A 276850-nucleotide genomic window follows, 5' to 3' on the forward strand; every position below is an offset into this window, starting at 1 on the left:
TTAAAAATTAATATTTAAAAAATAAAAATATTTTAATAAAATAAAATAAAATATTGGAGTAAAGTTCCTATACATAAAGTTCACCATTTCAGTGTTTTACGTACACGTGTGTTCATAGCAGCACTATTCACAACAGCCAAAGAACAGAAATGACCCAAATTCCCATCAACAGATGAATGGATAACCAAAATGTGGTAGATCCCTACAATGGAATAGGATTCAGTCATGAAAAGGAATGAAGTTCTGATATATGTTACAATGTGGGTGAACTTTGAAAACATTACGTAGAGTGAAAGAAGCCAGAGCCAGAATGTCACATATTACATGATTTTGTTGACCTAAAATATCCCAAAAAAGCAGGTCCATAGAGGATAAAAAACAAAACAAAACAAAACAAACTAGAGGTAGCCAGGGGCTGGGAGGAGGACAGAATGGGTAGTAATCAGCACAGGATATCCCTTTGGGGTAATGAAAATGTTTTGGACAGGGGCACCTGGATGACTCAGTGGTTCACTATCTGCCTTTGGCTTGGGTTGTGATCCCAGGGTCCTGGGATCGAGTCCCACATCCGGCTCCCTGCAAGGAGCCTGCTTCCCCCTCTGTCTATGTCTCTGCCTCTCTCTGTGTGTCTCTCATGAATAAATAAATAAAATCTTAAAAAAAAAAAAAAAGAAAATGTCTCGGACAGAGGCGGTGGTAGCACATTGTGAATATACTATATGCCACTGACTTGTTCACTTTAACACAGTTAATTTTCTGTTATGTCATTTTCACCTCAATTTAAATAAACAACAAGAGGGGCTCTGGGGATGGGCTGAGGCGGGTTGGAATCCCATCTCTGCCTCTTCCCTTCTGTGTGACCATAGGTGAGTCACTTAACCTCTCTGTACCTTGGGTTTTCTCCTCTGTAAAATAGGGAAGATTCGATGAGTGCACCTTAAAACATTCTGTGGCAGTCAGTGAGTGCTTTTTAAATGTTATGTCTACCTGACACATTCCCTTTGGGTTCGAACTTTATTCCTTTGTCCTTTTCTTTGTGACAAACCCCTGACCTCGGTTGCCCCCTGTGGTATCTTGGGCCAAGGCAATGCTTCAGAAAGTGGGAATCATTACTGATTGTACTGCTTTGAAAGGGCTGATGAATAATATGCGCTCCCACACATATCTCCTCTTCTCCCAGCGACTCTCCAGGGATGCACCCTTCTGCCCTTTCCTCCAGATCCCCAGTGCCTAACTCGCCGGCTGGGAAAGATCATGCCAGAAAGTAACGGCTGCCTGTCTGATTTTGACTGATTTATGCCTCACACAGAATCAGAGTTTTGAGCCCAAAACAGCTGCATTCAAATTCCAGTACCCACGTGACCTTGAGCAAGGCTTGGCACTTCTCTGAGTTCATTGGGAAGATGGGGTTAATAAGCATATTTCCTTCATGGGGCTGTTTGGGGACTTTGGTGAAATTCGCAGTTGTTGGTGCATGCAGCACCATGCATAGCACAGAGTAAGGGCAGTGGGTCGCATGTAACCTGCACAAAGATACCTCCACATCCCAACCCTCGGGAACTTTTTTTTTTTTTAAGATTTTATTTATTTATTCATGAGAGATACAGAGAGAGGCAGAGACACAGGCAGAGGGAGAAGCAGGCTCCCGTGCAGGGAGCCCGACGTGGGACTGAATCCCCGGGTCTCCAGGATCACGCCCTGGGCTGAAGGCGGCGCTAAACCGCTGAGCCACCCGGGCTGCCCCTCTCGGGAACTTTGAACATGATATTATTTGGGGAAAGGGTCTTTGCATATGTAATTAAGGAGCTAGAGATGAAATCAACTTGGATTATCTGGTTGGACCCTAAATCCAATGACAGGAGCTGAAGACATTCCCCATTTCCTCCCCAGCTTCCACTCAGCCCCTGCTGCTCACCACCCTCCCTTTTTGTCTCTATGGATTTGTCTCTTCTATGTACCTTTTTTTTTAAGATTTTTATTTATTTATTCATGAGAGACAGAGAGAGAGAGAGAGAGAGGCAGAGACACAGGTAGAGGGAGAAGCAGGCTCCATGCAGGGAGCCTGATGTGGGACTCGATCCTGGGACTCCAGGATCAGGCCCTGGGCCAAAGGCAGACGCTAAACCGCTGAGCCACCAGGGAGTCCCTTCTATGTACCTTGTGTAAGCAGTTGGTATTTGTCCTTTTGTGTCTGGCTTTTTGCACTTAGCACAATGTTTTCAAGTTCATGTTGTAGCATGCGTCAGAATTTCTCAGAATTTCTTTTTTTTTTTTTTTCTCAGAATTTCGATTCAAGGTAGCATGCTTTACACATTCTGCTGCACCTTGCTTCCCCCCTCCCCCGCCCTGTCACTTAACAATAAATGCTAGAGATCTCCCCTTATTAAAATCTTCTTCAGGGGACACCTGGGTGGCTCAGTTGGGCATCTGCCTTTGACTCAGGGCATGATCCCAGGGTCCTGGGATCGAATCCCACATCAGGCTCCCTGCAGGGAGTCTGCTTCTCCCTCTGCCTGTGTCTCTGCCTCTCGGTGTGTGTCTCATGAATAAATAAATGAAATCTTTTTTTTTTTTTTATGAAATCTTTAAAAAACAAATAAAATTAAATCCTGGGCACCTGGGAGGCTCAGTTGGTTAAGCATCCGACTCTTGATTTCAACTTAAGTCATGGTCTCAGGGTCATGAGATGGGGCCTGGCATCAGGCTCTATGGTGGGTGTGGAGCCTGCTTAAGATTCTCTCTCTTCTTCTTCCTCTGCTCCTCTCCCCCAAAAAAGATAAATGAAACTCTCTTCATACACCCTGTTATTTTTCTACAGTTGCATGGTATTCTGCTGTTCACTCCCAGAGACAGACATTTTTTCATACATTTGTTTTTAAGCTAAGATTGCAGTGAAAAGCCTTGTAGAAACGCCATTTCACATACATCACATGTATCAGTAGAAAAATTCCCCAGTGCTCGCTTCAGCAGCACATATACTAAGAAAAATTCGCCAAAGTGAGATTTCTGGATTGAAGAATATGTGCATTTGTGACTTTATTTTTAATTTATTTTTTATTTTTATTTTTTTCATTTGTGACTTTTTTAAAAAAGGTTTGTTTAAGAGAGAGAGAGCAGGGGGAGGGGCAGAGGGAGAGAGAGAACCTTAAGCAGACTCCCTTCTGAGCTTGGAGCCCAAGATGTGACTCAGCCTCAAGACGCTGAGATCATGACTTGAGCCAAAATCAAGAGTCCAACACTTAACCAACTGAGCCATCCAGGTGCCCTTGCGCATCCGTGCTTTTTATAGATATCTCCAAATTTTCCCTTTGGAGGCTGGATAAATTCACATTCCCTGCAGCAACTAATGAGTTCTGTTTCTCTATAGCCTCACCAATGGAGTATATCAACCTTTGGATTTTTGCCAATATAACAAGTGAAAAATGGAATCTCAGAGAAGAGAAGATTTGTATTTCCCTTCCATAAGTGCAGTGCAGCATATTCCATGCATTTCAGAGCTATTATAGTTTTCTCTTTGCTCTCTGGCCACTTTCATTGCTCATTATTTTTTGGGTTGTTGATGTTTTTCTTCTTGATTTCTAGGAGTTCTTTATATATGGAGATTTACTATTGTAAAATGAGTTGTAAATATTTTTTCCCAATTTGCCATTTCTCCAAACTTTTAAATTAACACTAACATTTATTAAGGATTTGATGAGTGTCTGGTTTTGTGCTAGGTGCTTTTTTTTTTTTATTAAAGATTTTATTTATTTATTCATAGAGACACACACAGAGAGAGAGAGAGAGAGAGAGGCAGAGACACAGGCAGAGGGAGAAGCAGGCTCCATGCAGAGAGCCTGACATGGGACTCGATCCAGGGTCTCCAGGATCACGCCCTGAGCTGCAGGCGGTGCTAAACCGCTGTGCCACCGGGGCTGCCCTGTGCTAGGTGCTTTAAACACACTATCTCATTAAACCTTATTGACATCATTTTTCATCTCTAAATACTATAGGATGCCTTTAGAAAAATAAGGACATTTACACAATGACAAATATCATCTTACACCAAACACATATTCAAATTTTCCTGAGTCTCTGAAATGTCTTTTCAAAGTTGATTTAGAGCAGCCCAGGCCAACAGAACTTTCTACAATGGTGGAAGTGTTCTATATCTTTGCTTTCCAACATGGTAGCCACTGGCTATATGTGGCTATTGAGTACTTGAAATGTGTTCAGGAGAAAAGAAGAACTAACTAGTTCATTGTATTTTATTTTAGTTGCTTTTACTTTTAATAGCCACATTGAAAATTACAGGTCAATATCCCTGATGAACATGGGTGCAAAAATCCTCAGCAAAATATTAGTGAACTGGATTCAACAATACATTTAAAGAGGGGCACCTGGGTGGCTCAGTTGTTGAGCATCTGCCTTTGGCTCAGGTCGTGATCCTGGGGTCCTGGAATTGAGTCCTACATCGGGCTCCCCATGGGAAGCCTTTATCTCCCTCTGCCTATGTCTCTGCTTCTCTCTGTGTGTCTTTCATGAATAAATAAATAAAATCCCCCAGGGATGCCTGAGTGGCTCAGCGGTTGAGTGCCTGCCTTTGGCTTAGGGCGTGATCCCGGATTTCCAGGTTAGAGTCCCACATCAGGCTCCTTGCATGGAGCCTGCTTCTCCCTCTGCCTGTGTCTCTGCCTCTCTCTATTTCTCATGAACAAATTAAAATCTTAAAAAAAAACCAACAACCCTAGCCTGCTAATCATTCATAACGCTTCATATATAATAAGCAGAAACGCACCAGCTTCTATGATGATTTGCCAGTGTAACAGGAAGATACCTTGTTTGCATCTCAATGAACCAAGTGTCAGACTCTCACTACCTGGCACATTAGTAGATAGTTTTAAACTTCTTTTTTTCTACCTTTTAGCAAAATTCCATGGAGATCTCTTTCTTTTGCTGCTTGGATCAGGAGCAAGGTTGCTATATTTTAAAATGCTATGATGTGTCTGGATTTCACCCCATTAGCACTCCGTTTCTTAAGAGCTACTTTGTTTTCACTGTTGGCTTAGTATTTATAACATGCAGCCTTCTGATTTCATCTTTCTAGAAAGATGGACACCTACATTGCCTCCAGCTTCCCACTTCAATGAGCATCCTTACCTGATGTGAAACTTTCAATGAATATAAAAACGTGGAACAGAATTTACCAAGTCACAGTTCTCTCAGTTTAGCAGAGACCCAATAACTGGCTTAAGTAAGACAGAATGTCTGTCTCTTGCTGGGAACCTCATGTCCTTCTGTCAGTTGCTGTACCATCCTCTAGGATAGCATCTCCAAGGACATTTGGCTCTCTCTATAAAGCAATTTTTTTATTTTATTTTATTTATGATAGTCACACACACAGAGAGAGAGGCAGAGACATAGGCAGAGGGAGAAGCAGGCTCCATGCACGGGGAGCCCGACGTGGGATTCAATCCCGGGTCTCCAGGATTGCTCCCTGGGCCAAAGGCAGGCGCCAAACCGCTGCGCCACCCAGGGATCCCTGGCTCTCTCTAGAGACATCTTTGGTTGTCATACCTGGGGAGGGACGGTGCTACTGGCATCTATATGCTCAATATGTTCTAATGCACAGGGCAGCCCCCTGCCACAAAGAACAATTTGGTCTTAGAAAAGTCCCCACTCTTTTTTTTCCAGGACTGACTTGAAGAGACAGGGACAGTCGTCCTGTAACACACGCCACCCCTGAATTTGTCTGTTGCTTCCTGATGTTGTCTTTTTCTTTTTCTTTTTTTTTTTTTTTAAGATTTTACTTATTTTAGGGGGGGCAGGGAAGGGCAGATGGAGAGGGAGGAAGAATCTCAAGCAGATTCCCTCCTGAGCACAGAGTCAGACATGTGACTTGATCCCAGGACCCTGAGACCACAACTTGAGCCAAAACCAAGAGTCAGACACTCAATCGACTATGCCATCCAGGTGCCCCTGCTGTTGTCGTTTAATTTCTCTCTCTTCTCTTTCCACTTTCTGCCAACTGGATGTTAGGTGGAGAGACTTAATGAGTCAGGTTTAACATTTTGGCAAGATGTGTCATAGGGGAAGCTGTGAACTAATGAGGCCACAGGTCCCTTTACTGTGACACTGAGCTTCACTGCAGCTAAGGCTGATGATAGTCTGGCCTCCACGATGAGGTCCACTCCCCAATACCCAGTGAGCCATCCAACACCCTGTGAATATTTTCTTCCCCATCATCCTTTCACTTGATGCTTTATAATGCCTATTGATGATCACTGCCCAAACCAATTATATCCTTGGCTTTTGCAAAATGGCGATTTTTCTCATTCTGCCATTCCTCCTAAATTTTTTTTTAAGATTTTATTTGTTTATTCATAGACACAGAGAGAGGCAGAGACACAGACAGAGGGAGAAGCAGGCTCCATGCGGGGAGGCTGATGTGGGACTCCATCCCAGGTCTCCAGGATCATACCCCAGGCTGTAAGCGGCACCAAACCGCTGCACCACCGGGGCTGCCCTCCTCCTAAATTTTTTTTTAATTTAATTTAATTTTATTTATTTATGATAGGCACACAGTGAGAGAGAGAGAGGCAGAGACACAGGCAGAGGGAGAAGCAGGCTCCATGCACCGGGAGCCCGACGTGGGACTCGATCCCGGGTCTCCAGGATCGCGCCCTGGGCCAAAGGCAGGCGCCAAACCGCTGCGCCACCCAGGGATCCCCTCTCCTCCTAAATTTTTAAGCTGGCATTCTTCTTGGACTGTTTAGTGACCACTACAGCTAATACTGGGGAGGCAAGACGATCCTTAATTCCTTACTTTTAATTACCAATGTTTCAGAAAGGAATTGGTCAAGAGCTGCTTCCAATGGTATAATGTATGTATATGTTTTTAACTTTCAAATTGGAGCATAACATATATAAAGTGCACAGATTTTTTTTTAAGATTTTATTTTCATTTATTTACTTGAGAGCGTGAGCAGGGGAAGGAGCAGAGAGTGAGGGGCAGGCAGATTCCACGCTGAGTGGAGTCTGACACAGAACCCGATCTCATGACCCTGAGATCGTGACCTGAGCTGAAATCAAGAGTCGGATGCTCAACTGATTGAGCCACCCAGGTGCTCCCACAGATTTTTTTAAATGATATTTATTTATTTATTTATTTATTTATTTATTTATTTATTTATAGAGAGCAAGCAAGGGGAGGGGCAGAGGGAGAGAGAGAGAGAGAGAGAGAATCCCAAGTAGACATTGAACGCAGTCTGACACAGAACTGGATCCCACAACCCTGAGATCATGACTTGAGCCAAAATCAAGAGTTGGATGCTTAACAGATGGAACCACCTAGGTGCCCCAAGTGCATAGATTTTGAATGGAGAGCTAAGGGAATCTTTATTTCTATATACCCATGCAACTACTATAAAAAAAAAAAATAGAACGGGGCACCTGGGTGGCTCAGTGGTTGAGCGTCTGCCTTTGGCTCAGGTTGTGATCCCAGGGTCCTGGGTTTGGGTCCTGCATCAGGCTTCCTGCGGGGAGTCTGCTTCTCCCTCTGCCTATGTCTCTGCCTCTGTGTGGCTTTCATGAATATTTAAAAAAAATTTTTTTTAAAGAACAATTCTAGGGACGCCTGGGTGGCTTAGTGGTTGAGTGTCTACCTTTGGCTCGGAGCGTGATCCCAGGGCCCCGGGATTGGGTCCTGCGTCAGGCTTCCTGCATGAACCCTGCTTCTCCCTCTGCCTGTGTCTCTGCCTCTCTCTCTGTGTCTCTCATGAATAAATAAATAAACTCTAAAAAAAAAAAAAAAAAAAAAAAAAGAACAATTCTAGCCCACACCTTCCCTGCCACAAAGTCTTATAATGAATATTTGTGATTGAAGAAGTGATTTCCAGGCTTGGCTGTGCCCATCTTGGGGCTGAGAGATGTCAGGAAGGCGGGGAAATGGGTGAGAGGTGCAAATAAGGCTTCTAGTCCCCTGCCCATTGCCCACAGGGTTAGTCCTGAGACCTCCGCCTGTCTCTCAGAAGCAGCTGCAGGGTCTGAGTGACTTGCTCTGCCAGCTGGGATTTATCCTGGGCAACTTAGACCTGGAAGTCTCATTAATTCTTGGGGGGACTTGTCAGGGCTGGGGCTCAGCCGGCATTTCCAAAGATCAGGACTGATGCTACTTCTCTTCTTCCATCGAGGGTCATATCCAGGGGCATCAAGGCACAATGGGAAGTCCCAAAAAAGGAGACAGGCTTTCTGGGCTCTGCTGACTCCAGTTGTGTGATCCCGAGGGAGTTACTTCCACCTGAGATTGTTTGCTTACCTGTCTAGTTGGGGGAATATTCCACTTTGCTGGTTTGTTGGGAGGATTTCTGAGGAATCATCTGGCTACCTGTACTTCTCTGGCTCACCTCCTGCCACTTCCCTCTTTGCTCATTCTGCCCCAGCCAGATGTTTGTTCCTTCCCCGCCTGGCCTTTGCCTCTGCAGTTCCCTCCACCTGGGTTTTATGGGGCCTGCTTCTTCTCACCACTCAGGCTCTGTTTGCATGAACCCTCCTCAGGTGACAGAGGCTACAGCACCTTCTCTCTCCTCCCCCACACCCTCTTATATTGCTCTCACAGCCCTTAAAAGCTTATCTCATGCATTACCTTCACTAATAATTGCATCTCCCCTAGTAGAATGCAAAATCTGAGGATTTGTCTGCTTTATTTTTACATCCTGGGCCTTGCACACAAGAAGTGTGAAATTGGTTGAACTAGGAAACAGCAGCTCAGAGCTAGAGCCATTTTGTCTCACTGTCACACAGCAGAAGTGGAATTAGAACCATGGGCTCTGAGCCTTTGCGTTTATTGTCCTGTCTCTAGTGGAGACTGGGGCGCAATATTTAAGGAACGGGGTGCCAAAACATTCACTTATTATGATAACTAATATATTTTGAAAAGTCAAAATTAATGCAAAAACTTCCATGATCAAAATATTTTCAAAAAAGTAAAAGTTCCGATCCTGTGCTTGCCTGACTCACCTCACCTTAATCCCAAATCCTGGCGGGTCCTATCTTTATTTAACATTTTGGCATTTTGCTTATCACGGATTTATCTTTTTCCCATTAATTTTGACACTTAAAAAATATTGGAAAAAATATTAGAATGTCATTTATCCTGATGATCGAGTTTTTGCGCCCGAGGTGCGCTCACCCTAATCCTGACCCGCTTCTGTCTCTTGTCCCCTGGGGAAACTGAGGCAAGCAGGACGGTGAGGGGGGAATGCTCTGTGGCGGGGCTGGGGGGAGTGGGAGGGGGACGGTGTGGAGCCCAGCGGAGCAGCCCGAGCTCCCCCGGGAGGGGCTGGGCGCCGACCTTTGCTTATCGCCCGCGGTAGAAGCCTCTAATTAAGTCCGCCGGCGGGAGACCTTTCCCAGGGCCGTCCGCGCCGCCTGCGGGAGCGAGATAGCCGCGGCCGTCCCGGCAGCAGTGACCTTTCCCTGCCCAACAGGGCGGGGAGGCGGGAGCTGGCGCGGAGGCCGCGTCTACGCAGAGGTGGCGGGGATGGGGGTTGGTGGCGGGGGAAGTTTGCTCCGGGTAGGGGAGCCAGGAATCGAACTCCACCTGGCTGGAGCCAGGAATCGAACTCCACCTGGCTCCCCTAGACCATCCCACCATCGGAGGGCAGTGGGGGTAGGGGGAAAAGAGCGCCCAGTGACGTCATCGAACCCCCTAGCCCGGCCCCCGCCGCCGACGTCACAGACGAGCAGTGCACGTCACCGCATTCCTCCCGTGACGTAAGCGCGCGAGGGCAGGAACCGACCCACTGGGGAAGGGAGAAGTCTGAAGGAAGAGAGCTTTCCTTCCTCGCCTTTTATAGTTGGTAAGGCGTTTGAAGTACGCAGAGCGGACTACGGTTCCCAGCTGGCCTTGCTCCTCGCATGCGCACGGCCCCCAGCCAGAGAGCGCGGCAAACCTTTGGAATAGATTGACGTCCCTGTAGCTGAACCAAAAGGCAGGTTTTACAGCCGCAAACCAATCCCGACCTCACAGACCCCACCCCTTTATTCTTAGGCGGCCGCTTCCTTGCGGGAGTGACGGGTTCTTCTGCCTCTGAGGGCTCAGTTTCCTTTGATGGACATGCATAGCGATGAATCAGAGCGCCGAGAAGTCGAGGAGGTGTTGAAAAGCGTGACTTCGGACCAATAGCTTCGCAGCAGGACCTAGCGCCGTCCAATCACTGCTCCCGGCGCCGCCAATCACCCGGGACTCCGCCCCCGCCCGTGACGTGTGTAGGGTGGGTAGCAACAGTTGCCCCGGTGAGGGAAACGGAGGCGCCATAGCCACGGTAGTCGTGGCGACCAAGCAACCCGGCAACGCGAGTCAACAACAACAACCGCCCGGCCGACCCCCACCCCCACCCCCCCCTGCCTGGCCCGGGGACCCCGGCACGTTCCGTCCCCCTCCCAACATCGCCTCCGAGACCTCTGGAAAGCCCTTCTGCGGACACAAGTAGGAAGAAGCCGAGGTAACCGGGGCGGCCCCGGGGTGGCTGGCCGGGCCAGGGAGGGCGACGGGGCCCGGGCGGCGGGTGTCGCTGTAATCATAGTCCGGGGGGAAGGGGCGGGCGATCAAAATGGCGGCGGCGACTGTCGGGGCCGTGGGGGAGGGGGCCGGGGCCCGGCTGGGGCGACACCACCCGCCCCTGGGGTCCGGGGCCCAGCCCCCGCGAGGGGCGGGCGCTAGCAGGCCGGCGGCGAGTGGAGGTCGGCCGGACGGGGCGGGGGGCTTTTATATGTTGGGAGGTGCGGAGAGGCGGGCCTGGGGAGGCTGGGCCAATGGGAGCGAGGGAGGGGCGAGGCGGGGCCGAGGTGAGTGGGCGGGGCCAGGTCGTAAGGTGTGGGCGGGGCCGGCGGGTGCGAGGGAGAACCGGGTGCGGCGGCTGCCGCCGGGGCCTTACCGCATCCCAGAGATGGGAGGCCACCTGTGCCGCGTCGCTTTAGAAACCGCCCTGCCCCCCCGCCCCCGCCCAGGTCATTCCTAGTACACAGTATCTGCCACATCTGAGGCCTCAGTTTTCCATCCTGTAAAGTGGGGAGAATTCTTGCCATCGTCCCTTTTCTGCATTTCAGGGACTCCTTTGACTCCTTTCAGGACTTTCTCTAGGGTTCATCTTTGAACTTTTACCCCATGTCCTGTTTTTGAATGTGGTTTGATGGAACTGTTAGCTAATCTTGATTTCAGCACTGCTGTCTGCTCCTAAATCTGTCTTCTTCTCCCTGAGAGAAGGCAAAGAGAAGCAAAGTTTCATGGCGAAGCTGTGGACTGGGAGTATGGCTTTAGCCGGGAGGATTTGGTTTGCAGAAATCGGAGCCGACGGCAGGGAGGAGTGATCTTGGGTGACTGAGACAGAAGAACAGAAACGTGATTGCTTCTCTGGCGGCTGCTCTTAGACCTAGTGTTATCCCTGGGCAGAGACTTGTTTTTGGAGTGGGGATGATTTCTAACCATTCTGCCCATAAAGGTCTCCCTTTCTGGGCATGGGAAGCAAATGGCGCCCGAGGAAGTTTCTTAGATTTCTTAAGCTGCTTCTCTTGGCCAGACACATGTTTTTGTGTCAATCAAGTTGGTGTCAACTGGGTCACATGTCACTGAGGAGGTACCAGGCTCCAGAGCCACGTGGGCAGGAGCGCTACATGAAGATCAGAGGGAAAGGGAAGTGTTCCATGTTTGTTACAGGAGAATGTGAGCGACTGCTTTGCTGGGCAACAGGATCTGCCAGCTTGCTGGAGAACTTATTTTTTTCAAACAGCCAGCTGGGCCAAGTCCACTTTGCTTATTCTCTGTCTTGCTTTGGAGCTTGGCATCAGCAGAGCAGAGTGGTGGTGTGCAAACTGCAGCCGTTTTCCTTTAAAATCAATAAACTTCAAGAAGGATCATTTCAGGCTCTGCTAAAGCTTTCCCTCAAGAATTTGCGGGGTGGGGCGGGCCTCACTTCTCCAGGGACTCTTTTCTAGACTGAGTCCTCTTTGAGAGGTGGCAGGACCCCTTTGAAATTTAGGAAGGGTGGGGATTAGTTTTCTGTACAAACCTGGAAATACCAAGCCTGCCTGAAAGGTCACCACCACCTGTTGGAAAGGCAGACTTTGAGCAGAAGGTGATGTTACCAATCAACTAGCTTTTTTTTTTTTTTTTTCAGATTTATTTATTTTTTTACCAGAGATACAGAGGCAGAGACACAGGCAGAGGGAGAAGAAGGCTTCCTGCAGGGAGCCCCATGTGGGACTTGATCCTGGGACTCCAGGGTCATGACCTGAGCCCAAAGCAGATGCTCAACCCCTGGGCCGCCCAGGTGTCCCTCAACTAGCTTTGTTAACTGCTTGTCCCCACCCTCACCCGCCTCTTGCCCCATAACTTTTATATTTGAAGGGTCCAAGCCCAGAAGGATCTTTTGACAAGGGTAGAGGGCACTGGTTTGGTTTGCTTTTGTTTTTTGTTTTTTTGGGGTTTTTTTTGGTTTGCTTTTGGAAACAATCACCTGCTTTCTAGCTGTGTGCCCTTGGATAAGTTATTTTACTTTTATGGACCTCAATTTCCTTTTATCTAAGCTAGGGACAGTGATCACTGGTAATAATTTTAAGCTCATATTACTGTGTTATGGATTCCATAAAGGAATGCATGTTGAGTATCAGATACATAGTAATTGCTCAAACTCTGTTAGCTACCACTGCCATTCTCATGATTGGCCCTTCCTGCTCAGCTCTCTGAATTACACCACTTGCATTTATTTTTATCATTTTGAATTGGGTGAGAGCCTAGTGGCTTTAAAGGTTGACTCACTTGCTGGGCTGTGTGGGCTGATGACAGAGATGAGAGAGAGATCCCAGGAAGCTGGATACCAGGACTCCAGTTTCTAGTGAGAAAGTGTCATTTGCCTTGCTCCTGAAGAGCCTTTCTGCCGCTTTAGGAGAGTAGCCAAAAAGCTAAATTCTCCTGGGCCTGCGCCCAGACTCAGCCCCAAGGCTTCCAGGAGGCAGCTGGGTGAGCCAGGGATGTGGGTGTCGTGGGAATGGTGTCTCTAGAGCTGAAGTCTTTGCCCTTCCCTCCCCATACACAGCTCAACGTCTCAGGGGTGGTCCAGGGAGGCTCCCCCAGGGTTGCAGCCTGCAGATAGCAGCTGCACAATGCATAATGCTCTTCTTGGGCTGGGAAGCCCATTCTGTAATGACCAGGGGGCATTACCTACTACTGCTGCTGCATAAGCCTGTTGCTGGCAGAGGCAGGAGGCAGGAGGCTGGAATGTGTTCACAAGGGTTTGTCAATTGGTAGATTCAAACCGGCCTTTGACAGACACTAGCAGTATGCTCCTGGCGTGTAGATACTTTTTTGACAATAAAACTTGAGTCCCCCACCATGTGCCTGTCAGTGTTATAAAGAGCTGGAGATGCAGTGATGGGTAGGGCAGGCCAGGTCTCCGACCTGGGGGAGCTTGCATTTCTGGCCATGGAGAGAAAGAAAACTGTGAATAAGAGAGCAGACAAACAAAGAAATACAGGGCCAGGAAGAAAATAAAACAGGAGTCTGTGCTTCAGGGGATCCCTGGGTGGCTCAGCGGTTTGGCGCCTGCCTTTGGCCCAGGGCGCGATCCTGGAGTCCTGGGATCGAGTCCCACGTCGGGCTCTCGGCATGGAGCCTGTTTCTCCCTCTGCTTGTGTCTCTGCCTCTCTCTCTCTCTCTCTCTCTATGTCTATCATAAATAAATAAATCTTAAAAAAAAAAAAAAGGAGTCTGTGTTTCAGAGTGCTTGGGGGTGGGAGAGGGGAGCACACCTGAGACCCAAGGTGGTGACATAGAAGTTGAGACCTGAATGATAAGAAGCAGCCAGCACTGTAGAATGGGGTAGAGGTGAGGTGAGTGTGTCAGTCAGGTGGAAGACTCTGGTGCAAAGGTCCTGAGGCAGGAGGCCTGGAGCATTCTAGGAGCAAGAGCCAGTTTGACTAGAACATTCAAAGTGAGATAGGAAGGACCTCAAGGCCCCATGATGCTTGGGAAGGGCTCTGGATTTTATTTTGTCTCTGTCATAAGAGCCGTCGAGCCTTCTGAAAAGAGGAGTGACAAGATAGGATTTGTGTTTTCAAAGAATCCTAAAGACTATAGAGGCAAACGTGGAGCTAGGAGCTAATAAAGAGGGTGTTGCAGGGGTCCAAGCAAGAGATGAAGACAGCTCAGTGTAGGAGGGTGTTGATGAAGGTGAAGAGAAGTATCCAGCCTTAGGATCTATTTTGAAGAAATCATTGAGCAATCTTAGACTCACTTGAATGTAGAGGATGAAGGAAACCCACATCTTTAGATCTAATTTCCCTGTTCTTCTATAAATTCCTTATTGAAGCCATTCTACAGGTGAGGAAAGGGAGTTTTCTTTCTATTTCTTTAGGAGGGCTTGTTCCAAGATGTAAACCATTTGATTATAGAATCTCCATCCAAGACAGAGGTCAGCAGACAGGGGTTGCCATCTGGTTTTGTGTGGCCTGTGAACTAAGCATGATTTTTGCACTTTTAAATGATTGGGGAAAAGAATTACAAGAATATTTTGTGGTCTGAGTAAAATTTCAGGACATGTGATACCATATGAAATTCAAATCTAGGTGTCTATAAATAAAGTTTTATTAGCACAAACCACACTCATTTGTTTACATGTTATCTATGGCTGCTTTCACACCACAGTGGTGAGCTGAGTAGTTGCAACCGAGGCTGTCTGCCCACAAAGGCAAAAATATTGGCTGTGGCCCTTTGTAAAAGTTTGCCAGCCTCTGATCTAAAGCGATTGATTCAAACATTCTTCCAAAACAGCTATTGGCTTTGAAGATAGGTGCAGCCATTGGCACTTTTCTTGGCAGTTTCATTGCCAAGGAACAGATTTGCTGAGCGATTCCCTTGTCTTGTGTGCCCTGCTCTGTAAAGGAAAGGATCTCATGCTGTTTAAATATTTGTGACTTATTTCTCTCTAGAGAGCACCCTGCAGAACTCTGCTTGACTTAGGCATCCACAAATGGAAAGAAAAGGGCTCCCTGGCCGAGTAATTGTGGGACACTCGCTGTCCGGTATTGCCCTTCCTGGGGACTGATTGACAGGGACAGTGCTGGGAAGGCCTCCAATAGAGAAGTGGGTTTAACTGTTTTACTAATCTCCCCTTCTCCTTTTCATGCTTGGCCTTTCAGCCTTTACTGTCGCCTCCTTCCCCTGCCCCTGAGTGGAAGGGATGGGGCCGGCAGGCTTCCTCCTCAGGGAGGAGAAAGCACCTGCAAGGGTGGCGCTTTTAACGTCCATTCCTTGTGGTAGGCACCACAGCAAGCTCTGCTAGGCCCCAGCAAGGCCCAGGCCAGGGTTTCTCAGAGAATTCCCCAAGGGCCATTGAACTCAGAATCATCCCAAGGTGGGGTTAGCTCAAACAGCAGACACTGGGGCACCTCCCCCTCCCCCCCTTTTTTAAAGATTTTGTTTATTTATTCACGAGACACACAATGAGAGAGAGGCAGAGACACAGGCAGAGGGAGAAGCAGGCTCCATGTGGAGAGCCCGACGTGGGACTCCATCCCGGGACTCCAGGATCACACCCTGAGTCAAAGGCAGGCGCTCAAGCACGAGCCACCCAGGCATCCCTGGGGCACCTCCTTCTAAGAGCCTGAGGAATGTGTGTGTCTCCTTCCCCTTTCCTCTGTCTCCACCTGGCAGGGTTATTTGTCCAGTGACAATGATAATAGTGACTTCCGTGTCTCAGCGCTTACTGGCTTGTCTCATTGGAGCCTTATGACAGCCCTATGAATTGGTGTCCTCACCATCCCCAGGCACAGATGGGGACACTTGAGTCCCAGGGGAAGGTCAGTAACGTGGTTGTGAATGAAGAGACAGGTCAAGGTTCATGTCGGGGTGGGCTGACACCAGGCAGATGGACACAGATCAGTTGCTGTGACTCAAGCTCCTGCACTGGGCCAGAGTTTGGACGCAATGGTATGAGGAGCCCCCAGATGGCAGCCCCTCTGAGGCTGGCAGGAAGGAGTTTGGGAGCACAGGGGCTGGGGGACAGATGCCTTTTTCTAATGTGTGGCAGATGTTTAATCTCTGTGGGTGGGGCTCAGGTCTCTCCCTCTGAAAAAGGGGGAAGATGTTATCTTCCCTATTTGTGAGAAATAAACGAGCCCTGTGCCTGGCTTCCTGAGCAGGGCCGGGGGCTAAGAGCCTACATCCAGAGGTCAGAGAGACCTGGGTTCAAATTGTCTTCTTACCAGTTGTGGGGCACCCTTCACAGGGTTTTACTCATCTGTGAAATGGCCATGATGGCTCCTCTGCCATGGGGCTGAGGTGCAGAGGTGATCACAACAGAGGCTCCTGGGGCTTCTGGTTAACCAGCAGCAGTTGTTTCTCCCCCCTCCTTCCCCTTGCAAATCCTACTTAGTCACCAGTGGCTGGAGGGCCGCCTGTTGGCGTGAGATGGCCCACAGGTGCTCCAGGGTTAGCGCAGAATAGCCTCTGGTTCAGTGGCCAGTGGGCCCCGGAGTGTCAGGCTGTCAAAGTCAAATACTTCCCTGGGTCAGGCAGGGGTCACGAAGGTAGGGGGGCTGGAGCTTCTCCTCTTAACCACTCAAGTGTTTGCTCTGCTGTCCTCAGATACTCAGCAGCTGGGGAAGGCCCCCATTAGTGTGGGCAGCGGGGAAACCATTTGTTCATCTTCTGATGAGGCTGGACTTGCTGAGAGAGGGTAGCCCTGAGCCAGAAGGGACAGGACTGAGCAAGACAGACGGGGTGCCTAGCCCACTACCTGGGAGAGGGAACATGACTGCTTAGCATCCTGAAAAGCTGCCTCCGCCTGGTTGGGCCAGCCCCATTCTGAGGTCAGCAGTGCCTGCTGAGCCTGCCCTGTGGCCAGGGCCTGCTCTCACCCCAGTCCCCCTGGACTCAGAAGGGTACTCTTCCTGTGATGAGCTCACATGTGGTGTCGTCAACCATTAAGGTTCATTCAAGGGCCTGAAAGCCCCTGTAACCACAATATGCTCTCCGAATAAGGGCTTTTTGGACTCAAACACCTTTCCCTTGTCTGGCACCCCACTGGGAATGATACTCAGCCAAGAATCCGAGCCCAAATAGCAGGCATATAGGGAACTGGGACAGGCTGGCTGGGAGATGGCTTTCCCCCCCGACTTTGCCTTCCAGCAGTTAGCCAACTATTCAAGTGCTCAGAATGCCCAGGGTTCAGCCTCTGCCTGCTGTGTGCCTGGGGCAAGTTTCTCAACCTCTCCGAGCCTCAGCTCCTTATCTGCCAGAGCAAACCCAAACCCAGACATGATTATTGTAAAGTTTAAGATGAAATAATGTAGAGAGCATGGTGCTCCGTCTGCAGGAGCCCTCAGAAATGGGCCATTTGTCTCTGGGCGAGGGCCCAAGACCCCACCCTCGCCCACCCCCCTTTGTCACAGGGGTCCTCAAGGCACCAGGGACTGGGAAGGAAGAAGGCAGGAGTCCTGGACAGGGATGAGTGGAAGAGGCGTAGACCAGCCTCAGTCCATAACCAGTCCCCGTGCGGTGATGGGTTGGTTGTATCTGGCCACCAGCCTCAGGATTTAATTAAGTTAGTGATGAACCTAAACGTGTCTCTAGGGAGCCAGGAACTGTCCCTGGTTTCCTCTGCCTGTAGATTAATTCTTGTTTTTCCTTCTTTTGTTTTTTTTTGTTTTTTGTTTTTTTTTTTTCTGTTTCTCCCCTCCTTTGCTTCTTCCCAAGAAAGAAAAAAAAAAAGCCTTATTTATTATCATTTTCCCCACTGTTGGCATGGCAACACCAGCGTACGTTACTGAGCTACAGGCAGCCCCGCAACCATCCCAGCCACCACAGGCCCAGCCCCAGCCACCGCCGCCGCCACCAGCGGCACCCCAGCCCCCCCAGCCGCCTGCCACCGCTGCTACCCCCCAGCCCCAATATGTCACTGAGTTGCAGAGCCCCCAGCCCCAGGCACAGCCACCAGGCAGCCAGAAACAATATGTGACGGAGCTTCCGGCCACCCCCACGCCCTCACAGCCGGCCGGCGCACCCACCCCGTCCCCGGCGTCCCAGCAGTACATCGTGGTCACCGTGTCTGGTAAGTGGACATGCGCTCGGAGCCAGGGTGCTCTGTAATGACTTGGAGAGGAGTTTGGGGAATGGGCATCCTGGATGTGGGGAGCACAGTGATGCCCTCCCCAGCATGACAGCTTTCAGACTTGCTGGGGCTCCTGGGCAGGACTTGGGGGTTGTTTCTGGGGCAGGAGTAGTCAGGCCAAGCAGTGAGGCTTTTGTCCACCTAAACTCCTTTCCATCAGGGCAGCTCTTAGGGCTGTTTCTTTCTTTATCCCCAAGTAAACTGCCACTTGAGGAAAGGACTAGGTGGTGGGCTTAAAGTTTGCAAACATCTGTTGGAGATGGAGGGTGAGCACCAGGCTACTGCCCTCTGGGCCTAGCCTGGTTTCTCAGCAGCCCCTCGGCCATCCTGCCTGTTGCCTCTTCCGTAAAGGGCTGGTAATGGTTTCATGAGCTCAGGGGATACATGCCAGGCTTTCACGGAGGCACCGTAGGGAGGTCAGCTGGGAGGCCTCCTGGAGGTGCCACGATTTGGTTTTGGCAGGTCCCGGGGGCCGAGGAAGGCCATTGATTAGGCAATTTCATGATCATGTGGCCAAGGACCCCTGTTTCTCGCTGTGGTCTCTCTCCCCTTATGGCCGTGGAGAAAATGACCAGGAAGCTCAGGTCGTGATTCCTGCCCAGACTATCTTTCCCCCCCGCCCCACTTCCCTCCATGATGGAGATGGGCCAAACAGCAGGAACTGGGAGCAGAGGGTCAGGACAGGCAGTCATTCCCTTGAGAACGTGGAGCTCAGGCCAGGACTGGGCATCATTAGTGGTTTCCAGTGTGCTCAGTGGAGGGGGGAGAATGTGGTGACCCCCCCACCCCAGTTTTTCCAGAGTGGTAAAGGAAGGGACGGGAATCAAAAAGCCATCTTAGGAGGCTGTGGAAGGGGCAGGTCAAAACTAGGCTTAGGAAGATAGGACAATAAAGAGTGGTATGTGGCAACTGACATGGCCCCAGGGGACCAGAACAGGTGTAGCTGGGGCCCTGTGCAGCATCCTTTAGGCTCCTGGCGGTGTGGAGGTCCCCAGAGAGGGCTGGGGGTGGGGGCCTGCAGAGGCTCAGGGTAGTGACTCTTTACCCCAGGGACTGGTCTGGAGGGGTGGCATGTGAGAGCCATGCTGAGAGTACCAGCCATGGACGTGGCCAGGGTTCCCAGGCCCCACATTCCAGCGGGTTCCCAGCACTGCCCAGCTATTCTGCTAGGTTTTCTCACCAGCATGCCCCCCACCCTGCAAGAAGCCCACCCCACCTCCATCATCTTGTCTCACTCCGACATCCTGACCCTTGACCCCACTGCCTTCCTCACTGCGGACAGGCACCACCACATACCAAGAAGGACCCCATTTCCCCTGAGCCAGCCCCACATCCCCCAGTCGTCAGCAGCCACCTGCTCTGTGAGTCCCAGGGCCTCATCGCATCCCTCTCTTGCAGACCTTTCCCACCAGCATGCAGAGATGAAATAGCTCCATTTTATTTTATTTTTATTATTATTTTTAATAGCTCCATTTTAATCAGAAATCCCAGTTCCTGTATCCAGTTGCTGCCCATGTCTTCACTTCCTTTTAAATCAGAATTTCTTGAGTGATCCACCCTCCCTTCTCTCATGCTCTCTCTTCTGCTGCTCTCTGCCCTCCCCTGCCCAGCACTCCAGTTGGAGTCCCCTGTCTTGTCCTCCTGCTGGGTCACTTCGGGTATTTGTTTTCTTGGGTCCCTGGGAGGCGCCTGACAACCTGGTCCCCTTCCTCCCAGAACTGCCCCCTGCCCTGGTCTCCATCCCATTTTTGCCTCCTTCTCCTCCCCTTCAGAGGAGGAGAGGTGCTGACCTTCGTCCAGCACCTCAGCTCTCACTGCCACCTTGGTGCTAACAGTGTGCCCATGTTGTGGTCCATGCCCTGGGCTGTGGCCCCGAAGCCCAGCCACCTGTGATCATCCACTCAGGACTGAGTGGGCTCCTGAAGCCAGCATGGCCAAACCAGAACCCTGGATTTTTCCCCTCATCTAATCTATCCTCTTTTGAGACTTCTTCATTCTAATAAATACCACCCCAGGTCCTGGCTCAGCATGGACTCCTACCCTACCTATCCTTGAGCCAGACGTCTCGTCTCTACCTCCTAAATGCTACTAGAACCACCCCAGCCCCCCCCACCTCTCCCACCACCACGGCCCCCATCCTGGCCCAGCCTCTGCCCTCACCTGTCACAGTCCACCTGCACAGAGACCAGGAGGGAGCCCATCACAACCCACCCCAGATGATTCTGAGGCAGGGGGCCCTGATGACACTCTCTGGGACACCCTGACCTTGGCTTTCTCATCTGACGAGAGGTGGCCCCCTGTGGCCCCTCCCACAAGGGAAGGGCTTTAAAAGCTCCACACTTCCTGTATCCCCTGCTGACAATTTTCTAGCCTCTCAGCTCTGGTCTGGGAGGCCTGCCAACTCCCCTCCCAGCCCCCACTCTCAGTCTTCCCTCTCCCCTCCCACACCTGCTCCAGCCCTACTGGCCTTCCCACGGCTCCAAAACCCACAAGGCTCAGTCTGGCTTCTAGGGCTTTGCACTTGCAGTGCCCTCTGCCTGGAGCACTCCCATCCCAAACCTCCTGGTGACTTGTCCCTTGTGTTCTAGTGTCAGTGCAGATCTACCTCCCTGACACCCATACCTCCCCACCTCCACTGCTTACTCCCTGTGTCCTCACTTTGCTTGATTTTTCTTCTTAACGTTCATTATCACCTGAAGTGATGATGATGATGATGATGTCCAACCCTTCATCTCTGAGGGCAGGGCTCTGTCCACTGAGTCTTGGTGGCATGAGACCCAGGTGAAGGCTGGGCTGACCCGTCACAGCCCTCATGGTCTGTTAGCCCTGGGCAACTGAGAGCAGGTGGGAAGCCTCGCCTGTCACTGCTGGAGGACTTTGGTCAGCTTCCAGGACATCTGATTGGCCATGGACTTCTTGGGTGCTGGCTTTGGCTGATCTGTGGTGGGGAGGTCCAGGGTCCTCTGGAAAGGGCACATGGCTCCAGGCCCCAGAGCACCCCAACTCCCGGCACATTCCTCTCTCCGCCCAGCCTCCCCAGTTCTTCCTGGTCCATGGACTCCAGGGAGTCCCCAGGGCTTAGAGGTTGAGGCCTTTGTTCCCGCCTCCCCCTAATTCCCCCATCACCATGGGGTTACTCTGTGCTTATGTGCTGCAGTGAGTGGGCTGCTGGTATGACTTTCAGGATTCCTTCTTTGGTCTGATGGTACCTTCATGGTCTTTCACAGGGGTCCTGGGGACTTTCTTTTCCCTACTGCTCCTTGTTCTGGTGGCAGTGAGCTTGTCCCCTGGAGGGTTACTGGGTGGGCTTCCTCGAATTTTTCTGAGGAAGAGGAGGTTGGCTGTACCTTTTTACTCCACTTGCTGTTCTGTTGACCCCTCTCCCAGGCCCTGTAGTGAGTTCCCAGCATTCCTCCATGACTCTCTCATGGGTTAGCATCCCTTTTCATCTAAAGGTGGCCTTAGAGCCGCTTGAGCTCATCTCAGGCATGGCGGGGGTAAGGGAGGTAACTGACACCAGTAAAAGGCAAGATGCCTGGGACTCCTCTGGAGCCAGAGCAATCTGAGCCGATCAGGGACCCAGGGAGACTCAGGAAGGAAACAGGGAGGGGCCCTGGGCCCAAACCTGGAGCCCAGGCTGAAAGCCAGCTGGGAACAACCCCACAGGCAGCTCATCCAGCCCGGTCCTTATAGGCTCTGTCCTAAGTGTCTATGGAGGTGATGGGAAAGAAGCTCAGTTTCCAGGCTCAGCAACAGCCTTGTAGACCCATAAGCCCCTGTCCTCACAGGCTACCAGACTCTTGCCCAAACTCGAGGTAGAAAGAGGAGGGCACTGTGGGCCCTGGCAGCCACCCCCAGGAAGGTGAAACCAAGCCTGCCCACAGCAGATAGGGCTGGGCTGAAGGAGCGGCAGCGGCCAGCCTTTCTTCCCTGCGTCTCCCACACTTGGAGTCCCAGGGAGTCCAGGAAGACTTGTGTCTGAGAGGAAGATGGGAGGCTGTTTGTCAGCATCCTCAGCACAGATGGGGAAACCAAGATCAAGGGACCCAGGACCCACCAGCCACCTCAGGAGCCCCCGACTGAAGTCCTCTCCTAGAGCAAAGGATCTGGAGGGAGGGAGCCAGACGGCCCTGCCCGGTGTCCACAAGGAGTAGGGCCCCAGCTCATCCTAATGGAGCCTCTCGGGCTTCCTCAGTCTTCCCCTTCATAGCTTGTGGTATTGGAGACATGAGTAGGTCTCGATGGGGAAGTGCAGGGCCCAGGGAGGAAGAGACGCTCATCAGATCGAGGGACAGGAAATCAGCTGCCACTTCCTGACTACAGACTTGAGACTGCAGGGCCTTCCCTGGTCTCAGGCACATGCCCAGAATGGAGGAGGCAGACAGACAGATGGAAAGGCTCTCAGACTTAACACCCCGCTCTCCCAGACACACTCAGTGAGGGCCACATGCAGGCAAACAGGGACCCACACACGGGAAGCCCCTCATCCGGACAGTAGACTCTGGAATCTCACCTGTTTATCCTCGTGATACAGCCCCGGCATGCCTGGTGGATGTGGGGGTCCCTGCCATCGCAGACTGTTTCCTGGGGCTTCCCCCACCCAGGCAGGGGCCTGATCTCAGCAGGTCCCCAGGCCTCCCAGCTGCTTAGGGTCCCACCGACTGAAAGATCAGCCGTGGTGTTTTCATCTGAACCTCCTGGCCAGCCCCCCACTCACTCACTGCCCACCCTGAACTAGGCAAGACCTGTCACAGGCCTCCTCGGTTGGGTGCCATTCCTTGGGATGGGCCTGGCTGCCCACGTCCCTCTGACACCCAGGTGTGCCGGGCCCCCCACGTGACTAAGGGCTTTCTCAGGTTTCTCCTGGGGGCCCATCTCAGTGGGGGCTGCATCCTTCACTGCTCAGGGAAGCCCAAGTGGATGCCCAGGAAGATTCTAGCCAAACGTTGGAAATGATGTCTCCTGGAATTGGCTGCAGACGCAGCTGGCCAGGCAGGCCTGAGGTTGCTCCAGTGCCCGTCCCACATGTGGCCAATGGGAGGCTCCCCACAACACCACCTTCCACATCTGACCACTGCTTCCCCTACACCCAACACATAACACATTCATGAGCTCTGCCCAGGACTTAGTCCCTGGGGTTCTTGCATCGACCTGGAACTGCCCTTCTGCCCTGGCCAGGCCCCCTCCCTGTGTCCCCACATGGCTGAGGCCCAGCTCCCCACTCTGGAGGCTTGCCCCCTTTGCCTCTCCCCTTCTCAGCTCCCTTGTTAATCACTCAGTGAGATGTGCTTGAAACTTGACATGTGCCTGCCGGGTAGAATCTCTGGGTACCAGCCTCCCTCCTGACTTCATAGCAAGGCCCCAGCCCAGAGAAGGCTCTGCTTGGGCCACGCCTACTGGGAGGACAGTGTTTATTCCAAGAGGGCAGCAGAGGAGCTCTACAGCTGCATCCCTGGGGGTGGGGTGGGGGATTAGCTCCCCAAGGTTGTGGGTATAAAGCCACCCACTCACCCTGCTGTTCCCAAAGAGGTGGACCAGGAGTAAGGAGTATAGAACAGTTTCTCCTAGATAGACGGGGGTAGGGGCAGGGTGGGGGCAGGTGGGCACCATGTTCTACAATTGCCTCTTCTCGGCTGCCTGTCAGCGTGAGTAGCTGCCTGCCCACTTCAAGCCCCCTCTTGCCCCCGACCTACTGAGGACAGGGAGGCTGGGACAGTGGAGAAGGAGAGGGCCACAGGCTGGCAGGGCCTTGTAGGGTCACCCTTTTGACTATCTTCCATTCCTGGGAAGCCAGGAGTCATCTTGGTCCCAGGAGGAAGGTGGCCATAGCATTTTGGTCCTTCTAGGGCTGCTGAGACCCCAGGGTAGGGGGCCAGTCACTGGAAGTCCACAAATCTTATCTGTTGGGAGAAGGGATCTAGCCCTTCGGGCCTCTGGTGCATCTTGGCTCCTCATTCACCCCTTCTGGTCTGGTTTTGGGATGAGGAGAGGTGGGGTGGGGCTGCTTCTGCACGTCTAGGATCATAGGTCCTTATGGCTCACCTCAATGGGCAGTGTCAGGGCTGGCCAGGAGGCAGGCAGGATTCTTGGAGAGGCCCAGCGATGGTAGGGATCAGCTTCAGGCAATATCGTCCCATCCTGATGGGTTCAGGCTTGGGCTCAGGGTGGAGGCAGGGACAGCAGGCAGAGCTGACCCAGTGACCCCTCCTCACAGAAGGCGCTATGCGGGCCAGTGAGACTGTATCGGAGGCCAGCCCAGGCTCCACAGCCAGCCAGACCGGAGTGCCCACTCAGGTGGTCCAGCAGGTGCAGGGCACCCAGCAGGTAGGACACACATACCCCTCCCCTGGGGAGGGTGGGCTGGGAGGATACACGAGAGGGGCAGTGGAGACTGTGGCCATGGCACTGTGGCCTCCACTCCTGCCCTGCTGTCAGAGCCATCTGCTCACATGTTCTTATCAAGATGCTTGCTTCAGCTACCCCTCCACCCACCTGGGCCAGGCCTCACTGGGGAAGCTGGCATGGCTCAGGTTTTTACTCCTTGCCCCTACAGCGTCTGCTGGTCCAGACAAGTGTGCAGGCCAAGCCGGGCCATGTGTCACCCCTCCAGCTCACCAACATCCCAGTACCCCAGCAGGTAAGCCTGCCATGCCCGTCCTGGCCCTCACAGCCTCCCCCAGGGTACACAGTCAACTCCCTGTGGCCTGCTCAGATTTGTCCTCACCAGCATCAAGGACATAGGCTCCAACCAGGCCCCTCTCCCCCCACCTGCTGCCTCCAGCAAGTGAGACCATGGCAGTCAGGGCCCATTGGAAAAGGATGACCCATACAAGTTTCTTAGTAGACAGAACTGAGGAGTAGCAATAAGGAAGGTAGCTTTCGGGTCCAGCCCCAGTGTCTCAAAGCAGAGAACCCAATGCCAGTTAGGAGCTGAGAGCCTGTAGCCAGCACAGGGACTGTGAGCGTGTGATGGTCTGTCCCCTGGGCAGCCTGTGGGCAGGGTGGTGGGGCTCAGCATAGGACCCTGTGGCTCTGCCACTTACTGATTCCAGTACCTTAGGCAAGCACTTTTGCCGTCCTGAGTCTCTCTGTCACCCCTGTGAAGTGGAATTAGTAGCAGGGCTGTGCCGGGACTGTTGGGGCAGTTCTGTGAGCTAACAGGGGCACAGCACTAGGACATCTCCTGGTCTGGTAGCGGGTGCTCATGGCAACCGACAGGCTCCACAGACAGGCTGCTGTGAGTGAACTGTGGTCCTTTCCCTCCTGGTTCTAGGCTCTCCCCACACAGCGTCTGGTGGTGCAGAGCACAGCCCCAGGCAGCAAGGGTGGCCAGGTTTCCCTGACAGTGCATGGCACCCAGCAGGTGCACTCACCCCCTGAGGTAGGTGGTGGCCCCATCAGCTGACCTCCCTGTCTCTCTCTTCCCATTACCCCCAGACTATACTTGGAGGGGTCCCTACTCCTCAAGCCCATTTTCTCCTGCCCGGGTTGAGTGGCTTGGCTGCCTGATTCATGGCCCCACTGGCAGTGAGCTGGGTCCAGCTCTGGGAGGAAGAAGCAGCCTCCACCTGGGTGGAGCTGGGCCTCCACTTCAGGGCTGCATATCCCAGGAAGGAAAGGAGGCCACTGGCCCTGCTCTGAGGATCCCCCCAAACATCAGTGAGGGTGTTGGAGGCAGGCAGGCCATGGGTGGCTGGGAGCATGGCTGGTAGCATCAGGAGCTTGGGGTCAGACCCCCCTCCGCAGCTTAGCCATTTCTTCTGGGGAACTCTGGCGAGGCCCCTAGAGCCTCCCAAGCCCAGTGTTTTCTATGTGTAAAGCAGCAAATGATATGAAGTGCCACAGCATGGCCCAGAGGACCTGCAGCCAGTCTGGCCGGGGTCGTGCCTGGTGCCACCACTCAGCTGTGTGGCCTTGGGACGTCCCTTCCCATCTGGTGGTTTAGCACATCATCTGTTAAGTGGGGATTCCCTCACCTCCCCCTCCTCACCTCAGGGGTATTAGTCTCTCTGATTATGGAGGCCACAGGCAGCCTCTGAGCTGAGGCCATCTGCACTGGGGAGGCTGCCCCTGCCCCCCCCCCCCCCCCCCCAGTGCCTCTGGGCTGGACTCCCAGCTTTGCCTCGGAGTGACTGGGGCAGGGACTCTTGCAATTCCAATTCAGGGAATTTGACCAGTTAGTGGCATAGGAGGTTGAGATCTCTGTGGCCTGCCACCCTCCCCAAATAGCCCTTGGGAGAGCCCTCCTGAAAAGGGTTTTGTCAGGGCCTGGGCAACCAGACCATATTCTCGTGTCTCCTTCCCTTGCAGCGGTCACCGGTGCAAGCCAACAGCTCCTCCAGCAAGACGGCTGGGGCCCCCACGGGCACAGTGCCGCAGCAGCTGCAAGTCCATGGTGTTCAGCAGAGTGTCCCCGTCACCCAAGAGGTGCCAGGCCAAGGCGGGCAGTGGCTGGGGCAAGGGGTCCTGGCCAGGCAGCCTCTGCAGCCTCCTTGACTGTCTGGGAGCTGTGGCAGGGAAGGTCTGCAGGAGCCCAGCAGATGGGGGTACAGCCTCAGCAGCCCCTCAACCCCTGGCCTTTGGCAAGCGCTTCCACCTCACTCCAGACTCAGCATCCTCCTCTAAATAATGCCTCTGCCCTAGGAGCCCAGAGGAGCAGGGTGGTCAGGGCTGCTGGGGGATGAAATGTGGTCTTCATGAGTGGCTTTCTATGTGTAAAGCAGCAAATGATATGAAGTGCACCTGGCACTGTACGGGTGCTGGAAACTCAGAAATGTCCTGGCCTCTTTGGGCCCAGTTGCCTGGAGGAAGTCCCAAGGCCGAGTCCTGGCTTACCCTTAAGGAGCTTGGGGGAGGCCCAACCTCCAAATCCATGGCCAGCCTCTGGGAGGAGGCTATTGATCTGAGCTGCCAGTCGCCAGTCATGGCAGCTGAAGCAGCTTAAATGGCAAGGGGTGGCTGCCACCTGGTTGCTATCACTCAAGTTGCGGGGTTCCAAACCCCTCAGAAAACCATATAAAAACCATAGATTCTTCTCCCAAAAGAAAGCAGAAACCTCACCCTGAAGGATTCCCAGATGTTCCTGCCGGGTACCACAGACCCCTCTGACCCTCCAGGCCTGGGTTTGAGGTGTAATCCACCACGCAGCACCCCCATCCTCCACCCCCTGCCCCCAGCTTGTGTCCTTCCCTGTGTGCCCTGAGGGTGATCAGGATCCCTGCAGCACCAAGGATGTGGGGGTGTGGGGGAACCCATGTAGAGTAGGGGGGAGGACAGCAAGGACTCCCTCACTCAGGCCCAAGTTCAGCTTCAGTTCTGCCATTTCCGGTGGACCTCACTTTGCTGAGCCCAAAGTCAACGTGGTGTTGAATCTAACAGGCACTTGGTGAAGGGCAGCAGGGAAAATCTGCAGAATGGTAGCCTCTTTGGGGCCCCACGGTTACCAGAGTCTGACTTTCCCTTTCCCTCCCCAGAGGTCGGTGGTCCAAGCCACTCCACAGGCCCCCAAAGCCGGCCCTGTGCAGCAGCTCACAGTGCAGGGGCTCCAGCCGGTTCACGTGGCTCAAGAGGTGCGTGTCTCCTCCACCTGCCTCCGGGCAAACCCCGGGACTGGGGCCCCGGGCTGGGCTGGGCTGGGGAGGGGTGCGGGCCCCTCAGGGCGCAGGGAGGGAGGGGAGCGGGGGTCCTCAAGGGCCCCAGCCGGGCTCCAGGCTCCACTTGGGGCTGTGAGCTGCAGACTCGGTCTTGGCGCATCCCCTCCCCCACCCCCCACCCCCCGCCTCTGGCAGTTCAGGGGCCCAGGTTTGCTAAGAGAGAGATCTGGATCTTCCCCTCCCTGAGCCACCTGGGGGGGAGATCTGTTGGGTTGCTGCCTGAGCTCAGCGACCCGGTGGGCGGCGGAGGCCTGGAGCCCCGCCCGCGGCCGCCCCGGGTGACCCCCCAGTGTCTCTGTTTGTCCTCCAGAGCTCAGGCAGTCAGTTTCCCGCTAGGAAGGCAGAGCAGCAGGAGCCCCGGCCCACGCCGCCGCCGGAGCCGCCGCCCCGGCCACCCACGCCCGGGCCCCGGCCGAGCGCGCTGGCCCCGGAGCCGCCGGCGCCGCTCCCGCCCGCGCGCAGCGGCGAGGTCCCGCAGCTAGGCAGCCCCGAGCCGCCGCCGCCCCATTACGAGCCCGGCGCGGGCCCGGGCGCCGAGCAGTGGGTGGAGCTGGTGGGCGTGCTGCCCCCGCACCTGCTCCTGCCGCAGCAGAAAGTGGTCTTCGAGCCACTGCCCGGGCTCCCGGCCCGAGCCAGCCCCGACCAGAGGGTCAGGATCCAGAGAGTCCCCCAGGTGCTAGTGTTCGGCACGGCCGCCACGGCCCTCAAAGTAGGTGGCGGACGTACGGGCGGGGGGCATCGGGCGGGCGGGGGCGGGATCCGCCGGCCCCGGCCCGTGCCCGGCCCCGCAGGCCCTGGAGACCCCCACCCACTACCACCTCCTCCTCCGCCGCCCGGCCAGTCTGGGGACCCGCCCCTGACCCCACCCCCACCCCACCCCCAAGGCGGGTTCCAGGCCCCCGGCTCGGCTCCCACAGACGGGTGGGGGTGGGGGTGGGGAACTCGGGCCCCGCCCCCGAGGCTCTGTCAGTAATTCCAGGTTCCGTCCCACGAACGGGGGCCCCACCTCTGATCTCTCACTCCGCCCCTGACGTCCTGGACCGAGTTTCCAGGCCCCGCCCCTGCAGACGGGGATCCTTCCCTCCATGCAGGCTCCACCCCCGAGGCCCTGTTTGTCCGTAGTTTCAGGCTCTGGCTTTGACTAGCTGTAGTGACAGCCCTGTGCCAGGGCTTGGCTCTATCCCTGGGGTCCAGCTTCCACGCCCACAGTAGGACTCTGGGGTCCTCTCAGCCCACTCCACGTCAGGCCCTGCTCTTGCTGTCCCCAGTCTAAGCACAGAGCCCTGGCTCTGACACACCTCAGCCTGATTCCCAGCCCTGGCGGAGCCCGCGGCCCTGGGCCTCTGACCCCAGGCTCTGTCCAGGATGTATTCAGAAAGTCCAGACATGCAGCCTGGGGGACCCAGGTGTCCTTGCAAGCTTGGACAGCCACCAGCCCTTTAGAGATGGAGGCAGAGGAGCTGGCCCACCCCTGACCTCCTGTGTGCCCTTCCTCCCACCCCAGGTGCAGCAGCTGCAGCAGGTGCCTGTCCCACACGTGTACTCCAGCCAAGTGCAGTATGTGGAGGGCGGTGACGCCAGCTACACGGCCAGTGCCATGTGAGTGGGCAGAGGGCTGGGGGAGGGCAGAGGAGGGGGTGACCTATGTCTCTGCCCAGGACCCTGCTAGGACTTGAGGCCTGCGTCCCAACCCCAAGCAGACCAGCCTGCCTTCAAGGCCTTGGGTTGACAGATGGTGGGTGCTTTTTAAGGATAACCAGCAGCCGCCAGGCAGGGGCAAAGCAGAGGGAACCCCTCGCAGCTTGGCAAAGGCACCCCAGTGTAATTTAGGGCTTTGGAGTCAGATGGGCCTCGTCTTTAGAAAAGGAAAAAGACAATTTTACTTGTAACAGACTAAATTATTTAAGTAATAGAGAATGTTAAACAGTGAAGAGGAAATCTTCCCTGCTGGGGATCCCTGGGTGGCTCAGCAGTTTAGTGCCTGCCTTCGGCCCAGGGTGTGATCCTGGGGTCGCGGGATCAAGTCCCACATCGGGCTCCCTGCATGGAGCCTGCTTCTTCCTCTGCTTCTCTGTGTGTCTCTCATGAATGAATGAATAAAATCTTAAAAAAAAAAAAAAAAAAAAAGAAAAATCTTCACTCCTGATGCCTAACCTTGCTTCAAAGGGGGGGCTGTGACCTGTTTCTTTGTTTCCTCCTAGAGATGTTCTGAGAATAGAAACTACCCCCTTTTTTGTTCAGAAACAGGCAGAGTGTTCTCTTCCTTATTTTTACCCCAGCGGTATGTCTTGAAGCTCTGCCTTGTTTCCCTGAGTGGGCTATGGTCGCTCTGTTTAATGGCTGTGTGGCGCTTCACTGTGCAAATGTCGCACAACCCACATAGTCAGTGCACACCTGGCTGACACCTGGGTGATGCCCACTCCCACACTGCAGCATTAATATGTACCACAGCAGACATATAGCATGCCCTTGTCCTGCCCTAGCTCTGGCTCTGGCTCCCTCTCGTCCCGGATACCCCACATACCGCCTTCTCCCATCACCCATAGTAATAATTGCAGGATTATAGTGATTATTGTTTTAATTATTGGAAGTTTCCATTGGTTTTCTTTGCATTTGTTTTGTTTTGTTTTGTTTTTCTCTCCCCTGTCCCACGTGGGCATGATGCTGTGGATTAGCTCATGGAGCAACTCAGTCTCCGAGTTATGATGCTGTAGTAGATCCCAAGGGTGTGACCCGGGCACCTGAGTCATGGTCCGTGGCATCCAGCTACCTCATAGTTCCCTTGATTTATTTCCAGTGCTGCCAGTCAGCCATGCAGACCAGAGTGGGTAGGGAGCATAGGGGACACTCTGGAAAAGAGTATGGCCCCCTAGGGCCTCTAGGGATGTGAGAAGCGGAGCCGAGGCACAAGCCCAGACCTTGTGGTGCCACGCTGGCTCCTTCTCCCTCCCTTGGTAGCATCTGTCCTTTGCTTCGTTTGAATTCTACTCTCCGTGATTATAGTATGTGTGATCGCACGTAGCCCATCATTGCCGTCAGATTCTTCTGCTGTGTGAAGTTGTTAGCGGCATTGTGTCTTCTGTTTCTCTCTTGCAGTGGGTTTTTACTGGGTTCCCAACCCTTTGCCAGCCTGGATCCCCACCCTGGCCAAAGCCCCTGCACCTCTGTCCCTGGCCCCATCTAGGCCGTGACTAGAGACACACACATTCATTCATTCAGTCAGTCAGCATGTGGGGCTCTGGGCTGGGCTGGGCTGGGCTGGGCTGGCTGCAGTCCCTGCCTGGGGGTGGGGTGGAGGGCACTTGATGGGGCTGCTTGGGTCCCATGCTGTCAGGGTTGCTCTGTGCCAGCTCAGTCCATCTGGACCAGGGTGCTCTGGTCAAGAGCTGCATCTTGGTGTCCAGCAGGCAGGGTGCTCAGCTCTGGTGACCGTACCTTCCCCCACCCCCCACCCTCATACCTCTCCTTGCTGCCCCCAGAGCCCCAGAGGCCTTCAAGTCTCCTTCCCCTGCTTTCCTTGGGAGACTCCAGCAGTGCCTTCTAAGGCAAGAAACCCAAATTGTGCCCAGCGCTGTCTTGTGAGAGGCCTGCTCCCCTCCGCGGGCCTCCACCCCCACGGATGCAGATGGAGATATGAAATGGGGCCTGGTCACCCCACTCTTCTGGAAACCCCATCCTTTCCTTTCCCCACCTCTTCCATTCACCTGACAGAATGTTCTGGAGCTGCTTCTCTGGGCAGGACCTTCCTCTTTCTCTCTCATCCCTCTGTAGAATTCTGACACCTTTCACTTAGCTTTCCTCTAAAGATGGACCCCAGTTTTCACTCTCTTGCTTCACCCTGCAGCCGTGAGCCTGCATCGTCTGACTCCGGTCCGGGGATGGCTTAGGGAGAAGGCTCCAGGGCAGGCTATGTCGCTGCCTCAAAGGGACGTACTCTGCACTCCAAAAGTCATCGCTGAATGACTCCCCAGGGTGGCTCTTCCCCTTTCTCCAGCACCTTCCTGCATTTTTTACCACCTGGGCAAGGCCCACCTTCTGCCTTGATTTACCTTCATGCTTGCTTCTCCTCTGGCTTCCCCACCACATTAACTCCCCCAGGCAGGGCCTTTTCTGCTTACCCACTGCTGGGTCTAAGGTGCCTAGAACAGTGTCCAGCATACAGTAGGTACTCAATAATTGTTTTTTGTTTGTTTGTTTTGTTTCGTTTTGGATTGACTGAGTGTGTGGCCTATTCCAAGTTGGCTTCTTCCCACCTGAGATGTGGACTCCCATGCCAGGGGCCACTTTGATAATGAAATGAGAAACTGTGTCCCACCAAGCACTCAGGGCAGTGCCTGGTCCCGTGTAGGTAACTAGGTGTTGGCTGCGCTGGGGCTGCTGCTCCTCACTCCCTTCCCGGGAGGGGCCCGCCCCCCAGGAGCCCCATCCGTCAGGCTCTGGCACTCTGACTCCTTCCTCTGCTTCTCTCTCAGCCGCTCCAGTACCTACCCCTACCCGGAGACGCCGCTGTACACCCAGACAGCGGGCACCAGCTACTACGAAGCTGCGGGCACAGCCGCCCAGGTCAGCACACCCGCCACCTCCCAGGCGGTGGCCAGCAGCGGCTCTGTGCCCATGTATGTGTCCGGCAGCCAGGTCGTCACCAGCTCCACCAGCAGCGGAGGTGGGGCCAGCAACAGCAGCAGTGGCAGCAGTGGCGGCGGTGGGGGAGGCGGCGGCGGGGGTGGTGGCAGTGGTGGCGGCAGCGGAGGCGGCAGCAGCGGAGCAGGCACCTATGTGATCCAGGGCGGCTACATGCTGGGCAGTGCCAGCCAGTCCTACTCCCACACCACCCGTGCCTCGCCAGCCACCGTAAGTGCCAGCGTGGGCCCCAGAAGAGGCAGGCGGTGGGAGGAGGGGGACTGGATGGAGGTGATGGGGCTGGGTGGTTGGTGGCCACCATCAGCCACCATAACCATTGTACCAGAGTCTTCAGATGAAGATATTCTGAGATCAAATCCTCACTGGTAGCCTCAGACAGGTCCCAAGCCTCTCTGGGCCTCACCTAATACGCATGAAGCTGCTAGAGCAGTGCCTCACAGAGTGTTGTCTCCTGTGATTATAACTGATGATGGCGGGTATAGAGCAAGGGGAGGGAGAGGCAGGCACCAGCGTGGGGGGAGTGGCCCTGAGCAAGGTTCTTTGTCCATCTGAAGGCATCAAGACAAACTCTGCGCAGAGGTAGGCTGTATGTAGTCACTTGGGCAGAGCCCCCCACTAGCTCTGTGACTGTGGATGGGTCAGGGCCTCATAGTCCTGGGAGGAGTCCTCGTAGTCCTTGTCCTCTTGGAACTTGGGGTCTGGAGTGATATTAAGACCGCCCTTTGCATAGCAACCCATCATGGACCACATAACCAAAACAGAAGCTTCTCGGAAAGCAAGCAGACCCTCCCTTATACTCCCGTGCAGCATGGCTTCTAGTCTTTTTTTTTTTTTTTTTTTAATTTTTATTTATTTATGATAGTCCCAGAGAGAGAGAGAGGCAGAGACACAGGCCGAGGGAGAAGCAGGCTCCATGCACCGGGAGCCCGACGTGGGATTCAATCCCGGGTCTCCAGGATCGCGCCCTGGGCCAAAGGCAGGCGCCAAACCGCTGCGCCACCCAGGGATCCCTTTTTTTTTTTTTTAATGTGGTTGTGACCTACCTGATTTTATGACCCCATAACGGGTCCTTACCTGAAGTTTGCAAACATTCTGTGCTAGAACAATGCTGTCCTATAAAGCATTTTCCATTGATGGAAATATTCCTCCGTGCTGTTCAATAGAGAGGCGTCTGGCCACATGTCGCTAGTGAGTACCTAAAATGTGGCTGGGGTCACCAAGGAACTGAATTGAGTTTGTTTTTCTTTAAACTATTTTAATGTAATTGTAGTTTCAAAGGAAGCTGCAAAAATAGTACAGGGAGATCCCTATGCCCACCCCCCGCCCTTACCCTACTGGTTACATTTTTCATAGCTGCAGTATAGTATCCAACCAGGAAACTGGGTTTGGTCCAGTGTGGGTGTCTACTTACATCTCATCAGAGTGTACATTTGGGAAACCACCACTACAGTCAAGATGCAGAACTGTTCCATGTCACAAGGATCGCCCTCCTGCTCCCCCATTATAGTAACTCCCACCCTCCTCCCTCCTGGCATCCCTAACCACCACCTCCTGCCCCCCCCACCCCCGCAACCACGAATCTGTTCCCCATTTCTAGAATGCTGTCATTTAGAGAATGTTCTATGAATCATACTCCACATGACCTTTTGACATTGGATTTTTCCACTCAGTATTAATTAATTTAAATAGCCCCATGTGGTTGGCAGCAACTACAGTGCAGTTTTAGAGAATTCATGGGATGTAGTTCCCATCGGTGATTATGATATGATGGGCCCTACAGTGTGGTTCTCAGGATCACAATTGGAAATAGGTACAGAGAGCATTGACCAACGAGTACTCGAGAAACGAAGGTGATTCTTAGTGTTCTTCTGTCCCTGGTCCGGCCCCAGGTTCAGTGGCTCCTAGACAACTATGAGACGGCGGAGGGTGTGAGCCTGCCGCGGAGCACCCTCTACTGCCACTACCTGCTGCACTGCCAGGAGCAGAAGCTGGAGCCCGTTAACGCCGCTTCCTTTGGCAAGCTCATCCGCTCTGTCTTCATGGGCCTGCGCACCCGACGTCTTGGCACCAGGTGGGCCACCGCCACCCTCGACAGCTGCAAGGCCCACCCTCACCCCCACCCCAAGTTCTCCAGGGCCGCAGCTATCCCTTTCATGCCCTTACTCATTCTGCTCTAGCTCCACTGGCCCTTTCCTCTGACATCCCCACGCTCCCACCACAGGACCTTTGCATGAGCTGTGACTCCACCTTCATGTGCTTTTCTCCATCTCTTTACTCAAATGCCCTCATGGCCTCCTTAACTGAAACTGAAGCCTTCCCACCTCCCTCTTCCCTGACACTCCCCACCCCCCCTTCCCTGCTTGCTCTCCCTCCTTACTATGGAGCACTATCCCACATGCCTTTTGTGGTTATTCTTTTCTTTCTGATCTGGCCTCCAGGGCTGAAATGCACTTACCTTGAGGGTGTGGTAGCTGCCCACAGTTGGTGCTTAATCAGGGCCTTCAAGTCTGAATTTATGTAGGAAGGAACAAGGGGCCCTCCCCTGAGCCCACCCTTCCATTCTAATCCTTCGCAACCCTCACACCTCCCTGGGGTGAGCCCTGCTCATCGCTCGAGTCCAGGTCCCGGCTTAGGTGTCACCTCATTCACTTACGCATAACCCATGGGCGAAGTACCACATCTCTCTGTGCCGCAGTTTCCTCATCTGTCCCTGGAGGATGCCAGAAGCACCCTTCATAGGATAGAGCTAAGGGACACGTGGATTTATATATGCTAAGTGCTCAGAACAGTGCCTGGCAGATTGTCATAACAGTAGTCAACAAGTACTGTTGAGCTCCTGCTCCATGCCGGGATCGGAGGCTGAGGAGTGCCCCAGACGGCTGGCCCTGTCTTCTTGGAACTCAGTTGGTACAAGGGGACCTCTCTTGGCACCCACAGCCCCTGTACTTTCCCCAGCATAGCACCCCTGGCTCTGTGGAACATGGGTCTTGCCCCCAAGCTGTGTGGCCCCCGAGCAGGGGAGGCAGGTGTGGTATGAAGGTCCTGGTGGACGACTGGACGCCCCCCAGCCGAGCTCTCAGCCTCTGCCTCCCTCCCAGGGGTAACTCCAAGTACCACTACTATGGCCTGCGCATCAAGGCCAGCTCGCCCCTGCTGCGACTGATGGAGGACCAGCAGCACATGGCCATGCGGGGCCAGCCCTTCTCGCAGAAGCAGAGGTAGGAGGGGGGGCCGGCTCTTGCCTGTGCCGGTGGGTGGGGGAGGGCGTGCTGGCCTGTCTCAGCGCCCCACCCTCTCCTTCCCCAGACTCAAGCCTATCCAGAAGATGGAGGGCATGACCAACGGTGTGGCCGTGGGGCCGCAGCAGGCTACCGGGCTGTCCGACATCAGCGCCCAGGTCCAGCAGTACCAGCAGTTCCTGGGTGAGAGCACCCTGGCCCATGGGGCGGGGACCGGGCCGGGGTTCATCTGCCTTCCCTGAGCCTCCCCATGACCCACTGCCCACAGGAGACCCCCGCTTATGAGGAAAGTTGAGGACACCTTGATAAGACCCCAGGGAGGGGCTTGAGGGGGGCAGGCAGGTGGAGGGTAAAAGCCCTCATGGTGTCCTCTCCTGCCTCCAGATGCCTCACGGAGTCTCCCTGACTTCTCAGAGCTTGACCTCCAGGGCAAAGTGCTCCCTGAGGGTGTCGGGCCTGGGGACATCAAGGCCTTCCAGGTCCTGTACCGGGAACACTGTGAGGTAGGGGCAGCTGGGCCAGCAGGCAGGGGCGAGGGGAGGGCATGCTGCCCGCTCTGCCCCCTACCAACCCCGCCGCACATCCCTGAGCACCCAGCCTCCCCAACAGGCCATTGTCGATGTCATGGTGAACCTGCAGTTCACACTGGTGGAGACGCTGTGGAAAACCTTCTGGAGGTACAACCTCAGCCAGCCCAACGAGGCGCCTCCGCTGGCCGTGTGAGTCCCTCGGTGGGAGTGGGGAGGAGAGCAGGAGGGGGGCACCGCAGAGTCAGCACCCAGGGCCAGGGCAGCCAGACCTTGGCCGCGGGTGCATCTGCCTGCAACCTGCAGTTGGTGGGGTCCCCACAGCCTCCTGACTCCCGCTCCCAAGCATGCTTGCGTATCTGCGTGGGGGACATGCAGCCCCCCTAAGCCATTTCCTCCCTGCAGTGGGCAGGGGCCTGTGTGTAAGACCTCCCCCATCTGACCTGGGGGGTGGGGCGGGTGCCCACAGGCATGATGAGGCTGAGAAGCGGCTGCCCAAGGCCAGCCTGGTGCTCCTCTCCAAGTTTGAGCCAGTGCTGCAGTGGACCAAGCACTGTGACAACGTGCTGTACCAGGGCCTGGTGGAGATCCTCATCCCTGACGTACTGCGGCCCATCCCCAGTGAGTACACAGCAGCCACCCCACCATTGACCACCACCCTACCACCCCGCCACCGTCCTGCTCAGCCCCTCCTTGCTGCCCCCCTCGCAGGTGCCTTGACCCAAGCGATCCGGAACTTTGCCAAGAGCCTGGAGAGCTGGCTCACCCATGCCATGGTGAACATCCCTGAGGAGATGCTGCGTGTGAAGGTGAGGGGAGATGGGGGGCTGGGCACCGGCTTACAGGGAGGGCCCGATTGGCCAGCCTGGGTGCACAGCCCAGCTCCTGCCTGTGGAACTGGGGGCTGAAGGCCATGGTCCCCCATACAGGCCATAGCATTTGTCCTGCCTGTTCCTCAGAGTGAGCTTTGGGTATTGTTTTGACAAACCAGCTTCCTCAGGTACCCACTTCTGAAACACAACCCCTTTGTGGTCTTTTGTACACAACACAGTATCTTGAAAAAATAAAAACCAAATGCAACTTGAAGTAGTTCTCTTCAGACAGCTTCAATAGGAAAAAAAGAAAACAGCATCTATGAGGGAACAGAATAACGGCACTCTTCATCAATGCTGCACATTCACTAACTACTCTGATGTGAGGAGTTAGATGTGATGTGCTTGCTCTTGAGCAAAATAATAAAAGGAAGATAAGGGGGGGTGTCGTCCTTAAAATGAGACAGTTACACAGAACTGGGCATCTGAGGCCTCACCCCTGGGTGCAGTGGAGAGGTGGAAGGAGTAGAAGCTCGATCCAATGAATAAATAAATGCATTCATTCATTTATTCAGCATCTATTTATTGAGCACCTACTGTGTGGCAGCGTGGTTCTCAATGCTGTGAGCACAGCAACGACTGAGAGGGACCACACCCCCCGCCCAACCTGATGTTCAAGGGAATAACAGTGCAAGCACTGCCCTTTCTAGGCGGTGCCCTCTGAGGGTTTCTGTTGTGTCCTAATCCTTAATAATAATGCAGGTCAGACACATTACGCGAATTTTTTGTGGTCCCATACTTTGGGTGTCCACCCGAAGTTTGAAAATCCCGACCCCTTGATCTGTCAACCAAAGCAATGAGGTACAACCTTCTCTTTTAGGAGAAAGAAAGGCTCCTAGAAGTTGCAGCTGCAGCGGGTGGAGCAGGGCTGAGGGGGTGGGGGGTGGGGGGTGGGTTCCGCACCAGCGCCAGCCGCAAGCACACGCGCACACCCCCACCCCCGCCCCGCAGGTGGCAGCTGCCGGCGCCTTCGCGCAGACGCTGCGACGCTACACGTCGCTCAACCACTTGGCGCAGGCGGCTCGGGCCGTGCTGCAGAACACCGCGCAGATCAACCAGATGCTGAGCGACCTCAACCGCGTGGACTTCGCCAACGTGCAGGTGAGCGCCGGACAGGGCAGGTGGACAGGGCAGGTGAGCGCGGGACGGCGCAGGTGAGGGCGGGGCGGCCCGGGGCGGCGGCTGAGCACTTGCCCGCTGTACTCCAGGAGCAGGCCTCGTGGGTGTGCCGCTGCGAGGACCGCGTGGTGCAGCGGCTGGAGCAGGACTTCAAGGTGACCCTGCAGCAGCAGAACTCGCTGGAGCAGTGGGCGGCCTGGCTGGACGGCGTCGTGAGCCAGGTGCTCAAGCCCTACCAGGGCAGCGCCGGCTTCCCCAAGGCCGCCAAGCTCTTCCTCCTCAAGTGGTCCTTCTACAGGTGCGCTCTGGCTCTGCGGGCGGCCCGCGCGGGAGAGGGCGGGGCCTCGGGCGGCTCCTCCTCTCTGGGGCGGGCCAACGCGGGATCACGGAGGCCACGCCTCCTCGCGGAAAGTGGGGCCCGAGAAGACCCCCCTCCTCGGCTTCCTTGGGGCGCAGGATTGCTTTCACCAAGGCGGAGGCCCTTTCGGCCGTGGGCAGGGCGAAGCCCCTAAGCTCTCACGATGGCCGCGCTTGGGAAGCCAGTGCGGGCCGGGGTAGCTGGGTTTGCTGGCGCGCCGGGGCCTCGAGGCCCGGAGGGCGGGCGGGGGGCGCCCCGGGCCTCATGGCCTCCTCTCCGCCACCGCCCACAGCTCCATGGTGATCCGGGACCTGACCCTGCGCAGCGCTGCCAGCTTTGGTTCTTTCCACCTCATCCGGCTGCTCTACGACGAGTACATGTACTACCTGATCGAGCACCGCGTGGCCCAGGCCAAGGGCGAGACCCCCATCGCGGTCATGGGCGAGGTGCGCGCGGCGGGGCTCGGAGGGCGCGGGCGGGGCGCCCCTCGGCGGGATCCTCACTCCCTGTCTTGCCTCCTTGCAGTTCGCCAACCTGACCACCTCGCTGAACCCCCTAGACCCGGACAAAGGTAGGCGGGGCGTGTCTCGAGGCCTCCGGGCGGCTGACTGTGTATGTCTGGGGGGGGGGGGGTGGAGGCGGCGCCCCCCGCTGAGCCGGGCCCCCGCTCTGTGTGCCTCAGACGAGGAGGAGGAAGAGGAGGAGGAGAGCGAGGATGAGCTGCCGCAGGACATCTCGCTGGCGGCCGGCGGCGAGTCGCCCGCGCTGGGCCCTGACGCCCTGGAGCCGCCGGCCAAGTTGGCACGGACAGACGCGCGTGGCCTCTTCGTGCAGGCGCTGCCCTCCAGCTAAGCCCCGCGGCCTCCCCCGCCCCGCCCGCCCCACCCCCGCCGCCCGTCCACTCCAGGGTCCCTCACAGCTTCTGTGGCTTTGCCGTCACCGTTCCAGCCTCGGCCAGGGCCGGGAGGGGGCCTCCAAGACAGGGAAGGCTAGGGGGTCCCCGCCCCCAGTGGGGCCGGCACAATCACAGGGCCGGGCGGAGCCGCAGCTGCAAACTGACACAAAGACGTGCCTTAAGGAACCCGCCGCCGTGCCCAGGTGCCCCGTGGGACAGCCAGCTAGGCTCCTTGGCCCCCCCAAGGCCTCAGCATCTCCCTCCTCCAGCCCCACCCTCCCTCCCGCCATCCCGGGGGGCAGGCAGGCAGGCCCCCCTCCCCTGTGGAACCGTTAACTTATTCAGCTCGCTGGCTTTGCACAGTCTGTCCCGGGCCCAACCCTGAGCCCCAGGTGGGCACAGGTGGGCGTCACCTGGGGACCCCCACTGTCAGCAGCAGCCCCGGGACCCCTCCCCCAGCAACCCCACCGCTCCCTACTCCTTGGTATAAGTGCAATTAAAGCCGTGGGTGTCGCATCTTCTCCAGAGCTGGGCCCTCCCTTGCCCCGCAGCCCTCGAGGGGGGCACTGCCCAGCCTGGTTGGGGGGAGGGCAGCAGGGGGCACTGCCTCCAGCTTCCAAAGAGCAGCAGGCTGGGCTGGACCTGGGAGCCCCTAGGGGCCTGCTGCCGGCAGTGGGGCCCATAAGTGCCCGCCTGTCCTGGCCCAGGCTGGGGGCTCAGCTCCCTCAGATCCAAGACCCCAGTGCCCCAGGTCACCCGCCTCTGGTTTGTAATGGAACCTCTGTGCTCCTTCTCTCCCGGGAGACTGTGCTCCTCCTCCGTGCAGTGCGACCCGCCCCCCACATGACTATTGTGCGATTTGTGAGCCGCCTGAGCGGAGTTGGTAACTTGTTGGTTTTTTTCCAACCATCATGGCCTTATCTGTTCCGGTTTTCTCAGTGTCTTCAACCTGTGAGATAGATGTTTATGGCAAACAGCAAAAAAAAAAAAAGAAAAAAGAAAAAAAAAATCTGACCTATTGTATAAAAATCACTATTTTGTGTGCTCCGCGTGCTACAGCTTTTGGGGTGGCCCCCCCTACTTCCCCTCCCCACTCCCTCGGGGCCCCCCCCTCCTGGCCGTGAAAGTGTCCACGCGTGTGGTAGTCTAGTGTGCCGAGCTGTTTTCTACCTTTTTGTAGTCTTTCTTAAAACACAATAAATTCCGCTGTGATACGTGGCTGCTGCTGACTCGAGGGGCCTTGGGGCTGGGGGCTCCAGCTGGGCCCCGAGCGGCAGGAAAGGGAATTGAGGAGGTTCAGAAATAAAACATTTATTACATGAAGAGGAAGGACGGGCAGGGGGAGGGGATGGCCACGAGGCTGGCCACCTCAGTGTCGGGTGAGTGGGGAGGCTGGGGCGGGCAGGGCAGGACAAGGAGGTCCAACTGGCCTCCCTGAGGGGGAGGGGGGTAATGTCCACAGCTGTAGCCAAGGAAAGGGGGAAGAGGCGCAGAGAACGAGGGCCTGTGCCCAGCGCAGGGTGAAGATGGGCGCTTGAGGCTGGTGGGGCAGGGGGCTCCCTCCCTCTGCCCCTTCCCAACTTAAATAGGCATAAATAAGAAGCGTCCAGACTCTCGGGCCACCAGGGGCTGCCCCGCCCAGCCCCCTTCCCCGCAGCCTAACACGAGTGCCGCTCATCAGTCGGGCATCGGTGGGCCGGCCAGCCGGGGAGAGGCTGCCAGGGAGGCGGCCAGCTCCCAGGCCGCGGAGGTAGTTGGAGTCAGTGTCCAGAGCGGCCGGGCCCTCACAGCACAATCCATGTGTATCGCTCACTGTCCGCCAGAACCTTCAGTGAGCACCCTGCAGGGAAGGGTCAGGGGTGAGCCTCGGAGTCTGCAGGCCCAGGCTGGTGGGGGCAGGGGTGCCTCTTTCCCTGACTGGACTTGGGCCCCAGGTTCCAGAAGGCAGTGACCCTGAGTTACCCTGTGGGCCTCCCACCTGCAGCCACCCAGTAGACATCTACAGAGCAAATGAATGGACTGGCTGGGGGTACCCAGGTGCCACACCTGCCAGGTCCCCTCTGAGCCAGCCCTTCCTTCACCCCAGTTACCTGGTATCCACTAGCATGGCCAGTGGACTCCATTCAGGAATATATGAATCGCACCTGCTCTAGGCCTGGCATAGCACCAGATAAGGGCCTTAGTTCTGACCGTCAACAGGTCATGGAGCCTACCTTTATGCAGCGCCTCGTTGGTCATCCTATTGACATAGCGGCCACTGCTCTCAGGCACCAGCCACTTCATGACCATGTCGACGCAGCTCTTGCGGTATGAGCTCCAGACACTGCCGCTGAGGGCAAGGGGGTGAGGGCTCTCATCACCCAGGCCACCCTCCCCAGTCCCTGGCCCTCGGCCCCTGCCCCAGCCCCACCTCACCTGGTCTGGCCCTTGACCTCGGTGAGGTCGCCTACACTGACTGTCTCGAAGATGCCTGTGTTGAGGTCCCATGCCACCTTGAGGCTGGTATGATAGGTCTTTGGTCTGCAGCAGGGTGGGGGGCAAAGGAGAAAGGGATGGGACCAATGGGTCCTGCAGCTGGGACCCAGGCGACTTGGGGATTTCTGTCTTTGGAGCAGGAATGGAGTGCCCGATCCAGGTTCTGGGGGCAGGGGAGGTCGTCTCACATCCCCACTTGCCCACCCCCACTTAAGTATGTGAGTGTGGCTGCCTGCTGGCAAGTGAGGGGCATCCCTGCTCACTCACCGGAGCTGGCCCTCCTCAGTTGGGGACGGGAATGCCAGGAGCAGCAGGCCAATGTTGATGAGGACTTGATTGGTTTCCGGGCAGACCTGGAGTGGGTGGGTGGGGATGGCAGTAACAGCTATTGAGTGACACCCAGAAGAGAGGGGCCCTGGGCCCACCCCGTCCCCTCCCAGGGCCCACCTCTAGGATGACAATGTCATAGTCACTGAAGGAACAAAACTGGTGGGCCCAGGTGGCGTCATGGCGGATGACCTCATTGATGACGTACTCAAAGTCCAGTGTGAGCTGCTCCACCGTCAGGTACTGACCCTGGGGGTGGGGGTGGGGGGCTGCATCACCTGCCACGCCGGCAGGCTCCCCAGGGGCTGCCCCCGGACTGGCACCAACCTGGACGGCAGCCCGCTCCCGCATGGGCCGCAGGTTACGGCCACGGAGATCGGTCACCACAAAGGGCAAGGAGATCTTGTCATCCTCGAACTCTGAGGGAACAGGAGGTGGGGGTAGGGGTGGGGTGGGGCTGATGGCCCCTCTGGCTGGCCTCCCACACCTCGGGCCCTGCCCGCTCACCGTCCTCCGGTTCTGTCCCTTCGCTGGACCCCAGCACGTAATACAGCTTGGTGTAGTTGACATAACCAGGCTCTGGAGCTGGTGCCTCTGCCGCGGGGGGGCTATCTCGGGGTACCACCTCCCCGCCTGGGGCCAGGGGCTCGGAGGGCAGGCGGCAGCGGCTGCCTGAGGGCCCCGGGCACGGGGGTGGCCGGGCTTCCTCCAAGGTCCCTCCCTTGGCCTCTCTGGCCCTGCGGAAGATGTCAGCCACAAACTCCTTGGCTTTGGCGATGGCAGGCGATGGCTCGGGGGCCCCGGGGGGCCGGGCGGGAGCTGCTTCAGGGCAGGGGCTGGGGAGGGCGGGGGGCACCTCGGGGCTCTGGGGCCCAGGGGGGCTGGGAGGGGCCGGCGGGGAGGTGGTGTGGTCATACAGGATTTGGCAGAAGCTGCTCTCGCCTGGAACGAAAAGAGGGGAGGCAGGTGGGGGGTGGTCAACAGGCGAGTTCAAGTTTGGGACACTGCCAACCTCCCTACCACCCCAGGGGTGATTCTTAGAGATCCACCTTGAAGAGACCCTTCTAGAGGACTTAACTTATGTTCAAAGATCAGTCTGAAACATTCAGAAGGGGAAAAGGCCTATACACACACATGCGCATCAATACCACATTCAGGCTTCAATTTGGAGCATCTACCAAATGCCACACGCTGAGGACACAAGTGAACAAGATACAAAAATCCTTGCCCTTGGGAAGCTGACAGTCTATAGCGACAAAAGGTAAAAATCACTGAAGTCTGAGTTTACTACACAGCCATCCATCGCCCCATCGGGAATCAAGCTGGCTTGGGCACAGAGCAGCCAAATCCCAGGCCTCCGTCTGTGTCTGCCTGACTAGGGACCAGTTCCCCCTCTGGGGAATGTGGGCTCAGCATGGACGACCCCGACAAGTTCACTGAGCAGCACCGCCGGGAGCTGGGGCTCTCCCTTCACCACCTCCGTGGGGCCCCCCACCATCAATGCTGGGAGGGTAGGAGCTGTGTCCGGAGACTAGGGACAAAGGCTCAGAGAGAAACTTGGCCAAGGCCACACTGCAAGACAATACGCCTACGGTGAGGTGAGTGTTAGGTACAGGTGACAGTGCCCCCATCAGCCCCGACTGCACGCAGCTGAGTCCTGTCCCACACGACCCTTCCTACAGGGACCCACAGCCACAGGTACATGGGGTATGGGCCTTGGCTAGGCCTGGCTTGTTGGGGGCTTGCAGCTTGATGAGGGGCAGGGCCTTGTGTACAGTGGCCCAGGTGGCCAGGGCCAGGGGTCCCTGGATGGGCCTAGGCACAAGGCATTCTGGCCCTTGCTGATTTGTGATCTTAGTTATATACACATTTAATTCTCTTTTCATGTCCACTCCCCTTCTTCTCCCAGAGGCAACCATTTTATTGTAGTTGGTGGATATCTTTGTATTTGACTGGGCTCTTGCAAAACTGGAATATATTTTTAATTTATACATAAGTGGTATCATTATCTGGCCATAGATCTCCTTTCGTTTCTTTTGCATTCGAGCATGTCTTGAAGGCATGCTCCATGGACATGCATGCTGGGGTGCCCACTGGGACTGCTGATCCAAGAGAATACCCGCCTTGTCCTACCTCCCCGATCCCCAAGAATAGACAGTAGGCAGCCCCCAGAGCCTCGGACACAACCAGGCGCAGGACAGAGGGGCTGTAGTCACACTGTTGCCATGTGGCCCTGAGAGTACAAGGGAGACCCAGGGCCCCACATCACCACCAGCCGGTAGCATTATCAGCTTCTTAATGCTGAGCACTCCGTCAAGGGACATCACCCTGTGATCTTCACTGGCATATTTCCTATTTCCAAAGACGCACGACAGCCACATGTCCACTGACCACTCACTCCTTGAAATTTTAAATTTTTGAAAAGAACACTGTACTGTCCAGCATGGTAGCTGTGGCCACATGTGGCTATTGAAACTCAACCAAAAAGAACTGAAATTAAAAACTCAGTTCCTTGGTCACACAAGCTGCTTTCAAGTGGCTAATGGGGGCAGCTATAGCAGACACAGCAAATATAGACCATCCCAGCCCTGCAGAAAGTTCTAGTGGACAGTGCTGGGGTGGAACACAGCTAGCTCTGGATTCAACAGTCCTGCTTTCCAGCTGTGTGATTTTGGACAAGGGATGTCACCTCTCCATACCTCGTCCTCCTCATCTGTTACATGGGGTAGTAACAGGACCACCCCCGGAGGGAGGCTAGGCGGAGACAGGGGACCAGGAGGAGCTCTGAGGCTCCCAGCACGTACTGGGCCTATCATCAGACCCGGGGGGGCCTACCTGCTGAGTGGACCGAGACAGCACAGGCCACCAGAGAGTAGCTGGTGTTGAGCAGCACCACCTGGTCCTTCTTGAGCTGAAAGGCAGGCTGGAAGGTGGGGAAGGGGTAGACCACCTGGTACTTGGTGTGCAGCATGAAGCCGTGCCGCAGGCACTGCGCACTCGGGTCACCTGCGGTTAACACATGCCACACAGGTTCACTTGTGGCCTCGGGGCAGGGAGGCAGCCTGCACCCCAGCCTGCACCCCAAGGTCCCCAGGCGCTCACCTGGATGGGCCCGGCTGGCTTCGCGGCAGGCAGCGCAGCGGCCTGGTGGCGGCACCGCCACAGTGCTGATGTAGATGTCCCGGTGGTTCTCGTCACTCATCATCATCATGTTCATGAGCATCCCATTTGCTGAGCGGGTGCTAGGGGCCAGCACACCTTCAGCAGCCTGGCCCATGCACCGCCCCTCCCGTGTCCCCAGGCCTTCCGTGTCCCCAAGTCTTACTTGAAGCCGAAGACAATGACCTTGGAGGCATCGCTGGGCCACTCACACACGGTCAGGTACAGGTCGCTGTAGATCTCCTCGTCCTGGAAGAGCCGCACCTGCCGGACCTGAGCAGCAAGTTCAGGGTATGGGGTCTGAGCGGGTTGGGTGGAGGGTGGCAGGGGGCCCAAAGCCACATGACGCTGGGCTGGAATGGGAGCTGGGGCTGAGCTGGCAGGAGCAACCTTTTGGGGGGCTAGGGGTGTTTCTGGCTCCAGCCAGGGAGTCCCAAGCAGCCCCTACACCACCCCACTCTGCATTCCCAAGAACAGGCTGGGCAGGCTCCCCTTACAAGCAGGGGAATCAGGGAGGCCAGCCCAGCACGGGGGGGGGGGGGGGGGGGGGGGGCTGATGGGAGCCCTGCCCCAAGAAATCAGACTCTGCCAGACACAGCAGTTCCAAGTGCTGTTCACCCTGAAACCTGTTCACCTCTTTGAGCACACGTAGAAACTGAAGTAACAGCACTCACCTCCTGGAGTGGGGGGAGGGGTAGGTCAAGGTGTCAAAGTCAGGGTGAAGTGAAGGAGCTAGCAAACCTAACGGGTCCCACCTGGCCTGAGCCTGCCGTTTCCTTCTTACAGGCTATATATACTGAGTTGAGTCACAAGAAAGTGCTGCTGTTTACCCGCTTTCAACTATGAAAACGGCAATTTCACATCAGGTTTGACCTAACACATGGAGTAGTTTCCCCACTCTATGGACAAGGAAGCAGAGGCTCGGGGAGTGATGGGACCTGTGGGTCACCTGCTGGAAGGGACAGCCCAGCCCTGGGCCCAGCCCTACCAGCTTGAGTTTGCTGTGCACGTTGAACTCCCACCAATACAGATGGTAGATGTAGAAGGAGAAGTCGTCATCCCCACTGCTGCTGGTGTATGAAAGAACGTACCGGCCGCACTTGGAAAAGCCCAGGAAGATGTGTCTGTGAGGGGTGGGGGGGAATGGCCAGGTCAGGACCAGCCTATTGCGCCCCCACCGCCCACCAGCCCCTGCCCCAGCCCCGCAGCCTCACCCTGCGTAGAGAAAGTCCTCGTCCACAATGTTCTTGAGGGAGACGCAGACCCTGGGCGGCAGCTTCCGGAAGAGGCGAGGGGAGAGCTGCCCACTGATCTGGGGAAGGGGCAGCCCTGGCTCTTGAGGCACTGTCACCTCCCCAGTCCCCTCACCTAAAGCAGAGTAGCACCCCCAGGGTCTGGCCCAGACACACAGCCCACTTCCTGACAACCATGACGGTCAAGAGTGGTCCAAACTCTGGAAGGTGGAAATAGCTGGGGAAGATGGATCACCTGGGCCTCACTTGAGCCTCCCCTCCACCAGGGACCCATGCCACCCTCCCAACCTCACATCTCTTCAGCCTCAGAGCCCCTCTTCCCCCAAGCACCCAGGTTCTAAGGGCCAGCACTGGCATTATCTCCCTGGGGAAGGTTCCCCAGTCACCCATGGGTCACAGTGGGCCACTGGCTGCCTTCCTGAAGGCTGCTTCAGGATGCACTGAGTTGCAGGTGTCCTCGACCACTAAGGAGGCTTGACCAACTGCACTCACCTGTCCCTCACCTATGACCCTACACACAGGGTGCTCAGGACCTTTGGGACAGCCCTGGCCTCGGCTGGGGACCCTCTGAGGCAGAAGGGTGGGGCTGACCAGTGACCTTCCAATTCCTGCCCACTTCCCCCTTCTCAATTAACCTGGCCACCTTCTAACCGAATCCCTCATCCCAAAAACTTAAAGGAAAGATTTGTAGTGGGTGTGGGGGAGGAGTTGGGGGGGGGCAGGCAGGCACAAGCTGGGTAGTGGGGGATCAGTGCACCCTGAGTTGTACAGGCCAGTCTGAGTGAGATCCTTGGCCTTAAACCAAGAGTTGTACAGAGCGCAGTGCGATGAGAAAGAGATCTATTTGGGGAGCTCCCTAGCAGATGGGGGAGACAGCCCACTCCTCAAGGAGATCCTAGTCTGATGGAACAGCCCTACCGGAGAGGCCCAGGCTGACAAGGGAGACACAATCCCGGTCCGGGGAGCCTCCAAGCTAAGGGTGGAGCCACAGCCCAACCCAGGGAACAACCAGGCTGAAGGCGGAGACTGTCCCTGCCCCAGGACCTCTCAGAAGGAGACGCGGCGCTGCCCTCACAGAGTTCCCAGCCTAATGGAGAAGGCGCTCTCCCCATCCACGGGGATACAGTTCTGGCCAGGCTGCCGCTGACCTGACAGCAGAGCTCCCAAACCGACGGGGGGCAGATATGCTGGTGCACTGTGAGCTTACAGTCCGATGGAGACCTCAGAGCCCTGCTCGGGGCGCTCCCAGTCCGAGGGGGAAGACCGGGCTTTCTCCAAGGAGGTCCCTCCCATTCAATGGGGGAGGCAGACCCAGGTACAGGAACTCCCGGCTGCGGAGCGGTCAGAGCCGGGACAGAGGAACACTAGGCAGAGGAAGCCCAAAGCCGGGAGCAGACGCTCCGCCAAGGGGGCGGGAAGGCTCCGGAACGGAGGGGCCACGGGAGCAGGGGTTTGAAAAAGGAGTCTGACCCTGGACCGCCCCCCTCCTCCTTAAGCCCGCAGCCCTTCCATCCAAGCCCCCTCCTCCGGACCCCGCCCCCAGCCCCCTCCATCCCAAACCGCGTCCCAGCCCCCTCCCCCCGACCCTCTCCCCCCGGGCCCCGCCCAGCCCCCTTCCCCCGAGCCCCCTCCCCCGGGGCTCCGCCCCCAACCCCTCGCCCCGCGAACGCCCTCCCTCCCTCCGCCTCCCTCGTCCCTTCTCCCCACCCTGCGGCGCGCCCCTCCCAGGCTCCAGGCCTCACCTTGACCCGCTCCAGCTGCTTGAGGACGTGCTCCCGCCGCCGCCCCGCTGCCCGCTTCCCCCCAGCGCCCCCGGGGCCGCCGCCGCCGCTCCCGGCCCCGCTGTTCCGCTCCGATTTCGAGCTGGGCGCCATTTTCACCCCCTCCCTCCACTTCCGGAGCAACCGGCCTTTTGGTCCCACCCCCGCCGCCTCCTCATTGGCCCTCTCTCGGCCTTGCGGCCGGTCGGTTGGGTGGCGGCCCGCACTCGGGGCCTCTTCCCGCTAGGCCTGTCCGTCACAGCCAGCGCGGCCCCTGATTGGTGGGGACGGTACAACCCCCGTGGTTCGCCGCCGTGTTCCCGCCTTTCCGCAAGGACGCACCCGTCAGAGGCCCCGTTTGCGCCCCGGGCGGAGATGACTGTGACCCGATAGGCGAGGGCCCCCATCCCTCTCGGCGGCGTCACGCCCCCCTGCGGCTGGTGGGTTTCCATGGAGACGGCAGGCGGTCCAGGCCCGTGGGCGGGGCGACCGGAGCCCGTGGTCCACACGGGCCGGAGTCCCCACAGCCTCCTCTCCGAAAGCGCGGAGGCCTAGCGAGTATCCTGGGGCCGTCCGGCCAGGCCTACGAAAGGGATTTGCAAAAAAGCATGAGATTCGATGAAAACCTCTTTCAGATCGCCTGCGGGCGGCCTGGTGGGATGATGATGATGATAATGATCGCATGGATCGCTTGTATAGCGCTTTACACCATGGTAGCCACGGTTCTGAGCTTACAGTAATTCTACATCGTAGGTCGGTGTTGTGCCCATTTTACAGATGACAGTAATAATAATGATTATTATATTAATCGTCATTAACAATGACGATTGTTGAATGTCTGCTATGAGTATCGTCTTCATGTGCATTTGATCATTTAATCTTACCAACAGTTGTAAATAGGTTCTTTTATTATGTCATTTTACACAGGATGAAACTTAGGGGCTTACAGTGTAGTGTGCTGAGTACCTGACATGCGTACACCTCAACTGTGACTATAATCAGGGAGGAAGTGAATGGATCTTGCTCTTCACGTTCTTCCAGCCTCATGCATTCATTTAGTCAATATTTATTGAGCACCTACTGTGTTCTAGACGCTGGTGAACAAGACAGATGATAAAGAAGGAAATAGATTTCGGATACCTAATTCCAGCAAGGATTAGAAATCAAAAGAAAGGAAGAAGGCTGCTCAAGGCAATCAAAGAGGAGCTCTGTGCAGGTGAGGAAGAGGAATATTCTAGGAAAGGCCAAGCCTTCAGAGGGATGAGGGTGGCTTGACCGAGAGACCACAAAAAGGCCAGTTGGGCCAAAGTAGAAATGAGCAAGGAAAAGAGACAAAGCACCAGAAAGCAGGCAGGGAGTGTTGGTAAGCAAGAGAGTTGGATTTTACTTTTAAGCATAAAGAGAAGTCTCTGGAGATTTTTAGTAAATGATGGAATCTGATATGAGAGTTAAAAGATCATTGTGATCCATAGGGCGCCTCACTGGCTCAGCGGGTAGAGCATGCAACTCTTGATCTCAGGGCCTGGAAGTCAAGCCCTGTGTTGGGTGAAGAGATTACTTAAAACAAAAACAAAAACAAAAACAAAACTAACAATAAAAGATCATTGTGATCCAAAGAATTAAATAAATACCAATCAGTCCATACTGGTATAAATAAATGATTGAATAAAAAATGAGGGAAAAGAGAACACCCATCCATATAGAAGATGTGCAATTAATAAGTAAAAAAGAGGGGATCCCTGGGTGCGGCTCAGCGGTTTGGCGCCTGTCTTTGGCCCAGGGCGCGATCCTGGAGTCCCGGTATCGAGTCCCACGTCGGGCTCCTGGCATGGAGCCTGCTTCTCCCTCCTCCTGTGTCTCTGCCTCTCTCTCTCTCTGTCTATCATAAATAAATAAATAAATAAATAAATAAATAAATAAATAAATAAATCTTAAAAAAAAGGTAAAAAAGGAATGAGGGAAATAGAAAATCATTATCAGGCAAACAACATGGTTATAATTGCAGCAGGCAAGATCTATTAATGAGTGCTAAAATTACTGGATGAAACTTTAAGGAGAAATGGGACATTTGCTTACCATAAAAGCATCTCTCCTGAAATATTTATTAATTACTGGATTTTTAAGAATATATGTCCACAGGGGTGCCTGGGTGGCTTACTAGGTTAGGTGTCCAACTCCTGATTTTGCTCAGGTCATGATCTCAGGGTTGTGGGATCAAGTGCTCTCTCTCTCTCTCACTCTCTCTTTCAAAAAAAAAAAAAAATGTCCACACAATGTATGCTATTACTCCTTTCAAGAGGTGGAGCTTAACTCACCTTATTGGGTGTGGGCAGGATTTAGTGACTTGTTTCTAAGGAATAAAAGTATGGAAAAGGCAAAAAGTAACTTGACAGCGGAGAAACCTGGCAGATACTACCTCAACCAACATTACATTATCATCACAGCAATGAGTCATCTGCATGGACCTCTGATATGACGTGAAGAGTACACGACACTCTCTGGTACTGTCCCCCAAACCCATAACTTCAGTCTACTCAGGAGAAAACATCAGATGTTTGTCCCAAATTGGGGGACATTCTACAAAAAACCTGACTGGGACACTTCAAAAATGTCAAGGTCAGGGCAGCCCGGGTGACTCAGCGGTTTAGTGCAGCTTTCAGTCCAGGTTGAGATCCTGGAGACCCAGATTGAGTCCCACATAGGGCTCCCTGCATGAAGCCTGCTTCTCCCTCTTCCTGTGTCTCTGCCTCTCTCTCTGTGTGTCTCATGAATAAATAAAAATCTTTTTAAAAAAATGTCAAGGTCATAAAGGGCACCTGGGTGGCTCAATCAGTTTAAGTGTCCAACTGTTGGTTTCAGCTCAGGTCAGGTCATAATCTCAGGGTCCTGAGATTGAGCCCCATATTGGGCTCTATGCTCAGCGTGGAGTCTGCTTGAGATTCTCTCTTTCCCTCTGCCCCTCCCCTTCACTTGCTCTCTCTCTCTCATAAATAAATAAATAAATAAATAAATAAATAAATAAATAAATAAATAAATCTTGAAAAAAATGTCAAGGTCACGAGAAACAGAGCATGACCAAGACATTGGGATGGATTAGAGAAGTCTTAGGAGGCATGATAAATGAAATGTGATGTCCTGGATGGGATCCTGGAACTGAAAAGGACATCAGAGAGAAAACTGGTGTAATTCATATTAAATGTGTAGTTTAGTGAATACCAATGTTAGTTAATCTCTTAGTTGTGACAATTATAGCACCGTTATGCAAGATGTTAACATTCAGGCCAGTGGGGTGAAGGATAGACAAGAAGTTGGCAAATTTGCAGGGTGCCAACCTTGCAAATTATCTTAGTCCATTGAGCTGCCATACTAAAAATGCTATAGACTGGGTGATTTTTTTTTTTTAAGATTTTATTTATTTGAGAGAGACAGAGAACGAGCAGGGAGGAGGGGCAGAAGGAGACAGAAACAAACTCCCCGCTGAGTAGGGAGTCCGATGTGGGGCTCAATCCCAGGACTCTGAGATCATGACCCAAGCTAAAGGCAGACGCTTAACCAACTGAGCCACCGAGGTGGCCAGACTGGGTAAATTTATGACAAACATTTATTTCTCATGGTTCTGGAGGCTGGGAGGTCCAAGACCAAGGCACTGACATAGCCAGTATCTGGTGAGGGACCACTTCCTAGATTAAATATAGGCTTTTCCTCGACCTATGATCACATGGCTGAGAGAGACAGGGAGAGAGAGAGAGAGAGCACGCAGAATCATGTGAACACCAGCTCCCCTAATAAGGCCCTAATCCCACTCATGAAGGCTCCATCTCATGACCTAGTCACCTCCCAAAGGTCCCACCTTCTAATACCATCACATTGAGGGTTAGGTTTCAACCTATGCATTTAGAGGAGACAGAGACATTTAGTCCGTAGCACAAATCTTCTGTAAATTGAAAATTATTTCAGAGACACCTGGGTGGCTCAGCGGTTGAGCTTCTGTCTTTGGCTCAGGGCGTGATCCCAGGGCTCTGGGATCGAGTCCCACATCAGGCTCCCTGTGAGGAGCCTGCTTCTCCCTCTGCCTATGTCTCTGCCTCTCTCTCTGTCTCTCATGAATAAATAAAATATTTTTTTAAAAAAAGGACAGAAAAGAAAATTATTTCAAATTTTCAAAATTTTTGAAGAGTTTTGGTAAGGGGCGCCTGGGTGGCTCAGTGGGTTAAATGTCTGCTTTTGGCTCAGGTCATGATCTCAGGGGCCTGGAATGGAGCCACATGTCCGGCGCTCTGCTGAGCTGAGTTCGCTTCTCCCTCTCCCTCTGTCCCTTCCCTGCTTGTGCTTTTTGTCTCATTCTCACTCTCTCAAATAAATAAATAAAATATTTTAAAAAGATAAAAGAGTTTTGATGAAAGGTCATTTGGCTTCTGTGTGGGCAAGAATGGCCTCAGGGAGTCCAGAGGGAAAAGTTATAGTGGCTTGGATTCAGGTAATAGCATGGAGATGGAGAAAAGTGGCCATATTTGGAACCAATGGGTCATGTTCACAGACCAGGTATTGGAGTGGAGACCAGAAGGGGACCAGAGATTGTTGTAGCACCTGAGTGGATAGTGAGTTCCAGCTTCTCTACATCCTTGCCAACACTGGTTATCTTCTGTTTTTTTTTTTTTTTTTTTAAGATTTTTAAAATTTTTATTTATTCATGAGACATACAGAGAGAGGCAGAGACATAGGCAGAGGGAGAAGTAGGCTCCCTGCGGACAGCTTGATGTGGGACTTGACCCCAGGACCCCGGGTCTCATGACCTGAGCCAAAGGCAGACACTCAACCACTGGGCGACCCAGGTGCCCCTATCTTCTGTTTTTTTTTTGTTGTTGTTGTTACAACCCGACCCAATGGATGTGATCATTTATGTTTTTTGTTTTTTTTTAAGATTTTATTTATTTATTCATGAGAGACACAGAGAGAGTGAGAGAGGCAGAGACACAGGCAGAGGGAGAAGCAGGCCCCATGCCGGGAGCCCGGGACCTGATCCTGGGACCCCAGGATCACGCCCCTGGCCAAAGGCAGGCGCTAAACTGCTGAGCCACCCAGGGATCCCCGATCATTTACTTTTAAATAGGTATTACCTTCACACAGTTTGAAATTCAACACAGAGAAGACATAAAATGGGTAATAAGCATGAGAAAAGATGTTTGACATTCTTAGTCCTCAAAGAAATACAAATAAAGTCACCATGACAGACCCACCAAAATGGCTAAAATTGAAGGCTGACCACACCAAGGGTCGACAAGGACATGAAAGAACTGAGACCCTCATAGACCACCTGTGGTAGTGGAAAATGGCACAACCACTTTGGAACAGTTTGACAGTTTCTTGAAAGGTTAAAAGTAGAGGTGTCTGGGTGACTCAGGTGGTGAAACATCTGCCTTCCGCTCAGGTCATGACCCCTGGATCCTCAGATGGAGCTCCTTGTTGGGCTCTCTGCTCAGCAGGGAGCCTGCTTCTCTTTCACTCCCTGTTTCCCCTCTCTCATATGTGTGCTCTCTCTCTCTATATATATTTTTTTAAATATTTGATTTATTCATGAGAGACACAGAGAAAGAAAGGCAGAGACATAGGAGGAAGGAGAATCAAGCTCCCCTGAGGAAGTCCGATGTGGGACTCGATCCCTGAACTCCAGGATCACACCCTGAGCCGAAAGCAGAGCTTAACTACTGAGCCATCCAGGCATCCCTCTCTCTCATTCTCTCTCTCTCTCAAATAAATAAACAAATAAATCTTTTTTTAAAAGTTAAATGTACACTTACTGTACCATTCAGCCATTTCACTCTTACGTATCTACCCAAGAGAATTTCTCTAAGACATGTTTACTCAAAGACTTGCTCAGGACTGTTCACAGAAGTTTCATGTAATAGCCTGAAGTAGGAAAGAAATAGAAGTCCATCAACATATGATAAACAAATGGTGGCCCATCCAAATAATATAAAAGAACAAATTATATTACACCTAAAACTCATGTTCTATGTCAATTATATCTCAAATTTTCAAAATGTTAAAATAAACTTTAAAAGAAGAATGAGCAATCAATGCATGTAGCACAGATGAATCTAAAACTAACTGTCCCAAATGGAAGAAGCCAGATACCACAGACTACATACTCTGTGATTCAATTTTTTTAAAAAACATTTATTTACTCATGAGATACACACAGAGAGAGACAGAGACACAGGCAGAGAGAGAAGCAGGCTCCATGCAGGGAGCCCAATGTGGGGCTCGATCCCGGGACTCCTGGGATCACTCCCTGGGCCGAAGGCAGATGCTCAACCGCTGAGCTAGCTACCCAGGCATCCCCATGATTCAATTAATATTAATTTCTAGGAAATGCAACCTGACCTGTAGTGACAGTAGATCTGTGGTTGCCTGGGGTTGGGCGTAAAGGGTGGGAGGAGGGAGGGCTGACCAAGGCTCAGAAGAATACTTTTGGAGGTGATGGAAATGTTCATCAACTGGTTATGGTTTCATAGGGGCATGCATGCTGAGGTTTGGAATGATGGGGTTTTTTGACTTTTGTTTTGTTTTAAGACTATTTTATTTGAGAGAGAGAAAGCAAGAGAGCATGAGCAAGTGGGAGGGGCAGAGGGAGAGGGAGAAGCAGGTTCCCTGCTGAGCAGGGAGCCCAACCCAGGGCCCGATCCCAGGACCCTGGGATCACAACCCTAGCTGAAAGCAGACGCTTAACTGACTGAGCCACCCAGGTGGCTGGAATGATGAGTTTTGACTCAAGTAGACTTTAAGACGTTTTCATTCTGGGGGTGCCTGGGTGGCTCAGTCGGTTGAGTGTCTGATTCTTGATTTCGGCTCAGGTTATGATCTTAGGGTTGTGAGATGGAGCACCATGTCTGGCACTGTGCTCAGCAAGAAGTCTGCTTGAGATTCTCTCTCTCCTTTCCCTCTGCCCTTTGCCCCACCTACATGCTCTCTCTCGCTCACTCTCGCTCTCTCTCTCTCTCTCTCAAATAAATAAATAAAAATAAAAATAAAATATTTAAAAATTTTCATTCTGTTGTATGTCATGTATACCTCAGTCCAGTTTTTCTTTCTCTTAATTCAACAAGGATATAACGTAGCAAACCGCCCCCCCTCAGCCCCAGGTACTCAATTCTTTCCCCAGAAATAGCTGATACCTTTCTTAATTTATGAAAATGATCAAAATTGTCATCCTTGCTCTGTACCTTTTTTATCCTTCAAGATTAGCCCTACTCACACTAATCCATATAATGATTTGAATGGTGATCCGCAAAAGGATATCCTGATGTTCAAACCTGCTGAACATGTGAATATGACCTTATTTGGAAAAAATTTTTGTAATTAAGTTAAAGATGTTGAGATTATCCTGGATTAAGTGGCTGGGCCCTAAATCCCATGATCAGACTCCTTATAAGAGAGAGGAGGAGGGACACACACACACATACACACACACGAAAAAGCCACATGGAAATTGAGGCAGAGATTACAGTGACGCAGCAACAGACCCAAGAACATCAAAGATTACTAGCAACCACCAGAAGCTGGAAGAGACACAAGGAAGGAAACTCCAGAAGGAATGACTATGCCAACACCTTGACTTTGGACTTCTAGTCTCTCCAAGTCCAAATAAATAATTTGAACTTCTGAAATGAATAAATGTCTGTTCTTTTAAGCTACTTTGTAGTCATTGGTACAACAGCTCTGGGAAACTAATACATTATGTATAGATCAAGTCCCTTATGTGTCCTAGATCTTGGTCTCTATTATTACTATTTTTTAAAAGATTTTATTTATTCATTCATGAGAGTCACAGAGAGAGGCAAAGACATAGGCAGAGGGGGAAGCAGGCTCCCTGGGGGGACCCTGATGCAGATTCAATCTTAGGAACCCAAATCACCCCCTGAGCCAAAGGCAGACACTCAACCCCTGAGCCACTCAGGTGTCCCTTGGTCTCTATTATTTTAAATAAGACATTTCTTGTTTGTTTATTCCTCTCTTGTGGGATTTTTTTCATTTGGTCACACCACAGATGTTCACTGATAACCTGGTATGTACTAGACGCTGTTCTAGGTGCCGGGGGCAGAGGTGACTATGGCCAAGTGCCCACCTCCACGGATGTGCCCACCATGGATAGTGGGCAAATATATAAATCAGGATGTTTGAAATACCAGGAAGAAAAATAGGCAGGGAAGAAGAGAGAGACAAAAATGTTGCTTCTAGGGGATCCCTGGGTGGCGCAGCGGTTTGGCGCCTGCCTTTGGCCCAGGGCGCGATCCTGGAGACCCAGGATCGAATCCCACGTCGGGCTCCCGGTGCATGGAGCCTGCTTCTCCCTCTGCCTGTGTCTCTGCCTCTCTCTCTCTCTCTCTGTGACTATCATAAATAAATAAAAAAAAAAAAAAATGTTGCTTCTAGGGCAGCCCTGGTGGCGCAGTGGTTTAGGCCGCCTGCAGCCCAGGGCATGATTCTAGAGACCCCGGATCGAGTCCCATGTCAGGCTCTCTGCATGGAGCCATGGAGCCTGCTTCTCCCTCTGCCTGTGTCTCTGCCCCCCCTCCCCCCGTCTCTATGAATAAATAAATAAATAAATCTTTTAAAAAAATGTTGCTTCTGATCGGGGGTTTTGGTGAGGGGCTCTCTGAGGAAGTGATGTGAGTTAAAATTGCAAGCTGTGTGGGATCCAGGGCAGGAGAGAATTTTCACTGTAATAAAAGAGCCCCACAGGGAACGTCCTTGCACATATCTGTTACTGGCTTTGTAAGAGCTTTTCCAGAATAGGGGCACCGGTGGCTCAGTCGGTTAAGTGTCTGCCTTGAGCTCAGGTCATGGTCTCGGGTTCAAGTCATGATCTTGGGGCCCTGGGATCCAGCCCAGCATCATCAGGGCTCCCTGCTTAGTGGGAAGCGTGCTTCTCCCTTTCCCTTTGCCCCTCCCCCACTTATACATTCTCTCAAATAAAATATTTTTAAAAAGTGTTTTTTCAGGGGGATGCCCGGGTGGCTCAACAGTTTAGCGCCAGCCTTCGGCCTAGGGCATGATCCCAGAGCCCCGGGATCAAGTCCCACATCTGGCTCTCTGCAAGGAGCCTGCTTCTCCTTCTGCCTGTGTCTCTGCCTCTCTCTGTGTGTCTCTCATGAATAAATAAATAAATAATCTTTTTTAAAAAGTTTTTTTTTTTTTTTTTCCCAGAATAGACTTCTGGTCCTTGAGTGCTGCAGAGACAGTAATACTCCAAATATTCCAAATTGCTCCTCCCCACCCCCCAACCCCTACCCTCACTTTCTCTGTCCCTTGCTATCAGGCAGGACTATGTGACTAATCCTGGCCAATGAAGTGGGAGCAGAAGGGTTAGATGGTACTTTTGGGTGGAAACCCTGAGAAAGTTGACTTGGGAGTGCTGTCCCTGTTTCCATGGTGCCCAGGAACCAAAGTTTGGGGGCTGCTGTTCAAAACGGGGCAGCTTCTGTTGGGCTGGATCCCTGAGGGGCCAAGTGGCTCAGAGACCTCGCTGATTGGTTGGGATCATATTGTGTGATGACCAACTCTGGTGTTAGTCACTGACTTTTGAGGCTGTTTGCTACACAGAATGATCTTTTCTGCCCGACTAATACACATGTGAAACAGAACCAATATCTGTATGTGATATATTTTATATAGATATCCTTTATCCTTTATATATATGTCTATGTATGTATATCCTTTTCTACGTGCACATATGAAACAGAACCAATAAAATAGATATTTCTATATCTATCTCCTATCATGTTTATCTTTCATATATATATCCTCATATATACAGATGCACATATCATTTTATATTTTTTCTTTTTTTTAAGGTTTTATTTATTTATTCATGAGAGACACATAGAGAGAGAGGTGCAGAGACACAGGCAGAGGGAGGAGCAGGCTCCATGCAGGGAGCCCGATGCGGGACTTGAACCTGGGACTCCAGGATCATGCCCTGGGCTGAAGGCAGGCGCTAAACCGCTGAGCCACCAGGGATCCCCATATTTTTTTCTTTTGATCTCTATCTATAGATCTATCTCTATTGACTGACCTATCTATATCTCTATATCTCATCTATTGTCTATCTATAGAAAGAGAGATTTATGATGAGGACTTGCCTATGTGATTATGGAGGCTGAGAAGTCTTGTAATGTGCCATTGGCAAGCTGGAGACCCAGGAGCCTCATGGTAAAATTCCAGTCTGGGTGGGCATCAAGGCCTGAGAACCTGGGTTGCTGATTGTGTGAATCCCAAAGCCCAGTCCAAGGGCAGGAGAAGGCCAGGGTCCTACTCAAAAGTCAGACCAGAAGAAAAAAGGGCCAGTTCTTCCACTTGAAAAAGGACTTCGGCTGCCTCCATTTGGACCTCGAATTTTCCAAGTTGACTTCTTTCCAGCTTGTCTCTTGGGTCAGGTGGGAAACCCTGAGGGCAAAGCCTCGAATTTTCCAAGTTGACTTCTTTCCAGCTTGTCTCTTGGGTCAGGTGGGAAACCCTGAGAGCAAAGCCTCCCATGATGGGAACTGAATCTACCCCCTCAAGTATAAGAACCATCCTGAGCCAGCAAGACCCCATCCACGATTGACTCCAAAATAATGATCGAGGGGGACCTGGGTGGCTCAGTGGTTGAGCATCTGCCTTTGACTTAGGGAGTGATCCCGGGGTCCCAGGATCGAGTCCCACATCAGGCTCCCTGCGGAGAGCCTGCTTTTCCCTCTGCTTGTGTCTCTGCCTCTGTGTGTGTGTGTTTCTCATGAATAAATAAATAAAATCTTAAAAAAAAAACACAATGATTGATGTGACCTTCACTGACCACCTGCAGGTACTGAACCACCTTTGCCCCACGTTTTCCTTCTATAAGCCTGGAAGTATTTTCTGCATTTGGGAGACTGTCTTTAAGACAGTCCGCTGTCGGGGATCCCTGGGTGGCGCAGCGGTTTGGCGCCTGCCTTTGGCCCAGGGCACGATCCTGGAGACCCGGGATCGAATCCCACGTCGGGCTCCCGGTGCATGGAGCCTGCTTCTCCCTCTGCCTGTGTCTCTGCTTCTCTCTCTTTCTCTCTCTGTGAATATCATAAATAAATAAAAATTAAAAAAAAAAAGAATCTGTAAAAAAAAAAAGACAGTCCGCTGTCTTTCCCAGCGTTGGCCTCACTGAAATAAATTCCTTTCCCTGCTTTTGGATTTTGTCAGCGGCAAGTGGCTAAACCTGGTCTTTTTGGGACCCCAGGAACCAGATGCTCTCGCACCCCTGAACCCTGGCCACACCTCTGCTTTTTGTTCTGTCAGGCTCTCCATGGTTTGAATGATGCCCATCCACACTGGGGAGGGCAATCTATGTTACAGAGTTCACCGATTCAAATTCTAATCTCCTCTGGAAACAGCCTCACAGAAGCACCCAGAGATCATGTTTAATCTGGGCACCCCATGGCCCAAGATCATTTTATGATATAACCTTGCACTTGACCTATACATTTAACCATCCCAAGCACATGGCAGGCACATTTTCAGTTGTACCAGATACTTTCAGATTCCTCTTCTCTTTCTGACCCTCCTTCTCCATGACCACTGCTGGCTCCCTTCTGCCCACCCCTCAGGCATAAGCCATCCTCAACAGTTTCTCTTGGTCTCCCTTCTCATTTTATACTTTCTCCTTGGGTAATGCCATCCGAGCCATGGCTTCAGCTCTCACTCTGTGGAGAGCCTCCGTATTCTTTAGGATTAGAGTACATTGTTTTTCCAAAGGAGAAAAAAAGAGAAATGGTGGCTTATACATGAGAGACATCTGGGGTGCCTGGGTGGCCCAGTTGGTTAGATGTCCAACTCTTGGTTTTGGCTCAGGTCACCATCTTGGGATAGTGATCTGGGGGCTATGAGGTGGAGCCACACATCAGGCTCTGCGCTCAGCACAGAATCTGCTTAAGAGGGATGCCTGGGTGGCTCAGTGGTTGAACGCCTGCCCTGGCCTAGGTCATGATCCTGGAGTCCCTGGATTGAGTCCCACATCGGGCTTCCTGCATGGAGCCTGCTTCTCTCTCTGCCTCTCTATGACTCTCATAAATAAATAAATAAATAATCTTAAAAAAAAATAAAAGAATCTGCTTAAGATTCTCTCTCCCTCTACCCCTCCACCTCTCTCTCTCTCAAATAATAAATAAATAAATCTTAAAAAAAATCTTTAAGCCTCATGGGGTCCCAAAGGCCTAACCATGAGAGTTTCTCTGCTTTTGTCAGATATGCCTCCCTACTCCAGCTGGAGGGAGAGGCTCCCCATCTAGCTAGCTCCTCTATCAGATCAGCTGCACCCCATCTGGTCCTTGGCCTAATTGAGTTCACCTCTCTGCCAGCCTGAGAAACTATCCAAACATGTCAATCATATCCTCCCATGGGAACCAGAGGTCACCTGTCCCTTTGTCACTACAAAACCTGCCTGCCACAGCTCCTGCTTCTTAATATTTTTTCTTCATGAAAAAAAAATTTATACCGGCTTCTTGGTGATGATATCCAAGATTCACACTAATTTAAGCAGATTATTTTATGAATAAGCAATTTTCATGAGTAAATTTTGGAGGCCACAATTGAAATAAATATGCTTATTTTATTTAAAGATTATGCTTATTATTTTTAAAGATTTTATTTATTTATTCATGAGACACACACACAGAGGCAGAGACACAGGCAGAGGAAGAAGCAAGTTCTATGCAGGGAGCCTGATGTGGGACTCAATCCTGGGACTCCAGGATCACACCCTGGGCCGAAGGCAGGCACTAAACTGCTGAGCCACCCAGGGATCCCCAAAAATGCTAATTTTAATTGTGAATTTAGTGACTAGGCTAGTGCTTTGACTCTGTTTCTTGACTGCTCCCACGTGTGACACCCCTATGTGGTTCTGCATGGCCTCCAGTGTCCTGCCTCTCCTCTGAGCTGTGACTATACATGACTAATAATAAGCCAATGGCAATTTTTTTCTATTCAGGGTTGGGTGTCAGATGCTTGGCCATCTTGTAGCACTTAGAGCAGGAGATCCCTCCTTCATCAACATGGTAAACAGGAGGTAATCAAAACCCTAGTCAGTGCAGGGATGGCTTTCCATCAGATGTGAAATGTAGGTTGCCTCAATCATGGTCACTATTCTCAAGGTAATGTCATGGCCCAAGATGGCTGATGGAGTTCCAGCCATCACATCGACCTTCCAATGATAGGGAGGAGAAATTCACTCCCTTTCCCTCAAAGTTGTACCCACCACTTCTCCTTACACAGTCACATGGCTATACCTAGCTGCAAGAGATGCTGGGAAATGTGGGTCTTTATCTTAGGCAGCCATATGCCCAGCTAACTATCATAATTTTATGGATTTGGCCCAGATCCTGAAGGGTTAATTAGCCAGATGAAGCCTGATTGAGAAGTTTGGCCTCAGTCTGTGTCTTGAGGTTGAATGCCACTAGAGGATGGGGAGGGGCAGGCCCAAGTTATGCCTTGGGATCACTAGTTGGTATTGATTTAGGCTCTTTTCTTTTCTAGTTGCGGAACTACATGTCCCATTATTCTCTTGCTTTCTTTTCTTTCTTTTTTTTTTTTTTTAAGATTTATTTATTTATTTATGATAGACATAGAGAGAGAGAAGCAGAGACACAGGAGGAGGAAGAAGCAGGCTCCATGACAGGATCCTGACGCAGGACTCAATCCCGGGACTCCAGGATCGCGCCCTGGGCCAAAGGCAGGCGCTAAACCGCTGAGCCACCCAGGGATCCCCTTCTCTTGCTTTCTTACACATCAACCCCACCTCCTCCCTGTACCCCCCAACAACCAAAATGAGACCAGATTACTGCACTAGCTAGCTGCCCAGTGTTACTGCAACTTTCCCTTGTCCCCATGACCCTATAGTTCTCCCTACCCTGAAGTCAGAGTCTGAGAGACACCAACACTTCCTCCCCGTGCAAACCTTCCTACACATACAGACACAATCCTACATGCATTCCACAAAGGTGTAATAAATGGTGATTATGCTAGGCTCTACATGGGCCAACTATATTCTTCTACTGTGGTCCCTGCAGAACTCTTTGCTGGGTGGGGGAGGCTGTACTAGGCAGGGCGGGGCAAGACTGGGCTGGGCTGGGCTGGGCTAGGTAGAGAGAAGGGAGTTTGTTTCAGGGAGATAAGGCCAGGGGGTCATTTATAAGAGCAGTGGTTAGGTTCCTAGCCAATCAGCACATTCCATCCTTCTGGCCATGGAGACTGGTTGAGATAGGCATGTGACAAAAGCTAGGCCAGGGAGATTTAAGCTTGAGGCTTTCAGCTTGACTAAAGCTAGGGATGTGCATATGTTGCTGCAGGGGTTATCTTGGCCCTATACAGAGAAGTCTGCTATAGAGCCAAGAGACAGAGGGAGAATCTATCCTAGGACATCATTAAGCCCCTGGATCCAGCTATACCAGAAAGATACATCCGCTAAACATTTCTGTTCATGAGTCAATAAATGGTCTCATTTGCACTAGCCAGTTTGGTTTGGGTTCTCCATCGTTTGCAACTGAAAGAGGCCTGCCAAAAACAGCTTGGTACTCACTGGGGCTAGGATCAATGCAGTAATTCAGTAGCTCTGTGGGGCTAGTCCCATTACTCTGCTAGAGAGACTGGGGAGCTTCTACTCAGTGTCCAAACTAGCAGCCACTGGTCCCACATGGAGAACTTGGGCTGCAGACTATTGTTCTCTGGTTGAAGCTGAGACCTGCCTCCTGCCCTAGCCCTGAGGGACCCTGAGTGCCTCTTGTCATGAGCCCACACAGTCCTGGGCAATGTGGGTAAACAACCACCTTCAAGTTTCTTCCTTTGTGGGCAGGGGCATTAATAATACAGACACACTCTCTTTCCATCATTCTCCCACATCTTGGTTCTTTCCTTTGACCTCCCCCGCTGATGAACTTCACTGCCCCCTGCCCTCCCATAGCAGGTGCTGTCTGGAGCCTGCCCTGCCCCACTCAGGACTCACCATCAGGCACCTATATCTGTTTGGGACAGTGCCTGTTCTACCCAAAGTGCCAGTGAGTTCAGACCCTTCAGGGGCAGCTCTCAACCAGTGTCTAATGGAGGGAGAGAGAGGATCAACATCTCAGCTCCCTCACTCCTCAGGTAGGACATGTGTCCTATGCAATCTCCTGGCATTCCCTAGCAGCACTGAGCCCCACCAGTCTCTGGTGGAAACTTGTTTGATAACAAGAGTGACAAACTGTCCCAATTTGCCCAAGACTAAAGGTTCCCTGGGACACAGGATTTTGAGTGCTAATACTGGCAACCTCCAGGCAAGTTGATTATCCCAGCAATAACTCATCATTGACTGCTTCCTTCCTTCCCTCTGTCATTTCCTTGCTCCCTTTCTTTCTTTTTCTTTTCTTTTTTTTTTTTTAAAGAATTTATTTACTCATGAGAGACACATAGAGAGAGGGAGAGACATAGGCAGAGGGAGAAGCAGGCTCCCTGCAGGGAACCCAGTGCAGAGCTTGGTCCCAGGACCCCGGGATCACGCCCTGAGCCGCTCAGCCACTGAGCCACCCAGGCATCCCCAACTTCTTTCTTCAAGACAAATGTGCTCAATCCTTGTCTCAAGCTCTGCGTCTGGGAACCCACTCCCCACCCCCACCCTCCTTCATTCTCTTCTTGCGGCCCATCAGCTCAGCCACTTGTGAGCTGAGCACTCATGAGGAGCAGATGCGGTGCTTAGAACTTTCTGTTCTCTACCTGGTTTTGCCTCGTGACAGCCCTTTGAGGAAGGAAGGATATGTTGGCATCTGTCTTATATGTGGGAAAACTGAGGTCTGGGCAGGAAAACAATCTGCCTGAATACACCTTGCTGGCAAGTAGGACCTGGGGCAAAGGTCGGCCTCTTCTCTCTTCACTGCTGCTCTGGTGTAGAGGGCGTGAATGGAATGTGTAGGGCGCTGTCCTGCCCATCTCATCTGTGATATCTCATTGAATCCTTATACTGCTCCTGGGAGGTGCGACAACCACTTCCCCACTTTGCAGAGTGGGGAACTAAGGCCCAGGGAGGTGGGAGAGTGCAGGTTCAAGCCCAGGCAGGCTGGCGCTGAGTGCATCTCCCTAACCACCGGGCTGGTGCCTCAATACGTGTAATTTCCTTTCAGGCGGCGGCTGTGGCCATTCAGGGAGGCGGAGGAGGGGCCCAAATGGCAGACCTGGCTGAGAGCCCCCCAGGCTGGCATCTGGGCTGGCAGGCTGAGCCCAGGCCTGCCCTGACCCCTGGCTCCCGGGCCCGTTCCTCGGGGACCCTCCTGTGGCCTGAAGCATCCTCCACTCCTCTGCCCCCACCCCTATTTCTGTGGTTGGCCCAAATACCAGACAGGGCGAATCTTAGCTTTCCCCCAAGCATTCCATCCTCCTGTGGCCCGGCCCAGGCTGGCCGAGGTTACGCAAGCAGAGCTGGGGTGGTTGGTGGGGGTGGGACCGAGGGGACGGGCTGGCCTGTCCTCACCACCCCATCCGGCGGACCCGCCCACCATCCCCAGGGCGGGGAAGGGGGTGGGCCTGCTAGTTCTCCACCACCCCCGGCCCCTGGGAGAACAAGCTGGGTGGAGGGTGGCCTGTGCCAAGAGATGGGGGGCGGTGGCAGCCACGGAAAAGGCTCCAGGAGGTGACTGCCTGGTTTCCATTAGGGAGCCCTGGTCGGCATTTCAGGCAAGACGGCAGAGCTGGGGCTGGCTATGGTAAGGTAGGGTGGGGGTGGGAGGGCAGGGCAGGGCAGGGGAGGGGAGGGAGGGGAGCCTGTCTGCTCCCTCTACCACCCCCACGCCATGTGGGGATGCTCCCATCACCATGGTGACCTGGTGCCGGCCTGGGGACACCCTGACCCATCAGCCCCTCTATTTGCAGCGGCTGAGCCTGCTGCTGCTGCTCCTGCTGCTGCCCGGCCCCCCACCCACACCCGGCATGGAGGACGCCGCCTTCCCCCACCTGGGGGAGAGCTCGCAGCCCCCGCCCCGGGCCTGCCCGCCGCGCTGCTCCTGCCCCCGGGCAGACACGGTGGACTGCAATGGCCTGGACCTGCAGGTGTTCCCAGACAACATTACCAGGGCAGCTCAGCACCTCTCCCTGCAGGTGGGGTGGTGGCAGGGTGAGCATGCAAAGTGCTGGGGTTGAGGCTGATGGGGTCCGTGTGTAGGAATGAGGTGTCGGGCATGCAGGTCTTGGCAAGGGTGGAAGCTGGCCTTGAGGAGAGCGTTGGGGTCTATGTGTTAGGGGCAAGAGGAGGTGGGGGTACAGGTGTTGGAATTAGGAGAGTTTGGAGGTGTTAGAAGTCAATGTCTTGGCAGTTACAGGGATTTTTGGGGTCAGAGTGATGGAGCATTTGGGTCAGTTTGGGGGTGATGGGATATCAGATGTCAATGTCTTTTTGGTTATGGGGTTGTTTGGGGTCAGGTTGATGGGTCTCAGGGGTCAATTACAGGGATGGATGGGGTGCTGGGGGGGCAACATCTCAGTGGTTACAGGGGTTTAGATGCAGGGTAATGGGGCTTTGGGGATCAAGTGTAGGGGTGAGGGGTATCAAAGCTCACTTAAGGTAATGGGGAATCAGGGCTCTGGCCACTCCTTGAGGGCTCAGGGGTGTGAATTTCTCCCCCAGAACAACCAGCTCCAGGAGCTCCCCTACAACGAGCTGTCGCGCCTCCGCAGCCTGCGGACCCTCAACCTCCACAACAATCTCATCTCCTCCGAGGGTGAGGGGTGAGGGGACCTCTGGAGGCGGGAGGCCTCCCCTTCCCTCCCCTGCCGGGTCTGTGGGTAGCTCTGCGGTAGTTCCCAGAACTGCCCTTTGCTGAGCAGGACGGAAACTCAGGGCATGGAGGGGGCTGTGGCTTTTGAGGACAGGCAGGGAGGTGGGTGGGAGGGTGCCTGGAGGAGTCTCTGCCCATCCCCAGACAGGAGCCCTGGGGCAACTGGGAGCACAGACTCCCTCACTGCCCCCATCTGGGCCAGGCCTGGGGTCCCCTCACCACCCGTCCGCTCCCAGGGCTGCCTGATGAGGCCTTCGAGTCCCTCACACAGCTGCAGCACATTTACGTGGCCCACAACAAGGTGAGCATCACAACGTGCCCCCTGGCTTGGCTGGGGTCACATAGCAGAGTGCAGAGGGGACAGCAGGTGGGGGGGGAGAGGGTGAGGCACCAGGACCAGTGTGGCTGTGCTCCTGCAGCTCTCCGTGGCTCCCCAGTTTCTGCCCCGCTCCCTCCGAGTCGCAGACCTGGCTGCCAACCAAGTGACAGAGATCTTCCCGCTTACCTTTGGGGAGAAGCCCGCACTCAGGTAGCCCCCTGGCCCAGCCCAGTCCTCTCAGACCTCAGATACGCCTGGGGCCGCTCCCTAACCTTGGAAGTCTGAGGGGTTGATGAACCTGCCCTGGGGGGCGGGGGGGCCAAGGTGGCAGAGCCCTACCCTGGGGGTGTCTGAGGCAGGAAACCCTGGATGCTCTGTCTGGAGAAGTCGAGACAGAGGCAGCGTGTGCACACACGCATGTGGGCACACTCAAGGCAGATCTGGGGCACCGGGTAGGAATGAGGGGTCGGTGGGAAGGCCAGGGGCAGGCTGGTGGCCGGAGCCTGGCTCCCCTCAGGTCCGTGTACCTCCACAACAACCAGCTGAGCAACGCCGGCCTGCCACCGGACGCCTTCCACGGCTCTGAAGCTGTGGCCACCCTCAGCCTCTCCAGCAACCGGCTCAGCTACTTGCCTCCCAGTCTGCCGCCCTCACTGGAGCGGCTCCACCTGCAGGTACCTCCTCTCCTTCACCTTGCCATCCCCATGTTCCTGCTCCCTGGGTCCCCTTCACCTCTCTCCTGGGGAAGCCCTCCGCTTCCTCCTTCCAGTAGTCAGAAGTAGCTTTGGGTCTTGTCTGTTGGTGTGGGTCATTCACAAGTGCTGTCTGAACAGCCTTGCTAAAGCAAGCTCCTTGGCACTCCCTTACTCAAGAGCCTTCCATAGCTCCCTGCTGCCCTCTCTCCCTGACCCCCAAGTTTCCTTCTGTCTTCCCTTCCCAGAACAACCTCATCTCCAAGGTGCCCCGGGGAGCCCTGAGCCGCCAGACCCACCTCCGTGAACTCTACCTCCAGCACAACCAGCTGACAGACAGCGGCCTGGATGCCACCACTTTCAGGTGGGGCCTGGGACATGGTAGGACAGGGGTGCAGCCTCGTGCTGGCAGGAGGGGTTAAGGTCCAGAGCCTGGGCACCCCAACCCTCTGCCACCCTCTGGTGTAGGACTCCCAAACCGAGGCCTCCTTTGGTGAGCACCTGCCATGCGCCAGGCTCAGCCAAGCACCCAGCAGCCATCCTTGCTCCCGACTACTCTGTGCCTCAGTTTTAAATCCAAACGTCATCAACCCCACATGCCACTCTTGGACCGCAAACGCTGTCCTGCACCTCCCCATCCAGCCCTCAGGCCGGATCTGCCCTGACCTGTCAACTCTTCCGGGCCCAGGCTGGGGTCTCCAGCTGTCAGGACCACTCCCCAAGCCCCACCCCCAGCCCCGCAGGCCCCACCCTGGGCGCGCAGCCGACGGGGTCCTCTCTCCCGCCAGCAAGCTGCGCCACCTCGAGTACCTGGACCTGTCCCACAACCAGCTGGCCTCCGTGCCCGCCGGGCTGCCCCGCACCCTGGCCGTGCTGCACCTGGGCCGCAACCGCATCCGGTGGGTGGAGGCGGCCCGGCTGCGTGGGGCGCGGGGCCTGCGCTACCTGCTGCTGCAGCACAACCAGCTGGGGGCGGAGGGGCTGCCGGCCGGGGCGCTGCGGCCGCTGCGGGGCCTTCACACGCTGCACCTCTACGGCAACGGGCTGCACCGCGTGCCCCCCGCGCTGCCCCGCCGCCTGCGGGCCCTGGTGCTGCCGCACAACCACGTGACCACGCTGGGGGCCCGTGACCTGGCCGGCCTACGGGGCCTGGCCGAGCTCAACCTGGCCTACAACCGGCTGGTCAGCGCCCGCGTGCACCGCCGGGCCTTCCGCCCGCTGCGTGCCCTGCGCAGCCTCGACCTGGCTGGCAACCAGCTGACCCGGCTGCCTGGCGGCCTGCCCGGCAGCCTGCGCACCCTGCGGCTACAGCGCAACCAGCTGCGGGCGCTCGAGCCGGAGCTGCTGGCCGGCCTGGACCAGCTGCGGGAGCTCAGCCTGGCGCACAACCGGCTCCGGATCGGAGACATCGGGCCTGGCACCTGGCATGAACTGCAGGCCCTCCAGGTCAGGGACGGGCTGGGTGGTCGCACTGTCCCTAGACAGTCCCCCCAAACCTCGTGCCTCTCTCGGCATCTGCGTCCGAGGCCCGGAGATGCCCCAAAGGGAGCCCAGCTGATGGGCCTGGGGTTGGAGGAGAGAGCCTCCGGGCCTTTGGCTATGCTGTCCCTGACCCCTGGTCCTCAGCAACCACCGTCCACCTTCCCAGCAAACACAGTGCCTCTAGTTCCTCCAGAACACTCTGGATTCCACAGAGTTTAGAGCATCGGTGGGTGCCAGGTGCCGTTCTCGGCACTGCAGATGCCACCGGGGACAGAACGACACAGACATACTAGTTAGGGAGAAAGCAGTCAATGACCATCATAAATAAACTGTTGGAAGGGCACGAGGTGAGGGAAGCACCACCTTTGTGAATGATCGACTCAACCTGTCCCGCCTCCCAGCACCTAGGTCACGGCCTGCCCCAGAGGCACCTTGGCATACTTCTATCAGGGGGAGGAATTTGGCGGCTGTGGAGGGGCAGAAGGCCCAGGCTGGCATGGTATGCCCAGGAAGAGAGGTTTGGGCCCTGCTGAGTGGATTGCTCGAGGCCTGGGGCCACCATGGCACCATCTCTGCCCTTCTGCCCAGGTGCTCGACCTCAGCCACAACGAGCTATCCTTTGTGCCCCCTGACCTGCCTGAGGCGCTGGAGGAGCTGCACCTGCAGGGCAACCGCATCGGCCACGTGGGCTCTGAAGCCTTCCTCAGCACGCCCCGCCTACGTGCCCTCTTCCTCAGGTGTGCCAGGGCAGTGGGATAGAGTGGGTCCAGGTGTGGGGCGGGGTGCCCCTGGAGGGCTGCAGTGGACCCAAGCAGGTCTGGGTGGGTCAGGATGGTCATGACCCCCTCCCTTTGCACCCACTCTTGTGCCTGCCTCTTGGTCCAGGGCAAATAGGCTTCACATGACCAGCATTGCACCTGAGGCCTTCCTGGGCCTCCTGCACCTGCGTGTGGTGGATACAGCGGGGAACCCTGAACAGGTCCTGGTCCGGCTGCCACCCACCACTCCACGTCAGCCACGGGCAGGGGGCCCCTGAGCCCCAGAGGAACCTAGCAGTGCAGCCCAGACTTCTGGGGTTCTGCTGGGCCGTGGACTGAAGAGACAGTGCCCACCTGGGGCCTCGACTGGGCTCTCTCAGGCCTTGAGGGCTGGGCCGCCTGACCCGTGGCGGCCAGGAACCTGGGGCAAGAGCACCGCCTCCACACACAGGGCGTCCTGGGAGAGGCTGAAGTGCACAGCTTGCACACCAGGCACACAGACAACGCCAACCCTGCCGCATACATGCCCTGCTCCCCCTACAGGTGGAGACAGCAACAATAAAGCCTAACTCTTTCAAGTGCTCACCACCCACCAGGTGCCCTTCACCTTGCAGGAGGGGCTCTCACCATCCCCGCATCCAACTGAGGAAGGGGAGGAGGCTGTGGGAGGCTGAGGGTCAGGCCACTTGGCCCCATAGCCAGCGAGCAGCAGGGCTGGCTCTTAGGGTCACCAGGAACCACCATGTAAAGCCTGACCACATTCAAAAACCCAGACATGCCCAAGGCCACCAGCTACAAAAACACTGGGCACAGCAGACGCCCTGAAGCAGGCCATGGGCCCTCACACACATCCCTGCACAAGCAGGAGAAGCAGACACATCTTTCACAGGCACGCTTCCCCCCACAGCCTGCCCCTCTTGCAGACACCTTGCCAACAACCCCCAGGGGGACTGTGGGGGAGACCCAGCTAGTCACAGAGGGAAGGAGCAAGAAGCAAACACAGGACAGAGTGAGCCAGGCGTGGCCCTGGCTGTTTATTCCCTGTGTCAGCCCTGGGGAGCCAGCTGGGCTCTGGCTGACCTCAGCGGCTTCTTTGGGGTGTGGGTGGGCTTCTGGGTTAAGGCTGGGGAGGGACAGGAAATAAAGTGCTTGCAGGGGCCCTTGGGGCTTGGTCCTAGCTGCCCCCCCACCTCCAGGGCAGACCAGGGGCCCGACACCCCAGGCTGTGCAAACGGGACTGTCCAGGGCCCACCCAGCCAGGCCTGGGCAAGGGGCACAAGCTGGCTGGTGTTTCTATCCCCAGTGCCCCCTGCCAGGGAGGCTGTGGCCTGGTTGAGGGGGGACCCAGTGGGGGTTGTGTCCATCTGGAGCCGACTGTCCGCTGATTGTCTGCTTGTCTGGTCCTCGGCTGTGGCTTTGTCAGCATCTCCCAGTGCCAGGGCCTTGGGGCTACTCCCCGCTCTCCAGGGGCGCCCGCCTGGTTGGCCCCTCACCTGCGGAGCCGCTGCAGCTGAAGGGGAGGCCACGGGGGTCAGGGTGATGCTCATGGCCACAGCCACACTCCCCCCATACCCTAGCCACTCACCTCACTCTCCACCAGGTTCCGCCTGTAGAGTGCCTCCTTTGCGGCCTCCTAGGGGCCAAGAGGGGATCAGCGGGCTGCCGCCCACAGCAGCCCCACCCCTCCCAGCGCCCACCGGGCCCTCACTCCGCTCACCCTGCTGCCATCATTGCCCAGGCGCCGGGCGGCCTCTGTGTAGAACTGCAGCTGACGCTCCAGCTGGGCCGCGTACTCTGTGGGGAGGATGGGGTCAGGATGGGGACTGCTGCCCTGCCCTTCCGTCCCCAACCTGTCCCGAGACCCTACCCCTCCGGATGCCCGGGCCCCCCTGCTCCAGCTGCGCCCGCTGCCACTGGCTGCGTTGCAGGATGTCCTGGTACTGTTGGGCCACTTCCGGGGGCACTGGCCGCCGTGCCTGCCTCAGGGCCAGGATCTGCGGGGATGCAAAGCGGGGCACTGTGAGGGCCCCACCTAGGGCCTACGGAACCCCCAATCCTGCCCCGCCGAGTCCACCAAAGCAGGCAACCCACCTTCCGCTCCAGACGCTCTTGATCAAAGGCCAGCACACTGAGGCTATGCAAAGGCCGTGTTGATCTATGGAGTTGGAGAAGGATGAGAAGCAGTAAGGAGCCTCCCAGCCCTGACCGCTGGGCACTGGGGAATGGCAGGAGACAAGCCAGGCCCACCATGGTGCTGCTGGGCCCACGACCTGGTGGGGATGATGGCTGTACACTAAGGCAACTGCCGTGCCAGGTGGTCAGGGAAGGCTTCCTAGAGGCCACGGCCAAGTTGGAAGTCAGCGTTGGGCAGGAGAGTGGGGGGCCAAGTGGATAAGGGAGCTCAGGGCAAGACCACAGAAAAGCCCAGAAGCCAGTAAAAACTAGGTGTAGGTAACCATGAAGAAACAGGAGGAAGTGGGAAGAGAGAAGACTACTGGACATATTGATAATATCATAAACGATCTTAAAAATCAGGCCGAGGAGTTCAAACTGGATGTTTCAGGAGCAAGGAGGCAGGCCACGTTTTGGAGCCAGGGAGAGACACGCTAAAATCTGTGCCCGATGAGAGACTGAGACAGGAAGAAGGGGCTTCTCTCCAGTATGGCTGGCCCCAGCCACCTACCTGTTCCCTGGCTCCCTCGCAGGGGCAGGTGTGGGAGGGGCCTTCCCTTTGGGCCCAGCAACCTGCTTCGGGGGGACAGAACCGATGTTGTGATTCCCGCCCCCCCCCCCGCCCCCCCTGAACTTAGCCTCCCTCTCTGGAGTTGCGGATGGGCAGGAGTCTCACTGTGGGCGCTGCTGCTGGCACAGGGTCGATGACCAGCCACCTCTCGGTTGTGGTTTCCAACTGCTGTGCCGTCAGTGGCTCCCGAATTCGAACCATCACCTCCAGTCGCCCCCCTGTGGGCCTGCGACCATCCAGGACCTGGGTGGGAACGAGGGGAGGATCCTGAGAAGCAGGCAGTGGCTGGAAGCCCAGGGTTGGGATCAGGGGAGAACCAGGGCAACTTCCAAAATAGAAGCCCCTGGGTATGGCTGAGATATCAAGTGGTCAAAATGGGAGCGGGGTGCTGGGAATACTCAGAGTTGGGTAGTAGGGAGGTATGGGACCCCTGGGGGATGGGCTGGGTCAGCAGAGGAGACCCCAGGAGGTCCAGGGCCTGTAGAAATCATCTGAGTGTTGTTAACAAGTGACACAGCCACAGCAGAGTCTCCAGACAAATGTCTACATCGCACCTCAAGGATCTCCCGGACCTCGCATGCTGTCTCCAGGGCGTCCAGCTTCAGCTGGGCTGTGCCCAGTACCCGATCCGTCTTGAACAGCCCCCTGTGTGTGCGAGGGGGACAGGATGGTTGGCCCAGGGCAGCTTCCCCTCTCCCAGAACCCACCCACACCACCTGCACCCCCAGCTCACCCCTTGTGAACCACTTCAAATTTGATGCCTTTGGTCTGGATGGCCCTTCGGAAGCCACGGTGGCTGCGATTGATGCAGAGTTTGAATTGCTCCTTGAACTCTACTCGGGGAATGAGGACAGGGCGGGTGAAGAGGAAAGAGGGAGGGGTCAGGCCTTGGTCTCATGTTCTCTCTGCTTGGGGCTGGGATGCCTCCCACCTCGGCTCAGCCCTCAGCTCAGCTCACCGGGGGAGTCTGTGTTCTTAATCACGCTGGTCTTGTCTTTCTGAGCTTCTTCCTGCAGCCAAATAGGAGGCAGGGAAACTCAGGGGCTGGGGCCTCCCTTTGGACCCCTGCCCACCCATTCCCAGCCCGGAGGGGCTTCGGCCCGCCCCTCCCCGCTGATCCACGTACCACATTGGGATAGGGAAAGTCAAACCGAACAAAGACATCCAGGTCGCTGGGAGACAGCCCTGTGCGCAAACAAGGGTCAGAGCTGGGCAGAGAGGCAATCCCGCGGCCCTGACCCCAGCCTGCCGCCCCTCACCTGGGGGCGTGGGCAAGTTGATGCCCTTCACGATGAACAGGAGCATGTCGTTGCTGCTGAGGTCAGGAAAGATCCTTCGGGGAGGGCAGGTGGGGAGACAGAGGCACATCAGCCACAAAGCCTGCCTGCCTGCTTTTCCCTCGGCGGGTCCAGAACAAACCCCGTGCCGGCCTTTGCAGTTTATCAGGCCCTGGGCTCCACTTTTAGAATCAGAACTAGAGTTCTTTGTCCAATTCTGCCAATGGCTTATATTTGAGACTTTTCAGTCTGCACTATCTATCCGGGACCCACTTTGGGTCAGCCAGTGGCCTCTGCTGGGGGAGCTTTCCTTCATTTGAAATTTCTGGAGTCCCTAATATTAGTCATCCCCTGCCTCAGCTGCTAGAGGGCCTTCCTTATTCTCTTCATCTGGCATTTCTTGAGCAACTACCATGTACCAGCCAGTGACTGCCCTAGCTGCTGGGGGACTTTCCATTCATTTACCGCTATTTCTGGAGCCCCTACTATGTATCTGCTGGTACCCTCGCTACTGGGGATGTGGAAGTAAGTGAGACAGACCCAAACCCTGCGCTCATGGAGCCCAAGGTAGCTGAGTGAAGAGAGGACCAGTGAATATACAAATAGAGAAACAAAGCAATCCCACAGAGAATTAAATAGGGGAGGGTGGAGTATGCTCAGGAGGGGCCACTACAGACAGGGTGGTCAAGGAGGGCCTCTCAGGGGAGGTGACATCATAGGTGATTTGGATGCCAGGAAGGCACTGCTACGTGGAGACCTGGGGAAGAGGGTCTGGGCAGAGGAAACAGCTGGTGCAAAGGCCCTGAGTAGGATACATGGTTGGTCCATCTGAGGGACCAAAAAGAGACCTGTGTGGCAGAAGGCGGGCACAGTGGATGGAGACGAGGTGATGGGGAGCTGTGGTGAGGGGTGTGGGTTATCCCAGGTTACTGCAGTGGCTACACCTAATCCCATCTATAAATGGGAAAAATGACCCCAACTGCCCAGGGAGACTAGACAGGAGCAGGACCAGCAATGATCGTGAGGGCTCACCCAGGCCCTGGGACAAGGCACATCTCAGCACTCGCTAGATCTTCCCCAGTTCCCAACGTGTCACTGTCAATATCCCATCACCATCCTTCCCTTGCACCACATGTCTGCCCCAGGACCCTTGCATATACCATGCTTTCACCACCCAACCAACCTTTCCCCCAGAGGCAAGTCCTCCACTGGCTTCTGGGGAGGGCAAACCCCTCTCCAAAGGGGCATGTGGGCCAAGGGGCATCAGGGCCTTACTTGATGACACTGAAGGTTCTCTGCTCAAAGCGGGCAGTGGGCGTGGGGAGACCCCGGGCGAATGCCTGCTTCAGAATCTCCATGCTTCGCTTACAGTCCTCTGCCAGCTTCTCAAATCTGCCACCAAGAGAGCCCTGCTCAGGTCCCTAGGCCCAGGGGTGGCTTAGGGGTGCAAACATCTGGCAGAGGTGGGGAGAGGGGCACTTACTTGCTGGTTTCAGCAATGTTGCCCAGGTGAGTGAACTGGTTAGAGTGGTTCAGGCACATCTGAAGAGCAGAAGACAGTGAGGGGAGGGTTGGGGGGCCGTGACCCTGAGGGAAGCCCACTGATCCAGGCCAGGGGCCTGCCTCACCTCGTGCTGCTGCCTAATGAGTTTGGTGAGTTCACCATAGCGCCGGGCAGACTCCTGAGACAAACCTGGGCCGGGCCGCTGGACCAGAGAGAAGTCATCCTTGTTGACAGGGGCGGGGGGCACCTGGGAAAGACGAGGCTCATGGGCAGGGGCCCGTTGGCCAGCAACAAACAGGCCCACCCGTGGAAATGTCAACCCTCCTTGGAGAGGCCTTCCTGGACTACTGTTTTGCCCCTGTCCTGGTCTCCCTTCTTCCCCAAGATGAAAAGTAGTGCTCAGAGAAAAGGGGAGGATCCATCTGAAAGTGGCAGCATCTTTTAACTCTTTTGCCCAAATGTGATCCTTGCCCTCCCTTCCCTAGCAATGGAGTTATGGCTAGGCACACAGACAAGAGACGTCATGTCCCAGCATCCCTTGCAGCTAGGTACAGCCATGTGATTCAGCTCTGGCCAGTGGAAGGCAAGCACAAGTGACACAGTGGCACACTGTGTTGCTTCCTTTAAAAGAAACTGTTTGCCTTGCCCTTTCTTTCCCTCACCGCTTCCCATGGACTGAATGCAGACAGGGCGCCAACCCACTCCAACCATGTGGACAAAGGTGACCTCTGCAGGTGTGGCAGAGAGACATCGAGGAAGGAACCTGGAATCCTGGGTGGCTTTGTCTTTCGGAGACTGGCCGGGGCATTACATGCAAGAAATATAAATGTTGTCTTTTAGCCACTGTTTTAGGGAGACCTATTTGTTAGAGTAGCTTAACCTGGACGCTAACATACTGCCAGTCACATGGCCAAGTGGCCAGAGCCCAGTGGGTGGGTGCCTGGGAAAGTGAGCAGGCCTAGAGAGTTCACCTTGGCGATGTCCACAGGCAGCCCGTTGCGTGAGGCCTCCAGCATGGGCTCCAGCCCCTTGGCCTGGCGCAGGTGCATTTTGGCACCTTCTACGTCATTCTTCTGCTTGGCTCGCAGGGCAGCCTGCAGGAGCTGCTTCTTGCGGCCCTCCAGGAAGGCCAGTTGCTGCTGGGCTGTGAGTAAACAGGGGTGTTGATGGGTGCTGCTCAGCCCGTAGCCAGGCAATGAGCAGCCAGGGAAGGGAGGGCATACCTACCTCTGGTGGATGTGGCCTTGGGGGCTGTTTTGGCTGCTGAAGTGGAGCCTGATTGTGGTGCCCTTGAGGGTGGGGCCTTGGGCTGGGCCATGGGGGCCGGAGAGCTGGTGGGCTGCCGAGGGATGGAGAAGAAGTCAGAGCTCTCCTAGTGCCTGCAGGGGTTCCACTCCCCAAAGTGTCAAGGTCTGATGCTGACAACAGGGACTGTCTTAGTTTCTGTTTCCTCAGCACTGAACACAACGTAAGGCCCCATTCTTGTAGACTCTGCAACAGCCCTGGGAGACAGAGACTGTCACCATGCCCACTTCCCAGATGAGGAGACAGGATCAGAGAGCAAACTGACTTGCCCGTGGCCACATGGCCAGGAAGAGGCAGGGCTGGGAGTAAGGCCAGTTCTCACCAGGCTGTCAGGGCTTGGCTTTGCTGCCACTCCCCTGCCTCACCCCAAGACCCCAGCCCTTCACACCTTCTTAGATTCCTCATCCTCTTCATCCTCCGGGCCTTCATCCTGGTTGGCCAGCTTCATGGCAGTTTCCAGGACCCCCACCAGGTTCTGCTGGGTGGGCTCAGTGGCCTCCAGGCCCTGGATGGGGGGAAAGCCTGGGCGGCCAGTCAGGGCCCAGTCAGGAGGGAGAGACCCATGCCATAATGATGGAGACGTGAGTTCCTCCCCCTCCTAAGGAGCCTCTGGGCTTTGGATATACTTTGAATCCAGGAAGGCGCTGCCTGCTGGTTCTGTGTAGACATCAGATCATTCTAACTCCCTCTTGCCTCTTGGTATGTCTCACCTGACCCTGGGGCCTTGACCAGACTCCAAAGTCGAGCACTAGATGAGGTAAGGTACTGGACACAAGACCTGGTCACAGGCCTGGGGGGATTCCTAGGGGACCAGGGTGCTGAGAGATAACTGCTTTCATGGGGGGACACACAGGCAGCTCTGAGAGCCCAAAGGAGAACCCCAACCCATGGGGAGATTGAGGGGAGGCTGAGTAGGTATGTGCAAAGCTGAGAGCTGATGACTAGAAGACAGTGAGTTGAACAAAGAAGGGATCAGATGACGGTGGGCTGATGAATAGTTCTCCAAATAAACTGCCCTGATTTTTAGCATCTGCCAATTTCCATGGTACAAACAGTCCTATTGTGACCCAACTTTAAGCTGCCAATTGTCTGACAAGTCTGCAGAATTCCTGAATGCACAGCAAACAGCTTCCTGGGCCTGTGCAATCAGAAGGAATAGCAGCTGCAAAGGCTCAGAGGCCAGAGGGCTAGGGGTAGGGGGCAGTGCCTACCTGGGGGCACTGGCAGCTCGCTCACATCTACTGCTCGGCCAGCCTTGTGGGCTCGGATGGCATCTTGGTATTGCTGCAACAGACACAGTATTAGGGCTACCTGGGCCAGGTCACCAAGTGCAGTCCACATGCCCATTAGGTCCCCCACATACCTTGACGATGCGCTCATGCATGCGAGCCTTCCGCTGATCCCCTTTGGTCTTGGCCTGGGCTGCAGCCACATGGTATCGCTCCATCCGCTGCTCCAATGCCTCCAGGAGAGTCCGCGGAGGTGGGGGAACCTCTGGGGCAGACAGGGGGTGACGGGGAGCACAGGGGCGGGTTAAGAGTCTCAGGAAGGAAAGAATGTCTTGCCCTTGCCTGCCTACTACACAGGGTTCCAGGAGCTTACCTGGCGTGGAGGGCACCGTGGTGGGAGTCGGAGGCTGTGGCGGTGGTGATGGTGGGTCTGGGGTCAGCTGGTCTGAGGGCAGAGATCCAGTCCAATGAGGGGCTGGCCTGAGCACCCCTCACCCTAGGTTGATGTGGCCTGAGGGGGTTCCCAGGTGACCAATGAGAGAGGCAGCATCAAATCCTGAAGGGTGAGCTGGGTAGGGTTCTCACCAGGGGGAGGTGGCAGGCGGGACAGGTCCACGGGCTCCCCCCGGCTCAGGGCCTCCAAGACAGCATCGAAGCTCTGTGAGAAGGAAGATCGGGGAAGAGGCTGCAGCTGGGGCCAGGACCCTGTGGGGAGCCTCTGCACCCTGCCATTTGACAGAGGTCCCCTAGCTCTATCCATTCCTCTGCACCATCTTCTTGAAGCCTCTTCCAAGATTTATGCCCATTTCACAGAGAGGGTAAACTGGGGCTTTCAGAGGTACAGCAAACAACTCTAGAGTGACTAGGGGCCAGGATTGAATCTGGGTCTGACTGCAGAGCTCCTGCTCTTTGCTGCCACACAAAGTCGGAAGCATCCTGCCTTTACCCTCTGATCCCATTTGCCCATCTGGACGCACCTTGGCCACACGGAAGTGTCTGGCAGCAGTGGCAGTGTCTCCCTGCTGCTTGGCATGAAGGGCAGCCAACTTGTATTCCCGCTGGCGGCTCTGCAACTGGGCCAGGGCGCCAGGGCTACAGGGACCTGGAAGGGGGAAGAGTGTATGAACCATTTCTTTCTTTCTTTTTTTAAGATTGTATTTACTTATTTTAGAGGGAAAAAGAGAGGGGAGGGGGTCAGAGGGGGAAAGGAAAGGGACAAGCAGACTCCATGTTGAGTGCAGAGCACCATGTGGGGCTTGATCTCACAACCCTGAGATCATGACCTGAGCTGAAACCAAGAGTCAGACACTTAACCAACTGAGCCACATGGGCGCCCCTGAACCAGTTCTATTTAATCCTCACAACAGATGTGAGAACAAGGCTCAGAGGGGATGCCACCTTCCTGAGGTGACCACCTGAGGATGGTGTGGCGGGCATTCCAGCCCAAGACTGGCAGTCTCTGGAGCTGCTGCTGTTTGGACCCCAAGAAGATTTTGGGAAATTCATATACCCTTATGCATTTCTAAGTTGGCATCTAAAACTTTTTGTCTAGGGGTGCCTAGATGGCTCAGCGGTTGAGTGTCGGCCTTCGGCTTGGGTCATGATCTTGGGGTCCTGAGATGGAGCCCCCCACATTGGGCTCTCCCTATTCAGTGGGGAGTCTGCTACTCCTTCTGCTTCCACTCCCCCTCCTTGTGCACACTCTCTCTCTCTCTGTCAAATAAATAATAAATAAAACCTTTTTAAAAAATAAAAAATAGGGCAGCCCGGGCGGCTCAGCAGTTTAGTGCTGCCTTCAGCCCAGGGTGTGATCCTGGAGACCCTAGATCGAGTCCCACCTTGGGCTCCCTGCATGGAGCCTGCTTCTCCCTCTGCCTGTGTCTCTGCCTCCCTCTCTCTCTCTCTCTCTCTCTGTGTCTCTCATGAATAAATAAATAAAATCTTTAAATAAATAAATAAATAAAATAAAATTTTTTGTCGTAAGTTTCAAAAGTTGGCCACACTTGTCATTCCCAGGGCCTTGCAAATATTCACAATCACAAATTAAAACTATCACATCATCCTTTTAAAATCTAATGTACTTTTATAAATAAATAAATAAATAAATAAATAAATAAATAAATAAATAAATAAATAAATAATAAAATATAAAATCTAATGTACTTTAACTACCATGGTGATTTGAAACTTACCAATATTCACTTTTTTTTAAGTAAGCTCAACACCCAATGTGGGACTTGAACTCAGGACCCTAGATCAAGAGTCACATGTTGTATACCAACTAAGCCAGTCAGGTTCCCTCACCTTTAGTTATTTTTTTTTAATTGTGGCAAAATACATATGAAATTCACCATCTTAACCTTTTCTAAGTACACAGTTCAGAGTTCAGAGAGGCATGCAGTTGACCCATGAACAACATGGGGGTTAAGGGTGCCAACGCCCCTCCTACCACATAGTTGAAAATCCACTTTAAATGGATTTTTAAAATTAAAATTTTAAATTTTAAAATTAAAATTAAAATTTTTAAAATAATTAAAAATCTTTAAATTTTAAGGATTTTATTTATTTATTTATGAGAGATAACAGAGAGAGAGGCAGAGACACAGAGAGGGACAAGCAGGCTCCATGCAGGGAGCCGGATGTGGGACTCAATCCCGGGACTCCAGGACCACACCCTGAGCTGAAGGCAGCCACTCAATCACTGAGCGACCCAGGCATCCCTCCACTTTTTTTTTTTTTTTTTTTAAGATTTTATTTATATGAAAGAAAGAGCAAGAGGGGCACCTGGGTGGCTCAGTTGGTTAAGCATCTGCCTTCAGCTCAGGTTGTGATCCCAGGGTCCTGGGATCAAGCCTGCTTCTCCCTCTCCCTCTGCTGCTCTCCCTGCTTGTGCAACCCCATCTCTGTCAAATAAATAAATAAAATCTTAAAAAAGAGAGGAAGAAAGGGAGAGCACAAATAGCGTGCTACAGAGGGACAGAGGGACAGAGGGAGGGGGCGAAGCAGACTCGCCACTGAGCAGGGAGCTTGACGCTGTTCAATCTAGGATCCCGGGACTATGACCTGAATCAAAGGCAGACACTTAAGCGACTGAGCCACCAATGTGCCCCTCAAAAATCTGACTCTCCCAAAACTTCACTATTAAAGCTGTTGAACAGAAGCATTACCAATAATAAAGACAGTTGATCGACACATTTTACATGTTATGTGCATTACATACCGTGGTGTTCCTATAATAAAGCAAGCTACAGAAAATGATACTAGGAAAACCACAAGAGAAATACAGTGCTCTGGGATTCCCGGGTGGCTCAGCGGTTTGGCTCCTGCCTTCAGCCCAGGGCATGATCCTGGAGTCCTGGGATCGAGTCCCACGTCGGGCTCCCTGCATGGAGCCTGCTTCTCCCTCTGCCTGTGTCTGCCTCTCTGTTTCTCATGAATAAATAAATAAAATCTTTAAAAAAAAAAAAAAAAAGAAATGCAGTGCTCTGCTGTGTTTATCAAAGGAATAGTGACCCGCTCAGTTCAAAGTTGCGTTGTTCAAGGGTCAACCGTATTATGTGGGTGCTTGGAAGCCTTTTCTTGACCACCGTATTGTACATTTGTGTAATCAAAATCCATCCCTGTGGTGTGCTGGCCAAGTGAGGAAACAGTTAAGCTTCTTTTCAGTGTGTTAGTTACAGTATCAAATAACACAGTTCAATCAGTTTTCCAGAAAAGCATCTATATTGAAAGCAATCTGTGCAATTTTTCTCATTAAAACAAACAAACAAACAAACAAGTATAATAGATATACCACCCAGTCCACAAACCCTAGAATGGCCTGCAAAGATTGAACTTTCTCAAACTGACAATTGCACCTACAGCTTTAAGTTTAGGTGTAGGAGTCCATAGGTTGAAGCAAAACACCTTGACATTTGACCGGTTTTATGATGTATCATTGCAAGTCTCTCAGAGCTGAGAAAATGTTCTTCCGGGTTGAATCACTGGTATTAGTAGCATATAATTGAGCAAAGCCTAAATATATCAAGCTTTTGGATGAAAAATTTTTATATGCCAAGAGTAAAATTTTACGAGCGTGCGCCTCTTGCTGAGGCAGTCAGGGATGGGTCCACCCTCTACCAATTAACTCCTGTTATTCATTCATTCTTTTCCCAACTTCCCTGTTTTCTTTTTTATAGCATAAAGAAACCTGCTTCACGCCAACGAACAGATGGGAAGAGGCGGAGTCTTGTCATCACCGCGTCTGGGGATTCCTGGAACCCCTGCCAACCTATGTGCCAAAACCCTATCGTGAGAAATGTTTTGGTGATTTCGGTGGAGAATTTCAGGTGATGATTTCCAACAATCCGCCCTGAACGTTGCCAAAACAATAGCTTAGAAACCAGTCTGGCTGCAGAAAGATTTAGACCTGATGTTTACTTTCTCAAACGGGCCAGCCTGGTTTTGAGTGTCTCTTTGGTTCGCTTGGGGAGTGTTTGCCCCTGGGGCAGAGCCTGTGTTGATATTCTAGAAGGGACAGGGGCGGGCAGTCCTTTCCCATAGTGGGAGGAAGGCTTACCGGAGAAGGAAAACCTCTTGGGAGGTTGGAAAACCTCCAGCAGGTGAGTGTTAGGAGAGCAGACAGACAAGCTGAGGGCTTGGAAATTATCCACTGAGAACCCTCTGTCTGAGAATGGTAGCCCCCAAAAGGAGTGAAGCTCTGACACACACTCCAACATTATGTTAAGTGAAAGAAGCAGGACCCAAAAGGACAAATAGCACGTGGTTCTACTTACTCTAAATATCTAGGAGAGGCAAATTAATAGACAGAGGGTGGATGATGGGAGCCAGGGGGTGGGGGAGGGTATGGGGAATTAGTGTTCCATGGGGACAGAGTTTTTCTTTGGGGTGATGAAAAATCTTTGGAAGACAGAGGTGGTGGTTGCACAACACCATGAATGTGCTACACGCCGCTCAACTGCGCACTGAAAAATGGTTAAAACAGCCAATGTTATGTTACATATATTAGACTACCACACGTACGAAAGAGGCATTGATGAATTCCAGAGGCATGAGGACCCAGGAAGGGAAGACTTGTTAAGAATATCTAACAATCAGGGCACCTGCACGGCTCAGTCGGTTAAGTGTACAACTCCTGATTTCAGCTTGGGTCATGGTCTCTGGGTCATGGGATCGAGCCCCGTGTTGGGCTCTGTGCTCAGAGCAGAGTCTGCTTGAGATTTTCTCTCTCCCTCTCCCTCTCCCTCTGCCCCTCCCCCTGCTCGCAAGGGCTCAATAAATAAATACATAAGTAAATAAGTGAAAGAATATCTAATAATCGATGCAGGGTCTGCACCCCCACAAAATGGCCAACCACTGAATACCATCCCCGCAAATCTCATGTCAGTCTAGCCCTGCCCTTGGCCTACCTGGGGGAAGCTGGGGCTTAGCCAAGCCTATGGATGTGGCTGGAGCAGTAGAAGGAGGGCCTTCGACCGTGACCCTGGGCTCTGGGACTGGCGGGTTTGCAGAGGCCGGCTGGGTAGGTGCCAGAGTGTGGCTGGGCGTGGCTGCTGGGCCTTTCCCCACTGCCACAGGTGGTGGGATGTCCCCTTCATCGATGGTGTTACCCTTCCGGACAGAGGCCAGCAGGTTTTCAAGTGTCTGAGAGAAGGTATGAAAGTGGGTTTTAGAGGAACTTGGAGCTGAGTGCAATGGGCAGTGGTAGGGTCCCAGCACCCTCCCGTCACCTGCCCACTTACCTTAAGGCCCCGGTCATAGCGCCGCATCTTGGCACCATCTCCAGCTTGCCTAGCACTTTCGATCGCTGTCTGGTAGAGGGCCAGCCTCTCCTGCAAGGTGGCCTCCATGCCTGGGCTGGGGGCTGTGGCTTTAGGCTGCAGGAGGGACCAGGGCATGGTCTGGGTGGTGACCCCACCTGAGCTCTCCCCATGAGCTCCCTTGTCAAGAGCCTCCCACACACCAAGCATGTTGCCTCTGGGTCAGCTGTCCCCATACCCCACCAGGCAGAAGTCATCATCCCCATTCCCGGTGCAGGGAACTGGGTCTCAGAAGTGCCGCGTCACTTCCGCAAGGTAACATGGTTGAGAGGCAAGGGAGGGCCTCGAACTCTGGACCACGGGGAGCGGGTTGCTGGGCTATACCTGAGCCACAGGAAGGTGGGACTCCACATTCTTCTGCTCCTCCCCAAGGACCTCGTTTAGTTCCGCCTGCAGGGACACACGGCCACAGGCCACACATGAAGGCCCGCTGGATGGGGTAGCGACAGCATGGGAAGCCCCCTGCTTTGCCCTGGGTACTCACCAGCAGGTCATCATCAGCCTCTACGTCCTCCTCATCTGTACCCTCATCCTCATCCTCATCTGGATCTCGCATACACAGGCTGGCCATCTTCTCAATGGCCTCCATGGGCAGGGGACCTGGTGGCAGGGAGAGGCCCCAGCTGAACTGGGATCCTTCCAGGGTCTCCAGCTTCCCATCCTCGTGACCCGTGGCCCCAAAGAATAGGGCAGCATGCCTGCCCCTCTCCCGGCCCTTCCATGGCACCCCACAGCCCTCAGGCCCACCAGGTATGATCCCGCTCCCTGCCGATCCTGCCCGCCTCATCTCTTCCCTATCAAGCCTGACTTCACACCCTGGCTCTGCAGCTTTGTCACTCTGGAGCCCTGGGGAAGTCACTTGACTTCTCTGGGACTCAGTCTTCCCATCTATTAGATGAGGACAACAATTTCTCCCTCACAGGTGGATTGTGAGAACTAAAGGTAAATGAAGCTCCCAAACAGCACATGGTCAGCATTTTGTTATTTGACTTATTCTCATGATTTGCATTAGTTATGTTCTACAAAACTGCCATAAACACTGACTTAGCAAATACTGGACCATTGCCAAAGAAAATACAAGGTTAGGGTCCCTTGAGCCTCTGGGCACAAAATTTTCACCAACCAGTCATTACATAACCTTGCTCGATGTGAGTTTCTATCTAATGACACATTTTATTTATTTATTTTTTTTTTTTTAAATTTTATTTATTTATGATAGTCACATAGAGAGAGAGAGGCAGAGACACAGGCAGAGGGAGAAGCAGGCTCCATGCACCAGGAGCCCGACGTGGGATTCGATCCCGGGTCTCCAGGATCGCGCCCTGGGCCAAAGGCAGGCGCCAAACCGCTGCGCCACCCAGGGATCCCTTAAAATATAGATTGTTGTTACCACTGAACTCAGCACTGTAAGTCATGTCTGAATGAAGCTCATCTGTTAGGTCTTTTCTCCATAAGACACATCACTGCTTTCTTGCTCTTAGAGACATGAGATAGCGTTAAGCACTTCACTTGGGGGCCTTTGCGAACAGCCAAATCACCAATAAAAGGCACCAAAAAGAGAACAAATGCAGCCTTACACACAGACTGTGTGGAAAGGACACTTGTTTGCAGTATGCCCCAGGACAAGAAGGCAGAGTGTCATCTTGCTCTACCTCAGCTGGGAATGTGTTTGATGAGTGATCGAACTTTCTGCAGCTCTCTGAATGCCCATCAATAATTGCAAAAGCTCCCCAAGGACTGATTTTGGTGTTACAAATAAAGTGTAGCCCATAGATGAATTCACAAATATGGAATTTATCAATAATGAGGATCAGCTGAATTAACTGAAAAATATAAAGGTTCCATTTGCCCTCAGAACTCCAGCCCCACTGCCCACTACAGAGTTGCTGTCCCCTGCCACCTCCCCTAGGGGGATTTAGAATATGTTGTGGCCCCTCCCAGAAGCCCTTCCCTGCTTTTCACCTGGCCTTCCTTACTGTCGGTGCCTCTCGAGGGCATCTGGCCCCAGCTCACAGGTCTCTACCATCCTTCTGTGCTTCCCTCGTCCCAGCCCTCATCACAGGACAGCAAGTTGGAGGAAATGCTAGACTGTGTGTGAAGTGCTTTACAAATACTAGAAGAGTAACTCCTGTGATTAAGTGTGGTCATTAATCCCATTTTACAGATGGGGAAACCAAGGCCCACACAGATGCTGGGACTCATCTGGTCACAGAACTAGTTAAGTGGCAGAGCTGGGATTTGAACCCTCCCATAGGTCCAGTGTTGATCACTTAACCCCTTACCCAGGCTGTGGGTTTCAGGAGGGCAAAGACCTGTCTCTTTTCCTCCTTCTCTCCACAGTCCAGCGCTGAGCCCTGCCCACAGCAGAAGCTCAGAAAGTGTTCAGGGGTGGGTTGAGAGTCTCACCTTTGCCTTTGAGCTTCTCCAGGACTTGGGGTTGACCCCCAACCAAGGCCAAGAACTCAGCCTCCAGTTCCTCATTGTTAATTCCATCCTCAGGGATCATCAGGCCGTCTGGGGAGAGGTCAACCAGCAGGCCCAGCTGAGGGAATAGCAAGGGTCCAGTCAGACCTCGGAATACACCCCACCTAGCCAGAGGCAGCCAGGAGTTCCCGTAGGAGGAAGGAAACCCAGACCTCCTAAGGAAAGTCACTTTCCCTGGGGAGTGCCAGGAGGCTGGAACGGGCTCAGAATGCAACAGGTGTCCTATGATAGGCCAGGCACAGATCAATATGGGGCAAAGTGCGGGCAGAGACCCTGTTCCCCACTCTAAGCCCACACCCAAATGGGCTGCTGACCAAGTTCAGTGGGAAAAGCAGGCCCCACACCCTGCCCAAAACAAAGACACCTGTACACCTGGGCTTTTCCTTCCAGCATACTCAGCAGAGGGGGCCATGCAGGAAGGCTGCAAGAGCAAACAGAAGCCCAGACACAGAAGTTGAAAGCAGGGTTTTCATTGTGTAACAGACCTGTCTTCCTATCCCATCCCAGTTCATTGACCAATCATGATATGATAATATTATGTTGAACTATACAAAACTGCCTTCTCTGCACATCAAAATGGGCAATTATGTACAGTTCATTTTATTTTTTAATATTTTTAAAGATTTTATTTATTCATTCATTCATGAGAGACACAAAGACAGAGACAGAGGGAGAAGCAGGTTCCTTGCAGGGAGCCCGATGCAGGACTCAATCCCCAGACCAGATTCGTGCCCTGAGCCGAAGGCAGATGCTCAACCACTGAGCCATCCAAGCGTCCCTGTACAGCTCCTTTTAATAGCAATGATGAAGTTACACTTATTGAGTGCTATGTTCTAGCACTTTCCATAAATCATCCCAATGAATTTTCATAACTGTCCTGTGACAGAAGGACTCTTAGGGCCTCCATTTTACAGATGAGGAACCTAAGGTGTGAGAGGTGTGAAGCTGAGTGTCCAATGTGCAGAGGCCAGCAGAGAACTCCAGGTCACCCAGACTCTAACACCCTGGCTTCTTCCATCAGAGCCGAGAAAAATCAAACTCTCCAGGTGCCTGGGGCAGGGGAGATTGAGGAGGGAAAGGAGGTCCAGACAGTCGCATGGGCTCATGGCAGCAGCTCTGGATTTGCACTTTGCTCTGGCCAAGCTGTTAATCCCTATGACCTTGGGAAACTGTCTTCACCTCTTTGGGCCTCAGTGTCCTCATCTGTACAGTGGGGATAAAAAGAGTCAGACTTAGCCTGGCTGATGCAAGGTTCCACGGGTGTTCAGGCCAGGAGTGCAGTATCCTTATCCTAGGTCCGAGGCCTTCCCCTCCCAAACTGGAGAGGCTGCGGCAACAGGTGGCCCTGAGCCCAGGGCGCAGCGCCAAGAGCTGAGGAGCTGGGGTCAGCAGGCCGCACTTTGGGGGCAGAACCTCCTCTGGAGGGCGGGCAAAGGGGTTCACCTGGGGGTGGTGATCAAGTTCCCCTGAGGGGTGGGGCCCTCCTCTAAACCTGTGATAGGGGTGAGTAGGGTTCTCTAGGCGAGGCCGTGGGGTACAGACTCACCTGGCGGGCGGCGGCAGCACCTCGGCCTGGGGGTCCCGGGGGTCCCTTCCTCTTGTGCATCTTCCAGGCTGGATGCCCGGGCCACTGGCCACCTCGCCTGGCCTTGCCCTGCCTCTTCCCCCGGGGCCTCTCCCCGCGCACGCGCACTTCCTGAGCCCAGTGCCCCTCGTTGGCGCCCCGCGACCGCTGACCCCGCGACCCCCGGGGCGGCCGCCCCACTTCCGCCTTGGCCCTCGGGCGCCGCGGTACCGGAGCGCAGCCACTGGAATTGCTGGGCCCGCCGCACTGAAACTACAACTCCCGGCAGGCAGTGCGCGGGCACGCGTGCGCACTAAGGGGCGGTGGGCGGTGCCGCGGACTCCGCGAGAAAGAGGCGGAGCGTGCGTGGATGTGAGGGGCGGTGCTAACATTACGCATGCGCACGGCGGTGCCGCGGGTTGCGCGGGAAAGAGGAGGAGCGCGCGTTCAGGTGTGAGGGGTGGTGACGGCCTCCGGGCTCACGGTGTTCCGCGGCCACCTGTGGGTTCTGGCTTCCCCTGGAGGCCCTAGTCTGGACATTCCACACTTTTAGGTGGCCGAGGTGGAGTTAGTGTGGGTCTGGACACCGGAGGTCGGGTCCACAGAGCTCGGGCCTCGGGCCTTCCCGCCCTTCAGCTCCAGATCCCCGGCCACCTGGGCTCCGTGAGGGCCAACTTTGCCTTTTATTTTCTCAAAAAATCCTAACGCAAATAATTTAAACTAATTGTTCCCCAACAGATTCAGGCACACCTACTCAGTTCCTGATAAGGACAGAGGGACCTTGACAACTTCGGTGGCCCAGGTCGGTTTGGGCTTGTCTGGCCCCCAGTGCCCCCAGGAGCCGGTCTGTGGTGAATCCTGCTTCCAGGGCCCCAGGCAACCCGCCCACCCGGGGTTCCCTGAGCCTTTGAAGGGCCACAGGTGGTTCCTTCCAGAATCCTCAGGTATCTCTGGAAAGGTCTCAGACCACAGCTGGGGAGGGGGCTTCACATAGCCTGTCCCAATTTAGGGACTGGAGCTGGGGTGGCCAGGGTTTCCTGGATGGGCAGATGGGCAGTTCCTTCTGCTCTCAGCAGCGTGGAGAAGCTTTGAATTCTTACCCGGCCATGGCCCAAGGTGGCTGGGACTCCCCTAAATGTGTTTCCTCAGGGTCCAGCTTGTGCTCCCCCCACCCCCGCTCTGGGGGTGGGCAGCCAGATGGGCAGAGGTGGGGTAAGGGTGGCTTCTGTCCTAAGCCAGGGTCACTGGTCTGTACCCAGGGACAGGAACTACTTGTAATGATTTTGCTCATTGTTTTCAGATTTTTCCAGAAACAGATAAAATGAGTAAGAGGAAAAAGCTTCGGACTTCAGGTATTTAGAGCAAGTTGACCCTGTTTTACTGCTGCATTTGGTTATAGGAGGAATGTAGTCTTATTTGTTGCAGAAATGCTGACATGACCACATCAAGCTGTTTGGGGGAAAAAGGGTGATTTAATACATGCTGGTAGGAAAATTATAAATTGTGCAAAGTGCATACAGTAAGAAGTGAAAGCTTTCTGGAGCTTCCTCCAGCCTCTAGTGGGATCCCATAGCCTAAGGCCAGGGGTGCACTCTCGGAGACGACCTTTGGATAGAGCTACAAGGTCTTTGACATGCTACAAGGCCATAGGGTGTGTGGTAAGTGTTCCCTCTGGAACCAACACCCTGGCTTCGTCTCAGCTCTCTGGCTTGCCACGTGATGGCAGATGACTCTGTATCTCAGTTTCCCCCTTCTGTAAGTAGAAGATAATAAAGCCACCTACCCTTTCCATTCAAATAATGATTCTCTACCTGGTTTGAGGAGGATTTTTTGCACCTCAGAGGAAGTTGGGAATGTTTAGAGATGTTTTCGTTTCCACAAATAATGTATGGGGGTGGGGAGCTATTGGCATTTAGTGGCTTGAGGCCAAGGATGTGCTAATTCTTATAATGCACAGGACAGCGCCCACAATACAGAATGACCTGGCCCCAAATGTCAACAATACTGAGGTGGAGAACTCTGCCCTAGAGCTCAAATGTGGGTTAGTATTTGTAAAGCATGGAGGATAGACCACTGGTAGTACACAAGTGGCTGCTGCTGTTATGATTCTCCTCCCAGGCTTTAAAAAAAGCAAGCAAATTTTTCATTCTGAAATAATTTGGGGCTTAAAGAAAACTTGGAAAAAGAGTTCAGAGTTTTTGTTTGTTTGTATGTTTAAAGATTTTATTTATTTATTTATTTATTTATTTATTTATTTATTTATTTATTTATTCATGAGAGACACAGAGAGAGGCAAAGACATAGGCAGAGGGAGGAGAAGCAGGCTCCCTATGGGGAGCCTGATGCGGGACTTGGTCTCAGGACCCCAGGCTCACGGCCTGAGCCGAAGACAGACGTTCAACCACTGAGCCACCCAAATTCAGTTTTTCTACCCTACCTCCAGCTTCCCCTAAGGTTAATATCCAGCACAACCACGGGACAATGATCAATCACAGGACAGCATAAAAAGCCAGGAAATGAACCTCAGTACACTACTTTTTCCAAACCCTTTTGGTATATGCACAAATACAGTGTTGTGTTGTGTTTTTGGGGTTTTTTTTGTTTGTTTGTTTTTTACTAGAAAATAGAAGCATCACACACACTAATCTTTAATCCCCATTTTTCACTTTATGGAATATCGTGACCATCTTTACTTATTAATATACATGTACAATTTCCTCAGGGACAAAGTAAAATACCCAGCATTACATAGCATAGCTCTATATCCCTCTCATTGTCGAAGATCATTTAAACTTCTTCAAAGTTCGGAAATGACTACTTACTGGTTAATGAGGTTATAGAGTAGCACTCATTTTTTCCCACAATGTGGGACAGAAAAATTAGCAATGGATTGAAAATGTTTTGTGTAGAGATGAGCAACAGACTGCTCGGAAACAGGAATTTCACTGACCTTGGAAGGGGAAGCTGGGGACAGCCAAGCCCACCCAACGTCAGGTCATTTGGGGCTTCTCTTGGCAGTGGGATCCCTAGCTCAGTGGACTGCAGGCTGGCCCAGGACAGCTGTTTCTGGTGTCCTGGAAGGGGTGGGGACAGAGAAAGACGATTCTGGCAGGTGGTGAAAGAAGCCCTTCCTTCCCAACATCTTTGGCCTTTGGTGTTGAACATAAGGTTCTGCCTTTAGTTTTTCTTAAATTAGTCCTGTGGGGACAGATCACAGGAAGGAAATAAGAGGCTCTTCACTTCTGTTGATATTTTGTTTTTTATTTGGTGCACATGTCCGTTGGGTGAGCAGGGTGAGCTAATGTTTGGGCATCTTAAGAAACCAAATAAACAAAGCTGCTCGATTTTGCCTCTTGGCAGACCACAAGGTGGGAATGTGCTTGTATAAGAAACATTCCTTGGAGCCTTGCTCTGAGTGCAGCACTGAGGTGGACACCTAAGCAAGGTAGGGTGACAGGACAAGGATGAGATCAAAGGGTGCAACAGATTCAGTTCCTGCCCTCAAGACCCTCAGGGTCTAGTCAGGGGAGAAAGAAAAATGCTTCTCACTGAGAACACTGATCAAATTCGCAGCAGTAGGGTAAACTTCTAAACAAACACACCGTAACTTACAGAATCCAGACATTACAAGAAAGTCAAAAAGTCATGGTGATCTACTGGGGCACAGTCAAGTGAATGCTAATGAGGACCCTGGTGATCAGTGTTGGGGAGAGAGAGCTCATTAGGTGGGTTTACTTTAAGGTGTGTAAGGAGCTGAAGTTGGAAAGTGTGTACTTGACTGACCTTCAGAAAGATCAGGCCAGGGTCTGTTTGCCTTTTTGTTCTCACTGTGTGGTCAGAGGCACAGTACATAGTAGGTGCTCAACAAATGCTCAGATACACTTAAGTGTGCAGACTCTGGAGTTGGACTGACTGGATCCCATGCCAGATTGCTTGGCTTCCATATGCCTCAGCTTTTTTATCTATAAGATGGGTGTAACAGTGGGACCCTACCTTGAAGTTTTGTCATAAATGCCCAACTTCTCAGGACAGCGTCTGTCATGGAACTTACTAGATTCAACCCTTATCATTTGTTTTTTGAATGATTAGGTTGGGGCCAGGTTTGAGGAGGTCTTACAAGTTGGCCACCATTGGCAGTTTCTGTGTAAGGGGGTTGCTTTCATTCTGCAAATAGGTGTTAGGCTCTTAATTTTTTTTTTTTTTCACTGATAGGGAAGGTATTGCAGAGATACAAGGGACCAAGGGACAACTGGGACATCACTTTCCTAGCACTCTATAATTCTAGGGCCTAGTTTTCCCAGAACAGATAATCTGCAGGAATCACAGAAAACTAGAGTGGCACATAATTTAGTACTATCTGTGTTTCTGGTGGTGATCTCTGTTTTATACTTGTGTTTATTTAATCATTTACCAAGTATTTATTGAGCATCAGCAGTGCACTAGATGATCTTCTAGGCACTTGAGACTCAGCAGACAGTGATACAGGCCCCTCGTTGTATTGAGGGAGATAGAAAAAAAAACAATACATCAGGTAATGGCAAAAAAAACTGTGTAGTGGGGGCGCCTGGGTGGTTCAGTTGGTTAAACGTCCAACTTGATTTCCACTCAGGTCATGATCTCAATGTTGTGAGATTGAGCCCCTTGTCGGGCTCTGTGCTGGGTGTGGAGCCTGCTTAAGATTCTTTCTCCCTGGGGCACCTGGGTGGTTTAGTGGGTGAGTGTCTGTCTTTGACTCAGGCTGTGATCCCGGGGTCCTGGGATCAAGTCCCACATTGGGTTCCCCATAGGGAGCCTGCTTCTGCCTCTGCCTGTGTTTCTGCTTCTCTCTCTCTGTGTATCTCATGAATAAATAAATAAAATCTTTAAAAAAGAAAAAACAAAAAAAGATTCTTTCTCCTTTCCCTCCTCTCTCACTCTCCATCTTAAAAAAAAAAAAAAAAGGCTGTGAAATGAATAAAACAGAGCATGGATCTAAAAGGGTGTGCTCTATAAAGAAGTCAGGGATGACCATTTGAGGTAACATTTGAGCTGAGACTCAAGGAAGCCAGTACACACCTCTCACCACCTTCCCAGGGAGATAGTTGGCTGAGCCAGGTCGTCTTGTATAGTTTGATGCTAGGCCAACTCAGGTAAAAAGCCTTTGAATGGCATGATCACCTAAGATCTTGGACAAGGTGCCATCCCATCTCTCTCTCCAGGCTAGAGTCAGAACAGGGGTTTCTACCCTTGGAATAAGCTTGCTCATTTCAAGCAGTGGCCCTGTCAGGTTTGGTTGTCAGCCATGGCAGTGCGTGCCCCCTGTATTTCCCATCCCTTTTTCTTTCTCTCTAAACCAGGAGGAGGAGTCCGTCCTCCAAAGGCCCCAAAGAACCCAAGGCTAGGAGACTCTGGCGGGCCCCCGCAGAGTTCTGAGCAGAGCTCTTTGTGTCTCCCTGAAGAGTCAGAAGGCAGATCAGGACCCATTCCCTCTGCAGAGCAGAGAACAGAGGAACCAGTACAGGCACTCTCCAGGTAGGTGGCTTGGAACATTCCAGCAAGCCTCCCCACCAACAGTGGACATAGCACAGCAGCCCAGTAAACAGGATAAGGGGTGGTGGCCAACATGACCCATCTAACTCCATACCTCCCCTTTGGGGGTTCAGGGGCCCTCAGATTGCTTCTCAAAGTCTTCTTCCCCAGACTCTCCTCTTTAGCAAGAAAAAGTTTATATTTTAACCATAAGCAAGGAAAACCTTGGATTTTTCAAGGTCACTTAATAATAGAATGCATCTTGTCCTGTCTACTGGTCAAATCCATGTTTATCCTGTATTCCCTCTTAACCAAGAAAAGATTGATGGAGTTGTGGGTCTGCAAAATAATAACCCATTGGGAGATAGCAATTATTATGTGCCAGATAGTGTACTAATAATAAACACTTTACACCTATCCGTTTGTTTAACCCTCATGGCACTGTGAGATTTTTATCTCCATGTCACAGGTGAGGACTCTGAGACTTCAAGAGATCAAATGACTTACTTGCCCAAGGCCATTGAGCTGGCACAGGGCAGGCTGGGGATCTGGCTGTGTCTGGCTCCTGTGTTCCTAACCACCATGGTTTCCTAGCTCCCGTCTTCGATTTTTTTTTTTTTTCAGAAATATGTAATTAAGCACAGTGAGCTAAAAAGGAAGATCTGGAGAATAGTTTGTTCATGGGGTTAAACCACATGTAACTAGAGCAAAGTAGAAAGGGTTAGCAGGAGTTAGGAGAAGGAGGGCTCCTGCTACTAGAGTCTTCAGAGAAAGCCTCATGGATTGGTCAGCCAAATTTTCTGAATAAACAATTGGAGCACACGGTCTGACCAAAAGAACTTTTGGGGGATGAAAGGTATGTGATCTCAGATTATTTTAGTCTTAGAACTAAAGGCAGCACTGCTGTATGTGTGATAGGAAGAGGGGTCACATATCACACTTAAACCATTCTCCTGGGCGCACAGTATCACTGTGCTCCTCACTCCTGGAGAGGCCAACAGGGCTTAGGGGGTCCCAGGAACTTCCCCTTTTGCTGTTTGAGTCCATAAGAGTAGTCAGAACCCACATAAGTGGGTTCCCACCCTCTTTTTTGTTTTTGTTTTTAAAATCTTTTTTTAAGGAACTCCTGGGTGGCTAAGCGGTTGAGCGTCTGCCTTCGGCTCAGGGCGTGATCTGGGTCCTGGGATAGAGTCTCACATCAGGCTCCCTGTGAGGAGTCTGCTTCTCCCTCTGCGCCTCTCTCTGTCTCTCTCATAAATAAATAAATAAAATCTTTTTTTAAAATACCATGTTCATAAAAAAAATACCATGTTCATAGAAGTATAACAGAAAAAAACAACAACATAAAGCAAACTTAACACATCTACGTTAAGAAATGAAATCTTAGGGATCCCTGGGTGGCGCAGCGGTTTGGCGCCTGCCTTTGGCCCAGGGTGCGATCCTGGAGACCTGGGATTGAATCCCACATCGGGCTCCCGGTGCATGCAGCCTGCTTCTCCCTCTGCCTATGTCTCTGCCTCTCTCTCTCTCTTTCTGTGTGACTATAATAAATAAATAAAAATAAAACAAGAAATGAAATCTTAGCCAATACTTTAGAGGCCACCCAAACAACCCATTCCAGTTAAAAATTTTCAAACAAACAAATAAATAAATAAAAATAAATAAAATTTTTCAAACACTCTTGCTATCACTATCTAGATGTATTCTGTCTCTATAAGCTCCCCAATACAACTTAAACCTGTTACTGTATCTTCAGGCTTTTTCCTCTTTCACTTCCAAAGTTGAAATCTTGAAGTTTTAGTTCCAGATTTTAATCTTTTTTTTTAGCAACATACACATCTGCATTTATTTAGATATAACCATAAGTCTCACATGCTTTATAAAAAGACCTAATTTTTTTAGAGTAGTTTTAGGTTTACAATAAATTTTTTTAAAGATTTTATTTATTTGAAAAAAAAAAAGATTTTATTTATTTGAAAGAGACACATATATAGAGCATGAGACGGAGAAGGCAAGCACGAGCAGGGGAAAGGGCAGAGGGAGGAGAAGCAATCTCCCCATTGGGCAGGGAGCCTGATACAGGGCTCAATCCCAGACACTTTGGTTTACAGTAATATTGGAGAGAAGGTATGGAGATTTCTCATACACTACTCCCCATTATTGCCATCCCACCAGAGCAGTACATTTGTTACCAAGGATGAACTTGCAGTGACACATGCTAATCACCCAAAATCCACAGTTCACTTTAGAGTTCATTCTGTGCTATATGTTCTCTCTTTTTTTTTTAAAGAGATCTTATTTATTTATTCATGATAGACATAGAGAGAGAGAGAGGCAGAGACACAGGCAGAGGGAGAAGCAGGCTCCATACTGGGAGCCGGACGTGGGACTTGATCCCGGGACTCCAGGATCACGCCCTGGGCCAAAGGCAGGCGCTAAACTGCTGAGCCACCCAGGGATCCCTGTGCTGTATGTTCTGCGGGCTTGGGCAAATGCAGAATGACACGTATCCACCATTATAATCTCATACAGAGTATTTTTGCTGCCTAAAGTTCCTGTATCCTGTCCATCCCTCCCTTCCCCACCCTGGCACCATCTTTTTATTGTCTTCATAGTTTTGCCTTTTCCAGAATGTTACAGAGTAGTAATCATACAGTGCTTTCAGACTGGCTTCTTTCACTTAGAAATACGCATTTAAGTTTCCTCTTGGTCTTCTCATGGCTTGGTAATTCATTTCTTTAGTACTGAATAATATTCCATTGTCTGGGTGCACACAGTTTACGTATCAATTTACCCACTAAAGGCTGCCTCCATTGCTTCTGCATTTTGGCAATTACGAACACACTTGCTTTTTTAGATACTGTGTTTTTTGTGTCTATAACTTCCTTTTCTCTGGAATTTGCAGAGTTGGGGGTTAGAGTGTCATTGCAAATGAGAATTCCTATTCTTATCTCAGGAGCCAATTCCTGAGATTATAAGGGTAAACTGCTGCCAGAGCAGACAGCTTGGATTTTAGGTGTGGGTCTTCACACCCTTCTTGGCAGCCAAGTGTCACCCTAGGCACACTGTTCCCCTTCTCCATCCCACCCTCTCTAAGCAGGTGCTCCAGGGCCTCCCTTACAGGAGACTGAGTACTACTTTGCCTTTGGATTCATCCTGTTTGTCTCACCACATGCACTGACAGCCTCCCAGGACTTCAGAACCTCCTGTTTTGTCTTTCTCCACCCAGCTCCCATGATGAGGAAGCAGGAGCTCCCTCCAGGCTCTTTGGGCAACCAGAAAAGGGGCCGGTTCCCTTTGCTCTTTCTCAGGTGAGCCTGTTTTATGGCCTCATGTATGAACCAATGACACTGCCTCCCTTAAGCTGGAGTTCTTGTCTCTATCACCAGCATGCTGACAGACTGGTAGGACTGTGGGCTGGGGACAGAGGGCAAGGGCTGCATTGAGGCTGCCAGAAAGGAACTGGTTTGGCATTTGCTTTCTGAAACCTCATTCCTCCCCTTATCTTTATTGTTGTTTTGTTCTTATTGTATCTGGTTCACAGAACTCAGCCAGGAGGTATGTCCCCCAGTTTGCAAAACTCAGGAAGACAGCAACAAGACAAGCAGAGCTGAAGGAAGAGGACCTTGGGAGTGGAGCCCCTAAAATCAGCCAGGTGAGCCCAGTAGACACAAGCGTCTTGGACCAGCCTTGGCAGCTGAGTTCAGCCTTGGTTTTCTTTGGCACTGGCTAGACCTGCACTCATCTAGATGCCCCTTTTCTTTTTTTTTTTTTTTTTTTTTTTTATAATTTTTTTTTAGTTTTTATTTATTTGTGATAGTCACAGAGAGAGAGAGAGGCAGAGACATAGGCAGAGGGAGAAGCAGGCTCCATGCACCGGGAGCCTGATGTGGGATTCGATCCCGGGTCTCCAGGATCGCGCCCTGGGCCAAAGGCAGGCGCCAATAGATGCCCCTTTTCAGTACACCATGCTACAGATGTCTGTGGAGCTCATGCTCATACAGGCCTGTATGAGGTGTTCAGGATAGCTGTGCTTGCAGCAAAATGGTCAAGGCTGCGGCCTTCTTCCCCAGGTTGTGTGAGAGTAGTAAAAACACAGAAAACAGCCCACATTCTATCCCTGAACCTCTTTACTTCTTGGAAGCTTTTGTGTGGTTTGGGGCAAGGGGTGGGTCTTACAATGTATTCTCATCCTTTCCACTCTGAGCTCTGGGGGTGATGACATCTCTGGCAACAGAAGCCCCTACCAAAGTGAGTGGTGGATATTCCCAGAAGCCATGTTTATAATCATCCCAAATTGGGAACACCCAGATATCCTTCAATGGGTGATTGGCTGGACACACCATGGAACACAACCTAGCAATAAAAGAGGATACAAACTAGTGATACACGCAACAATCTGGATGGATTTCCAGGGCATTATGTGGAGTGGAAAAAGCCAGTCCCAGAATGTTATACGCTGTAGGGCTCTATTTGCATAACATTATTGAAATGAGAAAATTATAGAAATGGTGGGTAGGTTAGTGGTTGCAGGGAGTTGGAGCAGGTGGGTAGGGTGGGAGGGAGGCAAGTGTGGCTACACTTGGCAGCACAAGGGATCCTGTGTTGGAGATTTTCTATATCTTATCTGTGTGGTGGATGCACAACGTCTACTGCAAGAGGACTGTATAGAACATCATACACACATGTAAACAGGTATAAGTCAAGCTAGAAAGCCAGATAAGTTCAGTGGACTTTATCAGTGTCAATATCTGGATTGTGATATTATACTCGAGTTAGGCAAGATGTTACCAATGGAGAAAACTGAGTAAAGGGCATGAGGAGTCTTCCCCATCGTTTCTCATATCTATATATAAATCTATGATGATCTCACTAAAAGGAGTCGGGACACCTGGCCAGCTCAGTTGGTGGAGCATGCAACTGACTCTTGATCTTAGGTTTGTGAGTTCGAGCCCCATGTTGGGCATAGAGCTTACTTATAATAAAATTAACTAATAAGAGGGGTCGTAGCTTCACTTTTGACGGAAAATGTGCGGGAAATGCTATGTGTAACTCAGTGAGTGGTTGCCAGTGGCTTCACTGAAGCCAGATTGACAGGCTCTGACCTTCAGTGATCTGATATTTGCAGGGCAGACCCTCCTAGAATGGTTGGGCCTCTTTGGTATAGGGAGGTACTGGCAGAGGTATGTCCCTCAGCAGTGATCCCTGTATGAAAGAGGCATGGGAAAGGGGACAGCTGCTGTCTCTAGAGTGCCCTTGGGTACAGACCTCAGTCCCTACCTATCAAATGTAATTATTTGTAGTCCAGTTTGAAGGGAGAGTTGATGGCATGGATGTGAGGTGAAGGGAGGTGATGGGTTGACTCCAGGATTTGGGGCCTGAATAGCCTGAAGAATGGAGTTGCTGTAGTTGAGACAGGGAGCCTCTGAGGGCATACTCAGGAGCTGGTGTTGGTTGTGTAACATTGGAGGTGACCAGGAGATTTCCAGGTGGAAATGTCAGCTACTAGCATCGTGAGTTGGGGGAGATCCAGGGGGTGCAGTGGCTCTGCAGGTTTAGGCCTCAGGGTCTGGATTGGACTGCCATCTACCTAAAGGACAGTATCATTCTACATAAATCCCAGCCAGAAACCTCCTCTTTCCCACCCTATTATGGTCATCTCTATCTCCGTTAGTGACATTTCACTTCTTCCTCTTGCTCTTCTTTTTACCTTGAAATAAGTATAGATTCATAGAAATTTGCAAAAACGGCATGGACCCAAGTGTCCTTCAATAGATGAACAGATAAACAATGTGGCATATCCATACGATGGACTATTATTTCAGTCTTAAAAAACAAAGACATTGGGCAGCCCTGGTGGCGCGGCGGTTTAGCACCGCCTGCAGCCCAGTGTGCGATCCTGGAGACCTGGGGTTGAGTCCCACGTCCGGCTCCCTACATGGAGCCTGCTTCTCCCTCCACCTGTGTCTCTGCCTTTCTCTCTCTGTGTGTCTCTCATGAATAAATAAATAAATAAAACCTTAAAAAAAAAAGACATTCTGACACATGCTACAATATAAATGAACCTGGAGGATATTATGCTCAATGAAATTAGTCAGCCGGAGAAGGGTAGATGCTATAAAATTCCACTTATAGGAGGTCCCTAGAGGAGTCAGATCCATAGAGGCAAGGGGTCCTGGGTGTCTCAGTTGGTTAAGCATCTGACTCTTAATTATTTTGGTCATGATCTCAGGGCTGTGATATCAAACCCTGAGTTGGGTTCTATGCTGGAGCCTGCTTAAGATTCTCTCCCTCAAAAAAAAAAAAAAAAAAAAAAAAAAGATTCTCTCCCTCTGGGACACCTGGGTGACTCAGTGGTTGAGTATCTGTCTGCCTTTGGCTCAGGTAGTGATCCCAGGGTCCTAGGATGAGTTCCACATCAGGCTCCCTGCAAGAAGCCTGCTTCTCCCTCTACCTATGTCTCTGCACCTCTCTCTGTGTCTATCATGAATAAATAAATAAAATCTTAAAAAAGAAAGATTTCAACTGCCTCTCCCCACCTCCACCCTCAATATATGCTCTCTCGTGCGCTCTCTCTCTCTAAAAAAAATTTTTATTTATTTATTTTTTTGTAGAGGCAGAAAGTTGGTGGATGCCAGGGGCTGGGAGAGAGGGATAGGGAGTTGTTTAACAGGGACAGAATTTCAGTTTGGGAAGGTAAAAAGAGTTCTGGAGATGGATGGTGGCAATGTTTGCACAACAGTGTAAATGTACTTTATACCACTGAACTGTACACTTCAAGATGGTTAAGATGCTGAGTTTTACGTAATGTGTATTTTACCACAACTAAAAACAAAACAGTACAGAGAGGTCCGTGTGTGCTTTCCTCTAGTTTCCACCAGTGGTCACGTGTTCTAAAACTAGCATCGATTGCCAACACCAGGCAACTGACATGGGCACAATCCACAGGCCCCCTTGATTTTTGTATCCTTGTTCTAAGAGTCCCTGTGTGCCTGTTGGTGGTGGAAAGGAGCTGATGGAAGGAGAAATTCCTGTGCTTCTGGTTACCCCTCCAGCCCCTGGCTCTGACTATGCCCAGCACTGGTACTGAACCCTACTTGGGTACATCCTGTGCAGCATCTGAGATTTTGTACAGGGACAATTACAACTAGAAAAATCTTGGGGCACCTGAGTGGCTCTGTTGGTTAGGTGTTCGATTCTTGATCTCAATTTAGGTCTTGATCTCAGGGTCGTGAGTTCTAGCCCCATATTGGGCTCCACACTGGGCATGGTGCTTACTTTATTTTTTTTTATTTTTTTTTTATTTATGATAGTCACAGAGAGAGAGAGAGAGAGAGGCAGAGACATAGGCAGAGGGAGAAGCAGGCTCCATGCACCAGGAGCCCAATGTGGGATTCGATCCTGGGTCTCCAGGATCGTGCCCTGGGCCAAAGGCAGGCGCTAAACCGCTGCGCCACCCAGGGATCCCTGGTGCTTACTTTAAAAAAAAAAAAAAAAAAATCTCTAGAATGATTCCTTATTGAAAACTCAAAGCTGAGTCTTTTTCTCTCCACAGGAAACACCACTAGAGCCGAGTGCCCAGCAGGCCAGAAGGAATTCCTTCCTATGGGAGGAATCCCTAGGGCTTATTCCCTGGGAGGCCAGGGAGCTGGATGCCCAGACTCAGGTAGACAGCACCCACCCTGAGCACAGAGACCAAAACTCCATGACACCTGTGCCTGGCAGTGGGGATCCTCAGCCCTCAACCTCCACTGATGCCTCTCCAGAATGGGACACAGTGCCCTTGGCCTCCGTAAGGGCCCAGGACCACCTATTGGAGCAAGGAACCAGCACACCAGATGGTGAAAGCAGGGAAGGTTGTTGGGTTCTAGGCTATCATGGCCAGAAAGGGCTCCTGCTGAGCGGAGATGCTGAAGAGAAAGAGTCAGACCAAGGAGCACTTCAGGAAGCAAGTGCCCAAGGGGGAGCAGAAGCTGACCTGCCTGAGAGGTGTCAAGAAGAAGGAGACAGTGTCCTAAGTTCCATTACTCAGGACACAGAGCCCAGATCTGCAGCCCAGGGCCTCTCTGACCCCATACAGATGCCCAGCAAGACTGGCAGGGAAGCAGAACAGAGTTGTAGCAGTCCAAGATATTCCTCCCTTGGGACTGTTGTCATCACGGATGTGAGCACAGACCCCACTGAGCCAGAACAGAGGGCTCCAGAGGTGGCCAGGCCAGATGAACAGGCCAACACCAAGGCACCTACCTGTCCCAGTGGGAAGGCCCCTGATGGAGGGTGCAGTGGGGCCCTACTCAGTTGCATATCTCTCACTGGGGATACAGGATGTAGAGGGGAGGCAGGGTGGGAAGGCAAGCCCCCTGGCAACATCCTGGGGGGCCCTGCAGCCTCCCAGGCTCTGGATCACAGCATAAGAGAGCCCACAATAGGTGCTAGAGATTCCAGTCTTCTAGCCTCGGAAATGGGTCCAGATGTTGATCCGACAAAGGTGCCTGGCCTGGATCAAGATGGGCTGGGAAGTGTGTGTATGCTGCCTTTGCTCTTGCAGCCTGCAGGTAAAAAAACAGCTGAGTTAAGTCACGAGAGCCCTGAACAAGACCTTGAGGGGTTCAGTCTGTCTCTTGGAGCCTTTGTTCCACCGCCAAACAGAGAAACAGTGGGTGGCCTTTCCCAGGAGGCCAGAGCCTGCCAGGACAGCATAGATGCCCCTGCGGCCCCCACAGGCTGGTCTGCATGCCCTCCTGGCTCTGTAGACCAGGCTGTTTTGGGGGAGTCCCTAGCTTTGGAACCTGACTTTGTGCCAGACAGCCAGATGCAGAAGGCCCTGGAAGCCCCTGACTTTGAAACCTCACATGAGCAGGTAAGAGTTTCCCCATGTTATAGCAGACCATCCCAGGATAGGTGTCACATGGCCACAAACCTATCCCAAACTACCCATTAGGGTGTGTATGGGATTTGGGTACATGGCCATCTGTCTATATGGCATTCAGGTCTAGGGGAATGAGTTGCAGCTTTGGTGCGTATGGAGTCAGTGGTTTTCCAGAAAGAATAGATCTGCCTTTCTGTAAGGGGTCTGTCTATATGGGAGCTAAAGAGCCCCAGGCAGTGAAACGCATGCATTCTGTCAGCCTGGGCAGAGTTGATGGAAGTCCTCCTTTCCTTGACCGGAGCCCTCAGGTTTACCCACCCTCTCCACACTTCAGGGCCTGGCCCTGGCTGGAGGTTTCTGAGAGATATAAAGAGGATGCCTGAGACCTTGAGGGGTAACTTGGAAAAAAGCCAGCCATGTCAGAACTGGGCTTGGGGGCCAGGACTTCAATCCCCAGTTGGGAGAGAGGTTTTGCCCATTTTGAGGGTCATTTCAAGGTTCTGATATGATTTTTTTTTCAAACATATACACAGAATTTTGCTTTCCTGCTAGAATTTGTAGGGACTTTGCTTCCTTCAGGGATCTGCCTGCCCAACATCACGTTCCCCAGCTACTGAGCCTATGCAGGCCATTGGTGTTCACCTGTCTGGGAAGGTGGCAGCTTTGCTTTGGCCCCACCCCCAAGGGAGCACCACATCCCTGACCACTGGCACACCTGAGTCTGGGTTAAGTGCTTTGCAGTCACACCTTGGGAGGTAGGTGGTTCTCTTTCCACATACTGGGTGTAGTTAAGAAGCTCCAGGAGTTCAAGCACCTGCCCAAGGTGACGCAGCTGGGAGGGAAGCAGGCTGGGTCTGCTCCCACATTGGCCTGATTCTGCAGCTGTGCCTCAGTTGTCCTGTCTTGGAGCACAGAGCCTGACTTGCTTTACAAACAGTGGCCTCTGTTTCTTCGGCTGTCCTGTTGAGATGTTTAAAAAATTAATTCAGTTACATGCTTATCAAGAGTCTGCTCTGCCAGGAGTTAACAGATTAGGCGTGGTCCCTACTCCTATTCCCGTGAGGTTTGTGGTAGTACCATTCCCACCTGTCTTCCAGAGTGAACATTTTGTAGCCTATCATTTTGGCACTTAAAGAGTCTTTTCATAGGACACGGCCTTGAAACACAAGCATAGTGTTTCATCTGGTACCCCAGCTGAAGAAAGCCAGCTGTTCCAGCCTTAGAGGGGAATGCCGCTGGGTTGGGCAAATATGGATCTCCAAGGTACCGCCTTCCCAAGGGAGGGTGAAGGGCCATTTTTTTACCCTTGACAATGTTTATCTGCAAGGTGACTTCAGACCAAGCCCTCCCTGCCACATGTTGGCCCCCGGCTCCTGTGTCCCCCCTTCTCAATCACCAGATGAGCAACATGGAAAGCAAGTCACAGTGCAGTCCAGTCTTAGAGTTTGAACACAGTCACTGGGATAGGTAGGCATTCAGGTACTGACACAGTTGAAATATTGTAACTGAAGCCTCATCCCTTGAAAAATATAAACTCCTCCTTTGGAAAGAAGAGCAGTCTGAGTTACCCCCAGCCTCTGGCTGTTGGGTATTGGCTAAAGGAGAAGCAGTTGGGATATTTAGTGGCATCCAGCAGGCAGAGGAACAAGCCCCTCTTGATAGGCTGCCAGTGACTTTGGGCTTTGAAAACACTAAGGAATCTGCAGTGCAGGGAACCAGCAAACAGCCGAGGTGGTCAGACCTGACAGGCTCTCCAGGGGTGGAGGTGCAGTCCTGACAAGGTTGCTGACGTCTGGGCACATTTTGTTTTGATATTGGGTGTTCCCGAACAAGTCAGGGCAACCTTAGCACAAGCAGGTTCCCACAGAAAGGTACCAGTTGGAGCCCAGCAGGAAGGCCAATGGACAGGGCCAATAGGCTACAGAGTGCAGGTGGATGGAGACAGTGGCAGCAGCGGCTAATACAAGTTATACAGCAGTGACCAGTTCCAAACCCAGGTCTCCTCACAGGAAAGTACGGTGTTTTCTTCTTATAGTAGCTCCCTTAGGATGTGACACTCACCACAGGGCTGGTGGAGCCTCTGTACACCGCTTAAGTAATGTCATTTAAAAGGGGCACCTGACTGGCTCAGTTGGTTAAGCATCTGTCTTTGGCTTAGGTCATGATCTCAGGGTCCTGGGATGGAGCCCTGCATTGGGCTCCTGCTCAGTGGGGAGCCTACTTCTCCCTTTCCCTCTGCCACTCCCCATGCTTGTGCTCTCTCACGCACTCACTCCCTCTCAAATAAATAAAATCTTTAAAAAAAATTGGGTCCTACAGCAGTGGCCTCCAGCACATTCAGTACGAGGACTGCCCTTGTGTCAAACATTTACACAAACATTACACAATGCTGGTGGGAGCAGTGGTTGGAGTATTGGGAGGGAGAATGTGCCTCAGGGCCAAGAATAGCCCAGTGAGTAGGGTGATTATGTGATACTGAGTTATATTTTAAGCCACAGAATCACTTCTATGAAACAGTAGGCCAGATGCCTAGGAGATACTGTATTGTCTCTAGGAGTCTTCCGATTCAGCACTGCTGGCATTTGGGGCCAGATAGTTCTCTGTGGTGAGGCTGTCCTTGTGCTCTAGGGCATGAGCAGCACGCTCGCCCTCTTCCCACTGGATGCCAGTAGCACTCTGCCTACCCAAAGTGTGCTGACCAATGTAAAGTGCCTAGGGGTGATCATCCCCCAGCGAGAACCCTTGGGCTACAGGCAGTTCTTTATGTCTGTTCTTTGGATTCAGGGACAATTTGCAGCTGGAAGCTGTAGCTCAAGCCCTTTATCCCATTCCTGACCCCTGACAGGGAAGAGGGGCCCGCTTTTGAAAGGACATCTTTGGAACAGATCCCTTCTTCCTCTAGGACTTTGGTCTCCCCAGAAGAAGCCCTGGACTGGCCAGTCTACCCCAGCTTGTCTCTTTTCAGAGTGACACATGTCACCTCCATGATTGAGCCTGACATTTTCCATGAAAATTAAACTGCTGTTACCATTTAGAAACTGGGTTACCTGGCCCTCTCCTCTATTAATTATAAAATTTTCCCTTACAATTTATTTGTAAAATCTGTCTCTGACACAAAACAGGTGGCTTACCTGGCTGACCTCTTCTCAACACCAGATGCCCCACCTCACCCCAGTCACGGTCACTGAGAGTCTTCTCTGTACCTTTCTAGGTACTGCAAGATGAGCAGGAGACAGTGCCACGCCTCCGTCATCAGGAACAGAGCCATCGGCCAGCACAGATCAGCCCTTCAAAAAGAACAAGCTCGGCAGGGGACACCAGGGTCAGACCTAACATTGCCCTGTCTGTTCCTTCTGAAGGGGGAGGGTGAGAGCAGCCCAGGCTAGTGGCCCCCAGGTTCAGTTGTCACAGCATCCTATCCCTTCCCTGCCCCACTTTTCTTCTGCAGGAGTCTACCTCTGTGTTCCTGGCATGGCCCAGGAGAATTAAAAGGTTCTCTGCATGACTCTTCCTACCCCGTGCAGGGCTCAGCCAGCTAGGCCATTCACATGTGTTCTCTCTTTATAGTTGTTTCCTACAGGGAGCAGGCTGGACTCTTGCTGGCCTGGCACAAGCCCACAAGCTGATGGAGGCCTTCTCACGGAGTTCCAGCTGAGGTAGGCAAGGGCTGGGAGGCTAACCCAGGGCTCTTGCCCCAGCAGCAGTCAGCCCTAAGTACCTGGGAGGGAAAAATGTCGCTGTTTTCCTGGCACTGGTGCCCCCACACTCCCCCTCACACCAGCTCTGCCTTTCCCTCAGTAGGGGAGCTGAGCCCATCTTTCACACTGTGCATGCCTCTGCTCCCTGCAAGTGGATAACTGAGGATCCTCAATCTATAGCTGAACGAGTCTCTCCCCAGGACTTCTGGGGTAGTACCCCCAGTTCCATAGGTTGTTTTAACATACTATGTGTGTTTTTCTGGAGAGAGGATCTAGAGCTTACCCCAAAAATCTGTGGAGGGGAAGGGGACCCAGACTGGGATAAAAACCACTGGCCCACGTGACCTTGGGGCCTATCCCTACTCTGGCATCCAGAGGGCCCTTTGGAGTTCCTTACTTGGCTCTGCCCTGGGGCAGGCTGCTTTCTCTCCTTCCTGTAGGCCATGGGGAGAGAGAGAGAGTGTTGGGGGATTCTCTGTCTCCACCCCAGAGCCTCTCACAGTCTGTTACCTCCCTTTGTGTCCTTTCTCCCAGCCCTACCAGCCATTAGCACTGGGCCACAATCCTCTCCTCTTACCTTATACTTGAACTGGCCCCTCTGCAGAGGCTGCGGCTTATCGATTATTCATGGCCAAGTTTCTGTTTCTGTCTGGCAAGTGTGGAGGAGGGGTGAGGGACACAACCCTTGGCAGTCTCCTTTCTCTTTCTCCTCCTCCTCCTCCTCAGGGTAGAGGGTGGCCATGTTTCCTCCTCCTGCTCATGCATACATTTGTATGTAATACCTGTTGTACCACTTGTTGCCCCACACATGCTCATGTACCCTGCATGGGGATCAGAAGCGGTTTAGTCAAAGTGGCCCTACTATTTGAGCAGAGAAGGGAGATTGATGTCTGAATCTCCAGTGGCCTCCAATGTGACCCACATGAATGTCTGGAAGCTTCTAGGCAGGTTATGGATCCAGTTCAGTGGCCTGTGGCTGAGTGAGACATGCAGAGGCTAAGGCCAGGCTGGAATGCCATCTCAGGGTCACTGAAGTGGGTGGAGTAGAACTGGAGTTCCTGTAGTGACAGCCCAGAAGACACTGACAAGCTGGGGTGTCTGAAGATTTAGGAACAGCTGTTGCCCTGAGTCCAGGAGGGCAGCCCTTTGCCCACATCCGCAGGCCACATGCATTAGATACAGTGGGTATGTGGTGCATCTACCTCTTCCATAGATACTAATACCATCCAGTGCCAGCTCTTCCAGGAACTGCTGTGGGCATGGGGGAGACAGTGTAGGACAAAACACAGGGCTTCCATCTGGTGGGGGTGGGAGGGTGAGAGACAAGCAAATTAGTCAGATGGTGGAGTGTTAAGAAAAAGACAGTGAGGAAGGGGTTAAAATTTTAACGTGGTGATCAGGGGAGGCCCCCCCTCCCCCAACAGGAGGAGACTTTTGGGAAAGAACATTCCAGGGCCCTCAGAAGTGCTCAGGGAACAGACAGGAATTCAGTGGCTGGAGCAGGGGGGGAAGGGGAGTGAGAGGGAGGGGATGGGGGTCTGGAGGTGCTGGCAGATGGTGCAGGGCTTTAAGGAGGGATGCTGGGCTGGGTTTCTATTTTCACAGCTGACCCCACCCCAGTGCTGAATGGTGGACAGGCTGTAGAGGCAGGCACTGGCGGCCAAGAAGGCTGTGGCAACTGTCCAGATGAGGACCAAGGTGGTGGGGAGAAGAGGCTGAATTCTGGGTGTGCATTTGATGGTACAGCCAGCTGGGTTGGCCATTAGGGCTCTGCCTCTGGTGGCTTCATAGCTGGAAAAGGTATTAATATTTGGAGAAGACAGCTCCAGGCCCAGCAGAAGCCCCCAGAAGAGTTTGGCAGAGCTGTCCAGTGAGGTCAGACCTCCTGTCTTCCCTCTTTCCCTGCCAGGACCTGTGTAGGGATCAAGGCCTGTGAAGCCGCCAGGATGGAGGATGCAACAGACACGGTGCAAGGTCTTATTGTTGAGCTCTCCAACCTGAAGTAAGCACTGGGCTGAGATCCACAGATGGATGGGGTGGGAGGCGTGGCAGAGGGGATGGTGGGGAGGGCCCAGTGCCTGCATTTGCCTCTGTGTGTCCACAGCCTGTGAGTATGCATGTGTGGGAGCTTATGTGAAAGCGTGAGCAGGCACTCATGCCTGAATGTGAGGTGTGGTCCCCACTCTGGGCATCTGGTGGAGCACACACAGCAAATGTTGACACTTCCACACAGCCGGCTGATCATGAGCGCCCACCGGGACCTGGAGGCCTTCAAGCGCCTCAGCTACCGGAAGGCAAGGCTGGCAGGGAAAGGCCCAGCACCCTACACATCAAAGGGAGCTGGGAATCTCCCTCCGGAGGAGCGATCCTGGAGGGATTTGTAGATTACTTCCAGACCACCTCAGGAGCGCCTTGTGTGTGCACATGTGCACAAGCTTGCAGCGCCTGTGCGTGTTTCCTCTGCTCTGGCCCCCGGAAGTTCTGCTGCTAAACAGCTGGAAACAATCCCTTGGCAGACCCCGGAAAGCCTGCAGGGCCCTGTCTGCCCCCTGGTTTACCCTATAAGATGCTCCAGCAGGTCCTAGTGGGTCCCAGAAACCTCCCCTCAGATGACCCGGAAGTCATCTTGCCATGGGAAACATCAGAGGCCAGGCCCATATCTACAGCCTCCCTTGAGAGTCAGTAAGGGACGGAACTTGCTCTTCCCTGCGGCTGCAGCAGAGGTCAGAGGCAGAAGGCTGGAGGCAGGCAGCAGGAGGCCGGCTGTGCCCCCCACCCTCCGGAAGCCAGCTGCTTCTGAGCAGAGCCCAGAGCCACCCAGATGTTTATCTAGATTTGCAAATTTCATTCTTTAGCTCAGGTTATAGGAGGTTCAGAATTTGTTTCTTTACTGGAGGAGAGAAGGGCTCCCTTTGTTGGTGGTACCTTTGTTTTTCTCCGGATTTCCATTTTATTTCTTTTGGTTAGATCATTAATAAATGATTCCCTAGTGTGGATCTGTGACCTGCTACTTGGGTTTGAGGTATTTTCAGTTCCTTAATGTTGTACCCACAAACCTCCCTAACCACTTCTTTCTCCTTTTACTTCTCATCCTCCCCAGGAAAGCAGGTTGGGCTACCGCAGGGCCCTGTGAATCAAGGGGTCCCCACAAGTTACTGAATGTGTCAGTCTCCAGGAGTGGGTCGCTGTGTGTGTGCACACATGTACGCATCCAAGCACAGACACCCCCGTATCTGTGGAGCAGCAAGCCCACTGAGGCATCATAGCCAATCACCCAGCTGGAGAGTTGACAGGTTTGCGCTCAGTGCTCAGATGGGCTCAGGTGACCTTACCCATCCTCCAAGGCACAAGCTGCTTCTAGGCCTTAGACCGGAAAAAGGCACTGGTGGTGCGGGGGGGGGGGGGGGGGGGGGGGGGGGGGGGGGGGGCGGATTGTTACTGATAAACAGCTGTGCCTGCAGGGTGCTGAGGGCCAGGCTTACACAACCCTGATGATGTTGTCATAAGCAGGTGCTGCTGTCAAACCCATTTTACAGAACATCATGCTTCAATTACATTGGTCACCAAAAGGTTGGCCAGACCTGAGACTTTCTTGGTCCTTTGGCCTATGACTCCTACACCCCAATTCCTAGGATCAAGGCAGAGGCCCCCTCCCACTGTCTTCTTAAACCCCGGGAAATCCCATGTTGGAGGGGGCAAGGCAGGATCAAGGTTCCCCACCACTTCTGGCTGCATGTGTAGCTCCTTCCTTGAACCTGCCAGGACATGCCCATTCTCCTGGTTCCCTGGATCTCAAGCCCCAGTGGCTCTGGCCTATATAATCAGCTGGAGGATGGCTGGATATTGTATCCCTTAACTCCATCCGGGACTCTTTGGGGCTGCTAAGGAGCCCTCCTCTATGTTGTCTTTCTACTCCTCCCTTCCCCCCTCCAAGCCTGGATAGCAGGCTGTCTTTAAGGGTCATCTCCCATCTCCAGCTCACCCCAGCCCACCTCCTTGGGTGGCCTCAGGTCCCAGTTCAAGTCCGAAGCGCCAAGGGCAGAGGGGACCTGCAAAGTCCAAATCCTGCTTCCACCCAACTTTGGAAGACAGTGTGGGCTACTAGGGATGGAACTCAGGGTCCCCAGGCCAGACCTTTGCTTGGCAGAGAGAATTTGGACAGACACTTGCCACCTGCTGCCCTCTGGGAACAGGGATTCCCACAACCACAGCCCTGGCCCAGGAGAACTGGATCACACTACCTGGGTGGTGATGGAGCTCCATCTCCCTCCCATTTCTGCCCAAGCAGAGCCAAGGTCTTGGCTGGCCCAACCCCCCAGGACATATTCCCACTTTGCCTAGCCCTGCTCCCCTCCTATGCCCAACCCCCTAGGCCTTCCCTTGCTCTGAATGGTTGGACATGTGACTCCATGGCCCTGGTTGTTTGGGCATTTGTGAGGACTTTAATTCACTGAGGGCCTGCTTGGTCAGGATGATTTGAGGGAGGGGGAGGGAGGGCTTAGTCTAATTGTCTCTCAGTTCCCCTCTCCCATCAGGCCCCCACCTCCAGTGTGGAGGCTTCTACCCATTTGGTATATACTGTGTGAGAGATGGTGGAAGGGAGTCTGAAAATACCAACATCACAGAAATGGCTTCATGGTGCTAACCTGGCAGTGGGTGCCCTGCCCAGAAGTGCTAGGGCTGGGGTAACCCCTCAAAACCCTATAGTTCACCCTGTGGTACCCACCTCTATTTCTTGGCATAAAGCAGCTCAACTAGTGCTCCAGTATAAACCAAAATCCAAGTAACAGGTGGGGAGGGTGCGGGTCAGAGTAATATGTGGAGGCTGATGGACGCAGCCAGGATAGAAAAGAGGTTTCCCCCCCCAAAAAAAAGAAAAAGAAAAAAGAGGTTCCCCAGCTCCTCTGGAGCTGTTCCCACTACATCATCCCAAGACCCGGCCTTTCACGCTGATCCATTTGTAAGCATTTATTGAGTGCTGACTGGGTGCCCAGTGCTGGATAGGGAGGGCCAGGGTGCCTGAGGGCCACCTCCATCCTCATGGGGTCTCTTTCAGCTGTACTCTCAGGCCCTGCTCTCTTACCAGGCCTCCAGGCTGGGGCAAGGGTCCAGAGGCAGGTCCTTGGCAAGGTGGATCTTCCCCCAAAATATATCCTCCATAGAGCTTGGGTCCCCACACCCAGGGGAAGGCAGCATCTCCATCCTTCCTGCACCAGTCTCCTCTCTTAGGCCGAAGTGGAAGGACAGAAGGAAGAGGGTGAAGGTCCAGAAGACTTCCCAGCACCTTTGGAACCTGGATTTTTAAAGCAAGGGGGAAAGGAGGAAAATAATAGGGTATGATTCAGTGCTCCCAAAGTAGTTTCAAACTTCAGGACTGTTGGGGCTCTGGCGCCACCTGGGGGCTGCTCCTGGAATAGCACCCTTGTGATACTCCAGGCCAGCCCAGCCCAGCCCAGCCCAGGGTGGGACCCTGACCCGGACACAAAGCGCAATCTCTAACTCTGGCTGGCTGTGCTGCCCCCTTGCGGCCACAGGGCACCGGGGACCCCAGATCTGTTATACCCAAAATGTTACAGGAGGCTGGCCTTTCTGCCAGGACTGTGGTGAAGGCTGCTCCACCCCATCCTCCACGCCTAGGGAAGGGAGCGCTCCTGTTCCCTCCAACTTAGAAAAAAAGAAGATTCTGAGACCATCATCTCTATGTCCCCTCAGCTTCCCCCATCTGCCAGGTAGAATCTTTTGGGGGAATCGGATCTACTCGTGGAGGGACACAATTCTTCTAACAAATATTCACTGCACAGCTGCCAGGGGTGAGGATGGGGTCGTCCTGCCCAGTCACCTCCCACAAGGAGTTTACACTCTGATGGAGGAGGCTGTATCCACAAAAGGCACCCAAATGGGCAGCAATATGGCCTGGTCAGACCCACTTCCTCTGGGCTGACTTCTGCAAAGACAAAGTTGCTAAAATGATTTAAAACCCCACAGGGAGAAAAAAAAAAAAACCCACAGGGGGTATCTCTTGGTGGCTCAGCGGTTTAGCACCTGCCTTCAGCCCAGGGTGTGATCCTAGAGTCTCAGGATCGAGTCCCGAGATGGAGTCCCACGTCGGGCTCCCTGCATGGGGTCTGCTTCTCCCTCTGCCCGTGTCTCTGCCTCTGTGTCTCTCATAAATAAATTAAAGCTTTAAAAAATAAATAAAACTCCACAGGAGCTGAGGCCTTTCACATCTATAGTAACAACTGCTGCCATGTGAGCTCGAGCTACTCAAAGCCTGTATGCAGCCTGCCTGGTCCTTAGCCTTCTCACAGGGCTGGGAGCTAGTTAGAAATGCAGGCAGAATTAGAATCCACATTTGATGAGACAGGAGTGACCCCATGTGGTGGGCCAAGCAGTGTTGGGAGAGCCATTTTGTTTTGTTTTATTTAAGATTTATGTATTCATGAGAGACACAGAGAGAGAGACAGACACAGGCAGAGGGAGAAGCAGGCTCCATGCAGGGAGCCCGACGTGGGACTCGATTCCGGGTCTCCAGGATCAGGCTCTGGGTTGAAGGCAGGGGCCAAACCTCTGAGCCACCTAGGCTGCCCAGGGAGAGCCATTTTAGACCTCAGGGAGGCTTCGGCTAAAGATCTCCTAAGTTTTCGCCCCAGCTGCCCTCCTGAGCTGATCCACACACAGCAAACTCCCCATGTTCCTCCTCCATCCTGTTCCTCTCCATCCTGAGTGCCAGGACTCTCTCCCTCCTTGCTGCCAAGGCCACTTCTGGCTGGAGGACTAGTGCACTGCCTTCCAACACTCCTATCTGTCCCCACAGTCAGTCAGCCTTGATCTAACATGCTTTAACACACAGACTTGGTCTTGCCTCTTCTGTGGCTCTCTAGTATACCCAAGTCCAAGACCTATAGGCCCTTCCACTGTCCCACAAATATCTGACACCTCCCTCTCTACCACATATATACACACACATATTATCCCAGATACACTGCACTTCACTATGTTCCTGAATGAGCCCCAGTGCCTGGGCCATACTTCTAGCACTCCATCAAACTGAATTAGATTCCCAGAAGTCCTTCCTCCAGGAAGCCCTCCTGGACCCCTTCATCTGGATCAGGTGCTTGCCACAGACTCCCTCATTCAGCACTCATCACACTGTTTTAATTGCGTTCTCCCTTCTACCTTTTTCCATTGCTGGTACAGCCCAGTGCTTGGCACAAAACAGTCACACATGCTACTTGGCATATGAGGGAACAAATGAGGAGCGTGAGGAACCTGGGGTTCAGAGATACTGAGAACTTTTCTCAGGCTACACAGCTCCTAAGTGCCAAACAGGACTGGAGCCCCTGCCGTACCTAACCGCAGATCCCGTCACGAGTCCCCGCGCTTTTTCTGTGGGCCCAGAGAGGTCCCCTGCCCAAGGCCACAAATTAATCCCAGCCCCACCTTACTCACCCTGGGCAACCCTTGTAGAATATCCTTCTAAATTTTCCACCCTATCTCCCCCCCAACCCTCTAAAGTGGGCACTGGGGTTAATCCCACTTCACAAGGGCCCTGAGGGCTGAGCCACAAGCCTAGGGTAGCCCCCCTCCACACCAGGTCCCCCCAGCCACCTGCGCAGGCTGCTGCTCCTCCTGCTGCTGCTGCTGGTCCCGCTGCTCCTGTTCCTGCTCCTGCTCCTCCACGGCGATGCCCTGAGTCCTGCATCCTTGCCTTGTCAGGCCGGGACACCCTCTTGCCAGCGGAGTTGCGGGTGGTGTAGCTGTAGACAGAGGTGTAGCCCTGGCCAGTGAGTGGGCAGAAACGGCGAGTGTGGGCACGCTCGCGCGTGGCACCGCACTGGGGGCACACGTAGTCACGAAGGATGGGACACAGCACCCGGCCCGCCTCATCCTTGAGCACGTGGGACTGGTAGATGGCCCGAGACTCGCCGTTGTGTTTGCAGAAAGAGCACAGGCGTTCAGGAGCTGGTGAAGATTCCGGGCTGGGCCTCTGACCCCCTGGTCCTGGAGCTGGCTGTGGCTGGGGGTCCAGCCTGGTTTTGGACTCCTCTTCCCCACGCAGTGCCCCCACCAGGCGTGCCAAACCCAGGTAATCTGTCCACAGGTCGAAGGTTCCCATAGCTGGGCAGTGTATGCCAGGCAGAGAGGCAGAGAGAATAACCCTGCCTGCCCAAAGCTCGTCTTTCTACCCCTTCCTCTGCCCCTCCCTCCCTTCCCCTCTCTGGAGCCTAGGAGTCTAGGCTGTCAGTTCTCTCCTTATACCTCCAAGGGGGTGTGAAGGGGGAGGAGCAGGCTGGGGGAGGTTTCTTATTGTCACAGGGGGGCTTGCTGCCTCTCCTCCATAAATGCACCTGCGGGGGGGGGGGGGGGGTTTGCATGGTCTGTGGGTGGGCTAGGGCCAATGGGGGGGGTGAAAGGGCACAGGCTGCAGGGGGCACCCACAACTGGGAGGCATCCCCCCAGAGGGCATTGGGAGGGCTACCCCTGCCTACCCCTCCTTGGAAGAGTTCTGGGAGGCTTGCCACTCCTGCCCCACAGGGTGATGGGTGGGGGTGTGGAAGCCCCACCCCAAACACTAGTATTGATGTACTCAGTAACTTAGTAACTTCTTTCTTCCTTCCCTTGGCCTGGGGGAGGAGTCAGGTGCCCCTGGGCTCTTTGGGGAATGGGTGAGCTGCTGATGCTCCAGTTGTCTCTGGAAAGGGGGATGGTGCCTGGCTCATGGGGGGGAAGGGACATGGATTAAGGCTCCTAGCTCAGGTCTCCCTCAGGTAGCTTTCACACCCATTATCTCAGTGGAACCCCCATTTAATGGATGAACTCACTGAGGTAGAAGGCCTCCTACCCATACTTACCCACAAACACAAAAGCCTGTCTCCCCCACCCAGTTACTGTAGCTCCCAAGGCTAGGTGCTGACCTGACTGTGTGTAGGGGGGGAACGACAGGAGGTGAGACAAAGCATTATGGGGGTAGCAGAGGTCTGCAGGTTAGGCTAATGGGGGGGGACCCCCAGCACTCAGCAGTGCCTCAATCCCATCCCCTCAAATGAAACCTCCAGGAGTTACCCAGGTGGGGCAGAGACTGGCAGATGGAGGATCAGCCCGCACCAAGGCGCTGAGTGGGCAGTCGAGGGTAAAGCAGGGGTCTGCGGGTGCTGGGCAAGGAGAGGGAGAAAAGCTGGGCCCAGGACTTGGACATGGAGAAGAGGAGCTATGCTGACTGCCCACCCCATTCATTCATTCATTCATTCATTCATTCATTCATTCAAGAAACCTTTACTAAGCCCTCTGGGAACAGGGATCACCATTTCCTCGGAAAGGTTTTTCAGGTGCCCAGCCCTGAGCCAGTGATCTGTACCCCCAAGTCATCCCTGCCACCCAAGGATTTATTCCCCAAATAAGGCGCATGTGCATCAGGATCCCAGATGCCAGCTCTCCCCAAGGGGTGAGAGGCTGAAGTCAGGCATTGTGTGAGTGGGTCTTGTCCCCTAGCCGATTCCCCTCAGGCTATGTCTGGCCCAGCCACAGTGACATTCATCCCTCGGTGGGTCTGGCCTCCGTCCTCACAACCCACCGACAACAATGAATGTTGATTGTGACCTTCGCTGTGGCCTAATGGAGAGGAAGCTCAGGTCGGATCTGGGAGATACCCTGGCCTCCCAGATCTGGAACGTAGGGGTCCTGATGGGTGGATGGCAGTTCCAGGCCTCGGGGTCCACTCAACGGTCGATGGTTTGCCTGAGCTGCCCAAACTCACCGACAGGTTGAATGTTCCCCCAAACCCTTGGCAACTTCTCCAGGGGCCAGGACTGGGGGTGGGGTGGGGATAGGGGGCAGAAAACACGGATATCCTGGGGGAGGAGAGAGAGAAGGGAGGGAGGGAGGGCCCTATTGACTCAGTAAGTCAGCAAACAGGACCTGTCTGCTCCAGGACCTGGAAAAAGCACAAGATAAATATAAATAATAATAATAACTGCAGATATTTATGTAGCTTTTGCTACACAGATGTAGACCAGTACTGGGCGCTGGGCTTGCTTCTTGACACATTTGCTCAAGTCCTCTTCAAAAGGGCCCTAGGGGATCCCTGGGTGGCGCAGCGGTTTGGCGCCTGGCTTTGGCCCAGGGCGCGATCCTGGAGACTCGGGATCGAATCCCACGTCGGGCTCCCTGCATGGAGCCTGCTTCTCCCTCTGCCTGTGTCTCTGCCTCTCTCTCTCTCTCTGTGACTATCATGAGTAAATAAATAAAATCTTTAAAAAAAAAAAAAAAAACAAAAAAAAAAAAAAAAAAAAAAAAAAACAAAAGGGCCCTAGAAGGTGCAGATTACTCCTATTTGTCAGTTTGGGAGTCCAGGCCAAAGGGCACGCTAGAGAGAGGCAGAGGAGGGATTCCTCGTGGCCCCAAGACGTCTGGCTGCCAGGCGGTTATTGCCCCCAGGGACACTGATGCAACAAAGAGATAAACAAGTCATTTTAATACAATGTAATACCTTCCGTGAGCTTCACCGTGTTCCGGCAGGATTGTTTATGAATCACAACAACCCCGGGGGTTGTTCTCCTTTGCAAATGCGGGGCCAGCTGTGGGGCCATGGCCAGGCCCACCCCAGGTCCACTCGCCCATGGAGGGGATGAGTCCAAAGGACTAGAGGGGGCACGCCCTGGCCGCCAGGAGCGCCTCGACTTCTGAATTCTGGCCCTTCTGAGGTGAGTGCCCCCGCACACGCGGGGCTGCCCCCTTGATGTGGGGGTGCAGGGTCGCTCACCTTGGGGCTTCAAAACAGGCAGCGGTCAAAACCCTGCTCCAACTCCGACTATGCCAAGGTGCTGCCCCTCCCCATTCCCTTACCTGTAAAACGGGGGAGGGGGGCCAGTCCGTCCTCCAAGGGCCCGCCGATTTGGACGCCCATCCCCCTGGACTCCACTCCCCCGCCCCGACGCAGTCTCAGGATAAGGCCGCCCCCAACTTGGGCCTGGGGACCTCCGGGGACTGCCTGGGGAGGGGCTTTCGCATTGCCAGTTCCTTTCCACTTCACTGAGGAATATCGAGCCCTAGAAGAACCCCCTGGAGTAACCCTGAAGCGGATCAGGCATCCCAAGCGTGCTGAGCTTAAGTGAACCCCAGAACGCCGCCTGGCGGCGGCGGACTAAACCAGCCCAACTCTCCAGGCCTGGACCACGAGACCCGCCCTTGGAGAGCCACTGACCCAGGCCCCTCCTTAAAACCTGCCCCTGAACCCGCACCCACAGGTGGCCCGTTCTGAGGACCCTCCTCTGAAGCCCGCCCCGAAACTCAACCTTATAAAACCGCCCTCTGAGCCCATCTTCCAAAAGCCCAGCTCCCCTAAAGCCTGCCCCCAGGCCTCCTAGCCTTAGGAGTCCCGGAGGACACTAGGCCCCGCCCCTCAGGACCCAGCTCTAAAGCTGGCCTGCCCAGACCCCCCACCAGACCCACGTCCCTACAGAGGCCCCAGGGCCACTCCCATGAAGCCCAAGCCCCCTAAGGTCTGCTACGACAGGACCTGTCCCCAAGTCGGAACCCCTGGAGCCAGACCCCCGAAAACACTTGCCCCCCGTGGAATTCCCCTAGCTCAAGCCCCTTCCCTAGAGCCCATTCTCTTCCCCTGGGTAGGGGTCCAGCCAGGTTCCCACACTTCCCCAGAGTTCAGGGTTGGCAGCGCTCCCCCATCGACCATCAACCCTGCCAAAGGGCCCCATTCAGGGATGGGGTGAGGGTTCCCCTTTGCCAGGCTTAGGAGATGTAGGTCCTTCTAAGGGAGCATGTGGGGTCTCCTGCCTTGAAGATCAAAGTCCTAAAGAGCAGAATGCCTAGAACTCTTGGGGAGAAGGGAGATTTGGGAGGGCAGGGTTATAATAATAATGCTTTACATACATCCCTCTATTATCAGGACACCCATGTAATCGAGGATAGTGAGGCTCTGAGAGTTTGGAACAGAACTCACCCAGGTTCCTCAAAAGCTTTGCTTGTGATGACTGTGGCGCTAGAATGAGGGGTCATCAGGCATGAGGTACTGGCCACATTGGTGGGGGACTCCTCCAGATACACTTTTCCTCCTGCGCCTCCTCTCTGTCTTGCTTCCTTGAGGGCTCTGACCTTGACCTCAAGACAAGGGAAGGACCATCAGAAGGTGCCTGGTCTGGAGGGTCAGGGCTGGGACAGGAAGGGGAGTTTTCCAGCTGAAGGACGGGGTGGGAGAAACCTATGGTGTAGGGTCTGCCGGTCTCCCGTTGTCTGTGGTGGTCGGTGCAGGCTCCTGCCCTTGCCCTTGGTGTCTGTCTGGGTCTGACTGTCCCTCATGGCAGTATTTGTCTGGGTCTCCGGCTCTGAGTGTGCTCCTGTTTCTGGCTGTCTGGGTCTGCCTTCGTGTGTCTGCCTCTTTACACCTGATATGTGTCTGTAGCCTGTCCCCTCCATGTCTAGGGCTGGCCCTTGGCGAGGGGTGGCCTCTGCTCTGTCTGCATCTCACTGTCCGGACTTGGGGCCCTTGGGGAGGTGGGAGGGGGATGCTGACCGTTCTTCCCATCAAGCATCCTACTCGCCTTCTGGAGCGCCAACTGGGCTTCCATCTGACTTTGAAGCCCAGCACAGTGGAGATGAGCCGTCTCCTCCTACCCCCAACCCCAGGCCTTGGTGCAAGGAAGGGGCACTCTTCAGAGCCTTTTAGGCCTAGTCTGCCTCTTCCTGGTCCTTAGTCCTGGCACAGCCCCCCTTCCCCCCGCCCCCCACATACACACTCTGTCACATCCCAGCTGGGAGGATTTGTCTAGGCAGGGGGTTGGGAGTGATGGGGTAAGGGGAGCCATCCAGAAGCCACACTGACCCACCCCACCCCCACCCCCACCCTCATCCTGAGCTCCAGGAAGGCAAGGCAGCTGGCATGGGTCTGGGGGTCAGAGCTGGAGGCGAGAGGTCCCAGTGGAGCCAGATGGGGAGACGATGGATGGAGGCAGCTCTGCTGTCAAGTTGAAGAACAGGGGGCAGGGGCATGAGGTGAGAGACACAGAGCTTCCAGAGGGTGTCTGGCAGCCTTGGTGTCCCTGTATATATGTCCATGCATGTGTTCCTGCTGGCATGCCCCTGTATATGTGTCTCCGTATGTGTGTGTCCCCTTGTGTGTGCCCTTGTGTGTGTGGACAGACAGTGGGGGGGCATGCAGGAGGAGCTGGTCAGGGCCTGGCAGATAAAGAGACCATTATGGAGTGAGCAGCAGAAGTACACTTGGGGGTCCCCAAGTGGGGTCCCCAAGTGGGGTCCCATTGATGGTCCAGGCTGTGTAGGAGAGGGGATTCCTCATTCCCCTGATACTTCCATGGCCTCTCAGGTTCCTACCTGCCCTCCCCTTGTGATCTTCCTGGCTTCCTCTCCAGCTGCCTGGCCTTTCAGGTGGGGTCTTCAGCCAAAGGATTCATCTGTCCCACCAAGACCTGGGGGCCCCCGGTGGGTGGGAGCCTGAGCTTCTGTCCCAGGGCCGCCAGCCATGGGGCCAGGGGTGGGGGAGGCAAGAAGTCTCTGGCTTCTCTAGGGCTTGGGTTGGGGCTTGTGGAGAGGCCTAGGGCAGGTTGATGGGAAATTCAGACATTTCTGCTGAGGTTCATGGTGCAAGGTGACCCTGGGTCTAGGTCAGGGTGGCCTCCATCTGCCAGCAGCTACCGATGGACCTATTACCAGAGGGGCTGCAGTGGATGTGGGTTCCAAGCTACTCTGGTGGGCTATTTTGGGGGGTTCTGTGGGTGTGTGCTATAGCGGGTGCCTGTCTCTATGCCAGTGGTGTCTTGGTGTTGGCACATGTGTCGGCACTCCCGTGGGCTTCTGTTTGTGTGTGGATGTCAGTGTGACTGTGGGTGTGTGTCAGGCTAATTGTGGGTAATTGCAGGTCGACGTGTGAGCCAAGGTGTGTGGGTGTCTGGCGTCTGTCAGTGTCACTGTGGGTGAGTGTAGTCTGTGTTATCTGATTACGGTGCCCCCCATTCCTCTCACTAAAATGTCAGCTCCAGGAGAGCAGGGATTTTGATCTCTTGCATCCCCAGTGCTAAGAACAGTGCCCCAGCACATAACAGATGCTCAATAAACAAGTGGTAGATTCATAGCCATCCAGGTGACTATGGATTTCTGCCCCTGTGTCATTTTCTTGTGGGTCTGTGTGCTATTGTGCATATGTTATTCCACCTGTCTGTGTGTAGGTAGGATTGGAGGTGTCCAAGTGTATAATCAAGTGTCAGGGTGACAACAGGTATACGTACTGTTGGAGTGTTCATATCTGTTTGTGGGTGACTGTGTCATAATGGGTGTCTAAGAGGTCAGTTTTACCACGGACCAAAAATGTGTCAGCAATTGCAGCTGTGTTATGGGCGGTCTGTATGCCACGATTACGATGACCTGAGGTCAGTATCTATATAGGTCTTGTACCTACCATCTCTGTGTACGTGTGTCCAGTTGCCTGGGTGGCTGTGGTGACTGTAGGGCCTTGCTTGGGCAGGCGCGTGGATGCCAGTTCTTGTGGATAATGGTATCTATTTGTACCCATGGCTGGGCCTTTAATATATTTGTGGTAGTTGTGGTTACTTTGGGTGCCTGTGCAACAGTGAGTGTTCTGTTTGTGCAGTAGAGAGCTATGTGTGTGTCAGTGTTACATGCAAAGCTGTGTCCACGCTGTGGCCACCATCAGTGGTGGCTGGCTTTTTCAGTGTAGCAATGTTTTCCAGCTGTCAGCCCTGGATGTCCTCATCATTATGGGTGATGCGTGTGCCCACGTGGCAGTATTATTGTGAGTGACTGTGTGAGTGTATGAGCATTCCTGCAGGTGATGTAATCATGGGGATGATATCTGTCCACGTATAAAGTGTGGACTGGGAGACTGTCCGGGATTTGGAAATATCTAACTATGGCTCTGCAAATGTCTCTGTGAGTAGTCCAGGGCAGTGGGAAACGGGTGGGAAAGGAGATGGGGGGAACTGAAATGCACGGGGGTGCGGCGGAGGGGGCATTTCCCAGCTCCTATCAGCCAATGAAAGATCTTCATCCCCCCCCCCCTCAGCATGCCCTCCAGGGTAAGTCCCTGTGAAAGGGGTCCTGTCGCTTTAAAAGGGCTCCCCAGCAATGGGGATTCTGGGCCATTTTTCCCTTCTATGGCCAGTTTTGGAGGGCGTGTTCCTGTTAGCAAACCTTGGCCCCCCGTAAATACCCTGCAGCCGCCGCCGGTAATGACAGGCCGGCGGGGAGCCCGCGGAGCGCGCCGGGGCTCCTGCAGGCGGCGCCGCCGCGGCCCCGGGGCCACGGCCACAGCCAGGCCCGAGCCGGGCCCCGCCGGGATCGACCTCCGCAGGGCTCGCGCAGGCCCGCGCGCCCGTGAACTTGGCCGGGGGCGCCTTCCCGAACGCGCGCGCCGGGCCGGAGCCTCTCCCAGCCCTGGATGCCCGAGCCCCCACCCGCTCGGGCCCCCAAGAACAAAGCTCGCCGCCGCCGGGCCTTGGGGCCTCCCGGTGGTCAGGTGTCGGGCGGCCTGTGCTCCGCTGCCCCTGCGCCCCCCATCGTGCGTCCCCGCCCCGCGGGGGCACCGCGGCCCGCCGTCCCCCACCCCCACCCCCCCGAGGCGCAGGCTCGGGGACTTGAGGGCCTGTCCTGTCTGGGGGGGTCTGGCCTTCCCGGCGCCCCTTCTCCGGGAGGACGAGACGCAGAGATGCCGCTGGGCCCTCCCCGCCCCCCTTCTCCAGCCTCCGCAACAATGGAGGGCCGGGCCGCAGAGGCCGGGGCGCCGACCCCCGGCCGCGAGCAGGTGCGCGAGGGGGCCGCAGCCGGGTCCCGCCGCCGCCCCGCCCCGCCGCGCCCCCTCCCCGCGGGCGGCGCCCCCGCCTGCCCGGCGCCCGCGCTCACCTCGTTTCGGGCCGCCGCCGCGTTGCCCCTCTTCTTTCCAAACCAGCCCGGAAAAGCCCCCTGAGTCGAGGCGCCTGCACGGGAAATTGCATTTCGGCGGCTTCGGGGCTGGGCGGGGGCCCCCCAGGCCGCGGGCCGGGGGAGGGGGCCGCGGGGCTCCGGCGCCGGCTCGAACCCGCGGCCGCCGCCTCCCGCCCGCCCGCCCGCCTGTCTGTCTCGGTGACGTGCCCGCGCTCCCCGCCGCCGCCGCCCCCTCCCTCCTCCCCGCGCCGTGCCGGGCGGTGGGTCCGGCGGCGCCCGCGTGTGCCCCGGGGCCTCCCGCCAGGCGCCCCGGGACGCACGCGGGGATGCCCACGGGGCGTGAGGACGCAGCTCCCGGGGCCCGCGCGGGGGACACGGGGGCGCGAGCGGGCACACGCAGGGACCCAGACGCACGTAGACCTCAAAGGCGCACGGGGAGCACAGGCGCACAAAGGCACGCGGACCACAAACACAGGGAAGGGTGTGCAAAGGGTTTCCAGGCACATACCCACGGGAGGGGATGTCGGGACACGTTGGGACACTGGGGTACCGGCCACGCGAGGGTGTCCATAAAACCGAGCTACACACATACACCCAGGGAGCACACAGACGCATGCAGAATACAGACACATCACTTCCACAGGACAGGAGGATCGGGATCGTCCTCAGAACTGAAATATGCCTAGAGGGGAGTCCGGGGCACACACACAAGATACTGACAGGCACGTACACAGACTTCACCTCGCAGGCACGGCCACAGAACACACCCCCACACAAGAACACACACAAGATACGCAGATGGACGGAAATACACAGAGAACCGACAAACCTCCCCACCCACCGGGTGCACGGTCAAGGGAACACCCGGACACATGGAGCTATACATAGAATAGAAAAACGCCGGGCACACACTCTCAGGGCCACACAGACACACAAAGTTCACAGACACACAAATATGTGTACAATTATTCCTGTACAAAGGGCAGAGGCACGCTAGAATTCATAGAACAGACACTCAAACCCACAGATCCCCCCCCACCCAGGGCGCCAGGCAGGGCCACAGGGTTCTATAAGGACACAGGAAATACAGGGACACTTGGGGACACGTGTACCTGTGACCATCTGTCATAGGCACACACACAAGCCAGACACACAGGCCACATACAGGAGGTAGACTGAGAAGTTGTACACAGGTCGGGCTCCCCTGATCTCCTGGATATGCTTACACGGAGCCCCCCCCCCCCATTCCCTTACACACACACACACACACACACACACACCACAGGCATGCCCAGCAGGAAACGGACATTTGCAAGATCCCCCAGGGATCTCTCTGGGGACCCCACCAATTCCCCAACACGTACATAGTCCCTGTCCCTGTCTGCTGTGGCCGAGGTGGCTGGTGGCTGGTGGAAGGAGGTCACCTCAGGGCAGACTGTGGAGCCAGGTGGCCTCCCATTGGCCAGGGCTGAGCTGACAGATTTCTCATTCTGTTTATTTATCCATCCCCCATCCCAGACTGACAGGGGGCCGAGAAACCTTCCTACACCCCACTCAGACCCAGGCTTTAACCCTTGTCGAGCCATGGCCCGGCTCCACCTGGCCCTGCCCCTCCCCATCCGCTCTCTCACCACAGCCCTGCCTGGGTTGCCCCTGGACAGGTCCACTTGCCCATACCTGGCCCCCTTCCTCAGAGAAAGCCAAGCTCTAGCTGGCCCAGGCAGGCGGATGTCCCTAGGACACCCCCACCCCCACCCCGCCCCCGCAAAAAGAAGCTGCTAGGATTCAGCCCTGCTCTATCCCCAACTCCCCCTAAATGGCTGGTAATTCCTGGAGAGAGAGGGCAAGCAAGGAAGAGGACGGGAGGAAACAGTAATTGGGCCGTTGTGGGTGGAGTCATCTCCCTTGCCCACGCCTCCCCTAACTGAAAACCGGGAGAGGGTCGCTCTGGAATAAACAACATTCATTTCATTCATTCATTCATTCATTCATTCGTGCATTGACAATCATCTCAGACTCTCCCCCGCAAGCCCACGAAGTGACTATTGTCCTTTTTACAGACGGGCAAGTGAGGCCCAGAGAGGGTCTGCCCCTTGCGCCAGATGGCATAGCCTGGAGCCTGCAGAGCTGGAATTCTGTGCGAGGCCTTTCCCCTCCTCCTTCCTGCCGGGATTGGCCTGAAGAAGCGCTCCAACGACCTCCGGCCCGCCGAGCTTTCCCCAGGCCACCAGCAGGGGGCAGCAGACTCCAGAGCCCTCCTCTGCGAGGGCGGGCTGGGAGCTCCGCTCGGGAGGCCTCCCACACCCCCTGCTTCTCCGCAGCTGGGGGCTCCGCCTGCACCCCCCAGGCTGGAACCTCCACTGCCAAAATGCAGAGGCCCCAGAAGCAAGGAGCTCTTCTTAAATAGAAGCCCCCAAATCGAGGTCCCCACTAATGCCTCACTTACACGTGGTCCCTCTTAATGGCTAACTCTTCGCCTTCTTGCTGCAACACGTTTGTTGGGCCCGCAGCCTCTGCATTCCTGAACTGGGTCAGACTCAGAGAGGGTTCCTGGAGCCAAGTCCAGTGGTCAGTACCCCCCCTTCCCCACTTCCTCCCCCCTCCCCTCCCCAGAGTCCTCTGAATATCCCCTAGAGCCCAGCACAGGATGGGAGAGGCAGTGGGGGAAGCCCCAGTGCCCCAACCGCCTGGTTCCTCTGGGCGTGGGAACTGCCCTCCCCACCCCATCCCCCAGCCCCCAGTTCCTGGGGCCCCTGCCAGTGCTGACTCATAGGGGACCCATGGCTGTGACTCAGCAGCGGCTTTTCTTGAACCTCTCCCTGAGAGACTTCCCACCCCATGTCACCTTCTGTCCCCTCAAGGGTCTCCTTAGAGACCCAGATGTTGGCCAGGTGGGTGTGTGAGCCAGAAGGCCCTTCTCAGCAACGAGGGCTCAGAGCCCCAACCCCAAGAGGTCCCCAAGGTTGTGGCCACTAGTGCACCAGCCAGGAGTCTTGGGTGCTGGCCGCCTGTGCCCACTTGGGCGTGTAGCTTGCACGCTCAGGAGCCAGCCAAGAGAGAAGCTCCAGAAGGCAAGGCCCAGGCCGTGGGGACACCTTCCTTTGCACTCCAGCAGAGTCTGGACAGGGACAGTCTGGAGGAGGCCCCCAGGTGGGACCTTGCTCCCTCCAACTACAAACCAACTCCTCCAGCCATCTTCTCAGTCCCCGGAAATGGCAGCTCTATCCTTCCAGCTGCTCGGGCCACAACCTTCCCTAACAGTGCAGCCCATTAATAAATGCAGTTACCTTCCCTCCTAAATGCATCAGACTCCTACCCGTTCTGGGGTCCCCACCAGGTCTCCCCCTGGCCCAGTGCAGTCACTACCTCCCTGTTCTCCTGCTCCAGCTTCACACAGTCCGTTCCACCCCCAGCATCCCGAGGGCGCTGAGAACACGGGAATCAGGTCGTGCCCCTCCTCAGCTCAGAATTCTCCATGGCTCCCTTTGCACTCAGACCAAGCTCACATGCTCCCCACAGCCCTGCATACTCTATCCTGTCCCATCCGGGCCCTCACCTCCTCCACTTCCACTGCTCGCTCTGCTCAGTGGACATGGGTCTCCACTGTTCCTCAAACACCCCAGGCATAGTCCAGTCTCAGGGTTTTTGCACTGGTTGTTGCTCCCTCTGTTAGGGACTCTCTTCCCCCCAGAGAGCCACGAGGCTGCCTCCCTCAGGTCTCTGCAAGATAGCGCCTCCTCGGGCACCTGGGTGGCTCAGTGGTTGAGCGGCTGCCTTTGGCTCAGGTCAGGATCCCAGGGTCCTGGGATCAAGTCCTGCATCAGGGTCTCCGCAGCAAGCCTGCTTCTCCCTCTGCCTATGTCTCTGTAGTCTCTGTATCTCTCATGAATAAATAAAATCTTAAAAAAAAAAAAGCACCTCCTCAGTGACACCTTCCCTGACTGTTTAAAATCACACCCCCTGCTTCATCCTTCCCTGCCTGTTTAAAATCACACCCCTTGCTTCATCCTTCCCAGCCTGTTTAAAATCACACCCCCTTGCTTCATCCTGCCCTATTTTTTCTTTTTTGCATCACCCTATCACCTTTGACCACACTGTATGTTATACTGCATATCTCATTTCTTGTCTGTCGCCTGTACTCACGTGTCCGTTCCTTCAGGGCAGGAAGCTTTGTCTCGATCGTTGTGGCACCCGAGCAGAGCCTCAGACGATATCTGTGGCATCGATGTATTGATAATCACCACGCTCCTGGCGTGCTGGGGAACAATACAGACATGGCACCTCCCTGCCCCTGTCTGGTGGGAGGACAGTCACATAGCTAGCTGACCTAACGAGGAGTCTTCAGTGCTGAGATCTGGAGGCACCAGTGAGTACAGAAGAGGCATGGGGGCCAGCCTGCAGGCCAGGATGCAATCAGGAAAGGCTTCTGGAGGAGGCGGGGCCATGCAGGGCCTTGATGGCCAGTGAGGAGTTTGGATCTAAGTAAGACAGGAAGATTTGGAGGGTTTTTATTTTTAGTTTGGTTTATTGAGGTAGAATTTACAGAGAGTAAAATTCAGCCTTTATACAAACGATGAGCTTTGATAAATAAATATAGCTGTGCAGCCACTGTCTGAATCACGAAAAAGCAGAGTCTTTGGGAGGTTTTAAGAAAGAATATGAGGTCACATGCACCAGGCCATGCACCCTGCCCAGGGTACAAGGTTGGAAGCAGAGGGCCTGTGGGGAGACCAGAGTGGCTGTCCCAGAGAAAGGTCTAGGGAGCGGGGTTGGGAATGGGCAGTGTCAGGAACTGAGGCAGACAGGGCAGAGGGATGGACCAGGTGTGGGGGTGAGGAACCAAGGAGGACAGGTGGGGGCCCACTGGGGCAGGGTGAGTCGGAGGCACCTGTGGGGCACTCCGGAGGAGGTGTTCAGAGAAGGAGTCCTCAATTACAGTGACCAAAGCTGTGCCTTGGGAGCATAGCCCTTGGGAGGCATTTGACAAAAGCAATTGAAGAGGAGGAGGGACACTAGGAGAAAGCAGGGTCCTGAGGCCAAAGGCAGAAAAGAGCAAAAATGACAAGAGATGGAGGACAGTGATGACTGGGGAAGTTGGTTTGACTGGCCAACCTGGTGTCAGTGGTGTGACCAGGCAGCTGCTGGAGAAGTCCACGAGAGGGAAGGAAACAGGCAGCCAGTCCAGTGGAGCTCTCTCCAGCAGCAGGCTACGGCAAACCACAAATGCAAGCTGCCACATGTGTAACTTTAAAAACTTTTAGTGGCCCCATTAAAAAAAAAAAAAAAGTAAGAGGGAGGGGCACCTGGGCGGCTCAGTTGGTTAAGCATCTTCCTTCAGCTCAGATCATGATCTCAGGGTCCTGGGATCAAGCCCGGCATCCATCCACCAAGCTACCTACTGAGGTGGGGGGCGGAATCTGCTTCTTCTCCCTCTGCCTCCCCCCCCACTGCTCATGCTCTTGCTCTCTCTCTCAAATAAATCTAAAAAAAAAAAAAAAAAAAAAAAAAGGAACGAGTGAAATGAATGTTAATAATATCTACCCCAATACATCCAAAATAGTATAATTTCAACATGTAATCAAATTAAAAACAATGAGATTGCTTACATTCTTTTTTAAGTCATCTCTACGCCCAACATGGGGGTCGAACTCACAACCTTGAGATCAAGAGTCCTGTGCTCTATCAACTGAGCCAGCCCAGGCACCCCTGTTTACATTCTTTAAGAAAAAGCAAAAATCCACACTTAAGACATATCTCAATAGCCCTGTGTGACCAGTGGTAACCTCCCTGGAAGGCTCAGGTCTAGGCAAGACCTGATTTTGCCCACTTATGACTCACCTCTCTCACATTTCCCTAATCCCAGCCCTATCAGATCTTTATTTAAAATGTTGATATTAAAAAATAATAATAAAAAAATAAAATGTTGATATTTGGGGGGCACCCGGGTGGCTCAGCCAGTGGAGTGGGTGACTTATGATCTGAAGGTCATGAGTTCAAGCCCCATGTTGGGTGTAGAGATTACTTAGAAATAAAATCTTTTTTAAAATTAAATAAAATATTGATATTTTGTTCGTTTTGGATTTTTTGCATTGATTTTAATTTTGATTTTCAAAAATATTGCACTCAGGGGCTGCCTGGCTGGCTCAGTTGATAGAGCATGCAACTCCTGATCTTGGGGTGGCGAGTTCAAGCCCCAAGTTGGTGGTAGAGTTTACTTAAAAAATAGGGACACCTGGGTGGCTCAGTGGTTGAGTGTCTGCTTTTGGCTCAGGTCATGATTCCAGGGTCCTAGGATCAAGTCCCACATTGGGTTCCCCACACGGAGCCTGCTTCTGCCTCTGCCTGTGTCTCTGCTCTCTCTGTGTCTCTCACGAGTAAATAAATAAAATCTTAAAAAAAATAAAAATAAAAATAAATAATAATGCTCTAGGGGCACCTGAGTGGCTCAGTCAGTTAAGCATCTACCTTTGGCTCAGGGCATGATCCCAGGGTCTTGGGATTGGCCTGTACAGCAAAGAGCCTGCTTCTCCTCCTCCAGGCTTGTCACTCTGTTTCTCTCTCTCTCTCTCAAGTAAAATCTTAAAAATATATATATTGGGATGCCTGGGTGGCTCAGTGGTTGAGCGTCTGCCTTTGGCTTGGGGCGTGATCCCGGATCCCTGTATTGAGTCCCACATTGGGCTCCCTGAGGGTAGCCTGCTTCCCCGTCTGCCTGTGTCTCTGATGAATAAATAAATAAATCTTAAAAAAAACATATTGCTCTCAAATCTTATTCAATCTCTGCCACAAAACTTGTACAGAATGTTCACAGCAGCATAATTCATAACAGCTCCAAAGTGCAAACAACCCAAATGTCCATCCACTGATCGATGGACAAAGAATGTGATGTATCCACACCACATACTATTCGGCAATAAAAAGTCATGAAGTAGTGATACGTGCTCTGACAAGAAAAAGCCATGAAGGCAGTCCCAAGTCACAGTGTATGAGTCCATTCATACAGAAAGTTGATTAGGGGTGCCGGGGGGCTAGGGAGGGTGAAGGGGAAATGGGAAGTGACTGCTGATGGGTACCGGGGTTTCATTTTAGGGGTATGAAAATGTTTTGAAATTGATTGTAGTGGTGGTTGCACAACTCTGTGAATATGCTAAAAACACTGAATTGTATGTATACTTTATTATTTAGTATTATTATTTTTATATTTTTGGTAAAGATTTTATTTATTTATTCACGAGAGAGGCAGACACAGGCAGAGGGAGAACCAGGCACCCTGAGGGGAGCCCGATGCAGGACTTATCCCAGGACCCCAGGATCATGACCTGAGCCGAAGGCAGATGCTCAACCACAGAGCCCCCCAGGGGTTTCCCGAAATGTATACTTTAAACAGGTTAGTTGTATGAATGTGAATTTTATCTGAATAAAGCTGTTATAAAAAATGTTTCAGGGGTGCCTGGCTGGCTCAGCCAGTAGAGCATGTGACTCTTCATCTTGGGGTTTTACCTTCAAGCCCCATGTTGGGTGTAGAGATTAGTTAAAAATAAAATCTTAGGGGCCCCTGGGTGGCTCAGCCAGTTAGGCATCTGCCTTGGGCACAGGTCATGATCCTGGGGTCCTGGAACAGAGCCCCCCATCAGGCTCCCTGCTTAGTGGGGAGGCTGCTTCTCCCTCTCCCTCTGTCTGCTGCTCCTTTGCTTGTGTTCTCTCTCTCTCTCTCTCTCTCTCTCTCTCTCTCCCTTTGCTTGTATTCCCTCTCTCTCTCTCCCCTTTTGTGCTCCTTCTCTCTCTGTTAGATGAACAAATAAAATATTTAAAAGAAAAAGAAAGTCTTAAAAAGTTTCCTCTTGATTCCTGAGTGTTTGGGTGGCCCTGTGGATTCTGGGACACAGCCCTGCAGTGTGCCCCACTCCAGCGCGGGAGCAGCAGGGCCGCCCCTCCCACAGCAAGCTCAAGGACAGCTAAGGTGGGGAGAAGGCCCGCCGCTGGGCAAGAAGGGAGGCCTGGGCAGAGGTGGTAAAGCCAGGGGAGACGTGACCAGATGTGCCCACCGCACCCCGTTTCCTGCCAGAAGCCATGGGCTTCTGAGCGGCAGGTTCCCAAGCACAAAGCCTGAGTCCAAGGGCCCCCTGCCTGCCCTCCTTACCAGACAGCCTGACTCAGTTTGTCCAGTGTGTGCATGTGACCCACTGCAGTCCCCGGAGTGACTCAGGCGGCCTGGAAGCCCCTTCCCGGGGGGACACCAGGCTGCCCACGGTGACTTCTCACAGACATGGCGGAAACAGGCTGTGGCCTCCAGGCCCAGGCACGGTTCCCGGTTCCCGGGGGGAGCCCATCAGGGTCTTGGCCCCACGTCCCACCCTCCGGAGGGCCTAAGGACTGTAGGAGGGGGTGGGGAACTCTTCTCAAAGGGCCTTTGTGGGAGCGGCTGGGGGGGCTGCCGGGGGACCCCGCCCTGGGTGACTCACGCCTCATTGCTGGGCGGTGACTCACGCCCAGGCCCCCCTCTGGCCCGCCTGCAGCAGGTGCTGCCAGCTTGGGCTTCGGGATGGGGGCCTCTGCAGCCGCCTCATGCCATCCTCCCCGGGGCCTGTGACCCGCACCCATTTCCACGGGCACCTGCCCCGCGCCCACCTCCCTGCCCTACAGCGAGAGAGCTCAGACCACTGAGAAAACTCCCCCCCCTTGGTTGGCAGAGCCCCCTGGTACTGAGATGTGCCAGCCGTCGTCTCACTATTGATTCACTGATCCTCAAACCACCCAAGAGGTAGGGAATTCCTGCCGCCTCCTTTAACCAGATGGGGAAACTGAGGCTCCGTGAGATTATGGAGTTTGCCCAAAGACACGGGAGATCGAACCGAGTCGGGGCATACGCAGACCGCTGCCCGGGAGTGTACGTGGGTGACAATCCCCGCTGCCCTGTGCACCAGGGAGGGTCACCGCATCCTGCAAGGTCGCCTCCATTTTACGGATGAGCAAACCGAGGCAAGGGGCACGAAAGCCACAGACCAAGAGAGACAGGCTGGGCCAGGGTTCGAAGCGACCCGCGAGCTGGGGCCCGGCTCGGCCGCTTCCCCACGGGCCTCGGGCACCCACCGGGGGGAGCTGGGACGCCCCCGCCGCCGGGCCCCTCCGGCCGCGGGGGCCGCCAGAAGCCGGGCCGCCCGCCAGGCTGCTGGGCCCGCTGCCCGGCCGCATCACGCCGCTGTGAGTCACCGCGCGCGCCGGCCCCGCCCCCCGCGCTAACAAACAGCGCGTTGCCGGGCAACCGGCGCCGGGCCCCGCCCCGTCCGCACGCGAGATCCGGGTTCGAGCCTCCCGCCGGCTGGACGCCGCGCCGGGCTCTGGCCCCCGCGGCCCCGCCGCGATTAAGGACTCGGATCAGGCGTGCAGTCCTGGTGGGCGCAGACCTGAGGGCGCAGCGACAGCTGTGGTTCCCCGGGGGTCAGGGGACAGAGGGTGCGTCCCCGCAAGCCAGGCGCTTGCCCTGCTCCTCTGGAGGCCGGTGCCAGGGTCAGGGGGTGGCACGGTGTACTCGCTGTGGGGTGAGAAGAGCCCTGTGGAGCCGGGCCAGAGCTGTGGCCCAAGGGGTCGAAACCATTTCTGTAGAGGGTCTTAGGGTGCCTGCTGGGGTGGGGAATCAGGAGCTCCCAAAGGAGCCAACGCTCAGTGGTTACGTTCTGTGTGCCAAGGTGGTCTACACACGTGTGTACCTACCTATATTAACTAACTTAGTGTCCATCATGGCCCTCTGACAGTTCCCAGGTATTATTCCCATTTTGCAGATGAGGAAACAGAGGCGCGGGGAAGGCAAAACTCTTTGCCAGAAGATGCAGAGCTCCGAGTTTGAATCCCAAGCAGGGTGACGTGGGCTCCCCTGCTTCCCTCAGCCAGGTGCATGCCCCACCGTGGCAGTGGTCCTTGCTGGGGGAGTCTGGAGCATAGGTATGGGTGCCAAGTCCACCTTGGAGTTTGGGTGGGACATGCCAGGGTGTGGTGGGGGCTGTGGACAAGACGGCTGAAGCCCTTGCCCTCCCAGGCTCCCTCCCAGACTGCCAGGCTATGTGAGGGAAGGGAGGTTTCCAGAAGCCAGTATCACTCCACTCTGGCTCCCCAGGACCTCATAACAGGTACCAGCAAGCTGCCCACAGGACCCCTAAAGGGTGGGAAAAAGAACAGGTACCAGCCCAGAGCAGGGTGGGCTGGCACACGGGCCTCTCCCTCACCTCCACTGGGAAGTGACCATCTGTCTGGAAAATGATCATCTCTGCCTCATTTAAGAAATATATATATTTTTGTACTCAAACAATTGAATAAATTGCTCAAATAGTTAAGTGGGGAAACAGAAGACTACAGGGTTCCCGGAGAGTCTAAAATCAGAGGGTCATGGTGGGAGGTGAGGAGGACTTCCCGGAAGAGGTAATGCCCTAGGATCTGCAGACTGCTCACGAGTGGGCAGGTGCGCGTGAACGGCTGGGGAGAAGTGGGCATCTGACAAGCAGGGCCTGTGGTCAGCAGAGGTGGGGACCCTGGAGGAACTTTTTGCGGTGTATGGTAGCAGGAAGATGCGATTCGATTGTCTCTGGCGAAGGGATGGAAGGGGTAAGGCCAGAAGCGAGGAGACCAGGGAGGTGTCTGTTGGAGTAGTTTCAGGCCAGAGACTATGGTTGCCAGATTTAGCAAATAAAAATACAAGAGACCCAGTTCAATTTGATTTTCGGATGTAGAACAATTTCTTTTTTTCTTTTCTTTTTTTAAAGTATAAAGATGTCCCAAGTATTGCGCAGGACATAACTTATACTAAAAAATGATTCCTTGTTTATCTGAAAATCAAATTTAACTGGGCGTCTTGGGTTTTATCTGGCGAGAGTACTTGAAGGTCCCAAGCTTCCCCAGGGGATAGCTAGCGACATGGAGCCAACGCACTTTGAGGCGAACACTATCGTCCCATTTTACGGATTGGTAAACTGAGGCCCAGAGAGGTTTTTTTTTTTGTTGTTGTTGTTTGTTTGCTTGCTTGCTTGTTTGCTTGTTGGCCAGCCGTCTCCGTAGTTAGCGAGTGGGCCCCGCCTGGCACCCAGACGCGTGGGCTGCAGTCCCCGCAGCGGGTCGGGGCTGGCACGCCTCCTCCTCCACGCGGCGGGGGGCCGGGCCGGGCCCCTCGGGTTTCTGGCGGCCCCGTCCCGCCGCCGGGATCTGCGCCACCCCCACCCCCGCCTCGCGCCCCTCCTCCCAGGACACCGAGGCAGTGGGAGGGACGGCGGGCGGCCTCAGGGGGGCTCCTCTCCCCGCTGCGGCTCGGCCTCGCCCTCCTCCGGGCCGGGAGGATCCGCCGTCTGCGCCGCCGGCAGGGGGAGGGGGAGGGTTATTTTTACCTCCCTCCAGGCGGCCGGGGCGACAGGAAGTGAGCGCGCGGCCCGCCAGATGTGGGGAGCCAGGCAGCTGGGAGCAGCCACAGCTGGACTGGCGGCCGGCCGGGGTCGGGGGAGGGGAGGCGGGGGGCGCGGAGGGCGGCTCCCAGGCCTCAGGTCCCCCCTTTGTTCCCCGCCGCCCTAGCCTCGCGGCCGAGGCCCCCGAGGCCCCCAATCCCCCCCCATCCTCCGGGTCGTGGCCTCGCGGGGCCCCCATCCGGGCGCCGGTGCCCTCGGGGCTCGCGGGTCCCGGGCGGGGGACCCCGGGTCCCCGCGGAGTGCGGGGCGGGAGGGGGAGACGGCCCCCCGTGGGCCCCGCCCGCCACCGCCATTGTTTACCGGTCGGCTGCCTCCTAGGAAACTTAACCCGCCCGCGGTGATTTTATTTGGGAACTTCGGGCCAGTTGCCATAGCAACCCCCAGTGACGTCAGAGGGGCTGGGGCCCGAAATCCCCGGGAAAGGGGGGGATGGGATGACGGGGGGGGTGGGGAGACCCCCGGAGGGCCCCTCCTTAACCCTGAGCCTGCCAGGCCCCGGTCGGAGGGGAGAAGGCAGCCAGATGTGACACCTCCTGGGCGCCCCCATTCTGGCACGGTGCCAAGTGAGGGTGGCCGGCCAGGCCCTGATGTCATCCGGTGCTGGGTGGGTGGTGAGTCAGTCCCCGGGTGGGGGCTGGGCCAGGCCTGGGGGCTATTCCTGTCTGACTCACCCCTCCAGTGCCCCTGAGCAACGCCCAGACCCTGCCCTAGGGATTTCGGGTGCCAGGCTGGGGGGTCCCCGCAGGTCCCCGGAGCCTCTGCTTGTCCGGAACCTAGGTGGGTAGGCAAGGGCTTTCCTGGTGCTCCCACTGGGGTCCAGGGTGGCTGCATGGAAGTGTTAGCCGCCAGGGACTGGGGCCACCTCATAATGTCCTTCCCCGGATGTGGGGATCGGCCGGAGCCCCAGGGAGGGGGCAGGTGGTGGGATCCCTGCTCACTCCATAACACTGTCTGTCACCAGGGCGATGGGAGGCAGGGGCCCTGACTGGCAAGGAGGAGCACACGCGCCAGGGGGGCTGGGCTGGGAGGAGCCACCCTAACCACAGTGACGTGGGACTTCCTCGGCAGGGCCTGTTTGATGTCTCTGTGTGCAGCGTTGCCATGGGGCCCGGCAGGCAGCCCTGCGTGTGAGCTGGGGTGACCTACGGGGCGGCTGGGTCTGACAGGGTCCCTTGACCCAGCACCCCCATCCCAGGCCTACACGACTGCCTAGACCTGGTACACCTCTGCGCACACGCTTATCCAACTTTTACCCCACCCCAGGCCTTAGGCCAGGACATTTCTCATCTCATCTCAGAGCCTTGTGACAACTGCAAACTGCGGGTTTTTGAGATAAACTGAGGTTCAGGGAGGTGTGATCACTTGGCCAAAGATATTCAGCTAGAAAGTCGGGGAGCAAGGATTTGAAACTCAGTTCTTTTTTTTTTTTTTTTTTTAATATTTTATGTATTTATTCATGAGAGACACAGAGACAGAGAGAGGCACAGACAAGGCAGAGGGAGAAGCAGGCTCCCTGCAGGGAGTCCGATGTGGGACTCGATCCCAGGTCTCCAGGATCACGCCCTGGGCTGAAGGCAGGTGCTAAACCACTGAGCCACCCGGGCTGCCCCTGAAACTCAGTTCTTCTACTCTGCTCCTCTCCTCCCTCCATCACGCTGGTGTCCTCATTTTTTCTCAGATACCCCGGCAGGTCCCTGCTCCCTGCCTCGGGACCTTTGCACTGGCTGTTCCCTCTACCTGGACTTTTCCTCCAGAAGTCTGCATGCCTTCTCCTTCACTTCCTACAAGTCTTTGTTCAAATGTCACCTCCTTGTCATGTAGCCTTTCCTGACCTGGCCCCCACCCGCTCCATCCTCATCTCCTTTGCCCCCTTCTGTTCTCCGTTAGCACCTATCACCCAACAACACAGTCTATGTTTATACTTACTATCTGTTTCTGTGTGTTTGTTTCCTCTCCAGATGTTAGTCCCAAGAGGCAAATTTTTTTTTTTTTTCTAGCTTGCTCTGTGCTGTATCCCCAGCGCCCAGAACAGTGCCTGGCACACAGCAGGCACTCAATGAATGTTGGAAGAATAAACAAATGGGCGTGTGTTTGATCCCTGTGCCACTTGACCACTTAACCTGGCCTCACCCTGGCGCTGTCCCCCTACCCCTCCCTGTCATGACAAAGGATCGGTTGGCCAGTTTGGAGAGCTCCTATCCCTGTTGGCTGCTATCCCTGGGTAAATTGGCCAGCCCCAGGTCCAGGGCATGTGGGGCAAATGTCAGAGGGACCCAGGGGGAGGGCTGGTGGCACTGGGAGGTCCCGTCAAGCTTGTGCTGAGGGATGCTTGGTGAGCTGGGGGTGGTCTGAGCCATGTACAGGTAATGGCTCATACAGGGCTTTGGCACAGGTATCCCTGGAGAACAGCGTGGAGGAGGCATTTCTCCTAAATTTGTGCCCAACTGGACTACTGACAGGAGAGGGATGGTTCTGGATGGGAGGCGTTGTTCTGGGGTCTGAAGGAAGCGTTCTGGAGGCGCAGTCTGGACGGGGTGCGCTGTTGTCATTTGGTCACTTTCTATTTCTACAAAGACGGGCCTGTGCGTGTGTCTCCACAGGGAGACCCTGGACCCCCGAGAACTCCATTCCCCTGTTTGTAGCTGCTCAGGAGGCCATGTGGCAAGTGCCCCACCCCTCTCTGGGCCCCGCCCTGAGTTGGGGAATTCTGTGCCACCCCAAATCTTCCCCCAGGGCCCCACAGGCTGCTCTGCCCCCTCCTGCCCCAACCTGCCAGATCCTGCAACTTGGGCCAGCCTGCCCCTTGGGCCCCACAGAGAAGAAAGACCCAGAAACCCCCCAGGCTGGGTCCCATGGGATGGGAGCTAGGTGTGGCTTCCACCTGCCTCTCCCCATTCCCACTAAGATCCAAGGTGGGAGTCTGCTGAGCTGAACTGAGGAAATGGAGGACTCTGGAGGAATTCTAGGGTGCGAGGTGACCCAGAGGCATCCAACCAGCCCCCTCTGGTCCTCTGCCTGGGCCTGCTGCTGGGTTCCCCACGCCCCAGCATTACTCTTACTTCCCAGGATGGTGAAGAATGTGGCCCCCAATCCCAAATATATGATGTCAGAAATGTTAGGAGTGGGCAGAGAAAAATGTTCCCCCAAAGCAATGCTCACATGGGTCTGAGAAGGGTCCTTTGGCCCCAGAACCCCACCCGCAGAGGTAGTGGTGGTGCTGGTGCTGGTGCTGGTGGTGGCGGCGGCTGCGGCGGTGGTCTGGCAGCCATCAGCTCCTGTCCCATCTTGTAGAGGGCAAAGTGGCAGTCAGGCATGCCCAAGGAGGCTGTCTTGGCGGCAGAGGGCACCCCGCCCCTCCTTTGCTTAGTTTTGTTCCTGGCCCCCCACCTGGGCACAAGGCCAGGCCCCAAGGCAGGGCCCCGTCCTGGGGAACAATGCAGCCGTGTTTCTCCGGGTGGAGGGGAGGTCTGTGGAGGATGTGGTGGGAAAGACGCAGGCAGGGAAGTAGGGAGGGATCCAGGGAGGGACTCTATCCCAGGGATACTCCAGGAGCTGGGGAGTTTCCCAGAGCCTCTGGGTAGGTGGGGGGTGGGGATGCTGGGAAGCCAGAGTGGGGGGGGGAACCTTGCTCCAGGGACCACCTGGACTGGGGTCAGAGTCTTCAATGGCAGCAGGAGAGGGTTGGGTGGGATAAAAGGAGGGACTTCCTGGGGTTGAGGAAGGCATGGGGGGAAGAATTGCAGGAAGTGGGGATGGGTGTCGGGCAGGAACCCAGAACACCCAGGCCCCTGCCCTCCCAGGGAAGGGTACAGTCCCCGTAGGGCCTGGTCAGGTGCCGGGCCTCCCACCCCTCATCTCCCTCGCCCGGGACGAGGGCCCCTGGGTTCCTCTTCTTGCCCTTGCGCAGGGCTTTGCCAAGAGGGGTTTGGGGGTGCGAGGGGGGGATTAAGCCCCCTGCTTCTGTCCTTCCCCGCGCAGGGAGAGCCTTCGCTTAAAATCTGGGGCTGCTTCCAGGGCCCAGGACCGGCAGGGGGAGGCCAGGCTGGGTTCGGGGGCCCCAGGTAGAGTCGGGACAAGGAGGGAGAAAGTTGGGGCTGAGTTGGGGGACGGAGAGAGAAAGTGGGGGCGGACCGGCTCCGGGGGCACATGACGGCGGCGCCCGCCCCGCCCCGCGCCCGCCCCCTGTCCGGCCGAGGGGAGGAGACGGGAAGGTTTTAAAAGCGATTCGGCCCCGCGGCGGGCCGGCCAGTGAGTGGGATGGAGCGCGGCCGGCGACCGACCCCGGCCCGTCCCGGGCCCGCCGCCCGCCCGCGTCTCTGCCATCGGGCCCGGGGCGGCGGCCGGAGCCCCGAGCGCCGCTCCCCTCCCCCGCGGGTGAGTCGGGAGGGAACCGGGAGGGAGGCGGCGGCGCCGCGGCGGCGGCGGCAACTTTTCCGCGCCGGACTCGTGGGCGGAGTGGGGGTGCGCCCGGCGGGTCCGCGGCCCTCTGCGAGGGGGTGGGCGCCGCCCCGCCGCCGGCGGCTGGGGGGGCAGCGGGGATCGTGCATCTGGCGGCGGCGGCAGAGCCCCGGGGCGCCCCCTACGGAGCGGGGGAAGGGCGGCCCAACCTTCACCCCCTCCCCGGGGGCCCACTGGGGACCCCTAGCCACTCCCCCCACCGGAGACCCCGAGACCCATGAGAGCTGGCGGGGAGGGCGGGTCCCCCAGAGACTGGGGCGGGTCAAGGTGGGCAGGGTGGGAAGGGGGAGGGCATATGCCCGGCTTGGGGTTAGGAGGGATGGATACACGGTGTCTGGGCTCCTGGGGTGCCTGTCTCGCCTTTGGTGGGGATGGGGCAGGAGGAGTGGGTGCAGGGGTCTCCCCGAGTTCCATGGATGGCGGGTGACCCAGTGGTTCAACTTCTCGACATGTCAGCCAATGAGTGGAGGGGAGGCCTTCCAGTGAGGAGATCGAGTGGGGGCCCAGCAGCTAGCCCCAGCTTGGTGGAGACTGGGGGACCCCTCTCCTCCCTCATGGTTCCTTCTGGCCCAGGACAGAAGAGCTCATTCCGGGTTGCTTAGAAAGGGGGCCGGGTTTGGGAGATTCCTGGGAGTAGCTGAGATTCCTGGGAGTAGCTGCGGTCCTCGTGCCCTTGGGCTGCAGGAGGGTGGAAGGGCCCAGACTAAAAACCTGAACTTTGCATTCTCGCTGGCACTGACCTCTGACCCCAGCACTGGACTTGACTGCCACCAAAGCCCCCAGCCCTACACTGACTTGCCTATCCCGCCCAGCCAGGCCCAGCCAGGCCCCATGGCCTCCTGAATGCCTTGAAAGTGTAGCTGGCTCTGTGTCACCGCCCCCTCCCTGCCCCAGCCCTAACCAGCTGCCCACTCCTGACTCCTGACTCCTGACGCCTGGTGTATGCGGCTGGTGTATGCGTGTAGGGCTGGGGGGGGCGGTGCGGGACTCCTGGCATGAAGGGTGTCCTCTGGCAGCCCTGCCCATGCCAGCCGGAGCTGGAGGGCAGTACCCAACAGGTGCCCCGGCTTAGAGAGGCGAGGTGATGTGGGACACACCCTGTCCGCTCGCCCACGCACCCTGCCCGGGCCAGCCCGTGCGCATGTGTTCACACGCCACCGCCGTCCTGGGAAGGCACGGGCCCCAGGGCCTGGTGCCAGCTCTGTCCTGGCTCCCAGAAGGGCACCCATCGCCCTCTGCCCTTGCGGGATGTCCTCTGGAAGCTCCTTCAAGACCCCAACTGGCAGGCCTCGTCTGTGGGCCTAAGAGGGGGCCCTAAAATAGCTGCCGGCCTGGCCCAGGGCTGGCACGCGGAGCACAGGCGTGACAGGGCGTGTCCGGGGGGGTCGGGCCTGTCGGTGCTGGCCCGGCCTCCAAGTCTCCGCAGACCCTTGCTCACTGGAGAGAGCCGAGGCGGATGCTCCGGGGGTCCTCGCGGGGACCCCCGTACCCACCCCTGCCTGTTGTAAGTGGAGGCCAGATGTTCTGCGCGTGCTAGGCAGATCCCTGTCCCGGCTGCCGTCCCGGGGTATCTGGCCCTAGGCTCAGGGTGGGTACAGTTGGGGCGACCCGCTTGCTAGGGGCCCAGGTGGCGCTTTGATAGATCTTAAGGCGTTTTTCAGAGTGTGCCCTTCACCTGGGGGAGCTGGCGGAGGGTGTGCGCGCGGTGAGGGGTGCCCCCCGGAGCCCTGGTGGTCTTGAGCGGCCCCCCTCTGGCCGCCCTCACTGGGCTGCTGGCCGGCCGGCCCCTCCTTACGGTGGATACACTTTCTGCCAGGAGCAGACCTGGCTTCTCCTTAGATTTGCTGCATGACCTTGGGCCTGGCTCCGAATTCCTCTGGGCCTCGGTTTCTCCATCTGTAAATGGGGAGCGTCGGGAAGCAGCGGAGAGCCGGCGTACCTCGCCTCCCCGGGGCGGGCCCTTGCCTTCTGGGGCACTGTGGGCACCGTGTCTCCTGCCTTCGGGTGTCCTGGGTGCACGAGGAGGTGTGTCTGCGGAGGGCTGCTCACCTGGGAAGGACGGCGTGGAGGGCAGTGGGCGTGGGCGGGTGGGAACCCTTGCGCAGAGGAGGGCGCCGCCATGCTGGGCACGGCTGAGTCATGCTCGAGCGGCGCCTTGCCCCAGGGTGCTGGTGCTGGCGCCACCCTGGGTGTGGTCACTGAGCTGTGGCCCTGGGCAGAGCGGGCGGGTGGTCTGGGATGGGGGCCCCGGGGGGCGAGCGGCCGCGAAGCTGACTTCGGAGACTCTAAGACCCTTGGCCTTCCCCTGGCCTGGGTCTGGCATCACCAGCCAGGACTGTGGTCACCCACACCCTTAGAATGCCTTGGCGATCCTGGGGGCCCTGAGCCTTGGGCTTGGGAATGTGGGGGGGCGCTAAAGGAAGGGGGACGGGACCCAGAAGCCAGCGCCAGGCCTTGAGGCCAGCAGCCCCCCAACGCGCAGGCCAGGGCCAGGACGTGGAGCTGGGAGGACGCGGCGAGAGGTGGCCGTGGTAGAAGGGGGTGCCCGTCGGTGGAGGGCTCTCCGTGTGGCTGTTAGGGGGCCCCTGGGAATTCTATGGCTGACCCTATGGGGATTAAAGTCGAAAGCAGGGGCTGGAGTTTGGTGTGGTGTGGCTGGGCGCAATGGGGGCTGGGATGTGACTTGCCTGGTTCCCCTATTTATAACAAGTGATTCAGTGCTCACTTACTCACCCCTTCCTGGGCCTGTCTCCCCCTCCCCCCCAGCCCCGGGTGGGCAGCGGGGGGCCCACCCACTTGCCACCGTCCAGCTCTTGCCTCCACCCAGGTGCCAGTCTCTGAGGGCCGCCCATGGGGACGGTCGTTACGGTCGCTGTGTTGGGGCTGGGGTAGCGGACTGGGGGGGCTGGTGGTCAGGCGGCACTTGGCTGGGCGGCCCAGGTTGGCGGCTGGCGCTGGGCCCGGCCCGGGGAGCCTCTGCGGAGAGTCTGGGCCCATTAGGCAAAGCGTTAGTGACAGGCTGGGAGGGCGGGCGGTGGCGGGCAGGGCGGGGCCTGCAGCCCTTGGTATTTTCCGATCCCAGCTGCTCCGAGAGGGTGGAAAGTATTTGGGGACCAGGCTTGGGGGCGGTGGTGGTGGCGCCCCCGGCGGAAGCTGCCCCTGATTCATTCTCGGAGCACGGGGTGGGGGGGCAGTACTCCCGCCGGCGTCTCCTGCCCCCACGCCCTGTCTGCAGAGCGCACTCCGGCACACACGCGTGCATCCATCCATCCGTCCGTGTGCCTTGGGGCCTGCTTTGCTCCCCGGCCCAGGGGCCCATCTTCTCCCCACGCCTCCAGCTGCCAAGAACTTGGCCTTCCCTGGACACCATCTCCTGTGGGCCCGAGGGGCGCACCATTGGTAACGGGGGTCCTGGCTCCGGGGCACCTGCGTGGCGGTGCCCCATCCATGAGAGACCCGGGCCTTTTGTGCCTTTGGGGATGGGGAGTGGCCTTGGCCCCGGCCCGGGGCTCTGTGCAGGGGAAACCCCACAGGAAACGGGCCTGGCCAAATGGCCGCCCTTCCCGTTCTCGTCCCTGGGACACGAATGTGCTGTCTCACTTCCGGAGGCGGCCCAGGGAGGCCGGCCGCCCTGCAGGGCCTTGTCTGCTCCCGGTTGGTGCCCCCAGACCCCGAGGGGACAGGGTTGGGCTGGAGCCTGATGGGAAAGCGGGTGGCCAGTGTCTGTGTGTGTGTGTATACGGGAGGGATCGGGGGATGGAGCGGGACCCCTCGCTCCACCTGTCTCCCAGTGGTGGGCGCCACCAGCTCTGGGCACTGGGGTCCCACCCGTGTTCGGAGTCTTCGTTTCCACCATCTTTTCTGTTTCTGTGTGATGACAGCGTAGCCCCGTCCTGAGTACACGTATCACTTCTGAGATCCTTGCCACGACATTATCCCCGCTTTGCGGACGAGGAAAGGGAGACCCAGAGAGGCTGAGTGACTTTGTAGGAGTCGCCCAGCTACAGAGCTACAGAGCCAGGGTTCAGATCTGCCCAAACTGGCTTCAGAGTTGGGGTGTCCTAGCCACAGGGCTCTTACCATTACGGAGATCTCCATTTACTGAACACGGAGCAGCTTCATGGCCTTGTAATGTGCAGCTCACAGGGTCTCTCCTGCTCAGAAGGACCTGAAGCTTGGATTAATGCTCTGCTTCAGCCTCTTGACGTTCTTAGCTTGGGAAGGGGCCCCACAGTTGCATTTTGCACTGAGTCCTGGAAGTTCTGGAAGGTGGTCCTGGCGCTGGGCACTTGCTAAATGACACATACACTCTTGGCAAAACCTCCCCGTGATAAGCAGTTGAGGCCCTTGGCTCTGTCTTACAGAGGGGGAAACTGAGGCTTGGAAGGCATTTGGGAGATGGCCGAGTGGGGATTTGCACCTTAAGCCCAGTCTGATACTCTGCAGTTGCGTGTACCCAAGGGAAGAGCGGGGCACCCACTGCTGGCGTCCGCGCTGGTGGGGTGCAGGCTGAGGCCTGGCCACTGAGGAGACCAGGCCATGGGGGGAGGCCCTGGTGGTTTCCTCCTGCCCTTCAGGCTTCTAGGAAGTGGCGCCAGCTGGGGTGAGATCACTTCCTCACCCGCCTGCCCGCCACCCCCTCGACTTCCTCTCCTCATGGCCCCATTTAGCCCGCCCAGGGCTCGCTAGTGGCGGGGAAGGGGGGGACCTGGCTCTGGGAGTCCCTGCAGCCTCCTTAGCCCAAAGGGATCCTTTGGGCATCTCTACGTCTTTGGGCCTGGGACTGAGCGCGTGGCCGTGTCGGGGACGTCCAGTCTGGTGGTACAGCGTTCCCTGCTTGTGGTTCTGGAGAAGAGCTTCCCTCAGTGGGCAGTGGCAGGCAGGGGACCTGGAGGACAGATGTCTTCAAATCTCATTACCTCCTTTGCTCTCTCTCTCTCCCCCAGGTGCCAGCTGCTGGCCCCACCCGGTGCCCCCCCACCCCTGTGCCATGGCCGGCTGGGGTTCCTGGGGATGGGATTTGCTGCCTGTCACAAATCACATTGCCAGGGATTTCCAACCGACCCTGAGCCCTGCCTCTGGGGCTGCCACCACCACCACCACCACCACCACCACCACCACCACTGCTGCCGCCACTGCTGAGGACACTGCCTGGGGATGGGGTTGAGGCTGGGGTGGGGGTGGATGGCAGAGAGGCCCCTGCTGTCTTCGTCTGGCCTGGGGAGCAGGGCTTAGCTGCTTGTGAGCAGAGTCCACACCAAGTCGTGTTCACAGTGGCTAAGTTCCGCCCCCCGGGACCCCGCCTCCTCTGGCTCTGCCGCTGCGCCTGTCTGGGCCTCCCTGGGCTCTGCCTCCCGTGCCTACTGAGCTGAAACACAGTTGATTTGTGCAGACTGGCTCAGTTCAGCAGGAACAGGAGTCGAGCCCCCTCGGAGCCTGTGGCGCCGGCCTTCCTTGGGTGGGCTGCTGCCTGGGGGAACGATGAGGACCCTGACCCAGATCTGTGTCTGGAGGTGGGACTTGCGGGGAGGGACGTAGCTTGGGATGGGGTAGGAGGGCCCGGCTGTCTGCTGCAGCCTTCCACCCCTGTGCAGTCCTACCTATCCCTGGATCTACCCTGGGCAGAATATACAGGTGGGTGGTTGGCCCTTCCATGGGAAAGGAAAATCAGCTGTATCTGCCCCCACCCAACCCCCCATCCCCCAGATAGACCTCCCAGCCTGGAGCCTTGGCACTCTCTCCCCCAGGCCTGGTGGGGCATGGGCCAGGCCTATAGCTTCCTGGCAGCCAGTTACCCAAGAGGAAGCTGCCTTGGCCCCCAGACCGTTAAATGCCAACTCCAGCTTCCGGAACCAGGCTGGCCTGACCTGAGTGTGCCTGGCCCCTTCTCCCCGAGCCCAGCAGCTTCCTAACTTGGGGGTTGGAGCTGTGACGTGCTCCTGGCACGTAGGGCAGGGAGCAAGGTCCCTGTGGGCCCAGAAAAGACACAAATCACATCCTGGGGTGTCTAAGAGTTGAGGCTCTGTCCCATGTCAGATGGGATGGGCTCTTTTTAGAGGGAGACTGGGGAAGCAGAAAGAAGCCTCCTAGGCTGTCAGGGGTGGCCCACCCAGGGTGGGGACAGACACAAGCTTGGGGCAGGGTCTGTATTGTGTGTGGCTCCTGTTGTCCAGTTAAATAAAAGCTGCTCCCTGCCTCATTCCTGAAGGTCTGGTAGTTTATGGTTTACTCCTTCCTCCCATCCCCGTTTTGGGTGGGGAGGGTGGGTGGTCCTCATTTTACTGTTCTGCAGCCTGACCTTCTGACCTCACAGATCCTCATCCCTGTCTGGTGTTCTGAGGAAGGCCACCGTTTAGTCATGTGGGCAGAGAAGGCTGGAAAGGTGACCCTGAGGGAAATCCTTACTTTCAGGGCAGATGCAATGACAGGTAGCACTGTTCTGGGAAGGACCCCAGACAGAGGCCATATGAGGAATGTCCCAAGCCCAGGGCTGAGGGGGATTGAACCCAACCCAACCTGGCAGTGGTGGCAGTCGAGGGTGACCCTGAGGGAAACGCTGGGCATTCAGAGATGGCTGGGACCTGAGGATGTTGAGCTAGGGATAGCTGGGGGTGGCTGAGACTCAAGGGACAGCTCGGGGTGCTGGTATCTGAGAATTCTGGCAGGGAACTTGGGTTCGAGCTGTGCCTGTGTCCCGAGAGAATCCCTAGGCCCAAGGGGGACGTTTTTTGGAGGACTTTGAGAGCAGAGGGGCACAGCTAATGGGGGGACCCCCTGAAGCCCAAGGACCGCGTCTGCAGGCAGCTCAGACAAGGGTGAAGGAAATGCCAAGCGCTCCGCGCCCGCCGCCTCTACCCGGTCAGGCCTCTAGGCGGCGCTACGGAGCTCGCCGGCCAGCTGGAGTCCGCCGGCACATACCTGCGGGAACAGGCGAGGCGGGGCAGATGGGCCCGCCTCCAATTGGCCCTCTAGGGCGGAGGGCGGCGCCACCAGCCAATCGCTGTGGCCAGCGCTGCCGACGCCCCGCCCACGAGTGCGCGCGCCGCCTCGGCTCCCGCTGGCGGCCGGCCCCGCCCCTCCGGGAAGCCTGTCCTCGCCTGCCCCGGCCCGGAGAGTGACCCAGACACGCTTTGTTCGCCCGGCCGTCAGTCTCCAGAGGCAGGCAGGTCCCCGGGGAGGCCCTGCGTCTCAGGGAGCCGGGGAAGGCAGGCAGCCGAGGGCCTCCTCCGCAGCCCCCAGGGCCTCGCCGCGCCCCGTTTGGGGGCTGGAAGGCCTCCGGTGCAGCGGAGCCCCGCCGCGCCCCGGCCGCGCCCTCCCGGGCCACGCCCGCCCGCCTTCTCGCCGGAGCCCGCCCACCAAGGCCCAGCCCCAGCCCCAGCCCCGCGTCCTGTGTGCGTGTGGTGGTGGCGGAGGAGGGGGCGTCTTCCCCGCCAGGTGCACCCAGCACCTGACACGGCCTCGGGTGCTCAGCAGCTCGGACGCAAGCACCCCCAAGAGCGGTGTCTGGAGCCAGGGCGCCCCCTAGTGGCCATTCCCAGCAGTGCGGGGGCCGTGCAGCCCGACGTGGGCGGGGGCCGTGGCTCCCGCACAGCTCTGCCTCTTCCTAAAATGGGTAGCTTTTCCTTAAACTTTGGCACCTGTCTTCTCGTCTGTAAAATGGAAAGGATGGTCTCCCGTCTTGTAGGGCCGTTGGGACAGGTGTTGTAACAGGTGGCAGGTATAAAGCGCTTCTCTTGGGGTTTGCCCTACGTGCTAATGTCTACGCTACCGCCACTGGGGGAAACCAGCTGCTCCCATTCCACCCCTCGCCTGGAGTTATGCCCTGAGCAGCGAGCTGAGGCTAGAGGTTTTCTATGGAGGGACCAGAGGGCCTTGGTCTGGGGTCGGGACACACCTGATTCTCAAAAGCCATGTTCAGTATTAAAAAAAAAAAAAAAAAAAAGGAAAAAGGAAATACAATATACGGTTCAATAAATAGAAAAAAAAAGTTACAAAATGACAATGATTTTGTCCTTAATTACAAGAGAAGAAAAGACAGGGGGGTGATGGGGGTGGGACACTCCCTCCTCCCCGGGCCAACACAGGGCAAGGGAGACCCGAGAGACAGCAGCTGATATTCAGAGCCACAAATAGAAAGGAAAAGTAGAGGGAAATCCGGGAAGAGAGAGTAAGATGAAGGGGTGGATCAGGGACACAAAGGAGGAGAAAGACAGAGCCAGAGCCAGAGCCAGAGCCAGCCAAGATGCCGACCTCTCTTCTTTCCAGATCTGGGCTGGGGGTCCCTGGCTCTCCTGGGCTTGTCTCCCCCAACACCAGGTTTGAGGACAGCATGAGCCCGGCTCAGTTCCTGAGCTGTATGTCCAGTGACTAGCAGGTAGGGGGTGGGACAGCAGTGACCCCTCGAGGCTGCCCTGGGACCCTGGCATCCTCAGGATTGGGAGTCCTGGCCGGACGGGGTGGGGGTAGGGGGGTGAGGTATGTGGCTGAGGCCTGAGGCCTCTTTAGATCCTTCAGTGGGGATGAGCCATCGGTACCAACTGGGCAGCCTGGCTCGGGCACAGGGCTGCGGAATGGGGCCCCTGAGGCAGTGAGGGGAGGGTATAAAGGGAGATGTAGACGCCCTAACCAAGTCCCTAACCAAGTCCGCGGGCCACTCAGAGTGGGGTGTGGGGAGGGTCTGCTAAACTGACTTTTAAGAGCCAGTTTTTGGAGAGTCCTGCCTCGCAGCCCCCACCCCTAGCCCCAGTCCAAGCCAGGCCTGTGAATTTGGGGAGGGAGAGCTTGCCTATTGCTTTTGGGGTGCCCAAGGCGGGGTCATACCGGCTGCCCAAGCACACACTCCCTTCCAGGCCTCTGGGTGGTGGTATGGCTTCTGATCCTTGCGTCTCGCACACTCGCTCGCACACTCCTAGGCACGCATGTGGCAGGACGCGTCACCCCCCCCACCCCATGTCCCCTCCTCCAGCAGGGCTTGGGGGGACAGCAGGCAAGACCACCTAGCTCCGACCGGGCCCCTTCCCTGACATAATACTGAAATGCCACACAGGCCTCCAGCGGTGAGGCCCCTGATGGAGAGAGCTGGTGCCACAGGAGCAGGGGCGAAGGGGGTCCCCGCCGCTGCCGCCCGCGGCCCCTCAGCCGAAACGCTCCCGTACCAGGAGCATGAGCTTCTTCTTGCCCTTGTAGGTCTGTTTCAGGTTCTCCAAGAACTGGGCGAACTGCAGGTGCCCATCAGGCGCCAGCAGGAAGGTCTCACGGGCCTGGCCCAGGAACTCGATGAAGTCGCCATAGTGCCGCGGGCTGATGTGCGTGAGGCGGGAGTGGCTGGTGGCGATGTAGGCCGCCACCGCGGCGTCCAGGAGCTGACAGAGCGGCGCCCGGTCGGCGCCCAGCGGCTTGGCGGCCCGGCGCGCCCCCAGGGGCCCCAGGCCAGGTGCTGAGAGGGTCCAGCGGCGCAGGATGTCGGAGAGCATGGGGGCGCAGTGGATGCTGCGGATGATGAGGGGGACGATGGCCGAGAGCTCGTGGCGGCCCAGCGAGTGGCTGAGCGAGCAGGCCCAGAGCACGTCATTGACGGCGGGGTGGCTGTCCTGGTTGAAGGCGATGCTGAGCTGCGCCAGGGCCAGCGTGGCCAGCTTGTAGGCCCGCAGCGGTAAGCCGCGGTGCTCCATGTAGCGGGCCACGGTGAAGAGGTGGGCATGGCCCAGGCCGCCGGCCGCGGCGTCCAGCACGATCTGGTAGGCTGCCTCGAAGGCCGCGTGGTTCTTCTCGCAGAGGGTGAGGGCGGGCAGGGCGCAGTTCTGCGGGTCTTTCATGGCGCACTGCAAGGCCAGGGTGCGCGCACAGGCCCAGAGCTCCTCCCGCCGAGGAGCATCCAGCTGCAGCCGCGACAGCGTGGCATGAGTGGTGCCCGTCACCGCCACGATGGTGGCAGCCTCCACTGGTGTGAATAAGGAGTACCAGTTCTGCATGATATTCATCAGGGCTTGTGGGCCTGGGGGAGGCAGGAGGACAAAGCTGGCCTGGGGACCGCATGGGTGTGCACGGGTTTGTCCCTCCCACCGCCATCCCCACCAGCCAGGGCTGAAGACATCACCCCGCCGCTTCCACCCCAGGCCTGACAAAAACTGCACTTCACCTTGCCAAATGAGCAGGGGGCAGCTGGGAGGGGTGGGAAGAGCATGCATGGGACTACACTTCAGGGTGACGGTCCCTTCTCCAAGCCACTTCAGCCTGGTCAGCCTCCAGGCCTCTGTCCAGCTGACCCCCCAACCTGCAGCCCTGCCAGCCTAGCCCTGAGCACGGGCCTGAGCCAGGGCAAAGGCCCTGCTTCTCTCTCGTGCCTGCCTGCTTCCAGGGTCACTCGGGAACTCTCACCGATCTCTGTGGCGCAGCTGACCAGCCAACGCACCATCTCCCTCCGCCGCCAGGTCATGGTGTTCAGGGTCATCCTCATTACCTGCAGGACAGAAGGGAAGAGAGAAGGGCGTTACCCCAGAACCTCGCGCTGGCCATCGGAGGGGGATCGAGGGGGATCGCCATCGGAGGGAGATTGGGATCCCAAGGGGCCCAGGAGACTAGGAAGTTAAAGCCATGTGATCTGGATAAGTGGTCCCACCTCCTGGGACTGCAATTTCCTCCTCTGTAAAATGGGGATTAAGAGTCTCTACCTCCAGGCTCTTCTAGGAAATGAGTGCAGTTTTTCAGGTAAAGAGTCTGCACAGTACCTGCTGTTCCATGCTTCGTGTCAGCAGATTCCCTCGTGGCCCCAAACAAGGCACCTGCCCTGTCCCCACCTTCTTCGGGTCCCACCCCCAACAAGCCCCTACCCTACTTGCTCCCCCAGACCCCCTCTCCAGGTCCTGTCTGGTGGACTCTGCCTTCTGGAAGCTCCTAAGGAGGGAGGAATGGGTCACCTCTCTAAAGGACCCCTCCCTTGTCTCGCCTCCCACATACGCCTGAGGATGGTTCCACGCCCCCACAGGAGGTTCTTTGGGAGGAACTCCCTAATTCTACCTTCTGCAGGTCCCCTGCCTGCCGGTTCTCCCTGGGCAGGTCCCACCCTATCCTGCAAGCCTGCCCCAAATTGTTCTCCCTTCTCTTCCTTCACTTTGGCCTCACTTGGAGGTCCCGCCCCCTCCGGGTCCCACACCCCGCCGCCGACGCCCCACCTACAGGCAGCACCCGTGCTGGTCTCTGACTTGCCCCAGCAGGAGAGCCCTTGCCCGGCCCCTGAGGATGGCCCCAGCTCGCAGGCCCTGCCTCAAGGACTTGCAACCACAGACCTGGTCCGCAGAGGTGCTTCAGAGCACCCCCCGCCTCCGCCCCCCCACCCCTTCCAGCAGCACCCTTTCCTAAGACCTTTCCCTTCTAGGCCAGTTCCTGGGCAGCATCCCCCCTCCCGTCCTCCCTCTGTCCCTCACCTGCAGGCCCAGCTCCAGCGCAATGCCCAGCAGCGTGGTGTCGGGAGGCGCGCTGGCCGGGGTGGCCGTTTTGCAGGCGTCCTGCGCCAGCTTGAAGAGCAGGGCAGGCGAGTGGATGTTCTGCTGGATGGAGCCCAATACCGCATGCAGCCACTTGGGGTCTCCTGGGGTGCAGGGAGGGAGGAGGGCTCAGTCAGCACCCCTGGCGCCAGCCCCTGCTGCTGCCTGACCTGTTCACACAGGTTCCTCCACCCAGGTGTGCGCGTGTGAGGCGGAGGCACCCGGCAGTGGTTCTGGGAAGATCCAGACCACTCTTGGCACTCCCTCTCTTCTCTCCTCTCCCCACCACCCAGTGGAGAAGGCCACCTCGGGACCCCTCATGTTAAGGGCAGTGATTCTGGACCCAGAACACCGGGGTTCAATCACTAGCTATGTGATGGCTAGCTGCCCCGTCTGTAAAATGGGTTATACTGATGCAATGGTGCCTGCCTCACAGGGCCTCGGTGAGCCCATACTTGAAAGGCTTTAATGTGCCAAGAGCTATAGAAATGTGAACTTTTCTTGCTATTATCACTGGCTCAGATCCTACAATTATCACTTCAGCCACACAGGCTTTCCTCTGTTCCTCAAACTTACAAGGCACAATCCAGCCTCAGGGTCTTTGCACTGGCTCTTCCCTCTGCCTGGAAGGCTCTCCTAGCCTGGACTGAACCCTCCCCAAAGTCATGGGAAGCCCTAATCCCCAGCAGGGTGGTATTCAGAGGTGGGGACTCTAGGAGGCTTTTGGGTTTGGGCGGTGTCATGAGGGTAGGGCACCACGATGGCATTAGTGTCCTCCTGAGACGAGGAAGAAATTGGGAGCTCTCTCTTCCTCTGCATTGTGAAGACATGACAGGAGGGTGGCTGTCTGCAAGCCAGGAAGAGAGTCCTCCCTGGGAACCCACCATGCTGGCACCCTGACCTTGGGCTTCCAGACTTCAGAGCTGTGAGAAAATAAATGTCTGTTGCTTAAGCCACGTGGTCCGCAGTGCTTTTATGGTGGCTCAGGGTGACTGGATGCCAGACCTTGGCAACAGCTCTGCTCTCTTGGCTTAAGCCAAGCTTGCTTCTCCCCCTCCGTGGCCCTTGTTTCCTCCTTGCCTACTGCGTGACATCACTAAGTGTTTGACCTCGTTTAGGGTCTGTCTGCCTCCCCCTAGAATGAAATGCCACAGGGCACGGAACCTGGAACAGTGTTGTTCAGTCCTCAACACCTGGGACAGTGCCTGGCCCATCTAGAAAGTGCTCAAGGAAAACTGAAACTTGCTGAAAGGATGAAAAGAAGAGGAAGGGATGAGGGAGAGAAGGAAGGAGAAGGTAGAGGAGGATGGTGGGGGAGAGAAGGGGCAGCCGCCGTCCTCACCCTTGGCAGCTGTCAGCATGGCAGAGGCCAGCTCGCACTGGCGTGTCTCCAGGTGGCCAAGGATGAACCAGCGGGGGAAGCGGTTGCTCATGATGGAGTCCAGTGGGTTGGGGTGAGGTTCTCCAGCTGGAAATGCTGTCTCCAGTACAGGCAGCCTGGTGGGGGCAGAGGAGGGAGAAGCAAGCCCATGGTGACAGGAGGTTGGGGTCTCCTGCCTCAACTGGAGGAGCCTCTCTGCTTGGGCAAGCCAACCCGCAGGCATCCAGGAAGGCGGAAGATGTGTGTGCAAGATGTTCACTGGAGTACTGTTTGTGCTTATCACTTGGAGGTTGATTAAATAAACAATGCTCTATCCATGCATCAAGGACTGATAAAAATGTGAGGAGACTGCTTGGGTCCTGATGCAGCCCCCTAGTGGTCCTTCTGTCACCCCCACTTTCCTTTCTTACTCTGCTCCAGCCACTGTTCCCCTCAATATCCCTCAAATACAACCCGGCAGTCCTACGACAGGGCCTTTGCATATGCCTGGAACCCCCTTCCTCAGACATCCTTGCAGCTTTTCCCTCACCTCCCTCAGGTCTTTACTCAAATATTTTTCAGTGGGTTCTTCCTGGCACTCCCACCTGTGAAATTCCCACCTCCCAACTCTTCCCATACCTTTTTTGTTGTAGGTCACCATCTGACACACAATAGTTTACCTGTTAGTGAATTTATTTAATAATTATTTAAAATAATTTATTATTTTATCTCCCTTACTAAAATATCAGCTCCACGAGGGCAGGCATTTGTGACAAGTTTGTTCACTGCTTCATCTCCAGCAGCCAGAACAATGCCCAGTACACAACGGGTGGTAGGACAACAAATGTTTTTGGAATGACTTTACATGCCCGCTAGGGTATGTTGCTAAACGGCTCAACTCTACATACGTATTTTGTATTTAGTAAGTTCCTCAAATTCGTTAGATATGATCAACAGCATTCAATTAGCAGCAAGACTATGCTGGTTTCAAATATTATCGAAATCTCTTCGACATGTGACTTTGGACACACCTTAAGCGCATCTATGTGTAAAATGAGGGCAAACATGTTTATTTCTCTAGGTTGGTAAGGTTACACAAGGTAATGTGAGTCATAGATTTGGACCAGGGGTCAGCACCATCTTAAAAATTTTTTGCACCGGTTCAGACAGTTAATATTTTTGGCTTTTCGGGCCCATTTGGTCTCTGTCACAATCACTCAACTTTGCCATTACCACGCAAAAATAGACAATACATAAATGAATGTGCGTGGCTGTGTGTCGATAAAACTTTATTGCTGGACACTGAAAGTTGAATTTCACATACTTTCCATGTGTCACAAAATAGTCTTTTATTTTCAAACGCTTTATATAAAAAGCCACTCTTATCTAAAGGGGTAACAAGTGCCAAATCTGGCCCATGCACTGTTATGGGCTGGTGCCTACCTGCTTTAGAAATTGGAGCTCTTCACAGATTACTCTTTCTAAATATTCTGGAATGATGCACTCTAAGTGGTTAATAGAAATCTCTGGGTGATGAGATCAGAGACTGGGGACAGAATTCATCTTATTTGTTGGGCATGGTGTACTACCCAGAGGGCCTTTTAAAATTTTGCTTCTGTGATCCGTTGGTATAAATGAGAAATTATAAGTTTATTCACTGCAATATTTTTTGGGAAATAGCATCAATTGTCTATCAACTCTAAATTGGTTCTTTATGGTACATCCTAACAACAGTTCACATGCTGTGCAATACAACCAAGCCTTTAAGATGCACATTCAGTGAAAATAAGGTGCAAGACAGACACAGAATGTATCATGGGTGTAAAAGGGAGACCAGCCTTCAATTTCCAGATTACGGGTTTGCAGAAATCTTGATTCTTATGGGATAGAGAAGACGACAGTGGTGACACTGCTTGTTTTTAGAGAGATTTGGCTAGGTTGGACAAAAGTGTTTGGAGAACAACTCTGAATCCTGTGCCATGTGGCGCTCTCTCAAATTCAAAATAATAATACTCGTGTATATTTAATAATCAAAAGCACGGGGCAACTTGGAATGCCAGCCTGAGGGCGACTGAAGTAACCAAGTTGTGGGTTCAGGTGGGAGGATGGGGCTCCAAGGGCGACTCTCTCCCTCCAGTGCTGCCCATTCCCAGGGCCGGGTTCCCAGCTGCACATTCTCACCTCATGGCTCGCAGGGCCAGGCGGTAGGCCAGGTCGGGGTCGTGGGGCAGCAGCGCGGTGAACAGGTAGCGGGCACAGGTGTGCATAGGGACGCTCTCTCGGAACAGCACCTCACCGAAGCCGCTGAAGGGACCCCCTGCAGGGGCATGCTGAGCTCAGCCCCCAGGTGAGAGCTCATCTCCACCCCTCCCAGAGTCTCCTGACGCCCCAGGCCGAGTAGAGGATGGGCTGGCCCCGGGATAGAGCGGCTAGGGCTAGGGGCTAGGGAGCTCCCGGAGGGTGAGGGGCTGGGACAGAAAAGCGCTGGAAAATCCTTAGGAGACCCTGGGCACCCCTTGGTGGCGGACAGGACACAGAAACAAGGCGGACCGGAAGGCGGAGGAGGGGCTACACTTGCTCCAGAGGTGGGGCCTCACAAGGACTAGGCTCCTGGACTCCAAGGGGGGCAAGAGGCGGGGCCTCTTCCCAGCCAACAGTATTGGCTGCCAGCACTTTCTAGGGAGCGGAGCCAAGGGCTGATCTCATCTGTCAGGCACTGCCAAAGTAGCAGCGAATTGTAAGGACCAGGAGACGAAGCCTCCGGAATCCAGCAGCCACCGGCCACCAGAGGAAGGGGCAGACCCCGCCCCCCGGGGAGAGCCAGCCCCGCCCCCGGGGAGAGCCAGCCCCGCCCCCGGGGAGAGCCAGGCCCGGGGGCGGGCCCTCACCTTCCAGCAGCAGCCCCGCCTGCTTGCGCAGCACCTGCACCAGCCGCTCGTCCAGCTCCACCTCCTCCAGCAGGGCCAGCAGCTGCTCCTCGCTGCGCACCACCTTGTCTTGGGCGTACAGCCCCTCCGGCAGGGCCCGCTGCTGCCCCAGGCCCAGCAGAGCCACCTCGAGGGCCAGCGCCAAGTAGGACTCCCCAGGGCTCCCGGGCACCGGCACGTGCTGGTAGGCCGCCTTCCGCTTCTCGGGGCCTGAGTCTGTGGGAAATGGGTACCAGGGCTGCTGGAGGGGGATGCTGCCTCCTTCTGGCAAGCGAAGTCTGTCGGCTCCTGGCACTGGTCAGGGTGCTCTAGGCACTGGTCAGGCCTCTGCGAGGCCAAATGTAGGGACGTGACCAAGGGTAAGAGTGTGGCCCCACTTTCTTTTCTTGGGGCACTGGGCTGGGGTGGGGGAGGGGAGGGGGAGATGTCCCATGTCCACCCAGGGGCCCCAATGTGGGTACCTGGGTAAAGGGCGAGGGTCTCTTCCTCTAGGCGGCAGGCTTCCAGCAGCGCCCTGCAGAGGCAGCCGATGGGGTCCAGGGGGTGGCCCACCCATCCTTCCGTGTTGGTGATGCAGGTGTTACCTTTCTGCAGCAGCTCTGCACCCAGTATGAAGGGCTCAGTGCCTGCCCACCCCCAAGTCTGGGGCGGGGGGGCTTCTCTCCTTGAACCTAGCCCAGCCTCCCAGCACCCGCCCAATGCCCATCACCCAAACACCCACCCAGCAGCCGTCCTGCCTGCCTGCCCCGGTAAACTGTAGCAGCCCTCACCTCCACAGCCTTGGCCTCCTGTCCCACAGCCAGACCTCGGGTGGGCAGTAAAACTGGGTGCTTTTTACAACATCCCCCCAGTGCCATTCTCCTTAATCCCTTCCATCTCTCCCCAGTGCTAGCAGCTTTCAGGGCACCATGTGTCCACTTGTCCCTCTCTGAAAGCCCCATTCTCCAATCTCCTCCCATGAGCCATGCTCTCTCCTGCCTCTGGGCTCCTGCTTCTGCTGTTCCTTCTACCTGGAACACTGTTCCACCCTCCCCTTCTTCTGTGAGAAACTCCTATACATCTGTAAGATCTCAGCATAGCTCTCACCTGCTCTGGGGACAGGGGGACTTTCCCTGTACCTGTAGGCCGGGACAGGACTCTGCTGGGGTCCCAGGTCCCCCAGGGTTAATTTCCTGACTACTGACCTATCAGCCCAACCCATCACCCTGACCATGAAACTGGTGGCCTCCTTCCTTTGGTCCACAAAGATTTTTTTTTCCTAATACAAATCTGAATTTGTTGCTCATGTTTAAAAATGAGTAAATTGCATATCACCTAATCCAGATTTCTGACCTGTCTTGAAAACTTGGAAGATCTGGCCAGACTGGGTTCCTGAAAGACTTGTGATTGGCACCCGCGCTATACCTCAGGTCTGGAAGCCTAGAAACTGCGAGTCCCAGGCCCCTTTGTGGGAGGCTGGGAGGCTGGGATAGGATGAGGCCCTGATTCTCCTGCAGCCTCCGTGAGCAGGTGTGTGGCTGTCTGCAGGGCACAGACATGAGGTTTTGCTAGCAGGTTCTGAGTGCCCTCTTGGGAGTGGCCCCCCAGTGGGGGCTGCAGCCTGCTGAGCTCACTGGCACCCCAATCCCTGTGCTTCTGAGGTTCAGGCTCTTGAACCTGAACAGTGGCTTCCCTAACTTTCAATCCCGCAGCCCTTCTGGTACTTTTGTGAGCCCTCAATCTCCTGTATTAAACATTATTTTTAGGCACACCTGGGTGGCTCAGGGGTTGAGCGTCTGCCTTTGGCTCAGGTCATGATCCTAGGGTCCTGGGATTGAGCCCCACATTGGGCTCCGTGTTCAGTGGGGAGCCTGCTTCTCCCTCTCCCTCTGCCCCTGCTTGTATTCTCTCTCTCGCTTGCTCTCTCAAATAAATAAATAAATAAATAAATAAATAAATAAAATCTTAAAAAAAAAATCTTTTTGGCTCAAGACTCCTTCAGGTGGTCTGGTTTTCCTGGTGGGACCCCAAGAGGAACCCACAGATGCCAGGGTTGCCACAGTGCCCCACAATCAGCATTGGTGTCTACAGCCCCGGGGGGAATAGGACAGTCGTGGCACCCACCTTTTTTTTGCTGCTTGTAGCTCTCAAGCTGATGCCGCCGCTGGAGCCGGAGAGTGTTGACGATGGCACCTGCCAGCCGCAGGGCCTGGCGGGGGTATCCGTGGGCACGCAGGGTGTCCACTCGGGCGCAGGCAGTGGGGAAGGGCTCGCCCAGCCACAGTGGACGGCCCTGGGGATCAAAGGTTGGCTTTTCACCACTGATGGTGCCCGTGAGACTGGGGCCGTAGGAGTCGCTGGCCAGGATCCTCTGCAGGTGGGCGTCACTCCAGTGCAATGATCCCGCCTGCAGGGCGCGGCCGAAGACGGTGTGGCGGGAACCTGTGGCCACCGCCTCCTCCTCTTCCTCCTCTTCCTCTGGGCCTGCAGGAGAGGCGCCCACATGGCCTGGTGAAGGGGCCCTGGCTGAGGCAGGCTCCCCTTGACCGAGCGCCAGCTTGGGACTGGACTCTGGGTACAGCAATGGGGGCGGGTATCATCTCCCTAAATCCTTTAAACAGCCCTCCAAAGATGTGTGTTCACATATGCGAATGTGTTGGGGTAGCTATTGTAGCCCTTTGTGCCAATGGACCATGGAGGGTGAATAACTGTCCGTGTCTCTCTGTCCATCTTGCCCCCTCCCCAGACTCTATTCCTCTCCTCCTCCCTCGGTCTCTGTCCCCATCTCCCATCCCTCTTTCTCCTGTCTGTGTCTTTCCCTTTCCCCAGCTCTGCCTCTCTCTTCTTGATATCTTTTTCTTTTTCTCTCAGTCCCTCCCCCCCAACTCCAACCCCATCCCCACCTCCATGGCCAGGAGGAGGCTGAGTCAGGAGACCAGCCCAGAATTACAAGGCGTAAATCTTAAGCATTTCACTTCATGCGCTTCACACTGCCCATGGCCCCTGCCTGGGCACTCCCTCCCTCCCGGTGGGGAGGCTAGGCAAGGCTGGGGGCCGTCTGCTCTCCCCTAGAGCACCATGATGGTAGGTGAGGCCGTAGGCCAGTATTCTGGGGGGATGGCAGGGACCCTCTCCTACCTGGGCTGACTGCCACGGTGGGCTGCAGGCTGGGTCCGTCGAAAGAGTAGTTCCCCTCTTCCAGCGGGCACACATCCAGCTTGTCCCACTTGCCAAGCAGCTGGAGCCAGCTCGCCCGCTCCTCTGGTTTGCAGTGGGGGCTCAGGACGACACACACCCACAGGGCCCCTGGACAGGGAGGAGGCTCAACAGTCATTCCAACAGTAGCCGCACACACTCGTGGAGTGCCTACCATGCGCTGGCAACTGGTCTCTGCTTAGCCCTCATCTCTAGTCTCTGAGGTTGGAACTGATAGTCTCTTCACTTTACGGCACAGAGAAGTAAAAGTAGTTGCTCAAGGTCACACAGCTGGAAAGTGGGAAGCCAGGATTCGAACCCAGGCTTCCAGACTCCTCTTGCTATTTTTTCCCCCTATAGCACTCACCACCCTGTCATTACAGGGGTCAGTAGACCTCTACCTGTGGATAAAATTGAACCTGCCACCTGGTTTTGAATTGCCTGAAAGCTAAGACTTACTTTTGCATTTTTATTTTTATTTATGTATTTATTTATGTATTTATTTATGTATTTATTTATTTATTCATTCATTCATTCATTCATTCATTCATCCATCCATCCATTCATGAGAGACAGAGAGGCAGAGACACAGGCAGAGGGAGAAGTAGGTTCCATGCAGGGAGCCCGATGTGGGACTCGATCCCAGGACTCCAGGATCACGCCCTGGACTGAAGGCAACGCTAAACCGCTGAGCCACCCGGGCTGCCCATTACTTCTGCATATTTAAATGGTGGGGGAAAAATACATCAGAGGAATAGTTTGTGACCTGTGAAAATTATATGAACTTTCCATAAATAATGTCTGTAAATATAATTTTATTGGAATGCTGCCCTGCCCAGCTGGTGGCATGTCTGTGGCTGCTTTTCTGCGGCAAGGGACAAGATTGAGAGGCCCTGACGGAGACCAGTGGCCCACAAAGCCAGAGTGACTAGAGGCCATTACAGAGAAGGCAATAGGACCTCTGGACTAATGCGTCTGTACTTTTTTTTTTTTTTTTTGTCTGTGTCCCCTACTGGAGTGTCAGCTCCACAAGGGCAGGGTTTTAATCTCCCATTTCCCAAAGCCCGGCACTCAGGACAGCACCTCCTGCATCCGAGGCGCTAATGACCACAGGAAGGATCCAGGGGCCCGACGCTAATGTCGCGGTGAGCACGACCCGGTAGCCAGAGCCCCCAGGTCCACTGTGCGCCCGGGCCAGGCCTTACCCAGCTCGTCCCACAGCTGCCGGCACTTGTCGGTCATGCCCGCGCCCTGCTGCCGCCACAGGGCCAGGCGCGGGTCCTGCAGGAACTGCTCCGTCATGAGGATCAGCATGCGCGCCCCGTTGGAGTCCCGCATCCGCAGCATCTCCCGCACCTGTGCCGGGAGGGGACGGGGACAGGGGTGGTGAGGAGGCGGCGGGGCGCCGCGCCAGGGCCTTAGGTCCCCGGCCCGCGTGCCCGCTGTGCCCGCTGAGCCTCGCAGCACCTTGCAGAACATGGAGCGCAGCTGCTGGCTGGCGCCGTAGTAGCCGCCGTTGGACAACAGCTGCTTCACCTGCTCCTGGATCTGCTCCTCGTCCAGGTGCCAGCAGTTGGCGTCCTCGATGCCCGCGCCCGCCGTGGGGTCTGGGGCGCCTGCGCGGAGGGAGGAAGCGGGAGGCTGGGGTTTCCCCTCCCCCAGCAGCCCCATCTGCCCCCAGCCTGGGTCCACCTCGGGTCCACCTCGGTTCCACCTCGGTCCCAGTCAAAGCCCCTCTCACTCGACCCTGCGGTCAATTACCGTCAAGGTCAATTACCGCCAACTCCACATTCACCCCCCGCCCTACTTAGCCATCCATCGGCTCACCCCATCCACCTTCCCACACCAGCAGTTCACCCCAACACCCCATCATCCACCCATCGCCATCCTCAACTATCCATCCGTGCCACCCACCGCTCCCCCACGCCCCCACTTCCATCCTGCCCCATCCTCCCACAGCCTCTTAGAGCTCCAAACCCTCCCAAGAGCTCACACCACCTCCCGGATTATCACCCACCTGTACCCCACCCCTGACACCCACCAACATCCACACATACCCTTCATGCCCTCCCCACCTACACTCCTGTGCTCTTGGGGAACCCCCACCCAGTGGATGATTTCCGAACATTCATCTGCCAGGGGCCAGGTCAGGTCCAGGATTTGCCACTTAGTAGGACCTTGATTCAGGCAATGGCTTCCCCCCCACTCCCCACTCAAGGATCAAGGGGCCCTGAGGATTCCAAGACGGATGCCCCGTGCTCAGGCCCCCGGGTGCCCTTACCGTGCACCAGGTTGATCTCAGAGCCCAGCAGGAGGATCTCGTCTGCCAGGCGCTGGGCAGTGGGCAGCACCTCGGTGTGGTGGGCGCTGATGAGGTACTGCACGAACTTCTGCAGCTGGTCTCTGTTCATCTGGGACAGCGTCTCGGAGATGGGCAGCCGGAGCTCCACCTGGCGGGCATGCCGAATTCGGTACAGCGACAGGGCCACCACATGGGCACAGTAGAAGAGGTCACGGTTGTCACAGCCACAGCTCACAGACGTGATCTTGCAGCGGTCAAAGCTGATGGAGACGTGGTAGAGGCGCTCCGGCTCTCCGGGGCCCCCCAGCTCCCGGATGTTTCCGCTCAGATGGAACCCTAAGACCAAAGCCAAACCAGTCGCCGCTGTGTCAGCCCAGAGATGGGTGCTCGTCCACAGTGCGCGGCAAGACCCAGGTGCAAATCCCATGGAGTAACCTGGCGCAAGCCGCTTAACCTCTGTCCAATGTGAACCAATAGTGACATCTTCCTCATGCATTTGTAAAGGATTAAATGAGCTAATATTTGGTAAGTGCTTAGAGCCCTGCAGGCATACAGTAAGTCTTAAATAAATGCTTATTCCTGCTCTAATTCTGAAGAATATCACAGTGAAAGGGGCGCCTGGGTGGCTCAGTTGGTTGAGCCTTTGGCTCAGATCGTGATCCCAGGGTCCTAGGATCGAGTCCCGCATCTGGCTCCCTGCAGGGAGCCTGCTTCTCCCTCTGCTTGTGTCTCTGCCTCTCTCTCTGTGTCTCTCATGAATAAATAAATAAAATCTTAAAAAAAAAAAAAAAAAAAGAAATCACAGCGATGTTGTTGAAGGTGGTTTTCTCAGCCCTTGGGTTACCATGGATAGGGCCTGGGCTCTAGGAGCCCGGTAACTTCCTGGGAAGATGCCCAAGGCCTATGACACTTGCGGGTGAGGGGCTGATGTGGCAGGCGAGGGGCCAGGCCACCCCATCACCCCCTGCCCCTCCCTGGCCCCTGGGGAGCCCAGATGCCAGGCTTATCCAACTGGTTGGGCAGCTCAGGCCCCAGCCGGCCCTGGCTGCGTCATGCCGAGAGACGGCGGCTTCCTCATACCGGTTGAAGATGGCCAAGCCTGTGGCGGGCTGGGCCATGTCCAGGCAAAGGGGGCCCCCAGGCTGACAAGGTTCAGGGAGGGTCATCTTGGCCAAGCCCCTGCCTCCAGCTAGGAGACGTGGCATTTCCACATGGGAGGTGGAGTGTTCCCTGTTTTCTGGCGCAATCTTGACATGTCCCCTCCTGAGACCCACTAGCTGAGGTCTAGAATCATCTTTCACCTCTAGCTCCACACCTCTGCCCCCTACCCTCATTTGGACACCACTGCTTGAGGTCTAAGACCACCCCTCACCCTGATCCAAACTTCTGCTCGAGGCTCCCACCTACACCTCGTTGCCTTAGGTATGAGACCATCCCTAAACGTCTGATCCCAACTTCTACTTGAAATTCTCTGCCTGAGGTCTAAGACTCCTTCTCATCTCTGGCTCTAAATCTTTGCCTCCAACCCTCCCCTAGGCCCCTGCTTCCAAAGGTCTGGGGTCATTTACCTCTGGCTCTCGACCTTGGTCCCATAGCATCCCTGGGTCCCTCTGCCTGAGGTCTGAAATCTCTTGCTTCTGGTTTGCAACCACTCCTCGGCGCTGCTTCAGAGCTGCCCTCCTCCGTGTCACCACCTCTTCTCCCACCCACCAGTCTAACTGTCCAAGGACTCTAGGACCACCTCTGCCTTTAGCTCAGAATCCTGTACCCAAACCCCATAGTGGCCCTCCACCTCGGATCTAGAAGTAACTTAAGTCCTCCACCCTTCCCTGGTCCCTGCCGCCTAAATTCTGGAACCTCCTCTCCCCTGCTTTCTGGTTCACCATCCTTCCCCCCTGCACCCCATCCCCAGCCCCATTTAAGTCCGCTGCCTGAGGTCTAGGCAGATCTCTGATCCTAGGCTCACAATATCTTGTAAAATCTGGGCATGGATGCCAGAGGTCTGGAACGTCCCCTGACCCTGGCCCAGGCCCTCCTTTACTCCTTCCTCCTCCAAGCCTGCTCTGGACCTCCTGACCTCCGTGGCCAGCAGGGGTGGGGGGCGAGTACTCACCCACTTGCAGCACGCGGTCCACAGCCCCGCTCTGAAGCAGGTGCAGCCCTCGGGTGAAGGGCACCCGGGCATCATGCTCGCCCTCCGGGGGTTGGTAGCCCAGCGACGAGTACATACAGATCTCCCGTTCGCTGCGCGGGAATGACCAGAACACAATGCGCTTCTGGACCGGCTCTGGCACCCGGGAGAACCGCTCCTCAACCTGCGGGGAGGGCGGTGGGTTAGAAACCGGCTTGAATCCTAGCTTTGCCAATTAGAGGCAGTATGACTTTGAGCAAGTCACTTTGCCTCTCTGAGCTTGTTTTTTTTCAAGTGTGAGGTGGGGATTGTTAACAGCACCCGCCTCCGGAGTATCATGAGGATTAAATATGCATTAATATACATAAAGCGCTTACAGTAACACCTGGCCTGTACTTAGTGTTCTAGAACTTTCTGTGACTTCCCTCCTGGATGTCAGGTCCCAGGGTCCTAGTATAATGTAGCCCCACTTCCTGGGCTTTGAGGGGGCAGGAGAAAAGGAGACAAAGTGGTAAGAATAGTGATCAGGCCTCTATACTCTCCGCCTACACAATGCTAAATGCTTTGAGCCTGTGATTTCCCATAATTTTCATAGCAACATTTCAGTAATACTAGTTATCACCCCATTTTGCAGCCCGGAGACTCTGAGGCTCAGAAGTGGGGTGAATCCACTTGCTTAGTCTCACAGCTGGTGAGCTCCAACACCCAAGACAGGCTTCGTTCTCAGCTTCCAAGGGCCTGCAGGAAGGGAGGGTGTCCTCACCAACCCTGTGGGCTTCCAGCAGTAAACCAAGCTGATTGAACCTATGTTCCAATCAGCTTGCTACTCACTGGCTGAGTGACCTTAGGCAAGTTGCTCAACCTCTCTGTGCTCTAGTTTCTTCAAAGTGGGAGGGATAACAACAACTCCAAAGGACCCCAGAGGATTCTGTGAGCTTCTGAGGAGCAAGAGCTGTCCTAGCACCAGGCCTGATCGGCGCAGGTACATGGGAACCATCAGAGATGGTTTTAGGATTATGCTGGGTGTCTCACACCACAATAAAGGGGCAGTGACCTCCCAGAACTCCCAGTCCTGGGTTTCTGGGGGAAGTGGGAGGACCAGTGACTACTGGCTCAGGCCTCAGGGACAGTTGGCAGATGACTAAGGAGGGATTTTCCAGGCCATGAATCAGAGCCTGCCCCATCCACACTTGGCCCAGACTCATCAGTCCCGGCAGACTTCCTAACTCTGGAGAAGCCAGGGAGCAAAGACACCCCCTCAAAGCTCGACAGAGGCAGAGCCTATGGGGACTGCAGAGGGCTTAGTCGAGGCCAAGCCCCATCTTTACTCCTCAGAAGTCCACTCTGAGGCTGGAAGAGGGGATTCTAATCACCCCAGCCCTGGGGCATTGGGACAGAACCCCCAGAAACTACAGAAGTAGGTTCCAGGTGCACCTGTCCAGGTACTATGACCCAGGCCGTGCCCTTGCTGAGGACCTATGGAAGGACTGGAATGGCTGGGGGGCAGAGAGAGGATGAACATCGGGGGAAATGGGGAATGTGAGAAGTACCCTGACACTGGAGGGGTTGGGCAGTCTCAGGTGGGAGGTGGTCCCAGAAGTACTGAGGGAGGGAAGCAGAACTCCAGGGAAGGATCTGGAGTGAGGGGGTTCCCCAGGGTATTCCCACCTATTGGTGGGTTCTGGAGGCACACATCAGGGACAGAAAGGAGTATTTTGAGGCTGGGATCTGTAGAAACGGGGGAGTTAGGTCTCTACTGGGGGTGTGGGGCAGAGATCTAGAGTCGCTAGGGGATGAGATCTGGGGTGTCCCCCAAGTGGGGGCGGCTTGTAGGAGTGAGGACTGAATGGGGTGCCTTAATTGGGAGCTGAGGATGAGGTGGTAAAAGAGGGTACCCAGGGTTGTGAGAGGAGGAAGTTCCTGAGCTGGGATCTAGGGAGCCGAGGGCATCCCTGTGTCTTGTGGGCTGGAGGGCAGAGATGGCAGGAGGAATGGGGGAGTGAAATGGGAGGATAAGGGGGTGTTTCAGGGCGGACTTAAGGACCCCGGAGACCTCTGGGAGTGTCTCGTATGGGGGCAGGTTCCGAGGCCCGGGGTTGGGCAGGGGAGGAGAAGGCAGGTCGGGAAGAGGCTGGGGGTGCGTCCCTCCCCCACCTCCCCTCACCCCTCGTCACCTGCTCGAAGGCCCAGCTCTCGGCTACTCGCTTGGCGCTGAGGTCCAGCAGCGCCTCGGGCCGGCCCCGGCCGCGCACGGCCCCGGCCCCGGCATCGCGCTCCTCCGGTCCCGCGGGGCAGCCCCGGCTCCGCTTGGCCGCGGGGGGGTCCATCGGCCGGGCCGGGGCCGGGGCGGGGCCTGATCGGGGGTCGGTCCGATGCCCGCTTGGCTTCGCCGGCTCCCGCGCCCCCTACCCGCCTTCCAGTTCGTCTTCTGCGCTCTGCCGCCCCGGGACCCCAGCCGCACCCACCCCCGCCCCGCGCCGGGCCGGCCGGGTGATGCGGCCCCTTTAAGACTCTTCACAACAATGAAGCTGCCTCAGTCGCCGCTTTATCCTCCGCCGTCGTCCCGCCCCCGTCGCCCGTCCCCATTGGCCCCCCCCTCGGCCTCCGAGGCTCTCCTCCACTATTGGCTGCACCTCCAGACTCGTCAGCAAGCTCTCGCTTTTCACTGGTCGGAGGTGCTGCCTGTCTTACGGCGGAAGCCCAATCAGAGTGCTCATCGGGCTGCGCTGTCCATCATGGGGCGCCGGTGGCCAATCAGGACGGGAGGACCCCCGCGGCGCAGGCCTTATGCGGAGTTTCGGGGCGGGCCCTGGGTTCATTCACAACATTCCTCTCCCGCCCCCCTCCGGCTGGACAGCGCGCCCCGGGCAGCTGGGGCTGCGCCCACACACGGCTTTGTTTACTGAGGGTCGCTTCCGGGCTCCGCGAGGGGACAATCAACACGGCTCGGCCGGGGAGCGAGACTGAGCGGCGGGATTCCAAGGCAGCAGCTCAGCCCCTCCTCCCTTGGGCTGTGTGCGGCGAGAAACCCTCTCAGCGTCTCTGGGCGCGGAGTCCAGTTTTGTTGTTTGGGGGGTGGGGTGGGGGATCACAGACCCCCTCGGTAGGGCTCTTGGGGGCTGCAGACCTCTTCTCTAGAAACGGAGCCTCACCCAAGCCCCAAGCTAAAAACCCTTCACCCATTCTTCCCTGGATACTACGTTGAATCACAGGAAATTGCTGATTTTCGACCTACTAAAATTTGAGGCAATTTCCTAAGATTCAACTAATAGTTGTCAAATCTGATCAGCTCCGATTGTTCTCCTGACCCATTTCGTCCAGGCCACCCTCTCTGGCCCGGAAGCCGCCCGTGGTCGCGATCGGCGGCCACGCCCCCCGCCCCCTCCCGCCCCGCTACCCACGCCATCCTTCCTCTCCACTGTCCTTAGAAAACCCCACATTTCCCCTTCGCCATACTTTTCTCCGTGATCACATTTCTTTATCGAGTTCAGCAGTTGCTTAATATCTGTCCCTTCCCCTCTCCACCGAGACCCCCAGTGGCAGTAGTTTGTGTAACTGGTAGCACAGGAGCAGCATCAGGCATACAGCAGTCACTCAGCCCTTAACTTACTGCCTGAACCAACTCGTCCGCGGCTCCCACTCCGCTGAAATGTCTACAAAGCAGGAACAACCCAAGCTGGTCCCTAAGTGGCCTGATTGCTGCTCCCAGTCTCCCCACGGCATCTGGGAACTCCGGCTTTTTCCTTCCAGGAATTTCCAGCTGCACTTTCTGGCTGGTCCCCAGCCCACCATTCAGTAAACTGCCTCCAACCTGTGCTGTCCAGTAGGGTCACCACTGACCACAAGTGGCCTTTGAGTCCTTGAAATGCGGCTGGGCGGAATTGGGTTATGTTGCCAATATAATTTTCAAGGACTTAGCAGGGGAAAAAAGGGAAAATAGCTCATTAAGAATTTTTAATATTAAGGGCTGCTTGGGTGGCTCAGTTGGTTGAGCCTCTGCCTTCGGCTCAGGTCATGAACTCCCAGTCCAGGGATCCAGCCCCACATGGAGCTCCCTGATGAGTGGAGAGCCTGCTTCTCCCTCTAAGTCTGCTGCTCTACCAGCTTGTGCTCTCTTGTTCTCTCTCTCTCTCTGTCAAATAAATAAATAAAATATTTAAGACAATTTTTTAATATTAAAAACAAATTTTTGTGTGGATTACATGTCAAGATGATAATATTTTAGGTAAGTTTGAGTTTACATTATCAAATTAATTCCACCTGTTTTTATTTTTATTTTTTATTTTTAAAGATTTTATTTTATTTATTCATGAGAGACAGAGAGAGAGAGAGAGGCAGAGACACAGACTGAGGGAGAAGCAGGCTCCATGCAGGGAAGCCCTATGTGGGATTCGATCCCAGGACTCCAGGATCACACGCCCTGGGCCCAAGGCAGGCGCTAAACCGCTGAGCCACCCAGGGATCCCCCTATGTTTTATATTTTATGTGGTATCAGAATATTTAAAGTTAGAGACGTGACTTGCACTGTAATTTCTATTGGACAGCAGAGGTGTTAGAAACCACAGCCTGCCACAGTGACAGCAGCAGAAAGGACACAGATAATAGCCCACTGACTACCTTCGAGGTGCTCTGGTGGTTCCTGCTCATTATCACGCATAAACCTTCCAAACCAGTGCGGCAAAGTGGGGATCGTGGTCCCCATTTCTCAGATGAGGAAACTGAGGCTTTGAGAAGGAAGTGCTTGCCTGAAGTCACCCAGACTGGGAAGCCCTAGACTTATTGCTGCGTGCCTTTAAAAGACAGACTGGGGACGCCTGGGTGGCTCAGGGGTTAAGTGTCTGCCCTTGGCTCAGGGCGTGATCCTGTGGACCCAGGATCGAGTCCCACATCGGGCTCCCTGTATGGAGCCTGCTTCTCCCTCTGTCTGTGTCTCTGCCTCTCTCTCTCTGTCACTCATGAATAAACAAATAATTAAAAAAAAAAAAAGATAGACTGATGGGGAAGGAGTAACTGGGGTGTGGGGAGAGGCCAGGAGGACTTCAGCAAAGCCTGTGTGTCAGGTGCTCCCCCTCGCAAACTGGACCCCGGGGGCGCCCTTACCAGCAGTCCTCCTCGGCATCTGGTGCATGGCTGTGCCAGCTAAGCCTGGGTCCCGGTCCCCAGAGCATGCTTCAGTGGGCGTCCTGAGATGTTGAAGTCGCTCTAGGCTGTTCTAGTTCAGTGACTACTTGTCGGAGGAACTGAGAATGGGTGATAACAAACACAGTGAGGATGTTTATTGTCCAAAAATAGATACTAACATCGTCATCATGCCCATCTCATGGGTGAAGACACAGGCACAGGAAGGTCAGGTGAGGGGCACCTGGGTGGCTCAGCATTGCGTGTCTGCCTTGGCTCAGGTCGTGATCCCAGGGTCCTGGCATTAGGCTCCCGGTGGGGAGCCTGCTTCTCCCTCTGCCTGTGTCTCTGCCTCTCTCATGAATAAATAAAATCTTAAAAAAAAAAAAAAAAAAAGTGACTTGCCCAAGGCCCCCAGCAGGGAAGGGTAGGGCCAGCATTCAAGCCCCGTGGGCAGGCTGGTTCTGCTGCCTTGGCTGGGGATCAAATCCACAGAGTTTGGGAAGCACCAACATTCTATTCCATTTTCCTGATTTTAAGGATGAGGGGAATGAGGCCCGGAGAAAGAAAGCTGCCCAAGGCCACCCAGTGATCTCAGGAGAATATGTGAGGTCAGAAAGGCCCTGGGAGTCTCTAAGCCCGTTCTTCGCCTTAGCAACACTTTGAGGAGAGGTTGGGAGCGGGGTTCCAGCCATACACACGTCTTCCCGTCCTCCCTCCTTGCAGCCAGGGAGCTTGGGCTTCAAGGAGATGGAAGCCACATTTATCCGCCAGGCCGCTGTGAGCTCACTGTCTAGGCATCCACAGCTCCTGACCCCAAACCCACATGTCCTCGAGACCCATGGGAAATAGGGTGGCCCTGGAGGCTCAGTTGGAAGGGGATAGGGCCCCTGGCTCTGTGGCCACCCCCCAACCTTCCAGGGTCCTCGGTGGCTGCCAGCCCCTTGCACAGCCCCTACCCTTGCTGACTCAGGCGGGAAACCAGCCGGGCAGTTTCACTTCCCGGTTCCAATGCAGCCCCTCTGGCCTGCCCAACTGGCAAGCTTTACTTCTTACATGTCTTTTCTTCCCTTTTGGAACACACTTCACGGGCTCAGTGTCAGGGCCCCCCCGGGACGAGTGGGCATTCAGGCCGAGGGGGATGGTGGAAGCAGGAGGGGAAGGCATAATTGTGTCTGAAAAGGCGCATTTAGTGACTGCTCCAGCCCTGCAGAGAGGGCCAGGGTGAGAGGCAAGAGAGGCCAGGCTGAGGGGCTAGTCTGGGGCTCCACTCTTTGAACAAAGGCAGCTCTCCCAGCCCTCATGTTCCAGAATTTTCCATGCTGAGTGAGGGGTGTCAGGATCCCCATTTAATAGATGGGCAAACAGAGGCTCAGAGAGGTGACAGGACTCGCTGAAGGTCCCATAGCCGGAAAGTGGCAGAAACTGGCACTGAACTCAAGGCGTAGGTATTTTCCAAAGTCTGGGGCTCTTGGCTTCAGCACCAGTGGTGGGCTTCTAAGTGGGCAGGGGGTGGGGGGACAGGCATAGAGGGAAAAGTCATGCGGGATGGTGAGGCTATTTGGGGAGGCCAAGAGGTGGGGGGGAGGGGGAACAAGTGGGTTGACATTCCAGACCTCATACCTGTTGCGCCTGAATGCCTTTCCTCGCCCCTGGGGTCCTCCTCAAAAGGGCTGGCGTCAGAGGGACAAAGACGGCTGGTTTACAGGAGTCCCTGGCCCGCCTGGGCGCCGCCGGCCTCAGTGGGGTTGGCCTGGGTTCCAGGTGCCTCCTGGTGGCCGAGGGAGGGACCAGGAGGCACTGGGAGCCCACCCATTCCCAGTCCTCGCCCTCCTTAAAATTCTAGATGAAGATGAACAAGGGATTTAAAAAAACAAAACAAAACAAAACACACACACACACACACACACACACAAAAACAAAAAACCCCAAGGGATTTCCAGAAGAGGGAGAAATCATGATTCTCGCAGACACACAAAGATGGACACGTGCTAACATTTTTATTGAACTCATGTGGGAACCAGGCAGATGTTATAGGCGATTCAAAAGAGTCTGGAGAGCAGGCACTTTCACATTATCAGACTGTTTGCACAAACAAACGTGCAGATGGGGGCAACTTGTTTTTTCCATAGGGGAGGAGGGTTGTCAACGAAACCTCTGCTGGCCGGGATGGAATTTGCATGTCTACAGATAAGTGGTTTTATATTGCTAGCAGTTGCTTACAAATCTCCAGAGCTGAGAGTTCAAAGACAATGCTATGAATCAGATAACCCGGAAGGGTGTGTTGTATAGAGATGATGCACTGAATAATCAGAACTGATTCATTGAAATGCAAACTTTTCCTTGCAAAAAAGGGAAAACAATTCATTACTGCCTTCATTCAACGAACACCTGTTCATTAAGCACCTCCTGCGCACCGTCCTAGGTGTGGGGAGACACAGCAGTGAACAAAGACGCAAAGGAGAAAAGTCTATAGAGTGGTGCCAGCCGAGTGACCACTCCTGGGGTGGAAGTGCGGGAGGGCAGAGGAAGGCTCTCCAGGGTCACATCCGGGAGGGGCGGGAACCACAGCAGGAGGTAGGACACAGAGGATGGGGAGGTGGTCCGGAGGGGGCAGACTGGGCTCTCCTGGGTTTTCCCCACTAGAATGCCAGTTCTCAGCTCTACCTAGCAGGTGGAGCATAAATGCCCAGTGGGCAAAGTGGCTCCGTCTCAAAAGGCAGAAGCCACTTGCTGTCTTAGGGGAGACATTGCTGTGCTGTGGGCCGATGGCAGGGAAGTCTGGGATGCCTGAGGGGCGGGGGGCTCAAGGAAGGGTGTGCACGCCGTGTGCGCATGCATGAGACACCACTGAACTCAGACCTGCCCTCCCACCCCATCTCCCTGCCCCCTAAACGTGAGCATTGGGGCTGGGGAAACCCCAAACCAGTCTTTCCATCAAATTTGGGCTCTGCTGCCACAAGTTCCGACTTTTTTTTTAAGTTGTAAATTAGGAGGTTTTTTTTTTTTTGGCGTGAAATTGCTTACACATTAAATCCGTTTAAAAGCATACATTCAGAAGCACCTGGGTGGCTCAGTTGGTTGAGCATTTGACACTTGATTTCCGTTTGGGTCATGACCTCAGGGTCCTGGGCTCCAGCCCTGCATGGGTCTCCAAGCCTGGTGGGGGGAGGGGTGTATGTGTCTGCTTGGGATTCTCTCTTCCTCTGCCCCAGCCCCTGTATGCTCTTTATTAAATAAGTCTCTATTTTATTTATTTCTAAAAGATTTTTTACTTATTTATTCATGAGAGACACACAGAGAGGCAGACACAGGCAGAGGGAGAAGCAGGCTCCATGCAAGGAGCCTAATGTGGGACTTGATCCCAGGTCTCCAGGATCAGGCCCTGAGCTGAAGGCGGCACTAAACCGCCGAGCCACCGGGCTGCCCCTAAGTCAGTCTTTAAAAATATATTTTTAAAAGAGTACAGTTTAGTGGTATTCAGTATTCACACTGTTCTGCAACCACGTGGGTCTAGTTCCAAAACTTACTCCAAAAGAGGACTCCAGCATCCATTACCAATCACCCCCTCCCCGATCCTACTCCCTCAAAACACTGGTCTGCTCGCTGGCTCCCCGTGGATTTGCCTGTCTTGGACATTTCACACAAATGGAGTCCTGGCACCACACGGCCGACTTCTTCCATTCAGCCTGCTTTTGAGGTTCATCCATGGTGTAGCGTGCGGGCGCATCGTACCTTTTGATGGCAGGGGCATACTCCCCTGCACAGGTACACATGCTATCTGCCGTCTGTTGAGGGATACCTGGGTTGTGTCTCTTTAGGGGACTGTAACTAGCACCGCTGTGAACATTCATGGACAAAGCTGTTGGTCAAATCCCTGTTTTCAATCCTTTTGGGCATGAGATTGGGTCATGTGATCTTTCTAGGCTGAACTGAGGAGCACCAAACTGTTTTCCATAGTGGCTGCCCCCTACTTTGTAGGAAAATTTTAGTAGTTTAAGGACTTTTCACCACCACTGTGTGGGACCAAAAAAAGCTGTCTGGGGTGGGTTCAGCTGGCTGGGGAAGGGGAGGCCAGCAGGGGATCAGGGTGCAGCTGTCTGTACCCACAGGTGCCACTGCATCCCCCAAAGGTGGCAGTTCAGTGGCACCCAGAGTGCAGCCCTGTTTCTGGAGCTGGGACTTGCTCCTCACACCCCAGTAGGGGGAGGGCAGGAAGGCTGTCAGGGTCTTGAATGATTCACAGGCACTGTCCAGTCCAACAGACTGCAGACAATGATGGAGGGGCCCAGGAGGGAGCAGGAGAGAGGCTCTACATGACCTAACCAGGGCATTGCAGGGGCTGAGGTGGTGTGGAAAGCACTAGAACAGTGCCTGCACCACTGGCAGTACTACATAAATAGAAGCTGTTAGGACTTTGAAGATCAAGCCCCCCCCCCCCCCCCCCCCCCCAGTTTCTAAGTGCATTCTGGTTTAGTTGGCACTCAGATCAGGTGGTGTCAACATCTGTCATATGGATGGAAAGTAGCTCCCTAAGACGCCTGGCTCATCTCTGGTAAAGGTGGTGATCTGGGCATCCTTTGGAGGGTGTGCAGGCAAGTTAGGAGGCTGATGGGATCACCTGGGGCCGGAGGGGCAGGAGACTCTCCTCTGGCTCCTGGGCTGGAGGTACAGATGCCCATTCATCATTCCTCTCGGGGCAGGCGCATGGCTGGTCTCTGATGAAAAGTGCTGGGACTCACCTGGTTGTGGCACACCTGGTCTGCAGCCCCAGCACTGGCCCACTCACAGGAGCATGGGAACGCAGGAAGAATCACAGTCAGGTTTATTGCTCTGGGTTAAACCAGTGGAGACAAGACCTGGGGAGGGGGAGGGGAAAGCAGGAAGTAGGCAAACATTTCCTTCCCTTCTGGAGTCCTCGGCACCCTGACAAGCTGACCAGTGCCTTCCAGATCTGCTGATCACCTGCTCACGGGCTTGGCCTCCAATGAAATCTGAGGTGTGTGCCACCTGAGGCTCTGGAGAGCACGGCCTCTCCTTGCAGTGCCACCTGTGGGGCCACCTGCAGAGGTCTGAGCACGGAGGCTGTGGCGATGGCCTCCAATGGGCCAGCGCCCTTAGGAAGGTGTCTTGGTGGAGGAAGAAGAGACTGCCTCCTTCTTGGCAGTGGCCTTCAGCAGCGCCAGCTTCTTGGGCAGGCTGCTGTTGGCCTTCATTACAACGTCATGTTCAATCTTCTTCCGGATGCTGACCTCCAGATCCTAAGGGGGCAACCACAGGGCAATGAGACTGGGACCTGAGGTGGGGGGTGGGATGAGCAACTCCCCCTGTAGCAGCCCCTGAGAGTCTGGGGTTTATGTCTTTCTTCTGCCCTGCACTCTTTGGGGTGTTACATACAAAAAATCCTGTTCTTGTCTCTGGACCTCAGCTTTTAAACCTCTGCTCATCCCCATTTTACAGATAAGGACACAGGTTCCTGCAGTGAGGAGGCACCTGTCCAGGGTTCCCCCAACAGGTGAGGGATGGGAGACTAGAACCTGGCACCTGGCATGCCCAGAGCCTTTGGTCCCAGCTTCCAGGGAGCAGTCCTCTCCTGGCCCCTGCCATTTCCACTTGGCCTAGGGCGAACTGGGGCCCCAAGACACAGAGATGTGAGCAAGCAAAGGCACAGGGATTTGGGTCCAAATTTAATTTAATTAAATTAATTTACTTATTTTAAAAAATTTTTAAAAATAATTTATTTATGATAGTCTCACACACACACACACAGAGAGAGAGAGAGAGAGAGAGAGAGAGAGGCAGAGACACAGGCAGAGGGAGAAGCAGGCTCCATCCACCGGGAGCCCGACGTGGGATTCGATCCCGGGTCTCCAGGATCGCGCCTCGGGCCAAAGGCAGGCGCTAAACAAACCGCTGCGCCACCCAGGGATCCCGGGTCCAAATTTTAATCAAATTTCCCGAACTGCCCTGTCCTACATGACTTCCAACAATCATGACCACCGTGACTATCACACACCTAGAGGCAGGGGACACAACAACAAACAAGACACAGAAAACATCTACCCCCAGGGAGCTAGCACTCAGCATGTGTGTGGTTTACAGATGACATAAACGCCCGTGACCCACTAGGTTTAAGTGAAGGTAAGCTCTGCTATTGATGAAAAAACATGGGACGTGTGAGGGGTGGATGTTATTGGGGACAGCCAGAGGCACTGCCTGCTGTCAGACTAGACCCTGAGAAACGGAGCTGTGTGGACTTCTGGGAGAAGAATCTGGGCAGAGGAAACAGCCAATGCAAAAATGCTACGGTGGCATAAGGGGCAGTTAAGGGGCCAGTGAGCAAGGAGGAGAGTGGGAGATGACAAGGACAGATCACGCAGGGCCGCCCTGGGGAGGATTTGGGCTTTTCCTGAGGTGGGAAGACACTGAAGGCTGGAGCAGTGGATGGAACAGCCCAGACTCGGTTGCTCACTGGTGCCCTCTGGCGGCTGTGGGGAGAGACAGGAGATGAGGAAGGAGGTGACTGCACTGGTGCAGGTGGTAGTTGATGGGATGGGACCCGGTGGCGAGGGTCATCGGAGGTGGGAAATGAGTGGATTCTAGATTAATACTAAAAGCAATAAAGGATGGGATTAGACCCAGATGAGAGAGAAGGGGGAATCAAGAATGATCCCAAGTCTCTGGAGTCTTCCTGAATCAAGACTGTGGAAGGGTTATGTCCGGGAGGGAGAGGGGAGGATCAGGAGCTTGGTTTGGGATATGCTGAGTCTGAGATGCCCAAGAGGCAGTCTGCCTCCCGCTGCCGGTGAAGGTATGAAGACCACTGGGTGCCCAGGTCTCAGAAAACCGACATTCTCGGGAACCTAAACAAGTTGCTCAAGGTCATACGCATTAATTAGCGTGGAGTATAATCTGAACTCAAGTCAGACTCCAGTAAAACCAGTTTCAAATCTCTTTAAACTTCTGAATAAATTCTACGCCATCCACTTCTGTAAAGAAGCTGCATTTAGACACAACCACAAAAACGAAGAGCAACGCAGCTAACGTTTCCTTGTGTCCCGTGCTGTTCTCAGCGCAGGGCGTTAAGTCCTTGCACTTCTGGGAGAAAGGTGCTGGCACTACGACCATTTACAGGTAAGAGACGCAGGGGAAGAACTACTAGCTGCTGATGGGAGCTGCGAGCGCACGCAGCGCTGCCTCTCCGCAAAGCCGGCGTTTCCACTTCGCCACGCCTCCTCCCCTCCCGACTCCTACTAACGCTGAACGCCCAGAGCGGCTGAGGTGCCTGCTGAACACTTTCTGCACGTCAGGCCTTGCTGCTGCGAGGCCTGGGGAACGGTACGTGACGTGCGGGTATCCACGGCGCAGGGGCCGAAGCGGAGGCCCACCGGGTCCGGGCGCCAGCCTCCGCCCCTCACCCCCTCCAGGCCCCTTCCCTCGCCGCTCGCACGCCCCACTCACCTTCTTGAGCTTTTGCTGTTGCACGATGCGCGCCTTCTTGGGGGCGATCACACGACCTGGGAAGAGATGCGCTCGCGTGAGGCCGGGGAGCCCCAGGCCCCCCCCGCCCCCCAGACTCTTGATAGCTCCTCACCACCCTTCCTGGGGCCCCGGTTCCGCTCCGAGGCCGCCGCCGCCGCCGCCTTGCTCTTCCCCGGCTTCCGCGCCTGGAACTTGCGTTGCCCCTGCGCCATGATCGGGGATGCGCCGGAAAAGGCGGGGCTGTGAGTAATGGCAGCCGGAAGGCGAGGGGCACGACGGGACACAGCGAGGCGGCGGGACGCAAAGGCTCACGGGACACAACGTGGCAAAGCGTTAAAGAGACAGATGCCCCCAGAAGGCGCGGATCGTAGGCAGCGCTTTGCAAAAACTTCAAGGTTGTAATGTAAGAGAGTATTTACAAGGCGCTCACTTGTTTTGTAAGACTTAGTTTTATGGGCAGCCCGGGTGGCTCAGCGGTTTAGCACTGCCTTTAGCCCAGAGCGTGATCCTGGAGACCTGGGATCGAGTCCCACTTCGGGCTCCCTGCATGGAGCCTGCTTCTCCCTCTGCCTGTGTCTCTGCCTCTTTCTCTCATGAATAAATAAATAAAATCTTAAAATAAAAAAAAGACTTCGCTTCATGCTTTGTACATAAAATTTAGTCTAGCACTAGGGTGAGACGAGTGAGGCACTCACTGGTGCAAATTTTAAGGGTGCCTAAAATTCCGTAATCAGTTATCAATAGTATTTTCAACATTTAAAAATAAAATTTCAGGGGTGCCTGGCTGCTTCAGTCAGTGGAGCACGTGATCCTTGGTCCCAGGGCTGTGAATTTGATACTCACGTTGGTTGCAGAGATTACTTTAAAAAATCAGTATTAAAATATAAAATTAAGGGGACCTGGGTGTCTCAGTTGGTTAAGTTTCCACCTGATTTCAGCGCAGTCGGGTCATGATCTCAGAGTCGTGAGATCTAGCCGCATGTCGAGCTCCATGTTGACAGTGGGGTCAACTTGGGATTCTCTCTCCCCTCTCCCTCTGCCCTGACCCCCAAGTTGCACTCTCACTCTTTCTCTGCCTGTCTCAAAGAAGATCCAGCTATAGCCTACGGACCAGCTGCCTACTACTTTAAACAAGGTTTTATTGGAACAAGGGCCAGTGTCAGGGGTTAGGTAAGGTCAATTCGTGCAAAGGCAAGTGTCCAGTCCGTTTAATATCTTGATCTTTTGCTCATCATGGATATCGTTTTGCATTTTTGCATTAATTTTTAGTTTTAAAAAATATTCCATGAAGCTATTATTTATCTTGATTACTGAGCTTTTCAGTGTCCCATTGAAAATTCTGTATCCCATGCACCACCCTGGTTCTAGCCCTGAAGCAACCTAAGAGGTTAGTACTAATAATATCCGTGTTTTATAAATGAGAAGCATGGGAAGGCGAAGTGGCTTGGCCAAGATCACACTGCCGAGCTGGGTTCTGAACTTGGGCACACTGGCTCCTGTTACAGGGCCCCTAAGAGCCATGCAAAGGTCCTGTGTGCTCTCCCTGGTTTGGGGAAGGAGTGTTTGGGGGAACAGGTAAGTTTGGGGGCAGGCCATTCAATAAGTTTATTATAAACCCTAAGAGGATGGGGGCTGGATATGGAGAGTCAGGTTGATTACTTCTGGGGTCCGTATAGGGTCCCTACCCTCAGGAGGCGGTGGTGCTTAGGGCTGCCTGGAGGTCTTCAGGAGCAAAGACGCCCAGCTCTGTGATGATGCCACCAGTGATGAGGTCATGGGGGGTGACATCGAAGGCAGGATTCCAAACCCCAATCCCTGAAGGAGAGAGAGGGGAGGCAAGAAGGCAGGTATGTGGCTCTGTGGAGGTTCTCAAGCTGTTGTCACCTCTCTCCCCCATGGTGGTCCTTGAGAGTCTGGGGGTGCTCATTCTCTAAGTGCATGAAAACATGAGCTTTGGCACCTAGTAATGAGTTTAGACCCCGCATGCTCCCCCACCATTCCTGGGCTGTCATCATCCAAGAAGGCTCAGGAATCTTACATACATCTACCCCACTTTTGCTGGCTCTGAGGGTCTCCATAAGAAGCTCTAAGAGCTTAGAGCCTTTGCATGGGCAGTTCCCTCTGCCTCTGGTGGGCACATGAATCACTGTTTCCTTTCCTTTGGATCTTTGCTCAAATGTCATCTTCTCGGCAAGGACTTCCACTCTGTCCACATCTCCCTGTGTGGACACTCCCCATGCCCATCCTTGTCTTGTTTCTTTCTCCTCAGCTCCCACCTGCTTCTAACATACACTGTGGTTTTGTTATTTGTTTCATTTGTTTCCCCTCGCCCCTGCTGGATTGTCAGCCCCACGAGCCCAGGGATGTTCATGTCTTTTTTACTCCTGTATCCTCAGCGCCTTAGCATCGGTCAGGTACTCAAAAATATCTGCTGAATGACTAACAACCTTTTACACCAGAGGTGGCAAATGGGTGGCCTGTTTTCTCTGCTCACAGGTCTTTGAAGACCACTGAATTAGCTGCCAGCTTTCAAAATGTAGATGTTGGAAAAATCAGAATACCCGTCCCCCAGGTTCTGCATTCCTGTGACCACTGGCTGGAGCAGGCTGTACATGGCCTGTGTCTCTCATCCTTGTTACCCTGCAGTCCCTAGTTTTATTTCAGGGGATGGGCAGGTGTTGCCAACACTGCTTTCCACAGTCTTATGGATTTTGGCTAGTGTTCCTTCTGCCTCCGGGAAAGCAGGGATATTAAAAAAAAAAAAAAAAAAAAAAAAAGAGAGAGAGAGAGAGAGAGAGAAGAAGAAGGAGGAAATATATTTATAGAATTAATATATCTGTTTTTTAAAAGCTGTAAGGAATTGGCAGCATAGAACAATGTGGACTGTTAGGATGTCCCTCTGTGTAGTTGTATAGCGTGATTTTTACCTTAGCTCCATACCTGGGGCTCTGGGGTGGCAGCCCCATAGTACTTTCAGAGCCTAGGGATTTTAATGGGATCCCTTTTATAAAATATTGTCAATCATAATTGTTACTATCTAATGGGCACTAAGCAAGGGTCAGGCACTGTCTTCCACGTCACATGGGTGAATTTACTGGTCACCCTGGGGTTTGTCAGGTGGGTTGTAGAGAGGGCTCTTCTTACAGATGCAAACGACTGGGGTCCTGGGGCAGGGGGTGGGGGGGTGGGGGGGTGGGGGGGTGGGGGAGGGAACTCAGGCATCTGGCTCACAGCAGCCAGGTGGAGTGGAGAAGCTGAGAACATCAGTGTCTCTTCATAGGCACTAGGTGAAGCAGTATTCTTATTTTTTCTTCAAGGGAGGAAATCCAGATAGAGACTAGCAGGATAACTTGCCCTAAGTCCCCTAACTCTGACCTTGAATCTGACCTTCAGGATGCTTCTGTTCCAAGAAATGGCTTGAAGGAGCGGTTTATGCCCCAGAAGGCTGGTTCTACCCTAAACCTAAATCCACCTGCCTCTGTGATAGGGCCAGGGTGCCTAAAGGGAGGTGCCTGGGTGCTCTGGTGCCTGTCTTTAAGGGGATGGCTTACCGGGGGCTGCAATCCTGACCCCGTTGACATCTGTCAGCTCCTGCCCTGGGCGCTCCTCAATGACGATCTCCTTTCCTGTCTCCAGACGGAGGTCACACGAGGAGCTGGGGGCAGCCACGTAGAAGGGGATGCCATGGTGCTTGGCAGCGATGGCCAGCTGGTAGGTGCCCACCTTGTTGGCCGTGTCACCGTTGGCAACCACTCGGTCGGCTCCCACGACGACAGCTGGGGAGCAAGATGCTGGGGTCATAACCTGGCCCTGGATGTTTGGAGCCCTGCCCACTGGCGCCACACCTGCTGACCTGACACGCCCCGGTGGGCCATGGCCGCTGCTGCCATGCTATCGGCGATGAGGGTGGCGGGGATCTGCTCGTAGACCAGCTCGAAGGCTGTCAGCCGGGCTCCCTGGTTGTAGGGCCGGGTCTCCGTGCAGAAGGCATGATCCAGACGGCCCAGGGTGTGCAGTGAGCGGATCACACCTGTGGGGCCCGGCCAACCAGAAGGTCAGGATGAGACAGAAAGTGACACATGGACAGGGTGGCTCATTGTTTAGGAGCACAGCTCAGGGGTGCCTGTGTGGCTCAGTCAGTTGGGCGTCCAACTCTTGATTTAGACTCAGGCTATGATCTCGGGATCGTGGGATCAAGTCCTGTATCGGGTTCTGTACTGAGCATGGAGCCTGCTTGGGGTTCTCTCTCATCCTCTGCCTCTGCCCGTCTTGCCCTCTCTCAAAATAAATAAAGTATTAAAAAAAAAAAAAAAAAGTACAACTCACCAAAGGCTTACCAGGCACAGTGCCATTTCCCCAGGCCCTTGCAGTGATGGTCCCCTCTGCCAGGCACATGTGTGCAGAGAACACCTTCCCCGCAAGGCCTTCCGTGATCCCTGATCTCTCATAGCAAGCCCCCACACCTCTGACCCCTTCCTGGCTCTTTCTCTTTAGAACTCATCACCTCGGGACCCAGCATACGTACTTATGGATTGGTTGTGTTTGTTTCTCCTGCTTTCCTGTTCCTCAGGGCAGATTTTTGTCTACTGTGTTCACTGGTGGGTCTCCAGTGCAGGACTGTGCCTGGCACACGGCAGGGGCTCAGCAAGTGTTGAATGAATAATGGAATGCACGTCTGCAGGAATGGTGGGGCTGTCGAATTCTTAATTGATGTTTGTTGAGTGAATAAATCGGTGTCTTGCCATCAAGGCCTCAGTCCCCAGGCACAAGGGCAGGGCCCGGGCAGGTAGGCAAATCTCCTGGGGAATTCAGGGTCAAGAGGAATCTGTTTCCTTGATCCCCAGGACCTCTTCCCCACTCTCCTGGTCACAGCTACCCCAGTCTTTCTTTTGGAGGGCCACTCCCTTCTCAGCCCCTTTGGAGTTCGCATCCTGCCGTTTCTGTAGGCACATGGCTTGGGCTGGGCCCACTGACTAATTGATCCTGGATAGGCAAGTGACCCTATCAGAGCCCCTGAGATACGAGGAGACTTTTCTGGCACTGTCAGCATAGAGACCCTTGGCTCTTTTCCTCATGATCTGAACCCTAGAAGCCTCCCTACTAGCCTGTGGGGGCATGAGAACGATGCCACCATGGAGGACAGAACTGAGGAACAGGGACAGGTGGATCCTGATGTCACTCTTTGACCCCTGGATCCAGCCATACCTGAAGCTAACACCCTAAGCACTTCTGTACAAGAATACATTCATATCTTTTTGGCGGGTAAAGTGGTTAGGGTTTCTCTAGTGTTCAAAAGGCCCTTCCCCGTTCCCATGGATGCCCACTCACCCAGAGCTGTGCCATAGCCAGCAGTGGCCAGTGCACCGGTGTTACAGTGGGTCAGCACGGTCACCTTGCCGCCCCCAGGAGCTGCCCGCTCCAGGAGGTGGCGGGCTCCTAGGTCCCCAATGCTCCGGTTGTCCTTGAGGTCTTTCTCCAGCATGTCCTCAGCGCAGCGGATCACTCTGGGGCCAACAAGGGGCTCTCAGCTACCAGGCTTTGGGCCCAGGCTAGCCCCTCCTCCCTAGCCAACAGCACTGTACAGGAGCCCTCCAGCTCAAAGCCTCTCCAGGCTGTGGGGCCTGCACTCTTCTGCCACTGTCACCTGTCACACCACTGGCTCACACAGCACATTTACCTCATGTGTGTGGGAGAGCACGGCAATAAACAGGACAAAAATCTGGCCCCGTGGAGTTACCTGAGGGGGTGGGGAAAGCAGGTATCTGAAACCTGATGGGGAGAGTTAGCTCTGTGGAGAGCTGGCCTGCAGAGAGCACGTGCAAAGGCCCTGAGGCAGGAGTAAGCTTCGTTGCATCAAGGAACATGGCAAGCATCGACTTAGCTGCAGCGCAGAGGAGTGTAAGAACCAAAGGGCAGGGGCGGGATGAGGACAGGAAACAAAATTTCTCAAAAGCAAAACCAGGAGAATGCAGTGGCTCTGAAAAGGACCTCCACGGTAGTTGGGGCTGTATACGGTCTGGGGAGGCAGACAAGGGATTGAGAGCAAGGATCTTGGGGCGGTCTCCAGCTGCCCCGGGGTGGGCTCTCAGTCCTGCTTGTGTGGTTTGGGGCTGATGCGCCGTGCCTCAGTTTCCCTATATGTCAAAGAGGTCACTCTGCGAAAAAGTGAACTCCCAGCCTCCCCATGGGGCAGCGCAGGGCACAAGGCCGCCTACCTCTCCCGGACCGCCTCCTCCGTGGCGCCGTCGCGCTCGGCCTCCAGGGCTGCGGCGTCGGCCAGGTGGCGGGCAGCGCGGGCCATGTTGACGGCGGTGGGCCGAGCGGTGACCAGGAAGCTCAGCGCGTCGCGCACGAAAGCCACCAGCGCGGCGGGTCCCGGTCCCCCCGCGCCCGCCTGCAGCTCCACGGCGAGGCTGAGGCAGCCCACGAGCGCGATGGCCGGGGCGCCGCGCACCTGGGGTCGGGGTGGACGCGGCGTCAGGCGGGGGCGCCCTCCTCCCGCCCCGGCCCCGCCGCTCGGCCGCGCGGCCCACCTTCATGGCGCGGATGGCCTCCCAGGCCTGGCGCACCGAGCCCACTGGCTCGTAGCGGCTGCGCTGGGGCAGCAGCAGCTGGTCGAGGATCTCCAGGGAGCCCCGGGAGTAGCGGATCGCCTCGAGGGCCATGGGGCCGCCGCCTCGCCCGCCGCCGCTCGGGAGGTGCGGGGTCCAGCCGCGCACGCGGACGCTCGGAACGCGGAGGGGCGGGGCCGGGGCGGGGGCCGCCCCCGAGGCGCGTGCGCACAGCGATCCCGCAGCACCGGCGGCCCGCGGGGCCAGCCCCGCTTTACCTGCCGCGTTAAATCTGGGCAGTTGGTCGCCTCCCGGAAAGCACAGATGGCACCGCTTATGGGACAGCTATTGGATTCTGGGCCCTGTGTTTAGCGTACGGCTGACCAGAATTAGGGCCTCATCGCATGACCCCCAAATGTCCGGAGGGCTCCCTTTGGCGCCCGAGTTCAGCCAGAGCAGTGCTGAAGGTGGTCTGAAGTAGAGAAAGGCCCGAATTGGGGGTCCCAAAGACTAAGGAAGGCGTCTTACTGTTTGTTGCCTTGAAACCTTCCCATCCCTGCAGGGAGCAAAGACTGGTGACGCCCGAGCCCTCCCCGCCCCCCACCCAGGGCCAAGTAAGAATTTGGCCAGGACCTCAGTCCCTAGAGGGCCCGGGTCTGTCTGGCTCACGGCTGTATCCCCAGGGGCTAGACTAGTGCCTGGCATACTGCAAATACTCCCATCAATATTTGTGAAATGGGGGGACTCCTGGGTGGCTCAGCAGTTCAGCATCTGCCCTTGGCTCAGGGGGTGATGCCGTAGTCTGGGATCGAATCCCACATCCGGCTCCCTGCATGGAGCCTGCCTCTCTCATGAATAAATAAAATCTTAAAAAGAATGTATTTGTAAAAAATAAAAAATACATATTTGTGAAATGATCTTCCTTTTCCACAGTTTAGAGGGAGGTGGCCGGCTGGGTCTCTGGGTGGATGCCCTGCTGTTTCTGAGCCATTTTCTGCTCGGTTTACCAGTTCCCTTCAAAAGATGCATCAGGACAGGAAGGAGGGGAGCTCTTCCACGACCTTGCGGGGCATCCCCACACATGCATGCTCCAGGCCCAGCTGCTTCGCGCACCTCCTATGTTCCCAGCCAGGCCTGCCCTGTGTGGATCCTGCCGCCTGGTTCCCTTTCCACCCTTCACATGCAGCCTGCATTGCCTCCTCTGGGAAGTCTGCTCTGACTGCAGACCAACCTGAGCCACCACCCTGAAACCCTCCTCATGCTGGGTGGGGATCATGGCTGGGGCCACAGCTGTGGCAGCATCACACTGACTGCTGAGTGTCCAGGGAAACTCAGTGGGGTGGGAGTGGGGGTGGGGGAGTCAGCCCCTGGGCCCATCTAGCAACCTGAGGCAGGGACAAAGCAGCAGGGCTTTAATGTTGGGATGTCGTCCCACAAGGCACAAACACCCTCTCCAGGACCAAATAAATAACTCCACCGTCGCAGGAAGGTGAGGTCTGGGGAGGGGGGCGGCGTCTGAGCTCTCCCAGGGGTGGTGGGCAAGCAGGGCTGCAGTCTGAGGGGCCTCCTTGGGGGCGTGTAGCAGCCTCTGGAGCAGGTCTGGTCCCCAGAGCTGCTCATTCACTCTCTGAGTCGGAGTAATCAGCCACAAGAGAGGAGCTGAAGGTGCATGGCTGTGGTGTGTCCTGGGGGGTGGCTGCCTCCTGGGAGGAGCCTGGTGGGGACTGGGGCCTGTCCTGACATTTCCCCTCCTGCATTGGAGGCCCCCTGCTTTTGGGGGTCTCAGCTGTCTCTGCAGAGCAGTCTTGGGGGGATGTGGGCCCGTCCTGGGTGTTCCTCTCTGGCACCCATGGCTCCCCAGACATGGGGGTCTCTGTTGTGGGCTGGGGGCTCTCTGAGACCTCCCGGGATCTCCGCCGCACGATGCCCAGGTCCCCTACAGTGATGGGAGAGCTGGCCGGTGCAGATCGGCGGTTCTGGGCCAACTTCTTCAGGACACTTCCGGCTTTGCTGCTGCTGGTGGCAGGTCCCGGGGTAGAGGGGAACCAGGAGCGGCTGATGATCTCTGACCGCTTGAGTTTCTGCTTGTCCTCGTAGGCTGGGGGTTGGGAGGGAAGAGAGGGAAGGTTCAAAGCTGTTCTCTGCCTGGGCCTGGCACAGCCTCCGCAAGGCTAGGGGCCCCCATCTCTGCCCACCCAGTCCCCCATGCCCGCTAGCTCCCCACGCACAGTCCAGGGTGTGGAACTTGAGCAGGGCGGCCAGCCTGCGGTCGTCTTCCGTCTCAGGTACCAGTGGGATGGCCAGGCTTGCCTTAGCCTGCAGCGCCTGGTCCCTCTCTTCCTCCTCCTGCATGGCTTTTTTCTTTTCCTGTATGGTGGGGGACAGGAAGGGGGGAAGGCATGGTGGGTGTCAAAGACCTGCCTCTTTCTTGCCCACTACCCCGGGGTGTGTCACTCCACTCAGCTTCCTCCTCTTCGAGCCTGTTTGAGGGAAGGGCCTCACACAGTGCCCAGGACACAGAAGTCACTCAGCAAATGCAAGATGCAAGTGTCATTCATACGTGTGCTGTTCAGTCCTCTGTTGGTTCATTCCATGAATATTTACACAATGGTCAGCTTGTACCAGGCTTTGTTCTAGACACTGGGGACGCAGCAGTGAGTAGACACAAACCCTTGCCCTCACGGAGCTGACATTCTAGTAGGTTAGAGAGACAGAGTAGTGAGGAGCAAAAGAACGCAGGGAAGGGGATAGGGAGTGAGTGAGGGGTTCAACTGTAAATGTGGTGCAGAAGGGAGGGAAGGGGCAGGCAAAGTCTCCCTGAAAAGGCCACATTTGAGAAAGGACATCTGAGTGAAGAAGTCAAGTGAGCATCTGGTGGAAAAACATTCCAAGGTAGAGGGAACAGCCTGTGCAAAGGCCCAGAAGCAAGTGTGCTTGGAGTGGTGGAGGAAGTGAGGAAGCCAGTATGGCTAAAACAGAGAGAGTGAGGGGAAGGTGGAGACAGTGGGGAAGGGGAAGGTGAATCATTTGGGCTGTGGGCCATGGAGAGGACTTTGGGTTCTATTTTAAGTAGGAACCATGGAGTGTTCTGAGCAGAGATGTGAAATGACTCAGGTATTCCCACGTGCCTCCTGGTGGCCACATGTGGAACAGATGAGGGGACGTGGGAGCCTGGAGACCAGGGCAGAGAGACTGTGCTGGTCCAGGCTGGAGATGATGGAGGCTGTGGGAGTGGTAGGACCCCAAAAATTTGCCAATGGGAGACAGGGATGAGGGGGAGTCAAGGTCGACTCCAGGTTTCGGGGCTTGAGTCCCTGCAAGGACAGAGATGCCTCCATTGCTGAGAAGGGGTGGCTTAGTGATGCACAGGGGCTTCTGGGGGTGTTAGGCTTGAGTGTCCTTAGACACCTCATGGGGAGATGCCCAGAAAGCAGGGGACACACAGCTCAGGGCACAGGCACAGCTGGAGGAATGTGTTTTTGGTTATGAATAATTAGTGAGAAAACTAGCAGTTTTAGTCCTAATAATGACCACAGAATGATCAGAAAAGGAAACAGGAAGGGACAGGAGCTGTGGGATGGTGACAGCTTGTGTTCCATGGGGGTAGCTGGGGAAGTTCCTGCCTGTCGAGAGTGGGCACAAGGCACAGGCACTCATATGACCCTGGGCCCCGACTCCCTGTGACGTGTGGCTCCACCGGGTATCTTTCAGAAGCCACTGCAGTCACTGACAGCAGTGTCCCTGGGGACAGGGGTCAGCGTTTGCACCTGGACCCTCAGTGACGCTCCATGCCAGGGCAAGTGTCTTGCTCAGGCATTCCTAAATATGCATGATTACTTTTATTTTTTTTCCTTTTTTTTTTTAAGGTTTTATTTATTTAATCGAGAGAGAGAGAGACAGAGACAGAGGGAGAAGCAGGCTCCATGCAGGGAGCCTGACATGGGACTCGATCCCCGGTCTCCAGGATCACGCCCTGGGCTGTAGGCGGCGCTAAACCGCTGAGCCACCCGGGCTGCCCCCACGATTACTTTTCATTGTAGGTGACTTTCCCTTTCAATTTTTGTTTTCTTTTAACCACAGGGCACTGCAGAGAGGGTTTTGGCAATTATGTAGGGGTGCGTTGATGATATCTGGACTTCATTTTGGGATGGTTGAGTGGACCTATGAGGTGTGTGTTAGGAGCTGAGCAGCAGAGGGGTGCCCGGTGAGCTGGGGCTCCCCAGGAGACAGAGGCTACTCCTGAGGTAGGGATGTGGTCAAACTGAGGCTCAGAGGGCCAGATGACCCACCTGCAGATAGGACATGGTGGGGAGAGGGCTGGCCCTGCATGCTGCCCCCCTTGTCAATGACCCCCTCTTCGAGGTCCTGACACTCCCCCCATGCCCTGCTCACCCGGAACCTCTTCCGTAGCATGCTATTGAGCGCGAAGTCATCCTTCCAGGCGCTCTGGGCCTCCTGGATGTGGCTCAGGGTGGGGAGGGCCTTCTTCAGTGTGCTCCGGTCGGCCTCGCCATGCTCCAGGCGGAACATGGCATCCGTCTCCAGCTTTTGCTTCTTCTCGTGCTCTGCAACAGCCAGAATGCGGCAGGGCTGGCAGGCTCCCACTCGGGGCCGGGGTTGGCCTCGGGGCCCACCCTCCACGCTCACCTGTCGTCAGCACCTGCTCATTGTCTGCCATGTCCCAGCGCTCCTCCTTGCGCTGGGCGCCACTCACAATCACATAGTCACAGTTGGCGGGGTCCGTCTGCATCTCGATGTAGTTGACGCAGAGGTGGCATTTCATCCGGAACCTGGGTGGGCAGAGGGTGGAAGTCAGGACAGCATGGTGGCCCTGGTCCACCCGTCACCCCTGCTTCCTTCCCTTTGTGTGTGTGTCACTTGACAGGTGTTCACTGAGCACCAACGACACACCAAACTCTGTATCTGGGGTTATGGCTGTGGGTGAGACAGACTGTCCCGTCACCCCGGAACTGATATTCTATCTGTTCTCTGTTCATTTGTTCACTCATGTATTCAACATGTCCTGCTCTCTGTGGCAGGCTTGGCAGCAGCTGGGGACACAACAATGAAGAATGCCAGCCTGCTCTCGGGGGGACTGACATTCCAGCAGGGGCCATACTGGCAGCAAATGCACAAGTGACCACTGTCAGGTGGTGAGCGCTGCTTTGGAACAGGCCTGAGAGGTGGTGTTGGAGCAGAAACCCAAGGAGGGAAAGGGAGCCTTACAGATATCTGAGAAGAGCGTTCCAGGCTGAGAGCATCGAGGTCTTCCTGGGGTGTGTGAGGGACCTTGAGGGGGAGAGTGGGAGGAGGCGAGGACAGGGAGAGGACTGGGCAGAGCGTGCAAGGCCTGGTGGCCATGGGGAGGGCTCAGGAAGTGGGAGCCATGGAGTGTTCTAGACAAAGGGATGTGCACTGATTGACAGATTGGGGCCATTTTGAGGACAGGACTGAGGACGTGGCCATCAAGGAATGGCTGCCCATTCCACTCAGACTCCTTTGTGGCCCTCTCACCCTGCAGCTACCTGATGTGTCCCTCTGAGACACCCACCGGGCTGCCTATACCTGTAGATTGGGGTTGTGTAGTAATTGCCAACCTTCTTCTTTTCTGCATTGTAGCGAACACCTAGAAGGAGAGGGAGAAGATGGGGGCTCAGTGTCTTTTCCCTGGGTGGAGGGTGGACAAAGGGGTATTCCATCTCCCCAGAGGGGAGACACCTCTGGAGAGCCCTAAAACTCAATGTGGGAAAGAGCCGTGTGCACGCTTGATGACAGGTCCTCAAGCCACAGAGGAGGGTGGGCAGCAGGAGGGCCCAGGTTCAAATCCTGACTCCACCACATTCCAGCTACAAGACCTTAGGTTGGCTACTCTGGCCCTCTGGGCCTCAGTTTCCCCATTTGTTCAATAGGGATGACTACAATGCCTACCATGTAGCGCTGATATGAGGACCACAGGAGCTAACTACATATACAGATCACTTAGCACAGGGCCTGGGATGTGGCAAGTGCTCAAGGGTCAGCTTTTATTATTTACATCTGTGTTTTGTTTTTTCACTGATAGGTGATAGATACTCTTGATCTGTTTAATCTTGCTCACTGGTGCTGTGGCCTGAGTTTTCCTTTCCTGGTGGCTACTTCAGTTCCTGGCCTTGAGGGTGACCTGCCTCTGGTGTCAGGCTGTGCCCTGCTTTCTGTCCCCTGAGGACCTGGTGGCCCCAGATGCCCCTGGCTGGGTCTGATCAGGGGGACCTACTGGTGGGGAGTGTGTGTGTGAGTGTGTGTGTGTGTGTGTGTGTGTGTGTGAGAGAGAGACTCATCCTCCTCAGCAGTGGGGTGGCCCAGCTCCTCCTTCCTGCTCTTCCATGGCCTCTGTGGGAGGGGCCCGACCATTGTGCCAAGAGCTACCACTCTGGTTTACAGAATGGGCTGCTGCCTGGGGCCAGGTGCTGCGTGAAGAGCTGAGTGTCCTTGGTGTCACGGAGTTGGAAATGGAAGTCAGGCGGGTCAAGTCACCTGCCTGAGTCTCAGAGCTGCCCACGGGACCCTATCTGTCTGTCTGTCCATCTGTGGCAGGCACAGGGGTCCAAACGCTAAAGGTAACAGCAGTTTGAGTTTATAAGCCTTCACGTGCTACATAATTTGTATGTTACACAGGTGGGAACTCATATCATCTGAATTTTATGGATGGGTAAACTAAGGCCCATAGAGACTAAGTCACCTGTTGTAGGTGACCCAGCTCAGGAAGTGGCAAAGCCAGGCCTCCTGACTGCTCTGCTGTGAGGTGTCCACAACCCACTAGTCACTGAGGGTGCCTGTCTCCTCTCTGATTTCTGATCAGGGGCCGGTGGTGGAGACAGCTTCTCACAGGCCCGGCAGTTAAGGGTTCACCATCTGCGGGGCTGAAAGGTCGGGGATGGGATGAGGAGCAGAAGGGCAGGTGAAGCTCACCCATGCCGATGTGGTTCTTGCAGCCGTCACACCAGATGTTATAAGGCATCTCAAACCTACACAAACAGAAAACGGTTTATTGGCGCCCATCTGCTTGGGCTCTCCCTGGATCTGCATGCCCGTGCCTCCAGCCACAGCCACGCTGCAAAGGGCATGTGCGTGGGGAGGATAGAGTGGTGGGCATTCTTACAGCCAGGCCAGTCCTGTCATCCTGCTCTCCCACGGGCTCACTCTATCGGGGTGAGTCTCCGCTGGTGCTGCCCCGCCTTCACGTCTCACTTATCAGCTACACAAACTAGAGTGGAGGAAGTGAGCTGAGGGGAGCAGTGGCCCAGCTAGAGTTTAGGAGAGGTGCTGTACTATTACTACCTTTCTTTTCTGTGGTTCTATTCGGGACATGTGATCTGGCTGTCCACGTGCAGGAGTGACAAAGCTTTTGTCTGAAAATACCATTAAGTGATGAATAGTGCGGTGAAGTAAAGACGCTCTCCATACGAGCCGAGGGCTCTGCAGAGTGGGAATGGGTGGTGTGCACAGGCCTGGTGGCAGAGCGTGGTGGGCTCTGGAGCTGGAGGTACGGGGTGGCGTGTTTCCAGGTGACTTTCAGTTCTGTGCTTCCTAAGGCGGGGACTCAGATCTTGATTCTTTTTCCACAGATGTTTTTGCCCCTTGTGATTGGCACTGGATCCTCTGCTCAGGCCCAGGTTGGACCGCAGAGACAGGTCAGAGTCCACGAAGCAGAGAGGGGCTTGTCCTTCTGAGGCAATGCAGGCTGGCTTCTGCTTCCTGTCGTGGCTGACCCACTGGGGCGTGGGCCACAAACAAAAGGGGAGCCCTGCAGGTAGGGCCACTGTCCTGGCTCAATGGCAGTCATGGCTGGGATTCTTTATCCTCTCTAAACCCGTGCCCTTTGCCCTGTGACTCTGCAATGCTGCCTGCCAAGAGGTGGGATAAATACCCTCCCAGCTCCCTGCAACATGACTGGCTTTGGGCAATCAGTGAGACAGAAGTGACAGTGTGCCGGCTCTGGGTCTTGGCCTCAAGGGTCCTTTCCTGCCTGTGCTCATTCTCTTCTGGAACCTGGGTGCTGCCACGTGAACCAGCCCGGGCTAGCCTACTGGAGGATGAGACACCTGTGGAGTGGAGTCCAGTCGTACCAGCCCAGCCAGTCCCTGGGGACCAGCCAGTCCCCAGGTGACCCTCGAACATGCCAGAGAGCCCAGCCTGGGTCGGCCAAGCCCAGGTACGGCCAAGCCCAAGTATGGCCAGCTGAGCTGCAGAACTGTGAACAGCACACAATACATGTTTATCATTTTGTTACATGGCAAAAGCTGACTGATACGGCAACTTCCTGATTTCTGGAATTAAGACCCTGCAACACTGGGCAAAATCAGGGGCATTGAATTCTCCCAAAGACCCATGCCAGGTAGCACAAAGTGCAGGGGTCCTCAGGTGGTGCCAGGGCCTTACCTGATGATGAGGATGCCTTGTGACAGCTTCCGAGCCCGCTCCCGTAGCGGGTGGCTGTTGTGGTAGCGGTTAAGAGAGCCATGCTGTCGGAAAGGACAAGGGAGCAGGTGAGCACAGCCATGCCAGCTCCCCCAGATTGAGAGGCCGCTTGCTCACGTCCTGTGGGGGTTGCTAACAGCAAACTGCAAGGCACTAAAGGTCTTGGGGCAACAAGTGGGGTTGGAATAAAAAATACAGAAGTCTAAATCTATGCTCTTCCATTTAGAATATGCGAGAGCTGAAAGAGCTGAGTGACCCTGGGGAGTGACATCACTTTTTGTTTGCTGAGCCTGGTGTCCCCCAACCGTCCACCAAGGACGGTGACTGTAATGGCCTCTGGTGATGGGGGGAAGACAAGGTGAGGGGGCAGCACTGGTCAGATTACTGGGTACTCCATGTGCCTCCTCTTGTTTTTTTCATTTCAATTTATTTATTTATTTTTAAAAAAGATTGTATTTGTTTATTCATGAGAGACAGAGAGGCAGAGACACAGGCAGAGGGAGAAGCAGGCTCCATGCAGGGAGCCCGACGTTGGACTCGATCCCGGGCCTCCAGGGTCACGCCCTGGGCCGAAGGCAGTGCTAAACCGCTGAGCCACCCAGGCTGCCCTGTTTTTTTTTTTTTTTTCATTTTAAAGGTTATTTTGAGATTTTATTTTTAAGTCATCTCTATGCCCAGCATGGGGCTTGAACTCACAACTCTGAGATCAAGAGTCACAGCTCTACCTACTGAGTCAGCCAGGCGCCTGCATCATCTTGTTTTAACCCCTCCAGGCCCCTGGAACGTTGAGGCGTTTTTTTATTTCCCCCTTTTGACGTATGAGGAAACTGTGGCACAGTGAGGCCAGTCATGTGCCCGGGACGTGTAGCTGGGATGCATCGCTTTGTTCCCAGGCCCTTACGGAGTGCCTATGGTGTGGGCCACAGAGTACGGAGTGCCACAGTGGTGAATGAGAAAGATGGACATCTCTGCCCTCAGGCAGATGTTCTAGATGGGGAGATGGGCAACATCCAAACAAATGAATGGCACATCAGGGAGTTACAGGGCGACAAATAAAAATAACATGCTAGGTGATGTGACAGAGAATGAGACAGTGGTCAGGGAGGCCCTCTGTGGGGAGAGATCCAAAGAAAGGCAGTGCCCACTGCCCTTACCTTTTCTGGATTGAAATCTGGAGGGTAGTACTTGTTTACACCTTTCCTTTCACCCTGGGAAGGAGAAGAGAGAGGTGACTCAGAGAGGATGTCCTGGAGGAGACCCTGTTGCCCAGCCTTGCAGGGTGGGACCCAGATGAGGGAGCCTGGGGGACATCCTAGAGAGGCCCTAGGCTCAGAGGGTCTGAATGGGGACAGAGACTTGGGGACTGGAAAACCACTGTTGTCACTCTGGAAAACTCCATGAGAATCAGACTCTCCTGAAGCAACGGCTTTCAGTGTTTTGGGGACTATGACAGACAGTAAGATACATTTAACACCTGCCACTGCAAATGCACACATAATAGAGCTGAAACATGGCACATGTTTCATGAAAGAACGCTCACCCTAGCTGTGAGAGTCTTGGTTTTTATTTATTTATGTTTTAAAGATTTTATTATTTATTAGCGAGCAAGAGACAGAGTGGGCATGAGCAGTGGGGAGAGGGGCAGAGGAAAAGGGAGAAGCAGGCTCTCCACCTAGCAGGGAGCCCGATGTGGGAGCTGGATCCCAGGACCCCGGGATCATGACCTGAGCTGAAGGCAGACACTTAACCACCTGAGCCACCGAGGCACCCTGGGTCTTGCTTTTTCAATGCTGGCAGCCACCCAATAAACTGAAATAATGACCCACCAAAGGAGTGGGTCTCAGACTTGGCTGAATGTTATATCCACCTGAGGAGTCTCTAAAACACTGATGCCTGGGCCCCACCCCCAGAAGTTCCCGACAGGGTCTGCTCTGGGGTGTGGTGCCTGGACTTTTAAAAGGCATTGTGCAAAACAGATGTTTGAACAAATCCTTGTGCATGCGTCTTCATGGCAGCACTAGTCACAACAGCCAGATGGTGGAAACAGCTCAAGTGTTCACGAGTGGATGAACAGATACACAGAATATAGCAGATCCAGCCGGGGGAATATTATTCAGTAATAACATGGAATGGAGTTCTGATGCCTGCTACAAGTTGGATGAACCTCAGTGGAAGAAGGAACCCACAAAAGGCCATGTATTGTATGATTCCACTTATATGGAATGTCCCCAACAGGCAAGTCCATGTAGGCAGGAAGCAGGTTGGTGGCTGCCAGGGGCCGCGGGAGAGGGGCTGGGGAGTGACCACTCGAGGGGACAGGATTTCCTTTTTGGGACGATGGAAATGCTTTGGAGCTAGATAGAAGTGCTGGCTGTGCCACACTTAGTATGAAAATACTAAGTGTCATTAAATCGCACACTCTACAACAGTTAATGAATTTCACTTCCTTAAAAAAAAGAAAAGAAAAAAGCTGCCTAGGTGATTTTAGCACATGGCAAAGTTTGAGAACCACTGCACCAAAAAGATCATGATCCAGAGTTTGGAAATACCACCTATCAGGTTGGGGGTGGGGAGGGGTGGGGGGAAGGGCTCCTTCCCTGACACAGACCAGAAGAGAAACCCAATAAGCACAACGCTGTCCACTTACCATCTTGGGAGTTGCCTACCGGTCCTCTCCTTCAACACGGCTGGACTGAAAAGACGGTAAGACACGGACTGTGCAATGTTAACTACCCTGGCCAGTCCTGCCCTCCTGGGCAGCCTGGTGGAGGGGCCACGGCTTTCCGGTGAAGATTCCGTGGGCTATGTGCGGTGGCAGCGGCTCAGACGATCCTCCCAAGAGCGGTGTTTGTCTGTTTAGAAAGACAGTATCCACTTCACTCTCCATCCAACATATATCTCATCTTTCTGCAGCCCTCATTATCTCTTACCTGGACCAGCACAGCTGCCTCCTCCCTGGTCTCCTGGCTTGCCCTTGCCTGCCACGCTCGGTTTTCTCCACAGGAACCAGGAAGAGATTTTTTTTTTTTAATTTTTATTTATTTATGATAGTCACACACAGATAGAGAGAGAGAGGCAGAGACACAGGCAGAGGGAGAAGCAGGCTCCATGCACCGGGAGCCCGACGTGGGATTCGATCCCGGGTCTCCAGGATTGCGCCCTGGGCCAAAGGCAGGCGCCAAACCGCTGCGCCACCCAGGGATCCCCAGGAAGAGATCTTAAAATATAAATCTGAAATACTGTTCTGCCTAAACCCCTCCATTGATTGCCATTGGTTTGAGAAACAAGTCCAGCCCCTCCCCATAGACTGTGGGGCCCCCACCTGCCTCTCCAAGCCCGCCTCTTACCCCTCTCTGTCTCCCTCACTCTGTTCCAGTCATGTTGGCTCCCTGGATGCGTTCAAAGGCTCGGCAGGTGCAGGCCAACTGCCTGAATGCTCTTCCACCAGCTGTCTGTTCTTTGTCACTGGTCTCAGCTCAAACATCATCTCTGTCAGAGGCCTCATTTGACTACCCGATCTAGTCACTTCTTCCCTGGGGTTCCTATCACACTGCCCTGTGTCAGCTGACTTGTCTACAGTCTGACTCCTCCACCAGGTCACGCTGTGCTGTATCTCCAGCACCTGGGATAGTGCCTAGCCCCTGATAAATGCTGACTGCACAAACCACTCATAACTGATTAAAGTTTCCTAAGAATTAGTGCAAGTGACACAGGTATCAAATGCAAGTCTCCTTAAGCTGGGAGTGGGCGACCTCCCTCCTCTTGTATGTTTGGAGGAGAGACTTTCAGGTCAAACAAAAGGAAGTTCTACTTGACACCAAAGAGAGACGCTACGAGACACTGAAGTATATTCTAGAATGGAGATTGGCAGATTTTCTCTATCGGGGACCAGAGAGTAAATATTTCTGGCTATGGGGACCAAACTGTCTCTGTCCCAATGACTCTACTCTGTTGTCATAGGTAGAAAGCAGCTGCAGGCAATATGTGAGCGTTGGCTGCATTTCATCAAAACTTTATTTATGGGCACTGAAATTTGAATTTCAGATGGTTCTCACCTGTCACAAAATATTATACTTGTTTTTGTTTTTTTCCAACCATTTATAAAGTCAAAACCATTCTCAGCTGGCAGGCTGTACAAAATCAGGCAGTTGCCTGGTTTTGACCTGTGGGGGTGGCCTGCTGGCTCCCTGTGCTGGAGTCAGGAAGCATCTAATGGTTTCTGCCAACTTAGCTGTGCACTCTCTACCAATTACTGAGCGCCAGGTGTGTACCCAGTCTAACATCACTGCCTCGTTCGCTCTGTATTATGTTACTATGATCTCTAGTTGATGAACGAGAACACGGGGGTTCAAGCAACTCCCTCAGGGTCAGAGGCAAGCTGAGGTGCAAAGCTCCAGATGTAAACGTTCCGCCATGACCTTGAACATCTCTTTACCTCAGATCCTCCATTTTTAAAGTATGCCCCTGGACCAGATTTTCCCAAGGTCGTTTCCAACCTAAAAACGGTTTTGCTAACGAACGAAACAGCTAAGTGCCTACTTAGGCTCTGGGGCACAGTTCCCTGGGCCTGCATCCCAGCTCCATTCCTTCCTAACTGGGCGACTTCAGCCAGCGTCTGAGCTTCCCTGAACTTGTATTTCCTCACCTGTAAAGAGTATATGTTGGCAACAGGACTTCCTGGGGTTGCTGGGAATGAAATAAGACATTGGGAAGTGTTCGCAGGGCACCCCATTTACAGGAGCTGGGGCTCTTACAGGGGTCTTACCAGCCCAGTGACTGGCACTGGTGTGGGGCTATAGGATGAATGTACAGAAATCTCTAGTCCTTGGTGTCAGGAGTAATGATAAATCCCACTGGCTTAGGGCATCGTGCTCGGTTTGCAACGTGACTGCTTGCTAGCGTTTTGACTTTGGCAAAGCATATCTCTCTGAGCCTCAGTTCTCTCATCTATAAAGAGGGTTTATAAAAGTATCAATCTGATAAGGTTGTCGTCAAAACTCAGTGAGCTGAAGCACAGTCCAGCGCCCGACGCAGAGTTAATTATCTCTCATGCTAGACCGTTTTACAAGCATTAAAATCTTCACCATAATCCAATTAGGTAGGGGCTCACCAGTCCCATTTTTCAGATAAGAAAGCCCAAGGGCCCTTCAGGCATAATATGGCCCGGGGGCGGGGGGGGGGTGCGCTGGGACTGAGGTCGCGGCTGGGGCCGGGGGATTCCAATCAGGGGTCGCGGCTGGGACCGGAGCCGGCTCCGGACATGGGCCCACAGCCGCAGAGCCCCGCGGCCCTCAGCGAACTCGTCCCCCATCCGGCCGCTCCGAGGTCGGGGGAAGCAACGACCAGACCCCGGGCCCTCTGCGGGCCTGACCGCCCCTCCGCCGGCGCGTACTTACCTGCCCTCCTCCTGACGTCACGCCGTGCCAGTGCCCGGAAGTGAGGGCCGGGCGCGCAAGGGGGCGTGGCGCACTCGGCGCGAACGCGGACGCTGGCGCGAGGCGGAGCTAAGCGGCACCGCTGCGCTGATTTGATTGGCTGAATGCCAAAAGGAGTAGACCAATCCGGGCTTTGTCTTCCCAACTGTGGGGCGGCCCCGCGCTTCCCAGGCCCCGCCCACCCCGCCCGGCCCAATCCCAGGCCCGCTTCCCCGGGGGCGCTGGCTGGCTGGGTGCCGCGGCAGCGCGAGGCTGTGTCCACTGCAGCCTGCCGGCCAAATCAAACCCGCTCCCTGCCTTTGGACGGCTACCGATCTAAGACTTATTTTTCCATTTTTATTTATTTTTTCAAGAGAGAGCAAGAGGTGGGGGGAAGGGAGAGAGACAAGCAGACTCCTCGCTGAGCACAGAGCCCCAAGCGGTATTCGATCTCATGACTCTGAGGTCAGGACCTGAGCTGAAATGAAGAGTCCCACGCTTAACTGAGCTACCCGGTGCCCCTATTTTTCCATTTTTGAATGGTTGTGGGGGGAAAAAAAATCTAAAGAATTACCTTTTGTGACCTGTGAAAATACTATGAAGTTCAAATTTTAATGCCCATGAATAAAATATTGGAAGACAGCCATGCCTATTCATTTACCCAATTGTCCATGGCTGCTTTCCCACTACAAGAGCAGAGTTGAATGGTTACAATAGGGAGTGTGTGACCCATACAGCCTAAAAATCACTATCTGGAGGACAGTCAAGTGGGCTGGCCCTTCCCTTGGAGTCTTCAGGCCAGCCTGGATGTGCCTTTTGCACAGGGGAGTGGCTTTTGAGTTTACTTTCATGCTCTGTAGGATCCATCAATCTGTTTCTTCATTTGGTTATTCAACAGCCCTTTAAATAGGTGCCTGCGGATGAGACTCAGAGAGCAAACGACACACCCTTTCCTCTGATGAGGCAGATGCTTCAACTGGCAATTGACCAAGGGCAGTGTGAGAAATGCTGACAATACTACTACTACTACATTATCCGCTGCCAGGCCTTGTTTTAAAGCCCACACAAGTTGGCTGTCATGTAATCATGTTGCTGAATACTGAGTGCTCTTAACTCTCCAGGCATCCATTCATCAGTGCTCACCACTCATATGTATCATCATCTCAGGGAATGCTGCTCCTAGGAATCAAAGACTATATTTTACCCATTTTACAGATGAGGGGACAAGCCCACAGCTGTTAAGTAAGTGGCCCAAAGTCACACAGCTAGTGAGGGGGTGGAGGATTTGACCTTCATCTGCTGATGCTACACCTTGTTCCTTTAACCTCTGAGCTATGCTGCTTTGGGTTTTATGCCTTAAACCTAAGGGCCTTGGGAACCCAGAAGAGTCTTTAACAAGAGTGGAGTGTTTGGGAGTGGGCAGGAGTGAGGCAAGACCACTGGGAAGGGTGATTCCTGAGCTGGACGAAAAGGAAAGAGGCAAGGAAGGGAGAATAGGGAAGAGTAATGCTCACAGATCCTTTATTTTTTTCTTTCCTCTCACAGATCCTGATGGACAAGATGGAACTGAGGAGCGGCATTCGACCCCAGGAATCTTGCTTACCACATCTGGATTTTGCTTGAATCCTTGTCTTGCACCTGAATGAAGAGATACATTGGAAAAGCCACAAAACGCTGCCTTGTGAGTTATATTTAGAGGAGGGGAGGTATGAGAATCTTTGGCTATCAAGGGACATGAAGAGCCTCTTATCATTCACACACAAGGCAGATGATGGAACCCACACATCAGCCTGAGATATGAAGAGATTGTTCTATAAAGATGTCAAATGCAGGCCAGTTCCTGTGGGGCCTAGGGAACCGACTTAGGGAGAGGAAGGTAATTATCCAGTCTGGGCAGAGTGGCAGTAAGGGACCTGAATTCTAGCTCTGGGGATCTCATCTCTGTTTGCTCAAATGTAAAGTGGAATATCTCGGCTCTGACCATGGGAATGAATGCAATAAATGCTTATAAACGTATTTGCAAAACGTTTTTTGAGTAAGAAGAGAACACTGTGGGCTGGGAAAGGCATTCCAGAATCATGCAGGTTTTGGGGACAAGGGCAGAATGCCTGCGGAGGAGGCAGGCTCTAAGTTAACAGAAAGTTCTTGACATTAAAGCTGAAGCCTGGGGCAGCCCCGGGGTGGCTAAGCGGTTTAGCGCTGCCGGGGCCCTGATCCTGGAGACCCGGGATTGAGTCCCATGTCGTGCTCCCTGCATGGAGCCTGCTTCTCCCTCTGCCTGTGTCTCTGCTTCTCTCTCTCTCTCTCTGTATCTCTCATGAATAAATAAATAAAATCTTAAAAAAAAAAGCTGAAGCCCATTTCCCTGCTATTGGCACCCACCAACTCTATTTCTAAGGTCAAGGGCCACAGAGAACCTCTTAGTTTTGGGAGTGGGGACAAGTTGTTAACTACTGTGTGGCCAATTTCATTATCCAAAGATGGAGATAATGACTTTTAATTGGTTAGAGAGGTTTCATGGGATAACATTGGGAATGCACTTAACATGATGCCTGGTCCTTCATCTAGATTCTGCGGATGTTGAATTGGAGGAAGTCTTTGGCTCAGCAAACAGGCTCCCCCCCACACCTTTCCCATTGTATAAATTAATTGATGTTTATCAGAGTTTATTTTTTTTAATTTTTTATTTATTTATGATAGTCATACAGAGAGAAAGAGAGAGAGGCAGAGACACAGGCAGAGGGAGAAGCAGGCTCCATGCACCAGGAGCCTGACGTGGGATTCGATCCCGGGTCTCCAGGATTGCGCCCTGGGCCAAAGGCAGGCGCCAAACCGCTGCGCCACCCAGGGATCCCTGTTTATCAGAGTTTAAATGAGAAGACCAGCAGTTTTAACTTTCGGTCTTCTTCTTTTTTTTAAAGATTTCATTTATTCATTCATGAGAGACACAGAGGCAGAGGGAGAAGTAGGCTTCTAGCAAGGAGCCCAATGCGGTACTTGATTCCAGACCCCAGGATCATGCCCTGAGCCAAAGGCAGACGCTCAACTGCTGAGCCACCCAGGCGTCCCTAACTTTTGGTCTTCTGCATCGAGGACACCTTGAGGTTGAGTCAGTCAGTGCATGAATTCATGATTGTAAACATTGATCTGTAGGAGCAATGACCTCAGAGAAAAGAATTGTTTCCAGGATATCACCAGGGACATACTAAAAATCTTTTGAAAATGTATGGGAGTTTGATATAGGTTTGATATAACTGTTACGTTCAGGCAATTGAAATTTGAATATCTCCCTACCTGTATCACCCCCTGTGTCAAATACAGATTTTTACTACAGATGGTTCTTCTTAAGAAGTGGTTGTCCAAAAGAAATGAATACTGTTGACAAGTTTTTAAAAAAGACTTTTGTTTATTTATTGATGAGAGACACAAGGAGAGGCAGAGACATAGGCAGAGGGAGAAACAGACTCCCTGAGGGGAACCTGGTGTGGGACTTGATCTCAGGACCCCAGGATCACAACCTGAGCCAAAGGCAGACACTCAGCCACTGAGCCATCCAGGCACCCCACTACTGACAATTTTTAAGAGGAAGTCTATCCCTTTGTTGCTTCTGTGATGGATTCTTTTTTTTTTTTTAAGATTTTGTTTATTTATTAATGAGAGACACAGAGAGAGGCAGAGACATAGGCAGACGGAGAAACAGGATCCCTGTGGGGAGCCCAATGCGGGACTTGATCCCAGGACCCCAGGATCAAGACCTGAACCAAAGGCAGATGCTCAACCACTGAGCCACCCAGGTGCCCCTCTGTGATGCAGTCTAATAGATCATGAAGATGCTAAGAAATAGAATCAGAACCCTTGGGATAGAAAGCCTCAGCACGAAGTTCACTTTTAAGTTCACTTTTAAGTTTCCTACTGACATTTCTTCATTGCGTCCACCTGTTCTGAATTGTCTGTGTTCAGGTGATGTTACCAAAAAGCAAACTACAAGCATACAGAACAAACTTCTGGGGTAAGATGAGGTGCAACATGGCGAGGGCGGGGTGCAGGAATCAGGTTTCGGGACCACAGAACTGCCCCCACTCCCACCCCAGCTCCACGTAATAAATCCCTTCTCCTGCTACCAGCAGCACATAAATAAGCACCCTCCAGAAAGGTGCTGCTCATGAAGAGCGGACCCGGTGAGGAAGGAGATGCTTTATTAAATGAGATCACTGGTGATGGTAACAGACAGAAAAAGGTGTGAAATGGGATGCTTGGGTGGCTCAGGGGTTGAGTGTCTGCCTTTGGCTCAGGGCGTGATCCCCGGGTCCAGTATCGAATCCCACATCGGGGTCCTGTGAGGAGCCTGCTTCTCCCGCAGCCTATGTCTCTGCCCCTCTCTGTGTGTCTTTCATGAATAAATTAAAAAAATCTTTAAAAAAGAAAAAGGCGTGAAATGAAGGGAAAGGGGGAAAAGAGAGGGAAACTCTAGTACTTTCTAGAACATGATCTCACACTCCAAGCAAAAATGTGTAGATCGCCTTTATTCATTACTTATCCAAATAAGCCAGGTTCTCTTCCTTCCTTCCTTCATTCAACACGTATTTATTGAGTGCTACTAGTTTTCTTTTTCTTTCTTTCTTTCTTTCTTTCTTTCTTTCTTTCTTTCTTTCTTTCTTTCTTTCTTTCTCTCTCTCTCTCTCTCTCTCTCTCTCTCTCTTTCTTTCTTTCTTTCTTTCTTATTTTTTGCTGCTAGATTTCTAACATTGTTCTAAACAGTGAGGATGTAGCCATATGTAAGTCAGTCTTTTTTTCTCTTGAGCTTACATTCTAGTGGGTTCAGGCTGGATTGTCCTGGGCAGACCGGTCTCGGGGAACAGGATCTCAATTCCTTATTTCAAGTTCCTGTTCTTTGAAGAGAGGACATAGAATCTTCTGACCCATTACCCCAACCCAGCAACTGCATTGTACACAGAAATGTACAAGATAATTAACTAAAGGGATGATCTATGACTTTTCCTATGAACACAAGCTAGGTCAGAATAATTTATGTGGATGCTTGGGACATTCCTATAATTTAGCTCCACATCATGGAGCATTTTACAAGGCCGGTGTTTAATTTCATTTTATTTTTCCTCACGGAAACACCAGGGTGTCTTGTGCTTAAATACCACAATTTCCCACAAACAAGCCCCTGCCACTGCTGTGTTAAACACCACCATAATTTACTTGTTAGAATCAGGAATAATAATGAATTTGTCTGAGTGGTAAGAACAGCCTGGAAAAATTGACTCTGAAAGATGTGTCTGAGGGACCAGGCCAGGAGGCTGAGAGAAGTAACAAAAGACATTTGGAGGTGAAGAGGACACCCGGAGGGAGGTGGGGGCTTTAAAACCCCAAAAGGCCAGGGGAGAGGGAGGATCTTGTCAGAATCTGAGCACTACGAGGGGTGCCTCGGTGGCTCAGTTGGTTAAGCATCAGCCTCTTAATTTCAATTTTGGCTCAGGTCATGATCTCGGGGTTCTGGGATGGAGCACTGCATCATGTTTTGCACTCAGCAGGGAGTCTGCTTGTTCCTCTGGCCCTCTCCCCAGCTCATGCTTATGCGCCCTAAATAAATAAAATCTTAAAGAAAAAAAAAAGAATCTGAGCACTTCCAGATCCTTAGAAATCATCTCACTATTTTCATCGGACAGAGGGGAAAAAAGAGTCCAGGGAGGTTAAGTGACAAGGCCATAGGGCCTGTGATGGCAGAAATGGGGACAGACCCAAGGTTTCCTGTCTTGGCCAATGCTTGGTGCACTCTATGACAATCACCTCTTGTTTCATAAACTCCAACTGGACTAGTTTCCAGAAAACCGGCTATTTTAAGAATCTGCTTATCATTTAGAGAGAGAATTAATATAGCAAATACTTTGAAGCACAGAACAATGGTGAGAGAATTTAAAATCTATTTAGTGATAACCGCTTTTAATTTTCGGCTCTGGTCAGTGGTTTTCAACTGGCTTCTTGCCCCCCAGGGAGCATTTGGCGGTGTCTGGAAATATTTTTTGGTTGTGAGATCTTGAGGATTGTAGCGTTCATTGCATCTAGAGAGTAGAGGCTGGACATGCTTACAGTACACAGGACAGCCCCTCCCCGCCCCCCAGCCCCCCGAGAATGATCTGGCCTCAAATGCCACTGGTACTGATGTTGAGAGATTCTGCAGTAGAGGCACAAAACCCAAAATGGGAGCTCAGGTTGGAAGCTCAGGTGGGTTGTCTTGATCATGGTGGGGGATGCCAAGTGGGCTGAAGAATTTACCAGCAAAGGCACTGTTTCAAAGGTCAGTATCTTTGGGCCTAATTCTCATCCTGATTATGGTCCACATGGTGTCCAGTGCATTGCGGGCTGCTATTTCCTGCTCTCCTCCCCACCCCTGCCAAACCACAATGGCTCACCCCACCCCCAGATTCTCCATGGGGGTTACCCCAAGATGGGCACCTTTTCCTCCTAGTCCTGCTAGGCACTAGCCGAATCCCTTGGGCAGGTCCTTTCACTTCTCTGGGCCTCAGTTAACTTCCCTGTAAAAATACGGAGAATGATGCCACCCACCTCCTAAGGCTGTTTGGGGAGGGCCCTTCACCCCATCACTCCTGCCACAAGGGCCTCGCGAGCGCTCCCCACGGAGCCCGCCTTGCTTTCAGTTTTCTAATTCTTCGGCTTCTGGGATAGGGGCTGTGAACTTGTTCTACAAATGGGGGAAACCGAGGCCGGAGGGGCTCAGAGAACTGGACCACAGTCTCGCAGCTCTGAAGGAAGGGGCTGGCCTGAAGGGGGGGGGTCTTCTCCAGAGCTCCCGGAAGGGCGCCCAGCACCCCCCGTGCGCCCAGACGAGCTTCTCCCTCCAGCGCCTCTGCGATCCCATCTCCCCGCTCCGCAAGGCTCCCGGCGGCGGGGGCGGGAACAGCCTAGTCCGGAGCTAGGGGCCCGTGGCTGGCTTCGAGGCGCATGCGCGCGCGCTCGCGGCTCCGCCCTGACGCCGGCGCGGTTGCCCGGGCAACCGGGGCGGGGCGAGAAGGCGACCAGTGGCCGCTATTCGTTCTTTTGGCGGAACTCCGCGGACTTTTGCCTAAACTCCGTGAAGCTTCTCCGGGTTGTTCCTCGTCCCTTCGTTCATCCACTTCCAATTGGACAACAGCTGATTTCCTGTCTCCAGGAGTCTCTACGGTTAATTAAATGCCCACCACGGGCGGGCGGATCCCGGGCGGCCACGATTCGGTGCAGGTGGCGACCACTTTGAGGAACCAGCCCCAGTCCATCCCCTTCACCTTCATACGTCCCTTTTTCTTTCCTCTTTTGCCTTTGAGTACTCTATAATTTATTAACGGCATCTATAATTTATCTGACTTCTCCGGCCAGATCTTGCTTAGTCCAAATCACGAATCTGAATTTTGCAGAAATGACTCAGGGGTGACTAATTCCATTAGAAAAGCAGTCTTTCCTCTGCAAAGGAGCTCGTAGCAGAATTTCTTTAAATAGAAAATGTCCTCAGTGCACTGACAGCTATTCACTTTATGGAAAATTCATTTAGATACAAGACCTACCCCCCCCCCGCTTTTAAAGATTTTTATGAGTTTATTCATGAGAGGCACACACAGAAAGAGGCAGAGACTTAGGCAGAGGGAGAAGCAAGTCGTCCCTGCCCCCCTTTTTTGCATTTAGACATAAACTACTGTGTATGGTTGGCTGTGCAGTTGTGCCTGGCTGAGGGCATGGGAATCCCTAAGAATTTCAGGGGCTGAAATCTGCATTGCTGTGTCCCCCAAGTTGGAGGACAATGCACTTTCTAGTTTGTCAGAGGGGGTGCCTTTTTCTATTTGCATGAAGTTGGGAAGTTTCCGTGTGTGCCTTACTGCACATAATTTAACAGTAACCAGTTGCATGGCTTTGGGCTTTATAGAATGCTTATAACAAGCTTTTTTAGTGTGTCATTCCATTTAATGCATGCCACATATCATGTGGACCCAAGTCTTTGGTTAAAATTAAACATAGTGCAAAGAAAGTCATGTAAGAGTGGGTATTAATTCTCTTTCTGGGCTCCCTCAGGTCATCTGGGGCCTTAGATTCCTTTCATCTTGTTGTTCCTTTGTCCCCTAGGCGTTGTCCTCACCTATATGGTAAGAGCTTGCTCACCTCCATTTCTAAGTTCCAACCAGCAGGAAGAGGGAAGAGGAAGTTAGGGCAAGTAGCTTGTGTTTAAGAAGATAACCTCCAAATTTTCTCTCATGTTTGCTGGGATTCTATTGACCCAAACATAGTCACGTAGCTACACCTGGCTGCAAGGTTTCCTGGGAAATGTACTTACAGCTGGGAGCTATGTGTTCCCCCTTCCCCTAAAATTCAGGAGGTTCTATTACTAAAAGGAATAAGGAGAGAGTGGATTGAAGATGAGGACTGGGTCTTCACATTTTTTTGAAGAAACAGCAGACATAAGGTGCTTGGCTTTTGGTTGATGAAGAAGAGTCTTGTTATATTTCATAAGCAGCACCGCATAGTGGAGAAGCCAGGATTCAAACCTTGCCTGTGCCACTTACTGACTGTGTGGTCCCAAATTATGTTACCACTCAGCCTTAGTTTTTCTAATCTGCAAAATGGCTCACATACTTTTCACAGGGTACATTGAGGGTAAATGGGAGAAACATATGTGAAACTCTTAGCACAGTGCTCAGAACTTGTGATGCCCCCACCCTCAACCTGTAGCTATGTAAAAATATCTTACCTCTTGCTTCACGAATCACTACTATTTCCAGGAAGCTGCACAAAAGTATATAGCCAAAGAAAAAAGAGGCGAGAGTGTAGAAATATTAGTGTCAACACCTTATTGCTGTTAGAAAAATATGTGGAAAGCATGCCTATCATTTAACCTGTTATGAGCAAGAGACAGTTAATTTTAAAGGAAATAAAATTTAAATGCTATTATAAAAATTGATACAAACATCAAACAAACCAACTTGAGGGACATTCTACAAAATATATCACCAATATTTTTTTAAAGATATTATTTATTTGAGAGAGAGAGGGAGAGAGAATGAGCTGGGGAGGGGCAGAGGGAGAAGCAGACTCCCCGCTGAGCAGAGAGCCAGGTGTGGGACCCGTTCCTGGGACTATGGAATCATGACTTGAGCTGAAGGCAGATGCGTGACTGACTGAGCCACCCAGGCACCCCAGGCACCCCAGTCACTAGTAATCTTAAGAGAAAAATCAAGGAACTGCCATGGATTGGAGGAGACTCTCAGTATTGTCTGGGCACTATTCTGCAAATCTAGTTATTCAAAATAAAAAAAAATTAAAAAGTGATCCACAAATTTGAGTTTATTCAATTATTGCCTTTTTAACCCTTAGTGGTAAAGATGGCAGCTATCTTCCAAAAATCTGTTTTTGTTTGCTTTGCTTCCACAGCAGTGGTGCTGTTGCTGCTTACCTGGCAGCCCATCTGGAGGCCACCTTCCCTTCCGTTGCCCAGGGGTGGCCATGGGACACTGTCTTTCTGGTGGAAAATGAGCAATGGTGAATGAGGTGTGGCATTTTGGAGTGTGAACTTCAAAACACCAGATATAATGCTCCTCTGTGCTTTCTTCCATTTTCCTGGAGCTAGAACGTGGATATCCCTCCAGCCCAGCACCAATCCTGCAGTGGGGACAATGCCCTAGGTGACAGCTATTATGTGTTGTGTCTTTCAAAAAGATATGTTGAAGTCCTAACCCCTAGTACCCATGAATGTGACTGTGATTTTGTGATCCAAAGATATTTGGATATCCAAGATATTTGGTCTTTGTCCCCAGTTCCTGGCACAGAGCTTCTAAAGCCCTTACGATTTCCTGAGTGATTGGGGTGATAGGAGCATCTTTTGTTTTGTTACAATATTTTATTTTTATTCCCTTGTTCCTGACACCAGACCCATCTAAGAACCTGTGGAATCTCCAGAATGATGAATATCTTTTGTAATCTAATGAAATGACTGGTGGCTGGGGGCTCCTAGGTAGCTTCAGGATGGGTGCTGGTTGCCAGAAAGACCAAGGCATGATGACAGGGTTGGAACTTTCAGCTCTATTCCCCTGACCTCTGGGGAAGGAAGAGGGACTGGAGGTTGAGGCATCACTAATGGCCAATGCTTTAATCCATTATACCTATGTCATGAAACGTCCATAAAACCCCCTTAAATTATGGGGTTTGAAGAGCTTCTGGGTTCGGGAACACAAGCATGTGTCAGGAGGGTGGTGTACCCCAACTCCACAGGACATAAGTTCCTGCCCTTGGGAACCTTCTGGACTTCACCCTGTGTACCTCTTCATCTGGGACCATTTGTATCCCCCATAATATCATTTATAGTAAACCAATAATAGTAACTAAATCATTTTCCCCAAGTTATGTGAGCTGTTCCAGCAAATTACTGAACACAAGAAGGGGATGACAGGAACTCCTAGATTTCTAGACAGATAGTCAGAAGTATGGGAGGCTCGGGACTTGTGATTGGCATCTAAAGTGTGGACAGCCCTTAACCCATGGGGTCTGATGCAAACTCTGGGTAATTAGCGTCAGAATTCAATTGAATTCTCAGACACCCAATTGATGCCTGAAGAATTAGAAAATTGGTTGTTGGTGTGGGAAAATGCCCCCCTGCAATTTGGTGTCTAAAGTGTTGTAAGTAAAACTATTTCAGTAGTTTGGAATTAGGGTCTTTGCAGGTATCACTGAGTTAAGATGAAGTCTTTAAGAGGGTGCTCTAATCCGATATGACTGGAGTTCTTATAAGAAGACACTACAGAGAGAAACAGAGAGAAGAAAGCCATACGAAACCGGAGGTAGAGGTTGAAGTAGATGTGGCCACAGGCCAAGGAACCCCAGGAGCTGGAAGAGCGCAGGAAGGATCCTCTCCTAGAGCTTTTGGAGGGAGCACAGCCCTGCTGACACCTTGACTTCAGACTCTTGGCCTCCAAAACTTTGAGGGAAGAAATTCCTGATGTTTTATGCCACCTAGCATGTGGCCATCTGATACAAAAGCCCTAGGAGTTGAACATAGTAGCAGATCAAGAAAATGGAAAGAATATGGGTCCCGCAGGACCAGAGGGGCTCTGCACACACATCCTCTGACATACACATACTTTTATGTTCTTTAAACTGCTACATTTTGGGGATATCTGTTATACCAACTTAGCTTTTCTTTCTTTCCTCCCTCCCTTCCTCTCCCTTCCTTTCTTTCTTGGCTTATTAGTGAACTTCATAACACTGAACATGCAAGTTTCCTTCTCCATCTTTTTAAAAAAAATTATTTATGAGAGAGAGAGAGAGAGAGAGAGAGAGAGAGAGGCAGAGACACAGGCAGAGGGAGAAGCAGGCTCCATGCAGGGAGCCCGATGCCGGACTTGATCCCGAGACTCCAGGATCATGTCCTGGGCCAAAGGCAGGCGCTAAACTGCTGAGCCACCCAGGCGTCCCTTTTTCTACAACTTTTTTAGAAAGTGAACTTTCTCCTTTCTTGGAATTTCCCTCATTTACTACTCTAGCTTTGCCGCTGACTGCTTCTGAGTGTTGCTTTCGAGGGAGAATTGTAGAAGTTGTAAGAGATAGATGTGACAAAGTTGGCATCCTGTAACACCAATCAGATTATCCTTTTTTTTTTTTTTTCTGGGAAGGTCTTGTAGAAAACAGCATGAATCAACCTCAATTATTTGTAAGTAAAATTAGAATAGTTTCAAGCTGTCACTTTTCTCTGCCTTACACACGTTATTCAAATAAGTTGGCAGAAGAATGTTGTTTGGGTTTGTATCAGGGAGTTATGGGGATGTGATTCTGCGTCTAAGTCGGTGAAATTTAAAATAGAAAATTCTTTAACTCTTAGAGGTGGGATAGTGGGGTCATCGCGAGGGCACATGCTGCTGCTGGGCCATCTGGTTGGTGCTCTCTCTCTTCCATTTCCTGGCTGTGTGCCCTTGGGAGAGCTCCTTAACTTCTCTGTGCCTTGTTTTCTTCATTTGTTAAATGGGGTTTAGCTTAGTTCGGGTTCCACTGACACAAGAACTTGGTTCAGGTTTTTTATTTTGGAGCTGCCAAGGAAAAGTCACATGGGGCAATGTTAAACAGGCAAGGAAGACGTTATTTGAGATTATTGCAATCAGGGAGGGAGAGAGATTGAACTTGACTCCTGATGCAGAGGAACTGCTAGGGATTTATAGCCGATGGGCAGCATGGGGAATCTGTGGGTGGTCAGTTATTAGCAGGAACTCGGTTAGGTGTCAAGGGTGGGGGGATTCTTATTAAACTGGGCTCAGCAGGCCAAGGGCAAGGCCTAGTTGGGAAGAGAGTGCAGAGAAGCCTCACTATGGTTTGGTTGGGGAGTGGTCCTCTTTAGAGGTGACCCCGGGAGCGGGAGTGAGAGAGTTGGGAAACTGTGACCAAGAAGGAGGAAAATCCAAGGGAAGGTGTGTCACCAAGGTCACTGTTGTGGGTCACAGGATAAAGATTTCTCCCAACAGCGTCCGCTTGAAAGCTGGAGGTGCGGACATTTATCCAGTGGGTGGAGGGTTGAAACCTGGAGTCTCTCTTTTTAAACTTTCGGTTCTGAAATAATTTTAGATTTATGGGAAAGGTACAAGGAGGGTCCAGAGAGATCAGCATGCCCTTTAACCCAGTTGCCCACATGTTAATGTCTTATGTAACCAGAGGATGGTTATTGAAACTAAGAAATCAACGTGGTGTAACACAACTAACTAAACTATGGACTTTAGAAAATATTTTATTTATTTATTCATGAGAGACATAGAGAGAGAGGCAGAGACATAGGCAGAGGGAGAAGCAGGCTCCCTGTGGGGACCCCGATGTGGGACTCAGTCCCAGGACCCCGGGATCATGCCCTGAGCCAAACGGAGACGCTCAACCACTGAGCCACCCAGGTGCCTCAGCTATGGACCTTCTTAAGAATTCACCAGGTTTCCTACTAGTTTCCTCCGTCTCCTTCATCTGGTCCGGGAGCCCGTCCAGGACATCACGTTCCACTTCGTTATCACACGTGCTCGTTTCTGCCAGTCCATGAAAGTCCCTCAGGCTTTGCGTGATCTTAACATCTTTGAAGAATTCTGACCAGGTTTTTTTTTTAATATTTTATTTATTTATTCATAGAGAGAGAGAGAGAGATAGAGAGAGAGAGAGAGGCGAGACACAGGCAGAGGGAGAAGCAGGCTCCATGCAGAGAGCCTGACGTGGGACTCGATCCAGGGTCTCCAGGATCATGCCCTGGGCCAAAGGCAGGCGCTGAACCGCTGGGCCACCGGGGCTGCCCCTGACCAGGTTTTTTGTAGAATGTCCTTCTTGATGTTATTTCACAATTATATTGAAGTTATGCTCTTTGTTTTTTTAACTCAGTTGTTTGCAGAAATATGACTCTAGTTTTATACCTGGAAAATCCGTTTTAAAAATTGTGATAAGATAGACAGAATATAAAATTGACCATTTTAATAATTTTTAAGTGTCCAGTTCAGCAGCATTAAGTACATCCACGCTGTCTTGCAGCCATCCTTTCCATCCTACCATCCACCTCCAGGACTCTTCTTTTTTATTTTTCCCCCAGGACTCTTTTCAACTGGAACCCCATCCCTAGGAAACACATACTTCCCCTCCCCTTCCCCCTCACCCCAGCCTCTGGCACCCACCCTCTACTTTTTTGTCTTTTACATAGGACCCAAATCCCATGCGCGAGAACTCCGCCCTCCTGAACTAATCACCTCCTGAAGGCCTGGCCTCTGACTGTCATCACATTGGGAGATAGTTTTCAACATGCACATTTTGGGGAGACACATCCAGTGTACAGCAGTCTATTTGAAGGTCTCCTATTACGGGACATGCTTTATGTTGATTTTTTTTTTTTTTTTTTGCAAACACACAAGGGTTTTTTTTTTTTTTTAATTTTTATTTATTTATGATAGTCACAGAGAGAGAGAGAGAGGCAGAGACATAGGCAGAGGGAGAAGCAGGCTCCATGCACTGGGAGCCTGATGTGGGATTTGATCCTGGGTCTCCAGGATCGCGCCCTGGGCCAAAGGCAGGCGCCAAACCGCTGCGCCACCCAGGGATCCCTACACAAGGGTTTATTTACAAGCTCGAGCTTGGGTCCAAGTATACCCGGCACAGCGGAGCAGGGACTTGGACCGCTTTATGTTGATATTATCTGTGATCATCACACCCACATTCTTTAGCCTCACCCTTTTGGGCTGCCCTGTGGAGTTGGCAGGGGTGGAGGAACTGGATATACGTGTGGTACAGGCTTGGGATGTGATACTGTCAACAAGAGGGGACTCAGAGCTTGTAGGAACTGTCCTCCTGCACTGAAACCAGAGGGAACTTAGGGGGAGGGACATGGGCCACCAGCGGGTCAGCTGCAACAGAGATAATGATGAAACAGCCCATCAGCTCATGATGTGGTCAAGGTGAAATGGATTCACGTGATGCTTGGTATAGAGCAAGCGCTCCGTGAGGGTTAGCCAGTGCTACGAGATTCCAACATTGGGCAGTACCTGTCTCAGATCCTCAAACTGTGGACCCCACCAGCTTGCCCAGGGGCACCACCTTTATTTCTTGGCAATTCCCGAGACCAAGGAAGCTAAGCAGTTGCAGTAACACGCCGACCAAACATTTTGTGTCCCTCAAGAAATAATTCAGCAATAACAGACCAGGAGTAAAATGATAGAAGCCCCACGATCTAGGAACCTCCAATCTTCTCTTGCCTGGTAGTATAGTCTATTCCCCATACAGCAGCCAGAGGGAGCCTTTGTTTTTCCTTTTCAGCAAAGTTTTCAAATTTGTAGGTGACTTTTTTTTTCCGCTTTAAAAATAGAAAAGCAAGAATTCGCAAAACATAAAATTAACCAGTTTAAGATGAACAATCCAGTGGCATTTAGGACGTTCATGGTGTTGTGCAACTACTGCCTCTATCTAGTTCCAGAACATTTTCATCACCCCAAAAGAAAACCCTGCACTCAGGAAACATGTTGAATGCAGTAACCAGCACTCCTATAGTTTGGGGGCTACCTGGAAGGTGTTGTATGCATAGGGCTGGGGTTGCATTTTTTGCCACACCCTTATACTACTACTTAACTTTGCTTTTCTTCCACTTCTCACTTAGGTGCAAGCTGAGCAAAAAATTAATTAAATCACCCATTGATTTATTATGGACAATCATTTATTTTGTGCAGGCATCAGACCAGATGGTGAAGACACAGGGATGGAAAAACTTGCCCTTGCCCTCAAGGTAGTTATACTTGGTAGAGGAGACAGATGAAGCAATTAAAACATGGTATAATATACCAGAGGCCTGCAAACTATGGCCCCAGGGCCAAATCCAGCCCCCCACCTGTGCTTGTAAATAAAGTTTTATTGGAACACAGCCATGCTCATTTGTTTATGTATTGTCTGGTTACTTTCACACTACAAGGGCAGAGTTGAATCACTGTGGTGGAGACCATCTGGCCCCCAAAGCTGAAAATATTTACTCCCTGGACCTTTAAAGAAAAAAGCTTGCCAACTCTTGGTATATATAATCATGGCAAATTTGAGTGTGGACAGAAAGCTTTGGAGACTGAAGAGGGGCAGTTAGCTGGAGGTGGGAAGAATCGCAGGGGTAGAAAAAGCAGTGCTAAACCTTAGGTCTATAAATACATAAATCTTAAGCATAGCTCTTGATGAATTTTTACACATGTATTTACCCACATAACCACCACCAGGATCAAAACAGAGGGTTATGTGGAGCCCCCAGGAAGCTCTCCAAACCATTCGTGTAAACCGCATTGTGCTGTAAGTTGCGCGTATCATCCAGCCTTTCACTCTGCTGCTGTGTGGGCCCAGCTTCCTCGCCCTCCTGCTGCCTGGAATCGCACCGCTGGATCAGATGATCCGGCCTCAAAAGGCTCAGAGCTCCTGTGGTACTCACCAGGCGGACTCAGAGCCATGCTGGGACTCTAGCGCATGGTGCCCACAGGAGGGCACAGGAGATCTGTCGCGGCAGCTGGATTTTTAGACATTGCTTCAGAAGAAAACCTTTTACTTACCCCTTCCTTTTAATTTGCTCCATAAGTGTGATTTTATTCACCAACCCTACTTGGATGATGACAAAGAGGATGATTTTACATTTTATTTGGAAGTGATCTCAAGACTTACAAAAACGTTGCAAAAATAGTACAAGGAATTCCATTCATGGGGTATATACCTCACAAAATTGGAAACAAGTATATTGGAAACAAAAACTGGTACACAAATGTTCACAGCAGCGTTATTCAAGGTCGCTGAAAGGTGGAAATGTCCATAAATGGTTGAGCAAAATGTGGGTGATCATACAGTGGAGGGGTGGGTAAAGGAAGTCAGACATAAAAACTCACATATTCTAGGATTCTCTCTCTCTCTTTTAAAGATTTTATTTATTTATTCATGGGAGACACACAGAGAGAGGCAGAGACATAGGCAGGGGGAGAAATAGGCTCCTTGCGGGGACCCAGATGTGGGACTCCATCCCAGGACCCCGGGATTACGACCTGAGCCAAAGGCAGATGCTTAACCCCTGAGCCACTCAGGAGCCCTTGTAGGATTCTCTAGATGAAAAGTCCACAGTAGGAAAATCTATAGAGACAGGGACAGGGAGAGAAGGGGGATGGACACGGAGTTTCTTTCTTTTCTTTTCTTTTTTTTTTGGCACGGGGTTTCTCTTTGGGGGATGGAAATGTTCTGGAACAAGATGGAGGCATTGATTGCACAACATTGTGAATGTACTGTATGAATTGTGTACTTTGAACAGGTTAATTTTATGTTATGTGAATTTCCCCTCAATAAGATTAAAAAACATAGCACAAAGAATTCTCATATATCATTCACCTCGATTTCTCAGATGGTAACCCCTTATAAAACTAGAGTATGAGGACCAAAATCAGGAAATTAATATTGATGAGATACTCATATCTAGTGGAAAGACTGGTTTAATTCCAATATTATCTAAAAGAGCTGCAACAGAGAGGTCAAGGTGGTGGTTACTAGGTGTCTTCACTGTGTAGTTAGTAATATATTACTGGTCCAGTGGAGGGGGAGAGATGCTTTGAGATTTTGCAAATATCTCAATTCTCATTACACTTTTGATCACTAATTTTAGCATCTACTGATGGTTCTTGCCTGAAACAATTTCTTTCTACCTGGATTTTTAAAAAATATTTATTTATTTATTTGAGAGAGAGGGAGGAGGGGAGCAGAGGGAGAGGGAGAGAATCCCAAGCAGAATGCTTTGAGCATGGAGCCGACATGGGGTTCCATCCCATGACCCTAAAATCATGACCTTAACCAAAAGCAAGAGTCAATTGCTCAATTGACTGAACCACCTAGGTGACTCTTGGTTTTTTATTATTATTATTATTATTATTATTATTATTGTAGTAAAATATCATAACATAGAATATACCATTGAAACCATTTTTAAGGGGCACTTAGGAGGCTCAGTGGTTGAGCATCTACCTTCGGCTCAGGTCGTGATCCTGGGGTCCTGGGATCGATTGAGTCTCATATCAGGCTCCCTGCGTGGAGCCTGCTTCTCTCTCTGCCTGTGTCTCTGCCTCTCTCCGAATAAATGTGTCTCTCATGAATAAATAAATAAAATCTGCCTCGTGTCTCTCATGAATAAATAAATAAAGTCTTTTTAAAAAAAAGAAACCATTTTTAAGTGTACAGTTCAGTGGCACCGAAGTATGCTCATGTCATGCAACCATCACCACTATCCACCTCCAGAACTTTTCCATCTTCCAGACTGAAGCACTGACCCTGTGAAACACTGACTCCCCTTCCCCTCTCCCTGCCCCTGGCACTTGCCATCCTCCCTTCTGCCTGTATGAATTTGACCCCTCTAGGGCCCTCATGTAAGTGGCATGATGCAACATTTGTCCTTTTGTGTCTGGCTTATTTTTCTTAACATAATGTACCTGGATTTTTTTTTTTTTTTTTTAGCAGAGAAATTGTATTTTTATTCCCTGCCTTAGAATAAGCACAGGTGGGATGGGCTGGCCCCTAGGTACGAATTCATATCATGAAGATTTCTCATGTTTTTTCATGTCTCCTTAGCAACTCTGTTCTCCTCATTATCTCCAATACCTCTACCCACATGCTGGAAGAACAGAAAAGACAGGTAGAAATACAGGGAGCACATTCATTTGCTCTCTATAAATTTGAATTAGTGCACTATTTTCAGAATAGAATTAAACACTTCTCTTTTTGCCCTGGAATGTTTTAGGGATTTGAAATGACTTTCTCCCCCCCCCAACTTGTTTTGCTTGTTTCATCATGATCATTATTTGTGATCTGTCTACAGCATTTAACCTTATGATCACTCTTTGCCTTTAAAAGTGTTCTCTTCTACAGCATGGAGGTTCCTCAAAAAATAAATAATAGAACTACCTTCAGATAAGTAGTCACAGTGCTGGGCATTTAACCAAAGAATACAGAAGTACTAAATGAACTGGATACATGTACCCTGAGGTTTATGCCATATTATTTACAATAGCCAAGTTATGGAAGCAAGTGTCCATCAACTGATGAAAGGATAAAGAAGATGTGGTACACATGTGGTATACACAACGGAATATTACTCGGCCATAAAAAAAAATGAAATCTGCCATTTGCAACAACATGGATGGGCCTAGGGGGTATAATGCTAAGTGAAATGAGCCAATTGGAGAAAAATAAATACCATATGATTTCATTTATATGTGGAATTTAAGAAACAAAACAAACGAACACAGGGGAAAAAAAGAGGGACAAACCAAAAAACAAACTCTTAACTCTAGAGAACAAAGTGGTGGTTACAAGTGGGGGAGGATGGGTGATATATGTGATATAGGTGAAGAGGTTTAAGAGTACAGTCGTCATGATGAGAGCTGAGTAATGTATGGAAGTGTTGGACCCCTATATTGTACACCCAAAACTAGTATTACACTGTATGTTACCTACACTGGATTGAAAATAAAAAATATAAAAACAAAACAAAACAAATGCATTTTCCTCTATTGTGTCTTACTTTTCTTTTTCTGACAGTTTATCTGGCAAGTGGTTTCAGGAAGCAGCAGCAGAGGAGTTGAGAGAGAGAGGCGGGTTGGGAGGGAAAGTCAATACAGGGTGCATTATTGAGTTGGCCCCCACTGGGGTAGTTGGTGAGGACACACTTCATGATGACTCTCAGGGGAACGGGACAGAGTCTCATTCCTTGACTCTCATTCTCTGCTGGCTCTGCGTTTCCTCCTGGGGTTTTGATCCCCTCTGTACCCTGGCTGCACCCACTTAGATAATAGCCTTCTGAGGCTTCAGAAAAGCTTTGAGGCAGAAAAGATGAGTTACCATGGAGTGCACCTGAGGCAGGAGGCATTGTGGTTGTAGATGCACAGAACTTCCAAGGTGACACTGTCATTTCTGTGCTGAAATTGGAGGTGAGCCAAAAGGACAGGACACAGGGCCAAAAGGTGCCTGCCTTATCTTTTCAACTTGGTATCTCTACAGGGTCGAATGGTGTCCCCTCAAAAATCACATCCACCTGGAACCTCAGCGTGTGACCTTACTCAGAAACAAGGTCTTTGCAGATGTAATAAGCTAAAATGAAGCCCTCCTAGACCAGGACAGGCCTCATATTCTTCACAGTTCTCTGGAGAAACAACTGATAAGACCTCTGTCCATATCTATCCCTACTTCTCTCTATATATACATATTGACAAATATCTGTATCTACCTAGGAAGAGATGTAGCATAAGGTGGTGTCTCACATGATTAGGGAGGCTGAGAAGTCCATGATCTGCCATCTGCAAGCTGCAGACCCAGGAGCTCTCCAGGTGGTGTAGTTCCAACCTGAGAGCTGAGAGCTACTGTGTGTGTTCCAGTCTGGGGCTGAGGGCCTGAGAACCAGCAGCACCGAGGGCAGATGTCACAGCTCAAATGACCAGGCAGAGAGAAGGAAAGAACAAGTGAATCCCCCCTTAACTCCATTTTTGGGGGGTGGGACTTGGCTACTGCAGTTGGGGGGCCAAGGGCTGGTCTGGATCCATGCTTAAGCTTCTCTCCACAATTGGGTTTGTATCTACTCTGCCTGTGTCTATTCTGGGTTGTAGGCCAAAGAGTAGCCATGGCTTGGGGGGCAGAGGTCTCCCCAAGATGATGATGGAAACAAGAGGGCAGGTGGAAACTCCTGTCTAGAGGTGTAAGCTAAAAGTGACACAGGGATTCTTTTACTACATTTCATTGACCAAAGCTGGTCATGTGGCCCAATTTCAGGGCATATTAGCCAGGTCTTCTAGGGGCGCCTGGGTGGCTCAGTTGGTTAAGCCTTCGACTCAGGTCATGATCCCAGGGTCCTGGAATACAGCCCCAAGTCCCATAGAGCTCCCTGCTGAGTGGGGAGTCTGCTTCTCCCTCTGCCCCTTCCCCTGCTCATGCCCTCTCTCTCAAATAAATAGATAAAATCTTAAAAACAAAAACATGTCTTTTATTTTCTGTATGGTGATCCTCAGACATTTGGTGCCTTGCTGACCAGGGAAGGACTGCCCCTCCCAGGCTTAGCCAATTCCTGGAGATAGTAAACAACTTGCACCCAAGTGCACCTTTCATATGCAAACCAACAACCCACCCAGACCCACATCTTAGCCCCCTCCTCTGTTGGGTTCTCACACTCTGGGTCCCTGATCGCCTGCCCTAATCACCCCAGGACCAGGTATCAGACCAATAGGGGCAGCCTGGATGCCCCACAGCCTGCTGAAATTATTTAAACCTGCCAATCCCCAACCTGCTTTCTCTGCCTCACCTGGTGCTTCCCAGAGAGACCACAAGAGAGGCTCCTGCCCATACTTTCCATCCCTCTGCCTCCTGGCTGGCCCTGGTGCTTCCCCCGTGGGTGGCCCTGCATAGCAGGCATGCCCTCTCTTCTTGGAAACTTTGGGTAATAAACCATCTTGTTAATGGGAATCATCTTCTGATCTATTGGACTTAATATATGTTAAGCTTCCTCTTTTTCTTTTCTTTTTTTTTTAAGGTTTTTAATTTCTTTTATTTGAGAGAGAGGGCGAGCTCACCTGTGAGCAGGGGAGAGGGGCAGAGGGTGAGGGAGAAGCAGGCCCCCTGCTCGATTCCAGGACCCTGAGATCATGCATTAGCCCAAGGGAGACACTTAACCAACTGAGCCACCCAGACACCCCTAAGCCTAGTCTAAATGTGCTATATATGAAAACACAAGGGACAGGGCCTCTGCCTCTAGTGGTTGACAACAAAAGCCTGTGATGCAGGGTGTGGGTCAGGGGGAGGGATGAAGAAATGAGACCAACAATTCAATCTACTGCATTGGTCACTAGTTCTTTTCCCTCGCTGGACAGGAACCAGGAGAAGCCACTGTGTTTTCCAAAACTTAGCATAACACCCAGAGCATAAGCACTCTACAAATGTATACCAAACAAATCAATTAATAATAGGAAGCCCGACTGCCTTTGGCGCCCTGATAGACTTGGATCAGGTGCTGGAGCTTCGCAGACAGCTGAGAAAAATGGCTTGATCCCCCAGCTGGGTGTTTTGACCCAGATATGAGAAGAGAGGAAAGGGTATGTTTTCTTGCATAGCTTCTGCTCCCTCTCATTTTCTGTCTCCACTTGACATTCAATCACTCTGGGATGTCACAGTCCCCACCCGGCATTTGTCTGGCGTGCTGTGAAAGGGCACTCTGAACAGCTCTATTTTGGGATGTTGGCAGCATTGCTTCCCAACCCATCCACTCCCTCCACTCAATCTGTTCTCACTGGAGCAGAGAAGTTTCCACTTGTCACGGGTGTTGTCCAGGGCCCCTGTTTTGTCTTGCAGATGCCTCCGCGTGGACATCCTGTTTTACTTCAATTTTTTTCTCGCCAGCTTCAAAATATTTGAACAGCCCACGTTCCAAGATTCACGTCTGTGCTAAGGTTCCCTGGCTCCAAAGTGTCTTATGCAAATCTTGAAGGAGTTCCTGCTTTCAGAGGAGGAAGACAGCTCTCTGTTCTGGAGCACACAACAGTTGTGGAATAGATGCTTGCAGGTAGAGATGAAACAGGTGGGTCGTCCATGGCTCATGTGTAGCAGTAACCAAATATTTTCTAAGAGTCTCAAATTTTTCTTTCTTTGCTTTTTTTTTTTTTTTAATTTTTATTTATTTATGATAGTCACACAGAGAGAGAGGCAGAGACATAGGCAGAGGGAGAAGCAGGCTCCATGCACCAGGAGCCCGACGTGGGACTCGATCCCGGGTCTCCAGGATCACGCCCTGGGCCAAAGGCAGGCGCCAAACCACTGCGCCACCCAGGGATCCCTCTTTGCTTTTTTGTAAAAAAGATTTTATTTATTTATTCATGAGACACACACACACAGAAAGAGAGAGAGAGAGAGAAAGAGAGAGAGGCAGAGACACAGGCAGAGGTAGAAACAGGCTCCATGCAGGGAGCCCAACATGGGATTTGATCCTGGGTCTCCAGGATCACACCCTGGGCTGACGGCGGCACTAAACTGCTGAGCCACCCAGGGATCCCCCTTTATTTTCTTTATTAGGCTCTAATAAGTTGGGCTTTTTAAAGAATATTTTATCCATTCATTCATGAGAGACACACAGAGAGAGGAGGCAGGGGGAGAAGCAGGCTCTCTGCAGGGAGCCTGATGCAGGACCCCATCCGAGGATCCAGGGATCACAACCTGAGCCAAAGGCAGACACTCAACCACTGAGCCACCCAGGTGCCCCTCAAGTATTTTATTTTTAATATGTTTAGATCCATAGGAAAATGACAAGAACAGTACAAGAAATACCCACAAACCTTTGCCTAGAGTCCCCAGTTGTTAATATTTCTCATGCTGGGGTCATCTCTCTCTGTCTCTGGCCATCTCACTGTCTCTTTGTTTCTGTCTCTCTTCCCCTCTCTCTCTACTCATACATATATGTATGTCCATATACACAAATATAACACTACTACTACTAATTATTATTGTGATGATGATTATTATTTTCCTGGGCCCTTTGAGAGCTACAGACACCCTGACCCTCTGTTCCCAAATACTTTACCATACATCTCCTAAGGACAAGGACATTCTCTTACGTAACCACAATATAACTATCAACTTCAGGAAATTTAGAATAAAAAGAAAAGTATTCATTTCAGAGAGAGAAAGAGACAGGGCAGCAGGGAGGGGCAGAGAGAGAGAATCTCAAGCAGACTCTGTGCTGAGCATGGGGCCAACAACAGGGCTCGAGCTCATGACCCTGAGATCAAGACCTGAGCTGAAATCATGAGTTGGATGCTTAACCGACTGAGCCACCCAATCATCCCCAGGAAATTTATTATTGATTTAATTCTATTATCTAATAGCCCATATTCAAATTTTGCCAAGTGCCTGGGTGGTTTTTTAAAAAAGATTTTATTTATTTATTTGGCTCAGAGAGAGAGCACAAGCAGGGGAGTGGCAGAGGGAGAAGGAGAAGCAAGCTCCCTCCTGAGCAAGGAACCCGATGTGGGGCTTGATTCCAGGACCCTGGGATCATGACCTGAGCTCAAGGCAGATGTTTAACTGACTGAGCCACCCAGGTGCCCCATGACTGGGTGATTTTTTTTAAAAAGGTAAAGTGTGTAACATCTGTAAGGGTTGCAGAAAAAGCACACAGAGCAAACACTCCCTTCACCAGCAGTCCCAATGGCCAGCACTTTAGAGCTATTTGAGAGCTCACTGCAGACACAATGCCTGTTACTGTGTAACACTGCAGGCTGGGTTTTGACATCCAAGAACACTGTCCTGCAAAACCATTGCATGACTATCAAAATCAGGAGGGTGGGCAGCCCGGGTGGCTCAGCGGTTTAGCACCGCCTTCAGTCCAGGGCCTGATCCTGGAGACCTGGGATCAAGTCCCACATCGGGCTCCCTGCATGGAGCCTGCTTCTCCCTCTGCCTGTGTCTCTGCCTCTCTCTCGCTCTCACTCTCTCTCTGTGTCTCTCATGAATAAATAAATAAAATCTTAAAAAAAAATCAGGAGGGCAAGTGTGCACCAGTATGACCATCAAAAGCCCAGACTCATTCCCATTTCAACAGTGGTCCCAACAATCAGGGTCATGTGTCACATGTAGGTGTTGGGTCCTTTTCACCACTTTTGGCCTCGGATGATCTCTTGAACAGTGAAGATCAGTATTTTGTAGAATGCCCCTCGGTTTGGGTTTGTCTGATGTTTCCTCTTAATTTATGTATTTCTGGCAGGAATGTCATAGGAGTGGTGCTGTGCTGGCTTCTGGGCATGGGTGGAGGCTTGTTCGCTCCTGCGCACTCTTGGCTTTTGTCTGAAATGGGTATAAATGAAGATAGTGCTAGTTTAGCTATGACTCCAAAGAGTCCTAAGGGACTCCCTTACTGGGATGGGGGTTATTGGGAGGGACATTTCACTCATTTGTTCTCAACCTGGATTGGCTTTCCTCCTGGGGACATTGGGCAAAGTCCAGAGACGTTTTCATATTATTTTTATTTTTAAAAGATTTATTTATTTGTCAGATAGAGAGAGAGGGTGCTAAGAGTAAGCACAAGCAGGGGGAGTGGCCGGCAGAGGGAGAAGGCTCCCTGCTGAGCAGGGGACTCAATCCCAGGACCCCGAAATCATGACTTGAACCAAGGCAGATGCTTAACCAACTGAGCCACCCAGGCGCCCCTTGAGACATTTTTAATTGCCAGGAATGGGGGCACAGGAGGAGGTACTGGCCCTCCTGTGTAGAGTAGAGGCCAGGGATGCTGTGAACATCCTATAATGCACAGGCTGGCCCCTGCTGCAGAGAATGATCTGGAAGGATCTGTGCCAAGGCTGAGAAATCCTGGTCTCTGATTGTATGAAACTTGCCCCCAGGAAGGCCCCGGTGTGAATGCTATTCCATGAGGTTCAGGTTTAGTAAAAATAAGAAGGTTGGAGAGTGAGGTCTGAGGATGGAGAGAATTCTAGAGCACAGAGGAATGGGGTTTGAGCTCAAACAGGATACAGCAGAGAGTAAAAAAGAAATGGAAACCTATTCAAAAGTAAAACAGCCAATTTTGAGAGATTCCAAAGTTAGATATTCTAAAGCAGGTCTTTAATTCATTTGTTCATTCATTCCTTCAACTGCTGTGTGCCTCTTAGGGGCCTGAGATACAGGGGGTGAATAAACAAAGCTCCTAGCCTCATGGGGCTTCAATCTGAATGAGAAGGGATGGATTACAGTAAGTATAAGTATTTTAAAAATGTGGCAAGTGCTATGAGAAAAAGAATCTAAAACTGGGTAAATAAAATAAATAAATAAATAATAAAAATAAAACTGGGTAAAGGGGTCAGGGTGTTTGTGGGGAGTAGGTTGCAGCTTCAAATGGGGTGGTCAGGGTGGACTTCAGTGAGAATGTGAGACCTGAGTAAACTTGATGTTGGTGAGGGAGGAAGCTGGGAGGAAGAGCTTTCTAGGTAGCGGGAATAGCAAGGGCAAAAGCGCTGAGGCAGGACCGTGCCTGGCAGGTTTGAGCAACAGTGAGGCCACTATGGCTGTGGAATGAGCCTGGGGAGAAGGAGGTGATTAGGGCAGGATGATGATGGGGGAGATGGTGTAGGACCTTGTGAACCATGGGAAGGACGTTAGCCTTTACCCCAAGTGAAGTGGGAGCTATGGAAAATTCTGAACAAGAGAAGGATGTGACTTGACTCAGGTGCTCACAGCATCTTCTGGCTGCTGCATGGGGAGCAGACTAGGGAGTCCAGTGTAGGAGCCAGGAGATCTGGGCAGAAACAAGGCACCAGCCCCAGGGGGTGGGGGTATGATGGAAGCTCAGACCAGAGTGTAGCATGTGTTTGGATTATTTTAGATCACTGCTGTTCACATTTTACACTTTAGTATAATAGCTGCATTTTTATGCACCACAAATTTATTGGAATGGTTTGGGCAAATGAAATGTACTCAGAGAAAACCAGGCAGTTAAAACGAAGTCCAATGTTACTAAATTTAATATATGGAGAACTTTAGGACTGTGCCTGAGCTGTTATTATAATTATTTTTCTTTTGCAAAAGTTTTTTCTTTCTTTCTTATTCTGCCCCAGGCACTTAGGCATTTACATGAAATGTTTGCCTGACAACCTCTCCTATTCTAATTTGATGAATGTGACCCTTCAAACTGAGGACACAACAGCAGACAGGAGAGCAAAGGCTCGAAGTAAATTTGGATGTAATCAGTTATGTGCACGGAACCATTCCCTGTACTGAGGACTGACCAAACATAAGCAAACAGGCCATTTATTAATTTCAGTGAGTTTGTTGGCAGAAAGAGGCTTGAGGGTGTTGCCAATACCTCTGCCAAGTTTAAATTTAGGACAGCAGGTTCCCTAGGAGTGGAGAGATTTTTTAGAATCCTTGCTCCCATTCACACTATAACCTTTTCCTGATCTTCAGGGATTGCTACGTGAGGGGAAATTATCCCCAAGTTTCCTTTCTGCTCTCCTGTCCCAAATTATCCAGACAGAAATTACGATCAAGAGATTTTTTTTTTTTTGATGAAAGAATGGATTGCAGAGATTTTTCCATCTAGCCTTTCAAATGGGGAAACTGAGGCCCAGAATAGCAAAGTGACTTATGTGTATCACTCCTACGAGAGGCTCTTAGCTATATCCCCCTTTAAAAAAAAAAATAAAGAGATTCCTTGGGGAAAAATTAGAGCGGGAGACAAACCATGAGAGACTCCTAACTCTGGGAAACAAAGGGTTGTGGAAGGGGAGGTAGGTGGGGGTTGGAGGGACTGGGTGATGGGCAGTGAGGAGGGCACTTGATGGGATGAGCACTGGGTGTTATACTATATGTTGGCAAATTGAGTTTAAATAAAAAATGTAGGGCAGCCCCGGTGGCTCAGCGGTTTAGCACCGCCTTCAGCCCAGGGTGTGATCCTGGAGTCCCGGGATCGAGTCCCATGTTGGGCTCCCTGCATGGAGCCTGCTTCTCCCTTCTGCCTGTGTCTCTGCCTCTCTCTCTCTGTGTCTCTCATGGATAAATAAATAAAAACCTTAAAATAAATAAATAAATAAATAAATAAATAAATAAATAATGTAAAAAAAAGAAATAACACATGGGGATGTGGCATATAACATAGGAAATACAGTCAATAATATAAAAATGTTGAATGGTGACAGATGGTAAATTTATGTTTAGTGGTGATCATTTCATAATATATATAGGTATTGAGTCACTATGTTGTACACCTGAAAATAATATAATATTATGTGTCAATTTATACTTCAATAAAAAAGAAATATAAAAAAATAAAATAAAGAGATCCCTCGGTGGTCACTGTGTAATAAATGACTTTCCATGGAAATAAATGACTCTCTCATGGAAACAAATGGGATCAGCAAACTGCTGCCCACTGATCTTGGTTCTTCACTAAGTTCTGTGAGTTTTTCTTGCAGAATGAATTATACAAGCTGTAGCTGTGGAAAATGAAATATAATGTCTCCAAAATGTCCTCAAGAATTCTTCCTTGGTCCAGAAAGTAGACTCAAGAGTCAGCCAAAGGCTCCACTCAGTGGCCATAACAAACAAACTGGAAACTTCAGTAGTTTCCCCCAGGACCCATTTCTGTAAAGCTGGTTAGCAGGGCTCACCTTCAAGCAGTGACTCAGAGAGCCAACCTTCCTCCCCTGTGCACCAGCACCACCTCCCACGTGGCTCACCTAGCCACATCCCGACAGGTGCATCTGCTCTTTACTGCCTCCACCCGGTACTGATAATCTATTGGCTAGAATGAGTCACATTGGGCCAGTTCCAACGGCAAGGGAGTCTGGGAAATGTATGAGAACATAGGGGTGAGCATCAAATATGGCTTATTCTTTCTATTAGAGAAAAGAGGGACCTGCCTTTTAGTATCTTTAATATGGCAAGGGAATTGTGTTTGGATACCTCCAGGGTAATAAAAAGGGAAAGAGCCCTTTCCTTTTTTGAAAAGCAGACATCTAGAGATGCCACTGCTCTTGACTTTCCATAGCAGGCAAGCCCTGCGACTTTCACAAGACCAAGTAAGTCACATTTGTTTGAGGACGGTGTTCTGCTTAGATATTTGAAACACAGGATAAACACAGTGAGGACAAGTCAGTCATGATAGGCTGAGTATTAGGGGCTTGAAAACAGCAAAAGTTTGCTTCTCTCCTATATGACCTGTTACAGTTATCTACAGCTGAGTAAGAAACTGTCCTCAAACTTACTGACTCAGAGCAATCACGATTGTTATTCCTTGAGATGCTGTGGTTGACTGGGCTCAGCCAGGCAAGGAAATTATGTGGAGTGAAAAAAGCCAATCACAGAGGGATATATATTGTGTGATTCCATTTATATAACATTTGTGATATAATTACAGAGATGGAGGACTGATTAGTGGCTTGAGAGTAGCAAGACAGAGTCTTATAGTGATGGTACAGTTAAGTATCTTAATTGTACTGGTGGTTACACAAAGCTGTGCATGACAAAATTGTATAGAGCTACACATACCCCAGATACACACACACACACACACACACACACACACACACACAGTCATACACATTCATGAATGCGTAGGTAACTGATGAGATCAGAATAAGCTTCACCAATTGTAGAGGTACCAATGATGCCAATTTCTGGTTTGATGTTGTATTATAGTTATGCAAGATGTTACTCTTGGGAGAGGCTGGGTAAAGGGTGCACAGGGAACCTCCCTGTACTTTTCTTTGCAACTTCCTGGGCATCTGTGATTATTTCAAAATCAAAAAGTTAAAAATGTAGGCGGTTTGGTTCTGGAGTGTGTCCTTTTTTTTTTTTTTTTTTTTTTTGTAAAGAATTTATTTATTTATTTGAGAGGGAGAGACAGAGAGAGAGAAAGTGAGCACAGGAGCAGAGGGAGGGAGAAGTAGACTCTCTGCTGAGCAGGGAGCCTGATGCTGATCCCAGACCCTGGGATCCTGACCTGAGGCCAAGGCAGATGCTTAACTGACTGAGCCATCCAGGCGCCCTGAACTTGTCCTTTTCTGCAATGATTTAATCACAAGAGCCACATCTCACCACTAGCACCACAAAAACAAACAGAGCACGCTGAATGCAGCGCCTGGAAGAAAGTTTGTCTGAAAAGAAGTTGAACTAGTAAGTGTAGAAGAAGCGTAATGAGGTTGTGGATGTTTTTATTTTTACATTTTTTTGTTCTCCACCCCCCCCACCCCCCAGCTTGAGTTCCTCCTAAAGCAGATTCCAAGACAGGGATTTGAGGTCAAGTAGTTTATTTGGGGTGAAGGAGAGGAAGATAGTGAAGGGTGTGTTTCAAAGAATTTCCCCTAGAGCAACTGAAGCTTTCTCCTGCTGGGAATGGGCATAGGGCACTGGGTGCCTCCAAGCTGTCCCCACTGAAGTGCGAGAGAGCTGGGGTATTTATCCACCAACTCCATCAGTTCCTGCTGGAGAGCTGCACCCTGGGGGCATTAATTCCATGGCCTCTGTGGGAAAGCAGGATTCAGCAACAAACAAAAGCCCCCAACTAGGGCAGTTGGAAGACAGGCTGGTGTGCACTGAGGGGTAAGGACAGGGGGCATGGGATAGAATCTCTGCAAGAAGTAAAAGCCAGAAAGAAAATGCAGCGTGTGTAGTGTGCAGAGACTACTTGCTTACTACATCCACAGTATCCATCCTCTTTTCAGCAGAAACCCTCTCACCCTACGCAGGCATTTGTTGGGGATGACAAGGTGCTCCGCTAAAAAAACAAAACAAACCAAAAACAAGAAACAAAAACTTAACTAAAATCTACATTTCCTAACCTTTAATGCAGATAGCAGCGGCCCCATGAAATATAAATGGAAGCTATTGAGAGGGGCTTCTAGCAAGTCTTTAAAGGTGATGCCTCAGTTGGGAGATGTGCCCTAGCCCTCTTCCTCTTAATAGTGCCACAACATGGGTGTGATGGCTGGAGCTGTAGCATCCATTTTGTAGCTATGAGACACATTCTTGAGGTGGAAGCCCAGCATGAGAGAGCAGAAAGTTAAAAGACCTTTAGGTCCTTGGTTAACTGTGGAGCTGCTCTACCAGCTGTGAGCTGCCTACTGCTGCAAACCTACGTGAGAGAAAAGCCTGCCTCTTTCTTGTTTAGCCACTGTTTGAGTTTTCTAATCTATGCAGCAGAATTAAATTCTAATTGGTAAACTTATTCACATAATGAAAGGGGAAATGATTACTAGTAGAAGCCTTCCTTCTCCCTCCTTCTCCTCCTCCTGTGTCTTTGCTCAGATGTGCTTTGAAGGGTCTGAAGGCTCAGTTGCTTCTTCTGTGAGACGCTGGTGATTGGTATCTGCCTTGCTGGGCTGTGGCTAAGATCAAGTGAGATACTCTACCCAAAGTACCTAGAACAATGTCTGGTACATAGAAAGGACCCAGAAATCATCATCCCTTACTATTCCAAAGTGGAGTAAGTCAATCAGAAATTACACTGCCTGGCAATAGAATACTTTTTTAGGGTGCTGTGCTCCATGTTTTGATTAATGTGTGGTTAATCATGACTATCCCAGAGGAAATGATGCACCATTTTGCTTTTCATAAATCCCTAGGGAGTGCCTGGGTGGCTCAGTGAATTAAGCATCTGCCTTTGGCTCAGATCATGATCCCAGGGTCCTGGGATCAAGGCTGCGTCATGCTCCCTGCTCCAGGAAAGTTTACTTCTCTCTTTCCCTCTGCCTGCCACTCTGGCTACTTGTGTTCTCTCTGTGTTTGTGTCAAATAAATAAATAAATAAATAAATAAATAAATAAATAAATAAAATCTTAAAAGATCCCTGGTATTAGCTATTTTTCTTGTTGTGTGAAACAGTCCATTATTTAGTCGCTCTGATTAGAGCTGAAAGAAATTGCATTTAAGTAAGGTTTTTAACTAACAGAGTAGAATGTTATCCAAATTTTGACAAGTGGAATTTCCTTCAATCTAGTTCATGTGTTCTTTTGACACGATTCTTTAGTTTTTGAGAGCCCCTTCCTTGCTTTCTGACACAAGTAAATATTCTAAGCTCTTCTTGTTAGTGCCCAGAACAAGGTCTGACACCAAATGCATGAATGCATGCATTTTACTCATTCCTCTGCTTCTTCCCTCATAACTCTCTCTTTTTAAAAGTTTTATTTATTTAAGTAATCTCTATATCCCACATGGAGCTTGAACACACAGCCTCAAAATCAAGAGTCCCATGCTCCTCCAACTGAGCCAGCCAGGCACCCTCCTGATAACTTTCAATTTACATCATCTATCAAGTCAGAAATTGGAACTTTCACATTATAGGGGATGCTCAAAAACCTCTCTGAGGTGATACCTCCCACTGACATCCCTTCGCTGTAGCCAAGCCCAGTCTGGTCACAACTCCTGGATCTGTTAAAAATAGCTCAATGCAGCCTCAACTGCTCCTAGTATCATGGCTATTTTTAGGACAGAGGAGGGGGTGAAGGAAAAATATGACCAAGGGTCACCTCCAGGGAGAAGCATCCCCTTTCACTGGCTCAGGATGAGGGGCCTTACCCACTGCCCAGAGATGCCCACTCCTGTGAATGACTCAAGTCTGGGAAGTAGATGGTCACATGACATGGTTTCCCTCAAAACTGTTTTCTGAATGCCAGGGAGATTTCCCGCTCTGCTGGGGTTGCAAAAAAACACAGTGCTCCAGGGGCAAATCGGTGAGGCCACTAAAATTCTATGCAGGCTCTGAACTTCTGAACAGCTGAAGAGTGGTCAATCTATAACTCAAAGAATATATGGATCAGTTCATTCATTCAGTTCATTGTCGTAAGTGCTGTTCTAGGTTCTGGTCTCCCAGCAGGGACTGAAACTGATAAACGTTCCTGCCTTGACTGGGTTCCAGCCAGGATCCCAGTCAGGAACTCAGATAATAAGGAACTAAACTATACAGTATGCCAGCTAATGGGTATGGAGAAAAATGATGCAGGAAAGGGGCTTGGACAGTGCTGGGATAGAGGTTTAGATGAACCATGTTTCTGATACTCTGACATTGGGGGCCTGGCTGAGCCTAGGAACACTGTCCCTCACAGGTTTAGCCAATTCCTAGAGCTAGTAAAGGGGTCTAATCCAGATTCCACATCCCAACTATCTCTTTTACTGGCTCTCATGCTCTGGGCCACTCTCCACCTGCCTTAGGGCCCAATGGCAGACAAGTAGACACAGTTCTTATGCTCTAGAACCTACTGAAATTATTCAGACTAGTCAATTCTGATCCTGCCCACCCTGCCTCATGTGTTCCTTTCTTCAGGAACCATAGTAAAGTCTCCCACCCATGTCTCTCTTTGCTCTCTTTGCCTCCTGACGGGCCCTGGTGGGCTCCCTGGGTGGCCCTGCATGGCACCGTGTGCCCCCTCCTCGTGGGAACTGAGAACTGAGAATAATAACTATCTTTTTTGTAGTGGTCATCTCCTGATCTGTTGGCCTCACCATACCTGATAATAAAACCCACATTTAAAAACCAGGGTTTGTGGGATCCCTGGGTGGCGCAGCGGTTTGGCGCCTGCCTTTGGCCCAGGGCGCGATCCTGGAGACCCGGGATCGAATCCCACATCGGGCTCCCGGTGCATGGAGCCTGCTTCTCCCTCTGCCTGTGTCTCTGCCTCTCTCTCTCTCTCTCTCTGTGACTATCATAAATAAAAAAAATAAAAAATAAAAAAATAAAAAAAATAAAAACCAGGGTTTGTGCATTTTAGGTGGGGTAGCTTGGTATGGCTTCACGGACATTGAAGAGATGAAGTAAGCCACATGAATCTCTGGGAAAGAACATTCAGGCAGAGGGAGCAGCAAGTGCAAAGGCCCTAAGGCTGGATCGGGCCTATCTTGTTTGTGAAACAGTGAAGAGGTCAGCATGGCTGGATCAGAGTGGATGAGGGGAGCAGCAGGAGAGGTGATGGTGGGGATGTGAGGAAGCAGAGTGTGCAGAGCTTTGTGGTGCGTAGGTAGGGTTTTAGCTTTTGCTTTGAGGAGGTGGGAGCCATGGAGTGTTCTGAGGAGAGGAAGGACATGATCCAATTCAAGTGCTCTCAAGCGCCCCCTGGCTGCTGTGGCTGGAAGAGGCAGGAGGAGTGGTACTGGGAGCCCAGAGCCCAGAAAGGTGACTGTGCTGGACCAGGCAGGAGATAGTGGGGGCTGGATCAGGGTGACAGCAGTTAATCAGGGACTATGAACATTAATATGCAGGCTGTCCCAGTAGCCTGGGTACACATTTTTTTCCTTTAAATTTCTTGTTACTTTGAAAATTGTCTTTGGGAGAAAATAAATTAAATGCCCAGTTGTGTTATTTACAGATTATTTCACTCCAAATGTGGGCTGGCAGGGTAAAGCAGTCAGGGTTTTTGTTTCCATGCTGCAGTAATGGGCTCGCTGGGTCTCAATTTAAAGGATGGGTGATATAGAAATAATATCAGAGATGCTCAGAATTGACCAGAAGCTGGAGATGCAGGCTTGGAGAAAGGAGAGAAACCGAAGGAGCTCTGGGAGTCTAGTGGGTACAGTGAGGATTGTGCACTGCCGATGATAATGGTGCATGGCCGCAACCCTCAGTAGATAATCCTGGCTGCCGGTGTCTGCATCTTTTTGCCCAAGGGCCTTGTTTAAAGTTGCCAAGGCTGGAAGTGCCTGTGAACAAACAGCTATATCCCACCCCTGTCACCATCAGCAGCCCTCAGCCAATGACTAATAGCAGCTGGTGAATCAATGCCCCAGCTCCCTCGGCTCAGGTTCCCACCTGGCTCTGAGGGGTGTGAACTATGCAGTCCCACATCATTCCCCAGCAAAACTGAGCCTCAGTGGCCTGTGGGGGTAACTGGTTTATCAGTGCACTTGTATGGACTGCCTTTCCATTTCTGTCTCCCATCCCCAATCTGGGACTGGCATTTCCTGGAGTCACTTCCCAAGTAAACAATTTACCCATGAGTCCTTGGGTCAGGGTCTACTTCTGTGGGGAGCCCAAGTGAAGACACTTGCATGGGCAGAGCGTCCAGACCCAGGAATTTAGAATCTACATTGAAAGGTAAGGGCTGAGAAGTGGTATCAATATCAGTATCTAGAAATTTATCCCAAATTTCCCAGTTGCCTGGAGACAGCAGCCACTGAAACAGGAGCTGGGCACAGTGGGTTTCCCCAGGTCTGGGAGCACAGCTCTGTTCAGAGTTCCTTTCTTTCTGTTAGTACCCAGCTAACACTGGACATTGTGGGGAGCGGGTGGGGAGCTCCTGGCCAGGGCCCAGTGCATCCCTTCTCCTGGTCACGTATGTATTATCACAGGATGCCGGTGCACATTCTGGCTGGATAAAATGTTTGTAGGAAGTTTATCCTCAGCATGGCTGTGTTAGACAAGTCTTCCTTGGGGGCCAGCAAGAGGATTCAGAACCCAGGTCACATGGACAACAGCTCTGGCCACATGCTACCCCATCTCTGTCCTTCAGACATTCCCAAATGACCCTGGGCCACTCACCCTGGAGTCAAAGCAATGAGCCGGAGCAGGGGTTGGCCGAGCGTGGATCCCATGCCTGCTCCAGGAGGAGACGCTGGTGTTGGAACAGCTCTTGTGCGAAGATGACTCTCAGAGGGGAATTCCCCCACCCAGCCCCCACTGAAAGGGAAAAAGGGGTGCTGATAAGAAGGCAGAAGGCTAAGTGCTGGAGAGCCAGAAATACAGCCAATGTCAGCTCTCCAGAGGGAATGAGGCGCTGTCATCTTTGTGATTTCTCTGTTGCACTTACAACAATTTTACAGAGATTTCTTTTTTTTACAGAAAGAAAGAAAGAAAGAAAGAAAGAAAGAAAGAAAGAAAGAAAGAAAAGAAAGAAAGAAAGAAAGAGAAAGAAAGAAAGAAAGAAAGAAAGAAAGAAAGAAAGAAAGAAAGAAAGAAAGAAAGAAAATTGTATCCTGTTCCACCAGATGTTACTGGTGTCCTCCCACCTTGGACCACCCTGGAGGTCACTTGCAAGCAGCTCCCTCTTACACCAACAACTGCCTTCAGCCCTCTGGATCAGTTTCCTAGGTTTGTTGTAACAATGGACCAGAAATAGTGGCTTTAAAAACAGAAACTAAGTTCTGGAACTCAGAAGTCCCAAATCAAGTTGTTGGCAATGTTAGTTCTTTCTGGACACTCTGAGGGAGAACTCGTCCCATGCCTCTCTCCTGGCCTCTGGTGGTTTCCAAAAATCCTTGGCATGTCTCGGCTTATGGCCATGTCATTCCAATCTCTGCCTCTGTCATCACGTGGCTTTCTTCTCCGCACATGTCTCTGTGTGTTACTTCTTCTTCTCAGGAGGGCAATCATTGGATTTAGGGTTTACCTGAAATCTGGGATGATCTCATCTCGAGATCCTTAATTACATCCTAAAAGATCCTTTTTCCAAATGAGGTCTTCACAGGTTTTGGGGTTGGGGGACGTGGACATTCAGGCCATGGTCCTCAGCCTGTGTGGGTAGAAGTTCATATGTTAAAATCCTAACCCCCAATGGGATGGCATTTGGAGGTGAGAATTTGGGGTGTAATTAGGTCATGAGAGTAGAGCCCTCTTTAATGGGATTAGTACCCTTATGAAAGAAACCCCTGAGACCTCTCTCTTTTATACCAACAGCTCCCCTCTGCACCAACAACTGCCTTCGGCTCTGACTATATTAGTCCAAGTGGAGACAGAGCAGGGAGTCGCTGTCTGCAATCTGGAAGAGGGTCTCACCAGGACCGGATCATGCTGGCACCCTGATCTTGGACTTCTAACCTCCTGTTGTAAGCCACCCAGCTTATGGCAATTTGTTATATCAACCTAAATGACTAAGAGCAGAGGCTAGTCAGAAATGCTGTAAAATTAATGCCTCCCAGTGGCCCTCAAACAATATGGGACAGGTGTTGAGGGATAGATGTTCCTTACTTCTTAGTGGGACAGTTCTGAGGGGTCTACTACATAGTCCTTCAGAGTGTCCTGACAGGATTGAGCCCTCATTCCTAAGGGAGGGGAATGTACTTGGGGCACATTGACTCTAAGATGGTCCCTAAAGGTGTCTGCCTCCTAGTATTCACATCTCATGCAATCCCCTTCCCTGTAGGGTGGTTGGTTATACTGCCTTCTAACCAACAGGCTGGGGCAAAGGTGATGGAATGTCAGTTCTGTGGTTATGCTACCTAGATGGGCTTCACTAGTGGGCTCTCTTCACTAGTGGGCTCTCTCTTGGTGGCTTTGATGAAACAGTCACTACGATGGGGACAGCCATGTGGCAAGGAACTGAGGACAATGCTAGTCAACAACCAGGAGGGAACCGAAGTCCTCAGTCTAACAGCCTGCAAAGAACTGAATCTGGCCAGCAACTACATGATCTTGGAAGTGGATCCTCAGCCAATCAAACCTTTGGTTGCAATTATAGTGCAACATCTTTGTAGACCCTGATGCAGAGGGCCCACCCAAGATATTCCTGGATTTGTGACCCTCAGAAACTGTTAGATAATAAATTGTGTTTTATTTTTGTCATTGTTTATTTATTTTATTTTAGAGGAGGTGGCAAAGGGAGAGAGAGGGAGAATCCTAAGCAGACTCTGCATTGAGCAAGGAGCCCAATGCGGGGCTTGATCCTGCGACCCTGAGATCATGAGCTGAGCTGAAACTAAGAGTCAGATGCTTAACCGACTGAGCCACCCAGGTGCCCCTAAAGTGTGCTATTTTATTTTATTTTTTTTTTAATTTTTTATTTATTTATGATAGTCACAGAGAGAGAGAGAGAGAGAGAGAGAGAGAGAGAGGCAGAGACATAGGCAGAGGGAGAAGCAGGCTCCATGCACCGGGAGCCTGATGTGGGATTCGATCCAGAGTCTCCAGGATCGCACCCTGGGCCAAAGGCAGGCGCCAAACCGCTGCGCCACCCAGGGATCCCTTATTTTTTTATTATTATTTTTTAATAGTTTTTTTTTAAGATTTTATTTATTTATTCATGAGGGACACAGAGACAGAGAGAGAGCCAGAGACACAGACAGAGGGAGAAGCAGGCTCCATGCAGGGAGACTGATGTGGCACTCGACCCCAGGACTCCAGGATCATGCCCTGGGCTGAAGGTGGCGCTAAACCGCTGAGCCACTGGGGCTGCCCTAAGTGTGCTATTTTAAATCGCTAGTTTCGGGTAACTGTTATACAGCAATAGCTAACCAATACCATGCTCATCATCACAACTTTTATTGACTTCACTTCTGTATCTTGCTTCTCCACTCCTTTACCCTGCTAGTTACTCCCCAGTAAACTACTTGCACTGAGATACTTATCTCCACGGCTGCTCTTGAGGAGATCCAGACTAAGACACCTGTCATTAGGATTATGGGCCATCTACTTTTGTTTATAGAAAACGCAGTGCATGTTGGAAAATGTCAAAGAACAGAAAGTGTCCTAAAGGTTTTACTAGTGTTCAGTTAGGTGGATTCGCACCGAGCATCCATCCCAATGTCCTTCTGAGATATCTGTAATGCAGAGGCTGGACAGCAAAACATGGCACCTCAAAGTATCCCTTGCATCTAGAATGCTGGAGGTGAATTGCGTCCAACCAACTGGAAGCACACTAAGTTTGGAAGGTGTTGTGAGCTGGAGGCCAGCTTTTCAGTGCTTCAGCTTACTACTACTATATTACTAATAAGGATGATTGGTGAGACCTTGGTTTTCCATTTTTATTTTCTAGCAGAATTCTGATACCCAGGGCCTAGCTTTGGGAGTTTCAAGGGAAGTTTTGGTCCAGCTTCCAGTCTCAGAATCATGACCCTAGGACTGTGGCTTTGCAGTTAACATTTTGGGAAGTGGCCTCCAGTAGATACCCTTCTGTGTTAATTAAGGTAACAGAAGTTGCTATTACAGCTGGGTTTTAGGGCATCAGAAGGATGAATTTTGCTCATGTGAAGTCAGCAGAGTGTTTGGCAAATGGTTTCCCCTGTGGTTCTGAGACATCCAAGATGCCGAGGTCAAGATAAAATTAACCATGTGAGAGATTTGTTAGGGATGGTGATGGTGTGGGGAATTGAGGATGAAGCCGGAGGCTGGGAGAGCCATGGGCAATGTGTAGCAGGAAGAGGGTGAAGCGGGGGCGGGGGGGGGGGGTAGGAGGGAAGGTAGAATGGGAGCAAATTAGGTGGCAGGGTAGGTCTGAGAGATCTGGCCAGGACTTTGAGTTCATTTTCCTGTCCCAGAAGAGTCCTGTATCTCCCAGGACCTGGCCTGCCTTAGTGTCCCTATTCCACTCAGTAACTGGTAGGGAGCAGCCCATGGGAAGCATGGCCTTGGCAGTGGTAGACTTCAGAATCCAGCTGCAGGGGTCTCGTTTTTTCTCCAAAAAATGCTGAGAGCAGGGTTAATCTTAATCGCTGAGAGGTGGAAGCAACCCATGTGTCCATCAGTGGAGGAATGGATAAACAATATGTGGGGTACACACACAGTGGAATTTAATTCAGTCTTAAAAAGAAATGAGTCGTGACGCCTGCTACAACATGGGTGAACCTTGGCAACATTGTGCTGAGTGAAACAATACGCCAGACAAAGAAAGACAAATACTACATGATCCCACTTCTGTGAGGTCCCCAGAGGAGTGACATTCATAGAGACAGGAAGTAGAACGGTGGGTGCCAGGGGCTGGAGGAAAGGGACAGGGAGTTAGTGTTGAATAGTGATAGAGTCTCAGTTTTGCACAATGAAAAGAGTTCTGAAAATGGACAGTGTTGATAGTTGCACAAGAATGTGAAAGTACTTCATGCCATTGAAACGTACACCTAAAAGAGTTCAGATGGTAAATCTTTTGCATGTGTGTCACAATTTTAAAAGGGGGGATTTTTTTTTTTCTCCTGTAGCTTACCCTGCCTGATTCATGGAATCTTTCGGTTTTACATGCTTCATTCAACTGATGGGTAGGTAACAAAAGCTTCACGTGGCTTCTATGGCAAGATTCTCATCCTCAGAAGCTTGAGGTCATGCATTTCCCCCTTTCCTTGACATTCTAGTGAGTACTGACCTGGCTTTCTTTCCTGGGGAGCTTTCCCTTGCAGCCAGAGGATGTTTTGTCTGGACTATGGCAGCTGGAAATGCCTGGGAATCAAAGTCCCCTTTTAGTAATGCCTGACAGAAGGTGGTGGGTCAATACCCCAGCTCCCTCACCCCTCAGGTGGGCATACTCTCAGGGGCATGTTCTGCACTGGCTCCCAGGCTTCCCCAGAGAGTGATCCCTTCTAGTTACCCACGTGGTAGATCTCTGGCCAATGCATCCTTTCCTGGGTGCCTTCTTTCTCCATCTTACTTCCCTATTCTCCAGTGATGCGTCCTGTGGGCTGCTTCCTAAACACTTGACTTATCATCAAATCCTGGTCTCAGGGTTGACTTCTGGGAGAATTCAAATTAAGATACTCTCAAAATAGACTGAATATGTTAAGTCTATCCAACCTGAACCTGTGTGTGTGTGTGTGTGTGTGTGTGAAGACACAATTTGGAAAGGCAACATCTTACAAAGAGTTGGCACTGCCCCAATACAAGACTTTGTCTTGATGTCTCCTGTACACCCAGAACAGAACCCCCAGTAGAGCCATGTGTCCTAGAAATGATTGAGTTGGTTTGTGATCTGAAGTGAGGTGAGAAAACTAAAGAATTGCATTTGCTATCAGCTCAGAATTGCTAACTGTTTCTTTTATATTTTGAAGTGGGTCGAGGAGGCGTTGGCAGCGCCCCATTTCCCCTCTCAGCATGCAGCTGGATAGCACTGCAGACACTTCTGAGTGCAAAGAGCAAACGTACACCCATTATGTGCCCACTGACACCATCCAAGAATTTCCTTTTCTGACCCCACTTGGAAAATGACAAGGCTGTCAATATCTGTAAAAGCCTGAACAATTTCTTTGCTAAACACAACTTCAACTGGAAGAAAACCATAGATTTTCTTCCAGCTCAGGAGCACCTGCCATACTTGGCACCACACCTGGCGTGGCTGCTCTGGGGGATAATGGAGGGCTGCCTGCCCTCCTGAGTCACAGCCTCTCCGTAGGCACACACCATCGTCAGAGACTGCCAGCCTGCTGATAGGAGTCTCATTGCCCCTGTGCCAACCACCGACTTCCACAGAACCCAAGTCTTGAATCACTGCTCCTTCATGGGGGTTGGTCAAGAAATAGAAGCAGAAAACGGATTCTTTTTTATTGTACAGAAGTTGGCTGGCTTTCAAGGCAAATGCTTTTAAGACAAATGCTTGATTGGGCTTTGGGTAGAACTTTCTCATGTTTTTGCTCACTTCCAGAGATCAACCAGGTGTTGGCAGGACTTTGGGACCATCTGAATGAGGGGGACGTCAAAGCCCTGTGGTCACCATTATGGATTTTGTGAAAAACCAGAGAACTTTTTTGGTCAAATCGCCAGGCTGTGAGAGATCAGAGACTAACTCTGTGGAAATTTTTGACTCTAGCAGAAGACTTTTGCAGCCTGGGGTGGAATGATAGCAATCTGCAGATACATAATTAAAATTTACTTTCCTCAGGGGCACCTGAGTGGCTCAGTCTGTTAAGCAGCTGCCTTCAGCTCAGGTCATGATCTCAGGGTTCTGGGATCGAGCCCCACATTGCACTCCATGCTCAGTGGGGAGTCTGCTTCTCCCTCTCCCTCTGCTCCTCTCATCTCCCCCTCCACCTGGCCCCGCTTGTGCTAGTGCTCATACCCTCTCTCAAACAAAAAAATAAATAAAATCTTTAAAAATTTACTTCCGGGCAGCCCGGTAGCTCAGCGGTTTAGCGCCGCCTGTAACCCGGGGCGTGATCCTAGAGACCCAGGATTGAGTCCCGGGTCAGGCTCCCGGCATGGAGCCTGCTTCTCCCTCGGCCTGTGTCTCTGCCCCTCTCTCTCTCACTGTGTCTCTCATGAATAAATAAATAAAATCTTAAAAAAAAAAAAAAAGAAAAGAAAAGAAATTAGTAAGAAAAGAATGTAGGCTCTTTAAAAAAATAAAAAATTTACTTCCCCCATTAAAAGAGATTTATAAGGTGTTTCTTATTATTATTTTTTAAAGGTGTTTCTTATTGATACAACTCCAGAGTAGCAGGAAATATTTGACCCCAGCTTTGTGTGCCCATCTCCCAGCTTCTTCAAGCTTACCTGCTATTTGCTTACACTGGTGACCTTCAGAGGGTCACTCATGGGCCCTGGAGCCAACTTGTTCATATAGGAGGGCCAGAAGTGCCTGGGAGTGTATATATCTCACCTTGCACCTGCATCCCAGGTGGCCAATTGCTGTTGGATTTAGGAGGCTGTTATGGACAGAGTGTTTGTGTTCCTGCAAAATTCATGTGTTGAAGCCTTAACCCCAATGTGACAGTATTTGGAGATAGGGCCTTTATGAGGTAGTTAAGATGATAAGGTATTAAAGATGAGACCCAAAAAAAAAAAAAAAAGATGAGACCCTGGTCAGATAGGATCGGTGTCCTTATAAGAAGAGAAAGAGAAATTAGAGCTCTCTCTCTTTATGCATGTACAGAGGAAAGGTCATGTGAGCATACTGAGGGAAAGCAGCCATTACAACCCAAGACAGGAACCCTCGATAGACTTCTAACCAGTTGGCACCTTGATCATGGACTTCCAGCCTCTGGAACTGAGAGAAAATACATTTTGGTTGTTTAAGCCTCCCCACCCCGTCTCATTACATGGTACCTTGTTATTGCAGCCCTAACAGATGAATACAGGGTTCCAAAGCTAAGCTCCCTTGCCTGAGGTGTAATTTATGCCCTAGAACTCTCTGCTGGATCAGTCTGAGGTCAGATCTGCACTTGACATTGAATACTTGTGTTGCTCCCTCCCTTTGCCTGTTCTGATCCCCACCCTCCCTTCGTGGTTATCTGGGAGTGCTGCTGCTTCTTCTCCTTCTCCTTTTTTTTTTTAATTTTTATTTATTTATGATAGTCACAGAGAGAGAGAGAGAGAGAGAGAGAGGCCGAGACATAGGCAGAGGGAGAAGCAGGTTCCATGCACCGGGAGCCTGATGTGGGATTCGATCCCGGGTCTCCAGGATCGCGCCCTGGGCCAAAGGCAGGGGCCAAACCGCTGGGCCACCCAGGGATCCCTCCTTCTCCACCTCTTCCTCCTCCTCCCTTTCTCTCCTTTTCCTCCTCCTTTTTCACAGGGAGCAAAGGGAGGGGCAGAGGGAGAAAATTTTTGTTTTTAAAGATTTTATTTATTTATTCATGAGATACAGAGAGAGAAACAGAGACACAGGCAGAGGGAGAACAGGCTCCCAGTGGGGAGCCCGATGTAGGACTCCATCCCAGGACCCTTGGATCACGACCTGAGCCAAAGGCAGACACTCAATCACTGAGCCACCCAGGCATCCCAGAAGAGAGAATCTTAAGCAGGCTCTATGTCCACCTCGGAGCCGAATGTGGGACTCCATCTCAGGACCCTGAGTTCATGACCTGAGCCAAAATCAGGAGTTGGCACTTAACTGACAGTGCCACCCAGGTGCCCTGAGTACTTCTTAATAAATCATTTGCATCTGAATTCTTGTCTCAAGTTCTACTTCTGGGAATATTTGACCTAAGAAATTAAGTGATGCAGAACTTCACCAAAGGTAACCTGAATACTGAGTTGAGGACACAGAAGCTGCTGGGAAATGAATCCCACTTGCAGAGATTTGATAATTTCTATTAGTGGGAGTTCCTTGGCTATTAGTCAGATTAAGCAATGTCAGCTGCTACAGTAGGCAATTCCTGAAATCTCAGTGCCTTTACACAACAAAGGTTTATTTCTCACTCACATGCAGTCTGAGGTAGGTTGGGCAGCCCCATCTTCCATCTTATAGCTGTACCAAATGGAATGCATAGTTTCTGAGGTTATTGGGTAGAGGAGAAACACCAGTTCTTAACTGCTTTTGTCTGGAAATGGCATGCATCATTTTTGCTCACAGTTCTTTGGTTGAAACTACTCATCTGACCCTAATCAAAATGCAAGGGATAGGGGCACCCAGGTGGCTGAGTCAGTTAAGCATCTGACTCTTGGTTTTGGCTCAGGTCATGGTCTCAGGGTTGTGAGATTAAGCCCCATGTTGGGCTCTGTGCTCAACATAGAGTCTGCTTGAACTTCTCTCTCCCTCTCTTTCTGCCCCTCCTCCTGCTCTCTCTCTCTCTCTAAATTAATAAATAAAATCTTTAAAAAATGCAAGGAGTATTAGGAAATGTAGAGAAGCACACAGGCTTTTTTGGGAATCACAGTTTGTTCTTATAGTGGAGTTGCATCTTATATGATGATTAGGTTCTGAAGACAGTGAGAAAGGCAAGAGCTGCATGTGACCCACATTACCTTTGAAAATCTTTTAGGAAGGCAACATCAACATGATTTGTAGGCTCATATTGTCTTTCAGTACAGAAAATAATAACAGAAAATGTCTTTCTTCTGCATTTGCAGGCAAAAATTAATAAATGCTTCTATGGGATGCCTGGGTAGCTCAGAGGTTGATCATCTGCCTTTGGCTCAAGATGGGATTCCAGATTTCCAGGATCAAGTCCCGCACTGGGCTTCTTGCACAGAGCCTGCCTCTCCTCCCTCTGCCGGTATCCCTGCCTTTCTTTCTGTGTCTCTCATGAATAAGTAAATAAAATCTTTTTAAAAAATTAATAAATGCTTCTAAAGTTTTTGAAATTTTGCTAATTAAACTAAAATTTGAACGTACTTGTGAATTTCAGTGACAAGGCATATGGTTTCTTCTTGAATAAGAAGCTGGACTAAACCCCAAAAACATGAACCATAAAATGTTGACAAGTTAGACTTCATCAAGATTAAGAAATTTTCTTCAACAAAAGAGCCCACTGAGAGAACACAAAGTCAAGTCCTGCGCTTGAAGAAGTATCTGCATTGCATATACTTGTCTCAAAGGACTCATATTCAGCATATATAAAGAATTCCTGCAAACTTGTAAGACAGATACATGAATAGCAAAATAGGCAAAAGCCTTGAACAGGCTGGGTGATTCTGCTTCAGGTTGTGTATTATTTGGGTTTAGTTGGTGTCAAGTTGAGGACTGGGTTTACTCTTCTCCAGGGGAAGCAACTCCCTGGGGTATGCTCTTCTCCTGATGAATGAATGGAGTGCAAGAGCTAAATTAAATCATACAGGAATATTTAAAACCTTTGTTCACATCTGCTAACCTCCGTTGGCCAAAGCAAGTCATCTGAACAAGCCTAGTGTCAGTTAATTGGGGAAATATACTCCACCCACAGTGGGAGGCCGTTGTACAATCACACGAAAAGAGTGTGGGTGTACTGCATTTCTAGAAGTGCAATCCCATCGATCATAGCTGTCATGGTTAGGTTATGGGAGGAAAAGAGGTCCTTACTCAATGGACAACAGATGTGAGAGATAGTGTGAGTTCTTCTTCTTCTTCTTTTTTTTTTTTTTTTAAGATTTTTATCTATTTATTCATAGACACAGAGAGAGAGAGAGGCAGAGACACAGGCAGAGGGAGAAGCAGGCTCCATGTAGGGAGCCTGATGTGGGACTCGATCCTGGGACTCTAGGATCACGCCCTGGGCCGAAGGCAACCACTAAACCGCTGAGCCACCCAGGGATTCCCAAGTTCTAATGACATCTTTGGCAGCCCTGGATCCAGTCATGCTTGCAGCTGGATTCAACTTTGGCATTCCCAGAATCACCAATTGATATATCCCCCTGCTGCTTCCCTTTATGATAAAGCTATTTTGGATCAGGATCCTGTCACCTACAACCACATGATTCCTAACATACACTCTCCTTCACAGTAAATTCAAGTGTTCATTTCTTTTCACCAACAACAGCACTAGGTGTTAATATTCTTTTTCAGTTTTTGCCAAATTTCCAGTATTATTTGCCAGTAATATCAAATACCTTCATATACCTACTGACATACCTACTGACCATTTGTATTTCTCCTTTGTGAACTGAATTTGGCTTACTTTTGGGATGCGCTGATTCTTCAAACTGGAGTTGGTTTTGCAACAGGGATACATTTCCCAAGTGTTTGGGTACTGAAATGGTTTTGCTGTTGATTATAATATCCCCCCAGGCTGAGAATGTTTCTACCCTTATGTAGCCAATGTCTCTTGTTGAAATGAGCACAGAATGACTTGTGTCACCTTTTCCTAACAGCATCAATGAATGTTATTTTGGGTTAGAGAGCAAGACAGAAGGTGAGACAGCTGTCACAAGGTCCCCGAAAGTGGTATCATATATCACAATTTCATGGTGACTGGTCTTTGGAAGCATGACACTTTCCTAGGACAAATCTAATGCTTGAAAGAGAATGTGCTATTCAAAAAACAAAAACAAACAAACAAAAACAAACAAAAAAACACCCCCCCCCAAACAAAACCCTGAATATATGAATCCAACTAATTTCGGGAAGAGGGGAACAGCACAGAAAGGGGAACATTGTTTAGGAAACAATTCATTGTCATGTGAGATCTGAGACTAGAATTTGGGAATCTCAATGCTTAGCTCCTAATTCTTAGGGGGAGGCAGGGGTGTGAACTGGTTGAAATCCTTGCTCCACAAAGTGTGTTCCATGGCTTAGCAGCACCAGTAACACATGGGAACTTTCTAGAACTGCAAATCTCCACCTCTGCCCTGGATTCCTGAATCAGAACTTCCTGCATGGGCTTTGGAGCATGATAAACTAGAGTGAATTCCAGCCTCTGTTATGCATCATTTTTACTGCGATATTTCTCAGTCCAGAGACACTTTCAACCTGAAATCTAGCCACACAGATTGTGATAGATCACAGGTTGTGACATATCATTGCCTCTGCTGTTTGCCCAAGGTGGTTATCCCTTTCTTTCTAATTGGTCAGCGGGGAGACGGATAGTACTGCAGTCACCATGGGATTTAGCAGCAGTGGTGTATTTAGAACACTTCCCCATGTGTGGGAGGCTGATTAGCTACATTTGCTAAGTACCTAACAGCTGCTATTAGCCTTTAATGATCTTAATTCCCAAAGTAGCTTGGTAGCAAAAAGAGCCGTTCTCAGATTTTTCCCTGCCAAGGTTCCCAGGGGACAGACATTTGCTTTCAGCATCTGTGTGTTAGAGACCCGAATGGAACATTCTCTGGATCCTGAAGATTTCTAGCCAAGGGGGTTAGTAACAAAGCCCATATTTGGCAGAGGGATGAAACCCTGGTATTGAAATTGCTTTGACTTTATCCCATGGGCGAACAGAGTATGTTCTCTCAAAGTGTTTGCCTTTAGAGATGAACTAGAAAGAAGGTTTTTGTTCTATGTTCAAGAGCAGTTTGCCTTCTTTGTACTAAATTGCCAGTCAGGTGTTTTGTGAGCTTTCTTGTTCACAGTTCTGGGAATGCCTTTGGCATCTCTCCAAATAATTACTTTGCAGGTAAATGCAAAGTCACCCTTTTGAAAATGGATTTTTGGCTAAAGTTTTAAAACTCCAGCTGTACCACTTACTAGCTGTGTGTAACTGGTCACATCACTTAGTCTTTCTATATCTTAATTTTCTCATTTATAGAACGAGATTAATACTAGTAACTATAACAATAATAGGATTAAGTGGATTAATGCAGGTAAAGTACTTAGAATAGCGCCTGGCATATCATATGTAAACGTTAGCTGGTATGATTTTACTATTAGTGCGAACAATTGTCAAGTCACATCATGCTCTTCCTTATCCCTGCCCTCCATGGCAGGTGTTGTCATCTCCCCCCAGGAATCCCTCCCCTGTTCATACTTTTGGTAATAGAATGCCCTTGAGTTTTGGCAGAGGACATGGTTATTCAGCTTCTCTTGCAGCTGGATATATAAGGACATGAGACCAAAGTTCCAGCAATAGAACATAGTAACAGCAATACATAAATCTCTGTGTTGCCTCCTTTAGAGGAAATGCTTGTCCTCTGCTTTTCTTCCCCCCACCCTCATGACAGCTGGAATAAGGACATGGTGATAGGCCAGGTTGGGCATGTGGTTAAAGACATATGCTAGGGGCACCTGAGTGGCTCAGTGGTTGAGTGTCTGCCTTTGACTTAGGTTGTGATCTCAGGGTCCCGGGATTTAAAGTTTATTGGTCAGTTAGTAGACCCTAAGGAAGTGGGTCTGGTCCCATCTAGCCTGTGGACATAGATGAGGCCACATTAACATAAGTGCCTGAATTTCAATAACTCCTTATTTTCTGCCTGTAGGACCTCATTATCTCTTCTCCCACATTGTGTTGGAAAATTCTTTTTTTTTTTTTTTTTTTTTTTTAGATTTTATTCATTTATTCATGAGAGACACAGAGAGAGAGGCAGAGACACAGGCAGAGGGAGAAGCAAGCTCCATGCAGGGAACCCAATGCGGGACCCATCCCGGGTCTCCAGGATCACGCCCTAGGCCAAAGGCAGGTGCCAAACTGCTGAGCCACCCAGGGATTCCTCTTTTTTTAAATATATATTTTATTTATTTATTCATGAGAGACACAGAGAGAGAGACAGAGACATAGGCAGAGGGAGAAGCAGGCTCCATGCAGGGAGCCCGATGTGGGACTTATTCTGGGACTCCAGGATCACTCCCTGAGCTGAAGGCAGACGCCCAACTGCTGAGCTACCCAGGTGTCCCTGTGTTGCAAAATTCTGAGGGATTAATTTGTATCCAGGTAAAGGTCTATTCACAACAGGTTTGTTGCTGTTAAAGTCCCAATGACAGCCACTTTGTTACCTTCTCTAGTACTTTCCATGGGTGCCCTGCTCTTCTGGATGCTAGGGCCCATGATCCTTGTTAATGGCCTTCTTGGCTCTCATGGCACCCAAGTTGCCAAGGTTCCTTGCGGGGGGAATGGTTTTTCCTTTAAAGCTGTCAAGATTACATTTCAGTGTGGTGGGCCTTCGATCACTGCTGTTGGAAAGTCTGCTAATTAACCCTGACGTTCCTTTGTAGGTAAGGTGTACTCTGGCTGCTTTAACGGTCTTTCTGTCTTTGGTGTTTACAGTTTCACCAAGATGCATCTAGGCATCCATTTATTTGTTTTATCTTGCTTGGGATAGGTTATGCTCCTTCAATTAGTGGACTTTATATTTTTCATAAGTCTTCAAAAATTTGCAGTTCTTATCTTTGAGTTTTGCCTTTCCTCTATTTTCTCTATTACTTATCCTCCTGGGTCTTTGATTAGATGTCCTCAAATCAGCTAGGATGAAGTTTCCACCACCTCACAGAATGGATGTTTGAACTAGTAATGAAATTGTTCCAAAAAAATGAAATTACATCTTCTCTTAGGTATCTACATGGGGAACTGAAATTCACACTTGCAACATCCTCAGGGGTTCAACCAAAGAAAGTCCAAATTCCTAAACCAGGAGTTGGCAAACTATGGCCCACCAACCAGATTTGCTGGCTACCTGTGTTTGTAATTAAAGTTTTGTTGGCACACATTAAGTTTATTGGCCATGCCCACTCACCTACATATGATCTATGACTGCTTTTGTACTACAATGCCAGAGTTGCAATATAGATGGGATAGCCTGAAAACGAACAAACAAAATAATTTATTATCTGGTTCCATTTTTTAAAAAAGATTTTATTTATTTATTCATAGACACAGAGAGATAGAGGCAGAGACACAGGCAGAGGGAGAAGCAGGCTCCATGCAGGGAGCCTGATGTGGGACTCAATCCTGGGTCTCCAGGATTACACCCCAGGCTGCAGGCAGCCCCAAACCGCTGCGCCACCTGGGCTGCCCTATTATCTGGTTCTATACAGGACTTTGCCAACCCCTCTATACATCAAGCTTTCAGTCCTTCCACAATTTAAGAGCAGTTTTTCAAATATATACCCCACTACTCCACCACATAAACTTTCTGGCTAATTAAAACTGGTATGTACAAAGTCCACTAAGTCATTAGCTCTAATTTTTTTTTTTTGTCCCCACTACAATTAAGGGGGAACTAAGACCCCGCCTGTTCCCACTTTTCAGTGGAAAACAATTGGGTGGTAAAAACAGTGTCATCCTAAAAGTTGGAGAATTGAGGGAACATCTGCTTTAGCAATACACGTGTAGATGATTCCTATTTTCACTCAATGCATACATGACTTAAAGTCTACTTATTGAAAAATTATAGACCAAACATACTGCTGATGCAAATGAGTGTTATTAAGCCCTGTAGGATTTGCCAAACACCCCACAACAAATTATATTGACAATAACAAGCTAAACCCACCACGATTTATCATTAGCTAAGCAAAAAGAACAGCATTTGAAAACCATGGCCAACTCGGGATGCCTAGGGGGTTCAGTTGGTTAATTGTTAGCTCAGGTCGTGATCTCAGGTCATCAGATTGAGCCCTGGGTTGGGCTACAGGTTGGTTGTGGAGCCTGCTTAAGATTATCTTTCTCCTTCTACTACTTCTCCCCTCCCTCCCCTAAAAAAAATGGTCTGGGTTTTTTTTTTTTTTTTTTTAAGTAGGCTGCACACCCAGTATGGAGCCCAACATGGGGCTTGAACTCATGATCCTGAGACCAAGACCTGAGCTGAGATCAAGATTGGCATGCTCAACCAACTGAGCCACCCAGGCACCCCCACCCCCCCAAAAGAAAGAATCATGGCCAACTCAAGATAACACAAAGACAGAACATTCCTTTAGAAAATTATGGAAATTCCTGCCATTGGTGTACATGTGTGTATAATGCCATGGAGTAATATTTGGCAGAAAGACTTATAGGTGGAATACCACATTTAAGTGCTCAATAAACTATAGTGTGTTTCTCTCTCTCTCTCTCTTTTAACATTTATTTAAGAGAGAGAGAAAGAGAGAGTGCGAGCGAGTGCATGTGAGTGGGGGAAGGGGCAGAGGGATAGGGAGAGAGAGAATCCTAAGCAGACTCCATGCTGAGCACAGAGCCTAATAATACAAGGCCCTATCCCATAACCCTGAGACCACCACTGGAGCCAAAATCAAGAGTTGGAAGCCCAACTGACTGAACCACCCAAGTGTCCCAGAGTGTCTATGTTTTGGGAGGTAACTTGACAGTGATTCCATTTGTTCTAAACTCTTCCATATAAGTTCTAGATAGGCCTTGGCAAACAAGTGCTTTCAATTCCTTGGGTGTTTGTGTTTGCAGTGAACATGGATGTACAGATAGGTCTTTGAGACATTGATTTCATTTCCTATGGCTATATACCCAGAAGTACAATTGCTGGTAGCTCTATTTTTAATATTTTAAGGAATCTCTATCCTGCTTTCTTTAGTGGCTGCCTCAATTTACATTCCCAAGGGTTACCTTTCTTCCACATCCTCACCAACATCTGTTATCTCTTGTCACTTTGATAAAAACCAGGCACCTTTCCTTGGTCTCAAACCATTTTGGAGCTGCTGGAGAGACTGCCCCTGTTCTCCCTGGAGATCTCAATTATGTGAGTCATAGCTCTTTTTGTTTTTAATACCCTTCGGTATGTGGGTGCCACACTTTCATCCGCTTTATGATCAAAACCAAACTTGGAGCCAGGGTCCCTCTGCTCTCCAGGTGACCATAATATATGGAGAAGGAAAGCTCAATTTTTTCTGAAGCAGCTTTGCTTTACGTGGTTGAGAGAAAACAAAAAAGAAAGATAACTAATCCACATAAAAAGGGAAAACACAAAATAGAGGTTTCCCAACCTCAGATTTTACCAAAGTTGAGCTGAGACTGGGTGGTGTCTTCCAATGTGGATATGACCCCTTGCCTTCTTTTCTTACCATCTGTCTTCTCCTGGACAAGGGGCCCTGATTTTCCTGTGCCAGACAGCTCTGCATGCAGGCTTTGGGCTTTTGTGGGAGGAGAAGCTGTTAGGATTGATGGCTCTGGGAAGCAGAGAGGAAAGGAAGGAGTGGCAAGGGTGCTGGTCCTAGGAAGACCCTTGAACAGGTTCTGAGGCTACATGGATGAAGAAAAAGTGGTTTTCCTGAGACTTTGGGAGACCCAAAGGGCCCAAGCTACACTGCTCTGGGGTAAGATGACACAGAGGAATCACAATGTTGGGGAGGTACTTCCTACTGCAGAAACAGATCTGGGAAAGGATGCATTTTTAGGAATACTGTTGGTCCTACAAGATGTAAAGAACTTCCAAGGATCTCTCATTGCAGGAAAAAGAAGTGTGAGCTTGGGCAGGAGAAGTCACTCATGGATGTGGATGTCACCAATGTGTCTGCTCTTGGGAAACTGAGCTCTGGTAGGGGTTGGGGAGTCTGAGACTCTTACTCAGAGATTAGGGGCTCAAAGGGAGGCCAAGTGGTCCCAGGTCACTGGTGGTCCTGGTTCCTGGCAGAAGCACAGGCAAACCCACTCTGGAGGGATGCTTCCCCAATATCAGATTTAGACCCACAAGACTCCTACTCAACAAGACTGAGGGATGGGACTTAATAGTGTAAAGAACTGAATACCCGAGGAAGATTCCATGGCCGCATGGAGATCAGTCTTGGAAAGCAGTGGGTGAGTGTCTTGGGAAGCATCTCTTCTAAGTTAGGAACAAGGCTCAGGTGAGTTATTCTTTTTTTTTTTTAAGATTATTTATTTATTTATTCATGATATACACAGAGAAAGAGAGAGAGAGAGAGAGAGAGAGAGAAGCAGGCTCCATGCAGGGAGCCCAATGTGGGACTCGATCCCGGGACTCCAGGATTACTCCCTGGGCTGAAGGTAGGCACTTAAACTGCTGAACCACCCAGACTGCCCAGGTGAGTTATTCTGTTGTCATTTAGCACCTTATTTTTTTTTTTAATTTTTTAAGGTATTTATTTATTTATGATAGTCACAGAGAGAGAGAGAGGCAGAGACACAGGCAGAGGGATAAGCAGGCTCCATGCACCGGGAGCCCGACGCGGGACTCGATCCCGGGTCTCCAGGATCGCGCCCTGGGCCAAAGGCAGGCGCCAAACCGCTGCGCCATCCAGGGATCCCATTTAGCACCTTATTATAGGAAGAGCCATCATCCTGGCTTGCCATGGACTTTCCTAGTGTTAGCGCCACAGTATGCCAGGAGCTCCTTCAGCTCAAGGAAAACCAGAATGGTTGGTTACTCTCTTCCTTAATGGTTTCATTAAATCAGAAACCACAGCAAGTCAGTAAGTGTGTGTATAAATTGATGAGTTCATTTGTTCTATAGATATGTATTGATTCTTGGTGTATTCTGTTGGGGGCACAGCAATGAACAAAGACCACATGCTTTCTGACTCATCATGTTCACCTTCAAGGAGGACACAATGGTGTGTAATTGCCAGTGGTGAGTTTCTCTGATGGAGATGCTTAGGGAGTAGAATCAGGAGCCTGGTTCAGAATGAGGAGGTAGAGAAGACCTCTCTCCAAAGAAACATTTTGATCCTGATGATTCCAATACCAATATCAATATGTGAGTTTCTTCCCCCATCACCAAGCAATTCTAGATGCCAGCTGGGTGTCCTACAATTCAACCCGATTCTGACACTCTCTACCTGAAGACAGCATTAGATTCCCCAGGTTAAGGGCCGAGGGCCGTAAGATTGCCCTCACTCCAGACACCAGTTGCAATCTCAGGTTGATACTTATGCTTCTGACCAATGGGTATAAATCAGGGGTCCCCATTACCCCCTCCTTTGATGAATTTGCTCAAGTGTCTCACAGCACTCAGGAAACTAGTTTACTCACTAGATTACTGGTTATTACAAAGAATATTAAATGGTATGAATCAAGAGCCAGATGAAGAGAGACATAGGGTGAGGTCCCAAATGAAAGAGCTTCTGCCACCACGGAGTCTGGAAGCATTGTGGTTTACTACACCGGAAACTCTCCAAACCCCATTTTATGCATTTTATGGAAGCTGCATTACACAGGCATGATTGAATAAATCATTAGCCATTGGTGATTGAACTCAACTTCCAGCCTCTTCCTTCTGCGGAGGTTAGAGGGTGGTGCTGAAAGTTCAACCCCCTGATCACATGGTTGGCTGCCCTGGCAACCAGTCCTCATCCTTAAGTGTTTTCTAAAAGTCAATTCATTAACATAACAAAAGATACCTTTATCATGCTTATCACAGGAAATTCCAAGGGATTTAGGAGCTCTGTGCCAGAAAGTGGGACAAAGATCAAATATATTTTTCTTCTTATAAATCACAATATCACAGATCCTAAGATTCCCTATCTGTTTGTCAATCCCAGGAAATTCCCACAATTTCCTGCCTGTTGATCAAGTACCTGGAATCGTCACTGGCCAGGTGCCTTATCACCTCAGGAAATCCTCATGTTAACCCCCCCACTACCCCACAAGTGAGAAAATGGTCTCCTAGGCAGCGAGGTTAAAGTTCTCTCTGACTATAGATCACATCGCTGGGGGTTTATTCCCCCAGGACAAGGGAAGAAAAAATCCAGACCCTGTATACTGATTTCTGTACAACTCCCAGCAACTGTGAACAGAACACTCAGGGGAATGTTTCTTCCCTTTTGTTGCTCTGTAATAAATCCTCAAAAATATTGCCCTGAAGCAATGTGGTATAACGCCTAAAATTAAAGGTCAATATTATGGGCGTGGCAGCCTTACCATCCGGCAAAACTGGGAGGGGCCGAGATGGCCTGAACCCAGTTCTTCCCCTACCCCACTCCCACCCTGAAGGACCCCTGGCCAAACAATCCTCCTTATCAAACAGGCCAACCACAGTCCTCACCCTTGGAATTATTCAAACAAGCAATTACATCTTCCTGTGAACAGGAAGAGCCACCTCCACCTCTTATTACTATAAAACTTGTCTCCCATAGTTCCTGTTGTTCATTCTGTTCCCTAGAGCAACCCCCTTGCATGGCCCTGCCCTTCTTTCCCCAGGCTGTGAGTATATGTGATTAACCTACTGGTCTCATCTGTCCAGTGTCAGGTGTTGCATGCTCAGCCATCCCCTTACCCTAAGGCAAGAACCTCCCTCAGCAATGAGGTGCAGGGCAAGCGATTAAAACAAGCAGTGGGTTTTGTCCTTCCCTCCTCTTCGCGTTCTCACCACCCAGCAAATCTAAGGGATACCACACACCCCTGTTAGAAATACTGTAGTTGTAGGCCTTGTTTAACAGGGATGGGGCTGCCCCATGCAGGGTGGATAGTTTTTGTAAGTACTCGCGCATGTAGGGTTAAAAAGCCCCCCCCCCCCCCCCCCCCCCGTGGAATCCTATTAGGCCATAAGAAGGAACAAACCATGGACCCTTACAAGAACTTGCTCACAAGAACTTGGCAGGATTTCAAGGAATTATGCTGAGCGAAAAAAGCCAATCTCAAAAGCCCCATGTGGTGTGATTTCATTTATATAAGGGTCTCGAGCTGACAAAATTATAGAGATGGAGAATAGATTAGTGGTTGCCAAAGGTAAAGGAAGGGAAATTTGTGATTACAAAGGGTTAGCATGAGGGAATTCTTTTGGGGAGATGGAACAGTTCGTATCTTGACTGTGATGGTGGTTCTACAAGTCTATGCATGGGATAAAATTGTATGAAACACAGACACACACATGTGCACATACACACACGTGCACACATGGCCTTCCAGGCCATGTGCTTCCATCACCCCCAAGCCACAAAGCTTCTAATTTCCCAACTGCCCAATGTAAGATTGATTATACTTTTACTTATTTTGATTGAAAAAATCAATGGCTGCATTGTTTCTAACATCACAGTGGCTCTGCACTTTTACAAGGAGTAGAGAAATTCCATGTGATTAACCCCTCAGTCAACAAATATTTGTTGAGTACTTCACACTGCGTAGATTGTCCATACCTCCTTGGCTTTCAACTTTCTTATGCACATCAAGGCTTTTTGTCATCTGCAACTTTTTTTTTTTTTTTTTTTTTGTAATCTGCAACTTTGACTCAGCCTCAGGGCTTTCTCAGGCTGCAGGAATTTATGAGGATCACATACGAGATTTGCTAGATTGTAGGGGAGTAAATAACCCAAGAGCAGCCCTCATCCAGTGATGCTTGGAGCTGGAGGATAAATACCCCAGCTCCTTCACCCCTCTGGAGCAATAACTCTGAGGTGCAACTTCTACACTGTCACCCAAATTTTCCCAGTGGAATTGGTGGTCAGTGGTAACCTGTTCACTAACACACCTGCATTGACCTCCTTCCTTTTCCTGTTTCATGTCTCTACTAATGCATCCTGGGTCCACTGCTCAAATAAACTACTTGCTCTTTAATCCTTGTCTTAAGCTCTGCCTCCGTGGGATCCCATTTGAGACAAGGCATCACACTTGGTACTGTGGTGCCTACTTGGTTAAACAGAGGGGAAGTCAGATATATGCACAATGGCAAAAGAAGGGTATTAAGTTACATTGGGTCTTTGCCAGAGGCCAAGTGCTTTTACCTTTGTTTTTCTCACTTTTCCCCGGTGGCAGATCACCATGAAATATCAGCTTCATGTGTGTTAAGAAATTGAAGAACAGAAGTGCCTGGCTAAGAAACCTGGGTCCTTGAGTGACACATTGAACAGAGCCACCCATGAACTAGGACTTCCCTCTCTGGACTGTTTGCAAGAGAGAAATAAACATGATTCTCATTAGGCCATTCTATTGTGGGGCCTCGTTGTTACAACAGCTTATCCTGGTATCCTAATAAATACATTATACATAATGAGAGAATTAGAGGTGAAGGAAGATTTTCCCTTTCCTTTTGGAATTTTTTGTACTGTTTGAATTATGTAACTACACACACTCACACACACACACACACACACACACACCAATGGGATTATCTAGAAGGTTATAGGTCAGTTTTCAGCTCCTCCAGCAAATGTTTTTTTCAAGTGTGGTTTAATAAATGAAAATCATGGTGTTCTAGGCTGAATTGTGTCCCTCCCCCCAAATTAAAATTTTTTTAAAAAGATTTTATTTATTTATTCATGAGAGATGCAGAGAGAGAGGCAGAGACACAGGCAGAGGGAAAAGCAGGCTCCATGTGGGGAGCCCCATGTGGGACTCGATCCCAGGACCCCAGGATCACACCTGAGTTGAAGGCAGAAGCTCAACCACTGAGCCACCCAGGCGTCCCCGCAAATTCAGACCTTGAAGCCCTAACTCCCAAGGACCTCTAGATGTGATTGTATCTGAGGATAGGGCCTTTAAAAATGTAACTGAGTTAAAATGATGCTGTTTCAGTGGGCCCTTATTCAATCTGACTGGTGTCCTTGTTAGAAGAGATTTAGACACAGAGAGACACCAGGGATGTAGCCACACAGAGAGGCAGCCATGTGTGGATACAGAGAAGGAGGCCATCTGCAAGCCAAGGAAAGAGGCCTCAGAAGGAGCCAATCTTGCCAACATCTTGATATTGGACTCCTGGCCTCCAGAACCATGACAAAACAAACTTGTGTTGGTTAAGCCACCAGGGACATGGTATTATGTTATGGTAGGCCTGGCAAACTAATGCACACGGCTCACATTTCTTAGAATCATACATTTGATGAATTTGAAGACTTGAGGGAACCATGGGAACCCATTCGTCACTAGCACACTATTAGGAACAGAATTCTGTCCTCCGCAGATCAGTATATTGAAGCCCTCGCTCTTGATGTAACTATATTTAGAGATGATGTCTTTAAAGAAGTAACTAAGATTAAATGAGGTCATAAGGGTAAGACCTTAAACCCATAGGACTAGTGTCCTTATAAGAAGAGGAAGAAACCCCAGAGAACAAATGCACAGAGGAACAGCCATGTGAGGACACAGTGAGAAGGCAGCTATCTACAAGCCAAGGAGAAGGGCCTCAGGGGAAACTGCCAACCTCTTGATCTTGGACTTCCAGCCTCCAGAATTATGAGAGAATAAACTTGTTATTGACGTTATACAGTCTATGGTACTTGACTATGGCAGCCCAAGCAAACTAATACACATGCCCTCCATGTATCCCTTCAACCATCTTTTCTTTCCCATGACTTTTACTTGGGATTCCATTTATTTCTGGAGAAAGCTGATTTCTCTTTCAGCTTCTGGATGGAACATGTGGCCCAGTTTAGGCTCATCAGTATATCCCATCTACCTATAGTCATTGGCTCATAGATGGTCAGGTGTTTGTTTTTGTTTTTAAAGATTTTATTTATTTATTCATGAGAGACACAGAGAGGGAGAGACACAGGCAGAGGGAGAGGCAGGCTCCCCATAGGGAGCCTGATGTGGGATTTGATCCCCAGACGGGATTACGCCTTGAGCCAAAGGCAGATGCCCAGCCGCTGAGCCACCCAGGCGTCCTTGATGGTCATATGTTATAGACTGGGCCAATCTGAGTGATTCTCAGGAAAAAAACATTCTATACCCCTCCCTGGTTGTGGACAGAAGGCATGAAGTTCCAGGGCAGCAGGCAGCTATCTTCTGGCCCTGAGGATGGATGACCTTCCTTGGAACTAACACCATGAAGCAGAGAGATGGGAAGAAGTGAGCCTGTTGTTGACATGGTTGCACTGGCAAATCATGCCTCTCTTGGAAACCTGCCTTACTCTTCATTTATTATATTTATGATGTCTGCTTTGGCTGCTATAACCAAATGCCATTGATTAGGCAAGTACAACAATAGAAATTCAGTTATTTTAAAGTTTTTTAATTAAAAAAATTTTTTTTTTAGTGATCTCTACACCAAACGCAAGCCTTGAACTTGCAACCCTAAGATCAAGAGTCGCATGCTGTTCTTGACTGAGCTAGTCAGGCACCCCATGAAATTTATTTCTTAGATTGTTGGAGGCTAGAAGTCCAAGATCAAGGTCCCAGCAGATTCAGTTTCCATTTTTTCTTCAGAACTGTCTTCCAGGCTTACAGATGACTGTATTCTCACTCTGCCATTACAATGGCCTTTCCTCAGTGCACAGAGAGAGCTCTCTCTCTCTTTCTTATAAGGACACCAGTCTTGTTGGATTAGGGCTCCAGCCTTATGACCTAATTTAACCTTTTTATCTCCTCCAAGCCCTTCCTCCAAATACAGTCACATCAGGAGTTAGGGCTTTAAAATGTGAATTTTAAGGGGGTATAATTCAGTATATATCAACCAATAATTCTCCTTAATGTTCAGTTCAGTTTGAGATTTTAGTTATTCCTAACCAGAAGCCTCCTAAATGATGTAGTGGAAACTTAAGTGATTTTTAATAAGTTTGAGCCTCATTTTCTTCATCTGGAAAATGCTTAAGACACAGGAAGTCCCTGCTGGCCTCTAACTATTACGGTGCAGAGTAAGCAAAATAATGTAGTTGTGAATATTTGGGAAAATAGGAGGTTCATGGAAGATATTTATGAAAATTAATATAAACAAGAAAGCTGCCAGATGAGAGGCAGAAGTAGGCACAGCAAGGCAGGAGAAAAAAGGGAAAGTGACACTCTGTTTTCCCAGAGAGACAGATAAATTGCGACACGAACACGCATACTTGGGGTATGCATGCCTGACTCACAAATCCAAAAATAGAGCTTCAGACCCTATATGGAGAGTGGATAAATATAGCAATATTAGCTGTGAGTGACAAGTCCAATTAGAGGACAGAAAGATGATTTAGAAGGTCTTCATGCAAAACATCTTGAGTAGCTATAAAAATATTTGATGTTTACAGCTCAAGAAAGGGATGAAAATTCAGAGGAGGTAGTTCATGATCTGCCTGTGTATCTGCTCAGTCACAAATGCTGTCAGTGCCTGGTTCTCAGTCATCACACCCTGGTCTACCTTTCAGTGGGCAGCACCTGCTTTCATTTGCCTGAGGACTTTCTCTGGCCTTTGGGGATGCACACTCTGATCTACATGGTTAGGCTGGAAATGCCAGGGAAGAATGACTTCCATGAATGACCTTCAACCGTGGCTGGTAGGAGGTGGTGGATAAATACCCCAGCTTTCTCACCTTTCAGCCGACAATACCGAGGTCTGTATTCTCAGCTGCTTCCCAGAGGTCCCCAGTGGGATTACCCACCATGGGAACTTGCTTATAATACATTCTGCACTGGCTGTCTTCCTTCTCTACCTCACTTGCCAATCCCCTCCTGGGTCTCCTGGGACCACCTCTAAAATGAACATTTTGGGGTACCTGGCTGGCTCAGTGAGAAGAACACACGACTCTTGATCTCAGGGTCATGATTTTGAGCCCCACGTTGGGTGTAGAGATGACTTACTTAAATAAATGAAATTAAAAAAAAAAAAAAAGAACAACTTTCACTGAAGAGTGTCTAAGAGTTTGTCTTTGAGGGAGCCCAAACCAAGACACACACCCTGCTGCCACCTGCATATATTTTGCCAAGAATAGTAAGTCCCTATGATTTTCCATAGTGTTTCACACTGTTCAAGGTGCCTTCACATACAATGAGATGTTACTCAGCAATAAAAAAGAGTAAAATACCGACAGACACTACAACAGGGATGGATCTCAAATGCATCATGCTGAGTGAAAGAAGCCAGACTCAAATGACCACATACTGTATACTTTCATTTACAGGACCTCCTGGGGTTGGAAAAACCATAGCGACAGAAAAATAGGGCATTGATTGCTAGGGGCTGAGGGTGCAAGAAGGGGTTAATTCCAAAGCATCACAAAGGAGCTGTTTAGGGTGATGGAATTGTTCTGTATCTTGATTTTGGTGATGGTTCCATAACAATGTATATTTGTCAAAGCTTATAAAACTGTACGTAATAAAGGGTGAATTTGGCTATAGATAAATTATACCTCAATAAAAATTTTAAATATCTACTTCCTTTAAGAACAGAGCATCACCATCATTGTCTTAGTCAGTTGTCATGACAACCCAGCAGCAATCAGGCATGCTTACTCATTTTTCAGCCAACTGTTTCGGGAGGTGCCTGCACTTTGCAATTCTGCTTCCTCCTCTCTGTTCACTCTAAACTCTGCCTCCCAACCCACCATTCCTCTCAAATTGTTCTTGCCAAGGTCACTGGTGACCTCATCTTTTGCTCAAGCCCATGGCTAATTTTCAGCCCTAACTTCCTCGACCATTTTTACCACTTGGCACTGTAGATAACTCCCGCCTTGGAACTCGGCCAGCCCATGGCTTTCGAGAAGCTGTTCCATCCCTCTCACCTTGGCTGTCCTTGGTGGCTTTGTTTTCTCCTCTTTCCCCATCTGCCTGCCTTTCCCCTACTCTTATTTCTCCCCAACCTCCCTAGGGGAGCTCATTCAGCCTTTTGGCACCAGCTATCCCTCATGACTTCTGAACCTGTTTTACATCTTGGCTCCTTATTTCCTGTTCTCCTGGATTTCCAGTATAATGCTCAGAAACTGATTTTGCAGCCAACAGAAATGAGATTCAATAAGAGAAGCTTATTTCTAAAGTTTCCAAAACAAAACTTACAGTTCAGTGCTACTGTCACAGCTTTCAGCCCATTTACTTTACTTTTTTTTTTTTTTTTTTTTAAATCTATTCACCAGTTGACAGACATGTGGTTGTTTGCAGATCTTGGCTATCGTGAAGAATGCTGCAACGGACATGGGAGCAGAAATCTCTTCAGAATCCAAATTTCCTTTCCTTTGAGATATACCCAGAAGTGGGATTGCTGGATCATATGGTGGTTCTATTTTTATTTTTTTGAGGAACCTCCATGCTATTTTCCATAATAATATGGAAATTTTCTATCAGTTCATATTCCCACCAACAGTGTATAAGTGTTCTCTTTACCTCCTTGCCAACACTTGATATCACATGTCTTTTTGGTAAAAGCAAAGGATCATAATGTTGACCTCCCATGGTTCTAATGGCTTTATGATGACCGGTCCTAGTTCCTCTGATCTTGCATTATCATGCATTATTTCTCCTTTATCACATAATTATCACCACCATTTTGCTTAATTTCTGTTACATACTTCCAAAAATCCCAAATAGATACAAGCATATGTATTTAGATTTTATTTTTTATTTTATTTTTAATTTTTATTTTAGGGATCCCTGGGTAGCGCAGCGGTTTGGCGCCTGCCTTTGGCCCAGAGCGCGATCCGGGAGACCCTGGATCGAATCCCACGTCGGGCTCCCAGTGCATGGAGCCTGCTTCTCCCTCTGCCTGTGTCTCTGCCTCTCTCTCTCTCTCTCTGTGTGACTATCGTAAATAAATAAAAATAAAAAATTTTTTTTTAAATTTTATTTATTTATTTTTTAAAGATTTTATTTATTTATTCATGACACACACACACACACACACACACACAGACAGAGACACAGGCAGTGGGAGAAGCAGACTCCATGCAGGGAGCCCGACGTGAGACTTGATCCCAGGTCTCCAGGATCACGCCATGGGCTGAAGGCGGTGCTAAACCACTGAGTCACCCAGGCTGCCTTGTATTTAGATTTTAAAATAATATTTGATATGTAATTATTACTTTGCTTTCCCCAAAGTTTATAAAAATGTATATAGTTAACAACAGAGTAAATTAATGTCCATTTTCCCACATCCTAGCCCATACAGAATAGTATTATATATATATTTTATTTATCTATATGAGAAAGATTTTATTTATCTATATGAGAAAAGATTTTATTTATCTATATGAGAAAGAGAGAGAGAGAGTACACAAGAAGGGAAAGGGTCAGAGAGAGAAGGAGAAGCAGGCTCAGCAGGGAGCCCAACTCAGGGCCCAATCTCAGAATCCCAAGATCGTGACCTGAGCCAAAGGCAGATGCTTAACTGACTGAGCCACCCAAGTGCCACTATATATATATATATATATATATATATATATATATATATATATATATTTTAATGTACAGGAAAGAGACAAGCTTCCTTGAGATCCACCTGGGCTGGTAAACAAGATTTTTCTGGTATCCACTCTCTAGGGTGTGATCCTACCAGTATCCCAGTTCTCCATAAGGAAAATCAATTGCTATTCATCACCTACTCACTAGGGACATGAGGCCTCATCCCTCACCCTGCAGGGTCAGTAAAACTAGCCATCCTTACCGTTCTACAAGTTTTTGTGCTGCCATCTTGCATGCCTACCTCCTGGCTCTTGGCTATCTCTGACTCCTGGGCAACGCTTTATTTCTTTAGAGATCATTCATGCATGTGTGTGTGTATGACATCATTAATCATTAGGGAAATGCAAATGAAAACTGCAGCAAAATATGACTACCCACCTCTGCTAGAATGGCTATTATCAAAAAGACAGGCAGTACCATGTACAGGTGAGGCTAGAGCGACATGCCCACTGCTAGTGGAAAATAGTCTGGTAGCTTCTTCTGGAGTTAAATTTACACTCACCAGATGACCCGGCAATTCCACTCCTGGGTATTTACCCAGGATAAATGAAAACACATGTCCACACAAAGGCTTATACGGGAGCATTCATAGCAGTTTTTTCGTAATAGCCAAACACCGGCAGCAAGCCAAATGTCTATCAACAGGTGAGTGGACAAACTGTGGGTCCGGCCATAAAACAGAGCACAGTAAAAAGGAACAGATATTGATAAACAGACTAATATGGATGAGCCTCAAAGGCATTATGTTGAGTGAAAGCAGTGAGACAGAGAGAGGACATGTTTATGTGTCCATTTAGATAAAATTATTGAATCGTTGAGTTTAAGCCATAGTGACAGAAAACAGATCAGTGGTTGTCTGGGGACAGGAATGGAGGAGCATTGACTGCAAACAGACACCAGGGAGCTTCTAGGGTGATGTCAATGTCCCCAATCTTGATGATGTCGATGGTTACATGGTGTACACATTAGTCAAAACTCATCACACTGGACATTTAAGGTAGATGCTTTGCATCATAGGTAATTTGTACCTCAATGAAGTTGATTACAATGTGTTGTATGCTGCATCCAGCATCCTTATTTGATACAATGACAGGCTTTTTTCCACATCCTGTCCAACTGTCAGACTCCACCTAGAAGCCTTCAGCATGTCTTTTGCTGGCCCAAAATGTTCAGAAGACCCATTGTGTGCAGGACACTATTTAAAATTCTTACTTATTTGTTTATTTAGTTAAAAAAACATTTTATTTATTTATTTGAGAGAGAGAGAGAGAGCATTCACAGAGGGACAGTGAGAGGGAGAAGTACACTCCCTGCTAAGCAGAGATCCTGATGCTCAATCCCAGAACACTGAGATCATGATCTGAGCCAACGGCAGATGCTTAACTGACTGAGCCACCCAGGCTCCCCCTATTTATTTAATTTATTATTATTATTACTATTGTTTTGAGGGAGACAGAGAGAGAAGCAGAGGAAGAGAGAAAATCCAAAGCAGGCTCCATGGTGGGTGTGAACACGGGGCTCGATCTCATGACTCTGAGATCACGACTTTAGCCAAAATCAAGAGTTGGGTGCTAAACCGACTGAGCCACCCAGGTACCTTTGTGCTTACCTATTTTATAATCATTTCATTGAGATGATTAGCCCATTTGAGATTCTTAACCTTAATTATTAATTCTTAATAAGGAGGAAGCTGAGGCTCAGACTGAGCAATGCTTATGGGTTGAACTGTGTCTCCCTGTCTTAGTCTGTTGGGGCTGCTATCTCAGAGTATACAGACTGCCGCCGACCTTTACTTCCCACAGTTCTGGAGGCTGCCAAGTCCAAGATCAAGGCACAGGCAGATTCAGTGTGTAGTGAAGGCCGGCTTCCTGGTCTGTAGATGCTGTCTTCTTGCTGTGGCCTCATATGGCAGAAGCACTGAGAAAGCTTTCTTTCTCTGGGATCTCCTTTATAAGAGCACTGCTCCTATTCATGAGGGCCTTTTTTCAGAACCTCATCACCTCCGAAAGAACTCATCTTCTAATGCCATCACCCTGGGGTTAGGCTTTCAGTAAATGAATTTTGGGGAAACACATTGATTGTATGGCACCCCTCCAAATTCATATATATGGAAGTCCTAACTCTCAGTACCTTAGAAAGTGACCCTATTTGGAAATGGGGTCACTGCAGATGTGATTAGTTAAAATGAGGTAATTAGGATGGGCCCTAATCCAATATGACCAGTGTCCTTATAAAAAAGGGGGAAGTTTTAGAGAGGACACCATGTGAGCATGAAGGCTGCCATCTGCAGGCCAAGGTGAGAGGCCTGGAGCAGATCTCTCCCGCACAGCCCTTGCAAGGAACCAACCCAGGTGACACCTTGACTTTGGACTTCTAGCCTCCAATACGGTGAGTGAATACATTTTTGTTGGTTAAGTCATCCAGTTTGTGGTATTGTGTTCTGGATGTCCTAGCAAACTAAAACATCAGCTGAAAAAATCATGGAAGTAGGAAGTGGCAGAGAGGGGGTCTACACATAGACAGGTTCAATGTCAGAATTTGAAAACATCACTGTGTGCCCTTACTTGGTTTAAATGATGGCTCGGGCAGGCAGGGAATGAAGAAGATCTTTTATCTCACATTTTTGTTTTTTGCTTTTGTCTCTCCTAATTGCCCTTCCCTCACTGTTACCTGCCATTGGACTCTGCCCAGGATAGATAAGCGGCAATTTTCTTGTCTGGGCAGATGGCAGAGGCATTCACTGTGGCAATGGTGGATGGTGTTATATGTCCCATCACTGCTGTATGTGTGCAGCTTCAGCTGTCGGGCTGGGAGAGACCTCTGCCACCCTGGAGGGCATTATAAGTTTGGCCAGCTGTCTGCTCTTTTGACCGAGAGAAATATGATCAGGAGAATATAAATAGTGTAGTAATCGCTCTTCTCTCTCAGGAGGGCTGGCTCTAAATCAGATGTCACAATGGATGTACATGTGTAGGTTGAACAGGCCTTAAGAGTTACTGGGGATTCCTTGAAGAATCTAATTTTACCTTTTGTATGTTTCCTTTGGTGGCCGGAGAGGGAAAACAAAACAAAACAAAACAAACAAACAAAAAAACATCAACAACAACAAACCAAAACAGGTCAAGCAGACTGCTGAGAAAAATGACCCAAATTACAGGGATTCAGAAAGTAACTGATGATGAACTGGCAATTGAGAATTGGTTAAAGAAGAAAGAGATGATGATGATGATGATGATGGTGATGATGGTAGCAGAAGCTAACATATAATGCATGCTTGCTGTTGTTCTAGTTCCATATTATGTTTTCAATCTGCATTAAAAAAAAGATATTTATTTATTTGAGAGAGAGTGAGCATGAGCAGAGGGACAAGCAGAGGGAGCGGGACAAGCAGACTCTATGCAGAGCACAAAGCCTGATACAGGGCTTGATCCCGGGACCCTGAGATTATGACCTGAGCCAAATCAAGAGTTGGCCACCCAAATGACTGAGCCACCTAGGCACGCCCCTCAATCTGCATTTTGGATTTAATCTTTACCATAACTTTTCATGTTAGGCATTATTATCATCCACATTTTATAGCAGAGTCCACTAAGAGCCAGAGAGGTAAGTTAGCCTGAATACTAGCACGAGGCAGAATGAGGACTCAGATTGGCATTGAGGAGGACTGCAGATGCCATGCTCAGATTTTTGCCGCCCCCATTGTTTCTACAGATAAGTCTGTATTTCAATATTTGACTCAGAAACATATGGTCATAGTATATATAGGGCATACTGGCATTGAAACAAAAGTTTAGTATCCACAAACAATGGTACAGAAACATTTAACAGGGCAAAAAGTCAAAATATTCATACCATTATGCTTTAGGGGTAGATATTAAGGAGAATAATTATGGACAATATGTGTTGTAATAGCACACAGGTCAAGCTACTGTAACAAAGACAGCCAAAATACAGTGGTCATTCTAGATATAAATTTCTTTTTCTAGCCATCAAAAAAAAAAAAAAAAAAAGAAAAAAGAAAGAAATCTTAGCATTTGCAGCGATGTGGATAGAACTAGAGAGTATGGTGCTATGCAAAATAAGTCAATCAGAGAAAGACAATTATCATATGGTCTCATTCATATATGGAATTTAAGAAACAGAACAGAGGATCATAGAGGAAGGGAGAGAAAAATAAAATAAGATGAAATCAGAGAGGAGACAAACGAAGAGAGACTTTTAACTATAGGGAACAAACTGAGGGTCACTGGACGGGGAGGTAGGTGGAAGGATGGGGTAACTGGGTGATGGGCCACTTGATGTAATGAGCACTGGGTGTTATATGCAACTGATGAATCACTGAACTCTACCTCTGAAACTAATAATACACTATATGTTAATTAATTGAATTTAAATTAAAAAAAGCTATTTCTTTTTCATGTAACAGCTTGAAGGTAAGTAGATGTCTTGGATGAGTAGATGGTTCTGCTCCTTTGAGATCATCCAAGACCCAGCTTCCTTCCATTTTGTGGTTCTATCATCACCCAGGGTATTGTCCTCCTGTGTATAATTGAAGCTGGTCATCACTATGTCTATGATACATAGCCCAGAGGAATATGGAAAGAGAGAAAGTTGAGGACAAGTGGATTCTTTTTTAAGTCGGTAACCTGGTAGTCATATACATAATTTCTGCTCATGTTCTATTGGCAAGAACTTAGCCACACCTAATTGCAAGGGATACTGGGAAATGCTGTCCTTTGCCTTGTGCCCAGCTAAAACTGTTTTACTGTGGAAGATGAAGAGAATGGAATTTGAGAGATAACTCAGTTGTCTGCCTCAGCTGTTCAGGTGGGGAATAATCTCTAGGTTATTCCTAGTTACCAAAAAAGTTGTATATATTCTGGAGTATATGTGGACATGTGTATGGATATATGTAGGGCTAATCTATAGGGCTGGTCTACTGGAAGATGAAATACCACATGGAGCAGAGATGAGCTGTCCCAGCTAAGAACTCTAGACTAACTAGCTTGCCAATGAGATGTGAATGGGCTACATCATCCAGCCCAGCTATTCTGGAGCCTCAAATGAAACATGAGTGAGAGATGGGAGAAAGTTCAGACATCCTCTCAGGCTTCAGCAAACTTGGTGTCAGGAGACTAGCTTGAGGAAATAGGACTTTTTGATGTTCAGGTGTTCTGCTTTATTTTTGTTCTTTTGTTTTGACATTACTCTTGAGTGTTCTTTGGCTGAAGTCCAGAGTGAATGGGCTCTCCTAGTGGCTTTAAATTATACATGGGACTTTGGAGTCTCACACCCCATCTGAGCTCAATGAGCTTCTCTCCTCCTACTTTCTCAAGTCCTGAGGAGGAAATATAAAAAGAAGGAGTGACTGATCTTGTCTTCTTTGAAGAGACAAACTCTTACTTGAAATCTGAGTCTAGATGTTCCCTTGAGACAGGATTTGGGGGCACTTGGATATTCAGCATAATCACATGGGTCTGGCCTACCACAAGAACTAGCTGGATGGGGACACCTGGGTGGCTCAGTGATTGAACATCTGCCTTTGGCTCAGGTCATGATCCCGGGGTCCTGGGAAGGAGTCCCACATGAGGCTCCCCACAGTGATCCTGCTTCTCCCTCTGCCTGTGTCTCTGCCTCTCTCTCTGTGTCTTTCATGAATAAATAAAATCTTCAAAAAAAGAGAAAAGAACCAGCTAGATGTTTAGTTGGTAGGATGGGCCAGAAATAGAAATACTGGAGAGAGAGAGACAGAGACAGTGACAGAGACAGAGACAAAGAAGAGGTCAGGCAAAGGTGAAAGGAAGCCCAAACCTCTGATATATTGTTTTTGGCCCAGGCCATGAAAGCTCTTAATGCAGGAATTTTGACAATTCTAGGCTCAGAGCCATGCACTCACACCCTCACACTTTTCTGGAGGTGGGTAAAAGAATGGGGAGAGGGGATACTGGCTGGCTATCATGTATTAGTTATACAGGTTGTGCACTGCACAAATCTGGGGACTACTGTAGCAGTATGCAGCAGACCTGATGTGATGCCAATCTCTTCCTTTTGTGTCTCTGATTCCACTTGACTCATATTCTGGAATGGAGATCTCAAAACAGTGGTTATGAAGTAATTGGTTGGAGTAGCACATGATCATTTTGTGAGTGATACATTATTGCCATTCTGAATATCTGCTTATTCTCTACTTCCAGACTATAGTGAATGCTAATGGCCACACCTTATTTGCACATTTTCCCATCACGAAGTGGAGCTTATTTCCTTATGCCTATGAAAGAATGGGTTGGGTCATGTGTGTGGCATGCTTTGAACAATAGACTATGGAAAAATGATGGCATGAGAGTTTTGACTCTAGGCCTCAAGAGAACTTACAGATTCCGTTCTTGTTTTCTTACAACTCTTGTGCCACCATGTAAACAATTGGGTTAGGCTACTGGAGGATAAGATACCACATGGAGCAGAGATGAGTTTTCCCAGCTAAGAACCCAGCCATGAGACATGTCAACCACTAGACATTAATAAAGACATAGTAGATGACCCAGCCCAAGCCAAACCACTAGCAGACTGTAGAAATCAACTGACTTGGCCACGATCAGATGAACTACTAAGTTAACCTAAAAAAATTGTGACGAGGGCAGCCCGGGTAGCTCAGCGGTTTAGTGCCGCCTTCAGCCCAAGGTGTGGTCCTAGACACCCAGGATTGAGATCGAGTCCCATGTCGGGCTTCCCTGCATGGAGCTTGCTTCTCCCTCTGCTTGTGTTTCTGCCTCTCTCTGTCTCTCATGAATAAATAAACAAGGGGACCCCTGGGTGGCTCAGAGGTTTAGCGCCTGCCTTTGGCCCAGGGCGTGATCCTGGAGTCCCTGGATCGAGTCCCACATCAGGCTCCCTGCATGAAGCCTGCTTCTCCTTCTGCCTCTCTCTCTCTCTCTCTCTCTCTCTGTCTCTCATGAATGGATAAATGAAATCTTTTAAAAAAATTTAAAAAATGAATAAATAAACAAAATCTTTTAAAAAATTGTGACAAACAATAAATCTTTTGTTGTTCTAAACCACTAAACATGGGGTGGTTTGTTACACAGCAAGAGCTAACTGATACACAAAGGAGGACTACTCTTGTCTATGCTCTTAAAGTTGAGTGTGGTCATCTGGTTTGCTTTGACCAGTGAGAAATGAGCAGAAGTGATGTGAGTCAGAGTCATTTCTAGGAGGGAGCATTTAAGAGCCAGGGCACAATTCTCCATGTCCCTCTTCATTGCTAAGGTAACCAACATTGTTTTGGATTGTGGGAGCTTCAACAATCTGGGAGCTCAAACAACAATGATGTGGGACAGAGTATACTGTGCAGGATATTTTATGAGTGAAAATGCTCTTCTACCATTTTGGTCACTGAGACTTTGGAGATGTTTGTTATCGCAGCATAACCTGGCTGTACTGAGGAATACGTCTTAGTTCAAAAGCCTGAGATGTCCTTCTCTGTCCCACATGAGCTACAGTTTGCACAGATCCTGGTCCTAGAGAGAGCTTTACATCATCTTCTCCTTCCCCTTAGAAATTACGCATTCTTCATTCTCATCTTCCCTCAGAAACAAACTTTATCTTCACTTAGCAAACCCCCTTTTCCTTGCCTTGAGGAGGAAGGAGAGGAAATTTTTTTTGGTTATTTAAAGAGACGGAGAACAAAGGAAGGCATTCATTGGGCTCATTCACTTGTTTAATCGACATTTTAGAGGAGCTCATTTTATTCATCCATTCACTCACTCAGTTATTCATTCAGCAAATATTTGTTGAGTACCCACTGTGTGTCACAAACAGCTGTGGGTGCTGGAAGTGCATCTATGAATGAGATGGAGTTTGCTTTCTGGTCAGGGAAGACTAAGCATAAACAGATAGCTATAAAATATAATAAATATAGTATTATGCAATGGTTGATGCATGAAAGAAAAGACAAAAGAGGGAAACAAGGTAAGGGGGTAGAGAGTGACTGGGGATGGTTTTTCAGATAGAGTAAATAGAAATGACCTCTCTGAATGAGTGACATTTCAACAGAGACCTGAACAAAGTAACAAAGTCAGCCAGGGGACTATCTGAGGGAAGGGAATTCCAGACAGAGTGAACAGCAAGTGTGAAGTTCCTGAAGCCTCGTTTTGTTCCTGAAAGTTCAGTGAGGACAGAAGGGGGAAGCACATTTGGTAAACATCTCCCATTTCCCAAAGGCATGATTAGGTGATCTTGTCACACTTAAAATCATTGTGGCAGAGACTGCTGAGTTGGTTCACCAAAATCCACATGTCCTGGTCTTCCTTGCCATCGGGGGCAGCCAATCCAGGGGGAGGTAAGTGAAGGAGCATTTTGTATACTCTTACTGGTCCAGCAAACCACTGTCCTCCCAGTTTCTTGATTGGATCAGCAGATCATCTTGCCTTTTTTTTTTTTTTAATTTATTCATGAAAGAGAGAAAGGCAGAGACACAGGCAGAGAGAGAAGCAGGCTCCATGCAGGGAGCCCAATGCAGGACTTGATCCCGGGACTCCAGGATCATGCCCTGAGCCGAAGGCAGACCCCCAACCACTGAGCCACCCAGGCATCCCTCATCTTGCCTTTTGAAATGTTTCTCTTCAGGCATCATTTTTGTGAACACAATTAGAAAACTAATTGGAATTGTGGAGAAGGTGCCCAGAATTTGACTACTGGGCTGATTTCATTTTCTTTTTATTCTGAATTCAATCTGGTTCTGCTTGGTTTCACAGGTTGTGTCTTCTTCTCTGGGTCAGTGAATCAGTGGATTGTTAGAATTATGTTGCATTAGAAACACCCCAAAGTTCAGTAGCTTAAAGCAGTGGTTATATATACCCTTGCACCTGTGAGTCAGCCAGAGTTTGCTAATCTAGGTAGGATTCAGTTGGATGACTCTGCTCCATGTATCTTTCATCCTCCTCCTGGGACAGTTGTTGTCACAGCCGGAACAGAGATGCTAGAAGGCAGGTGGGAGGACTTGAGGCCTGGTAGGACTCAGGCTTGCAACTGGTTCATTGCTGCTTCCGCCCACATGCTGTTGATCAAAGCAAGTCCAACGTCCACCCATGAGAACATGGCCAAGATAGGGATACAGGAGGGAGTGAATAATTGGGGCCAATTGTTCAATCTATTCATGGTCACCAACTCTTGTAAGAGACACAAAAGTTTAAAAGATGGTTGACTCAGGATGGTCTCATTGGCATAAGGGAAAAAGCAGAACTTTTTGACATTTTCAAAGGACTTTAAAGGAATCCAGGATGGCTATTTATGTTCATCATGATGTGACTCATACAAGTTGTGTGATTTAAAAATAGGAAAATTCAATGCTAATTGCACAGACGTATGGCTTCCGGAATAACAATAATAATATCTTACATTGCACAGCTTTTTAGACTACACAGTGCACTTTAGTATTGGATATCTCAGTATATACTCAAAACAACTCCCCTCAAGTATTATTCTCCTAGTTTTGAACAGGAGGCAATGGAATCTTCCGTGAATTGCCCAAGGCCACACAGCCTACCAGTGGCAAAGCCTGGAATTAAGAAAAGCACCTGATGTGTGGCAGAAGCTAAGGAATTTCCATACGTCACAGGTCAGCAACCTACAGCCCATGGGGCCAAATTCAGTCTGTAACCAGTCTTTATAAATAAAGTTTTATTACTACACAGCCATGCCCATTTATTTATACACTATGGTGGTGCTTCTACAGGTGGAATTGAGTATGTGTCACAGAGGCCATATGATTGACAAAGCCTAACGTATTTATCTGGTCCTTTATAGAGATAATGTGCTGTCTCTTGACATCCATGATCTCATTTTTGATTTAATGTTTTAATCTGTACTATACTCACAAGTTTCAAAATCCCCTAAATATAAAAAGGTAAGCAGGGAAAGCCACCCCTACCTGTCCTCTTGGGCAGGGTCCCCACCCCCAGTAGAGGCCCCATAATTAGTTCTCATGCCTCTTTCCAGAGATGGTTTAGTATGCACAGAAGAAATATTCTTTTTTAATTTTAATATTTATTTATTTGTTTATTCGATTTTATTTATTTATTCATGAGAGACAGAGATAGAGAGAGAGAGAGGCAAAGACAGAGGCAGAGGGAGAAATAGGGTACATGCAGGGAGCCTGATGCGGGACTGGATCCCAGACCACGGGATCACGCTCTGAGCCAAAGGCAGAGGCTCAACTGCTGAGCCACCAGGTGTCTCACAAATATTCTTTTCCCCACTTTTCAGTGTGATTTCATATAATTCCCACAAAATCCCTGGAAGGTAAGAAGGATTAGCCCTATTTCACTGATGAGGAGACTGAGGTTGTCTGAGGTGATGCACTGGCAAGGTGGAACGGGATCCATTTACTATTCTAGACCATGGGATCCCAGGGCTTCTGCTTTCACTTTGCAGGCTAGGGACTCACCTAGCTGCTGAATTGGGGGCTGCACTCACCCATAGGGGAGCCCCCCCCCACCTCCTTCTATTGGTCCAAACCACCACCATGGGCTGCTTTCTTTCTTTCTTTTTTTTTGGGGGGGGGGCTGCTTTCTTCCTATTGCATCCCACCCTCATCTCTTTAAAAGTGAAAATGTAAATGGAACAGAATAGAGGACCCAGAAATAGACCCTCAATTCTATGGCCAACTAATCTTCAACAAAGCAGGAAGAATATCTAGTGGAAAAAAGACAGTCTCATCAATAAATGGTGCTGGGGAAATTGGACAGCCACATGCAGAAGAATGAAACTGGACCATTCTCTTACACCATACACAAAGATAAACTCAAAATGGATGAAAGACCTAAATGTGAGACAGGGATCCATCAAAATCCAAGTGGAGAACACAGGCAGCAACCTCTGTGACCTCGGCTGTAGCAGCTTCTGGCTAGACATGTCTCCAAAAGCAAGGGAAACAAAAGCAATAATAAACTATTGGGACTTAATCAGGATAAAAAGCATCTGCACAGCAAAGGAAACAGTCAACAAGGCAGGAATGGGGGAAGATATTTGCATATGACATATCAGATAAAGGGTTAGTATCCAAGATCTGTAAAGAACTTATCAAACTCAACACCCAAAAACCAAACAATCCAGTCAAGAAATGAGCAGAAGACATGAACAGACATTTCTCCAAAGGAGACCTACACATGGCCAACAAGCACATGAATAAATGCTCCACATCACTTGCCATCAGCGAAATACAAATCAAAACCACAATGAGATACCACTTCACACTGGTGAGAATGGCTAAAATTAACAAGACAGGAAACAACAAATGTTGGTGAGGATGTGGAGAAAAGGAAACCCTTTTACACTATTGGTGGGAATGCAAGCTGGTGCAGCCACTCTGGAAAACAATGTGGAGGTTTCTCAAGAATTAAAAAATAGAGCTACCCTATGACCCAGCAATTGCACTGGTAGGTATTTACCCCAAAGATATAGATGTAGTGAAATGATGGGACACCCACACCCCAATGTTCATATCAACAATGTCCACAATAGCCAAACTGGGGGAGGAGCTGAGATATCCTTTGATAGATGAATGGATAAAGAAGAGGTGGTGTATATATACACTGGAATATTACTCAGCCATCAGAAAGAATGAATACCTACATTTACATCAATGTGGATGGAACTGGAGGGTATTATACTGAGTGAAATAAGTCAACTAGAGAAAGATAATTATCATATGGTTTTACTCATATGTAGAATATAAGAAATAGTAAAAGGGACCATAAGGGAAGAAGAGGAAACTGAGTGGGACAAAAATCAGAGAGGAAGACAAACCATGAGAAATTCCTGACTCTGGCAAACAAACAAAGGGCTGCAGAAGGAGAGGGGGGTCGGGGGATGGGGTAACTGGGTAAAGGGCATTTTTTTTTAAAAGATTTTATTTATTTATTCATGATAGTCACAGAGAGAGAGAGAGATGCAGAGACACAGGCAGAGGGAGAAGCAGGCTCCATGCGCCGGGAGCCCGATGTGGGATTCGATCCCGGGTCTCCAGGATCGCACCCTGGGCCAAAGGCAGGCACCAAACCGCTGCGCCACCCAGGGATCCCATTATCAAATAAGGTAAAGGGCATTAAGGAGGGCACGTGATGTGATGAGAACTGGGTGTTTTTTTATTTTTATTTTTATTTATTTAATTAATTTATTTTTTGAGAACTGGGTGTTATACCATATGTTGGCAAATTGAATTTAAATTAAAAATGAAAAAATAAAAGAAAATGTCAAGCATGCATAATGCAGAGAGATGACAATGAAAAACAATGGGCTCCCTGTCCTCATCAGCAGCTTCTTCAGCATCATTCTGCTCTTTGTGTTTATCTTTCCCTCCCTTTTTTATTGGAGATTTTTTGGAAATTCATATTACATAAAATTAACCATTTTAAAGTGAACAAATCTGTGAAGTTTAGTACACTGACAATGCTATACAACCACCCCCTCTGTCTAGTTTCAGAACACTTTCATCCCCTCCAAAAGAAACCTTGAATCCATTATGGTCATTCTCTATCCCAGCGGCGTTCCTTTTTCTTGGCAACTAGGAAGGAATTTACTTACCATCTCTATGGATTTGCCTAATCCGGATGTTTCATATAAATGGGATCATAGACTATGTGACCTTTTGGTGTCTGGCTTCTCTCCCTGACCATCGTATTTTTAGAGTTCATCCACTTAGTAGATGTCAGCTTTTCATTCATTTTTTTTTTTTTTGCAGCTGAATAATATTCCATTGTATGGATGTACCACATTGCGTTTATCCATTTGTCCCTTGGTAGATGTTTTGGTTGTTTCCTGGAAACATCCTATCACCTCACACTTAAATATTTCAATATGAATCTCTCATAAAGAAGGATGTAAAAAAATAACACGATGAAACAGATTTTAAAAATCAAACATGAATTCCTTAGGACTCCCTAACACCCAGCTCAAATTCTCCCTGCCTAAACCATGCCACTTTCTTAGATATAGGTGGTGATCATTTCACAGTGTCTACAAATATCAAATCATAATATTTCCCTCCTGAAACCGATATAGCGTTCTATGTCAATTAGACCTCAATTAACAAAACAAAACAAAACAAAACAATGCCACTTTTCCTAGTAAGGTACATATCCCGACTTTGACACCACCTTAGGAAAAATATGGGGTCCCTTGGTGCCCCCAGAAGCCTCTTAGAAGAAAACATCACTCTCACTGTTAGGAGGAGGCCCCCTTTAAATAGAATTTCGGGAGGGTCGCCTCAAGTTTTTAGAACCTAAATCTTTGCCTGTGGCAGACAAACCCGTGAACTTGCAATTGCCTTTTTTTTTTTTTTTTTTGCTTGAAAAGGCTGTTTTCCTTCTTTTTGCTTTTCTGTTCAAATAATACAACCCCTCGGGCTAAGGAGAGGTGGGAGGTGGATAAGGGGAAGCTGTTTGGGGAATGAACGGAAAAGACTCAAGGAGGGGGTTAGCAGCTGTCTTCCAGTGATTTTTTTTTTTTTTTTTTTTTGTAAGGACATCAATAATTTAGGTTGCAATTGGCGGAGGGGAGACAGTTAAATTCTAAGCGTGATTCCACAAGCCCTGCTGCCTCACGCCTGTTCTACACGCCCCCTCCCCCGACCCCCCAAGTAAAAGAGGGAGAGCCCTCTTGTTAGCATCTTTGCTCCTTCAGAGAAGCCCGTCTGAAAGGAAGTGGACTGGAGGCTAAACAACCTCCTTCTAGAAACTAGGGTCCTACCCATTGCTGGGAGGTCGCCGTGAGCGGTGCTAAGGGGCTCGGAGAAAAGAGCGAGAAAATAATTTTCCCCTCCAAGGAGCAGTGGGGGTGGGGGGTACGTCCTTGGCTGGGTGTGCCTCCCCGTGCTGGGTCCCCGTGGAGCACTTTGCTGGAAATGACCGGTGGCTGATGAGCTGTCGGTTCTCCCCTCCCTCCTCCCAGAATCAGGGAAACCTCCTCCTCCTTCTCTTTCTCCCCCTGGCAGCTGGCACAGCAGCCCGGCTTGGCGCCTGCCTTTGTGGGGAGCCCTCAGCTCAGAACACGGCTGCTCCTGGCGTCCCCCCTTCCCTCTCGTCTTCTTCTTTCCATTGGATGGGCAATGGGTGCGTGGGCTTCAGCTGGCTCGGCTCCCCAGGCGCTGGCAAGGTGGGACCCTCAGGACAGCTGGAGGACCCGCTGCGCTGCCCACTAGCCGCACCGCCCGAGCCCCGGAGCCCATGCGATACAGGTGAGTGAGCGGGTCTTCCAGAGCTGGGGATGCTGGGGCCCGGTCCTGGTCCTGCGGGGAGTCTAATCCTTATCTCCTTGCTGCAACATCACCCCCGTCGGCAAAGGTGGAAGGAAACGCGCTGACCTCCCTCATCCCCTTCCTGTGAACGTATTTTTTTTGGGGGGTGGGGGGGTGGGTGGTGGTGGTTGGAGGAGACAGTGTATATCCAGATTTTACTTATTTCTGTCTTCAAAACATGCTTCACCTTTCTGAATAGTTTCTCTGCGCGGGAGGTGGGGGAGCAGACCCCTCCTTTCCAGCGCATACCTGTTTCTTAAAAATCCATTTTCTTTCAACGGCACTTAGCCCCCTTGTAGCATCTCCTGTCTTTGCCACCTGCCCTGGGCTCCTGCTATTTCCCCAGCGATTAGTTTCTGATCTAAGCCAAGTCTTACTTTTTCAGGTCCTGCGCCCCCACCCCGCCTGCACCCCAGGCTACATTAGCCTCTCTGTGCTTTGAGACCCAGGTAGGCTGGACGAGGGGGGCAGGGCTCGGGATCACGCGCGCCTCCCCTCCCCCATCGCTTCTGTCTTTGGGGGTTCCTCGCCCCCCAGACAAAAGTTGCCTATGCCGGTGTAGCCCGGCCTGGGTTTCTGTGCTCAAGGCTGCGTGAACGCGTTGGAAAACGGGAGATGGCAGATGGAGTTTAGGCTGTTGAGAATAATTACATCGTCTTAGGAAACCGCTTGCTCGTTTAATATTTAATATTCCTCCTCCCCTTGCACCAAATGACAAGCAGCGACAGCGCTTGTCACCCCTCCAGACCAACCCCTCCCTTTTCTTTTGGACACAGTTGACTCTCGGGGTGGCTTTTGTTCCTCGAGAAGTGAGAAAGACTGGCAGCGGGATCTCTCTCCCTTCCCTCCTGCTCTAGCTGCCACAGCGACAGCCTCACAGGACACGTGCCGCGGCGACCCGAGGGGGCGGGAGAGGGAGTGGGCGGCTGGGCTCCTGCCTTCTGGGGGTAGGGGCTGGGGGCTCCTGCTTCTGGGAGCCTGACCACGAGAAGGAACCAGAATAGGATGCAAACAGTAGGACAGAGCACCTCTCCGGAGGCGATAGCCTCGCTGGGGCCGAACCCGAAAGGAGGAGGAGCGCGCACCTGCGCCCCCTCGCACCTTAGCTCCGAGCCAGGGTCCTGGGGGTGCGTCTGCGCTAGGGATCTGGCTCCGGCCCGTGTCCCGTTCAGAGTCCACGACTTCAGAGCATCCTGGCCGTTTCCCACGCAGACTCTTTCAGGGACAGTCTTAGGCCCCTTGTGGGGGGCGGGAGATGTAGGGAGCCTGGGAAGCTGTGATTGATGCTGGCCCCTCTCTTCCCACTTGGCCTCTAAGCCATAGGACACCCCAAACCCAGGCTGCAGGAAGGCCCCGGGAACTCCAGACGTCTTGAGTAGCTGAGTTTATCCTTGTTGATATTTTGTTTTCCTCCAGAGATTTGCAGAGAAGCCTAAAGATGTCACTTGGGGGCAAATATCATCTTTCCTCTTGGAGGGGTTTAGTAAGAGGGATTTAACTCCATGCTATTGTGTGTCTGAGGTTCTCTCTGCCCCCACCCCAATAAATAAACAGAAAGATCAGGACCTGGGGTCCAGAGAGGGAGGGTGGATTTGACATTGAACAAAGTGTTGCAAAAATGACCTGCAAAGTAATGCCCGGTTCAGCTCTGAGGCATCAAAAACTCCGGCAGAGGGTTTTACTTATTTATTTTACTATTCTTTTTGAAATGTTAGCTTACAGGACCAGAGGGCCCTAATGACCTGAGGCAAGTGAGGGGAGATTCTATTCTAGGATCTTTCAATCCTCTCTGTCTTCATTGTGACAAGCAACTGGCTCTTGTTTTACCCCCTCTGGCAAGGCCAAGCCTGTCTGGCAGAGGAGGCTGACTGACTTAGGCACTCATCAGAGTCCCCAGACCTTTTCCTCAAATTGCAGACCTTGGGCCAGCAGCACCTTCTAGGAATGCAAAGTCTCAGGTGCCATCCAGCTCTGCTGGGTTAGAATCTGCATTTGAACACATCCTGGGCAGCCTAGGAGCAGCAGGGAGGAGATAGAGAAGCTGCCTCCTTGCTCAGCGGGGAGCCTGAGGTTGGCTTGATGATCCCAGGGTGCTGAGATCATGACCTGAGCCAAAGGCAGATGTTCAACAGATTGAGCACCCAGTTGCTCCCTTAGCTACTTTTTTAATAAGCAATTTTTTTCTTTTTAAACTCACTGACTTTCTTTTAAGATTTGTTTCTGTTTTTTTTTTTAAATAAAAAAAGTTACAGTATTTTATGAAAATGGTATGTCACTGGGTATAGTTACACTGAGCTTTAAAGGAAAGGACAAGGACATTAGACTTTTGATAAATTGGCTACTTTTAAAATTACTCTCCAGAGTGAGGGGGTAGGTTCAATTTCTAATTTTCTTTTTAAATTATAAAATACACATAATGCACAATTTACCATTTTAACCATTTTAAAGTGCATACTTTTTTGGGAAGATTTATTTTTTTAAATCAGCTTTACGCCCAACATGGGTCTCGAACTCACAACCTTGAGATCAAGAGTCGCAGGCTCCACCAGCTGATCCAGCCAGGTGCCCCTTAAAGTGTGTACTTTAATGGTATTTAGTACATTCACAATGTTGTGCTACCATCTCCTCTGTCTAGTTCCAGAATATTTCCATCACCCTAAAGGGAAGTTCCCTACTAATGAAGCAGTCACTCTGCCTCCCATCCCTGGCAACTGCCAATCTGTGTTCTGTTTCTGTGGGTCTCCCAATGCTCCCATACTTCATATAAATGGGATCGTACAGGGGCCCCTGGCTGGCTCCGTTGGTGGAGCATATGACTCTTCATCTTGGGGTTGTGAGTTTGAGCCCCACATTGAATGTAGAGATTACTTAAAAATAAGATATTTTTAAAAAGTAAATGGAATTATACAATGGGTAGTCTTTGGTCTGCCTTCTTTCTCTTCTTCTTCTTCTTCTTCTTCTTCTTCTTCTTCTTCTTCTTCTTCTTCTTCTTCTTTCTTCTCCTCCTCCTCCTCCTCCTCCTCCTCCTCCTCCTCCTCCTCCTCCTTCTTCTTCTTCTTCTTCTTCTTCTTCTTCTTCTTCTTCTTCTTCTTTTTGTAGCTCTCATTTCCCTCTTCCCTATCACATGATCCACCTATCCCTGTCCTAAATTATGCAGGTTAGATGGAAGTAACAGAACCGTATCACTGGATCTACTAATTTGCACGTTGATTCTTAGTCACCAAGAACAAAGTGTAGGGGGGCTTGGTCTTCAAACATTTTTTTTAAGACTGGATGTGAGGGCTACTCACCTTTTTTTAATGTGGCTCCAACTTTTGTATCTAGTTATTTCTCTCCAGCAAGAACCATGGCTAAAATTTCTTTCAGCCTTAGGGGAGACAGTTTCTAGACAATTTCTTGAGAATTTTAAGATCCCAAGACACACAATGGCTGAATCACAGTGGCACCCAGTTGGCTTTCAATAAATATTTGTTGAGCGAAGAAAGCACATCAGCACTAATAATCACTGTCATAATGAATTACTATCATCACATATTAACATGTTGATACCACACACAGCTAATTACTGGCCAAAGGGGCAGGATGAGTGATGGGGACAGTGAAACTCTTCCCTTGAGAGGTCAAATACACATATTGAGTGAGGGAAAAAAATCCAAAGATGCGGAGAGTAGGCAAAAGTACCCACCTACCCCTGCCTGAGCACATTGCAGAGAGCAGATGCAGGATGGTTTAGTTCGAGAAGCAACAGTATAGGAACACTTTCCCCTAGGAGAAATCCCTCCCCCACCCCCGACAGTCTGTCCGTTCTTACTTTTATTTTTTTAAGTATCTTTTATTTATTTATTTGAAAGAGAGAGAGAGAGAGAGAGAGAGAGAGAGAGAGAGAGCCAGCATGGGGGCACAGGGAGAGGAAGAATCAGGCTCCCCACCTGAGCAGGGAGCTGGAAGGTGAGCTCTATTCCAGGACCCTGGGATCACAACCCAAGCAGAAGGCAGACGCTTAACAGACTGAGCCACCCAGGTGCTCCTGTCCTTTTTATTTTTAAACCTTCCAGCACAGATAGATTCAAGCAAGTTTGTAGGGGAAAAGAAGGGTGAGAGAGAGAGAGAGAGAGAGAGAGAGAGAGAATGAGTGGGCAATGGAGGGCCTGGACCATGGCTAGTGGGAGAGGAAGTACAAGGTGGAATCACTAGCCTTGATGATGAGTAGAATGTGGGGTGAAAGAAGGGAAGGGGGGACCCCACGGTGGTTGGGGCGATGAATTCCACTACATTTTGAATTTCTTGCAAATTCAATGACTAGAGGGTCCCTGTGAACACCCGAGTCTGGGCATCTCCCTTCTCTGCTTAGAACCCTGCATGGCTCCCAATCTCATTCGGCAAAGCTGAAGTCCTTTGGATGGTCCACAGGGCCCTGCACTCTTTGTCCCCATCACTTCCCTGTCGTCACCCCCTTCCATTCATCCTCACTCACTCCACTCCAGCCACACAGACTTCCTTGCTGTTCCTTGAACACATCAGGCATGCTGCGGCCACATGGCTTTTGCATCGGTTCTTCCTTCTGCCTGGAATGCTTTTCTCCACCCAGCACCCTCATGACTTCCTCCTCACCTCTTTCAGGTCTTTACTCAAATGCTTCTTCCTCCCTGGGGCCTCTTCTGGCCACCTTCTCTAAATGACATAGCACTCCCCCTTCCTTTCTCCTTTCCTGGTTTCTTTTTTCCTTTTGACATTCTGCATATTTTACTTGTTTATCTTTTTCTTGTCTGTCTCCCCCACTGGAGTGTCAGTTCCATGAGGACAGGGACTTGAGTCTCTTTTGTTCACTGCTGGGTTTCCAGCATCTAGAACAGTGCTGGGTACACAGTAGGTGCTCAATAAATACTGCTGTGTGAGTGAATAAGTGAATGAAAGAATGATGGGAGGATCATGAAGGAATGATCTGAATGAAGCTGGAAAAAAGAATTCAGCATGAGATTCAGTGGCTCACATGGATCCTGCCCAGCGGCCTGCACCAGGGGTCTCCATTCCTCTCTCCCTCCTCACTCCCAGCCAATGTCCTGGGGCTGCTCCTGAAATCCAGGGATCCCAGTGTCTTGGCGGTGCTGTGATCAGTGAGGGAGAAAGCAGGTGAAAACGACAGCAGCTGCGTGGTGGCGTCTTCTCACCAGGGGATGGAACTTTGCAGCCGTGCTCAGGGCCGTGTTGGCGGGCTGGTCTCAGCCTAGCCTTCGTCCTCTGCCATCTGGCCTGGCATTTTATTCTGCTCTGTTCTCCTGTATTTGGGGCAATTCTGGAGTTTTGCCCCAAGCAATGAGAGTTCTTGCTTGCCCTGGCTTTAGTTTTCATGTCACCTTGCTCTTTGCATCTCTGTGCCAATGTGGGGTGTGGGATGGGTCCCCACTGCCTGAATTGGGTAGCCTTTGTATTCATCTGGGCTTAGCATATCCTCAATAAGTGGGTGTCAGGAGGGGAGGCAAGACTGATACACTGGGGCCACTGGGAATATGTAAGTATCTTCATTAAGATGTGTGGGTGTTTTTGGATCACCTCTTTGATTTTCTTTTTACACATTTAGAAATTTTTAGCGATTACGCATACTATAAAATTTACCATTTTAGCCCATTTTTCAGTGGCATTAAGTACACTCACGCTGTCGTGCAAGCATCCCCACCATCCGTCTCCAGAACTTTCTCATCTCAAACTGAAACTCTGTCCCCATGAAACATAGACTCACCATCCCCAACTTCCTCCCTAGCTCAGCCCCTGGGTCCCACCATCCTACTTTCTGCCTCTATGCATTTGACTCCTCTACAGACCTCATGCAAACGGAACCAGACAGGATTTGTCCTTTTGTGACCGGCTTATTTCACTCAACATGAAGTCCTCAAGCTTCACGTGTGTTGTAGAAGGTGTGAGAATCTCCTTCCTTTTGGGGGCACCTGGCTGGCTCAGTTGGTGAGCATGGGACTTTTGTACTTGTAGGTTCGAGTCCCACATTGGTATAGAGATTACTTAAAAAGAAAAAAAAAGAATCTCTTCCCTTTTTAAAATTTTAATTTAATTTATTTTATTTATTCATGAGAGACACACAGAGACGTAGGCAGAAGGAGAAGCAGGTGCCCTGCAAGGAGCCCGATGTGGGACTCGATCCCGGGAAGCCAGGATCAGGACCTGAGCCAAAGGCAGACATTCAACCACTGAGCCACCAGGTGTCCCAAATCTCCTTTTTTAAGGGCTGAATGATAGTTCATTGTCCGTATATACCACGTTTTGTTTATCCATTTATCTGTGGGTGGACATTTGGATTTGTTTGCTTGTTACCAATTCTCACTCCCACCAACAGTGCAGAGAGCTGCCTTTTCCTTACACCCTGGCCAGCACTTGTCATTCCTGTCCTTTTGATAATAACCATCCTAATAGGTGTGAATATCTCAGTGTGGTTTTGATTTGCATTTCCCTGATGATTAGTGACGTTTGGCACCTGTTTACGTACTTGATGGCCATTTGGAGGTCTTCTTTGGAAAATGGCTATTTAGTTCCTCTGCCCATTCATTGTTTTTTTTTGTTCTGGATACTGAGTTGTACGAGTTCTTTGTAGATTTTTTTTTTTTTGTTTTTTTTGTTTTTTTTTTTTTTTTTTTTTTAGATTTTGAATGCTGACTTTTTATCAGGTCTACAATTTGCAGACATTTTCTTCCACTCAGTAAGTTGCCTTTTCATTTTGCTGATGGTTTCCTTTGCCGAACTGAAGCTTTTTAGTTTGACGCCGTCCCATTTATTGATTTTTGCTTTTGTTCCTCCCTCTTGTAAGTTTTTACTTCTGGGGCAGAGCCTTGACACTCGCCCCATACCTGGCTACCTGCTCTGGAGATTGTTTGTTCAGGGCTCGGAAATCACTTTTACTATCAGCCAAATAAAACATCATCCGGAAGGTGACAAATGCGTTTGAAGGTCGGTTAAAAATGACATTTGGATTATCGTCATCCTGGCTGTTAGAAGCCACGGTCTGCTGAATTTCACACTCGTTGGCCTAGAACTCTGGAGGGGATACCATTTCCATGAGTCTTAGCAACCCATCTTTGTCCAGGGCGAGATTAAGATGCTTTATTGACCAAGGTTTAAGCACACAGACAAGACAGGAAGGAGCAAAACTGCCTG

General features: G+C 51.9%; 10 protein-coding genes and 6 long non-coding RNA genes across 33 annotated transcripts; 7 read left to right on the forward strand and 9 right to left on the reverse strand.

Moving 5' to 3' along the window:
• Nucleotides 1-9694: 9694 nt before the first annotated feature.
• RFX1 (regulatory factor X1) lies at nt 9695-40664 on the forward strand. 3 transcript variants are annotated; one of them, XM_072787021.1, is made up of 23 exons: nt 9695-9839; nt 10031-10484; nt 17732-18086; nt 24361-24470; nt 24700-24783; nt 25420-25527; nt 26457-26573; nt 27620-27715; nt 28110-28508; nt 29304-29398; nt 32272-32650; nt 34330-34511; nt 35539-35658; nt 35747-35862; nt 36064-36182; nt 36289-36398; nt 36676-36827; nt 36918-37015; nt 38030-38179; nt 38287-38495; nt 38848-39001; nt 39081-39126; nt 39238-40664. In XM_072787021.1, the coding sequence occupies exons 3-23, from the start codon at nt 17780-17782 to the stop codon at nt 39405-39407; spliced, it is 3321 nt and encodes a 1106-aa protein (XP_072643122.1). In that variant the 5' UTR covers nt 9695-9839; nt 10031-10484; nt 17732-17779; the 3' UTR covers nt 39408-40664. The 3 variants fall into 3 exon arrangements, with proteins under 3 accessions (XP_072643122.1, XP_072643121.1, XP_072643123.1); XM_072787020.1 differs by having other exon boundaries at nt 17736-18086; XM_072787022.1 differs by lacking the exon at nt 28110-28508 and having other exon boundaries at nt 9696-9839; nt 17736-18086.
• Nucleotides 40665-40745: 81 nt separating this feature from the next.
• On the reverse strand, nt 40746-48564 carry DCAF15 (DDB1 and CUL4 associated factor 15). The gene is made up of 13 exons (XM_072787023.1): nt 48407-48564; nt 46626-46723; nt 46400-46535; nt 45578-45684; nt 45355-45494; nt 45088-45258; nt 42760-43194; nt 42580-42671; nt 42373-42501; nt 42193-42278; nt 41866-41970; nt 41664-41779; nt 40746-41290 (listed from the first exon to the last, which is right to left on the reverse strand). The coding sequence occupies exons 1-13, from the start codon at nt 48536-48538 to the stop codon at nt 41235-41237; spliced, it is 1803 nt and encodes a 600-aa protein (XP_072643124.1). The 5' UTR covers nt 48539-48564; the 3' UTR covers nt 40746-41234.
• Nucleotides 48565-64949: 16385 nt separating this feature from the next.
• Nucleotides 64950-70061, forward strand: PODNL1 (podocan like 1). 2 transcript variants are annotated; one of them, XM_072787033.1, is made up of 10 exons: nt 64950-65160; nt 65327-65551; nt 66078-66171; nt 66465-66529; nt 66648-66757; nt 67065-67221; nt 67488-67603; nt 68028-68685; nt 69310-69458; nt 69607-70061. In XM_072787033.1, exons 1-10 carry the CDS (start codon nt 65158-65160, stop codon nt 69755-69757), a joined length of 1728 nt encoding a protein of 575 aa, XP_072643134.1. In that variant the 5' UTR covers nt 64950-65157; the 3' UTR covers nt 69758-70061. The 2 variants fall into 2 exon arrangements, with proteins under 2 accessions (XP_072643134.1, XP_072643135.1); XM_072787034.1 differs by having other exon boundaries at nt 67152-67221.
• A 423-nt stretch (nt 70062-70484) lies between these two features.
• Nucleotides 70485-87709, reverse strand: CC2D1A (coiled-coil and C2 domain containing 1A). 4 transcript variants are annotated; one of them, XM_072787025.1, is made up of 30 exons: nt 87387-87709; nt 87020-87043; nt 85763-85898; nt 83841-83956; nt 83681-83746; nt 83279-83413; nt 82946-83180; nt 78515-78639; nt 78123-78195; nt 77911-77982; nt 77672-77802; nt 77520-77592; nt 76697-76830; nt 76231-76342; nt 75975-76147; nt 75128-75250; nt 74983-75041; nt 74775-74891; nt 73482-73555; nt 73349-73407; nt 73181-73232; nt 72956-73055; nt 72777-72867; nt 72328-72465; nt 72163-72224; nt 71571-71634; nt 71347-71473; nt 71197-71273; nt 71065-71112; nt 70485-70989 (listed from the first exon to the last, which is right to left on the reverse strand). In XM_072787025.1, exons 1-30 carry the CDS (start codon nt 87444-87446, stop codon nt 70969-70971), a joined length of 2877 nt encoding a protein of 958 aa, XP_072643126.1. In that variant the 5' UTR covers nt 87447-87709; the 3' UTR covers nt 70485-70968. The 4 variants fall into 4 exon arrangements, with proteins under 4 accessions (XP_072643126.1, XP_072643125.1, XP_072643128.1 ...); XM_072787024.1 differs by having other exon boundaries at nt 72163-72227; XM_072787027.1 differs by lacking the exon at nt 87020-87043.
• Nucleotides 87710-87768: 59 nt separating this feature from the next.
• BRME1 (break repair meiotic recombinase recruitment factor 1) lies at nt 87769-108773 on the forward strand. 5 transcript variants are annotated; one of them, XM_072787028.1, is made up of 11 exons: nt 87770-87855; nt 88143-88206; nt 88705-88756; nt 92741-92915; nt 96142-96223; nt 96457-96567; nt 100468-101772; nt 104993-105103; nt 105349-105437; nt 107389-107481; nt 108580-108773. In XM_072787028.1, the coding sequence occupies exons 3-11, from the start codon at nt 88726-88728 to the stop codon at nt 108743-108745; spliced, it is 2163 nt and encodes a 720-aa protein (XP_072643129.1). In that variant the 5' UTR covers nt 87770-87855; nt 88143-88206; nt 88705-88725; the 3' UTR covers nt 108746-108773. The 5 variants fall into 5 exon arrangements, with proteins under 5 accessions (XP_072643133.1, XP_072643129.1, XP_072643131.1 ...); XM_072787030.1 differs by having other exon boundaries at nt 87771-87855; nt 88143-88348; XM_072787031.1 differs by lacking the exon at nt 108580-108773 and adding an exon at nt 107713-108473 and having other exon boundaries at nt 87771-87855.
• Nucleotides 108774-110421: 1648 nt separating this feature from the next.
• NANOS3 (nanos C2HC-type zinc finger 3) lies at nt 110422-121956 on the reverse strand. The gene is made up of 5 exons (XM_072788209.1): nt 121894-121956; nt 121365-121805; nt 117436-117593; nt 113088-113236; nt 110422-110772 (listed from the first exon to the last, which is right to left on the reverse strand). Exons 1-5 carry the CDS (start codon nt 121954-121956, stop codon nt 110705-110707), a joined length of 879 nt encoding a protein of 292 aa, XP_072644310.1. The 3' UTR covers nt 110422-110704.
• A 1213-nt stretch (nt 121957-123169) lies between these two features.
• On the reverse strand, nt 123170-130483 carry LOC140610702 (uncharacterized). The gene is made up of 4 exons (XR_012012251.1): nt 129526-130483; nt 126689-126866; nt 125529-125863; nt 123170-123935 (listed from the first exon to the last, which is right to left on the reverse strand). It is a non-coding gene; the product is annotated as an uncharacterized lncRNA (long non-coding RNA).
• A 2759-nt stretch (nt 130484-133242) lies between these two features.
• Nucleotides 133243-134755, forward strand: LOC140611358 (uncharacterized). The gene is made up of 2 exons (XR_012012613.1): nt 133243-133606; nt 134508-134755. It is a non-coding gene; the product is annotated as an uncharacterized lncRNA (long non-coding RNA).
• Nucleotides 134756-145241: 10486 nt separating this feature from the next.
• Nucleotides 145242-170644, reverse strand: ZSWIM4 (zinc finger SWIM-type containing 4). Of its 3 annotated transcripts, none has more exons than XM_072787037.1 (15): nt 170525-170644; nt 165765-165904; nt 160647-160848; nt 158513-158869; nt 157699-157847; nt 157437-157587; nt 156175-156342; nt 155161-155520; nt 153519-153656; nt 153019-153273; nt 152312-152447; nt 150113-150267; nt 148711-148874; nt 147665-147746; nt 145242-147281 (listed from the first exon to the last, which is right to left on the reverse strand). In XM_072787037.1, the coding sequence occupies exons 3-15, from the start codon at nt 160759-160761 to the stop codon at nt 146422-146424; spliced, it is 3090 nt and encodes a 1029-aa protein (XP_072643138.1). In that variant the 5' UTR covers nt 160762-160848; nt 165765-165904; nt 170525-170644; the 3' UTR covers nt 145242-146421. The 3 variants fall into 3 exon arrangements, with proteins under 3 accessions (XP_072643138.1, XP_072643137.1, XP_072643136.1); XM_072787036.1 differs by lacking the exon at nt 170525-170644 and adding an exon at nt 167406-167546; XM_072787035.1 differs by lacking the exons at nt 165765-165904; nt 170525-170644 and adding an exon at nt 162839-163195.
• Nucleotides 161858-165499, forward strand: LOC140610707 (uncharacterized). Its single transcript, XR_012012255.1, has 2 exons — nt 161858-162106; nt 165209-165499. It is a non-coding gene; the product is annotated as an uncharacterized lncRNA (long non-coding RNA).
• On the reverse strand, nt 170591-173672 carry C19H19orf53 (chromosome 19 C19orf53 homolog). The gene is made up of 3 exons (XM_072787043.1): nt 173377-173672; nt 173244-173299; nt 170591-171043 (listed from the first exon to the last, which is right to left on the reverse strand). Exons 1-3 carry the CDS (start codon nt 173474-173476, stop codon nt 170900-170902), a joined length of 300 nt encoding a protein of 99 aa, XP_072643144.1. The 5' UTR covers nt 173477-173672; the 3' UTR covers nt 170591-170899.
• Nucleotides 170960-180001, reverse strand: MRI1 (methylthioribose-1-phosphate isomerase 1). Its single transcript, XM_072787042.1, has 8 exons — nt 179798-180001; nt 179480-179718; nt 178593-178768; nt 177118-177294; nt 176816-177040; nt 174950-175079; nt 173244-173299; nt 170960-171043 (listed from the first exon to the last, which is right to left on the reverse strand). The coding sequence occupies exons 1-6, from the start codon at nt 179927-179929 to the stop codon at nt 174952-174954; spliced, it is 1077 nt and encodes a 358-aa protein (XP_072643143.1). The 5' UTR covers nt 179930-180001; the 3' UTR covers nt 170960-171043; nt 173244-173299; nt 174950-174951.
• A 1211-nt stretch (nt 180002-181212) lies between these two features.
• Nucleotides 181213-193758, reverse strand: YJU2B (YJU2 splicing factor homolog B). Of its 4 annotated transcripts, none has more exons than XM_072787039.1 (11): nt 193669-193721; nt 191203-191267; nt 190920-191124; nt 189427-189480; nt 188234-188316; nt 186764-186819; nt 185381-185441; nt 184463-184605; nt 184208-184380; nt 182044-182182; nt 181213-181913 (listed from the first exon to the last, which is right to left on the reverse strand). In XM_072787039.1, exons 3-11 carry the CDS (start codon nt 190920-190922, stop codon nt 181432-181434), a joined length of 1194 nt encoding a protein of 397 aa, XP_072643140.1. In that variant the 5' UTR covers nt 190923-191124; nt 191203-191267; nt 193669-193721; the 3' UTR covers nt 181213-181431. The 4 variants fall into 4 exon arrangements, with proteins under 4 accessions (XP_072643140.1, XP_072643141.1, XP_072643142.1 ...); XM_072787040.1 differs by lacking the exon at nt 193669-193721 and adding an exon at nt 191620-193643; XM_072787041.1 differs by lacking the exon at nt 191203-191267 and having other exon boundaries at nt 193669-193758.
• A 173-nt stretch (nt 193759-193931) lies between these two features.
• Nucleotides 193932-209049, forward strand: LOC140611360 (uncharacterized). The gene is made up of 3 exons (XR_012012615.1): nt 193932-194151; nt 195232-195367; nt 208893-209049. It is a non-coding gene; the product is annotated as an uncharacterized lncRNA (long non-coding RNA).
• LOC140611359 (uncharacterized) lies at nt 199604-200642 on the reverse strand. Its single transcript, XR_012012614.1, has 2 exons — nt 200260-200642; nt 199604-199754 (listed from the first exon to the last, which is right to left on the reverse strand). It is a non-coding gene; the product is annotated as an uncharacterized lncRNA (long non-coding RNA).
• Nucleotides 209050-215492: 6443 nt separating the features above from the next.
• LOC140611361 (uncharacterized) lies at nt 215493-237362 on the forward strand. Of its 3 annotated transcripts, none has more exons than XR_012012616.1 (5): nt 215493-215776; nt 228529-228757; nt 229343-229491; nt 232573-232629; nt 237149-237362. It is a non-coding gene; the product is annotated as an uncharacterized lncRNA (long non-coding RNA). The 3 variants fall into 3 exon arrangements; XR_012012617.1 differs by having other exon boundaries at nt 215498-215776; nt 228517-228757; XR_012012618.1 differs by having other exon boundaries at nt 215535-215776; nt 228537-228757.
• Nucleotides 237363-276850: the final 39488 nt, after the last annotated feature.

Source organism: Canis lupus, chromosome 19, assembly GCF_048164855.1.
Source record: "Canis lupus baileyi chromosome 19, mCanLup2.hap1, whole genome shotgun sequence".
NCBI classification, from domain to species: domain Eukaryota; kingdom Metazoa; phylum Chordata; class Mammalia; order Carnivora; family Canidae; genus Canis; species Canis lupus.

Coding starts and splice junctions, on each gene's coding strand:
- RFX1 (XM_072787021.1), top strand. CDS start 17,780: ATGGCAACACCAGCGTACGTTACTGAGCTACAGGCAGCCCCGCAACCA. Junction 18,087..24,360: donor CATCGTGGTCACCGTGTCTG/GTAAGTGGACAT, acceptor CCCTCCTCACAG/AAGGCGCTATGCGGGCCAGT. Junction 26,574..27,619: donor GTGTCCCCGTCACCCAAGAG/GTGCCAGGCCAA, acceptor TTCCCTCCCCAG/AGGTCGGTGGTCCAAGCCAC.
- DCAF15 (XM_072787023.1), bottom strand. CDS start 48,538: ATGGCGCCCAGCTCGAAATCGGAGCGGAACAGCGGGGCCGGGAGCGGC. Junction 45,495..45,577: donor GTCATTGTCTTCGGCTTCAA/GTAAGACTTGGG, acceptor GCTGGCCCCTAG/CACCCGCTCAGCAAATGGGA. Junction 42,279..42,372: donor ATGACATTGTCATCCTAGAG/GTGGGCCCTGGG, acceptor CACCCACTCCAG/GTCTGCCCGGAAACCAATCA.
- PODNL1 (XM_072787033.1), top strand. Junction 65,552..66,077: donor CTCAGCACCTCTCCCTGCAG/GTGGGGTGGTGG, acceptor TTTCTCCCCCAG/AACAACCAGCTCCAGGAGCT. Junction 68,686..69,309: donor ATGAACTGCAGGCCCTCCAG/GTCAGGGACGGG, acceptor CCTTCTGCCCAG/GTGCTCGACCTCAGCCACAA.
- CC2D1A (XM_072787024.1), bottom strand. CDS start 87,446: ATGCACAAGAGGAAGGGACCCCCGGGACCCCCAGGCCGAGGTGCTGCC. Junction 85,899..87,019: donor GGACACTGAGGCCCAAAGAG/GTGAAGACAGTT, acceptor CTATTCCCTCAG/CTGGGCCTGCTGGTTGACCT. Junction 83,957..85,762: donor GGAGAAGCTCAAAGGCAAAG/GTGAGACTCTCA, acceptor CCCTGCCACCAG/GTCCCCTGCCCATGGAGGCC.
- BRME1 (XM_072787028.1), top strand. CDS start 88,726: ATGAGTAAGAGGAAAAAGCTTCGGACTTCAG. Junction 88,757..92,740: donor GAAAAAGCTTCGGACTTCAG/GTATTTAGAGCA, acceptor TCTCTAAACCAG/GAGGAGGAGTCCGTCCTCCA. Junction 96,568..100,467: donor GAGCCCCTAAAATCAGCCAG/GTGAGCCCAGTA, acceptor TTCTCTCCACAG/GAAACACCACTAGAGCCGAG.
- NANOS3 (XM_072788209.1), bottom strand. CDS start 121,956: ATGGACACCCTCGCGTGGCCGGTACCCCAGTGTCCCAACGTGTCCCGA. Junction 121,806..121,893: donor CCCGACATCCCCTCCCGTGG/GTATGTGCCTGG, acceptor TGCGCCTTTGAG/GTCTACGTGCGTCTGGGTCC. Junction 110,773..113,087: donor AGGAGCAGCAGCCTGCGCAG/GTGGCTGGGGGG, acceptor TTAAAAATCCAG/GTTCCAAAGGTGCTGGGAAG.
- ZSWIM4 (XM_072787035.1), bottom strand. CDS start 162,991: ATGGACCCCCCCGCGGCCAAGCGGAGCCGGGGCTGCCCCGCGGGACCG. Junction 156,343..157,436: donor GCAGCTGTGGGACGAGCTGG/GTAAGGCCTGGC, acceptor CTCCCTGTCCAG/GGGCCCTGTGGGTGTGTGTC. Junction 150,268..152,311: donor CTGGCCCTGCGAGCCATGAG/GTGAGAATGTGC, acceptor TGCCCCCACCAG/GCTGCCTGTACTGGAGACAG.
- C19H19orf53 (XM_072787043.1), bottom strand. CDS start 173,476: ATGGCGCAGGGGCAACGCAAGTTCCAGGCGCGGAAGCCGGGGAAGAGC. Junction 173,300..173,376: donor CCGGGGCCCCAGGAAGGGTG/GTGAGGAGCTAT, acceptor ATCTCTTCCCAG/GTCGTGTGATCGCCCCCAAG. Junction 171,044..173,243: donor AACAGCAAAAGCTCAAGAAG/GTGAGTGGGGCG, acceptor TTGCCCCCTTAG/GATCTGGAGGTCAGCATCCG.
- MRI1 (XM_072787042.1), bottom strand. CDS start 179,929: ATGGCCCTCGAGGCGATCCGCTACTCCCGGGGCTCCCTGGAGATCCTC. Junction 179,719..179,797: donor AGGCCATCCGCGCCATGAAG/GTGGGCCGCGCG, acceptor CCCCGACCCCAG/GTGCGCGGCGCCCCGGCCAT. Junction 177,041..177,117: donor GGCCCACCGGGGCGTGTCAG/GTCAGCAGGTGT, acceptor CTTGCTCCCCAG/CTGTCGTCGTGGGAGCCGAC.
- YJU2B (XM_072787041.1), bottom strand. Junction 186,820..188,233: donor CAAGGCATCCTCATCATCAG/GTAAGGCCCTGG, acceptor CTGTTTGTGTAG/GTTTGAGATGCCTTATAACA. Junction 184,606..185,380: donor TACACAACCCCAATCTACAG/GTATAGGCAGCC, acceptor CTGCCCACCCAG/GTTCCGGATGAAATGCCACC.